This window comes from Lissotriton vulgaris, chromosome 4_1 (genome assembly GCF_964263255.1).
Source record: "Lissotriton vulgaris chromosome 4_1, aLisVul1.2, whole genome shotgun sequence".
NCBI lineage: Eukaryota > Metazoa > Chordata > Amphibia > Caudata > Salamandridae > Lissotriton > Lissotriton vulgaris.
The window spans coordinates 321,164,604-321,452,961 of record NC_141691.1 but is presented as its reverse complement, the minus strand read 5'-3'; the positions used below and the strand labels follow the sequence as shown (position 1 = coordinate 321,452,961).

The window sequence follows — 288,358 nt, the reverse complement described above, 5'->3', positions numbered from 1 at the left end:
TCTGAACCAATCAAACATTCACACCCAGTCAACAGATCTGGGTTTCAACCATCACCGTTCTTTAGTCCACTCTGCCACCCCAGTTCAGACATGGCCATATGCAAATCAGTCTGACCCTGTGCCTCATAGGAACAGTCCAACCCAAACAGCCAAGCCATGCCTTCCCTGGACCGAAAACAAGCTTCCTAGGACCGGTTTCTGGCATTACAGCCGTCTTCAGCCAGGCTTGCTTGAATCCAGTGGCAAAGTGAGCAAGGGACTCACCTCTGAGCATACCCTGCCAACTAATGGTTAACAAAGTAGTACAAAAGCGGGTGTTGATGGACGGAGCACCTGAACCAATCAAACACTCACACCCAGTCAACAGATCTGGTTTTAATCCATCACCGATCTTTAGCCCACTCTGCCACCCCAGTTCAGACATGGCCATATGAAAATCAGTCTGACCCTGTCACTCATGGGAACAGTCCAGCCCGAACTGCCAAGCCATGCCTTCCCTGGACCGGAAACAAGCTTTCTAGGACCAATTTCTGGCATTACAGCCGTCTTCAGCCAGGCTTGCTTGAATCCAGTGGCAAAGTGAGCAAGGGACTCATGTCTGAGCATACCCTGCCAACTTATGGGGAACAAAGAGGTATAAAAGGGGGTGGTGATGGACGGAGCATCTGAACCAATCAACACTCACACCCAGTCAACAGATCTGGGTTTAATCCATCACCGTTCTTCAGCCCACTCTGCCACCCAAGTTCAGACATGGCCATATGTAAATCAGCCTGACCCTGTGCCTCATGGGAACAGTTCAGCCCAAACTGCCAAGCCATGCCTTCCCTGGACCGGAAACAAGCTTCCTAGGACCGGTTTCTGGCATTACAGCCATCTTCAGCCAGGCTTGCTTGAATCCAGTGGCAAAGTGAGCAAGGGACTCACCTCTGAGCATACCCTGTCAACTAATGGCGAACAAAGCAGTACAAAAGCGGGTGTTGATGGACGGAGCATCTGAACCAATCAAACACTCACACCCAGTCAACAGATCTGGGTTTAATCCATCACCGATCTTTAGACCACTCTGCCACCCCAGTTCAGACATGGCCATATGAAAATCAGTCTGACCCTGTGACTCATGGGAACAGTCCAGCCCGAACTGCCAAGCCATGCCTTCCCTGGACCGGAAACAAGCTTCCTAGGACCGATTTCCGGCATTACAGCCGTCTTCAGCCAGGCTTGCTTGACTCCTTGAATCCAGTGGCAAAGTGAGCAAGGGACTCATGTCTGAGCATACCCTGCCAACTTATGGGGAACAAAGAGGTACAAAGGGGGTGGTGATGGACGGAGCATCTGAACCAATCAACACTCACACCCAGTCAACAGATCTGGGTTTAATCCATCACCGTTCTTTAGCCCACTCTGCCAACCCAGTTCAGACATGGCCATATGAAAATCAGTCTGACCCTGTGACTCATGGGAACAGTCCAGCCCGAACTGCCAAGCCATGCCTTCCCTGGACCGGAAACAAGCTTCCTAGGATCGGTTTCTGGCATTCCAGCTGCCTTCAGCCAGGTTTGCTTGAATCCAGTGGCAAAGTGAGCAAGGGACTCACGTCTGAGCATACCCTGCCAACTTATGGCGAACAAATCGGTACAAAGGGGGGTGGTGATGGACGGAGCATCTGAACCAACCAAACATTCACACCCAGTCAACAGATCTGGGTTTCAACCATCACCGTTCTTTAGTCCACTCTGCCACCCCAGTTCAGACATGGCCATATGCAAATCAGCCTGACCCTGTGCCTCATAGGAACAGTCCAACCCGAACAGCCAAGCCATGCCTTCCCTGGACCGAAAACAAGCTTCCTAGGACCGGTTTCTGGCATTACAGCCGTCTTCAGCCAGGCTTGCTTGAATCCAGTGGCAAAGTGAGCAAGGGACTCACCTCTGAGCATACCCTGCCAACTAATGGCTAACAAAGCAGTACAAAAGTGGGTGTTGATGGACGGAGCACCTGAACCAATCAAGCACTCACACCCAGTCAACAGATCTGGTTTTAATCCATCACCGATCTTTAGCCCACTCTGCCACCCCAGTTCAGACATGGCCATATGAAAATCAGTCTGACCCTGTGACTCATGGGAACAGTCCAGCCCGAACTGCCAAGCCATGCCTTCCCTGGACCGGAAACAAGCTTCCTAGGACCGATTTCTGGCATTACAGCCGTCTTCAGCCAGGCTTGCTTGAATCCAGTGGCAAAGTGAGCAAGGGACTCATGTCTGAGCATACCCTGCCAACTTATGGGGAACAAAGAGGTATAAAAGGGGGTGGTGATGGACGGAGCATCTGAACCAATCAACACTCACACCCAGTCAACAGATCTGGGTTTAATCCATCACCGTTCTTTAGCCAACTCTGTCACCCCAGTTCAGACATGGCCATATGCAAATCTTACTGACCCTGTGCCTCATGGGAACAGTCCAGCCCGAACTGCCAAGCCATGCCTTCCCTGGACCGGAAACAAGCTTCCTAGGACCGGTTTCTGGCATTACAGCTGTTTTCAGCCAGGCTTGCTTGAATCCAGTGGCAAAGTGAAAAAGGTACTCAGGTCTGAGCATACCCTGTCAACTTATGGCGAACAAAGCAGTACAAAAGGGGGTGTTGATGGACGGAGCACCTGAACCAATCAAACACTCACACGCAGTCAACAGATCTGGGTTTAATCCATCACCGTTCTTTAGCCCACTCTGCCACCCCAGTTCAGACATGGCCATATGCAAATCAGTCTGACCCTGTGCCTCATGGGAACAGTCCAGCCCGAACTGCCAAGCCATGCCTTCCCTGGACCAGAAACAAGCTTCCTAGGACCGATTTCTGGCATTACAGCCGGCTGCAGCCAGGCTTGCTTGAATCCAGTGGCAAAGTGAGCAAGGGACTCACGTCTGAGCATACCCTGCCAATTTATGGCGAACAAAGCGGTACAAAGGGGGGTGGTGGTGGATGGAGCATCTGAACCAATCAACACTCACACCCAGACAACAGATCTGGGTTTAATCCATCACCGTTCTTCAGCCCGCTCTGCCACCCAAGTTCAGACATGGCCATATGCAAATCAGTCTGACCCTGTGCCTCATAGGAACAGTCCAACCCGAACAGCCAAGCCATGCCTTCCCTGGACCGAAAACAAGCTTCCTAGGACCGGTTTCTGGCATTACAGCCATCTTCAGCCAGGCTTGCTTGAATCCAGTGGCAAAGTGAGCAAGGGACTCACCTCTGAGCATACACTGCCAACTAATGGCGAACAAAGCAGTACAAAAGCGGGTGTTGATGGACGGAGCATCTGAACCAATCAAACACTCACACCCAGTCAACAGATCTGGGTTTAATCCATCACCGATCTTTAGCCCACTCTGCCACCCCAGTTCAGACATGCCCATATGCAAATCAGTCTGACCCTGTGACTCATGGTAACAGTCCAGCCCGAACTGCCAAGTCATGCCTTCCCTGGACCGGAAACAAGCTTCCTAGGACCGATTTCTGGCATTACAGCTGTCTTCAGCCAAGCTTGCTTGACTCCTTGAATCCAGTGGCAAAGTGAGCAAGGGACTCATGTCTGAGCATACCCTACCAACCTATGGGGAACAAAGAGGTACAAAGGGGGAGGTGATGGACGGAGCATCTGAACCAATCAACACTCACACCCAGTCAACAGATCTGGGTTTGATCCATCACCGATCTTTAGCCCACTCTGCCAACCCAGTTCAGACATGGCCATATGCAAATCTTACTGACCCTGTGCCTCATGGGAACAGTCCAGCCTGAACTGCCAAACCATGCCTTCCCTGGACCGGAAACAAGCTTCCTAGGACCGATTTCTGGCATTACAGCCGTCTTCAGCCAGGCTTGCTTGAATCCAGTGGCAAAGTGAAAAAGGTACTCACGTCTGAGCATACCCTGTCAACTTATGGCGAACAAAGCAGTACAAAAGGGGGTGTTGATGGACGGAGCACCTGAACCAATCAAACACTCACACGCAGTCAACAGATCTGGGTTTAATCCATCACCGTTCTTTAGCCCACTCTGCCACCCCAGTTCAGACATGGCCATATGCAAATCAGTCTGACCCTGTGCCTCATGGGAACAGTCCAGCCCGAACTGCCAAGCCATGCCTTCCCTGGACCGGAAACAAGCTTCCTGGGACCGATTTCTGGCATTACAGCCGGCTGCAGCCAGGCTTGCTTGAATCCAGTGGCAAAGTGAGCAAGGGACTCACGTCTGAGCATACCCTGCCAATTTATGGCGAACAAAGCGGTACAAAAGGGGGTGGTGATGGAAGGAGCATCTGAACCAATCAACACTCACACCCAGTCAACAGATCTGGGTTTAATCCATCACCGTTCTTTAGCCCACTCTGCCACCCCAGTTCAGACATGGCCATATGAAAATCAGTCTGACCCTGTGAATCATGGGAACAGTCCAGCCCGAACTGCCAAGCCATGCCTTCCCTGGACCGGAAACAAGCTTCCTAGGATCGGTTTCTGGCATTCCAGCTGCCTTCAGCCAGGTTTGCTTGAATCCAGTGGCAAAGTGAGCAAGGGACTCACGTCTGAGCATACGCTGCCAACTTATGGCGAACAAAGCGGTACAAAGGGGGGTGGTGATGGACGGAGCATCTGAACCAACCAAACATTCACACCCAGTCAACAGATCTGGGTTTCAACCATCACCGTTCTTTAGTCCACTCTGCCACCCCAGTTCAGACATGGCCATATGCAAATCAGCCTGACCCTGTGCCTCATAGGAACAGTCCAACCCGAACAGCCAAGCCATGCCTTCCCTGGACCGAAAACAAGCTTCCTAGGACCGGTTTCTGGCATTACAGCCGTCTTCAGCCAGGCTTGCTTGAATCCAGTGGCAAAGTGAGCAAGGGACTCACCTCTGAGCATACCCTGCCAACTAATGGCTAACAAAGCAGTACAAAAGCGGGTGTTGATGGACGGAGCACCTGAACCAATCAAGCACTCACACCCAGTCAACAGATCTGGTTTTAATCCATCACCGATCTTTAGCCCACTCTGCCACCCCAGTTCAGACATGGCCATATGAAAATCAGTCTGACCCTGTGACTCATGGGAACAGTCCAGCCCGAACTGCCAAGCCATGCCTTCCCTGGACCGGAAACAAGCTTCCTAGGACCGATTTCTGGCATTACAGCCGTCTTCAGCCAGGCTTGCTTGAATCCAGTGGCAAAGTGAGCAAGGGACTCATGTCTGAGCATACCCTGCCAACTTATGGGGAACAAAGAGGTATAAAAGGGGGTGGTGATGAACGGAGCATCTGAACCAATCAACACTCACACCCAGTCAACAGATCTGGGTTTAATCCATCACCGTTCTTTAGCCAACTCTGTCACCCCAGTTCAGACATGGCCATATGCAAATCTTACTGACCCTGTGCCTCATGGGAACAGTCCAGCCCGAACTGCCAAGCCATGCCTTCCCTGGACCGGAAACAAGCTTCCTAGGACCGGTTTCTGGCATTACAGCTGTTTTCAGCCAGGCTTGCTTGAATCCAGTGGCAAAGTGAAAAAGGTACTCAGGTCTGAGCATACCCTGTCAACTTATGGCGAACAAAGCAGTACAAAAGGGGGTGTTGATGGACGGAGCACCTGAACCAATCAAACACTCACACGCAGTCAACAGATCTGGGTTTAATCCATCACCGTTCTTTAGCCCACTCTGCCACCCCAGTTCAGACATGGCCATATGCAAATCAGTCTGACCCAGTGCCTCATGGGAACAGTCCAGCCCGAACTGCCAAGCCATGCCTTCCCTGGACCAGCAACAAGCTTCCTAGGACCGATTTCTGGCATTACAGCCGGCTGCAGCCAGGCTTGCTTGAATCCAGTGGCAAAGTGAGCAAGGGACTCACGTCTGAGCATACCCTGCCAATTTATGGCGAACAAAGCGGTACAAAAGGGGGTGGTGGTGGATGGAGCATCTGAACCAATCAACACTCACACCCAGACAACAGATCTGGGTTTAATCCATCACCGTTCTTCAGCCCGCTCTGCCACCCAAGTTCAGACATGGCCATATGCAAATCAGTCTGACCCTGTGCCTCATAGGAACAGTCCAACCCGAACAGCCAAGCCATGCCTTCCCTGGACCGAAAACAAGCTTCCTAGGACCGGTTTCTGGCATTACAGCCATCTTCAGCCAGGCTTGCTTGAATCCAGTGGCAAAGTGAGCAAGGGACTCACCTCTGAGCATACACTGCCAACTAATGGCGAACAAAGCAGTACAAAAGCGGGTGTTGATGGACGGAGCATCTGAACCAATCAAACACTCACACCCAGTCAACAGATCTGGGTTTAATCCATCACCGATCTTTAGCCCACTCTGCCACCCCAGTTCAGACATGCCCATATGCAAATCAGTCTGACCCTGTGACTCATGGTAACAGTCCAGCCCGAACTGCCAAGTCATGCCTTCCCTGGACCGGAAACAAGCTTCCTAGGACCGATTTCTGGCATTACAGCTGTCTTCAGCCAAGCTTGCTTGACTCCTTGAATCCAGTGGCAAAGTGAGCAAGGGACTCATGTCTGAGCATACCCTACCAACCTATGGGGAACAAAGAGGTACAAAGGGGGAGGTGATGGACGGAGCATCTGAACCAATCAACACTCACACCCAGTCAACAGATCTGGGTTTGATCCATCACCGATCTTTAGCCCACTCTGCCAACCCAGTTCAGACACGGCCATATGCAAATCTTACTGACCCTGTGCCTCATGGGAACAGTCCAGCCTGAACTGCCAAACCATGCCTTCCCTGGACCGGAAACAAGCTTCCTAGGACCGATTTCTGGCATTACAGCCGTCTTCAGCCAGGCTTGCTTGAATCCAGTGGCAAAGTGAAAAAGGTACTCACGTCTGAGCATACCCTGTCAACTTATGGTGAACAAAGCAGTACAAAAGGGGGTGTTGATGGACGGAGCACCTGAACCAATCAAACACTCACACGCAGTCAACAGATCTGGGTTTAATCCATCACCGTTCTTTAGCCCACTCTGCCACCCCAGTTCAGACATGGCTATATGCAAATCAGTCTGACCCTGTGCCTCATGGGAACAGTCCAGCCCGAACTGCCAAGCCATGCCTTCCCTGGACCGGAAACAAGCTTCCTGGGACCGATTTCTGGCATTACAGCCGGCTGCAGCCAGGCTTGCTTGAATCCAGTGGCAAAGTGAGCAAGGGACTCACGTCTGAGCATACCCTGCCAATTTATGGCGAACAAAGCGGTACAAAAGGGGGTGGTGATGGAAGGAGCATCTGAACCAATCAACACTCACACCCAGTCAACAGATCTGGGTTTAATCCATCACCGTTCTTTAGCCCACTCTGCCACCCCAGTTCAGACATGGCCATATGAAAATCAGTCTGACCCTGTGAATCATGGGAACAGTCCAGCCCGAACTGCCAAGCCATGCCTTCCCTGGACCGGAAACAAGCTTCCTAGGATCGGTTTCTGGCATTCCAGCTGCCTTCAGCCAGGTTTGCTTGAATCCAGTGGCAAAGTGAGCAAGGGACTCACGTCTGAGCATACCCTGCCAACTTATGGCGAACAAAGCGGTACAAAGGGGGGTGGTGATGGACGGAGCATCTGAACCAACCAAACATTCACACCCAGTCAACAGATCTGGGTTTCAACCATCACCGTTCTTTAGTCCACTCTGCCACCCCAGTTCAGACATGGCCATATGCAAATCAGCCTGACCCTGTGCCTCATAGGAACAGTCCAACCCGAACAGCCAAGCCATGCCTTCCCTGGACCGAAAACAAGCTTCCTAGGACCGGTTTCTGGCATTACAGCCGTCTTCAGCCAGGCTTGCTTGAATCCAGTGGCAAAGTGAGCAAGGGACTCACCTCTGAGCATACCCTGCCAACTAATGGCTAACAAAGCAGTACAAAAGCGGGTGTTGATGGACGGAGCACCTGAACCAATCAAGCACTCACACCCAGTCAACAGATCTGGTTTTAATCCATCACCGATCTTTAGCCCACTCTGCCACCCCAGTTCAGACATGGCCATATGAAAATCAGTCTGACCCTGTGACTCATGGGAACAGTCCAGCCCGAACTGCCAAGCCATGCCTTCCCTGGACCGGAAACAAGCTTCCTAGGACCGATTTCTGGCATTACAGCCGTCTTCAGCCAGGCTTGCTTGAATCCAGTGGCAAAGTGAGCAAGGGACTCATGTCTGAGCATACCCTGCCAACTTATGGGGAACAAAGAGGTATAAAAGGGGGTGGTGATGAACGGAGCATCTGAACCAATCAACACTCACACCCAGTCAACAGATCTGGGTTTAATCCATCACCGTTCTTTAGCCAACTCTGTCACCCCAGTTCAGACATGGCCATATGCAAATCTTACTGACCCTGTGCCTCATGGGAACAGTCCAGCCCGAACTGCCAAGCCATGCCTTCCCTGGACCGGAAACAAGCTTCCTAGGACCGGTTTCTGGCATTACAGCTGTTTTCAGCCAGGCTTGCTTGAATCCAGTGGCAAAGTGAAAAAGGTACTCAGGTCTGAGCATACCCTGTCAACTTATGGCGAACAAAGCAGTACAAAAGGGGGTGTTGATGGACGGAGCACCTGAACCAATCAAACACTCACACGCAGTCAACAGATCTGGGTTTAATCCATCACCATTCTTTAGCCCACTCTGCCACCCCAGTTCAGACATGGCCATATGCAAATCAGTCTGACCCTGTGCCTCATGGGAACAGTCCAGCCCGAACTGCCAAGCCATGCCTTCCCTGGACCAGAAACAAGCTTCCTAGGACCGATTTCTGGCATTACAGCCGGCTGCAGCCAGGCTTGCTTGAATCCAGTGGCAAAGTGAGCAAGGGACTCACGTCTGAGCATACCCTGCCAATTTATGGCGAACAAAGCGGTACAAAAGGGGGTGGTGGTGGATGGAGCATCTGAACCAATCAACACTCACACCCAGACAACAGATCTGGGTTTAATCCATCACCGTTCTTCAGCCCGCTCTGCCACCCAAGTTCAGACATGGCCATATGCAAATCAGTCTGACCCTGTGCCTCATAGGAACAGTCCAACCCGAACAGCCAAGCCATGCCTTCCCTGGACCGAAAACAAGCTTCCTAGGACCGGTTTCTGGCATTACAGCCATCTTCAGCCAGGCTTGCTTGAATCCAGTGGCAAAGTGAGCAAGGGACTCACCTCTGAGCATACACTGCCAACTAATGGCGAACAAAGCAGTACAAAAGCGGGTGTTGATGGACGGAGCATCTGAACCAATCAAACACTCACACCCAGTCAACAGATCTGGGTTTAATCCATCACCGATCTTTAGCCCACTCTGCCACCCCAGTTCAGACATGCCCATATGCAAATCAGTCTGACCCTGTGACTCATGGTAACAGTCCAGCCCGAACTGCCAAGTCATGCCTTCCCTGGACCGGAAACAAGCTTCCTAGGACCGATTTCTGGCATTACAGCTGTCTTCAGCCAAGCTTGCTTGACTCCTTGAATCCAGTGGCAAAGTGAGCAAGGGACTCATGTCTGAGCATACCCTACCAACCTATGGGGAACAAAGAGGTACAAAGGGGGAGGTGATGGACGGAGCATCTGAACCAATCAACACTCACACCCAGTCAACAGATCTGGGTTTGATCCATCACCGATCTTTAGCCCACTCTGCCACCCCAGTTCAGACATGGCCATATGCAAATCTTACTGACCCTGTGCCTCATGGGAACAGTCCAGCCTGAACTGCCAAACCATGCCTTCCCTGGACCGGAAACAAGCTTCCTAGGACCGATTTCTGGCATTACAGCCGTCTTCAGCCAGGCTTGCTTGAATCCAGTGGCAAAGTGAAAAAGGTACTCACGTTTGAGCATACCCTGTCAACTTATGGCGAACAAAGCAGTACAAAAGGGGGTGTTGATGGACGGAGCACCTGAACCAATCAAACACTCACACGCAGTCAACAGATCTGGGTTTAATCCAACACCGTTCTTTAGCCCACTCTGCCACCCCAGTTCAGACATGGCCATATGCAAATCAGTCTGACCCTGTGCCTCATGGGAACAGTCCAGCCCGAACTGCCAAGTCATGCCTTCCCTGGACCGGAAACAAGCTTCCTAGGACGGATTTCTGGCATTACAGCCGGCTGCAGCCAGGCTTGCTTGAATCCAGTGGCAAAGTGAGCAAGGGACTCACGTCTGAGCATACCCTGCCAACTAATGGCGAACAAAGCAGTACAAAAGCGGGTGTTGATGGACGGAGCATCTGAACCAATCAACACTCACACCCAAACAACAGATCTGGGTTTAATCCATCACCGTTCTTCAGCCCGCTCTGCCACCCAAGTTCAGACATGGCCATATGCAAATCAGTCTGACCCTGTGCCTCATAGGAACAGTCCAACCCGAACAGCCAAGCCATGCCTTCCCTAGACCGAAAACAAGCTTCCTAGGACCGGTTTCTGGCATTACAGCCGTCTTCAGCCAAGCTTGCTTGAATCCAGTGGCAAAGTGAGCAAGGGACTCACCTCTGAGCATACACTGCCAACTAATGGCGAACAAAGCAGTACAAAAGCGGGTGTTGATGGACGGAGCATCTGAACCAATCAAACACTCACACCCAGTCAACAGATCTGGGTCTAATCCATCACCGATCTTTAGCCCAATCTGCCACCCCAGTTCAGACATGCCCATATGCAAATCAGTCTGATCCTGTGACTCATGGGAACAGTCCAGCCCGAACTGCCAAGTCATGCCTTCCCTGGACCGGAAACAAGCTTCCTAGGACCGATTTCTGGCATTACAGCTGTCTTCAGCCAAGCTTGCTTGACTCCTTGAATCCAGTGGCAAAGTGAGCAAGGGACTCATGTCTGAGCATACCCTGCCAACCTATGGCGAACAAAGAGGTACAAAGGGGGTGGTGATGGACGGAGCATCTGAACCAATCAACACTCACACCCAGTCAACAGAACTGGGTTTAATCCATCACCAATCTTTAGCCCACTCTGCCACCCCAGTTCAGACATGGCCATATGCAATTCTTACTGACCCTGTGCCTCATGGGACCAGTCCAGCCTGAACTGCCAAACCATGCCTTCCCTGGACCGGAAACAAGCTTCCTAGGACCGATTTCTGGCATTACAGCCGTCTACAGCCAGGCTTGCTTGAATCCAGTGGCAAAGTGAGGAAGGGACTCACGTCTGAGCATACCCTGCTAACTTATGGCGAACAAAGTGGTACAAAAGGGGGTGGTGGTAGATAGAGCATCTGAACCAATCAACACTCACACCCAGACAACAGATCTGGGTTTAATCCATCACCGTTCTTCAGACCACTCTGCCACCCAAGTTCAGACATGGCCATATGCAAATCAGTCTGACCCTGTGCCTCATGGGAACAGTTCAGCCCAAACTGCCAAGCCATGCCTTCCCTGGACCGGAAACAAGCTTCCTGGGACCGGTTTCTGGCATTACAGCCGTCTTCAGCCAGGCTTGCTTGATTCCAGTGGCAAAGTGAGCAAGGGACTCACCTCTGAGCATACCCTGCCAACTAATGGCGAACAAAGCAGTACAAAAGCGGGTGTTGATGGACGGAGCATCTGAACCAATCAAACACTCACACCCAGTCAACAGATCTGGGTTTAATCCATCACCGATCTTTAGCCCACTCTGCCACCCCAGTTCAGACATGGCCATATGCAAATCAGTCTGACCCTGTGCCTCATGGGAACAGTCCAGCCCGAACTGCCAAGCCATGCCTTCCCTGGACCGGAAACAAGCTTCCTAGGACTGATTCCCGACATTACAGCCGTCTTCAGCCAGGCTTGCTTGACTCCTTGAATCCAGTGGCAAAGTGAGCAAGGGTCTCATGTCTGAGCATACCTTGCCAACTTATGGGGAACAAAGAGGTACAAAGGGGGTGGTGATGGACGGAGCATCTGAACCAATCAACACTCACACCCAGTCAACAGATCTGGGTTTAATCCATCACCGTTCTTTAGCCCACTCTGCCACCCCAGTTCAGACATAGCCATATGAAAATCAGTCTGACCCTGTGACTCATGGGAACAGTCCAGCCCGAACTGCCAAGCCATGCCTTCCCTGGACCGGAAACAAGCTTCCTAGGACCGATTTCTGGCATTACAGCCGTCTTCAGCCAGGCTTGCTTGAATCCAGTGGCAAAGTGAGCAAGGGACTCGCGTCTGAGCATACCCTGCCAACTTATGGCGAACAAAGCGTTACAAAAGGGGGTTGTGATGGACGGAGCATCTGAACCAGTCAAACACTCACACCCAGTCAACAGATCTGGGTTTAATCCATCACCATTCTTTAGCCCACTCCGCCACCCCAGTTCAGACATGGCCATATGCAAATCAGTCTGACCCTGTGACTCATGGGAACAGTCCAGCCCGAACTGCCAAGCCATGCCTTCCCTGGACCGGAAACAAGCTTCTTAGGACCGGTTTCTGGCATTACAGCCGTCTTCAGCCAGGCTTGCTTGAATCCAGTGTCAAAGTGAAAAAGGGACTCAAGTCTGAGCATACCCTGTCAACTTAAGGCGAACAAAGCAGTACAAAAGGGGGTGTTGATGGACGGAGCAACTGAACCAATCAAACACTCACACCCAGTCAACAGATCTGGGTTTAATCCATCACCGTTCTTTAGCCCACTCTGCCACCCCAGTTCAGACATGGCAATATGCAAATCTTACTGACCCTGTGCCTCATGGGAACAGTCCAGCCTGAACTGCCAAACCATGCCTTCCCTGGACCGGAAACAAGCTTCCTAGGACCGATTTCTGGCATTACAGCCGTCTGCAGCCAGGCTTGCTTGAATCCAGTGGCAAAGTGAGGAAGGGACTCACGTCTGAGCATACCCTGCAAACTTATAACGAACAAAGCGGTACAAAAGGGGGTGGTGGTAGATGGAGCATCTGAACCAATCAATACTCACACCCAGACAACAGATCTGGGTTTAATCCATCACCGTTCTTCAGCCCACTCTGCCACCCAAGTTCAGACATGGCCATATGCAAATCAGTCTGACCCTGTGCCTCATGGGAACAGTCCAGCTCAAACTGCCAAGCCATGCCTTCCCTGGACCGGAAACAAGCTATCTAGGACCGGTTTCTGGCATTACAGCCGTCTTCAGCCAGGCTTGCTTGAATCCAGTGGCAAAGTGAGCAAGGGACTCACCTCTGAGCATACCCTGCCAACTAATGGCGAACAAAGCAGTACAAAAGTGGGTGTTGATGGACGGAGCATCTTAACCAATCAAACACTCACAGCCAGTCAACAGATCTGGGTTTAATCCATCACCGATCTTTAGCTCACTCTGCCACCCCAGTTCAGACATGGTCATATGCAAATCTTACTGACCCTGTGCCTCATGGGAACAGTCCAGCCTGAACTGCCAAACCATGCCTTCCCTGGACCGGAAACAAGCTTCCTAGGACCGATTTCTGGCATTACAGCCGTATGCAGCCAGGCTTGCTTGAATCCAGTGGCAAAGTGAGGAAGGGACTCACGTCTGACATACCCTGCAAACTTATGGCGAACAAAGCTGTACAAAAGGGGGTGGTGGTAGATGGAGCATCTGAACCAATCAACACTCACACCCAGACAACAGATCTGGGTTTAATCCATCACCGTTCTTCAGACCACTCTGCCACCCAAGTTCAGACATGGCCATATGCAAATCAGTCTGACCCTGTGCCTCATGGGAACAGTTCAGCCCAAACTGCCAAGCCATGCCTTCCCTGGACCGGAAACAAGCTTCCTAGGACCGGTTTCTGGCATTACAGCCGTCTTCAGCCAGGCTTGCTTGATTCCAGTGGCAAAGTGAGCAAGGGACTCACCTCTGAGCATACCCTGCCAACTACTGGCGAACAAAGCAGTACAAAAGCGGGTGTTGATGGACGGAGCATCTGAACCAATCAAACACTCACACCCAGTCAACAGATCTGGGTTTAATCCATCACCATTCTTTAGCCCACTCCGCCACCCCAGTTCAGACATGGCCATATGCAAATCAGTCTGACCCTGTGACTCATGGGAACAGTCCAGCCCGAACTGCCAAGCCATGCCTTCCCTGGACCGGAAACAAGCTTCTTAGGACCGGTTTCTGGCATTACAGCCGTCTTCAGCCAGGCTTGCTTGAATCCAGTGTCAAAGTGAAAAAGGGACTCAAGTCTGAGCATACCCTGTCAACTTAAGGCGAACAAAGCAGTACAAAAGGGGGTGTTGATGGACGGAGCAACTGAACCAATCAAACACTCACACCCAGTCAACAGATCTGGGTTTAATCCATCACCGTTCTTTAGCCCACTCTGCCACCCCAGTTCAGACATGGCAATATGCAAATCTTACTGACCCTGTGCCTCATGGGAACAGTCCAGCCTGAACTGCCAAACCATGCCTTCCCTGGACCGGAAACAAGCTTCCTAGGACCGATTTCTGGCATTACAGCCGTCTGCAGCCAGGCTTGCTTGAATCCAGTGGCAAAGTGAGGAAGGGACTCACGTCTGAGCATACCCTGCAAACTTATAACGAACAAAGCGGTACAAAAGGGGGTGGTGGTAGATGGAGCATCTGAACCAATCAATACTCACACCCAGACAACAGATCTGGGTTTAATCCATCACCGTTCTTCAGCCCACTCTGCCACCCAAGTTCAGACATGGCCATATGCAAATCAGTCTGACCCTGTGCCTCATGGGAACAGTCCAGCTCAAACTGCCAAGCCATGCCTTCCCTGGACCGGAAACAAGCTATCTAGGACCGGTTTCTGGCATTACAGCCGTCTTCAGCCAGGCTTGCTTGAATCCAGTGGCAAAGTGAGCAAGGGACTCACCTCTGAGCATACCCTGCCAACTAATGGCGAACAAAGCAGTACAAAAGTGGGTGTTGATGGACGGAGCATCTTAACCAATCAAACACTCACAGCCAGTCAACAGATCTGGGTTTAATCCATCACCGATCTTTAGCTCACTCTGCCACCCCAGTTCAGACATGGTCATATGCAAATCTTACTGACCCTGTGCCTCATGGGAACAGTCCAGCCTGAACTGCCAAACCATGCCTTCCCTGGACCGGAAACAAGCTTCCTAGGACCGATTTCTGGCATTACAGCCGTATGCAGCCAGGCTTGCTTGAATCCAGTGGCAAAGTGAGGAAGGGACTCACGTCTGACATACCCTGCAAACTTATGGCGAACAAAGCTGTACAAAAGGGGGTGGTGGTAGATGGAGCATCTGAACCAATCAACACTCACACCCAGACAACAGATCTGGGTTTAATCCATCACCGTTCTTCAGACCACTCTGCCACCCAAGTTCAGACATGGCCATATGCAAATCAGTCTGACCCTGTGCCTCATGGGAACAGTTCAGCCCAAACTGCCAAGCCATGCCTTCCCTGGACCGGAAACAAGCTTCCTAGGACCGGTTTCTGGCATTACAGCCGTCTTCAGCCAGGCTTGCTTGATTCCAGTGGCAAAGTGAGCAAGGGACTCACCTCTGAGCATACCCTGCCAACTACTGGCGAACAAAGCAGTACAAAAGCGGGTGTTGATGGACGGAGCATCTGAACCAATCAAACACTCACACCCAGTCAACAGATCTGGATTTAATCCATCACCGATCTTTAGCCCACTCTGCCACCCCAGTTCAGACATGGCCATATGCAAATCAGTCTGACCCTGTGCCTCATGGGAACAGTCCAGCCCGAACTGCCAAGCCATGCCTTCCCTGGACCGGAAACAAGCTTCCTAGGACTGATTTCCGACATTACAGCCGTCTTCAGCCAGGCTTGCTTGACTCCTTGAATCCAGTGGCAAAGTGAGCAAGGGTCTCATGTCTGAGCATACCTTGCCAACTTATGGGGAACAAAGAGGTACAAAGGGGGTGGTGATGGATGGAGCATCTGAACCAATCAACACTCACACCCAGTCAACAGATCTGGGTTTAATCCATCACCGTTCTTTAGCCCACTCTGCCACCCCAGTTCAAACATAGCCATATGAAAATCAGTCTGACCCTGTGACTCATGGGAACAGTCCAGCCCGAACTGCCAAGCCATGCCTTCCCTGGACCGGAAACAAGCTTCCTAGGACCGATTTCTGGCATTACAGCCGTCTTCAGCCAGGCTTGCTTGAATCCAGTGGCAAAGTGAGCAAGGGACTCGCGTCTGAGCATACCCTGCCAACTTATGGCGAACAAAGCGTTACAAAAGGGGGTTGTGATGGACGGAGCATCTGAACCAGTCAAACACTCACACCCAGTCAACAGATCTGGGTTTAATCCATCACCATTCTTTAGCCCACTCCGCCACCCCAGTTCAGACATGGCCATATGCAAATCAGTCTGACCCTGTGACTCATGGGAACAGTCCAGCCCGAACTGCCAAGCCATGCCTTCCCTGGACCGGAAACAAGCTTCTTAGGACCGGTTTCTGGCATTACAGCCGTCTTCAGCCAGGCTTGCTTGAATCCAGTGTCAAAGTGAAAAAGGGACTCAAGTCTGAGCATACCCTGTCAACTTAAGGCGAACAAAGCAGTACAAAAGGGGGTGTTGATGGACGGAGCAACTGAACCAATCAAACACTCACACCCAGTCAACAGATCTGGGTTTAATCCATCACCGTTCTTTAGCCCACTCTGCCACCCCAGTTCAGACATGGCAATATGCAAATCTTACTGACCCTGTGCCTCATGGAAACAGTCCAGCCTGAACTGCCAAACCATGCCTTCCCTGGACCGGAAACAAGCTTCCTAGGACCGATTTCTGGCATTACAGCCGTCTGCAGCCAGGCTTGCTTGAATCCAGTGGCAAAGTGAGGAAGGGACTCACGTCTGAGCATACCCTTCAAACTTATAACGAACAAAGCGGTACAAAAGGGGGTGGTGGTAGATGGAGCATCTGAACCAATCAATACTCACACCCAGACAACAGATCTGGGTTTAATCCATCACCGTTCTTCAGCCCACTCTGCCACCCAAGTTCAGACATGGCCATATGCAAATCAGTCTGACCCTGTGCCTCATGGGAACAGTCCAGCTCAAACTGCCAAGCCATGCCTTCCCTGGACCGGAAACAAGCTATCTAGGACCGGTTTCTGGCATTACAGCCGTCTTCAGCCAGGCTTGCTTGAATCCAGTGGCAAAGTGAGCAAGGGACTCACCTCTGAGCATACCCTGCCAACTAATGGCGAACAAAGCAGTACAAAAGTGGGTGTTGATGGACGGAGCATCTTAACCAATCAAACACTCACACCCAGTCAACAGATCTGGGTTTAATCCATCACCGATCTTTAGCTCACTCTGCCACCCCAGTTCAGACATGGTCATATGCAAATCTTACTGACCCTGTGCCTCATGGGAACAGTCCAGCCTGAACTGCCAAACCATGCCTTCCCTGGACCGGAAACAAGCTTCCTAGGACCGATTTCTGGCATTACAGCCGTCTGCAGCCAGGCTTGCTTGAATCCAGTGGCAAAGTGAGGAAGGGACTCACGTCTGACATACCCTGCAAACTTATGGCGAACAAAGCTGTACAAAAGGGGGTGGTGGTAGATGGAGCATCTGAACCAATCAACACTCACACCCAGACAACAGATCTTGGTTTAATCCATCACCGTTCTTCAGCCCACTCTGCCACCCAAGTTCAGACATGGCCATATGCAAATCAGTCTGACCCTGTGCCTCATGAGAACAGTTCAGACCAAACTGCCAAGCCATCCCTTCCCTGGACCGGAAACAAGCTTCCTAGGACCGGTTTCTGGTATTACAGCCATCTTCAGCCAGGCTTGCTTGAATCCAGTGGCAAAGTGAGCAAGGGTCTCACCTCTGAGCATACCCTGCCAACTAATGGCGAACAAAGCAGTACAAAAGCGGGTGTTGATGGACGGAGCATCTGAACCAATCAAACACTCACACCCAGTCAACAGATCTGGGTTTAATCCATCACCGATCTTTAGCCCACTCTGCCACCCCAGTTCAGACATGGCCATATGAAAATCAGTCTGACCTTGTGACTCATGGGAACAGTCCAGCCTGAACTGCGAAGCCATGCCTTCCCTGGACCGGAAACAAGCTTCCTAGGACCGATTTCTGGCATTACAGCCGTCTTCAGCCAGGCTTGCTTGACTCTTTGAATCCAGTGGCAAAGTGAGCAAGGGACTCATGTCTGAGCATACCCTGCCAACTTATGGGGAACAAAGATGTACAAAGGGGGTGGTGATGGACGGAGCATCTGAACCAATCAACACTCACACCCAGTCAACAGATCTGGGTTTAATCCATCACCGTTCTTTAGCCCACTCTGCCACCCCAGTTCAGACATGGCCATATGAAAATCAGTCTGACCCTGTGACTCATGGGAACAGTCCAGCCCGAACTGCCAAGCCATGCCTTCCCTGGACCTGAAACAAGCTTCCTAGGACCGATTTCTGGCATTACAGCCGTCTTCAGCCAGGCTTGCTTGACTCCTTGAATCCAGTGGCAAAGTGAGCAAGGGACTCATGTCTGAGCATACCCTGCCAACTTATGGGGAACAAAGAGGTACAAAGGGGGTGGTGATGGACGGAGCATCTGAACCAATCAACACTCACACCCAGTCAACAGATCTGGGTTTAATCCATCACCGTTCTTTAGCCCACTCTGCCAACCCAGTTCAGACATGGCCATATGAAAATCAGTCTGACCCTGTGACTCATGGGAACAGTCCAGCCCGAACTGCCAAGCCATGCCTTCCCTGGACCGGAAACAAGCTTCCTAGGATCGGTTTCTGGCATTCCAGCTGCCTTCAGCCAGGTTTGCTTGAATCCAGTGGCAAAGTTAGCAAGGGACTCACGTCTGAGCATACCCTGCCAACTTATGGCGAACAAAGCGGTACAAAGGGGGGTGGTGATGGACGGAGCATCTGAACCAACCAAACATTCACACCCAGTCAACAGATCTGGGTTTCAACCATCACCGTTCTTTAGTCCACTCTGCCACCCCAGTTCAGACATGGCCATATGCAAATCAGCCTGACCCTGTGCCTCATAGGAACAGTCCAACCCGAACAGCCAAGCCATGCCTTCCCTGGACCGAAAACAAGCTTCCTAGGACCGGTTTCTGGCATTACAGCCGTCTTCAGCCAGGCTTGCTTGAATCCAGTGGCAAAGTGAGCAAGGGACTCACCTCTGAGCATACCCTGCCAACTAATGGCTAACAAAGCAGTACAAAAGCGGGTGTTGATGGACGGAGCACCTGAACCAATCAAGCACTCACACCCAGTCAACAGATCTGGTTTTAATCCATCACCGATCTTTAGCCCACTCTGCCACCCCAGTTCAGACATGGCCATATAAAAATCAGTCTGACCCTGTGACTCATGGGAACAGTCCAGCCCGAACTGCCAAGCCATGCCTTCCCTGGACCGGAAACAAGCTTCCTAGGACCGATTTCTGGCATTACAGCCGTCTTCAGCCAGGCTTGCTTGAATCCAGTGGCAAAGTGAGCAAGGGACTCATGTCTGAGCATACCCTGCCAACTTATGGGGAACAAAGAGGTATAAAAGGGGGTGGTGATGGACGGAGCATCTGAACCAATCAACACTCACACCCAGTCAACAGATCTGGGTTTAATCCATCACCGTTCTTTAGCCAACTCTGTCACCCCAGTTCAGACATGGCCATATGCAAATCTTACTGACCCTGTGCCTCATGGGAACAGTCCAGCCCGAACTCCCAAGCCATGCCTTCCCTGGACCGGAAACAAGCTTCCTAGGACCGGTTTCTGGCATTACAGCTGTTTTCAGCCAGGCTTGCTTGAATCCAGTGGCAAAGTGAAAAAGGTACTCAGGTCTGAGCATACCCTGTCAACTTATGGCGAACAAAGCAGTACAAAAGGGGGTGTTGATGGACGGAGCACCTGAGCCAATCAAACACTCACACGCAGTCAACAGATCTGGGTTTAATCCATCACCGTTCTTTAGCCCACTCTGCCACCCCAGTTCAGACATGGCCATATGCAAATCAGTCTGACCCTGTGCCTCATGGGAACAGTCCAGCCCGAACTGCCAAGCCATGCCTTCCCTGGACCGGAAACAAGCTTCCTAGGACCGATTTCTGGCATTACAGCCGGCTGCAGCCAGGCTTGCTTGAATCCAGTGGCAAAGTGAGCAAGGGACTCTCGTCTGAGCATACCCTGCCAATTTATGGCGAACAAAGCGGTACAAAAGGGGGTAGTGGTGGATGGAGCATCTGAACCAATCAACACTCACACCCAGACAACAGATCTGGGTTTAATCCATCACCGTTCTTCAGCCCGCTCTGCCACCCAAGTTCAGACATGGCCATATGCAAATCAGTCTGACCCTGTGCCTCATAGGAAAAGTCCAACCCGAACAGCCAAGCCATGCCTTCCCTGGACCGAAAACAAGCTTCCTAGGACCGGTTTCTGGCATTACAGCCATCTTCAGCCAAGCTTGCTTGAATCCAGTGGCAAAGTGAGCAAGGGACTCACCTCTGAGCATACACTGCCAACTAATGGCGAACAAAGCAGTACAAAAGCGGGTGTTGATGGACGAAGCATCTGAACCAATCAAACACTCACACCCAGTCAACAGATCTGGGTTTAATCCATCACCGATCTTTAGCCCACTCTGCCACCCCAGTTCAGACATGCCCATATGCAAATCAGTCTGACCCTGTGACTCATGGTAACAGTCCAGCCCGAACTGCCAAGTCATGCCTTCCCTGGACCGGAAACAAGCTTCCTAGGACTGATTTCTGGCATTACAGCTGTCTTCAGCCAAGCTTGCTTGACTCCTTGAATCCAGTGGCAAAGTGAGCAAGGGACTCATGTCTGAGCATACCCTACCAACCTATGGGGAACAAAGAGGTACAAAGGGGGAGGTGATGGACGGAGCATCTGAACCAATCAACACTCACACCCAGTCAACAGATCTGGGTTTGATCCATCACCGATCTTTAGCCCACTCTGCCAACCCAGTTCAGACATGGCCATATGCAAATCTTACTGACCCTGTGCCTCATGGGAACAGTCCAGCCTGAACTGCCAAACCATGCCTTCCCTGGACCGGAAACAAGCTTCCTAGGACCGATTTCTGGCATTACAGCCGTCTTCAGCCAGGCTTGCTTGAATCCAGTGGCAAAGTGAAAAAGGTACTCACGTCTGAGCATACCCTGTCAACTTATGGCGAACAAAGCAGTACAAAAGGGGGTGTTGATAGACGGAGCACCTGAACCAATCAAACACTCACACGCAGTCAACAGATCTGGGTTTAATCCATCACCGTTCTTTAGCCCACTCTGCCACCCCAGTTCAGACATGGCCATATGCAAATCAGTCTGACCCTGTGCCTCATGGGAACAGTCCAGCCCGAACTGCCAAGCCATGCCTTCCCTGGACCGGAAACAAGCTTCCTGGGACCGATTTCTGGCATTACAGCCGGCTGCAGCCAGGCTTGCTTGAATCCAGTGGCAAAGTGAGCAAGGGACTCACGTCTGAGCATACCCTGCCAATTTATGGCGAACAAAGCGGTACAAAAGGGGGTGGTGATGGAAGGAGCATCTGAACCAATCAACACTCACACCCAGTCAACAGATCTGGGTTTAATCCATCACCGTTCTTTAGCCCACTCTGCCACCCCAGTTCAGACATGGCCATATGAAAATCAGTCTGACCCTGTGAATCATGGGAACAGTCCAGCCCGAACTGCCAAGCCATGCCTTCCCTGGACCGGAAACAAGCTTCCTAGGATCGGTTTCTGGCATTACAGCCGCCTTCAGCCAGGTTTGCTTGAATCCAGTGGCAAAGTGAGCAAGGGACTCACGTCTGAGCATACCCTGCCAACTTATGGCGAACAAAGCGGTACAAAGGGGGGTGGTGATGGACGGAGAATCTGAACCAATCAAACATTCACACCCAGTCAACAGATCTGGGTTTCAACCATCACCGTTCTTTAGTCCACTCTGCCACCCCAGTTCAGACATGGCCATATGCAAATCAGCCTGACCCTGTGCCTCATAGGAACAGTCCAACCCGAACAGCCAAGCCATGCCTTCCCTGGACCGAAAACAAGCTTCCTAGGACCGGTTTCTGGCATTACAGCCGTCTTCAGCCGGGCTTGCTTGAATCCAGTGGCAAAGTGAGCAAGGGACTCACCTCTGAGCATACCCTGCCAACTAATGGCTAACAAAGCAGTACAAAAGCGGGTGTTGATGGACGGAGCACCTGAACCCATCAAACACTCACACCCAGTCAACAGATCTGGTTTTAATCCATCACCGATCTTTAGCCCACTCTGCCACCCCAGTTCAGACATGGCCAAATGAAAATCAGTCTGACCCTGTGACTCATGGGAACAGTCCAGCCCGAACTGCCAAGCCATGCCTACCCTGGACCGGAAACAAGCTTCCTAGGACCGATTTCTGGCATTACAGCCGTCTTCAGCTAGGCTTGCTTGAATCCAGTGGCAAAGTGAGCAAGGGACTCATGTCTGAGCATACCCTGCCAACTTATGGGGAACAAAGAGGTATAAAAAGGGGTGGTGATGACGGAGCATCTGAACCAATCAACACTCACACCGAGTCAACAGATCTGGGTTTAATCCATCACCGTTCTTTAGCCAACTCTGCCACCCCAGTTCAGACATGGCCATATGCAAATCTTACTGACCCTGTGCCTCATGGGAACAGTCCAGCCCGAACTGCCAAGCCATGCCTTCCCTGGACCGGAAACAAGCTTCTTAGGACCGGTTTCTGGCATTACAGCTGTTTTCAGCCAGGCTTGCTTGAATCCAGTGGCAAAGTGAGAAAGGTACTCACGTCTGAGCATACCCTGTCAACTTATGGCGAACAAAGCAGTACAAATGTGGGTGTTGATGGACGGAGCACCTGAACCAATCAAACACTCACACGCAGTCAACAGATCTGGGTTTAATCCATCACCGTTCTTTAGCCCACTCTGCCACCCCAGTTCAGACATGGCCATATGCAAATCAGTCTGACCCTGTGCCTCATGGGAACAGTCCAGCCCGAACTGCCAAGCCATGCCTTCCCTGGACCGGAAACAAGCTTCCTAGGACCGATTTCTGGCATTACAGCCGGCTGCAGCCAGGCTTGCTTGAATCCAGTGGCAAAGTGAGCAAGGGACTCACGTCTGAGCATACCCTGCCAATTTATGGCGAACAAAGCGGTACAAAAGGGGGTGGTGGTGGATGGAGCATCTGAACCAATCAACACTCACACCCAGACAACAGATCTGGGTTTAATCCATCACCGTTCTTCAGCCCGCTCTTCCACCCAAGTTCAGACATGGCCATATGCAAATCAGTCTGACCCTGTGCCTCATAGGAACAGTCCAACCCGAACAGCCAAGCCATGCCTTCCCTGGACCGAAAACAAGCTTCCTAGGACCGGTTTCTGGCATTACAGCCGTCTTCAGCCAGGCTTGCTTGAATCCAGTGGCAAAGTGAGCAAGGGACTCACCTCTGAGCATACACTGCCAACTAATGGCGAACAAAGCAGTACAAAAGCGGGTGTTGATGGACGGAGCATCTGAACCAATCAAACACTCACACCCAGTCAACAGATCTGGGTTTAATCCATCACCGATCTTTAGCCCACTCTGCCACCCCAGTTCAGACATGCCCATATGCAAATCAGTCTGACCCTGTGACTCATGGGAACAGTCCAGCCCGAACTGCCAAGTCATGCCTTCCCTGGACCGGAAACAAGCTTCCTGGGACCGATTTCTGGCATTACAGCTGTCTTCAGCCAAGCTTGCTTGACTCCTTGAATCCAGTGGCAAAGTGAGCAAGGGACTCATGTCTGAGCATACCCTACCAACCTATGGGGAACAAAGAGGTACAAAGGGGGAGGTGATGGACGGAGCATCTGAACCAATCAACACTCACACCCAGTCAACAGATCTGGGTTTAATCCATCACCGATCTTTAGCCCACTCTGCCACCCCAGTTCAGACATGGCCATATGCAAATCTTACTGACCCTGTGCCTCATGGGAACAGTCCAGCCTGAACTGCCAAACCATGCCTTCCCTGGACCGGAAACAAGCTTCCTAGGACCCATTTCTGGCATTACAGCCGTCTTCAGCCAGGCTTGCTTGAATCCAGTGGCAAAGTGAAAAAGGTACTCACGTCTGAGCATACCCTGTCAACTTATGGCGAACAAAGCAGTACAAAAGGGGGTGTTGATGGACGGAGCACCTGAACCAATCAAACACTCACACGCAGTCAACAGATCTGGGTTTAATCCATCACCGTTCTTTAGCCCACTCTGCCACCCCAGTTCAGACATGGCCATATGCAAATCAGTCTGACCCTGTGCCTCATGGAAACAGTCCAGCCCGAACTGCCAAGCCATGCCTTCCCTGGACCGGAAACAAGCTTCCTAGGACCGATTTCTGGCATTACAGCCGGCTGCAGCCAGGTTTGCTTGAATCCAGTGGCAAAGTGAGCAAGGGACTCACGTCTGAGCATACCCTGCCAATTTATGGCGAACAAAGCGGTACAAAAGGGGGTGGTGGTGGATGGAGCATCTGAACCAATCAACACTCACACCCAGACAACAGATCTGGGTTTAATCCATCACCGTTCTTCAGCCCGCTTTGCCCCTCAAGTTCAGACATGGCCATATGCAAATCAGTCTGACCCTGTGCCTCATAGGAACAGTCCAACCCGAACAGCCAAGCCATGCCTTCCCTGGACCGAAAACAAGCTTCCTAGGACCGGTTTCTGGCATTACAGCTGTCTTCAGCCAGGCTTGCTTGAATCCAGTGGCAAAGTGAGCAAGGGACTCACCTCTGAGCATACACTGCCAACTAATGGCGAACAAAGCAGTACAAAAGCGGGTGTTGATGGACGGAGCATCTGAACCAATCAAACACTCACACCCAGTCAACAGATCTGGGTTTAATCCATCACCGATCTTTAGCCCACTCTGCCACCCCAGTTCAGACATGCCCATATGCAAATCAGTCTGACCCTGTGACTCATGGGAACAGTCCAGCCCGAACTGCCAAGTCATGCCTTCCCTGGACCGGAAACAAGCTTCCTGGGACCGATTTCTGGCATTACAGCTGTCTTCAGCCAAGCTTGCTTGACTCCTTGAATCCAGTGGCAAAGTGAGCAAGGGACTCATGTCTGAGCATACCCTACCAACCTATGGGGAACAAAGAGGTACAAAGGGGGAGGTGATGGACGGAGCATCTCAACCAATCAACACTCACACCCAGTCAACAGATCTGGGTTTAATCCATCACCGATCTTTAGCCCACTCTGCCACCCCAGTTCAGACATGGCCATATGCAAATCTTACTGACCCTGTGCCTCATGGGAACAGTCCAGCCTGAACTGCCAAACCATGCCTTTCCTGGACCGGAAACAAGCTTCCTAGGACCCATTTCTGGCATTACAGCCGTCTTCAGCCAGGCTTGCTTGAATCCAGTGGCAAAGTGAAAAAGGTACTCACGTCTGAGCATACCCTGTCAACTTATGGCGAACAAAGCAGTACAAAAGGGGGTGTTGATGGACGGAGCACCTGAACCAATCAAACACTCACACGCAGTCAACAGATCTGGGTTTAATCCATCACCGTTCTTTAGCCCACTCTGCCACCCCAGTTCAGACATGGCCATATGCAAATCAGTCTGACCCTGTGCCTCATGGAAACAGTCCAGCCCGAACTGCCAAGCCATGCCTTCCCTGGACCGGAAACAAGCTTCCTAGGACCGATTTCTGGCATTACAGCCGGCTGCAGCCAGGTTTGCTTGAATCCAGTGGCAAAGTGAGCAAGGGACTCACGTCTGAGCATACCCTGCCAATTTATGGCGAACAAAGCGGTACAAAAGGGTGTGGTGGTGGATGGAGCATCTGAACCAATCAACACTCACACCCAGACAACAGATCTGGGTTTAATCCATCACCGTTCTTCAGCCCGCTTTGCCCCTCAAGTTCAGACATGGCCATATGCAAATCAGTCTGACCCTGTGCCTCATAGGAACAGTCCAACCCGAACAGCCAAGCCATGCCTTCCCTGGACCGAAAACAAGCTTCCTAGGACCGGTTTCTGGCATTACAGCTGTCTTCAGCCAGGCTTGCTTGAATCCAGTGGCAAAGTGAGCAAGGGACTCACCTCTGAGCATACACTGCCAACTAATGGCGAACAAAGCAGTACAAAAGCGGGTGTTGATGGACGGAGCATCTGAACCAATCAAACACTCACACCCAGTCAACAGATCTGGGTTTAATCCGTCACCGATCTTTAGCCCACTCAGCCACCCCAGTTCAGACATGGCCATATGAAAATCAGTCTGACCCTGTGAATCATGGGAACAGTCCAGCCCGAACTGCCAAGCCATGCCTTCCCTGGACCGGAAACAAGCTTCCTAGGATCGGTTTCTGGCATTACAGCCGCCTTCAGCCAGGTTTGCTTGAATCCAGTGGCAAAGTGAGCAAGGGACTCACGTCTGAGCATACCCTGCCAACTTATGGCGAACAAAGCGGTACAAAGGGGGGTGGTGATGGACGGAGCATCTGAACCAATCAAACATTCACACCCAGTCAACAGATCTGGGTTTCAACCATCACCGTTCTTTAGTCCACTCTGCCACCCCAGTTCAGACATGGCCATATGCAAATCAGCCTGACCCTGTGCCTCATAGGAACAGTCCAACCCGAACAGCCAAGCCATGCCTTCCCTGGACCGAAAACAAGCTTCCTAGGACCGGTTTCTGGCATTACAGCCGTCTTCAGCCGGGCTTGCTTGAATCCAGTGGCAAAGTGAGCAAGGGACTCACCTCTGAGCATACCCTGCCAACTAATGGCTAACAAAGCAGTACAAAAGCGGGTGTTGATGGACGGAGCACCTGAACCCATCAAACACTCACACCCAGTCAACAGATCTGGTTTTAATCCATCACCGATCTTTAGCCCACTCTGCCACCCCAGTTCAGACATGGCCAAATGAAAATCAGTCTGACCCTGTGACTCATGGGAACAGTCCAGCCCGAACTGCCAAACCATGCCTTCCCTGGACCGGAAACAAGCTTCCTAGGACCGATTTCTGGCATTACAGCCGTCTTCAGCCAGGCTTGCTTGAATCCAGTGGCAAAGTGAGCAAGGGACTCATGTCTGAGCATACCCTGCCAACTTATGGGGAACAAAGAGGTATAAAAGGGGGTGGTGATGACGGAGCATCTGAACCAATCAACACTCACACCGAGTCAACAGATCTGGGTTTAATCCATCACCGTTCTTTAGCCAACTCTGCCACCCCAGTTCAGACATGGCCATATGCAAATCTTACTGACCCTGTGCCTCATGGGAACAGTCCAGCCCGAACTGCCAAGCCATGCCTTCCCTGGACCGGAAACAAGCTTCTTAGGACCGGTTTCTGGCATTATAGCTGTTTTCAGCCAGGCTTGCTTGAATCCAGTGGCAAAGTGAGAAAGGTACTCACGTCTGAGCATACCCTGTCAACTTATGGCGAACAAAGCAGTACAAATGTGGGTGTTGATGGACGGAGCACCTGAACCAATCAAACACTCACACGCAGTCAACAGATCTGGGTTTAATCCATCACCGTTCTTTAGCCCACTCTGCCACCCCAGTTCAGACATGGCCATATGCAAATCAGTCTGACCCTGTGCCTCATGGGAACAGTCCAGCCCGAACTGCCAAGCCATGCCTTCCCTGGACCGGAAACAAGCTTCCTAGGACCGATTTCTGGCATTACAGCCGGCTGCAGCCAGGCTTGCTTGAATCCAGTGGCAAAGTGAGCAAGGGACTCACGTCTGAGCATACCCTGCCAATTTATGGCGAACAAAGCGGTACAAAAGGGGGTGGTGGTGGATGGAGCATCTGAACCAATCAACACTCACACCCAGTCAACAGATCTGGGTTTAATCCATCACCGATCTTTAGCCCACTCTGCCACCCCAGTTCAGACATGGCCATATGCAAATCTTACTGACCCTGTGCCTCATGGGAACAGTCCAGCCTGAACTGCCAAACCATGCCTTCCCTGGACCGGAAACAAGCTTCCTAGGACCCATTTCTGGCATTACAGCCGTCTTCAGCCAGGCTTGCTTGAATCCAGTGGCAAAGTGAAAAAGGTACTCACGTCTGAGCATACCCTGTCAACTTATGGCGAACAAAGCAGTACAAAAGGGGGTGTTGATGGACGGAGCACCTGAACCAATCAAACACTCACACGCAGTCAACAGATCTGGGTTTAATCCATCACCGTTCTTTAGCCCACTCTGCCACCCCAGTTCAGACATGGCCATATGCAAATCAGTCTGACCCTGTGCCTCATGGAAACAGTCCAGCCCGAACTGCCAAGCCATGCCTTCCCTGGACCGGAAACAAGCTTCCTAGGACCGATTTCTGGCATTACAGCCGGCTGCAGCCAGGTTTGCTTGAATCCAGTGGCAAAGTGAGCAAGGGACTCACGTCTGAGCATACCCTGCCAATTTATGGCGAACAAAGCGGTACAAAAGGGGGTGGTGGTGGATGGAGCATCTGAACCAATCAACACTCACACCCAGACAACAGATCTGGGTTTAATCCATCACCGTTCTTCAGCCCGCTTTGCCCCTCAAGTTCAGACATGGCCATATGCAAATCAGTCTGACCCTGTGCCTCATAGGAACAGTCCAACCCGAACAGCCAAGCCATGCCTTCCCTGGACCGAAAACAAGCTTCCTAGGACCGGTTTCTGGCATTACAGCTGTCTTCAGCCAGGCTTGCTTGAATCCAGTGGCAAAGTGAGCAAGGGACTCACCTCTGAGCATACACTGCCAACTAATGGCGAACAAAGCAGTACAAAAGCGGGTGTTGATGGACGGAGCATCTGAACCAATCAAACACTCACACCCAGTCAACAGATCTGGGTTTAATCCGTCACCGATCTTTAGCCCACTCAGCCACCCCAGTTCAGACATGTCCATATGCAAATCAGTCTGACCCTGTGACTCATGGGAACAGTCCAGCCCGAACTGCCAAGTCATGCCTTCCCTGGACCGGAAACAAGCTTCCTAGGACCGATTTCTGGCATTACAGCTGTCTTCAGCCAAGCTTGCTTGACTCCTTGAATCCAGTGGCAAAGTGAGCAAGGGATTCATGTCTGAGCATACCCTGCCAACCTATGGGGAACAAAGAGGTACAAAGGGGGAGGTGATGGACGGAGCATCTGAACCAATCAACACTCACACCCAGTCAACAGATCTGGGTTTAATCCATCACCGATCTTTAGCCCACTCTGCCACCCCAGTTCAGACATGGCCATATGCAAATCTGACTGACCCTGTGCCTCATGGGAACAGTCCAGCCTGAACTGCCAAACCACGCCTTCCCTGGACCGGAAACAAGCTTCCTAGGACCGATTTCTGGCATTACAGCCATCTGCAGACACGCTTTCTATGAATTCAGTGGCAAACTGAAAAAAGTACTCACGTCTGAGCATACCCTGTCAACTTATGGCGAACAAAGCAGTACAAAAGGGGGTGTTGATGGACGGAGCACCTGAACCAATCAAACACTCACACGCAGTCAACAGATCTGGGTTTAATCCATCACCGTTCTTTAGCCCACTCTGCCACCCCAGTTCAGACATGGCCATATGCAAATCAGTCTGACCCTGTGCCTCATGGGAACAGTCCAGCCCGAACTGCCAAGCCATGCATTCCCTGGACCGGAAACAAGCTTCCTAGGACGGATTTCTGGCATTACAGCCGGCTGCAGCCAGGCTTGCTTGAATCCAGTGGCAAAGTGAGGAAGGGACTCATGTCTGAGCATACCCTGCCAACCTATGGCGAACAAAGAGGTACAAAGGGGGTGGTGATGGACGGAGCATCTGAACCAATCAACACTCACACCAAGTCAACAGAACTGGGTTTAATCCATCACCGATCTTTAGCCCACTCTGCCACCCCAGTTCAGACATGGCCATATGCAATTCTTATTGACCCTGTGCCTCATGGGACCAGTCCAGCCTGAACTGCCAAACCATGCCTTCCCTGGACCGGAAACAAGCTTCCTAGGACCGATTTCTGGCATTACAGCCGTCTACAGCCAGGCTTGCTTGAATCCAGTGGCAAAGTGAGGAAGGGACTCACGTCTGAGCATACCCTGCTAACTTATGGCGAACAAAGTGGTACAAAAGGGGGTGGTGGTAGATAGAGCATCTGAACCAATCAACACTCACACCCAGACAACTGATCTGGGTTTAATCCATCACCGTTCTTCAGACCACTCTGCCACCCAAGTTCAGACATGGCCATATGCAAATCAGTCTGACCCTGTGCCTCATGGGAACAGTTCAGCCCAAACTGCCAAGCCATGCCTTCCCTGGACTGGAAACAAGCTTCCTGGGACCGGTTTCTGGCATTACAGCCGTCTTCAGCCAGGCTTGCTTGATTCCAGTGGCAAAGTGAGCAAGGGACTCACCTCTGAGCATACCCTGCCTACTAATGGGGAAAAAAGCAGTACAAAAGCGGGTGTTGATGGACGGAGCATCTGAACCAATCAAACACTCACACCCAGTCAACAGATCTGGGTTTAATCCATCACCGATCTTTAGCCCACTCTGCCACCCCAGTTCAGACATGGCCATATGCAAATCAGTCTGACCCTGTGCCTCATGGGAACAGTCCAGCCAGAACTGCCAAGCCATGCCTTCCCTGGACCGGAAACAAGCTTCCTAGGACTGATTTCCGACATTACAGCCGTCTTCAGCCAGGCTTGCTTGACTCCTTGAATCCAGTGGCAAAGTGAGCAAGGGTCTCATGTCTGAGCATACCTTGCCAACTTATGGGGAACAAAGAGGTACAAAGGGGGTGGTGATGGATGGAGCATCTGAACCAATCAACACTCACACCCAGTCAACAGATCTGGGTTTAATCCATCACCGTTCTTTAGCCCACTCTGCCACCCCAGTTCAGACATAGCCATATGAAAATCAGTCTGACCCTGTGACTCATGGGAACAGTCCAGCCCGAACTGCCAAGTCATGCCTTCCCTGGACCGGAAACAAGCTTCCTGGGACCGATTTCTGGCATTACAGCTGTCTTCAGCCAAGCTTGCTTGACTCCTTGAATCCAGTGGCAAAGTGAGCAAGGGACTCATGTCTGAGCATACCCTACCAACCTATGGGGAACAAAGAGGTACAAAGGGGGAGGTGATGGACGGAGCATCTCAACCAATCAACACTCACACCCAGTCAACAGATCTGGGTTTAATCCATCACCGATCTTTAGCCCACTCTGCCACCCCAGTTCAGACATGGCCATATGCAAATCTTACTGACCCTGTGCCTCATGGGAACAGTCCAGCCTGAACTGCCAAACCATGCCTTTCCTGGACCGGAAACAAGCTTCCTAGGACCCATTTCTGGCATTACAGCCGTCTTCAGCCAGGCTTGCTTGAATCCAGTGGCAAAGTGAAAAAGGTACTCACGTCTGAGCATACCCTGTCAACTTATGGCGAACAAAGCAGTACAAAAGGGGGTGTTGATGGACGGAGCACCTGAACCAATCAAACACTCACACGCAGTCAACAGATCTGGGTTTAATCCATCACCGTTCTTTAGCCCACTCTGCCACCCCAGTTCAGACATGGCCATATGCAAATCAGTCTGACCCTGTGCCTCATGGAAACAGTCCAGCCCGAACTGCCAAGCCATGCCTTCCCTGGACCGGAAACAAGCTTCCTAGGACCGATTTCTGGCATTACAGCCGGCTGCAGCCAGGTTTGCTTGAATCCAGTGGCAAAGTGAGCAAGGGACTCACGTCTGAGCATACCCTGCCAATTTATGGCGAACAAAGCGGTACAAAAGGGTGTGGTGGTGGATGGAGCATCTGAGCCAATCAACACTCACACCCAGACAACAGATCTGGGTTTAATCCATCACCGTTCTTCAGCCCGCTTTGCCCCTCAAGTTCAGACATGGCCATATGCAAATCAGTCTGACCCTGTGCCTCATAGGAACAGTCCAACCCGAACAGCCAAGCCATGCCTTCCCTGGACCGAAAACAAGCTTCCTAGGACCGGTTTCTGGCATTACAGCTGTCTTCAGCCAGGCTTGCTTGAATCCAGTGGCAAAGTGAGCAAGGGACTCACCTCTGAGCATACACTGCCAACTAATGGCGAACAAAGCAGTACAAAAGCGGGTGTTGATGGACGGAGCATCTGAACCAATCAAACACTCACACCCAGTCAACAGATCTGGGTTTAATCCGTCACCGATCTTTAGCCCACTCAGCCACTCCAGTTCAGACATGGCCATATGAAAATCAGTCTGACCCTGTGAATCATGGGAACAGTCCAGCCCGAACTGCCAAGCCATGCCTTCCCTGGACCGGAAACAAGCTTCCTAGGATCGGTTTCTGGCATTACAGCCGCCTTCAGCCAGGTTTGCTTGAATCCAGTGGCAAAGTGAGCAAGGGACTCACGTCTGAGCATACCCTGCCAACTTATGGCGAACAAAGCGGTACAAAGGGGGGTGGTGATGGACGGAGCATCTGAACCAATCAAACATTCACACCCAGTCAACAGATCTGGGTTTCAACCATCACCGTTCTTTAGTCCACTCTGCCACCCCAGTTCAGACATGGCCATATGCAAATCAGCCTGACCCTGTGCCTCATAGGAACAGTCCAACCCGAACAGCCAAGCCATGCCTTCCCTGGACCGAAAACAAGCTTCCTAGGACCGGTTTCTGGCATTACAGCCGTCTTCAGCCGGGCTTGCTTGAATCCAGTGGCAAAGTGAGCAAGGGACTCACCTCTGAGCATACCCTGCCAACTAATGGCTAACAAAGCAGTACAAAAGCGGGTGTTGATGGACGGAGCACCTGAACCCATCAAACACTCACACCCAGTCAACAGATCTGGTTTTAATCCATCACCGATCTTTAGCCCACTCTGCCACCCCAGTTCAGACATGGCCAAATGAAAATCAGTCTGACCCTGTGACTCATGGGAACAGTCCAGCCCGAACTGCCAAACCATGCCTTCCCTGGACCGGAAACAAGCTTCCCAGGACCGATTTCTGGCATTACAGCCGTCTTCAGCCAGGCTTGCTTGAATCCAGTGGCAAAGTGAGCAAGGGACTCATGTCTGAGCATACCCTGCCAACTTATGGGGAACAAAGAGGTATAAAAGGGGGTGGTGATGACGGAGCATCTGAACCAATCAACACTCACACCGAGTCAACAGATCTGGGTTTAATCCATCACCGTTCTTTAGCCAACTCTGCCACCCCAGTTCAGACATGGCCATATGCAAATCTTACTGACCCTGTGCCTCATGGGAACAGTCCAGCCCGAACTGCCAAGCCATGCCTTCCCTGGACCGGAAACAAGCTTCTTAGGACCGGTTTCTGGCATTATAGCTGTTTTCAGCCAGGCTTGCTTGAATCCAGTGGCAAAGTGAGAAAGGTACTCACGTCTGAGCATACCCTGTCAACTTATGGCGAACAAAGCAGTACAAATGTGGGTGTTGATGGACAGAGCACCTGAACCAATCAAACACTCACACGCAGTCAACAGATCTGGGTTTAATCCATCACCGTTCTTTAGCCCACTCTGCCACCCCAGTTCAGACATGGCCATATGCAAATCAGTCTGACCCTGTGCCTCATGGGAACAGTCCAGCCCGAACTGCCAAGCCATGCCTTCCCTGGACCGGAAACAAGCTTCCTAGGACCGATTTCTGGCATTACAGCCGGCTGCAGCCAGGCTTGCTTGAATCCAGTGGCAAAGTGAGCAAGGGACTCACGTCTGAGCATACCCTGCCAATTTATGGCGAACAAAGCGGTACAAAAGGGGGTGGTGGTGGATGGAGCATCTGAACCAATCAACACTCACACCCAGTCAACAGATCTGGGTTTAATCCATTACCGATCTTTAGCCCACTCTGCCACCCCAGTTCAGACATGGCCATATGCAAATCTTACTGACCCTGTGCCTCATGGGAACAGTCCAGCCTGAACTGCCAAACCATGCCTTCCCTGGACCGGAAACAAGCTTCCTAGGACCCATTTCTGGAATTACAGCCGTCTTCAGCCAGGCTTGCTTGAATCCAGTGGCAAAGTGAAAAAGGTACTCACGTCTGAGCATACCCTGTCAACTTATGGCGAACAAAGCAGTACAAAAGGGGGTGTTGATGGACGGAGCACCTGAACCAATCAAACACTCACACGCAGTCAACAGATCTGGGTTTAATCCATCACCGTTCTTTAGCCCACTCTGCCACCCCAGTTCAGACATGGCCATATGCAAATCAGTCTGACCCTGTGCCTCATGGAAACAGTCCAGCCCGAACTGCCAAGCCATGCCTTCCCTGGACCGGAAACAAGCTTCCTAGGACCGATTTCTGGCATTACAGCCGGCTGCAGCCAGGTTTGCTTGAATCCAGTGGCAAAGTGAGCAAGGGACTCACGTCTGAGCATACCCTGCCAATTTATGGCGAACAAAGCGGTACAAAAGGGGGTGGTGGTGGATGGAGCATCTGAACCAATCAACACTCACACCCAGACAACAGATCTGGGTTTAATCCATCACCGTTCTTCAGCCCGCTTTGCCCCTCAAGTTCAGACATGGCCATATGCAAATCAGTCTGACCCTGTGCCTCATAGGAACAGTCCAACCCGAACAGCCAAGCCATGCCTTCCCTGGACCGAAAACAAGCTTCCTAGGACCGGTTTCTGGCATTACAGTTGTCTTCAGCCAGGCTTGCTTGAATCCAGTGGCAAAGTGAGCAAGGGACTCACCTCTGAGCATACACTGCCAACTAATGGCGAACAAAGCAGTACAAAAGCGGGTGTTGATGGACGGAGCATCTGAACCAATCAAACACTCACACCCAGTCAACAGATCTGGGTTTAATCCGTCACCGATCTTTAGCCCACTCAGCCACCCCAGTTCAGACATGTCCATATGCAAATCAGTCTGACCCTGTGACTCATGGGAACAGTCCAGCCCGAACTGCCAAGTCATGCCTTCCCTGGACCGGAAACAAGCTTCCTAGGACCGATTTCTGGCATTACAGCTGTCTTCAGCCAAGCTTGCTTGACTCCTTGAATCCAGTGGCAAAGTGAGCAAGGGATTCATGTCTGAGCATACCCTGCCAACCTATGGGGAACAAAGAGGTACAAAGGGGGAGGTGATGGACGGAGCATCTGAACCAATCAACACTCACACCCAGTCAACAGATCTGGGTTTAATCCATCACCGATCTTTAGCCCACTCTGCCACCCCAGTTCAGACATGGCCATATGCAAATCTGACTGACCCTGTGCCTCATGGGAACAGTCCAGCCTGAACTGCCAAACCACGCCTTCCCTGGACCGGAAACAAGCTTCCTAGGACCGATTTCTGGCATTACAGCCATCTGCAGACACGCTTTCTATGAATTCAGTGGCAAACTGAAAAAAGTACTCACGTCTGAGCATACCCTGTCAACTTATGGCGAACAAAGCAGTACAAAAGGGGGTGTTGATGGACGGAGCACCTGAACCAATCAAACACTCACACGCAGTCAACAGATCTGGGTTTAATCCATCACCGTTCTTTAGCCCACTCTGCCACCCCAGTTCAGACATGGCCATATGCAAATCAGTCTGACCCTGTGCCTCATGGGAACAGTCCAGCCCGAACTGCCAAGCCATGCATTCCCTGGACCGGAAACAAGCTTCCTAGGACGGATTTCTGGCATTACAGCCGGCTGCAGCCAGGCTTGCTTGAATCCAGTGGCAAAGTGAGGAAGGGACTCATGTCTGAGCATACCCTGCCAACCTATGGCGAACAAAGAGGTACAAAGGGGGTGGTGATGGACGGAGCATCTGAACCAATCAACACTCACACCAAGTCAACAGAACTGGGTTTAATCCATCACCGATCTTTAGCCCACTCTGCCACCCCAGTTCAGACATGGCCATATGCAATTCTTATTGACCCTGTGCCTCATGGGACCAGTCCAGCCTGAACTGCCAAACCATGCCTTCCCTGGACCGGAAACAAGCTTCCTAGGACCGATTTCTGGCATTACAGCCGTCTACAGCCAGGCTTGCTTGAATCCAGTGGCAAAGTGAGGAAGGGACTCACGTCTGAGCATACCCTGCTAACTTATGGCGAACAAAGTGGTACAAAAGGGGGTGGTGGTAGATAGAGCATCTGAACCAATCAACACTCACACCCAGACAACAGATCTGGGTTTAATCCATCACCGTTCTTCAGACCACTCTGCCACCCAAGTTCAGACATGGCCATATGCAAATCAGTCTGACCCTGTGCCTCATGGGAACAGTTCAGCCCAAACTGCCAAGCCATGCCTTCCCTGGACTGGAAACAAGCTTCCTGGGACCGGTTTCTGGCATTACAGCCGTCTTCAGCCAGGCTTGCTTGATTCCAGTGGCAAAGTGAGCAAGGGACTCACCTCTGAGCATACCCTGCCTACTAATGGGGAAAAAAGCAGTACAAAAGCGGGTGTTGATGGACGGAGCATCTGAACCAATCAAACACTCACACCCAGTCAACAGATCTGGGTTTAATCCATCACCGATCTTTAGCCCACTCTGCCACCCCAGTTCAGACATGGCCATATGCAAATCAGTCTGACCCTGTGCCTCATGGGAACAGTCCAGCCAGAACTGCCAAGCCATGCCTTCCCTGGACCGGAAACAAGCTTCCTAGGACTGATTTCCGACATTACAGCCGTCTTCAGCCAGGCTTGCTTGACTCCTTGAATCCAGTGGCAAAGTGAGCAAGGGTCTCATGTCTGAGCATACCTTGCCAACTTATGGGGAACAAAGAGGTACAAAGGGGGTGGTGATGGATGGAGCATCTGAACCAATCAACACTCACACCCAGTCAACAGATCTGGGTTTAATCCATCACCGTTCTTTAGCCCACTCTGCCACCCCAGTTCAGACATAGCCATATGAAAATCAGTCTGACCCTGTGACTCATGGGAACAGTCCAGCCCGAACTGCCAAGCCATGCCTTCCCTGGACCGGAAACAAGCTTCCTAGGACCGATTTCTGGCATTACAGCCGTCTTCAGCCAGGCTTGCTTGAATCCAGTGGCAAAGTGAGCAAGGGACTCGCGTCTGAGCATACCCTGCCAACTTATGGTGAACAAAGCGTTACAAAAGGGGGTTGTGATGGACGGAGCATCTGAACCAGTCAAACACTCACACCCAGTCAACAGATCTGGGTTTAATCCATCACCATTCTTTAGCCCACTCCGCCACCCCAGTTCAGACATGGCCATATGCAAATCAGTCTGACCCTGTGACTCATGGGAACAGTCCAGCCCGAACTGCCAAGCCATGCCTTCCCTGGACCGGAAACAAGCTTCTTAGGACCGGTTTCTGGCATTACAGCCGTCTTCAGCCAGGCTTGCTTGAATCCAGTGTCAAAGTGAAAAAGGGACTCAAGTCTGAGCATACCCTGTCAACTTAAGGCGAACAAAGCAGTACAAAAGGGGGTGTTGATGGACGGAGCAACTGAACCAATCAAACACTCACACCCAGTCAACAGATCTGGGTTTAATCCATCACCGTTCTTTAGCCCACTCTGCCACCCCAGTTCAGACATGGCAATATGCAAATCTTACTGACCCTGTGCCTCATGGGAACAGTCCAGCCTGAACTGCCAAACCATGCCTTCCCTGGACCGGAAACAAGCTTCCTAGGACCGATTTCTGGCATTACAGCCGTCTGCAGCCAGGCTTGCTTGAATCCAGTGGCAAAGTGAGGAAGGGACTCACGTCTGAGCATACCCTGCAAACTTATAACGAACAAAGCGGTACAAAAGGGGGTGGTGGTAGATGGAGCATCTGAACCAATCAATACTCACACCCAGACAACAGATCTGGGTTTAATCCATCACCGTTCTTCAGCCCACTCTGCCACCCAAGTTCAGACATGGCCATATGCAAATCAGTCTGACCCTGTGCCTCATGGGAACAGTCCAGCTCAAACTGCCAAGCCATGCCTTCCCTGGACCGGAAACAAGCTATCTAGGACCGGTTTCTGGCATTACAGCCGTCTTCAGCCAGGCTTGCTTGAATCCAGTGGCAAAGTGAGCAAGGGACTCACCTCTGAGCATACCCTGCCAACTAATGGCGAACAAAGCAGTACAAAAGTGGGTGTTGATGGACGGAGCATCTTAACCAATCAAACACTCACAGCCAGTCAACAGATCTGGGTTTAATCCATCACCGATCTTTAGCTCACTCTGCCACCCCAGTTCAGACATGGTCATATGCAAATCTTACTGACCCTGTGCCTCATGGGAACAGTCCAGCCTGAACTGCCAAACCATGCCTTCCCTGGACCGGAAACAAGCTTCCTAGGACCGATTTCTGGCATTACAGCCGTCTGCAGCCAGGCTTGCTTGAATCCAGTGGCAAAGTGAGGAAGGGACTCACGTCTGACATACCCTGCAAACTTATGGCGAACAAAGCTGTACAAAAGGGGGTGGTGGTAGATGGAGCATCTGAACCAATCAACACTCACACCCAGACAACAGATCTGGGTTTAATCCATCACCGTTCTTCAGACCACTCTGCCACCCAAGTTCAGACATGGCCATATGCAAATCAGTCTGACCCTGTGCCTCATGGGAACAGTTCAGCCCAAACTGCCAAGCCATGCCTTCCCTGGACCGGAAACAAGCTTCCTAGGACCGGTTTCTGGCATTACAGCCGTCTTCAGCCAGGCTTGCTTGATTCCAGTGGCAAAGTGAGCAAGGGACTCACCTCTGAGCATACCCTGCCAACTAATGGCGAACAAAGCAGTACAAAAGCGGGTGTTGATGGACGGAGCATCTGAACCAATCAAACACTCACACCCAGTCAACAGATCTGGGTTTAATCCATCACCGATCTTTAGCCTACTCTGCCACCCCAGTTCAGACATGGCCATATGCAAATCAGTCTGACCCTGTGCCTCATGGGAACAGTCCAGCCCGAACTGCCAAGCCATGCCTTCCCTGGACCGGAAACAAGCTTCCTAGGACTGATTTCCGACATTACAGCCGTCTTCAGCCAGGCTTGCTTGACTCCTTGAATCCAGTGGCAAAGTGAGCAAGGGTCTCATGTCTGAGCATACCTTGCCAACTTATGGGGAACAAAGAGGTACAAAGGGGGTGGTGATGGATGGAGCATCTGAACCAATCAACACTCACACCCAGTCAACAGATCTGGGTTTAATCCATCACCGTTCTTTAGCCCACTCTGCCACCCCAGTTCAGACATAGCCATATGAAAATCAGTCTGACCCTGTGACTCATGGGAACAGTCCAGCCCGAACTGCCAAGCCATGCCTTCCCTGGACCGGAAACAAGCTTCCTAGGACCGATTTCTGGCATTACAGCCGTCTTCAGCCAGGCTTGCTTGAATCCAGTGGCAAAGTGAGCAAGGGACTCGCGTCTGAGCATACCCTGCCAACTTATGGCGAACAAAGCGTTACAAAAGGGGGTTGTGATGGACGGAGCATCTGAACCAGTCAAACACTCACACCCAGTCAACAGATCTGTGTTTAATCCATCACCATTCTTTAGCCCACTCCGCTACCCCAGTTCAGACATGGCCATATGCAAATCAGTCTGACCCTGTGACTCATGGGAACAGTCCAGCCCGAACTGCCAAGCCATGCCTTCCCTGGACCGGAAAAAAGCTTCTTAGGACCGGTTTCTGGCATTACAGCCGTCTTCAGCCAGGCTTGCTTGAATCCAGTGTCAAAGTGAAAAAGGGACTCAAGTCTGAGCATACCCTGTCAACTTAAGGCGAACAAAGCAGTACAAAAGGGGGTGTTGATGGACGGAGCAACTGAACCAATCAAACACTCACACCCAGTCAACAGATCTGGGTTTAATCCATCACCATTCTTTAGCCCACTCTGCCACCCCAGTTCAGACATGGCAATATGCAAATCTTACTGACCCTGTGCCTCATGGAAACAGTCCAGCCTGAACTGCCAAACCATGCCTTCCCTGGACCGGAAACAAGCTTCCTAGGACCGATTTCTGGCATTACAGCCGTCTGCAGCCAGGCTTGCTTGAATCCAATGGCAAAGTGAGGAAGGGACTCACGTCTGAGCATACCCTTCAAACTTATAACGAACAAAGCGGTACAAAAGGGGGTGGTGGTAGATGGAGCATCTGAACCAATCAATACTCACACCCAGACAACAGATCTGGGTTTAATCCATCACCGTTCTTCAGCCCACTCTGCCACCCAAGTTCAGACATGGCCATATGCAAATCAGTCTGACCCTGTGCCTCATGGGAACAGTCCAGCTCAAACTGCCAAGCCATGCCTTCCCTGGACCGGAAACAAGCTATCTAGGACCCGTTTCTGGCATTACAGCCGTCTTCAGCCAGGCTTGCTTGAATCCAGTGGCAAAGTGAGCAAGGGACTCACCTCTGAGCATACCCTGCCAACTAATGGTGAACAAAGCAGTACAAAAGTGGGTGTTGATGGACGGAGCATCTTAACCAATCAAACACTCACACCCAGTCAACAGATCTGGGTTTAATCCATCACCGATCTTTAGCTCACTCTGCCACCCCAGTTCAGACATGGTCATATGCAAATCTTACTGACCCTGTGCCTCATGGGAACAGTCCAGCCTGAACTGCCAAACCATGCCTTCCCTGGACCGGAAACAAGCTTCCTAGGACCGATTTCTGGCATTACAGCCGTCTGCAGCCAGGCTTGCTTGAATCCAGTGGCAAAGTGAGGAAGGGACTCACGTCTGACATACCCTGCAAACTTATGGCGAACAAAGCTGTACAAAAGGGGGTGGTGGTAGATGGAGCATCTGAACCAATCAACACTCGCACCCAGACAACAGATCTTGGTTTAATCCATCACCGTTCTTCAGCCCACTCTGCCACCCAAGTTCAGACATGGCCATATGCAAATCAGTCTGACCCTGTGCCTCATGGGAACAGTTCAGACCAAACTGCCAAGCCATCCCTTCCCTGGACCGGAAACAAGCTTCCTAGGACCGGTTTCTGGTATTACAGCCATCTTCAGCCAGGCTTGCTTGAATCCAGTGGCAAAGTGAGCAAGGGTCTCACCTCTGAGCATACCCTGCCAACTAATGGCGAACAAAGCAGTACAAAAGCGGGTGTTGATGGACGGAGCATCTGAACCAATCAAACACTCACACCCAGTCAACAGATCTGGGTTTAATCCATCACCGATCTTTAGCCCACTCTGCCACCCCAGTTCAGACATGGCCATATGAAAATCAGTCTGACCTTGTGACTCATGGGAACAGTCCAGCCCGAACTGCGAAGCCATGCCTTCCCTGGACCGGAAACAAGCTTCCTAGGACCGATTTCTGGCATTACAGCCGTCTTCAGCCAGGCTTGGTTGACTCCTTGAATCCAGTGGCAAAGTGAGCAAGGGACTCATGTCTGAGCATACCCTGCCAACTTATGGGGAACAAACAAGTACAAAGGGGGTGGTGATGGACGGAGCATCTGAACCAATCAACACTCACACCCAGTCAACAGATCTGGGTTTAATCCATCACCGTTCTTTAGCCCACTCTGCCACCCCAGTTCAGACATGGCCATATGAAAATCAGTCTGACCCTGTGACTCATGGGAACAGTCCAGCCCGAACTGCCAAGCCATGCCTTCCCTGGACCGGAAACAAGCTTCCTAGGACCGATTTCTGGCATTACAGCCGTCTTCAGCCAGGCTTGCTTGAATCCAGTGGCAAAGTGAAAAAGGGACTCACGTCTGAGCATACCCTGTCAACTTATGGCGAACAAAGCAGTACAAAAGGGGGTGTTGATGGACGGAGCACCTGAACCAATCAAACACTCACACGCTGTCAACAGATCTGGGTTTAATCCATCACCGCTCTTTAGCCCACACTGCCACCCCAGTTCAGACATGGCCATATGCAAATCATACTGACCCTGTGCCTCATGGGAACAGTCCAGCCTGAACTGCCAAGCCATGCCTTCCCTGGACCGGAAACAAGCTTCCTAGGACCGATTTCTGGCATTACAGCCGACTGCAGCCAGGCTTGCTTGAATCCAGTGGCAAAGTGAGCAAGGGACTCACGTCTGAGCATACCCTGCTAACTTATGGCGAACAAAGAGGTACAAAAGGGGGTGGTGGTGGATGCAGCATCTGAACCAATCAACACTCACACCCAGACAACAGATCTGGGTTTAATTCATCACCGTTCTTCAGCCCGCTCTGCCACCCAAATTCAGACATGGCCATATGCAAATCTTACTGACCCTGTGCCTCATGGGAACAGTCCAGCCTGAACTGCCAAGCTATGCCTTCCCTGGACTTGAAACAAGCTTCCTAGACTGGTGTCTGGCATTACAGCCGTCTTCAGCCAGGTTTGCCTGAATCCAGTGGCAAAGTGAGCAAGGGACTCACGTCTGATCATACCCTGCCAACTTATGGCGAACAAAGCGGTACAAAAGGGGGTGGTGCGGTGAGCAAAAAACTTTGGATTTAGGCCCAGATCTCTGTACTGGGGTGAATGAATGACATTGTTCTTCATTCTGTCCATTAACTGTTGTTTTTGCATTTGTCACCCCGAGTGGGACGGGTATGCTCAGACGTGAGTCCCGTGCTCTCCACGCCACTGGAGTCAAGGGATCCTGGCTGAAGACGGCTAATAGCCAGAAACCGGTCCTAGTATGCTTGATTCCTGTCCAGGGAAGACATTGCTTGGCAGCTCGGTCTGGACTGTTCCCATGAGGCACAGGGTCAAGGCTGATTTGCATATGGCCATATCTGAACTGGGGTGGTGTGGTGAGCAAAAAAAACGATGGATTTAGGCCCAGATCTCTGTACTGGGGTGAATGTATGACATTGTTCTGCATTCTGTCCATCAACTGTTGTATTTTGCGTGTGAGAAGAAAAGAGCAGGCGAGTGCCATTTTTACAGAGATATGGCATTCTCCTTCCATCTCCCTAGTGCCTGTGCACAATCAAGTAGCTGTGTGCCATGCACACACCTTTGAACCTCAGTGCAGAAGTGACTGCGTGAGTCTAGCATAGGTTTTGTTCTTGAAGGGTATCCTTCCAGTACAAATTACTATGTTGAGACTAATTTTAAAACTTTCCCTACTTTGTACGTGTGCAGTACATTGCAGCACACATGCAAAGTCAGAAAAGAAAGGAAACATAAATAAATAAATGTCTCCTTAATAGGCATCTTTTAATAGATAAGGTTTTGCGTTAAAAACCAAGAGTGGTTGCATGGGTTTCATTGGAACGCCCATGCACCACCCACGGAATGCTCGGTTGGCACTAAGTAATGGAGCTCTTGGCGCTGCTTTGCATTACTTTCATTTTTTTTTTTCTCTTTTATTTCCACGGTTATATTAGTGACAGTACCGATAACATTCAAGTAATTGATACAATTATGACACTGGCAGTTAAACTCATTCACTTGATACAATTATCAATAAAACAAAATAAAACAAAGCACAAGACACATCTTTAAGGGACAGTGCAAATTCAGTAATCATCAAACATTTAACAATTAAAGTTAAAACTAAATATTACTAAGCACGTCATACCTCCAAGTAATCTGTAAGAGCACCCCAAATTAACAAACCTATTCGTTTTTTTCTGGCTCCCTTCAAAGCATATAAGCTCCATTCCAATTCATAAATATTGTAAAGCTTGGCCCTCCAAAATTCAAATGTTGGAGCCTCCGGCTGTAACCATTCCATTGCAATACATAAACGCTCTACGATCATAGCTAAAAATAAAACATATTTGTGCTCACTTAATATAGAATCGTTATGAACATCTTGTCCTACTCCCAATAGCATAAGTGCCGGAGAGATCTTAAGCGGACTATGCAGCACCGTTGAAATAAATGTCTCAATGCTAGTCAAGAAGTGCGACAGCTTATTACATTGAAAAAAAATATGCAACATATCAGCATCCGGATCAGTACAGCGGAAACATTTTCCATCATATTTGTTACCCCAGGTTACCATCCGCTTAGGAGTATAATATAGCCTAAAAACCGTCTTATATGTTTGAGCTTTTAAATTAGCAGCCAAACATATCTCCTTAGCCATACATAACGTGTCTTGAATATCCAGTTCAAGGTCTCCTAACTGATTTTGCCATGATGGGGGCGACTGCAATTATCTGTAATAGGAAGAGGGAACATCATTAAGATGAATGTTCTTGCCAAGATATTATATTTATTTCGGAGCATACCATTGGAATTCCCAACAAAATACATACAACAACTTCAGTCCATGTGCCTGAAATTTTTCTGGGCCCCAGGAAAAACTCGACGTGCTATGAAATGGTTGACGCTACCGGAAGAAAGGGGTGGGCGAGGTTTACCGGATTTTTTATTTTATTATTATGTCTGTTTTATGCAAACAATGAGGTTTATGCTGACAGGAGAGCCTATGGAGGACGAAGCGGATTCACCTTCGATATTCTTTCTGTTATTAGGAGAATATGCAAAAGGATATTTATTTAAGGAGCTGGAGGGTAATTATTACAAGCATACACGTTTTAAGGGAATAGATTCAGCTTTTAAAATATGGAGAAGTGTCAGGAAACGTATAAATCTGGGTAGGATTACATATTATACCCCTTTCAGTGCTGACAAAGTACTTCTGTTTTTTGGGACAACATGGCAAAGGGCTGGTCAAAAAAAGGGGTATGCAAAATTGGAGATTTATATGATATAAACGCAATATTTGTTACATATGGAAAACTTGTTGACAAATATAAACTGTCCCAATCATCATTTTTTAAATACCTCCAAATGCAAGATTTTTGTTTAAAAAAACAAATTAAGCCTTCTCCTAATAAATTAGTGGAGGGGATTCGCCTTAAGAAAAGGATAGGCTCGCTTTATTTGATTTTGATGGAGTTTAGAGATGACGATATGCAAAAATATAATATGTACTGGCTTTGCATTACTTTAAAGTGTATTTACAGCTATGCGCTGCAATGTAAATTAGGAAAAAAAGAGTTTGCGTTACTTTTGTGACTCAAAGATGGCAGAAAATCTTAGTAAATATACCCCATAATGTTACAATACATTAAATAAACCGGGGCACAAGAGTTGCTTAAGGGGCAGAGAAAGGGAGAGTAATGAGGATTGGTATGTGTATTAAGTGTGAAAACACATTATTATGTGGAATATCAGGAAGAAAAAAAATGTCCAGAGAGTGTGTGTGACAGACACTTCACAATACCCAACAGACAGAAAGCACCTGTACTCAACTATTTATCACAAAATACATTTATTATTAGGGGGTTGTAACGCCCTATCTCACTAGTTGAGTAAGACTAGAACTGTATGCAACGAGCGACACTCAAGTTGAGGTCAGGAGGCTTGGGCTGCGAGGTGCTCGCTGTGTTGGGTGCAGTGGCGTCGCTGGCCGCAGGGGGCGGTGTGCTGGCTGTGAGCCGGTGAAGTCTAGTCTCCGCTCTGCCTCCTCCTCTGCTCTGTCTCAAGACCAGTCCTCAGCTCTGAGCTCCAGTGCCGCGTTTCTCGGTTCGCCGTTCCCAGGATCCTGCGGAACAGGAAGCAGAGAGCGCAGCCATGGAGCTGAGCGGCGGAGCTGTCAGCACCGGCCGCAGCCTGACTCCCAGGCTTGCCCTGTTGTTGCTGGGCGCCTTCTGCCCGCAATGCAGCGCCCAGGACAGCGCCATGGAGGAGATAGTGACCGAGAAGCAGGCGGAAGCCACCCATCGACAGGACAGCACCAACCTGCTTATCTTCATCCTGCTGCTCACCCTCACCATCCTCACCATCTGGCTCTTCAAGCACCGCAGGTTCAGGTTCCTGCACGAGACCGGTCTGGCCATGATCTATGGTGAGCAATCCTAATGCCAGCACATGTTAATTATGATCGGCAGCCCATGTGTGCCAATCTAGGACTACGCAGTATTTACCCACCCCAAATGTTTTCCAGTGATGTGGTCTTTAAAGCTGCTACAGGAAGTTCTACTATATGAGTAGTGCCACACTTGGGGCAGAGTATTAGCTATGTTTATTAGGGAAGTGGAAACCAGTGAATGATGTATTGTTAGAATAATCCCTTTGATATATTCCATGTATATGGTATGCGCCCTAATATGTGTCACAGTATGGTCTATGGCTGGCTTCCCTGTTTTTACGAATGTTGTGGGGTTATTGACCTTAACCTAGGCTGTACAGCTTGTGATATATATTCATTGCCATCTATGTTTATGAGTTATGGTCAATAGTCCCTAATCGATGATAATATAGATTGAATGTTTGGTATCCCCCGCATATCTGCTCCTGTATGTTAAATAGGAAGTGATCCTCACAAACGTTCTTCTGTTTGGCATGTTTTGGTTCCCCTCAACTGTATGATCTATGACCAGTACCCTCAAATATGCTTTAGTTTATGATCTGTGGTAAGTTCTCACAAGTGTGTGCCTGTGTATGTCAGATCGCCAATGTTACACACAAGTTCCTCTGTATGATGCATGGTTAGGCCTTCCCACTGATTTGTCGGCAGTGTATTCAAATGTTTTTTAGTGTATGATTGATAGGTGGTCTGTAGCCACAAATGTGCAAGTACATGGTCAGTGGTCATTAGCTACAAATGTGTGCAGGCCATTGTTACCTTATTGCATATAAATAGGACCTTCTCCAAAATGTTTGAGTCTATGATCTATTGTAGTGGCCCTCCCCATTGTGTACCAGTATACTGTTAGGATCTCCCAATGTGTTGCTGTCTGACAGCCAGTTTGGATCATCCCCCTTGTGCGTACCAGTGTATGATATATATGTATATTGTCTGCATCTACCGCTTTATACCACTTTGCTGTTTGTGGTCAGATCCAATGACTGCTCGAGCGTATACTTGCTAGACAGTCATTGCGATGTACTACTTGTCTCTGAGGCAGTGTGTGATCTTTGGTCAGATTGTGTACCAGCATCGCAAAGCATCCTGGAGTATGATGTATGTTCTGATCTATCCTCCTTTCTGTCTGTGTCAGTGTTGCTTAAAGGAAAATTCCTCTCCGTGCCTAACATTATCTGTACTATACTATGTATCTGTCTTGATGCTATCTATGCTATTGTGCTATTTTCAGCCCTGCAATGATACTTTATTCCTATGTAATAGTTACTGTTTGCTAGAGTGCCATCTAAAAATTCCTTCCACACATATTCTGTGCCAGTTAACAATCTCTGGTCAGTGTCTTTGCAATCCTCCTATCTGTGTGCTATTGCTTCTTCTACATTTGGTGCTAGTTTTGCTGGTTTCCTGTGAGTTGATTCTGTTGCACCAAATTTCACTTGACCGTGTGGATGCTGTAGGGTGGTTTTACTTTAGTTCTATCGCAATTGTTTAACATGCTCTCCGATTCTTACTATAGACACTTGAAACATGGTGGTTGTGCTCCAAATAAGATGTAACTGCCTCCTCCTTGAAATCCTTTCTTGTGCTAATGGAAGCAAAGAAGTTGATCGAAAATGCCAGTTGCTACTTAGTAAAATTAATGACTGCCTTCAAAAATGGCCCTATTGTGCCATCCATTAGGTTGGCCTGTAAAGCATGGCTGCGGGCCAACCCTATGTAGCTTGACTGCAGCAGCCTTAAAACCTGCTGTCACACCAGTCAAAAATAATCCCTTTTGATAGGCTGGAAACTCTGCCTTAAAGTATGAAGTTACTCCTTTGTACACCATATTGCCCAAAGGTAGGGTGCCTGATATTTAAAAGTAGAACATGTTCAAAATTAATTTTGGCATGTTCCTCCAGGTACTAAGGGCAAAAAGCTATTTTCACTGGCAGAGCTTTAGCTGGTTTTTAGGAAATGTCAAAGTACAGATTGTAGTCTTTAATCTGTAATGTTTGACAGGAAATGGCTACAAAAGTCATTGAAAGACTACGTTTAATATTTATGAACAATCGAATTTAATGGTAAAGTTATATTTTTTTATAAATATTTAGGAAAGTAACTTTAAGAAAAATATTTTTTACTTGCCTGAATATCCATTAGGCTTATTAGCGTTAGCCTACTGACTGCTGATCTGCCAGTGCATGACTTTTAATTAGGTTTGTAAACTTTTCCTAGACCACGGACAATATCTTGGGTGTGGGAAGGTGTTTTTCTCCCCTTGCACGGTGGACAGTTGGGATGTACCCAGTAACTTCATTAACTTGAAAAGGAGCAAAGTGAGACCTGCCCTATCACATGTAAATGTAACATGAGACATGCGGAAAGGCAATTGTTTGTTCCCCAGGCCCACACCAGCCAAACCCCTGAGGGAGCGAAAATGCCCTCAAAGTTATTCGGAGTAGACACTGGGCAGGGAACTGCTGATTTCCATTGCCACTCCTCTGTGTGGGCACAAGGCTCTGCACAAGGGAGGAAGGGTTTCCCCATCATGGATTTTAGGAGTAAATTACACTGTAGTATGGTAAACAGAAATTGCTGAAAAAGTGGGTTAGGCAACCCTGCAAACATGTACCAAATTGGTTACGGAGTATTAAAAAGTGTCCCCTACCCTCTCGCTAACTAGTGCCAACCATAAACGTCGCACCATAATTAACCCTCCTCAAAATACTTTCTGAATCTGCGGAACATCAGAAAATCATTGAACAGTGCTTGCTGTGACTTGAGAGGAACTCTGAAGCACTGCCATCTGCTCCCTCCTGTAACCAGTACAAGGAAGTGGACTCCAAGGTTCATTTGGCTGACCTCCTGTGTGGTTACAGGGACACAGCAGGGATAACCAATTGCCCAGTCACTGCAGGACTCTATACAAGGCTTTTGCTGAACTAAGTCCTGCAGTCCTACCCGCTGCCCCCCCACCTTGAATCCGCCTCAGAGCTTTAGGTGAAGAGCTAACGTAAAAGGGGGTTTACCAGTGCAAGGTTTTGTGACTGAGAAAAACTCTGCCTTCCAGCTGCTATGGGGCTGAGACCACCCACCTGAGCCGATCCAGTGAAGGCACGGCTTAGCTTGGTTGAAGTCACAGGTTGTTCCTCATTGAACTTGCCTGCAGCAGCAAATTCAATTCAGCAGGCCATGTGTAAAAAGGGATTTTATTCTGTGGTCCCCTCTTCCGATACAGGCTGTCGACGTGCCCAGCAGAAGAAATGTGAACTCCATTTCAAAAGTCTCTGGTAGAAATCTTGACTGTGGCAAAGGCGCTGAAAATATCTAACTGATGGAACAGTGGCCCTGAACAAGAGAAATTTGACTTTTCCTACTGGGTGCTTTTCTGCCAAAATCAATGGCTTCGGTGGAACTTTGATCAATGCCTATCTGACTTCTAAGACCTTCCTAGATATAGCTTTCTGCCTTGCCCCACTGAGAAATTCTAACCTCCATTTTGCAGATTAAATGGAAAGGTGAAATCCTTGACCAGGTTGTCCTACTTGGTGTATCCAAACTTGTGATCCATTGGAGTCGGCCTCAAAGTGTGCACACGTCCTGGTCTTTTGCAAACATAGACCATCATTAGTGCTTACTGTTTTTGGTTTTATTGTCACTTAACATTTTAATAACTCCTATTTTTTTGCTCCTCTTATTAGATTCTTGTCATTTTGGTGTAATTTTGTTTATTAAAATGTACAATTTGTTGTTGTTGCTGAGAATCTTTAAAAAAAATCTTTTACTTATTGAGAATTATAGCACATTACAAAATGCGATGTAGCCACCAGAGGACATTGCATTAGAGCAGGAGAAAAGACATTGGGATGTATAAGGGTATCCGTAGGCAGCACATAGTAAGAAGCAATACATTCATCATGAATATATTCAACCAACTCTTAACAAGAAAGAACGAAAAAAACAGATGACAATGTAGAACAATTGTAGGTCCAAGATATCTGCATAACATATTGTAGAGTAGGTAGTGTCTTAAATAAATGCATGCATGGATGTCGTAGAGGGCACGTGAGTAAGCAAGGGTACGCTAGTGAGGCAAGGCATTGGGAGAGAGTCGGTCAAAAAGTTGCAGTGCCCTGAGCTTCGGCAGATTGAAGCAGGTGAACTTAAAGCGACCCTAATAGTGGATCAAGGAACGCCAAACATATTGGAATTTATTTTCTGTCCGGGCCAGTGTGTGGTATAGTTTTTACATTGCTAGTATATGCTAAAGACCGTTGTGCCATTAGGCAGTGGATGAAGCAGCTGTTTTTTTCCTTGTCAACGCTATAAGCTGGCACGCAGAATTGAGCATGTGGCCATTAAGTTTCCAGTCTGCATGGGGTCATTGCTTCCAAGTGTGAATGCCCAGGACCACAGTGAGGTAGGATGCAGGCAGAAGGTATCCTACAGTAGTTTTAATGTGCCCCAAGACACCTTTCCAGTAGGTGGCAATAGAATGCTGGACTACCAGATGTGATAAAAGTTCCCTGCTGCAAGGCTGCATCACCAGGGAGTAAGTAGGTGGTGGGGTAATTGGTGGTGAGGTGAGCCAGTGTATAGTACCATTGGATCATGAGTATTTAGACAGTCTTCCTTTGTGACAGACAATAATAGGTTTTGGGAATATCACACCAGGCGTTTTCCATATGTTTTAGTGAGATTCCCTCTGCAGTGGTATCCTGCCCTACAATTTTTTTTTATTCAGTTGAGATTTTTATTGTTCAGTGCTTTGACTTCGCACTGTTTTGGTGCTTCATACGTACTTTATACATTGTCGTAAGTTAAGCCTGTCTGCTCTTTGCCGTAGCAAACAGGGGGTTGAGCTCTGGTTAATCTGACAAGATAGAATTATTATTCCTAAAGACAATCACCCACCCCAAATAATAATCCACTTTCTTACAATGGTGTGGATTCATAGTATACATTACCAATAGTGTCTAAAAGGTCTTGCAATGTGATAGTCTACGTTTGCAGTATTGCACACACGGCTGCCTCATGGTCCAGCTTGAAGCATAACTAAAAGATATTCTAAAGTCTCACACCCCTGCTAAGACCCTGCCCACTCAAGTCTATGACTCTTCTGGTCCTTGTATGTTAAGTTAATTAAGCTATTTTTGTTACCAGTCATAAGTCCTCTTTCTGGTCTCTCTATGACCTAGATCCTAAAGCCATCTCTACCCTCTTTCTAACTAACCTTTCCAGTCTTAATTGTCCTCATCATTAGAGCTGACCTTCCTGTCCGGCAACGTGGCCAGACCGCCTGAAAAGCACTTAATTGAGCAAGTCCAACTAACATGGAATCTCCGAACTGCTGCCTCGGCCAAACACTTTACTAACTCATTGTACCTGTGGCGGAATTACTTACAAGCAAAAAGTCGCAAGCCATGCCCATCACAGCCCAGAAACACGAAAAGAAAGGCACCCACTCGAAAGAATGTCCCACAGTAGACACCCACTCCATTTTCCAACGTTAACATTTTTAGGAGGATTGCGGGACCACGATTCTCAAGGAATCTGAGGAATGCAAAAGAGGAAGTCTTACCTGCTAAACAGCCTTATGCCCCCACTCCTCTGGGAAAACACCCACTAAGCTCCCTGACTGATCTATTTTCTTAGGAGTTGACTTACAGTGGCTGGGTGGAACTCAGTCCCTCCCCAAATTTCTGTTTCACCCTCCGTCATGTCTTGTTTGGTTTAATTGGCACATGAATGAGCTTGTCATTGGTCTCTGAATGCAGAGGTGATAACCTGTTTGCTTTGGACGGCTCCATTGTATGGTTTTGCCCGTTTTCACGTGGTGTAAGTGATAAGGAAGGATATAACACAGCTGTGTGTGCTTACGTTTCAGTTCTGCTTATTCTTCTTAATTGAAATATCCTTCAGACCACCTTCTGAAGCACCCATAGAGTGTAGATACATCGACCTAATAATACATTTAAAGTGATTCACCTTGGAGCTTTGAAAAAGTGTATCAAGAACATGCATCGAATCATGCATGAAAATAGTATTGCATATATGTTGATCTATAGATCAGTTAGCATTGTTGGAATTTTATATTTTGCAAATGCATTGTGCAATGCAGGAATTTCATCCGGATTACCAAATTGCTTTATTCTTAAGGGTTAGCTTAAGGTCTTCTTAGCATTTCTGAGTGTATCACCCTCCAAACAATTGCAGGTATTCACACCGGTTTTGAAGTTAATTTCTCACCATCAAAACACACAAAATGTGCTACTATAGATAGAAAACGAATCACTCTCCTATTTATTGGGGCTGTAAAGGAAAGTAGTTCTCTACGTGTAAAAATAGTTAAACCTTAAAGGAAAATCAGTTACAGGTGATAACGTTTATAACCAGGGTCACTTATATGAGAAGTCACCTTCAGGTCATAACAGTATTTCAGTTTTTGCTGGGCATAATGTAGATACTCCTTGCACCACTTGCCATTCAGGCACTCTTCTACAGTGTCAACCATATTAACCCCTTCAGCGCGGCGCGAATTTTCGCGCTGTGCTGAGGGTTCTAAGGTTCTAACGGGCTCATGACGGAACGGTTCCGTCATCAGCACAGCTCACCCGTAGCTGATGACGGAACCGTTCTGTCATCAGCATGGAAGGGGTTAAAAAATATTTTTGCAAACACCATTACCACCTCTGCGTTTGCTGTTATGACCTGGACTCAGAAGTGGATTACACTTTTGTTATCTATCACGATGATTCAGTTGCTAATTTGCTCCATTTCAGTCGCTAAAAGTGAACCGATCCAGCAGTGTTACATATATGTTGTTATGGTTTGGAAAGCTACAGTGGATAGGGAGAGCCCCTGTGGCTGAATTCTAGATTTAGGACAATATTTCCAAAGTAAGGATTTTGCAACCCTCAGAATTTTTGCTTGTTAGTAAATTTTAATAACTCATCTTTTCTGCTCCCCCTTAATAGATTCTTGTCGTTTCCTTTATTAAAATGTTCTCCACAGTTTTGATTGGGTTGTGGATTTGTATTGTTCAGTGTTTTGATTTTACTACTGTTTTGGTGTTGCAGAAATTCTTTAAAAAATAATCTGTCTGTAGTTAGTAAATAAAGTCAAAATAGCCACACAGGTACAGTTAGAACTCGATTAACCTGAGGATTTTGATTATCTACAAGATTTCTCAGCCATCCTGAGTTTAATGGCGTGTTCAAGCCCAACAGGTGTTTTGAGTATGGTTGTAAAGTTGCCTTGTGTGTATATATGCAGATGTCAAATGCAGTTAAGAAATGAAAGATCTTCCTGGTCTGAAGCACCTATGATCCACACCAACTTTTTTTTGTTTCTATCAGATTAAAGACTTAAAATATCATTTGCTATCTTTTCATACACAAGAGAATCAATAACAGTGCCTAAGAGTTGTCCTCCACCCAATACCGTTTTATTAGATATATACTTTCTGGGTTAACTTTTCCGTACTCTGTGTTCCTCGCCACATTCGACCCCAGCGTCCCTGATCTATGTGTATATTTGACTGCAGTCACTATTAGTAGGACTTGGGGCGTCTGCAAATACTAGCACACATCTTTCTTCTGAATGTAATTCATGTTTGTTGGCAGCTCCAATGTCATCTCAGTAAAACCGTTTGTATCTCAGCCTCACTTTAAATTGTCCCTGGTCTCTGGCTGGTGAAATAGTGCCTCTGCCCAGGGGCGTAATGGAACCCTCAATACTTATGCGAACCTCCATTCAGCCCAAGCTATATCTATATGATAAGAGAGGTATAGGTGCCCCTCGTGCCACTCTGCAGGACCCCCCACCCCATTTTGAGTTCGCCAGTGACACTGCCGCCGTTTCCCCTTGCACTGCACACTCCTCAAAGTTAAATGGAAACCGTTTTTCCAGCCACTTGGCTGACCGTCCTAATTGATGACAACTGCAACTATTTGGCCAAACTGCTCATAGGTTGCATTAAATGAAAATGACATGTTTCTATGGAAGCTGTGAGATTCCTTTACCATGGGTGTGTTGGTCATGGTGGGGGCCCAGGACAGTAAGTGTCACGGGGGGTACATGACTCGTCAAGAATTCTCAGCATGGTTGTAGACGTTTGGGCTTTAACTTCTGCTGACTTTTCAGACACAACAATTATTTTACATCAATAAAAAGTACATCGCTCCTTTAATAAGGCCTTGAGGCCATGTAAGGCCTCTCTCCCCCAAGGTGGGTTTAACATTTATATACAATATAATACAGCATACACTACTTATTTGACGCCAGGAGGCAGGCATGTTTTGTGCAGTGTCCTTTATAACCGATGCCAGACTCGCTGGTCATTTTCAAGCCTAATCAGTTAAATTGTTTAGTGTGCACCACTACATATACTACTCCCCATTCAACTAACGGTTGTATTCTGCCCTGCTGGAACCCTTCTTTCGGCTCTGGTATTCGAATCTCCATGCTTCTGCTACCGGTGAATTCATCCTAGCGGTCCTGATGATCCGATCCTTTCTTACATGTTTGTTTCCAACACTAGCAGTGTCATTTTACATTCCAGTGGCCACTATTCCTGTGTGAGAGAACTGGAGTTAGTCCAGCTGGGTCTGACACAGTACCACGCAAAATCCTGTTTCCCCTAACCATGAACTGTTTCATTCGACTGCTCACAACGCCTTCTTGAGACGAGCCTCCTCGTATGTTGTGGCATGTTGTTGTCAGTCTGTGTTCAGAAGGCTCTGGTGGCAGAGCAGTGACGTTCTCATAGCCTTTCTCCACCTATAACATCACAGCTGCATTTCGTTGGCTTTCTGTATAAGTATGGCGGGAGAAGATCGAGACACATAATCCAGAAATCAGTGCCTTTTATAGCAGGAACACATCCTAACAGCCCTGCACATGAAGCTCACTCCTTTCCCTATGACCACGTGCAGCGGATAACTTTATAAAGCACACTGCGCCGGACCATAGGAGAGCACTTATATGTAACTCGAAACAATAGAGGGTACACATTCAGAACAATAAAAAGCAAAGGAGAACTGAATAGGTATGTGATGTAGGTGAGGCCTATCTCCTAATCATTACAAGTCTACAAATACCTGATCAATAGGTCTTTAGGGGGTTATAGGTAGAGAAAACAATGACGATGATGAAAATCAGATCACAGTGCAGAGGAGAGAAACTCAGCAGGTATTTAATTTAGGAAGGAGTCCTCTCATAATCACTTCGGGTGTGCGATTACTAGATGTGCAGGTTTTGAGCAAAGTCAAGATAGATGCTTGCAGAATAGATGTGCTTTCAGTGCTTTTCAAAAAGAGAGTAGTGTGGTATTTTAACTTTGTTCCTTTTCTTAATCCTGAACTACCTTCTTATATCTGTGCTAGCCATGAACCTTTCCCCAATTTAGCCTAACACTAAACCTCCCCTAACCCAAACCACAATCAAACTCTTTGCATTGTCTTAATTGCATAGAACATAGCCCTTTGACCTCATTGTGACCAATGTGACTGTACGATCTGGGCCAGGGGAAATCTCCTTTGGAGGCATTTGGGCTTGATGTGGGTTTAGAATCTAGTTGGAGTTTTGCATTGACGGGTACTTTTTTCTTAAAATGTAGGCCCTTGTGTTTCAATGCTTTTCTCCATAGATACAAATGGATAAACATTCATTCTTGCGAATTTTTATTTGCGAAATGTCATTTGCAGTTTACTTTACGTAGTACTCATTTACATTCCTCATGGGCTCCGCTTAACTGGACAGCAATCCAGGCTTGGGCTACATTATCTGCGAGGCTTTTATTTACTACAATCAACCATTCATGCCCCCTCACGGCCAAGCCGCACTTCAAAGGCTCAATTTACTTCTCCGGACAATGCAGGGCTCCCCGCTGTGTCCATTAACTTACCTAGTCAAGCGAGAAAAGCATTTTGCTTGGTGGTGTTTTATCTGAATCTGTAGGGTAGATTTTATTTTTTTTGGTTTGTATTGCATTAATCTTGCTGCTCTATGCTGGTGGAATTGCTGGTGTTGCACCCCTCAACGTCACAGCACCACTCAATGCCACACCACTCAGCGCAACAGCATCCCTCAACGCCACAGCATCACTCAACGCCACAGCATTACTCAACGCCACAGCATTACTCAACGCCACAGCATTACTCAACGCCACAGCATCACTCAACGCCACAGCATCACTCAACGCCACAGCATCTCTCAACGTCACAGCATCTCTCAACGCCACAGCATCTCTCAACGCCACAGCATCTCTCAACGCCAAAGCATCTCTCAACGCCAAAGCATCTCTCAACGCCACAGCATCTCTCAACGCAACAGCACCACTCCACGCCACAGCACCACTCCACGCCACAGCACCACTCCACGCCACAGCACCACTCCACGCCACAGCACCACTCCATGCCACAGCACCACTCCACAGCACCTCTCAACGCCACAGCACCTCTCAACGCCACAGCATCTCTAAGCACCACTCCATGCCACAGCACCACTCCACGCCACAGCACCACTCCACGCCACAGCACCACTCCACACCACAGCACCACTCCACACCACAGCACCACTCCACGCCACAGCACCACTCCATGCCACAGCACCACACCAGAGCATCACTCAGCACCACAGCATCACTCAGCACTACTGAATGCCACAGCACCCCTCAACGCCACAGCACCCCTCAACGCCACAGCACCCCTCAACGCCACAGCACCCCTCAACGCCACAGCACCCCTCAACGCCACAGCACCCCTCAACGCCACAGCATCCCTGGACGCCACAGCATCCCTGGACGCCACAGCATCCCTGGACGCCACAGCATCCCTGGACGCCACAGCATCCCTGGATGCCACAGCATCCCTGGACGCCACAGCATCCCTGGACGCCACAGCATCCCTGGACGCCACAGCATCCCTGGACGCCACAGCATCCCTGGACGCCACAGCATCCCTGGACGCCACAGCATCCCTCACTGCCACAGCATCCCTCACTGCCACAGCATCCCTCACTGCCACAGCATCCCTCACTGCCACAGCATCCCTCACTGCCACAGCATCCCTCACTGCCACAGCATCCCTCACTGCCACAGCATCACTCACTGCCACAGCATCACTCACTGCCACAGCATCACTCACTGCCACAGCATCACTCACTGCCACAGCATCACTCACTGCCACAGCATCACTCACTGCCACAGCATCACTCACTGCCACAGCATCACTCAGCACCACAGCACCACTGACGGCCACAGCATCACTCGGCACCACTGAAGGCCACAGCATCACTCGGCACCACTGAAGGCCACAGCATCGCTCAGCACCACTGAAGGCCACAGCATCACTCAGCACCACTGAAGGCCACAGCATCACTCAGCACCAGCATCACTCCGTACCACTGAAGGCCACAGCATCACTCATCCCCACTGAAGGCCACAGCATCACTCAGCCCCACTGAAGGCCACCGCATCACTCAGCACCACTGAAGGCCACCGCATCACTCAGCACCACTGAAGGCCACCGCATCACTCAGCACCACTGAAGGCCACAGCATCACTCAGCACCACTGAAGGCCACAGCATCACTCAGCACCACTGAAGGCCACAGCATCACTCTGTGCAACCATTCAACAACAACTGGTTCCAATATGTTCTCTCAATGTTTCAAGCTTTATTACAAATGTCAAAAAAAGATGTTAATATTTCACTGTTGTTCTTGGATTTCCATTACAATAAAATACAATGAACATAATCTTCCCAAAAGTTATTTACAAAAATTTAAGCTATTGCCATTATAAATTACAATAACTTTTATTTAAGTATTTATTAATAAAAAAAATAAAAGCCATTGTTATGTGTAACATTAATACATCTAAGTCATGTAAATACAACACATATTGCATTACAAATGCTATAGGTGTCACGTTTGCGAGTTAAAAATATTGGCATTGTAAATGACAAAGCTATTAATTATGCTATTTTCAAAACCAACACATAAATAAAATATTTGTCATTTACAATACCAATAGATCAAACTTTCCTAATGCGAGACCTATATGCATTTCAAATGCTTGTTTAATGTTTACTTCCCCAGTGTCGCCGCATTGTTTTCTCTCTTGACTACAATTAGCAATTCAGATTGTTGTGTTTTGCCATTTTTTGCAGCTAGTGTTTTATGGAAATCAGGCCACAGACAATTACCTAATATCAGTATTTGCAAATTAGACAGATGTGCAGTATCAAGATGCTGCATTTTGCTTGGTTCCTAGCCTGTCAATATCTACCTGCAGATTCATAGCTTTTACCCGAGACTAGCCATACTACTCCATCAATTTACACCTCACTACACTGCATTTCCTTACCAGCTGTCCGTGAAGAGCAAAGAGTTCTAATAAAGAAATGGAATGTTCACCTAACTCACCTAGCTCACAGAACTTACCTGCGCCTCGAGAGTGAGCCTGATCTGATGATGCAGAAGCAGCTTAGAATCATTCACTTGTGGGACTAAGGTCTCAGTATTAATTAGTGTGTTAATTTGTGGATTAAAATTTGGCTCAAGATTAAAAAATCTTCAAGAGCAGTAAGCACTACCAATCGTTCCAAACTCGCCTACTACATGCAAATCATATAATGAATGTAACACAGACACTACAAACACTTTGTATTTAGTTTCATCATGCTCGCCAGTTTTGGATTAAGGTTTGAAAAGCGATTAAGTATGTGTTTCAATTAAGTGTTCTTTTTTCGTATGTCACTCTGTTCGTAGGCAGTTTATCGGGTGACTATAATGATAACATGTTAAATGCGAAAGTAATCGACCTTATGTTAGCAGTTGTATTAGAAAAAAAATTAAAAAACTGGAAGAACGCAAAAATAATTTCTTTTAAGCTTGATGGTATGGAGTATGTTGGAACCATAGACTCGATAGAGCTTATATTACTCCTATCTCACTTGCTATGAAAAGGGAAGCTCTATAATCTCCTGTTACCATTCATCTAAATACTGCTATTATTTCATATGCTTTACACCAACCTTTTATTGAAGAGGTCCCTAAACCCCCTTGAAATTCGTTCTTTATTAATTCTAGTTTACTTACATTTTCTAATTCCTTACCACTCTTATCTATAATTTGTATGTATATTCTTTGTAACGTGTTTGTTGTTTTCCATATAATGCTCCACGTTTATTGTCACATATGCATCACCTCTCATTTACTTATTATTATTATTATTTCTAACATTTAATTAATTCTCCACTATTGAGCCCTTTTTCCTTTCCTTTAGCTTTCCATTTCTCTTTCCTTTACTCTGTTCTTTCCTTTTCTTTTTTTCTAATTTCCTTATTGATCATACATGGATGTTTGTATGTATTCATTTCGTTAATGTTTTGAATAATTCGTAGGTCTACTTGTATTATTCTAGAACTGATGTTCTACTTAAGCAATATGTTAAAGCATAATTCTGTTGTTCTTCCACATTGTTAATTTTTCTTATATTTATTTATCATATTGACTATGATAATTAAAGTCTTTCTAAAACTTAGAATCATTCGACCACCTACCGATCACCTGGACCTAGAGCAGCTTTCTCGCAAGCCCTCCAAACGCTACTAGAGTTGTGTCTTGATTTTTCCTCAATCACCATTCTGGGTGATTTTAATTATCACCTGGAACTAGACTCCAGTGCTGACACTGCCAGACTCCTGGACAGTCTCGCAGCTTACGGACTTACCCAACTAGTGTCCAAACCCACACACCTGGCCGGCCACACGTTGGATGGCATCTTTACCAACAACCCCGACATCTCAGTGACTAAGACACTGCCACTGCCCTGAACAGACCACATGGCGATTCACTTTCATATTAGGACAACAATTCTAGATATGCCCAACTCTGGAAGACCTTCCAGGCTGAAGTTCCGACGATGGAATAACATACAGGGAAGGGATTTAGAAAATGCGCTCAGTAACTCTCTGACCTCACATAACGGTGAAGCTGCACATCAGTTTGATAACTGGATACGTCAGTCAGGTCACGCCTGAAACTACCATCTCAGTTAAAAGATCCTCACCAAATGCCCCTTGGTGTGGACCTGACCTTAACCTGATAAAAATAGATTGCAGAAGGAGCAAACGACTCTGGAGGTCAGACTATAGTAAGGAGCATAAACAGGTCTATAACCGAAAGTTGGAACAATATAAGGAAGCTATTATCAAAGCTAAAAGGGACTACTTCACTACAAATATTGAGGCCGCTAGTAACTCTACCAGGGTGCTTTTCAAATCGATCCAAACATTAGTGGGACCCGGTCAGAACCATCAGTTCAGACCAGACCAAGCATTCTGTAACAAAATGGCTACTTATTTTTAAAGCAACTTTCACCAAATCTACAATGAGTTCCTTACCACTCAGGACATCACACGTACCGGTAAACACACACTTTACGACGGAAACAATGTGCCTGCTCAGCTAGCCCGCTTTCAGCCACTCTCCCAGGAAGAGGTCAAGAATCTTATCCAGACTAAAAAGTCGGGCTTGATGGTCAAAGCTGGCAGGTGACTGTCCTCTTCCCACCACCAAGGCCAAGAACCTAGGTATAATTTTCGACAATAAACTCAATTTCTCATCCTAGGTCAACCGTCTAACATCATCCTGCTTCTACTTACTCAAAAGACTCCGTAAGGCCTTTCCATTTATCCCTCAGAAGCTTCAAAAAACGGCTGTAGTAGGGATTTTTTTCTCAAAACTAGATTATTGTAATGCATTATTCATGGACATTGACAAGGCCCAGAAAACTTAACTCCAGTCATTACAAAACACGGCAGCCTGACTACTGATGAACATACCAAAAGCCCATTCCAACTCGGCTGCCATAAGGTCACTCCACTGGCTCCCGGTCTAGCAACGTGTCGACTTCAAGGCCCTTTGCATAGTACACAAGGCACTCTATGTAGGTGGTCCAGCCGAAGCCCAAGGGTTGTTTTCTTGGTACGCCCCTTCCAGAGCTCTTAGATCCTCTAGCTCCGGGTTTGTTAACCTTCCGAAAACACGTAGAGCAAATGGGTCGGACGGAGTTTATCAAATTGCGCGGCAAAGCTCTGGAACCAAATACCAATCAACCTGCGACTGTAATCAAACCACATGACATTCAGGACATCACTGAAGACCTGGCTGTTTCCGGATAAATAGCTACCCTGAGCTCACGGCAGAATCGTGCCCTGTTCACACACCCAGCGCCAAGACGCCTCGGCATTCGAGCGCTTTGGAAGCTACTATCCTATCCTATCCACTTTCCTGTGCAGAATGCTGCACAAGTAATATTACCACCTTGTAAGTAGAAGGCTATGTGAAAGGGATTTTTGTTGGAAGCTGTTATATCCACATTTTGAAAATTAATTTGTTATGTTTGTGCATTTTTTTTTGATTAGGACATTATGTCTGGCAAAAGCATTTAAAATGTCCAGTTTGGAAAACCTTTTTTTTTTTCAAAGGTTTGATAAATAAGAAATATTTTTTTAGCTCAAAGGGATGGGCTCTCTAACATTATCATTTCCTAATCACAAACCATGTGATGTAGACCAAACAACAGAATGATGGTGTAGTAATTGGCTAGACTCTGGCTGACTCATGCAGTAGCCTTTCTCTTCGCATTAACTAAGACTATGCGTGTCACATGAGATCCGATGTGTGAGTCATATCGCAATTCCACTGGTTTCTTTGAGTCTCGCGCTGACCGTGTTAACATCTGGCAAGTGTGTCCAGTAAATGGCTAACCATTCCTGGTTGGTTGGTGCGTTCTCACAAGTATGTCCTGAAATAACTACACATCTTTGATTAACAAACCTGCCATGAACCAGTTCTGCATATTTCCACCCGAGAGAGCACGTTGCAATTGCTACTTTGTCTGGCTCACTGAGTAAAAAAAATCATAACTAAAAAAAATATATATAGATGGGCCTTGCATCAGCCCCCTTCATCCATTGCTCTGTTAAGAGGTCACTGATATTTTAATTCTACATACCACAGCATACTGCATGGGTCTACCCTCTACAGCCATTGGCCCTCTATCCCCGTGAGTGGTGGCATGTTCCTGATCATACGCACCCGTCTTCCTATAGAGAAGTGAACTTAAGTGCCAGGGTTCGTCGGCCAGTATTTAACCAATGCTTTTCCCTTTCTGTTCTTTATCTTTTTTTGTAGGTCTGGCTTGAAAATGCAATTTTTGTTGTTGACTTATATGTTCAATAGAAGAAATAGCTTTTAGAAGCGCCCCTGACATATGGCATTTGGCTCATCTCATGTTGATCTCCCTTCCTACAGCATTTGAGTTGTACTTGCTTTCTATGGCTGAAAAGGGATGCTTGTATTGCATTTTATGCCATGTAAAGTTTGTGTTCAGTACAGTAAGCCTGAGTTGATTATATTAACAAGCTAAGTATGCCATAGGTCAGACGCCACTAGTCCGATTAGTTCATTATGAAAATGTACAACAAAGGCAGTAGGCCTAACTCATTTATTGTGAAGGCATATGTTAAAATCAATATGACTTTAGTGGTAGATTGTTTCACTGTATAATAACCTCTGACAAGACCTGGGGGTAGAATATTTGCACTGTGATAATGCTTGCTATGCCTTCTTAGCAGGGGTTGTACATTGTTTTACGAACAGTACATGTTTGTAACATTATGTATGCTATTTATCTGTGTGTGTATTAAAGTACTTTTTAGCTCTCTGCTAATCTCTTGTAATAAATGCGTATACAAACAGGTAGGTGCTTTTGGTAATGTCCGGTTCAGCCATTGGTCATCTTGCATGTCGGTCACATTCTATTTCTGCCCATGACAGCATATACCGGAAGCAGTAGATCAGTCCACTTCAGCAATTGACTCTATTTTCGGTGCGTGACTTCATTTTGCTGGATCACTTGTGACTATTTACCTGAAATTGATGGTTTTTCAGGGCCATGGCTGGTGTGCCTCTACTTAAATTTTTTAAGCTCTCTTTTTTTAGGTTTCCTTTTTTATTTCTTTTGTTGTCCTTTTTAGGTTTTGCCTGGCGAAAGCTGCGCTCTGCGCAGCTTTTTCATGCAGGCGAAAACCTAATGAGTATTGTAGTGTAGTTTTGAACGGCCCCCGTCATTTATTGGCTAGCTCCATAAATGGAGCCTAGCCATTGGACGATGGGCCTGTCCGTCAATGCCGGACCAGATTCGGGGGCGTTCCCGAGATTTTTTGGCTTTTGGCGACGTCACGAGACGTCAGCCAAAAGCCGGGAACGCCCCCGAATCTGGTCCGGCATTGCCGGGACCTGCCTTCTTGCTGATTGGTTGATTTTTGTTCCTGGCGTGACGTGTCGGGTATTGCCGGCACCTGCCTTCTTGCTGATTGGTTGAATTTTGTTCCTGGCGTGACGTGTCGTGTCTCCTACGTGGTGACGTGTCGGGTCTCCTTCTCCGTGGGTCTCCTTCTTCGTGGCTAAGGAGTTTCAGGTAAGCGATTTTTGTGTTTTGTAAAAAAAAAAAAAAAAAAAGTTTCTTTCGTTGCCGGTTGGCCGTTTTCTTTCCCTGCCGTGGTCTTTTTCCCGCCCCCTCCCACTGTCCGTGTTTGTTCCCACCCTCCTCCCGCTGATTAGGTTGGCCGTTTTCTTTCCCTGCCGTGGTCTTTTTCCCGCCCCCCTCCCACTCTCCGTGTTTGTTCCCGCCCTCCTCCCGCTGATTAGGTTGGCCGTTTTCTTTCCCTGCCGTGGTCTTTTTCCCGCCCCCTCCCACTCTCCGTGTTTGTTCCCGCACAATGTACACGGTAGACTGCAATAAGTACTCTAGGGGATAACCTCCTCTGAATAAATCCCAGCCGTTGATATCTTTCTAAAGCGCCAAGAGGCCAGGCGCTTGGCGATCGTGACGCTACACTAATGCCCAATAACCTAATGTCTCCGCGCTGCATCCCTTTACCCCCCTTCCGCAGCAGGACAGACACAGTCTGACGTTGGTCCCTGAAGCCCTGGCTCAGCACTTCCAGGGCAGGAACGACCCCTGCATTTCCTAGGACAAACAAAGGCAGGAAGCTCCTCCCCCTTTGGCACCTCTTCCTGCCCCGGTAAGTGTCCTGGGCTGCCCCTGGCCCCTGCTGCAGTCCCCGGCGCGGCCCCTGTCGCCTAAGCACCTCCTGGACGGTCGGGAGCCCCCCAGGAGCCACAGAATGAGCCCTCTCCCCAGGTGAGGCGGGCACAGGGTGCCCCACTGGCACCGGGGCACCCCAGGGGTGAGTGGGCGGTTCGGGTATGTCGGGCGGTGTTTCCTCTGCAGGTCGGAGCCTCCGAGGAGCAGGCTGGGCTTGAATGGAGGCAGTCACTAGCTGGGCGGTAGTCAGGGAAAGGGCAGACTATTGCTCTGGAAAGGCCAGTAGCGCTGGGTCAGAGTCAGTCACAAGGAAGGGCCACTGGCTCGCAAGTTGCACTGCGTCAGTGGCAGACAGGGGCCAGGCTGCCGACTTGGCGCTATGAAGAGAAACAGGCTCATAACGACCTACCCAACTTGACAGGGCGGCGGACCAGGTGCATCCGTGGTGTCCATGTGCACTTAGTCTTTAGATGCTCCAGCTTCACCATCTTGTGTGTTCAAGCTAGTCACGTGACAGGCATGTGTATACATTTCCACTTGCAAGTAATGCAAACTCTTCTTGCGTTACATGCCTGTGTCAAAATTTTTGTTTTGCTCATTTCCCACTGTTAGTTCGTTATTTATGTCATTTTTTTTCCTTCACTTAAGTCTTGTGTGTGTATATTATGAGGATACAAATGGACGTCACTTCAGTTCATTGATGGGAGGCTTTTTGTTGTATAGACTATAGTTCACTGGATAACAATCTTCCTTGCTCCCCTGCGTAAACCCCTTCCTCTCTATTACAATATTTGTATTTGAATAGCTGCTTGGCGCATTGAATTTTATATTTTAGTGTTTATATGTACTGAAATGTATCAATGTTTTTATGCAAACTTTTATGCGAGGAACTGGCCAAGTAAAGAGTTTTGAGATTAGTCACGTGTCAGAAGTGCCTTGGGTACGCCTATGGCTGGGGCAGAGGAAAAGCCATTCACATGTCAGGACTGAACCCCTTGTGGTCCATAGGAATGGGTGAAGGTCAATCAGGTAAGGCCAGATTATCTGGTAAGGCAGAGGCAAGGTCATTGAAAGTCAGGCCTGTGCTTCTGGCTGTCCATAGGGCTGGGGCAAGGTAAGTCACATGTCAGGAGTGAACCCCTAGTAGTCCATAGGAATGGATGACCGCCAGATTATCTGGTAAGGCAGAGGCAAGGTCAGTGGAAAGTCAGGCCTGTGCTTCTGGCTGTCCATAGGGCTGGGGCAAGGTCAGTCACATGTCAGGACTGAACCCCTAGTAGTCCATAGGAATGGATGACGGCCAGATTATCTGGTAAGGCGGAGGCAAGGTCAGTGAAAAGTCAGGCCTGTACTAGCTTAAGTGATTGGCAAGAGTTAAAAATACAATAGATGCTGCAAATATGGTGATCTTTGAGTTGCATTGAATATATTGTTGCACAAAAGTAAACAGTTATTTGTACATTCCAATAGTGGGTGATTCAAGTATTGAGATTTTTTTAACTTCAAGAAATTCAGTTGACTCCGGGTCAGGGCCACTTGGACTACGTGATAATTGTAGTGAATGTGCGCAGACCTGCGGATCCTACTGTAAAATAGTAGTTTGTAAAGCAAATTCTTTGACCCACTGCTTGATCTGATGTCTGTCTAAAACGAGGTTTTTTGTTTATTTATTTGTTACATCCATACTGCCAAAATCTTTCATTAAAATGTTTGTAATTAGTGGCAATAAGCCCTTTGTGTTTGAGGCACACATGTTCCTGTGGCTGCTCTGGTGCATTGTTTTAGAGGCTACTCGTGTTCCTCTGGCTGCTCTGCTGTCTTGTAAGACTGCTGCATTGTTTTTTGATGCCGCACATGCTGCTCTGCTGTCTTGTAAGTCTGGTGCATTGTTTTAGAGGCTACTCGTGTTCCTCTGGCTGCTCTGCTGTCTTGTAAGACTGCTGCATTGTTTTTTGATGCCACACATGCTGCTCTGACGTCTTATAAGCCTGGTGCATTGTTTTTTGAGGCTACACATGTTCCTCTGCCTTCTCTGTCCTCTCCCTGCCTGTTGTCGTGTCCCGGTGGCAGCAGGCAAGAGCGTGCACTGCGTCCCCGAAGTAACAGCCCCAAAGCAAGCAAGAAGTACGCCCCCCTCCACCAATCCCTGTTAGGTAGTGGAAACTGTCCAAACTGGGGTGCAGACAGCCCCTCTCACCTTTCGGCCTGGTACCCTACTGACCGTTCTCCACTTCAGCCCCGTCTAAATTACAATTCCTGCTTGTGACCCTTTTGCCTGCTTGTGCTTGTTTTCGTGACCCTGTTGCCTGCTTGTGCCTCCGTGTGCCCCTGTTGCCTGCTTGTGCCTCCGTGTGCCCCTGTTGCCTGCTTGTGCCTCCGTGTGCCCCTGTTGCCTGCTTGTGCCCCTGTTGCCTGCTTGTGCCTCCGTTTTCGTGCCCCTGTCGCCTGCTTGTGCCTCAGTTTTCGTGCCCCTGTTGCCTGCTTGTGCCTCAGTTTTTGTGCCCCTGTTGCCTGCTTGTGCCTCAGTTTTTCGTGCCCCTGTTGCCTGCTTGTGCCTCAGTTTTCGTGCCCCTGTTGCCTGCTTGTGCCTCAGTTTTCGTGCCCCTGTTGCCTGCTTGTGCCTCCGTGTGCCCCTGTTGCCTGCTTGTACCTCTGTGTGCCCCTGTTGCCTGCTTGTGCCTCTGTGTGCCCCTGTTGCCTGCTTGTGCCTCCGTTTTCGTGCCCCTGTCGCCTGCTTGTGCCTCAGTTTTCGTGCCCCTGTTGCCTGCTTGTGCCTCAGTTTTTGTGCCCCTGTTGCCTGCTTGTGCCTCAGTTTTCGTGCCCCTGTTGCCTGCTTGTGCCTCAGTTTTCGTGCCCCTGTTGCCTGCTTGTGCCTCAGTTTTCGTGCCCCTGTTGCCTGCTTGTGCCTCCGTGTGCCCCTGTTGCCTGCTTGTGCCTCCGTGTGCCCCTGTTGCCTGCTTGTGCCTCCGTGTGCCCCTGTTGCCTGCTTGTGCCTCCGTGTGCCCCTGTTGCCTGCTTGTGCCTCCGTGTGTCCCTGTTGCCTGCTTGTGCCTCCGTTTTCGTGCCCCTGTTGCCTGCTTGTGCTTCCGGGTACCCCTGTTGCCTGCTTGTGCCTCCGTGTGCCCCTGTTGCCTGCTTGTGCTGTGTGGGTGTGTGGGGGCTTTGTGTGGCTGTGTGTGTGTGGGGGACCCTTTGTGGCTGTGTGTGTGGGGGGCTCGGTGTGTGTGTGTGGGGGCTCTGTGTGTGTTTGTGTGTGTCATTTGCGAGAGATAAAGCTAGTGGCATTGTAAATGACAATGCCATTTATTTATGTTAAAAAAAACATAAATAAAAATAATGTCAAGAGCAATGCCAATAGCTCTAACTTTAACAAAGGCAAAACCATTGCATTGTAAATGCTTGTTCCATTCTTTTATTAGCGTGCTTGACAGCTTCCCAGGCAGTGCCGCTGAGCTGTTCGCTTGCCCCTCTTTTCATTTGCAGTGTGCTACATCCTGTGCGCCAACTGCCTCCAAACTAGACTGCCATCCTGGATTGGTATTGTCTATAGTATATAACTAACTATTGAACATTGCTTCTAAACGTGATGACCATTTTGAAACTTCAGACCATTGATACACTATACATAATACCATTATGTCATGGCTGTCGACTGCTGTTTTTTGCATTTGTTTTTTAATTGCACAAACATGCCCATCTCATTGTAGCACTTTTAACGCCTTTGCTGCTAGGCCACTTGTGCTAAGCTTTTTTTGGCTGTGTGGGAAGTTTGTGCTTAGACCTCCATAACTTTTTGTCCACAAAGTATCCGCACCAGATTTGCATCCTTTTATTCCAACATACTGAGGATTTTAAAGCTACCCAGATTTGTGGATTCCCCTGAATGGACTGAGAAATTAGTCAAAATATGGCTACCTTTTGCTTTTTTGGGTCAAAAATTGAAAAAAGTGCTGCAGAAGAAAGTGTCTGTTTTATTTTCTTCTGCAAATGGCATGAACAAAAGGTTTGCAGTGCTAAAATCACCATATTTCCAGCTTTGCAGACTTTATTCAGAAAAACAATTTTTTTAGCACAGTTTTGGCATTTTACTGGAAGATAGCCCAGTTTTCCTATTTCTGTGATTCCAACCTCCTTCCAGTTTGTGATGGAAAAGGGTGTGAAACCCTGGTGGGTCCCGGAAAGCGATACATTTAAAGAAATTAGACAAGGGGTCATATGTGTAGATCCTTCAGTGTTTGTCTATAACAGAACAAAAGTTGGAGTAAAAAAATATTGAAATTGAGGTAAAAAAAACAGCCCTTTGAATCTACTTTTTCATCAGTAACTTCTTCTTACTATGGCAGATTTTGAAAGCAATATACCATTGTCTGCTGACCCTTCTGTTTACGGGCATATATAAAGCTCGTAGGTTCTCCAAGAACCCAAGGTAACCAGAGCCAACAACTGATCTGCACCTTAAAATGGTTTTTTATTGGGTGCCGACTATACAGTAAATCAAATGGTAAATTATAAAAAAATAGAAAACGGTTCTGAAGGAAAACTAAAATGTACACCAGATACTGAGTTTAGGAGCGATAGTTGTTTGTTCATCTCTGAATTTATGGATACTCATACTGGCATGCGTTTTAGAGGGCATTTTGTAAAATGTCTTCTGTGTTACACACTTGCTTACATTTGAAAGGCACAAATGTAGAGCTACTGAACTGGTGATAACACATGTTCTACTGTTCTGTATTCCCCCGTCTCCAGATAAAAAGGATACTCCACTTGTGCCTGCATCATTAAACACCCCAAAATGTAACCAAGGAGACATCGTATTTTATTCAGCAGAATCCTTGTTTTTTTTTTACAAGGTTGGGCCCCAGGTCAGCCGGCACCTAGGGAAACCTATGAAACCAGCACATCTTTGAAAACTAGACACTTGTGGAAATCCAGGGTGGGGTGACTTGTGTGGCTCTCACCAGGTTTTTCCCCCGCAGAATCCCATGCAAAGCTTAAACTTTGCCTAAAAAACACATTTTCCTTGCATTTCTGTGTGGTAAGAGTCATGGAATCTGCAGAAAGGCACAAATTTCCTGCCACCCACTGTTCCCCAAAGACGCCTGGGAAAAACAATGTCTCACTTGTGTGGCTACGTAAAGTGCCAGCGTCGGGAAAGGTCGGAAAGCGCAACGTAGATACATCACATTTTTCTAGTGAAAAAAATGTGTTTTTTATAATGTAGGTAGCTGTGGATTTTGGGCGCCAGCTGAACTGGCACCTAGGGAAAGCTACCAAACTAGCACATTTTTAACCTAGACCCCGGGGGATTCCAGAGAGGTGTCTTCTGTGGATCCTTCAATGTTTTCTTTTCCAGAAACCCCCTCAAGCTGTGGGATCCCCGATTCGGCATACATTTCCTATCACACAGCATTTCCCCAGGTCCCTCGATAAAAATGCTTTCTCACTTGTGTAGGTGGGCCAAGTGCCCGTGACAGGGAAGGGCCCAAAACGTATTGTGGAGACATCATTTTTGGTCCCGGGCTCGGTGACAATCTAGGGAAACCTACCAAACCCAGACATTTCTGAATACTAGACACCCGGGGGAGTCCAGGGAGGTGTGACTTGTGTGGGTCCCCCAACGTTTTCTTACCCAGAATCCCCTGCAAACCTCAAATTTAACTAAAAAGTCACATTTTCCTCACATTTCTGTGTGGGAAAGTTTTGGGAGCACTGGGCCGGCACAAATTTCTAACTGCCCAGGGTTCCCCCAGGTCTCTCATTAAAAATGATACCTCATTTGAGTGGGCAATTTCATTACGTAACATCCCTGGCATCAGTTGGGTTTCGACGCTCCCCATAACACATAAAAACATTTTGCTTCTCAGGGGGTCGCCCCTGCAAATTCTGAATGGAATCCCTGTCATTTAGTGGGTTTCGCCCACCTACCCCGGGCAAGATCAGCCAAACCAGGCCCAAGGGGTGGCCAAAACACAGATAACCTATGCCCCCAGGGAAGCTACCCATGCCTCAGGGGTTGCCCCCCTAACAACAGATAAACCATCCTTGGTGGTGTAGGGTTTTAGATTACTGCTCCACAATCGCGGCCCCACTGACGATCGTGTAACAGGAATCCAGTCCAAACAGGCACAGGGGAAAGGGGAAACTCTTTCCTTTTCTCCCTGTATCTGTTTTCTACAGAAAACAAACCCTACAGGAGAAGGACTTCACTTAGGAATGTCCTCTACCCCGACATGCAGGAAGTAAATGGCCTCCAGCATCCCGCCCCCCCCCCCCCCCCCCCCCCCCCCACCACCGGCTGCTATGACCCCCCCCCCACCGGCTGCTATGAGGAAGTCGGTGCGCGTCATCGGCAGGGAAGGGGGCAGGGATGTCAGCGGATGTGCTTCTGCTGCCATCCCTGGTGCATATTTATTTAGAGTTTTTAACAGGAATCATAAATGATCATAAATAAAGTCATATGTATGGTCATCATGAAAAGTCAAGCTTCAGACCTTGAAGTAACAACAGTATAATTGCAGTGTTCAGTTCTGTAGGTTTATGTTTTACAATTCATGCATTTCCTCCAAAGCGCTAGAAGAAGCCCATTGTGAGATCTGATTGAAAGGCAACTTCAGTAAAAGTAGCATTGTAAAGCTGATACTTCTGGCTCACACTGCCATTCTAAGTACCTCACCTACTGGCTTTGTTAATTCATGTATGTATCAAAAACTGCCAGGAATGCAGCTGCTGCATGGCGACATGTTCACCGTGTGAGCAGCAGCTTTCAAGTGGCAGGGAAAAGGAGCAGCCAGTTGCCTTCGCTGTGAGCAGTGCACTGTGGCACAGAAGAATGGTACAATGCTAAATATAGGAGCATGGAACTTAATAAAATATCTACTGTCTGTCCACAGAATAGGTTTGCAGCGCAGCTACACATTATGTCAGCAATCTTGTTATATAAGAGTTATGATAGAGCCTCTCTGATTATGAAAGGGGTCATACTATAGTAGGCTTTGAATACTAGCAATTCCCTTATTTTGCCACTTTTCTGCAGATCTATATATTGGGGCTGGAGGTAGCGTTAAGCAGTAGTTTCAGGGTTGGAATGACCTATTGAATTGTGCAAATCTACTGACTTACACATTTTAGTGTTTTTCACCAGCCCCTCTTAAAACTTTACCCATATTGAGAAAGGTTGGAAATTTACTCTTGACAAGGGCAGAAGAAAAATGTTCATCCAGTGTTGGGGGAAAAAACTGGTTGAAGGGAAAGTGAATTTGAAATGCCCGAACAGATTTTCGTATGAGCAAATGTACACATGCATATTTGTTCGTGCTAAAATGGAGTTCACAAATATTTACTAGGATTATATTCCCTGGCCTACTTCTTAACATTTTTGTGAATTCATAAAAGCCGTAAAGCGGCACGAATGCAAGGACATGTACTATGGGTGCACTTTAGTGACTTTCTTTAAAAATTGAGCATATGTCTGGCGTTACCCAAGACCTTTTGTTTTTATAAGAACTCTATCTGCTGGCTTCACTGTGAGTGACAGAATTCTGCTCTTTATCAAGGAACATAGTGGCACAAAAATAGTTTTGTTTAGTGCCAGGAACTACTGTGGGAATGTGTGCTTTTTGAGACCAAAAAGATTTTTTGCCAGTGTTTGTTATGATGGTGAGGGCCCGGCAATTCCCACAACAGTAAAGTTATATAACAAGCATTTACAATGCAATGGTCTCGGCATTGTTAAAGTTAGAGCTATTGGCATTGCTCATGACAGGGACGGGTCAATAGATACTTCTATAGATACAGCAAGGCCCACATTTACTAAAGGTTTGTGCAAGAGCTCTTGTGACACAAGTAGCAGAGTAAATCAATTTTTGCATGAAAAACGCCAATGCAGTCAGGCACAGGCAATCGGTATTATGGTATATTGCCTGAAGTACCTATTTGTACTGGGGGTTTTCCCTGAATCACACATCTTCCATGTCTGATGTCTGTGCTGCTGTCTAAAAATAGGAATGTGTACTGGAGGACGTACAGCGAGTATACGCTAGGCATGGCTAGCTCACTTAGTGTGTGTGCAAAATGGAGTGAGGAATAGGAAGCGGCGTCACCGAGGCTGCTCACTTTCACTCTGTATAACCCGTCATTTTTAGTTGTTCCTTGTTTTAGGTCCTTTCTGATTGGCTCTCTGTAGCCATTCAAAATCAATATGAGTAGCCAACAAGTCCATGGACCACTCTATGGCAGGCAGTTGTATCTGTTTTTTTTTTCAGTGGGGTGGATGTAATCTTCCAGATTCTATTTTGCGTCGCCCGTATGCTCATAAAAATAGGTGGATTTCACCAGTGTTGTGTTTTTGAAAAACTATTTAGCCCGCCACCAATAGATTACGTTCAGTTAAGAGGACAGCTAGAAACCGAAACCGTGAAAAAATGAAATGTGTTTTCGTGTACATTTGTTATTCTTATTAGGAAGAAGTGCATTTTTTGGTTTGCTGACTGCTTAAAATGCAAGACTTGCCAAGATAATTTCACTCTCGCACAATCCAAGAAGTGATCCACCTTCCCACGAGGATTTCAAATGTGAAAAGCCATCAAACACAAAAAGACTCGGCCGGCCACTGTCGCGCCGTTTTCCTCTTGTTTTTTCGGAGCATGCGACCAGGGTGCAGCGTTTCCACAGAGTTTACATCTTTAAGGATGCTGTGTGATGCTAAATACAGCACCGCTCTCTAGTAACCTGAGAGTTAAATGTAGGCCGCAGCCAGCTGCTCTGAATGTTTTTCTTGCATCTGCTACTGTTATTCAGAAAGGAGCCTGGAAGGAAGACTTTGAGGTTTTAAAAGCACAGTTGTGAATATTTCCCATGGCACACTTGGTTCCCCGGTATCAGCTGCTTGGTGCCAGAAGGCTGCACTACTTTATTCAGGAACGTCTGTCAAAGTAAAATGGCGCATATCGGTCTGACTGGAATTTAATTTGAGAACTTCTGCACACGCTAGAAAACGAACGACTTTATCAAATCTCGATAGTTTGATCGCGTACCCCCATTTAATGAGGGGAACACTCGATGCGCGTCATCTAAAAATAGGTAGCACATGGCGGAATTTCAGCCAGAGGTTGTCATTCCAGGAAGTGCTCCCCTCGTTCCATGGCGGGAGCAGAGAGGGTCGCTTGTTAGTTATCTGATGCGGCTGATAATCTCGGTATTTATATTGGCAGTTGCTCTGAGACAAGGCTGCAGTGAGACAGTTTGATAGATTGTGTCTGGCGTCCTATTTTTGTCGATTAAACCTTTTAGCCAGCAAATTTATGGAAAATATCTACACTTGATCTAAAACTTAAGCTTGTCAGAAATACTTCATTTTTAAGTACAGACAGTGGAAATATACTGATAGTTATTGTGCTTATCAACTCCTGTCAGACATTTATTCCTGTTAACTAAAGCGAAAGGGTTGTTCAAAATTCTGTGAAGTAGTCTGTGCGTCTTTAAGCCTGCTTCCGCCTCTCCCGCACTCAGTCTCCTCTTTAGCAGCGCCGCGCGCTGGTATGCAGACTCCCCCTACATTCCAGCAGGCGCGCGTCGCGATCCGTGCTGCATTAGCACTGTGGAGACAAGACCTGGCCGAGCGCACAACGTTATCCTATGGAGAAACGCTGCGCGCGGCCAGGTCTTGTCTCACTTCGGTGTTCTCAGACTGCTGAGACGCTGACAATAGTTCTCTGGCGAGAACGCGCTTTCAGCGCGTTATAGCCGAGACCTAAAAACCTTGTCGAAGCAAGACACTCATTGACAAAACCACAAGGCTGACCACCAATGTCAGACATATTGGGTTTGCCAGTGCTTGTTTATTTTCACGTTTCCCAAAATCTTGTTGAATCTGGTTACACTAATTTCCCATTATGGCTATTTTTGGAAATACTAGCATCAATTGACACATTTTACTAAATTATACTTCAGATAAATGATACCTAAAATTTCACAATAGTTTAGCGAAACATTTGTTTGATTAGTTGCATTTTTTGTGAACATTTTATTTTTGAAAGCAAAGAATCTTCAATTCCGAGCTTACAACATTTCCTAGAGTGCTCACACTAGTAATAAAGGCCGTGAATTAATGAATCATAAATGCAAGTTTGAGCAGCATTAAGGTATGGATACATATATTGCCTTAACTGCAGTCGCCTTTCCCTCAGCCAAAGGGTTGTACTGCAGGGGGTTGGGCCTACTTGTCTCAAGGACAAAATAAACATGAAAACGTGTCCTTAACCCCAAACAATATGTCCTGGCTGTCGTTGAATAGGAAATCCACACCCCTGAAAATAAAAAAGAATTACTTTTGTATACAGTACATGCATTAGACACAGAATTGGGCACGTTATGTTAACCAGTATTTGTAAAGCGCTCAGTCACCTGAGGAAATACCAGCACTAGCAATCGCTGAGAAAAAAAGACATTGAGATAAGGAAGCCAACCTTAAGGGTGCAACTCCAATGCTTAAAAAGCACGTTTTTAAAGCATGCCTCATCGGAGCATATCTCGCCACTCAACTATTCATGCATCCGTGGAATTTTATGCAAGGCCTTGAAGACTACATAATGAGTTTTAAACAGAATGCCCTGTTTCACTGATTACCAGTGGAGATGTTTCAGAAGTGGTAAGGTGTGTGATATGCTAGGGGCGTTAAACACCAACATGTCCGTTCCATTCTTAAGCAGTTTTGTTTTTTTGCTAAGCAAATTTTATTGATTTTAAAAACTTGTAAACAATTCCGGCAACACACGGAAATCACCAGTATGAATTCATTCACACAAGCACTGTACCCCCCCAAATTATGATCCCCATAAAAGTACATAGACGATATTCGGAATCAGGTTAATCAAGACCCTCCACAGTCCCCAACCACTTCCCCCACACTTTACGGTATTTCTTGACACACCCTTTGACTTTGTAAAGGGCCTTTTCTTGGGTCGCACACCAGTCTACCCCTCTTATCCAGGCCGCCACAATGTCCTGCTTGCCATTTTAAAAAAATTGGGTTTACCCAAATGTGGTACCTGGACCTGGGTACTATGCGATACAAAAGACAGTGGTCCTTAAGCTAGTTTGGTAGAGATATAAAACAATTGACCTGTTCGGTATAATTCGTTAATGGATATCTGAGCTATGGAAAGAAAATTATTTGGGTAGCTGACTGATCTTAGTTCAATATTTATACATTAAGTGAGCAAAATGCAACAAACCAAAAAACCTCATTCACCACGCGGTTTTATTATATTGAGTTTTGCTAATGAGATATCAATTTGAATTGACCCATGCAATAGGTAAAAAGGGGGAAGGTTGCTCGAAGGGGGAAGGTGCGTACAAGAAGTGCTTGGTGTAGATCAGTGAAAAGGAGAAGTAGTGGGTAACATAGAAGGAAAACAAGAGCTTAATATGCTTTATGCTTTGATGGACCGGTTGAAAATTGCCGTCCTATTTGGCCTTGCCACATTTATATTACATACTAGCTTACCTGTTGCACGTTGCTGCGATCTCAGAAGAAAGGAAATTTAAGGAAACTTGTTATGATAACATTCAATTTACATTGTCGTTTTTATTGAAACTTATTCATTTTAATATGGAAAACATTTTAAAGTGTTGTTTTAATTCTGTTTATTTATTCGAGTGCTTGTGGATGCACCGTATTTTTTGTTTTTCCATCTGGTGCATACACAAATAAATTAGAAGGTTTTCCGACACCTGAGCTGGCCACATACAGTTGTCCATGTGAGAAGCACAGATTCTCCAAATCTAGTCCACACATTTGCAACGATTGTCCTTGTGCTTTGTTGATGGTCATTGCAAAAGCGAGTTGCACCGTAAACTGTAAATGTTCAGTATTGGAAAGATTATGAGGGCCCTGGGTGGCCGGGGGCCGATATTAACAAATTTTTCTTTTTTGCCAGAAACCTTCGCGGGAGTGTACTCAACAACTTTTAACATTTTTTTTATTTTTAAAAAAGTTATTGGCTTTTTTTTGCCAGAAACCTTCGCGGGAGTTTACTCAACAACTTCACAAAGTTTCATGGCGATCGGATGAATGGTGCAGTAATGCATAAAGGACAGACAGACATACTTTCGTTTTCATATATATATAGATGATCATTTGGTATAGTTTATACAGATACAGAAATCAATTCCTTTTAGCACAATAAGAGTGGTATAAAGATGATGTAAAGGGTGAGTCTAGGCCTTGGTTGGGGCGTCGACGTTTCGACCCGACTTAGGGCTCAGGGGTGGTTGTATGCCTCGGCCGTGCAGGTCTTCATCAGGACAGGGGCGGGGTAAGGAAGGGTAACCTTGTATGAGCAGGCTAAATCACCTTCCGCGTTTGCGTGATGGAAAGGCCTGACTGATGCGTGAGTATGGAGCAATCTAAGCCGGTGATTGCATGAGGGCACTCTTGGTGATAACATCACGCAGTAAGGAAAAACGTTATATTCAGGCTTGAGTGAATCAAGAAAACTTGATCTGCAACTTAAGCGGAAGATGTCTGCGTGTGCATTCAGTCTTCCAGTTCACACATGGTTTACACACAACGTTTTTCCTTACTTCGTGATTTTATCACCAAGAGACACCTAGTGCAATCCCCGGCTGTCTTTTGTATCGCAATGTCTCGCTTGGCCACCGTCATAGTGGTGTTAAAAAACAGCTTGTCATTCCTGGACCCACCCAGCCCATCAGTGATCCCCAGCAAGGAATGATGCGGGTCGTGAGGAACCTCCCAGCCCAATACCTCCGTTAGCTCCACTTCAATGAATCCCCAGAACTGCCCCAAGTGGGGGCACAACCAAACCATGTGGAGAAAGTCAGATGGGCATGGTTACACCTTGCACACAACGCGTCTGGGTGCAAACCCGCTTGATGCATGCGCAGGGGAGTGAGATACGCAGCACGTAAATAGTAGAGCTGAATCAGCTTGAGTTTGTTGGAGACGGTGACTCTTCTGGGGGGCCATAAGGGCATCACACCAGTCTACCTCCTCAAGGGAGCCCACCCAGTCCACCCATCTGTCCCTCAATTTGTCTAGGGACGTGGGAGTGTTGTTAATTAGGGTGCAGTAAATGCGGGAGCCCCCCTACCTAAGTCTCCCATCATCTTCTGCGCCTCAGTAGGGTTGTATTTGGGGAGCCTCGTGTCGCCCGTGATGTGTTTGGGGAGGGCATGTCTCAACTGCAAATATTTATAAAACTGGGATGAGTGTAGGGAGTAGCGAATTTGGAGCTCCTGGAAGGACAACATATGGCCCCTTGCCGATACGTTCCCTTGCTTGGAGATACCAATAGGATCCCAGGTTTTAAAACCCCGCAATCCACTAACCTCCAGAAACCAAGCCCCCTCCACAGGGGAGTGCATTGGGTCAACTTCCCCCGTCCACTCGGTGTGGCGGAACGAGGCCCGCCAGGCCAACAACACAGAGCGCGTCACATCGGGCAATCGGGTCGGAATGGGTTCCCCGTACAGCATCGCTTGGATGTCCATAAGCCCCAGCTCGCTCAGTTCAAGCCTATAGGCTGGATCTGACCAGCCCCCATTGAACCAGTCGTGGACAACTAGTAGGCGTACCGCCAAGAAGTACAGGTGCGTCATCCCCATGCCGCCATCGTAGGAGGGAATCTGGCACGCCCTCAGAGCCATGCGGGCCCGTCCTCCGTTCCAGAGAAATTTGGTGATTAGACTATCCAGTTCCCTGCACCAAGCCCTGGAGAAACGGAAGGGGGTATTCTGTAAGACGTAAAGGAACCAGGAGAGGATCATCATTTTAAACAGGGCCACCCTCCCCAGAGGGTTCGGAGGCAGAGTTTTCCATTTAAGGAGGTCCTCCTTAGCCTTCTTGACTAACGGGGCCACATTGAGGAACCAGCCCAGCTCGGGAAGAAGGGTGATCCCCAGATATTTAAAAGACTGCTTCCGGAGTGGTATGGCAGACTGCCAATCGAAGCACACGCTAGAGAGATGATGGGGGACCAACACAGACTTCCGGGGTTTAGCCGCAATCCTGAGGCCTGCTTGAAGGCACGCAGGATCCGGAGACACTGGGTCCCGGAGAAGGTGGGGTCGGACAGGAAGACAAGAACATCGTCCGCGTATAATGTAGTTTTTTCCGTGTCCGTATTGGGCCACTCCCATCCACGGAGGCAGTTTTCAGCTCGCACCAGGGACGCCAAGGGCTCCATCGCAAGGGCGAAAAGCAAAGGAGAAAGGTGGCATCCCTGCCTAGTGCCCCTGGCGATGGGAAAAGCCTCTGACAGTACCCTGTTAACCAAGACTCTAGCTCTTAGTTGGGCATACAGAAAGCGGAAGTGGGGCACGAACCCCATCTCGGTCAGTATGCCCTGCAGGTATGTCCAGTCCACCGAATCGAAAGCTTTAAAGTCTATGGACAGAAGTGCCAAGTATGGGGTAAGCAGGTGCTGATTTGCCAGAGCGAGCTGCAGCCTTCGGAGGCAGTGGCTGGTCCCCGGCTGAGGCATGAACCCGCATTGGTCCGGTGCACCAATGAGGCCAAGTAGGGTTTCAGCCGGTACTCTGCACACAGTCGGGAGGGAGGCTGGGACTTTAAGAGAACCACGATGGTGGCGATATCTGCCTCCGGTGGAAACAAACCTTTCTCCATGGTTTCTTTAAATAAATTAGCTAGGTAGGGCGCTAGGGGGCCTCGGTACGCTGCGTAATACTCCTGTGGAAGGCCATCCGGACCCGGGGTCTTACCCGGGGAGACCAGGGTGATCACCTTCTCAATTTCCTTCAAGGAGATGGGGCCCTCTAGATCCTGCTGGGCCTCTGGCTCCAACCTGGGGAGGCACCCACAACCCCGGTCAAGGAGGGCAGCAACGGTCAGCCCGGGGGTTGTGCAGTGTACAGCTTCCGATAATATGCAGCAAAGGCATTTGCCATTGCCACAGGAGCTCATTGCACTGCTCCAGCTGCGTCCACCACCTCTGGGATAATACGGTTCGACCTGGGGTATGTGGCCAACCAGTGCAAGATCGCTCCATTCTTGTCCCCTAGCTGTAAACTCTTGCTACTTAGGACCTCTAAAGGAGCTTGGCCACATCCAGGGATAATTGCTTAATGTCGTCCCGGATGAGGGCCCATTGTCGGGTCTGAGCTGCATACTCTGACGTGGATAGTAGCTGTTCCAAGCGAAGCGCCTGCGCTTCCTTGGAAAAGATCTCTTGCAGGTGTGATTGTCTCTGGATTTTAAGCTGCCGTTTTGCGAAACCCCTTACGGTCGCCTCCCACAGGGTACCTGGAGAGGCTACCGATCCCTTGGTGGTAGCAAAGTATTGCATAAGCTCTTTCCCTACCTCCTTCATAAAATCTTTATCTGGAGAAACCAGGCATTCATCCTCCATATTTGGTGGGCCGCAAAAGGGGGGCCCCAGAGCTAAGGAGTATCGGGGAGGATACGGACGTTAGCAAACAGTGAACAGTCTGGCGTGGGGACAAAGATCACATCTATGAGCGCTTGCGTGTGGTGAGCCGCGGAGGTGTGTGTAAATTGGATGCTGCGTGGGTGCCATGTGCGCCATGCATCGCAAAGCCCCAGAGACTCAGACCAGTTTCACACTCGCTAGCCGAGCTGCAGAAGGGGGTCCCTATGCATCGATGGCCGGGGCTAAGACTGCATTAAAGTCACCCGCAATGACCATGTTGCCTGCGGGCATGTTATGTAGCAAGGAAGCAGTGTGTGCAAGCGTGGGCGCAAGCATGGAGTGCAGGGCATTTATCGACATGAGTGAGGGGTGTACCAGCCAGCGTTCCACAAACTGTCACAGATGAGCCTTGGGGGGGGGGTCATGTACCACTTGGGAGAGGACAAAGGGCAGTGTACGCCTTAGAAGGATTGCAACCCCTTGCGAGCCCCTGGAAAAGCCAGAGTGCCATACCCTATCGTAGCCATAACTAGCCAAGAAGGGGCAGCAGTTACCCAAGAGGTGCGTTTCTTGAAGCATGAGGATATCTGCGGAGCTGCTGGGCGTACCGTAAATCGCAGTATATTTGTGTCGATCCAGCAGACCGTTGACATTCCACGACAACACATGGAGAGATCCCATTGGGGAAGTGTTCTCTTTCATGGTAGACGGTTCCTGGTCTAGGCGGGGCGCACGGCTTTGGGTGTACAGATGCGCTTGGGAGCCTATGGTGGCACGTGTGATCGCGTACTGCAGGGCCACACCCCTCCCTCCCACCGGCAAGTTGAATCATACCGTGATAGCTGAAACAAAAACCAGCAAAAAGCAGAACAACATACGGGGGAGAAATTTCCCAACCCCACTCCCCCCCCTCCCCCCCTTAGCCCCACCCCCATCCTACACTTCAAGAACAGAAGCATCTGTCGACCCCCCCCCCAGTAAACAATATCCAATGCACAGGGCGAACAACCAAACTAAAACACTTGGGAATGGGGAGGCGTGGAGGACCCCTTCTCGTGAGTTGATGCGTGTTTACAAAGGCCATCGGAAAGTTGGGAACAGATCAGCAACAGTGCGCCGTCTCCAGCCGCGGAGCAAGGCCCGGCGGGCAGAGACCGGTTCAAACCGGGTCCCTCAACAGCATCGGGCTACAGGAGAGGTCTGTGTCCGGAAGATCAATCGCGGAGGGCTGGGACGCATGCCCTCCGTCGTCCAGTCGGCCAGACGAACCAGAACGCCTCCGTTTCGACGCTCCCTCCTCAACCTGGGGTGGATGTTGTGTGTGACTCAGCGGGGAGTCTGAGCGGGCCCGCCTCCAGTCACGGCGCCTGCGGAAGCGATTACGCAGAGGCTGAGGAGCGGATGGAGCGGAGCGACCTATCCCGCCCCCAGCATCCCCACCGGCCATGACACGACCCTCAGCCCGCAGAGGGGGCTACTCTGCGGTGACCTCCGATGACCAGGGCCCCCGCGCACCCGCCTGCTGCCCGACCGACGGCCTTGTCCTCCACCCCAACCCAGATGCCTCAGCACCCCCACTCCTTACCTCCACTCCAAGGCACAGAAGCTCGCTGTAGGCCCCCCACTGACCACCGGTGGGGCCCGCAGCAGCAGCACAGGCCCCAATGTCAACAGGGGCAAGCAGGGAGCGAGCCGGCCTCATCACTTGGCCTCCGTAGGTTCGTCACTACCAGGGATGGCGCTCAGGTCCAGGGGTTGGAGATGGGGGAACGCCGCTCCCAATAGCCTGCCCAAGGGCCCTGATGGTATCACTCAGTGGATGGCCACCACCACAGCAGTTCCCACTGCAGGCAGGGCCCACGCTGCAGGAGAAGTCTGTCCAGGGCCAGGCAGGCACCAGCCCAGCAAGCCCACCTCCGGACTGCGGTGGGGTCCGTGGTGCCCGGGTTTTCCAGTCCAGGCCCCAGGGGGTCACTTAAGGCACTCCACAAGTCCAACGACCGCAGTGTGATGGGGACCCACAGCGCCGCCGCCCGCAGTCCGGGACAGCTGGGTCGAGCGCCGCCACACTCTCAAACCTCTCACAGAGGTTTGAGAGTGTAGGGGCGCACGGCCATGCACACCGATCCAGCCCACAGGGCAGCGGCAGAGACCTGCACCCCCAGCGGGGTACGTCACAAGTGCCAGCCCCCAGCGGCCGCCGGGCTACAAGCGCAACAGGGAGGGCCCCAGTGCCCCCAGGCACATCGTGTAGGCCCTCAAGATCATTGGTGACAGTCACGACGGCCCTTCGCACAGCCGAGCCCCAGAAGGCCAGGACCCAGGAGGAATCTTCACCCCCAGCGGGGCACACCGCAAACGTCAGTCCACAGTGGCCGCCAGGCCGGGCCTCGGAGCAGCAAGGAAAGTCAGCAGCCCGCAGGTACATTCTCGCCACACCGAAGACCAAACAGCAGGGGGCGATGGGAGGGCACCGCCACCAATGGTGCAAGCAGCAGGGCAAGGTCACATGAGCACCAGGGGGATTACCACCCCCACCCCGTGCAGGCCGCTTCCCCGTTAGGCCGTGGCGGCCGAACAGTCAGCCAAAATCCAGGGCCCACAGTGGCAAGCAGCATCAGCTCACCGCTCTGTAGAAGATGTCCTGCTACTCTGCCCAGGCAAGTCAGCAGGAAGGATCCAGTGGTGCCCTCAGGAGCATCACAAGTGGCCCGCGAGCACTGAGACCCCTCACAGAGCCTCAACGTCACTTACTCCCCAGCTCCGCCACAGGGGACCCGAGCGGCGCGAGACAGCCCCGTCAGGCCCACAGCGTCTCCATGCAGCTGCCCTAAGCCCCTGAGTCGGTACCAGCAATTCCCACAGAGGAAGCCATGGTGTGTCCTGGACAGGGGGGCCCATGAAGCAAGGAGCTCCCCGCGCAGGCCTGCGGGAACGGCCACAGACCGCGGACTGCCCGAATATCTCAATTCCGCGTGGCCACAGCCGTCATTTTGAGGAGCGCGGCCTGGCAGATCCGGTAGACCAGATCAGCCAGAACCGCTCCGGATTCAGCGATCCACGACTCGAAAGGAACTGCTTGGGCCCCCAGGCATCCAGGTACGGGGCAAAAGGTGTGAAATGTTCCCGATGGCGGCGGCTGATCGAGCCGATGATTGAGGGGTCGGGAGCACATCTAAGGTGCAACCGCCATCTTGACGCTCGTAGTCACGCCCCCTCTGAAGTAGTTTTAATGTTACAATGACTCAGTTTGAGAGGTCAAGATAGATACTCTTTGCATAGTCTAATGCACCGATGGTTGCTGCCATAATTTATTTAATCGCTTCAGCAGAAACAAACAGGTGGATTTTCTGAATGGTCATTAAGGTAAAGATACAATTTGAAACAACAACATTTATTTGCGATCTGAATGAGAGCTGTTGGTCTGCTACTATTCCTAGAGTCTTAGCTGCTGGCTTGGGTTTCACAAGGCCTGTATCGGTAGGACCAATACTCCGAGCTGCTATTGAAAACCACTATTTCCGTTTGTATGCATTCAATTTTAGAAAGTTAATACTCGTCATTTTACCAATAAAGCGAGTCATGTCATGAAATAGGTACAGAGATGTAGCTTGGTCCTCGAGGCACCGTAAGATCTGGGAGTTGTCGGCATATTTAAAAACCCGACACCCTCTATTAGGCAGTTCCATTATCAGTGGTTGAATGTAAATATTGAATAGGCGATGTGAAAGGACCGAGCCTTGTGGTACTCCAAAGTCAGATTTAACCTTTGCTGCTCTAGCTCTAAATTAGGTAAATTGTGCTGCCTGATTTCTATTATTCTATCATTGCATTGTATTATTACAAAAAGAGTGATATCCAAGTGTAATTTTCAATGTAGTCCTTTGTGAGCCCAGTTGGAGGGCAGAAGGCTGCACGCAAACAGCCCCCCAGATTACGCTGTGACTAAAATATTAATTTGGGCTGGTCTAGGATGTTCTAGTCAGTATCTCTTCCAAGAGGCTCAACACGCTGAGCTGAAAAAGCGAATGACTGAAAGGCTGACCCAAAGCCCACACATTTTAAATTATAGTTTTTTTTTAGAAAATAAAACGTCTTTGCCTACACCATGCCTATAGTGCTGGCATTCCTCTTTAGTAAATGCAAGAAGGAAAAAGGGCAAACTTGATTATAATTTCTGGTGCTGCATCAGTCATCAAACTGCTGTTCAAACATCCCCCATTGGGAATTTTGCTTTGAAAATGTGTCTGCTTCTGAGAAGGATTGTGTCGCTACTAAGGGCACTGTCAACACTGGTTTAAAGTGATCACCCAAACCTGTTCTTCAGGTATGTGACCAGGATCTGTAATTTTACTGTCAGCTTGATCACCTGCTAATGGAATATTTGCTCTGTTTAACCACTGAGGATTGCTGGAAATCTCCTCATTGGGCATGGGACCGATGCTTTGTGTACATTGTGATTATTGTAAGGAAGCAAATGTGGTTCTTCATTCTGAAAGACTGGAAAAAACAAATAGGTGTTTGTTGTACCCTGTACATATGGTACTTTTTTGTAGTTACTTTGATTCTTGTAGTATCTTTGGTGACTGTAGTTTCTTTGTAGACTGTCGGTTTCTGTACTATCCTTAAGTACGCTTGGGTCCAGGTCCGCTCGTCTCCAAAATAATGTACCCTGTACATAGAGACACTGGTAGCCATGTTGTATTATCCAAGTCCTCTTTATTGCTACCTTGTCAAGATAGCGTCAATCATAGTCTAGCCAGCTCTGGTCGGGTACTAGCCATGTACCAGCTCCACCGGGAGCAGCCTGTCTAGCTGCTCAGCCCATCTCTGTCACCACTCATCCACTCGGGCACGCAGGCATTCCATTCATCACAGTCACACCAACATTCCTTTACTAACTCTCACTCTGGCTGAGCAGCTAGGAGCACCTAGGCTGATTACATGTAAATGTAATACTGAGGATATAACGGTGTTCTTTTCAGAGAAACATGTTGAATGCTGCCTCTTATCAGAGGTTGTTATCATAATGAAGCATCTTGCCATGGTGTCACCAGTAAGTGATTTGTAATTCTTCGAGAACAATTCACAAGTTTTTGAGCTGCCTGAGTCTGGTTGCAAGTGTTTCCCACCTTCTGGCTTCAACTAAAGCAGCAGTAGTTCCAGTTTCTCTTTGTAAAATTGATCAAGGCCATTCAGAGTGTGCAACATGAAGGCCACCCATGTCTACTTCCAGAGACTGTCTTCTTTTTCTCTCTCTCTTTTCAGGCCTCCTTCTATGTATGGATGTATTGGTCATTTGCTCCACACACACAGCTCTGGGGGCATGAAGTTTACCAAGATTTTCACTCTACCAGGCTATAGTCTCCTTCCCAACTTTCCTTTAGGTCATTCACATAGAAAGCTCTGATGCTAAGCGTTTTCAGACTTTCTTTTTAGCTTTGGTGCCCAAAGACTTATTGCCCAATCCATGGTAGTGTGTGTAGCTGCACAGCATAGGAAAGGCTAATCTCACAATCTAGCAAATACCCAAGTACATACCAAGTACTGGCCCCACATCTTCTTGCAGCATATTGCAACATGCTAGTGTCTATACATTAGTCCGCTTAATAATTCAGTCCAGACTCAAGATACTATCTGATGGCAGCCTTTTTAGGTCTAGCCTGAGCCAGCGTGCATGCGCTGCTCTGCGAGGCTTCTTGTGTTTACTCCATGTGGGTCTGACTCTTTCTACACACAGGATTGGCTTTTGTATGTGCCTTTCAATAGTGAAAGCACGCAAATGGCTAAAGGCGGGCACATGTCCCACCTCCTTTTTTAATGTTTACTGCCACAGTGTTTTGCTCTCGGGAGCAAGCAGCGGTGCTCAGGGTGGCAGCTGCATTCTTTGTTGGTCAGGTTCCACACAGCGCGCCGTGCTTTTGCTTGTTTTATTTGTTCAGGCACTCTTTAATTTGCATGGAAGCTGCCTCTGGCTGGCCCCTGGCCACTCTCTTTTTTCCCCTAAGCATATCTGCGATATGCCAGCGTGTCCCAATGTTGTGTTGCCATTGCTCCCGCCCCCTCCCGTTGTTGGTGTTCAGTACCTCCTTGGTATGTGTATTTTCTGAGTGTTTGGGTTGTTTTAAAGGGGCTCCATTCGCAGCCCCAATACTGTTTGTTGTCTGTTTCAGGTGTGACAGGAACGGCTACATTCAGCCTGGGTTTATTTCTCAAGTAACTTAGCAAAAAATGATTTACCCACCAAACCCACCTCAATCATTGTTGGCAAGAAAATAAAAAGAAAGAATTAGCAGACAATAGCGATAAACCTTGCACCACTTCACAGAGTGTGAGGAGTTGCCAAATGCTCGTGGAGCTGCCCTTGAACAGCATTTCGGGGGGCACTCTTGGTTTGGGAAGGGCAGGGGGTGAAAAGTCCTGCTGCAGGCCGCCAGCTGTGTCATCCTCGCTCCGTTCAGGGATTCGCGCACCGCTTGCTGCTCAGCGTGTTTGACTGTGAAGACCGGTTGTGGCGGTAGATATTGTTTCCATGTAATTCTCTTGCTCCGCTGGCTTCTGTAGCCACCTGTACGCACTCACTTGCCAGCTTGGAGTTTTGGTTTTAGAAAACATCGGAAGCGGGTCAACCGATGAAGGCTGAAGGTAAAGAAGGTTTGGGGCTGGGGTGTTGTGGTCACCGAGTCTGGTGCTTGACGGACACGGTGCTGGACACTGTCCGTGAGGGGGAGGAAGGGGCTACACATCCTGCTTAAGAGAGACTGACTTTGTGCAGCCTGTTCTTGTAGTGTTAGACAGAAATTGCTGCGGAACTGCTTCTTAATAAAAGAGCGCTTTTTCCCCTCTAGTTACTCACACTGCACTGAATTGAAAGTCACTATTTTAGTTTCTCTGTGCCTCGTGTATTTTTCTGGATGGAGGTGAGTATGCATCTGAGTTTGCGAAGAACTTTCCTCCATGTTTATAAATGTAGTCTTCCTCTCTGAGAGCGATATTTCCACTTACGGTGAACACTTACATCTTTTTGCTTCCGCCGCACAAACTATACCTCAGTGCAGCGGAAGTCAATTAACCCCTTCGCCACGGGCCTAATTACCCCGCGGCGCTGGGGGGAGGGGTATGCGCGCAGCGCCACTGTGCTTGTGACGAGCTGAGCTCGTGACGCTGCGTGTGGCGCTGTGCTCATGACGAGCTGAGTTCGTCATGACCACTCCCGTTTTCGTGGAATGCTCAGCGCAGCAGGGGAATTATTCCCGTGTGTGAGCGCCGCGCGGGTCATGACGAGCTCAGCTCGTCATGAGCACAGCGCAACCGTGCCACATGACGAGCTGAGCTCGTCATGAGCATGGGAGGGGTTAACAAACGCACAAAATTCTGAGCCATGTTACTGCCATCTCGCCTGGGTGGAGCGTTTTCCTAAGTTTTATTCCTACAAGCAAATTCTCACAGACACCTGTGGTGCCGGAGATCTCGTGTTACGGTGTTCATAACTCCGAAGGCAGCAGCAGCACCTTTCCAGCCCCTCTCCCTCCCTCCTTGGATTCTCGGACTGTTAAAAGCAAAACGACAATCATTAACATTATCTGCGCCATCTTGTCTGATGGATGGAAGTTCCTAAGTACACATAAACTGCAGTCATTCCGACCGACCGCAGCAATTTTGTATTCCGTTGGTCACCTTTGTTTCACCCTGGCCTTACTAGCATCCCTCTGACCAACCTGGTATGTGAGCTGGGGGCTATAAACTATTAGTCACAAAGCAATGTACAAAGTTCCCCAGGTGGGGTGTTGGAAAGCCAGAGTGTGCCGAGTGGAGCGTGAAAAGAGAGGGAAAGGAAAGTCAAAGAAGGGGAATTTCCCTTGTTGGAAGTAAAACCCTCACACACCTAGCAAGCTAGATGTCATGCTTCATCATATGGGTTCTGCTCCTCGTCAGACTGGCGCTGCAATGTCTGACGGGCACCCGTAAAGGGGCTCTTTATCGGAGATCTTTTGTTCCAGCCATATGGTGCATGCGGGTGTGAGGGAGGGAAAAGGGGTGTAGTCGTGAGAAAGTAGTGAATTAAAAAAGGTGGGTCAGTCCACAATAAATGTTATTGGCGTGGCTGACGCCCTTGGTTAAAATGGTGGGAGGGGAGATATGTGCTTAGGGTAGTATAAAGCAAGATATCTACAACCCCCTGATCAGGTCAACATGTTTCTTGCCCGGATGGCAATTCGTCAGGACCTATGTGAGACGTACTACACAGTGAAAAATGGGTGTTCATACAACCTTATGCCCTGTGGTCGTACAAGGGCAGGCAAAGAAGTCCTGCTGAGTTGGGGTGACATAAAAGGATGTACATAACAAAAGAATAATTGTGGTTCTGTTTATGTTATGTTGCAAGGTCACAAGAACAAAACGCACGAAGACACACTCGTGGGTGAAAAGGAACAGTGACTGCAACGATATTGACAGGTGCCTTTTCAAAAGGAAAACGGTGGTTTGCGATGCACGGTTTAAAAATTGTTAAAAAGACGCTAAACAAGAGGAACGTGAGGAGAGGCGCATAATAACCGATCTTACCCTAAGGGATATCCTAAGGTGCCCCGCAGTCTGCTCCAGTGGGACCTGCACGTATAGGTCAGGAACCTGGGAGAAGAGAAAGAGTGCGTCGGTGTAGAGCATTGGATAATGCTCAACAGTGTAATGGTAGCAGCCCGTCGTGGGTCAAGACTCACAGAGTGGAAATTGCCGACGGGGTGGAAGTAAATCAGAAAGGCCATTTGCGCGCCTATGTAGCCACAGGGAAACAAGTGAACCTGAGGCAGTACGTAAGCCAAGGTGAGCACCCAAACACCGGATCGGCACAGGCTGCCCCCGCGCACCCAAGCGGGGATCGCTGGGGAGCAGGTACTAGCCATGGCCAAAACTGCATCCAGGGCACGACAGAAGCGCACGTGAGAAAGGTGCCACCAGAGGCAGCACTCGCGTCCAAGGGACAGCGTTGAGCAACTGGAAGTATGGGATCACCCCCTGTCCCATCGGCAAGACCGCACCCGGCATGTACTGAAGCCGGCTGGGTTCACGAGGCGGGAGAACGTAGCAGGAATTCCAAGCAAACTTACCTGGATAGCGTGCGGTCAGCGCCGCTAACACCTACCCCCACCGTCTGGTCAGGACAGAGCAGCTGGTAACGAAACTGACGTCCATGTGGAGTATAAGTAGCTCCTGTCGCGGCGAGTCTGCGTGGGGGCGGGGGCTTCAACGGAGGACTGCGCATGCGTCAGAGTGGAAGGCTTCAGAACGCTACAACGAAGCCGTCAGTGATGCCAGTAGCATAATAGAGGCGACCATCTATTTCCACGACAAACATCAACACCACCTGCTGCCACAAACTTGTTTTTCCTCTCATCTCTGTTTACAGGCAAACCCATGGACACTCCTACACAAACAGGTTCCAAATATCAAACAGACTCTTGCAAACATTGTTTATTGCACTGCACACAGCAAGACTTATATTTGCCAACAATGGGACCTGTTTTTATCAACCGAACGGACTCTTAGATCTGGCTGGTCTTACATGTTTTAGACCCTGAAGCAAAGTCCAGCTGCAAGATTAAATTGTCTGTTTTGACCTGGGTGGGAGGAGAATTAATGTTGGGCTTGTGTAACCATGTTGTTGAAAAAATTTTGGGCTTGTGTGACAATCTGCCCGGGGGGGAGACTCCAAGCTTGTAACCATGATAAATGAAACAAATACATTGTGTCAAACCTGTATAAAAGGAAGAGCCAAAGCAGTTTCCAGCAGAACACCTCCCTGAGACATCCCGGTGTCTGCAGTTTACGTGGTCTCCTCTTAAGAGTAATAAACCTTGTTCTTGCCTTCCAGGTCCAGCGCCTGCCTCACTATTTTGTTAGAGAATCCAAAGTGAATTAAAGGTGACCCTACGCCGGGCAGCTTTGGAGGTCTTAGGAGACTCGCTGCTTTTCTCAGGACAGCCCTTTGTGTCTCTGGCTTGCGTCACATGACCTCTCTCCTCACAGCCAGACAGTAGGCCCTCCCTCAGAAGAGTACAAACAACTTTGTTGCACTTGTGCAGTTTTCTCAGCTGAAGAGAAGGCTTCCCAATCTACATGATCTTAGGGGCTTCTCTCAACTGACCCCATCTCACTGCCGATCATATTCTCATCCGCTGAACAAAATCTAATCTGTTCACAACTCACTGCTGCTCACCCTATCCTCAATAGCTCACATCTGGTCACCTTTTGCTCTTCTGTACACAGCAGCATAAACACCTTATAATTTCCATATTTTTTGCAATTTCTTACTCCCATCGTCACTCCATTTGCATGAAACTTGGTTCCCCGGCTCCCCAATCAGTAGCTCTGGCCATTACACCACATCCACCCCCTTGCCCTGTATCACTGCCAATTGCACTGTTTGTCAGTCGGAATCAAGTTGTCACTTCTTTTTCGTGTGTTCTTCTTGCTTGCCATCCCAAGAACTCGGACTCTCTACACCCTAACTGGCAGCCCCTGGACGCACGCCTGTTATTAGCCTGGTACAATGAGGCCAAGTTCGGCATATTCCTGCACTAGTGAATCTTCTCGGTACCTTACTTTGGCTCCAAATGGTTTCAGTGGAACTGGACAGGCGAGCCCAAGCTAGAGTACATAAACTTCATGAAACAATGCTGTGCCCCAGGGGCCACGTACGCTGACTTTGCACCCAGCTTCACCGCAGAGTTATTCAACACGGACATGTGAGCCAAGCTCTTCTTGACGGTGGGGGTCAATTGACTGTGGGAAAGTAGTGAGGGCTGGGGGCCGGTGGAATACAATAACCCAAAGCACTCTAGTTACTCTTCTCACATCCCCAGCATCCAAATACGATTACGGTTTACATGCATGCAAATGTGAAAGGGATCATTTCGCGCAGCAATAAGAAGCAGGTGTAAATGGCAAGCATTTCATCATAACTCAGACTGCATAACACTATATATAGCAATTGTACAGCTAATCAGTACCTAGCAACATAATACATAGAATAATGTGCTGCATACCTAAACGCTCAGACTGTCCCAAAGGTGAGACCTGCTGGCTATGCCAATGCTTGTTTAATGCTGGCACCACAGGTACCCAACCGCATGCGGTGTGTTTCGGAGACTCTGAAATTATGCTCAGTTCATTCAAAAACTTTTTGTTTAATTTGCACTGTTTTATGTTAATAGATAACACTACCTCGGAGTCGAAGCATACCTTTTACTCTGTCAGCAATAATGCCTTCTGTCAGAAAGAAAATAATATAAATAAATACTGTTGTTCTAATTGTAAATGCACCTAATAAACCTACTCTCGGGTATTTCCTATGAGGAAATTGTAAAATGGCAAAAGTGTAAGGGATTTGTAATTGAAAAGGCTGAGGATACAAAGGATTGTCCGCTGTGAGAAAAAGAAAATTATGATTTACTGTCTGTGATGGTTTGGCCTCAGTCAGTAGGAGGACAACTACTTTGTGAGAAGGAATTATGCCTACAGGGTTGGTTTGTCAACAGTAGCTGTAATGATCAGCTCCTGTATAACTGCAGATTTACATACATAGTTGTAATCCATAAAGCACACCTCGTGAAATTAGAATTTACTAAGCAGTGACATGTCGCTTGATTAACGAAGTGCGTACCATGCACGCAAAACCAAGAATTACGAATTAAAACCAGATTCAGTGTTATTGGACACCAGGGTGCTCCATCTAATCAATAGCGGAATGCAATTGCAGTAAGTTAAGAGATGGGACAAGTCTAAGCTAGTCCACCTCTTTTTGTCTACCGCATAATGTATAGCTTGAGTACAACTAAAATTCCTGCTGAGTAGGAATTGAGAGTACAATAAATTTCCATGTCTACAAGCTATAATATACATGACCATTGTGTGTTCAGCTGAATACACAAACACTCTACATTTCCCAACTACAACTGGAAAGGGCAGTATCTCCTGCTCTCCCAACAGTTGCCGGTCAGTTACACAATCTGAAGCAGCCATAGGATGTCATGTGGCTCTTATTAACCTGCTGTCTTTCATCTCCTGAGTAAATGCAAGGCTTTCTTTATTGTCCATCTTAATTACAGTGTTTAGGGTGTACAGCTACAGAGATATTTTCTTGAGGCAGCATCATTGTGCATTTCAGTATCTTCTGAAAGTTTTCAGGAAAGGGCCTGTCCTGAAGGACCGGGGACACGGAGAAACACTTGCCTGATTTAGAATTGGGGATTCACATTGTAATCATATATAGTGGTACGCCTAGTGTCATGGAAATATTAAAATGTCCTTCATTTCCTCAATAGTAATTATACTAGGGAACGTAAAGTATGGATTTTTTTGATGAGTAGGGAACAAATGAAAAGTTTCTGCACCATTGTAAAATATTTTCTTCTATTTTGTAAAGTTGCATAAATATCCTGGTTTTCTTGTATAGCTGTTAACTGTGCTGCTAATTTGAAGTAAGTAAATATTAAGTACAGTGCGCCCGTATGCATGTAATTGGACTTCATATTGCTGTGGAATTTTTATTTTTATAAATAATACTTTTTAAGACCAAATAACTAAAGTATCATGCTCCTATTCCTCACAGTTTTTAGAGTGCTAGGCAAAGCCTCTTTTTTCACCAGTGTTTAGTTATCTTGTTGCTTCTTTTTCATTTTTGTGTTGTTAAACGGATGTTTTTGACCCAAAAACATTTGTGTTCATCAAACGCGTTTAAATGATACAAGTACAGAAGGTCCAAATTGAACACTGATAGATGTTTGTTCCGGGGTTTGAACAGGGAGGGGTTGGGAATAGGCAACAGGTAGCGGGTACTACCTACACCCTTTACCTACTATTGTGGCAACGGCACCAAGAATAGGTAAAATGTGACCTTGAACAAGGAACCTATGCTGTATTGTTGCTAACTGGAACTGTAGGTCAAAACTAATAAAGTTTTTTTTTAAAGCGTTTAAATGATGCAATCTGTTAATTACATGAACAAGATCTATTAATTTCTTAATATCTAAATTCACTTATGTTTTTCAGTAGTTGTTTGTTTAGCAAGTTAAACCCACAGACCTCTTATGATCTACTTGCCCTGAAAAATTAAAAGCAGATTGGACAGTGCAGGCAGCTTAAGTTCTTTTAAGTATAAATGTTAGAGAAACATTCAAATAGTAGCGTGTATCCAGATGCATTTAAAGCCCTCTTCGGGCTCAAACCCCTTTTGCTTTCAGTGTCCCCTCAAAAAAGCCTGCTATCGCCACGTAGTTTGTAGTGGGATAAGGAGTTTGTTTTGGTCCTCTTTGACCTGGCTGAGTTCTTTGATACTATAGCACATTAGACCTTTGGGAGTTTTGGTCATGGAGGCCTGATTCTGCCTAGTCACAGTCAGCTGGCTTTCGTGTAAACTGGGTACCAGCCTAGGCACCATCATAGAACGAACTTGTGGTGTCCCAAAGTGCGATCTCTTATTCACAGTGTTTTTTAATTAGAATTCAGCTTTTATATAAAAAAAAAATTGTGGGAAAATTATGAGTTAGCAAAACAGTGGTATGCTGACAACACACAAATGTGTATTCGTGGTCTCCACAAACTCTGACATAGTCCGTTGTTGTGCAGCAACTTAGGCTTAGATGCAGTCAAGCTGGTTACACCTCGGTGGTAAGCGGACAACAAATATTTCTGCTTCTTCTGGCAGTGTATCAAACCTGTGGTATTATTCCCTCTGCCATTATGAGTTACATAAAACCACTAGGGCTATTGGCCTTCAAGGATAAGTGAAACTGGTTCTTACAACTGATTGACTTCCATCTTTAAACCACAAGAAAGACTAACTATATGCTTTCTTAATAGATGGAGCCTGTATATGTTCCTTTATATAGAAAAACAATGCCAGATCAAACCCAAAGGACGACTGGTTGCTAGCTATACCATGTTATGCTGCTAGTAAAATTGGTACAAAACAGTTGTGGGCAATTAACAATAATTTAAGCTCTCATTTAAGCAATTGTATGGAACTCTAATTCCTGCATTTTGTGCATGAAATTTGAAATATTGAGTAGAATTCACCTGATATAAATTTTCTACCATTGTGGTGGAAATTCAGCTGGTGGATTCCATTATAGTTTACTCTAAAGTTTGGAAGAAAATGAATATACTCCAGTCTCTAAATGAGGCCAATAGTACCTTAAGCTTCAGCGGGTTTCCAAACTATGCAAGACATGTAAGTTTTACATTATCATGTGAAAAGTTCTCTTGAAAGGCATGCTTGAGGCATATCATCTCCTTGTTGGTTAACTAAATTGGTGTGTGATACTAGCCGTCCAGTTTGAGCTACAGCAAGATTTTTTTTTTTAAGCGCAAGACTTTATTGACATTTTGGTAAATTACAATATCATGCCTACAACCCTGGGGCCGGCTACATCCAACTCTGTTCAGCCAAGGCAAAGATTACACAGCTATTCAGCCGACAACCATCGGGCCGGCAGCAAATCTTCTAATATATATGACATTTTTATGTATTACTTTTATATCCAAAAAATAAGTGTCATCTTGCTTTTGTGTTTTTTAAGAACATAACTCAACTTTTGACTCAATAGTTAAACGAGCGACATCATCTGCTTTCGTCCGTCTTACCTTGCGGCAGTTACGGTTACCTTCGCAGTTGTCCCACACACCTCCCTCTCGGACCCGGCTCTGCGCAATTAAACTGGTCTACGATCCGGCTTTCCCCCTTCCTTTAACATCTACATCAGTCCACAACCCCATGCACTCAAGTGTCTTCCATCTCATCCCCCAAACTATCTATATCCTCCTCCTCTAAAAGTTCACCTAGATCGCCCCTGTAGGTGTTGCAAGGCAGCCACACTTTGTTCCATTTCCGGGGATTCGCTCTCAGCTGATATACTGCCCGCTCTCTCACCATAATCGCATCCATGTTTCTACACCATAGCGACAAGGTTGGTAACTCCGCCGCCCCCCACCTCTGTGCTATATCTCTTTTGGCTGTCATTGTGCCTATCGTGACCCATAGTCTACCTTGATGTGTTAAGTCATTCGGGCCCCATATATTCAGCAGGCACACACGTGGGTCAGGCGCCAAGGACACTCCTAGTGTTTGCGAAATGGGGCGCATCACCTGTTGCCAGTACCTTACCATAGTGGGGCATTCCCAGAGTGTGTGTATGAACTTACCCTCTATTCCACAGCCCCTGAGACAGAGCGGGTGTGTTGCTCTGTGCAGTTTGAACAATGTAGTTCTGGTGTAATATATTCTATGTAGAATTTTTAGCTGTACCAGGCGGAACCAAGCTGAGATACCCGCCTCACGTGGAGATGCTAGAGCTGCGTTCCAGTTCGAGTCATCCATGTCTCCTATCACTTCCACCCATTTTTCTCGCAACTTTACTAGTGGGTCTGGCAAGTTATTCAACAGTTTGCGATATGTAAGGGATGTAGCGCCCTCCTGCATAAAGTCAGTGAGTAGGCGATCTTCAAGCGGTGAGGCTTCCGGCACTGTAGTATCCGCCGGGATGGCCGCCATTAGGGCATGCCTAATTTGTACATATCTGTATGTTTCTGTAGGACCTAGGTTGTAGTGTAGCTGAAGGTGTGAGAACGGCACCACCCCTTCCCTTGTCCACATATCTCCTACCGTTGAAATTCCTATGTTGTCCCACTGGGTGAATCCTTTGGTGTGGCGTAGGTGTCCCAGATCCCTTGTGTCCCATAACTGTGTTAGCTTTGTTATGACCCCCTCCCCCCATTTCAGTCTCACCTGTGCCCTGTGCCACAATGTCACCGTGTGCCTAGTGGGTCCTATTAATTTAGCCGCTGTTCCTTTGTGGTATAATGGTGCCAGCAAACTGTGTGTGCCCCACTGGGCCCTGTCTGCAAGATAAGCCGGGTCGTCCTGTGGGGCGTGCAACCATTGATTAATAATCTTAAGCTGTGCTGCCCAGTAATACAATTGTATATTTGGCAGGGCGATTCCACCGTCGTACCAGCTTCTGTTAATTTTTACATGCGATATACGAGCTGGGCGATCTCCCCACAACAGGCCTGCCATCGTCCCGGTAACCTTCCGGAAATAACCTGGAGGTATTAAGGTCGGTGTGTTCTCGAGCACATAAAGGAAGCGCGGCAGCGCCATCATTTTAAATAATGCCGCTCTACCTAGCAGCGTCAGTGGAAGGGTTTTTCAGTGCTGTACATCGCTCCGCAGTCTGAGGAGCAGGGTTGCAGATTACACTCAAAGAATTCAGTAGCATCCTGGGTGACATAGATCCCTAGATACTTAAAGGAGGTATTCGCCACCGTCAAGGGGCACTCTTCAGGCAGAGTCAGTGGTGAGCTGTTTAGCCCGTATATTACCGACTTTGCCCAATTTATAGTGTACCCAGATGCACGCCTGTGTGTGTCACACACCTCCAACAGGTTTGGGACTCCTCTCACCGGGTCCGTCAGATAAATCAACATGTCATCGGCGTATAGGGAAACTCTATCCTCCCAGGCATCGGTCCAGCAGATCCCTTTCAGCAGCGGGGTTTTCCTAATTGTCACAGCCAATGGCTCCAGAACCAGCGCGAATAGCGGTGGAGAAAGCGGGCATCCCTGCCTGGTCCCCCTCGCCAGTGGTATTTCACGGGAGATATGCCCATTTGCCACCACTCGGGCCGTCTGGCTCGTGTAAAGCAACCTCACCCAGGAGATGAATTTGGTGCCGAATCTCATGTGGGCCAGCACCGCGAAGAGGTATTGCCACTCCACCATATCAAATGCCATTTTGGCATCGAGGGACAATATAACCACCGGCTCCTTCAACAACGGTGCACGCACCAGTGCTCCATGCACTCTACGTAAATTGAGCGCCGTGCTTCTGTGCGGCATAAAGCCCGACTGGTCAGGATGGATCAGGTGTTCCAGGTGGGGCATCAGCCTATTCGCCAATACTTTCGCTAGTATTTTAGCCTCAGCGTTAAGAAGCGATATTGGTCGATAGGATGTGCAGTCGCCAGGTGGTTTACCCACTTTCGGGTTTACCACAATAGTTGCCACTCGTTGATCGGGGGCAAGATGCCTATCTCCCCACTTTCCTCGTACATTGCCAACAAAGGCTCACACAAGGACTCTGACATTGTTTTGTACCATTGAATTGGTATCCCATCCCAAGTGTATCCCATCCCAAGGGCCTTGCCTGACCGTACCGCGTTTATAGCCAACTGAATCTCTTCAATCGTCAAGTCGGAATCCAGTTCTGACGCTGCATCCGTCGACAAAGTCAGCGTTTGCACATCGCGGAGAGCTGCTGTCGCCATGTCCTCAGTGACCTCTACCGTTGGGGCGTATACTCCTTGGAAATGATCTGCCAATGTGTCTACAATGTCTTCCGGACGCTACAGCAAGATTTTTATATAAATAAATTGGACACCTTTTATTAATTGAGTGATTTAAAAACAAAGAGTGTGAGCTGTTGGCATGGTGCCAGGTAAGGATGCGTTTTTGCGCCATCACTATGTAATCAGCATATTCCTAAATTCTCCTCAGTGATAGAAGAGACCAGGTCATTAGGAAGAGAGAACATATTCCTGATCTTACGTGGAATTTCACTGTTCTTTGCATGCTTTTCGTATTTGCAGTCCAGAAAATCGTTTCGTATTCAGCCTTAGGAAAACCACCTGCGTGAGTGTTGGCCAAAATGTGTCGGATCAAAAGTGTTAAATTTGAGGTAGTTTAAAGATATTGTTACTTTGTATATTCGACTAGATGATAATGTGGACTTCACTGATTTCAGCTAATAACTGACTTGCATTGACCTCCATGAATGGCCTTGTTTGTATTAGTGACAGATATTGATGTAGTGTGCGTTTATTATCCATCTATAATTGTGGTCTAAATAATTAATGGACCCCTTGAACGGTTTTCTGGTGGTATCTGGCAATTTTTGGGTGGAATAAATTCTGTAGAAAGACCACTCTTTTGTCGCATTGCGGCTCCACTTGAATGGATTCACTCAAACTGAGTTCCCGTTCATTCAATTCACTGGTGGCCAAGATATTCGTCCAATATCACACAGTTAGAAAAGTCAAATCTAGCATTCTTTTTTGGTAAATTAATGAGCATTTTGAATGCAAATGCTAGTGGCCAAGCATTTGTTTTGGGATAAGTCAAAGGCATCATTTAAAAACGTCTGAGTAAACGTAATAATGGCTTCTGTGTTGTAATGAACCCTTAACCCCTTTTGTGCGGGGGTAATTCCCCCTGCTGTGCTGGGGGGCGTGCACGGCACCCCGGTCCTCATGACTAGCTCAGTTCATCATGAGGTACGGCGCTCCGGTGCTCATGACGAGCTGAGCTCGTCACAGCTGCACCCGTTTCCGTGGAATGCTCAGCACAGCAGGGGAATTATCCCTGCATGCGAGCGTTCCTCGGCTCATGACGAGCTCAGCTCGTCATGAGCACCTGAGCACCGTGCCTCATGACAAGCTGAGCTCTTCATGAGCACAGAAGAGGTTAAAGGAACTCTGAAAAAAAATGGTTAATTTGGTTCGATGATTATAATAACTAGATGAACAAAAAACTCATGAAGGATGTTTGCTTGATAATTGAGTGGCAGTGGTATTCAAGCCTTTCAAGTCTATATATGTATTTCGAAAGCCCAGAAACCTGACAGGAGCTCAAGTACTTGCACATTTGCCAGCTCCCTGTGTTGAATGTGCGGTTTGCCTTGTTGGACCCTATGGAGGTGCGAAGCATGTGTGGAATATTCTCCTCATAAACAGAGACTGCTATACAAGCTTTATTTTATTATATTTAAGCCTGGGCAAAGCACTACGCTACGCTCGAGTAGTTTGCGCTACTTTGCACTACGCGAATTGCACATAGCACAGTGCAAACACGTGTAGCGATAATTTTTTGCTTGCTCGCGGTCCTCTACGTCAAGTTGGCGACCGCGAGGAAGCAAAATGACATCCCGGCGAGACTTTTTCCTCGTTCGCGATCAGCAACATCAAGTTGCCGATCGGGTGCGTGAAAAATAAACCTCCCGGCGAGCTTCTCAACGCGGGGAGGTCAGGTTTCTCATTGAAAGTGGTCGCGCATGCTCGCGACTGCTTGCAATGAGAAACTACTAGTCCGCGTTGGGAAAGCTGCCGCTCGAGCGGCAGAAAACGACCGCTTGCACTGTGCAAGATGCAGTTTGCACTGATTTCACAGTGCGGACAAGCATCCGGCACTGTGCAATCAGTGCGAACAGCATTTTGCACAGTGCACTACGCAGTACGCGTAGCTACACGTAGCTCGCGAAGTGTACTTCAGGTAGCTACACATAGCGCTACTTCGCAAACTATGCCTAGGGTTGCGGGCGTGGCGAAGCCGGAGACCGAGATGATCGCTCGGCTTTTATGGCTCTGTGACACGCATGGGCAGCGAACGATTTCCCTGGTTCCAGCGCTGTTTTTTCCTGGAAGCGGCACCAAATCACGTTGGAGGGAGTCGGGATGCGGATGGGCCCCCAGCTGCAGCGAATCGACTGTGATGGGTGGTGAATGGCGCAACTATTGGCGGCACGGGCAAGAACCAAAATGGCGGATTTGCCAGTGATACGATGCTTCCTTGACCGAATTCTAAATATGTTGACAATAACTCGATCAAACATGTATAAATGCAAGAAAGTTATGCTGACAGACTGCACAATTGGATGATCCTAACTAGCCTTGAGAAAGCCCTGGCTTTACTGCCGAACAGGGCGAAACACATGTCTGCTGTTTTTTCTGTCACGTTGCAATATCTAAATATGGAAAATGACAAAGGTTGTCTTTCGCTTTACTAAAAATAACATAAAATTGACAAAAGAGTGAAATGGATACAATGAAGTGAAAAATATAAAAAAAATTACCAACCACACTCTGACAAACTTGTACTGTGTTGTCCTCAAACTAATGATTCTAGAGATTAAACCATTGATGGGTGAGAATATATATATTTGAAACGGAGAAACATTTGCTCAAAATTCTTTTCTACATTATTCCTTCTGAGGCTGGACAGGTCCAGAGCCTCGAGCATAACCCCTCCAAAAATCTAGGGATTCATATCCAGACCTAGGATCTCTGGACCACGTTTTTCTTTCTACAAACTCTTAGCCTTAGTTTGTGTCTATGGTCCTAATGTTGATTCTCCAGATTTTTATTACTCCCTGCTTTCCAAGCTGGCTCAGCTCGGTCCGGTTCCCATTTTGCTAGTTGGCGATTTTAACATTGTCCAGGATTTCGTGTGTGACACCACATCCAATGCTCCTGACCCCAAACCTCATGCGAGAAAGGCACTAAGATTGCTTTGTGAACACTTCTCCCTCATTGACGTTGGTAGAAAGCTAAATCCCCTAGACACTGAATTCACGCACTACACCAGCTGTCACAATACGTGGATTAGGCTGGACTACTGGTTAGCTTCTCCTGATTTAGTCGGCTGGTGTCAAGCAATCACGACGCTACCGCGCACATACTCCGACCACTCCCCGTTATTGTTGACTTTGAAGAACCCCCGCCCTGAGGGTTTTGAGAGACAGTGGAGGTTCCCCAGTCGCGCCCTAGAGGATGAGGCGTTCCGGGAGGGTCTGCGGGAGGCAATTGAAGAGTACTTTACCCTTAACACTGGTTCAGTAGACACTGCTGCAATGCTGTGGGAGGGTTATAAAGCTTACATGAAGGGGGTGTGCATATCCAAAAATGCTGGGGCACTGCGAGAGCTTCGTGCCACATTGCCCAGATAGAGCAGGAATTGGGAACATTAGACACCACTCTGATGCAGAATCCTGGGCCTGACCGAGACGCGCGCAGGCTCCCCCTACTGGCTGACTTCCGAGATAATGCTGAGAGGGAGATACTCTACATGGGGAAGTACGACAATACTAGAGTATGTGGCGAGGGCGAGAGACCGGGCCGATTGCTGGCCTAAATGGTCAGACCCTCCTGTGGCAAGGCATGTATACCTAAATTGAAGTCCGCGCTGGGGCATCACCTTTCTGACCCATTAGATATCCAGGGGGAATTCCTTTCCTTTTCCAAGGTCTTATACACCACTAAGTTGGGCACTGACACCACGGATCAGGAGAGTTATTTGTCTGAGGTTGCGTTTTTGTTTCTTGATGACACGACTCTCTGGCTATCCCCATAACGGAGGACAGCATAGATGAGGCAATATCAGCATTGAAGAGTTCCTCCGCTCCGGGACTTGATGGCTTCTCTGTCGATTTTTTATAAGGCTTACAAGGACTTATTGATTCCCCAGCTCCTCGCCATGTACGCAGAGGCCCGTGAAAGACAGGTCTTATCACCCACCCTGCGACAAGCGGTCATCATCTTGCATCCCCAAGCCAGGTAAGCACCCGCTATTATGCGGCTCCTATCGTCCGCTGTCGCTACTTAACCTGGACTACAAAATCTTGGCAAAAGCTTTGGCTTGCCGACTATCCTTGTTGATGGAGTCCATTATCTCCCCGGCTCAGTCTGGATTCATACCTCACCGCTCGACAGCCTTCAATATGCGCACGTTGTTTAACACCTTACATAGAATCAACCGTGATACTCCTATTGTGGCCATCCTGCTAGATATGGATAAGGCTTTCGATTCCCTTGAGTGGCCTTTCATTCTATCCATCATGCAAAGTATGGGAATGCCATTTGGTTTCATTGCTACTACTGCTCTGCTTTATAGTCAGCCAGCGGTCCGGCTCCGTTTGAATGGCACGCTGTCCCCATATATATATTTTTTTTTTGATTTTCAAAAAACCTTTGTACCATACATCAGTGCAATAGACATTCCGGCGGATCAAAAGGTTGCATTACATATCAATATTGTACACCTTCCCGTAGCAAAAACATTTCGGTAGTAACTCCCCCCCTCCCCCTCCCCCCCCTTTATTGCCTTCAATGGCCACCTGTTCTCTGATAACACAATCAAGATGATACGCAAGATAGAGTAACAGACAATGTAGACAGTGATAGTTCTTCATATCAACTGCCATTAGACGATATACATTCCAATAACATGATCTATCTATTACCAGCTCTCTTCCCATAGAGCCTTCCCGGCCTGTTACTTGTGGGGCCCTAGCATCGCATTTCCAGCAGCATCCGCATCCATCCAACCACCTCTGTGCCCAGTTCGACCAGCTTAACCTGAGTGTCCGTTGGGGTCTTCGTTAGCCTCAACGCCATACTCTACTTCCACCACTATGTCTCCTTGTCTCTCATCGGTCGTGTCACCCTGTGTTGGTAAATAATTGGTCAGTGGGCCCCAAATGTCCTCCGGGCGGGACCTCATAGGTAACAATTCAGCATAATAACTCAGGTTTTCCTGCTATGTAGTCATGGTTTGAATCCAACTTTAAAATGTTTAAATCGCCACATCTAGTGCATCTGTCATTGCCTCTGAGGTGAAATTTGTGGAGCCCGGCGGGGGTGTGGTACAGTCTATGAACTTGAAATGTATCAGTCGTAGCCTGCTGTTCCCGGTGACAGCTTCTGTGTGTGTGCAGCTGCATTCCCATTGCTCATCGGACAGTGTGATCTCTAGATCCCTGTCCCAGTCTTGCCTGGCCTTGATCGTATGAGGTGGCTGTGCTGTCTGTGTATGTCTATAGAGAGGAGACACCGCATGTTTTGGAGGTTCCTATTGTAGAAACGCATGTAGGCGTTCTAATGTGGGCGGTTCCTCAGGAAAGGCAGATGTCGCTGCCTTCACATTTTGTCGAAGTCTGGAACGTGTCCATTACCAAAGGGTGTGTGCGGCCCAAAGAACTGATCCATGGTGCAGAATTGCCCTCCTATATAGAGGTCCCCCCAAGTGGAGTATTTTAGGTTCTCAAGCATCTTTCGGCAAATCCCTTCCTCCATGACGGCAAGGAATGGGTTACGGGTCAGGCTCATGGCGGGAGAGTACAACATCGGGGCTTCCAATTTATGGGCTATTTTCTGCCACGCTATCACCGTACAGTCTACTGTGGATGGATCTCGCCCGCGGTCACTCACCGATGTGAAGAGGTATGCTGTCCCCACCTTTCACGCTCTCACGCGGCTCCCGGGAAGGCTGCCCGCTGTCGCCACTACTGTTCCTTTTAGCCATGTACCCCTTTATTGGGCACTTCCAGGAAAAATATTTGCACAGGGGATTGCAATTTCATACGGGCCCCCTATTAGTCTCACTGTATGCAGATGATACTGTTCTGTATGTTCGTAATTCCCAGCTTAACTTAGACCCCTCATTCGGCAGATTTTGCGATTCGGTGTATGTTCAGGGTTGGGAATTAACTGGCGCAAATCTGTAATCTTCCCGGTAACTGCCAGCACAGTCAGGTGGGATCTGGAGTTCCCCCTGGTATGGAATACCGACCCGGTTAAGTATCTAGGCATTCATATACACCTAAATACAGAACAGATCATCCGCTGTAACTATGGGACGGCGGTTGCCAGACTGGAGTCGCAGGTCGAGAAATGACTCCAACTCCCTCTATCCATGGCAGGGCCGGTCTCACTAATTAAAATGATCGTATTGCCTACATTTTTATACTCATTCCAAAACATCCCAATCCCGCTCACTAAGAAATTCTTTTTAACCCTGCAATCCCATTTGATAAAACTGGTATGGGGTGGCGGTCAACCCAGAGTTAGATTGAGAGTGATGACTCTCCCTTGCGACAGGGGCGGCTTCGGTGTACCTGATCTTAGATTATATTATTTGGCTGCCCAGTGCAGTTTTGCACAAGCGTGGTACCACCCAGACGCCTGAATTCCCTATCTCCGTCCGGAATCGGACTTGGTCCTACCAGACACTCTGGCGACAATTTTACCAAAGGGCTTCTCTAGAGACTCCCCGGATATCCAACCTGCCTCGACCACCAGTTGGGCTTGGGACCAGTTGCGTCGCATTACGCATGTTCCACTGCTCTACTCTTCGGCTCTCCCACTCCCGAATCCTAAAGCGATTCCCATCACAGGCGAAAAATTAATACAGAAGACGTGCCTCAAATTCGGCATTGTGAGGCTGGGCTACTTTTTCCCCAACGGACACGCTTTCGATCTGGAAGACAAGGCCCTTTTCCCTGACGCTTTTTCATGGACAGATTCGTCCTTTACCGAATCTGCTCTGCCTTGCAGGCTACTTACCCGGACTCCCCCTTAGAACCTCCATCCTTCCTCCCCCTTACCAAGGTTGACAGTGAACGTGGGGTGCACATAGTATCCCAGCTCTATAAGACCTGTGCTGCTATTGTACCGGTCAGTGATGATAAGGTACGTAAAGCTTGGGAGGAGGTTCTGGGTGGCCCGATTTCGGATGAGCAATGGGCCGCCTGCTGTGCGGTCTCCAGTAGGGTGTCCCTCAATAGCAGACACAAATTGCTTCACTTCAAGTTCCTACGTCGAATGTACTTGACAGCCAGACTCCACAGAATAGACCCGTCTAAGGACCCATTGCTGCGCCAGGTGTAATTCTCCGGAGGCGGGCTTTGCCCACCTCGCTTGGACCTCTCCGAGCGTACATAGCTATTGGGTGGCCGTCCATGAGAAAATCAGTGAGATGGTTAAGGTTCCTATGGCCCCGTTATCCGAGTTTGCACAGTTGGGATACGTTACTCTATTTACACAGGCTACTCGTAGATTTGTTTCCATTAGTTTACTACTGGCCAAACGGGAGGTGGCGATCCACTGGGGTGTCAGAAAGTCTCCATCGGTAAAGGGATGGCTAAGGAGTATGGCGTCTTGCTCTACAAATAGTGACATTTATGCCTCAACACTAAGCCTCCCCCCGCCCCCCCACCCCCTCCAGATCCAAAGTCATATGGGGCCCCTTCACAGCGTATATACAAGCCCTGCAGCTTAACCCCTCCGCACAGACAGATCATGGTATTGTGCCAGCCGGAATGGGCTAGGTTCGCATATTGGGCCTGACACGCTCCGACTCGCAGCTAGCTCTTAGTTATGACACTGCTGCAATGACCTGTTTGATCTTGAGCTTGTTTTATTTTTTCAGTTGAAAATGTGATTTTATGGATTACATTGGATTATGTGTTGGGAGGTGGGAGCCTGATGTGCTCTCTCTGGGACAGCATCTGTATACCACTACATTGTCGATTGCCTCATGGGGAATGTATATTATTGCCTATGCTTCTTGTCACTCTGTCTTTTTTTCGTGATTGTGCATCAGACCCCAGTGCACTAATGCAACTGTAATGAAAGTGCTAAATAAAGTAATAATTTTTTTTTAAACTACGCCCAGGGTTCATTACATGCACTTTTAGTAATGAGATCAATATTACATGTACCCAATGCTTTGGCAATCTGAGATGCATTTTGTAAAAGAAGCCATGTCTTCCTTAATGAATCTAGTGTCAGATGAAGTGTGCCTGAAAAAATTGGGAGTTTTCCAAACATTTTTAATTTTGAAAGGGTATCATGCGAATTGTTACAAGTGAACAGAATTTATATATGTTTTCGTGTGTGTGTGTGTGTGTGTGTGTGTGTCTGTGTATGTATATATAATATAATATGGTTTTATAACACGGGCATTAATTACAGTAAAAACATTGTAATCTCTGTACTCAGGAATATTAATGCGTATCTACATTTTGGTCAGTTATTGATCTATTTCTTCAGATTAAAAATACTTGGTCTTTAAATTCAGTTTGGATATGTACCTTAAACCTCAGATCAGCACAGTAGTTACAGATGGACACATCGACAAAGGAACGTTATTCCCATACTGCCCGAGCATAAGGCCTGAGTGCTAGAAGCAGCAGTCCACTGGCTTGTAATAGACCAGCTTACTCCTAAACTGTAGTCTAGGATTAGAGGCGGTGCAAGTGCCATTGTCCGTTTGGCTTGTCGACTGCAAGGCTCCAAGGAGACACCTCTACTGGTTAGAATTGAAGAACAAAATACAGTGCACCTGACCCACTTACAAGTGTGAAGACAGGAATCGCATGAGAGACTTGCAATCACTGTGTAACTTCACACAAGTCAGTGCACCACTTCACTCACCGGAATCACTCATTGTGACTGGTTATAGGCGTGGTTTCCATCACTATTGTGTGGACCGTACTCCGGTAGCTTGAAGGTAGTCTGCCCCATTTCCACGGTGTCTTTCTATAAATTCAGAAACCTCCAGCATTCACCCCTCCATCATGCACATATGGGCTCACAGGACAGCATGCCAGCAAAGACCCGACTATCGGTGCTGCTTTCTTACCCAGTTTGGCTCTTGGCGGTTCTCTCAGATATCATGGATAGGGGCTAAACATCAATTAGTAGGCCACAGATCAGTGTGCCTTTATTAATCTTGTGTATTCTGCTTCCCAGAGAAGAAATCCAGTTTATAATGTGTACAGGTTACCAACAAGCCGCATTCTTTCGTTTACAATTTTCTCACCATGTGCTTGTTGAAATGTTATTTGTTAACAACAAAGGGCTGGGAAGAGGTCCACGTTATATTTTCTTTTTAATGCTGATAGCCGGATTTGTCTCGAGTTCCATTGACAGTTATACATTTGCCCAGTACACTCAGTTCCACGTGTTAATTGTTTTTGCTCCTCCCACTGCCTGTTGAGCAACCTGTTGTGAAAGAACGGGAAAACAACTTGGTGTTCTGTCTCCTGTAATTTACGTAAGAGCCCATTCGTAATATTTGTGTATCTTGGCTCATGTTTCAAGAATTTGTTTTAGCAAAGCATATACCTTACCTTACCAACCGGGACCAACATTGGTGAAAAACTCTGTTTGTGTGTGTATGGAGCACGACAGACGGCTTTTTATCACAAGTGTCTTGTTACTGGGCTTTCGAGAGTATGACCCAATCAGAGTCGGTAACAAAATGCAGCTGCTTACGAGAATCGATTAGTAAATCGGGCCCTTGGTGATCTGCAGGGAGATAGTATAATCTTTTTTGCCTGGGAGTGCTCCCATATGAATGAATTTCTCTGATCCTTATATAGAATTGCTTTAACTCCTTCGACGCTCATGACGAGCTCAGCTCGTCATGGTGTACACCTCCATACACTGATGACGAGCTGAGCTCGTCATGAACAATGGGAATTTTAAAGGATCAGCGCAGGAGGAAAATAACACTAGCATCGATGGTGTTAACCTTGTTCCTTTTCTTGCTGTTTCGATTGAGCTTTTGAGGTCTTAAAAATTTGTAAAATGTTCAGGTGAAGATATCGTGGTCAAACGACCTTTAGACTGCTAGGGCGCAGAGTATGTAGCCTTATGGCTAGAGAGGTCGACTTTGAAGCTGGGCGAACTGGGTTCGAGTCTCAGCAAGGATTCTGGGCAAATCACTTAATCTCCCCGTGCCTAACAAAAATGTGTCCTTCTGTAACGAAACTGGTGCTCATGTAAAGCTCTCTAATACCCGATGTCTCGGGTCTTGTTCGCGCTATATAAAACTCTTAAAATAAATAAAATACGGTATATTGAGGGGATCGAAATCTAATATGGTGTCTTTGGTGGTTGAGTAAATAACAGGATGTTATATCTATAAATGGAAGATTTACATTCAGTACTTCGATTTAATATGCAATATGAGATGACGGATGGAACCTTCAGAAGCTCGGTTCCGGCTCAAACTTAAGACCTATTTCCCAAAGAAAAAAATTGAGGTCCGACCTCTGCCCCCCCCCCCCCGCTCTGCCTCCTACATTGTTAGTCTGTTTTTTTTGGGTTCTGGTTGACTGCATCCTTAGCACAGGAACACACTGTTCTTAGTGTAACCAGGCGCTTTATAAATGTTTTTATTATTATTATTAAATTAATTAGGACTAGTTGCAGGCCAATCGCCACTGTGCAAAGCCGTCGCACGATCCTGTGTCCATTCCTCTGCCGGATGACCAACCGCTGCTTTGCATGGCTTTTGCCCTCTTCTGCTTTTTTATTTATTTTTTATTTTTTAGTTTTTGTGGACCATAACCCACCCTGCTCCTTTGTGACGCAGGAGGTCTCATGTAAGTAAAGGACCTCTTGCTGCGGGTCTGCAAACCTGTGTCTAACTTTTGCAGACCTCAGGGCTGCTTTGGGATCTGTGGATCGTGCTACAAAATCCACAAACCTGTCACGTTTGCACTAACTGGGGAATCCAGATCCAATAGGTGTGATGCCAATATCATAATAGGGAATGGGGGACACCCAGTGTTGTGTTTAATACCCCTCACACACCAACAGGCCCCTTGATGTCATGCTTCATCATCGGGGTCTTCGCACCCCGCTAGAGGGATGCGGCGTGCTACGACCAGCGGCTGCGCGGGAGCACTAGAGTGGTTGACTATGTGTGGTGTGTGTTATGTGCTTGTGCTGGGGTATATGGGAGAATGTGAGTGAAGGGTGTGGTGAGGATTAAAAAGACACCTGGCCAGTAGATTGTAAGAAAAATTTATTCGAAAACTCCGGCTGGTGCTATTAAAAAAAGTGCAAGGCGAGGTTAGTAGTCTTAATTATGGACTTTACCTCTGGTGTGCGTCAACATGTTTCGGAACTCAGTGTTCCTTCTTCAGGACGGGTGCACAACTTCCCAACCCTACTCACGTGTGTTTTTTAGTAAAAAAATGTTGTTTACTAAATTTTTAGAAAAAAGTGAAAATTATTTACAGTGAGAGACTAGGCTATAGTGTGCCTACAGCGGTTTGTCGGGATCATGCAGTTGCATGTCTCATTTAGACTGTCATGTTCTGCCTTACGAGCATGTCCAGAAAGCCAGGGTAGGTAGGTGGACCTGCTATACTCCAGCGGAGTATAGCAGGGAGGAAAGAGGCCTACTTTGGCGGACTTTATTATGAGTCCACCTACCTACCCTGGCTTTCTGGACATGCTCGTAAGGCAGAACATGACAGTCTAAATGAGACATGCAACTGCATGATCCCGACAAACCGCTGTAGGCACACTATAGCCTAGTCTCTCACTGTAAATAATTTTCACTTTTTTCTAAAAATTTAGTAAACAACATTTTTTTACTAAAAAACACACGTGAGTAGGGTTGGGAAGTTGTGCACCCGTCCTGAAGAAGGAACACTGAGTTCCGAAACATGTTGACGCACACCAGAGGTAAAGTCCATAATTAAGACTACTAACCTCGCCTTGCACTTTTTTTAATAGCACCAGCCGGAGTTTTCGAATAAATTTTTCTTACAATCTACTGGCCAGGTGTCTTTTTAATCCTCACCACACCCTTCACTCACATTCTCCCATATACCCCAGCACAAGCACATAACACACACCACACATAGTCAACCACTCTAGTGCTCCCGCGCAGCCGCTGGTCGTAACACGCCGCATCCCTCTAGCGGGGTGCGAAGACCCCGATGATGAAGCATGACACCAAGGGGCCTGTTGGTGTGTGAGGGGTATTAAACACAACACTGGGTGTCCCCCATTCCCTAAGGTGTACACCCTGAGTAGGATTCCTCTTGTTTAAATATCAGTGCCCGTGGAGTGAGAATCCTATCTCCATACTCTACCTCCCTCTGTTGATACTTGTTGTGATGCCAATATCCTCACTTCCCCGTACCCAATCATAGCCATGCAAAGAAACAATGCTGGTCACCAGTATAGAAAACAAAATGGGACAAGAGAAACTAACAGAGACATGGGATATCTTCACTCCACATTTTTGTACAGCTGGGATCAACGTCCTTTGCAAAAGGATTGATATTGAAAGCAAGAAATACATTGTTTAGTATGTCATGATTCATTTTCCAAGTCATTATGCCATATGTGATATGCCATTCGCCTTGTAACTGTCTCTGTATTTCCGACTTCGTTGGTGGTTGGAACTCTGAGACCTGCCAAAGCTGTAATTGAAATTAAGGCCATATCTGCAAACATTAGGAATACAGATTTCCTAATTGCGATTCTTTTCTAATCGCAATTAGGAAATCTGTATTCCAACTCATTGAGTTTCATTTAGGGATTCCTTGTAGGGTGCAAATCGACTTACCTCATGAATATTAATGAGTTAGGTTGCAGTTTGCAAGTCATTAGGAAGCAGAGCAATCACAGGGATGGTGGCAAACCACCATGTCTGTGATTGCTTATAGGTAAAGCATTTATTAGGTCTCGCCTGAGCCAATGCGCTTGCGCATTGCTCCGGCGAGATTATAGCAAGCGAAAAAGAAAAGTCTGCCAAAACGACTGCGGATCGCATACAGTTCATGTGATCTATGCGTGTGCACAGCCACATAACACACCACCATTTGTCTGTGCCTCTGCATCAGACTTCAAAGGCTGTCGCTCCCCCGCCCCCCCGCGTGCACATCGCGCACCTCCATTTGTCTGTGCCTCGGCATCAGACTTTAAAGGCTGCCGCTCCCCCACCCACCCTCCCCCACCACAGCAATGCCGAGAGCTTGTTTCTGGACTAAAGTGAAAGCCTACCGTGCTTGTTTACAGTAGCCTTGCTCCTCAAATGCTGTTGCTGTGTTGCCGTCTCTCTAGGGACACTCAGCTTAAAAACACTCGACTTGCTAGCTGCAATTCTACATCCGCTATGCTTTTCCTCTAGACACGTTGATCCCTCGCAGACTGTGCTGACTCTGCCCCCCCTGATTCTGAAACTGACCAACGCAGTCACCACGCAGTCTCTTCTCTCTGTCTTATGATGTCTGCCCTGCCACCAATTACTTTGGACCCTCACCCTCACACCTCCTCACCCTCACCCCCCTTCACCCCCCCTGACCCTCACACCCCCTCACCCTCACACAACCTCACTCACCCTCACACAACCTCACTCACCCTCACACAACCTCACTCACCCTCACAACCTCTCACCCTCACCACCCTCTTACCCTCACTCCCTCACACCCCCTCACCCTCACTCACTGCATCACTCAGGGACACGACCACATCCCTCTGTGGCACGACCACATCCCTCTGTGGCACGACCACATCACTCGGGAACACCACCACATCACTCGGGAACACCACCACATCACTCGGGAGCACCACCACATCACTCGGGAGCACCACCACATCACTCGGGAGCACCACCACATCACTCGGGGGCACCACCACATCACTCGGGGGCACCACCACATCACTCGGGGGCACCACCACATCACTCTGGGACACCACCACATCACTCTGGGACACCACCACATCACTCTGGGACACCACCACATCACTCTGGGACACCACCACATCACTCGGGGACACCACCACATCACTCTGGGACACCACCACATCACTCTGGGACACCACCACATCACTCTGGGACACCACCACATCACTCTGGGACACCACCACATCACTCGGGAACACCACCACATCACTCGGGAGCACCACCACATCACTCGGAGGCACCACCACATCACTCGGGGGCACCACCACATCACTCGGGGGCACCACCACATCACTCGGGGACACCACCACATCACTCTGGGACACCACCACATCACTCTGGGACATCCCTCAGGGACACCACCACATCACTTGGGGACAGCACCACATCACTCTGGGACACCACCACATCATTCTGGGACACCACCACATCACACTGGGACACCACCACATCACTCGGGGACGCCACCACATCACTCGGGGACACCACCACATCACTCGGGGACACCACCACATCACTCGGGACACCACCACATCACCAGGGGACACCACCACATCACCCGGGGACACCACCACATCCCTCGGGGACTCCACCACATCCCTCGGGGACTCCACCACATCACCCGGGGACTCCACCACATCACCCGGGGACACCACCACATCACTCAGGGACACTACCACATCACTCAGGGACACCACCACATTACTCAGGGACACCACCACATCACTCTGGGACACCACCCACATCACTCTGTGACACTACCACATCACTCTGTGACACCACCACATCACTCTGGGACACCGCCACATCACTCAGCCCAACCACATCATCACTCAGCACCACAACAGCACTGTCCTTGCTTGCTACCAGCAAGCATTGCCATAGCCAATAATACTCGCATTAGGAAAGTGTAAGCTATTGACTTTATGAATAACAATGCTATTAGTTTATATATTTTCAAAGCCAACACGTATTAAAATTTTTTTAATTTACAATACCAATAGCTCACACTTTCCTAATGCGAGACCTTTTGCATTAAAATGCAGCCCGTTTTCCGGGATGCGTTTAAAAAAAAAAAATGAAGAAATGAAACCTTGAAGTTTAATTCTTTAATAGTAGCCAGTGGTCTATGAGACCACTGCCTACTCATAAAAAAAATATTATTATTTACATTCTAGAGGGAAAAGGGTCCCTCTGGGTTGCCACCAGTTTTAAACTGGTGTTATAGTATTGCTGTTTTGCGAACAGATTTTGGTCGCAAACAGTTAAACATACTATACCGATTTGGTATTTGGAATGGGCACTCTAAACACACCCCTTCCAAATCGCAAATGCAAAATGCGATTTGTTAACAAGTTACCAAATTGCATTTTGTACATTTGAAAAAGCATGTTTCTGGTCGAAAAAGGTCTGATTCTGCAAATCGGGCCGTTTGCGACTGGAAATATGCTTTGTACATCTGGCCCCAAATCTCTGTAAAGGATCCAAGGAAACACCTAAACTACAACTTTAGTTTCTGTATTGCTAACTGCGTGATTCATAAATTAAGTCTGTGCTCAGAATAAATCTTAATGTAACAAATTCATCCGCTTAATACCACAAGCGAGTCAAAAGCAAATAGGAACAAGTCTGCACAAGTTGAGGTTCTTCTTGTTCCTCTCGGAAAGTAGTTGTCTCGTACAAAACTTGTGTGTGTGTGTGTGTAGGTATTTTGAACAGTGTGTAGCGTGGATGACTATAGGCCTTGCTTCAGCTTGGAAAGCTACATGTTGTGTCCCTGTAGTGTAATGTTGCTTACCCCTTGAAAAACATACACACCTTTTTAATGTAAGTATGCAGATCAAAGCTCAACTGCTTTGTATTTTTCTGATTGACAGTGTTATGGCATTGCAGCATCCCCGGTCCGTCTGTTACACTCCTAAAAATAGGACCAAAGAGTGGCTTCATTGTTTTCATTTCCATTGTCCCTTTAAAGAAAGGGTTGCATGGCAGTCTGACAACCTACTGATTAGGAGATGGGATCTGACCATCTCCTATTCTGTTGGGGTAAGGTAACATTCATCCTTAATGAAAACTCCATTGTGGCTAACTGTTTAACAAACTGCTGTGTGATTCTGTTGATTCCTCGTTATCACACTTAAATGAGGGTTTGTTTACTTATTTGTCTGGCTCCTGAAAAAATAACAGCTCAAGGCATTAATGATAAGTCGTCATGCATGTGAACCTGTTGTAAATTTCCACAATTTAAGATTATTTCTTGCTTACTCAACAATAGCTTTTGTTAATGTTAATGTTAAGCCGAACTTTATGAGCGCACGGCTACCCCAAAAGGGTGTCCCGGAGCTTTAGCAAAGAGGCCCAGAGAAACAAGAAACCAGAGGCATACACACTACAGTCGCCGCGGATTACTTGGTAAAGAGCAGAGTCTTCAACTCCTTCCTAAAAGCCAGGAGGTTGTTCGCTTTCCGAAGAGAAAGTGGGAGCTCGTTCCACAAGCAGGCTGTCACGTGTTGGAACGATCGACCTCTCATCCGGACACGTTTGACCACAGGCACCTCCATTTTGGCCAGGTCCGCTGACCGCAGCGAACTCCGTGGCACATAGAAAGCAATACGCTTCCTCAGATAGTTGGGACCAATCGCATGGAGGGCTTTGAACGCCAGAGTGAGGAGTTTAAATCTAATTCTCCCGGAGATTGGTAGCCAGTGAAGCCTAGCCAGAAGTGCAGAGGCGCTGGTTCTCCTGGGCAGGCCATAGATGGCTCTGGCCGCCGAATTCTGGACAATTTGCAGTCTGGATAACAGATACTTAGGTAGGCCTGCAAAAAGCGCATTTGCATAGTCCAGGCGGGATCCCACAAGCGCCTGGACTACATTCCTACGATACTGCAATGAAAGCAGAGGAAGGAATTTCCTAAGCATCTTGAGGATGCCGAAGCATTTCCCTGCTAATCCCAGGATGTGTGGACGGAAAGAAAGATCATCGTCAAACACCACTCCAAGATTTTTTACCTGAGAAGATGGTTTCTCTGGGGGGGAACATGTCCTGGGGCCACCATGTCTTCCAACCCGGATCAGGGGCACAGCCGAAAAAGAGCAGCTCAGACTTGTCTGAGTTGCATTTCAGGCTGTGCTGCTGAAACCACGCAAAGACTGCACTCAGACAGTCCTTGATTCTGCCGCCGTTGAAGACCTCTCCCTTCCTGCAAGTGAACAAGAGCTGGGTGTCATCAGCGTATGAGATGACCCGGGCCCCAAACGCCTCCGCTACCTCCGCTAGAGGGGCCATATATATGTTAAAGATGGTGGGGCTCAAGATAGAACCTTGAGGCACCCCCACCTCCAGCGAAGGCATTTCAGCCGAGAACGGCGGAGCCCAGATCACCTGTCGGCGGACGGCAAGAAAGGATTGAAACCAGTCCAGCACCGTCCCCCGCAGACCAATCTCCCTGAGTCTTGAAAGGAGACCTGCGTGTGGGACGGTGTCGAACGCCGCCGATAAGTCCAACATGACTAACATAGCCTTTCCCCCCTGATCGAGCGTCTCCCTGATGGCGTCGGTAACCTCTACCAGAGCTGTCTCCGTGCTATAGTTCGCACGAAAGCCAGACTGGGAGTCATGCAGCAGATTGTTGTTCTCAATAAAGGTGGTCAGAGTATGCTGAACATGTTTCTCCAACACCTTCGCCAGAGCAGGGAGGAGGGAGATCGGTCTGTAGTTAGCCCATTGCAGGGGGTCGAGCAGAGGCTTCTTAATCAACGGCAGAATGAGTGCGTGTTTCCATTGTCGTGGAACCACCCCTGAGCTCAATGATAGATTAAGCAGGGGGTTCAGCAAGCTGTTCACCGCTGAGGCCACCCTGCCCAAGCATTTCGCCGGACAGGCATCCAGAGGCGAGCCAGATTGCAGCCGGGATAACAGCTCGAGCGATGTCTCACAGGACAGCTGGGGAAAGACAGATAGTAAGGGCCCAGATTCCGCCTGTAAGGGAGCTAAAAGGGTCGACTTACCCCCTAAAACAGCGTCAGCCGTTCGGGAATCCACAGATGGAAAAGTGTCCTGAATCTTTAAGATTTTAGCCACAAAGAAGTCGGCAAGCTGTTTGATCCATTCTTCAGTATGTGAATGGACAGGGGTACCTACAACAGGATTGACAAACTCCTTCACAATCCTAAAGAGTTCCCGGCTCGTATTATCGGCTTTGTCAATTCTCTGCTCGAGATAGTTCTTTTTAGCTGCGGCGATCTGTTTATAGTATGACTTTATCGCGTCGCGGTATTTCGTTTTCTCTACAAGGTCATACTTGCGCCGCCAACGCCTTTCCAACTTTTTGCAGTCTTGTCGCATTATGCGTAGAGTGGAGGAAAACCAAGGAGCAGAATCAAGATGGGGGGCTGTTCTAGCAGACCTCGAAGGGGCCAGCTCCTCGAATCTTGCCTGCATCCAATTCTGGACCAAGATTAAGTCGGCTTCCAGAACCCCTGTCAATTGACACGGGTATTGGCAGAGAGCATCAGAAAGCATATCTGCTGTCACTAGGTGGAAGGCTCTAGATTGCCGGGACCCTTCCTTCAAAGCCCTTTGGCTAGGCTTAGATTCAAGCACTAAAGCAAAGTTTATCAGATAATGATCTGACCAAAGGACCGGGAGTGGGGGGGACACCTCAATGGGCATGGAGGAAAAGATCACATCTAATGTGTGGCCTTTCACGTGAGTGGGGCTGTGAATAAAAGGGGCTAGCCCTAACATCGCCGTGATGTCTCGGAGTTTGGCGGCTTCAGCATCGGTTAGACAGTCCATGTGCAGATTTAAATCACCTAATAGCAAGCAATGCGCAGAACGCATGCATGGTACTATTAAGGCCGACTGTAGATCCTCAAAAAAGGACCCAATGGGTCCAGGGGGTCTGTAGAGGAGAATTCCGGTACAGGTCTGGGACGCCGATAAGCGGAGCGTAAAACCTAAGGCTTCACATCCAGCAATGTTGTCCACCGCAAAGGAGGAGCAATCAAAGGCCTTGTCCACTATCAGAGCCACCCCACCGCCTCTTCCCTCAGTTCTATCCTTCCTTAAGATGGAATAGTTAGGCGGAACAGCACAGGCAATGTCGGGTTCCGAACCCACTCCTAACCAAGTCTCAGTTAAGAATAGGCAAGAGATCTTGGAGTGCGTGAGAAGATCCCAAATGTCCGAGGTATGGCGAGGAAGGGACCTAGTATTAAGCAACGCGCAGTGGCAATGCAGAGGAGGGGTAGATAGAACACGAGTAGATGGTAATGTAGGGTGCCAGTTACACACGGGGCAGCCCTTGCCTAATCGGCGACCGCCGGGGAAAAGAGACAGACAGTCAGAGCGAGAGGGGCGCAAAGCAAACAAGCTAGCAGCGCTATACGTAATCATCCTGGAACTGCTGAAGGTCAGCCACTAGGCAGTCAGACAGCAGGAACACAGAGCAAGAAGCAGGAGCCAAGAGCCAGAGTCCAGCCTCGTCCGCCTCCGAGACGCGGACGAGCGCAGACGGGCAGGACTCTGGCACGACTCAGGCGCAGGGAAGGCGCTCCGCTGCGCGTTACCGCTGCGCGTTACCGCTGCGCGCAACCAGCGAGCATTAAATAGCGTCGTCTCGGCGTCCCAGGTGACCTGGACGCTCAAAGATGGCGCTCGCGCTTCCTCCCAAGCCAAGATGGCGCTGAAACCCACAACCTCCCGGTAACCCGGACCCGCTAAACAGCGGTGGTGATTCCTGAATTACAGTGCAAGGTAGGGGCCAGGAGCACAATTAAGAACAGGGAAGAAGGCAAAAATGAAACTAACAAAAATCGGAAAACGGGAAATTAAAAAAAATAAGCTAGGCAGAAAAAGCGCGCGACCAGCGCGAACAGCAACAGGGCACCAGTGGAATTCTCGCCCTCAAGGGCACTAAGCACTAAGCTTTTGTTGAATTCTCCATCATAAGCTTTTAGGGATACACAGCTGCTCTATTTGTTTAGGTTTCTTAGCCCCGGCTGGAAGCTGGGGTCAATATTTGCCCCCTGGTGTGCAGCCTTTTCACAGGTGAACCAAAGCAGAGATTTCACAAAGGTCCAGACTTGTCCCCCTAAATTCTGACAACGCTATATTATTACTGTTCTTCAGTATGCCGATGATGCCATCGTTACTGGTAGAACCAAAGTAAGAGTGATTGAGATGCTCACTCTTAATATTAGAAAGGGACAATGAATAAAATAAGATGGCAGGTAACATAATCTACACCAAAATGATTGTATCCGGTCACAGTTAAAATACATCTTAGCTCCTGGTCTTCAGACAACCATGTTATTTTTTAATAATCAAAGGTTGTCTGATTTTATTAACATAACTTACGGCGCAGACCACTGTGCAATCGATGAGCGTTTCAAGCAATCATTATATCAGAGTTTCCCAAACCGTGGATCACAAGTCGATTTTTGATGGGTCGGGAAAGTTCGAGCAATAAATAAAGATATCTTTCAATTCTGTGTCACATTTCCCGAGGCTTCAGAGACAGAGGTCAAATATCTGGCGATGGCTTCTGAAAAATTGCTGCTTATTCTTTTAGCATGGGGATTGGTGTTTACTTTTCTCTCTCTGAATGCAAAGAGAGAACAGTTTTTTAAAGTGAGCTGTTTGACAATCTTGCTGGAGCACAGGGAGTGTGAAACGAAAGACTGTAGAATGTAATTTTTATGTAACACAACAAAATATAAATACCTATAAACTGTATGCATTCAGCGATTAGTAAAGCAAAAACAAAGCCCATTATTTTGCAATTCTTAAGTGTGCTGGAAATAGAGATTTTAATAGGATCAAATCAAGACACCTTTCTTCATGGCGTACAAATGATAAATATTCACTGAAACATGATTTGCAAAGGTTTTCATTTGTGTGCTGCATAGTTTTATCAGTAAAACTGAATGTCTTTGGAGATTCAGTAGCTGTTACAATGCAAAATGTGCTATCAGTAAAAGATAGGGCACTACCACACAGTGCTCTATTTACATTAAAAAAAATCGCCCTCCCTCCTGTTGATTGAAGGTAGGTGGGTTGCAAAGGTTTGTGGTTTTAGAAATTGGGTCATGGGTCTGAAAGGTTTGGGAATATAGGTAAACCAATGACACCAGACTCTACAGACTTAGCACATTTAAAACCAGTATCCTTTTGTGTTATACCATTTATAAGCATTCCCACAATATACCCTATATTGTATTGTGTTTCCCCCATCCCTTTATGCTGCTTCTTCATAATGGGAACAGTGGTCAATTTCCCTGCACCGATTTATCCACAAGCGGAGCCTACTCCATGATGAAATGTTTTGCCACAAGGAGGACAAGCCCTATTGAATGCCAGTACTCTGAGCGCTGTGTGGGTTATCCAGTTCCTCCATAATGTCCAGCAGCACTTACTTGCATTTAAAGACCAAAGACCAACCTAGATTGCTAACAGGCTATGTTGCCATTGGCCATTGTCTTGAATCTGTGGCCAACCACCGACCTTGAGCAGAAAGTCCTCAGTCATTTCTCAATACCTCAAAGAGATTGGCATAAATTCTCTTCCTATTTTCCACAGCTGTTCCGGGGTGAGATGTATTCTGTGCATGTATTTGAGTTGCCCACATCTCAACCTTGCAGAAATCACTACTAATCGAGGGGACACACTTGTCCGCATGCATTTGTCCTTCTTTTGAGGACCTAGATCTCGATACCAAAAAGAGAGAGCATGGTGAGATTACCACTGTGGATCTGTAATTCCAGGATATGCCCCTCTTACTTCATGGTGGTTAATTGTTTAATGAACTAATGTTTCATCTGATTGATTCAGCATTCTCCCTCTCAAATGAGTTTGTTTCCTCCTCCATTAGTCGAGGATGGGAAAATATGCCAGCTCAGGGCATTAATGGTAAGCAAGTCTTCATGCATTTGAACATTTTGCATATCTCCACAATTTAAGATGATTTGAAAGCTAGCTGACAGAGCTTCCACAGTTAATCGGACCTCCAGTTTGTTAGAGTTGGGGAGATTAAGCAATTCTGATTGATATTGCTCCGGGACCAAGCATTTTTGCAAATAGCCGTAGAATTAGAAATTGTGACTGGCACATTCCACTTTCAGATCCTTGGAGGATTATTTCATACATTTCCTCTTTAAATGGCCACAATTTGCAGAACTCGTGCCTTAAAACCGGTTAATCCTGCTGAGTGGCCAGGAACCCCCTGAGAACGGGGCCTTCAGTGCCAATTTGCTAATCCGGCCAATCTACTTTAACGTCCCTGCCCGTATTTCAGGGTTACACTGGCAGTAGACAGCAATGTTGAGGGAATTGGCGAGCCATTCATTATAACTAATAGAGCGGAGCCCACAAACCGAGTTAGCCCCAGTCTGTGAGCTGGGCCATCCTTGCACCCTAAAAAATAATCATTAATCATAATGAGCTGGGATACCCAATAGAATAATTGCATGTCGGGAAGGGTGATCTCTCCTTTGCGCAGACATGAACACATCTGTTGTATGGGGTCTTAGGTTTTAGGCCAACCTGATCATACGTCCGGTATGGGCACGGGCAGAGGCAAAGAACCGTGGCGGATACCATCAGATTAATTCTGCAGAGTACAACTGTCTTGGGAGTGTTATTTTGAATAGTGCTGATCTTGCGAGGATTGTTATGAGAAATGTTACACCTCTGTAAGTCTTTCTGCATCCCTCTAGTGAAGGACTGTATCTAGATTCGAACACAGCTGAGGATTTGTTGTGATATGGACAGTCAGATTCTTATAATAGTCAATTTGGACCTGTAGCTTAACTTTCCCCAATTGGTAGCGAGGATCCTACTTGAGCCAGGACTTTAGTGGACTTGCCCCAGTTGACTATGCCCTGGTGCATCCCCATACAAATCTTGAATTTCCATCAGCCTCTGACCAGCCCATCTAGTCTAGGGTACTGGAAGAAGAGAAGCTTGCTGTCCGCATTTAGTGAGACTTGTTCTCCAGTTTCTCCACCCATAAGAAAACCTCGCCTAATCTATTCTGCTAAGGGATCTTTTGCTTGTGCGAAACGTACTGGTAAAAGAGGGCATCCTTGCAATGTGCCAGTCTCAATGGTGAAGTGCTTGAAGAGGATACTCTTCACTTTCACCTGGGCCCAGGCATAATTATATAAGGCTTGCATGTAAGAAAGGAATCTAGGGCGGAAGTTCATCTTTTGGAGGGCCTGCATGAGAAATTACCAACTAATAGTATTGAAAGCTTTCTCAAAGTTCATTAAGATTAGTCTACATGGTCCAGAAAATGTGTGCACATGGACCAGTGCTAGTGGCAGTAGTCAAAGATAGCATAAAGTCGTTTTCCTCGTGATGTACTTTAATTAATCTGTTAGTTAGGGGTTTTCCAAACATTTTATTTTCTGATGCCTTTCTGGATTTTGATAGGACTGGTAGCTCTGCTCAAGTCTGTTTGGACAAAGCCAGTTTGTGCTGTTTTGGTAAATATATATAAGAGATGAAGTATAAGTGGGATGCAAACTACTTGTAGAATTCAAGAGGAAATTCATTTGTGGCACGGATTTGCATCATTTGCATCGCATTAAGTGTCTGTTATGAGAATTTGGGAAGATCTAGTTCTCTGGTCTTGACTCGTTTCGCGGTGGGAGAGTCCAGAGTATGGATTCAGCAGATTCACCCTCTGATGGGGCAGGCTGGATAGAGAGTCTTTTTGGAATCAGACAAACCTCTGCTATGATAATGGAGCAATTTACCTTGCTTAGTCGGACATTGATACGATCCCAAAAGATGCCTTGTAAATGACTAGCCAGTATAATAGCTTCCCTGCTAGGCAACCTTATTATTGCTAATAAAATATAGTACCTGAGGTTTTGGATCAATTAACCTAGGAGCTGAAAACCCCACCTTGAAAATCGAAAATTAGTTTTCTATTTTAAAATGTGAATTTAGGATATTACAGTCAATACTACGTAGCCCAAAGGTTGTTGACGCTAAGCTACTACCTGTGTTGACCTATGGTATAGAACCCTGGTAGACTGGAATCTTGGCCTGATTCGGACCATTTTTCTGTTTTCAGGTTTTTGTTTGGCCTGTATCAATCTATTCCAAAGCCACAAACTGACTTAGAATTTAATTTACTGTTGCAAGTTTTAAGTAGTAAAGGACATTTGTTTGAAAGTGTGCTTTATGCAGGCTGTTCCAATAAGCACTCGAAACATTTCTCGGGGTCTCATTTTACAACATATAGAAGCCGACCAACCAGTGATTGGATTATTTTAATCTTGCACTTACTATTTGAAGGCAAAGGACAAATGGGACCCTAATGCATACATTCTCATGATTCTCGCCAACAGTTTCTCTCATTTTAGTGTGATCTGAAGTGTCTTTCTCACACCTAACATTTTGGTAAGATAACATTATGTGTGTGTTTTTATATCAACCTAAAGAATGTTAAAATGTATCCAGCTGATCATCTTGCCTCTTAGCCTTTGACCTATATTGTAGTAACCAGTATTAGTAAATCCAAGAGGCTGGGGTTAATGTGCTAATGCATGCAGTGTTAAAATATTAGACCAAGAGACACAAGAGGGAGCCAGCAAGAGGGACAGAAAGGTTCATAGTTGTAATGTAGTCCCTCATGCAGTTCAGTGCAAGGATTCAAGTGGAGGAAAAGGGATACACCCAGTAGCTTTAGGTAAGAAATTAATAGCCCACTTGGCTGAATCAAACATCCATTAGTATTAGGTGAAGCATTACTCCACTGGGGTGAGCAAAGCAATATTGGCAACGTCTCAGGCCAGTAGTTAAAAAGAAAATGGTGGAAGAATGACAATGTTTTAAAGCAGAGGACCCCTAGGCCTCTTCGTGTATATTGTTGGCAGTTGATCCGTTGCCAGCTGTGCTGCCAAAACCCAGACCGAAGAAGCAGTTTGTGTCAACGGTCTGAGTCTATGTAACAATAAGGTTGAATCTTTAAGCCATATTTTGGGGTCTTGTTTGGCCTTGGATTTTAAAAAAAATATAGGCTCAACCCCAAGGCTTGAACAAATGCATACTTGTAAGGATGAGGCTTTGTACTGTTTGAGGGAGAAGTCACCAGTTAACAGGGAGATTTCTAAAATTTCTTAATGGTATAAAGCCTTGCTTTAGTTCATAATCATATGCCACAAGCGAGATGCTACATCATGGGTTTCGTCAGAAGCAATGTAACATTATTGTAGTACCATTGGCTTTTAAGTCTCTGTGTGCATAATATTGTTTTTAGATTTCGTTGTTGCTTTATTGTGTCCAGTGTTTTTTCTTGTTATGTGTGGGGTTTCAATTTCCATTTTAAATGTCTTTGTTCCTACATGTTCCGTCCATTTAACTGTTGGGTCATGTGCAAAGTGCGATTAATATCTCTTACTTTCCGTTTGAAGAGCTAGTCCTAAACTAATAGCAATTTTTAAAACTGTGTTAACTGTCCATGGTTTTTATTGTTATTTGGCATTATAAATATGTTTTTATTAAATATGCAAGTAAATGTTATTCTTATTGCCTCTTTGTGCTTTTCACCACAAGCTTATGCTCTCCAGCAGTGTGCTGGTTATACTGGGAAATGGGTGCACTAATGGTATACTCAAATCCACAATTGTGGGTAGCTACTGCCCCTTCATACTTGACTAGCGAAAGGCTAGTATTTTATGGTGGCGGATGCTACTTCAGAGACAAATTATAAGGTCAGATACCAGTCTGAACTTGTCATATTGAGCCAACTTTTCCTAACTGTGATTCTTAGCTACCTCCGATATGTGTGCTATGTGAGTAACATGTTACTTTTGTGTTGTATGACTAGGAGACCATAAGTTGTGTGATTGGTGTCCTACTTAGGTCACAGTGCGTGCTGCACTGTAGGGAGTTCCTCCTCGGTTTATTTTCATCATATTTGTGGATATGACAATCTAAATGTTGTTGTCCCATTAGCTTTGGATATGAGACCTCATTGACGTCTCATTGTCCATGCAATTTACATATTTTCCATGGCAGATCAAGACCTTCACTCAGCAGTAGTACCTGGGTTCTTCCACACCATGTTGTGCCGGCATACTTGTTGGCATCTCGCTGGAATCTGGACCTGTTCAATTTAGTGCTTGACCTCTTCCTTACACAAGTCTAAAATTAAATAAAGTCCAAAGTTGCTTTCTTCTGGATTTCAAAATACATAATTAGCTTGGACTTTGCTTGTCTTCAGATTCCTACTTTCAAATTGGTGGATCTTGGTGAAGGGAGAAAGTGACCCTTTGGGGTAGAAGAGGGAGGGAGAGCCTCGCACCACCTTAACTTGTAAATTCTATCTTTCGCCATTTATTCTGTTGTCTGCCTCAAGATAAGATGGTCCAGTCAGTCTCAGGTACAAGTTATGCTAATGTCATTTATGTATTAATGACGAATTTCCATGGTTTTTAAATGTTAGTACTTTTTCTGTGAATTTCTAAAGTTCTTTTAATATGTAAGTTAAAATCTTACTACCTTCTCCACGTGAAACTTAACTTTAACCTTTGTTTTTTTCAGTGAATTTGTATGTTTTCTAATGTAAGCTAATCTCTAATTATAATACGATTGTGGCCAGGTAATGGGGGATGAAGGGGGTGAAGCATTTGCGGGTTGCGCCCAGTCCAAAGTAGAGCGTGACAGGAGTTTGGTGGGTGACCTTTTCTTTCTCTTTCCCTTAAGATTTTTAGTTTTTCCTGCTGGACCAGGGGGGAGGAGCGGTTCTAGAGGGGGAGCTGCTCTGGGTTACGCAGGACAGTGATGGCCAAAGAACAAGTTTTTGGTTTTTCTTAACCTTTATTACCCTCGAGACTCACATAGGAGTCCCGCAGCAACATTTATTTATATGTTTTGAACCTTAATTTCGCTAAACCGATTGAAGAGAATTACATCACAAAAAGCACACGTTCTGAATAAAGGTGGAGCTTTCTGCCATATTTGGTGTAATTCTAGTCAGCTGTTTTTTCCTCTATTTTCAAATTTTCGTGTGGAAAAGGCATGGGGGCAAAACGTTTTTGGGACTCACTCTTTTTTTTTTTCTTGGGCCATGCTTGAGGATCACCCTGAAACTTTCCAGGAAGGAGCTGAGGTGGATGATCTTTTTTCGGAAAGTTTCACCAACCGGCGCCACAGTTATTTGCAAAGCAAAAAATGCTCTTCCTATGGAAACTCTGACTCATGTATGACTGCACAGTTGCAACTGCCACTATGTGTGTGTATATATATATATATATATATATATATATATATATATATATATATATATATATATATATATATATATATATATATATATATATATATATATATATATATATATATATATATATATATATATATATATATATATATTCACAGAAAAAAACATAGGTTTCACACCAGTTGTAGTTAGCTGGAAATTTTACTGACATAAAACCATTGAAATTCCCACGTTATAGTTAGTTGGACTCACTATAACTTGCGCGTGTAATGCACTGCTGATGACGTCACATATTACATCACTCATGACATGGTCAGTGACATCACTCATGACATCACTCATGACATCATCCAGGGAATGTGTGTCTTTCTGAAAAATAAATATGTTTTATATATGTATATGTAAAGGTCGATGGAAGAATAAATGTTTAAATAAGTGTTTTGATGAATGTTTTTAAAAAAAAATTGATTGGTTAACTGGCTTATTAAGTGTATCTTAGTGAATACATATAGCGAGTAATGTTTAAATATTTAAATATATGTATCAGTGTTTCACTTTGTGTATAATTGGCTGCATGGGTTGGTGAGTAGCTACATGTGTGTGTATATGGGTTATTAGATGTTTTTTTAGTATCAGTATGAGTCTCTGTATGGTTTAGTGGGGGTATTACTTAGCACATAGATGCATCAATGACTGACTCACTGTTTGTATGTGTTTTGAAGACAGCATATGTGCAGGACTGTATGGGTGGATGAGTGTGTATATGTGTGTGTTAGTGAGTGAATGACTGTCTCACTAGTGTCTTTATCAGTAACGACATATGTTTTAATCTAGTATATGTGAGTATTGATGTTTATAAGTGAGTATATGTGAGATTGTAAGAGTTCCTGTTTAAATAAGTATGTTTTTCTATAAGTGATTGTTTAAGAGAGTAAGTATGTGTAAGTTTTCTTAGAAGTAAGGTGGTAGTGTGTGTATAGTTGTATATGCAAATAAATGAATGTTCAATAGTTTATTTGCATGTGTGAGTATGTGTGTAACTTTTGGATGACTGTCGGTGTGTAACAAGATGTATAGGTGTATCACTACATATCATGAGTGAGTATATGTATGAGTGACTATATAGAACTGTTGGTGAATGAGTGGATGTATATATAGATGGTGGTATTACTGAATTGGTTGTTGTAACTGGTATGGATATCTCCATTTTTTTGCTAATGTTAATTTCTATTTTCGAATATGTGTTTTAAGGGTTACATTACACTGAAAGGAGGTCTGTCACTCTGTCACAAAGATGGTGTCATCAGTGATGTCATGAGTGATCCTACCGAGACACAAGATGGCGGCATCTCCGGACTGTTTTGAATGTTTACAGACACCCGAGAGCCAATCAGCTTTCCGTGTGCACCTCGCGTGGCGTGCCCGGAGCGCTCCCCGGTGCGCGTACCGGGGCGCTGCCATAGATATATATATTTTTTTGAACCTAAATTACTCAAAAACCACTGGTGCACATATCTTGAGACATAGCAAAGGCACATCAGGCTACCAGTCCCTACAATTTTGCCAAGTTTGGTGGTAATCCATTCAGCCGTTCGGGCTAAAAGTGAGTTTGACCGCCCTATGGAAATTAACATGGGGAAAACACGTTTTGGGACCCCCCTTTTATCTCGGCCCCCGCTTGACGGATCCCCCCGAAACTTTCAAGGAAGGACCGGAGCTCCGCGAGGCAAATTTGAGGAAGTTTTCAGGCAGATTCGTCAACCGGCGCCAAAGTTATTCCAAATAGAATTTTGAGATTTTGCATTGAAAAAAATCCTAACTATATCTACCTATTGGCGACCGCCAGTAGGTAATATATATATAGTCTTGGATTTATCCAATGAGAACTTTTAAAATGATTTGTATTTATTATTTTATGAATACTATGACACTTAGCTGTTTTTTTAGATGTTTTTTAAACATGTGTATATAAATCAAATGTGTCGTATTATGCCAATCTGCCTCAGTAGTCTAGAACTACAAAACGATCAGTGTAAGACCTACAGTCTGTTGTTAATGCCCATGATCATGTGACCTCAGAAACTGGGAGTGGTATTATTTACTTTAAGTAGTAGATGGTGTTTTTTCACTATTGACACGTGAACAAGGGCTTACGGGCTTGAAACGCGTTGTGTTGGGTCACTGTGTAAAATAAACATCTTTGCCCACTTGAAAACCTCGGAGGTCTGTGTCTCTTTCCTCGCCTGTCTGCTGTGGCGGAAATCTGGAAGTGGTTCGAGTTTCCAGGAGATAGATAGATATCTATCTATCTATCTATCTATCTATCTATCTATCTATCTATCTATCTATCTATCTATCTATCTATCTATCCTGCTGTGCAGGTTAAACGCGTCTCTCGTGTCTCCGGGTTGAGGGTGACCTGATCCATTAAAGAAGCGATATTCTTACAGCCTCGTGCCCGTGCCTACTTCGTTGGTTGGTTCTGAGGAAGCAGGATTAGTTGTTCATATATGTGTGTGTTTGTTTATTTCCACTTAATTTTCCTTTTAAGTGCATTTGTTTAAGTGTAGGGTATTTAACTCCCCTCCCCGTAACTTATATTCATTTTTATATTTAATTTTAAATCTATAATGTTCTTTTTTTAATAGAAACATGTTATTGACCTTTTACAGGTTAACATCAAACCCTTGCACAATAGGAAAAGTAATGCACATGGTATCATCAATATCTTGCATGTTTTGATCAAGTCCAGCATGGTAGCACCAACCCCTCCTGGAGCAAAACATAGCCACTCACTCATATATACAATCTCTCACTCACTCTTCTACACACCATGTACACACTCACTCACCCATACAGGCACTCCCATATCCACTTACCTTAGTATATATGTGTTTACTACTCAGTAACTATAAGCAAGCAATCCGAATCACTGTATGATGTCATCAGTGATGTCACCAGGGTTGTCAACAATGATGAAATTTGAGATGTTATCAGTGATGTCATTTCAAATGTCTTAAGTGATGTCATGAGGGATGTAATATGTGAGGTCATAAGCAGTGCATTGCGTGGTGTAAGTTCTAGTTAGCTCTGCTAACTAGAACTGCTGATTTTCTCTGGTTTGTTGGAGTGAAATGTGAGCCTAACTATAACGTCCCTGTAACGTTTGGTTTTTTTCAGTGAATTTCTAAGGTTTAAAAAATAAATTAGATTATTGTTGCTTCCTGGTGTATTTTCCGCGTAGCAGCAGTATATTGCTATGAAGCATGGTAATCCAGCATTTACTCCACCATAATAAATGCTCCATGAACAGACATCCTGCCATGCCTTGGCTCAGTTCTTTCTGATGCTCCATTTTCTTGGGAGGAATCACCAAACTTAGGATGCTTGTGTTGTATTCTAGGCTGCAGAACATGGGCTAGGGCTACAAAACAGAAACTCAACCAGGATTCTGCCAAAGCAGCTCCACTACACAGCTGCTCCACTACACAGCTGTTCCCACTTGCCAAAGGGATGGGATATTTTATTTTCCTCCAAGCCGGATGGCTAGTATTCAGCAGAATGGCTTCAAAGGCCCCGGCTTTCTCCAGATAGGGGAGATGCCATCCCCTGACAAGGCACATTTGTCACTAGGACAGGCGAGAAAATTAGCTAGTCAGCAGGCGTGTTCACTATCAGACTAGTTACACCCCTAAGGCGGGCTACCTGAGGTGAACAAGAAAAGTAGCATTCCCTATCTTAATTTTTTTATAAAATTAGATACACTGTGTCAGGGTTATGCCCACTCCCCACAGGAAGTGGTTTTTTGAAGGGGTGTAGGCACTCTAATGGTAAGTAGCCCATTGACTACTACCTTGCACTCCCCTTAAAGCCCCTAAATTGAGTATTTAGTTGGGACCCCTGACTGCAGCAACTCCGATACGACAGACACAAGTAGGAGAGGACTAAGAAAAGTGAAGAAGCGAGAACTGAGGACCAGCTGTGGTAATTTTGGTACCAAACCCTGCCTGCACCTGTCCTGACAATTGCGACAAACCGACTTGTTCTGCTGCTGTGCCTCTGTCCAGAACCTCAATGGACTGGTAGCACTTTGCAAATTGCTTGCAATCTACCTTCGGGTAGAGGAGCTACTCCCCTGCAGCTTCCAGTCACCAGACAGTAAAGTATGGTCCATCTTTCTCCCTCCGTCCGGTTCCACTGACGCAGCAGCAACCCAAAAAAGACGTAGGCGAGCTCCGTCTCCCCTCAAAGTGAGAAGACGCCAGAACCAACCAAAGCAGCACAGCGGCTGTACCTAATGTAATGGACCCCTTGTAGCAACCAAAGCATGTTTGAGTCTAGTCCGGACTCCAAGACCGAGCAGCTGTCGTGGATTCATCAGCACCACAGAGACCCACTTCGAGAGTGACCCAGCTGTCCTGTTTTTGTCCCCTCAACCGGTGATACCAACAACCGTGAGTGCCTGTGACGCCCTAGCCCAGTTGATCTAACCACTCTTCACCCGAGTGCTGCAGCCTGGGTTCCTGAGAACTGACTGTACTCCCTTGTTCCCAGGGCCCTCGCGAACCAAGCCTCCCATTGTGAGCTCCCAGACTTGTCCCCAAGTCCACCTCTGTAGGCTGTTTCTACGTGCTACCTTCCCCTCTTTGTTGTAGCGCGCAAAGCTACCAACCCAACCAACACCTCTGCACCCGGATGCTCCATTGCAGGTAAAGACTGGTGGTTCTGTGTACTTTGGCCCCATACTACCTTAAGTTCTGAAGGGGACCCTCGGAAACCACTTTCAAGAAACTATGCAATATATGCCTTTTTTCCACGTATGAAAGCATTAACATGTAAAGACACATTTAAGTGAACATTTTACCTGTAAAAATCAATATCTCAAAAAGTACTTACATGATGCCAAAATTCTTGGTGTTGAAATTTATTTAAAAATACCTCTTATTTTTCTAAATTGGTCTCAGATTTATTCGTGAGTGTGTGTCAAATGTATTGCCTCTGTGAGTACCACAAATGCTTAGCAGTAAACTGCTCACCCCCACTACCACAAAAAAAGCATGTGGGTTTGTTATTTGGGCCTCTATAAACCAATAGGGGTAATCTAGACTCTCTGCACAGTGTAACAAGTTGTGGTGCACTATATAGAGAGCCAGCTTCCTACATGTACTCTTGTCTTGTGCTGGTGTACAGCTACTTGGGCAAAGAAAGCTAGTGACATCCCTATCCTACCTATTCTGTTCTGCTACCTCCAATCCCATTGGCTGTCTCCCAAGACTCTGTAAGCCTTACCACCATCTTGTCAATGGTGTGTGCAAGATTGGGCTGGGATACTAAGAGAGAGAGAATGAAACCCTATGCACCTTCGGAGCTGTATGAGAATGGTGGACTTCCAAAATATATTACGTGTGGTCCATTTGGCTTTTGCCTCTACATGCCAATTAACCGTGTCCTTGGTGACCAGATTCCACTTCCTCATTGAAACCCACCACTTCACCTATCCTCTGCCAGACTCAGAAAATCACACCGATTACAGCCAATAGAACACTACCTATATTAGCATAATGCATTCAGTGAACTCCACATTAACTTTGTGATCATACTTTGTTAGCTAGACTCTCTTGAAGCACAAAACAATAGTAAAACCAATATGAGAGTTATTGCCATCATACACAGACTACCAGTGTCCCACTCTTCACTGTAATCCAACCAGTCCTCAGTGCATACATCTTCCCATGAGCATCAACAAACCATTTTATTTTTCCGGTTCAGTGGATTAGAAGCGCTATGCCGCACCTAATTTCTCATTGTCCTCTGGACCTTTGCCAAAATTGAGGTTTCTCCTAAAACACTCTGTTTTGTATCAAGACTCGTTCTCACCAGTGGCTTCAGACTTGTATCAGCCAACATTTACATATGAAGGGTTGCTATTTCAACTTCTGCCGCCTTCCCCCCGGTCCCCCTTCAACTGAGTAGGCTATTGCTGCGGTTTTCCAAAAACACATCCCTCAATTTTAAGATCCTCTTTGGCAAAATACTTGGTCCATTCCCCTATTAGACTTGGTTACCACAATGCACAAGTCAATAATTTGCTGTATACCCGCCACAAACCAAATTACATGCACCAGCTTGTTCCACCTGACAACTCAAAATCATTCACCTATACGGATATCTCGAGGAAATATTTGACAAAGCTAAAACTTACCTCAACCAAGCCACCTTCAAACAAGGCCCTTTATTTTTCAAAAAGCAGCCTTCTGTCAAGAACTTCCCTGAAAACTGAGAACTATTCCAACCAACTTAAAACGTTATCTGGCATGCCTATACTGAAACACCTATTCTTCCTCCAGCATCTTTATCCTAACCTTAACAAACACTGTTCAAATTCACAAGTCCTCTTTTCCAAGACTATATCAAACGACTTCCACAAAAAGCTTCCCAGCACTACTTCACACGATCGTACTACTTGACCTGTGCCACCATCTGCTTCAGGAGGCCTTTCCCGCAGCTAGATCAAACCTCTTGATACTCACTTTCTTCCAGGCCGCTTCCATATATCTGGCCAAGCACAGCATAATACAAGCTCTGGTTGTAATTTGATTTGACATCTTTAACCAGCCCACACCAACACTATATTACCATGCAATCTTCTAAAACTTGTTAGCCTTCTAGGCAGTCCTCTGTAACTCACTCATTCATAGGGCACGCGAACAAGTCTCAAATATATTTAATTTTATTTATTTTTGTAGTATTATAGTGTGTTAACCAGGCCCAAGAGGGCACATCATAATAATAAAGAGTATTATGGATCAAGAAACATTCAGCGGTCCTACATTCTAACACATGCAGTTAGAATTAAATCATTCACAATTATAGTTGCAGCTTTCCGAGGAAGGCATACGGAAAAGAGTGCTGTGACAGTGATGCAGTATCAGTTTAAATGTCCAAAGTTCAGCGCACTCCTCTTCCTTGGAACGGTTGGTTGCAAGAATCTCAGAACTTCTTGCTCCTTATCATTGATGGATAAGCACCGCTTCTCTTATCCATACATATTTGACATAGTTGAAGGGCGTTTCCTTAGATTTTGGGGGAAATTGAATATATGGAGCCAGTGTTCAACATGCGACCTACCGAAAGGTACTAAGGGTGTCAGAAAGAAAAAAAGCTTCCTGTGCAAGAAAAGGTGTGAGTGGGGAGGGAAGGAGTAACCTCATTCACAAGTGAAGTTAACTGCTGAGGTAAAATTCATTATTATTCCACAATGAGGGATACTGTCAATGACTCACTAGTGATTACGTCACTTGTGAATCCTCACCTTGCCTCACTCAAAAGTGAAATAAAGGTAATTGCTGTGTCTAGTGACACACTCATTTTGCATTTGAGTATATGTACGCTTGCTAGAAAGATTGTTTTCAAAGGTTCATGTCTAGATTATAGCAGCCTCTGTTGGTGAAGTCTAAACGAGTTGTAGTTTGACAGCTATGCAGTCTCAGGCGCGGCAGGCTTTATGTTTGTAATATGTGGTCCTTTCTGTTTTTCTTCAGGTCTCCTGGTCGGTGTGGTACTTCGGTATGGAATTCATGTTCCCAGTGATGTCAACAATGTGACCTTGAGCTGCCAGGTCCAGACCAGCCCGGCCACACTGTTAGTTAATGTTAGTGGGAAGTTTTATGAATATACCCTGAAAGGAGAAATCACTCCAGAGGAACTTAATTATGTCCAGGATAATGACATGCTGAGAAAGGTAAGTCATCCTGCATCCAGATAGTAAAATCCATTGTTTTTTTTTATAGAGTAGGCTTTGCATTAGTCCATTGCACGTGTCTCCCCATTAGCTGGCATGTTGTCGTCCCTGGCACGTTCTCTGTTGACCAGTTCTCCACTCGCTGGATCTTTATTCACATCCCTACTCTTTTCAAGGGTGCTCTATTCTTTCAAAAACTGTCAAAGCCTCACCTTTTTCAAATGTGGATTTGATCGCTGCTCCTGTGCTTCTAGTTGTTGCTTTTTCTTTCCCTCTTTGTCTCTCCATCCTATAGTGCACTCCTCTCTCTAACCACCTAAAGGGCTTTTCTTGACTACTCATGCTGTCTCTCCATCCTATAGTGCACTCCTCTCTCTAACCACCTAAATGGCTTTTCTTGACTACTCATGCTGTCTCTCCATCCTATAGTGCACTCCTCTCTCTAACCACCTAAATGGCTTTTCTTGACTACTCATGCTGTCTCTCCATCCTATAGTGCACTCCTCTCTCTAACCACCTCAATGGCTCTTCTTGACTACTCATGCTGACCGCCTCTAAATAAAACACAACTAATCAAAATATGGGTTTAACCATACGTGTAAAAATTGCCTGACTATAGGTTCCTTGCCCTTTTTGGATAGGTTGGTTTTAATGACACCCTCTTTCTCTGATGTATTTATTTCTGTGTATCTATTGCACGATTTTATAACGCGTGCAAAGAGTATGGCACCATACAAATTAGTAATTATGTCTACCTTTTGTCTACAGGTGATATTTGACCCTGAAGTGTTCTTCAATATCTTATTGCCACCTATCATATTTTATGCAGGATACAGCTTAAAACGAGTGAGTACATTGGTCTTTGCACCCTTGCTAATGCTGTTCTCTGTTGTACTTTCTTGTCTTCTGGTGTGCACCGATGTATTAACTTGCTAATATTGTGCCCAGTTGTTTGTATTTTGCTACGGTACCCAACTGTGTTTTGTTTGCTTTTGTAGTGTCCACTTGTTTATGGATCACTTACTTTATGCCCAGCTGTACTTTATCTAGAAATGTGTTGTCAACGTTGTGGTTGATCTGCTAATATTGCACTGAGTTGTACTTTGTCCCTCAATCTTGTGTCGTATGATTTGTTAATGTTGTAGGCAGTTGATTTGTAGTTGCTTTACTAACGTTTTCCCAGACCACTTGCACCATCTAATACCATTACATGGCACGTTCACCTTTCTGTTAGCAATGCCTCCTTTCAAGAATTCATGAACTGATGGAAGCTCCTCCTGTTTCAGGTCCACCAAGTTCTTGTACTTGATTACTGCTAGAATAAGAATTGAGAATGACCTCGAATACCTGATATGCCTCTCTTCGCCCATGTACCATCTTAAAACAGATGACCAGTTATTCTGTTGCAGTGTAGGGTAGTTGCGTTCATATCTTGCTTCATGCCCCTGATAAGGCGTTGAACACAAAAAAGTAGGCATAAATGCATGCACCTATTTTCAAACACTCCACTTCGCCTAATTCTTATGCGAAGCACTGTAAGCAGCAACATGTTTAAACATGGCATTGAATCTGAAGCAGTTTCCCTGACTTCTGCCATTTAGGATACAGTACATCCAAAGTCCTTTCAACCACAATCTTGGAAAGGGTGTCCAGGAGCCCGATGCATATTGGAGTGCCTCCTCGCCTCATCAGATGCATGAAGCACTATATACATTCTACAGTACAATGTAATACAATAATGATATGGTTATTCGCTTTGATTTGCAAATGTTGTCCCAGTCCCAGATGTAATTGGGCACCTGATATTGTGCCCACTTGAATTTAGATTATGAGGCTTATGTCAAGTTGTATGTTATTTGCGATACAAATCAATGTTCTATCTTTATTTCTCATTAATCTCCAATTTAAATCTAGTTGCAATTTACTGCAAACAAACAACAGTAGCTTAAATGCATTAATAGCCAGTTAAATATTCGGGTTAACATTATCTTTAGCCTGCATGTGCTGGTTGCTGACCATATTTAAAAGTGTTTGTGAATCTGTTGTATACAACCTTTTTTCTGTCTCTAATGCAATGTAGCTTTTTTTCAGGGGCATTTCTTCAGAAACCTTGGCTCCATCCTAGCCTATGCTTTTCTTGGGACACTTATCTCGTGTTTTGTGATAGGGTGAGTATTGTGTGTTTTGTAGATAGAACAAGGTACATTTGGTTTCTCAAATGTGGTTGAGGTTTGTGTTTTAATGTCCCTAATCGCAGAGAGAGTTTTGTGACAGTACAAAATGTTAACAATTAAACCATACACCCCCCATGCATTCATTATGGAGCCGTAGTTTGTGTCTTGGTCAAGGGCGTGATGCCACATTTCTGGTCAGATTGATTGAGCTAGAGTGGGTCAGGGCAGGAGAGCAGCGTTACTACTCCTACAAGAGAATAAATAACATAAGTTATTAGTTTTAAACGGGTGCAGTCATTATTTTATGCTCTATTGCCCCATTTGTAATGTGATGCAAGCCATCCACTCTAGGCAGCAAAATAGCTTTTTCTTTAGTGTTTTGCTTTGATATATTTCAGTCATGTTGAAAAGGCTGTGGAGCAGCCAGGAGAACCAGTCTCCTTACCCCTTTCCTCATGCAAAAATAGATTACAGCAAAGGGGGTTGTAGACTATGTTCCAGCGTCCTTATGGCATGCAGCAGCCGGGATGGACAGTGCACACGGCAGCTCTTAAAAATCCGTGACCAAGGGCTTGCTCCTCAACTTCTTTTTTTTGGTTTAAGAGTGAGTCAGGAAATTATTAGAGCAATTTCTGCATTGTTTATGGCATGTTGTTGGTATGACTGAAAGAAAGGGAAAATAATACATAAGGCGCCGCTAAAAAGATAAGTGGGGTTAAGAGCCTTTTTGAAAATTCGCTGGTTCACAGTCTATCGAAAGTGCAAAAGGCAGGTGGTCCCAGAGCTGTGGAGGGACAACCAGGAAGAGCCCTCTCCCCAAGGTGAAGGAAAGGGGCATGGCTATGAACTCTTCTGTGAATGCATTAGGGCTCATGCCGGCATGATGTGCAAAGTACCTTACAACTAATGTGCTGTCGCCAATGGAGCGATATGGTCAAATTTAAGCAAATTAAATACCAGTGTGACTACCATATCCTGAACCAACTGCAGACATTAGTTCATCATATGTGTTTCTGGCCAGAGGTTTGTATGGAAATAAAGCAAATCAAAAGAGCAATATTTATGCCATGTAGGAGTAAAATACTTGCAATCCTTACATATCTTCTTTCAACGCCTAATAGGTCAATCATGTATGGCTGTGTGATGCTGATGAGCGTGACTGGTACACTGGGAGGTGACTTTTACTTCACGGACTGCTTGTTCTTTGGTGCCGTCGTGTCTGCCACTGATCCAGGTAGGCTCCATATTTTTCTATTATACTTTGCTTAATAATGTTACTCCGATATAATCTTCAAACCTAAAGGTTATTTTTACGTTGAAGATGTGTATGCCTAGAAGCAATATTTTGCAGAGACATGTACATTTTTTAGCAAAACCAAGGTAGATTTTCACTAGAATGACATCCTGCAAATAGTCCGATGCAATATTCCACAGTGTAAGCAGGAGAAATAAGGATAATTCTATTGTGTTTTTAACCAAACACTTTTTGCCTCCAAGAAATCGCAGGGAATCATCTTCGTCATCAAATAAGTCCCAAGCAACAATAGCCACCTTTGTGTTGGTGTTCTCTCTAATGTCCTGATGCTTTCCCATTCTACGTTTTGTGGTTACCTTGCCCCTTAATGATGGTACCTAAAGCTGGGAATATAGAGCATTGTAAGCTGTGCCATGATGTCATGTGAGCATTGTACACAGCATGCCCATTTCCCTTTGTGCTCTTACCACTTACTTTTTTTCATACTTATTGGTGTAGAATTTGCTTTTCTACTGTGCTGTGATTTTCAAAAAACTTGGTCTGGGCGCGAAACCCATTTACATTTTTTAAGATCTTTTTTGCTGTTTTTTCACTCCTTCCTCTTCTTCAGTTTGTATAGCCTATGCTCCAATTCTTTAGTTTTAAGCTAAGTGTGTTGGTTCACCGACTGTTTGTAAAAAGTAATTTGCATAACACTGGTGTCTCTTGTGAATCTTGTTTCGGGAACAGTCTCAGTGCATCTGCAGGGCTTTCTAGAGTCTCTAGTGATACTGGTGGTAACAGTAGCTGAATCCTTCTAGGACCCCTTGGATCAGAGTGCAGATTTTTAATTAAAACTGTCCATCTTTAGCTTAGACCAGAAATAAAAATAAGAAAACTTCCCCCTCCTCACATTGCCAGCCACTGCCTCTCCTCCTTCGCATAAGGAAGCACCGGGCTCCCCGCCAATCACAACTCTGCAATGTAGCGTTGTGATTGGTCTGAATGCCGTGGTTTGGTGCTCAGATGGGGACAGGGGAGCCTGGGTCTGTTCCCCACCAGGCTGTGTAATGATGACTGGTGGGAAAGATGTAAAGTGTGCAGGACTGCTTGGCTGGGCCAAGACGGCCGGCCCCACAGTCATGCCCACTAAAAGTGTGCTCACCACTCTGGCAACCCCGTTTTCCTCGCACCTAGGAACAGGAAAAATAAAGTGACAACGTCCTGTTATTATCATTTTATTTTTCCTCTGCACTGCTCTAAAGTCAGTGGGGCGAGGCTCCTCCAACTTGGCAAAGGAGCCCCACTTGGCTTTGACTCCTTCTTTGGATGCTCTGAATGTGGAGCTCAAGTGGAGGCACTACTTTAAGATTTCCAGCCTCCATTCCAGGTGGTGCTCCTTCCAACTCCAAAGCACCTTTCGCTGACCCAGGCCCAGCCCCCTATCTTAACCTATACTGTGGTCTAGGTCCTTCATCCACTCCAGAATACTGAAGTTGGGATTGGAAGGATGGGGATGCTCTGATGAATCCAGCCCTTGGTCTCCTCCCCCAAGACTTCACACTTGAGGGACCAGGTCACCAACCAGAAGACCATTACAGTCCAGGAAGCCCTGCACCCAACCAAGCACTGCCATGTGGTCAGGGCCAAGTGTTTGGAAGTGGTATTGATTTAGGCCCTGGCACCCCTGACCAAGAAATGAGGGTATTTATGCTATAACTGCACAACAGATCCTCCATCAAAACCCTACACTGACAATTTAGCTGCATACTCTCAAACAGGTTGATGAGAATTGGAAGAAGGCTTTCTCGACCTGACAGCCTGAAATTCTTTGTAAAATAAGTAGTGTCTTGTACAAAACAGTGGGCACACCCTATTTGATGGCAAGGGTGGGGATTACAAAGGATAGGATAGGATAGGATATGAGTTTATATAGCGCTCGAATGCCGTGGCGTCTTTGAGCCGATGTAAGTGGAAATGGTGCGATCTACATTATCAGATTATATTGAGACAAACAGCCATGTCTTCAATTCCTTCCTAAAGAGTCGTCTATTAGATTGAAACCGAATGGATGTAGGCTGTTCGTTCCATAGCGTTGCAGCACAGTGCAAAAAGGTCCGCCCATCCCATCTTACTCTCCTGATTCTACCAATCTGTAGGAGGCCTAACTTGTTGGATCTTAGGAGATGGGCTGGGAGGTAAGGCCTAAACATTTGTTGAATGTCTTTAGCGCCTACCCCATAAGTAGCTTTATGGATCAAACACAGCGCCTTAAATTTCACCCGTTGCTGTAAGGTAAGCCAATGAAGTGCTCTTATTCCAGCAGAGGTTGATTGGTCTCTTGGTATATTCAGGAGAAGCCTGGCAGCCGCATTTTGTAAAGATTGCAACCTACTCATCAGTGTTTCGTTTATTCCTAACAGTAATTACAGTAATCTAACTTGAACAGTAGTAAAGCTACTACCACTGCCTTTTGCAAATCCTGTCCTATAAAAGGAAAGATCTTTCTAAGCGTTTGTATGAGAAAAAAGCAGGACGAGGAAAGGCTATTTACCTGGGAGGAAAATTTTAACTGACTGTCAAAAATGACCCTCAGGTTTCTAACCCTAGAAACTGAGCTGGGGCATATTCCAGCTCTCACTGGCCACCAGGAATCATTCCACATAGAGGGCCCTTGACCAAACTCCATGATCTCAGTCTTGTCAGTATTGATCTTTAAAAAGCTATGGTTCATCCATGTGATGATTTCATCCAAACATGTATGGAACCTGATAGACGTGACTTCAGGTTGTTTGTTTATTGAGATTATTAGTTGGGAATCATCTGCAATTAAAACCAACGCAAATCCGTGTTTCTTGGCTAGTTTCGCAAGGGGCATAACATAAATATTAAACATGGTAGGTGACAGTGCTGACCCCTGTGGAACCCCACAGGGCAGGTGAAAACTCTCTGACTGCATGCCCTCCCAGTACAAACTCTGTTCTCTGCCGTCCAAAAATGACAAAAGGAGAGACAGAGCTGACCCATCGATGCCAACCTCCCGCAGCCTCCGCACTAACACCGCGTGGTTCACGCTGTCGAAGGCTGCCTACACCAGAACTGCCTTGCCCCCTCTTTCCACCACACTTCGGATCTCCTCCGTTGCTACAATCAGAGCAGATTCCGTAGAATGGTGCGATCGGAAGCCATGCTGAGTGGAATCCAGCACATTATTAGTGTCCAAATACTCAGTTAGTGCCTTATTAACTGATTTTTCCAAAGTTTAGCAGCTTTGGGCGATAGTTCTTGGGCTCCATGGGATCTACTGCAGGTTTTTTCAAAATGGGCCTGATCAGTGTAATAGCTGGAAAGCATGTTAGCCTGGAGTTTGTAGTGCCTGCCTCTACCGATGGGCAGTCCAGTTTATCTAAATCCATACGTGTAGTCAACAAGTCATCATAAATTATTTGGACCTTACTCTGAAAGTAGGTGGCCAGTTTGTCACACATACTTTGGCCTGGTTGGAACACATTAGTTTGCTGAGATTTGGAGAGCAAAACAACGGTTTTAAAAAGTTCCTTGGAGGAATTACCAGCTGCCTCGATCTTGGAGGAAAAAATAGCTTTTTTGCAGCAATAATTGCCTCTTTATGCTGTTGAAGAGCAAGATTATAGATTATTTTCTTAGCTTTACTATATCTTGTCTCCACAAATGTTCTGCCCTCCTACAATTTATCTTATGTCCCTTCAACTCATGACTATACCAAGGTGATGAGGGCTTTGATCTCTTTACTGTCAGCCATTTTTCGGGCGCGACAGCTTGGTACAATAATCTCCCACACAGGAAGCTGTACTTATGGTGGTGGAATTTTAGCAGTGGCTCTGGCATACTCTTCTTTGGTATATCCTAGTGTAAGTAGGCCGATTTACTTTGTTCACAGTGCAATGAACTTAGGTTAGGGGAAATACCCCCGCTGTGGCCTCCTGGTCGCAGCTTCATGCCTGCCTCATACTGGCTTCTTATGCATGTCTCTGTGCTCTCACAGAGTAGTTGTGGTTGGGCAGGGGGTGAACGCAGTCTCTGTAGCAGCGGTCATAGGCCCAATCCAAATCCCCCTGCCAAAAAAGATGAACACCCACCCGCTTGTCACTTAAAAAGGGAATCAGATCTGAAAGGGCGGGGCTTCAGGAGTCTGATGGGAGATAGTCTTTTATACCGGAAACCCTTGCTCCAAGGTTGCCATGGCTTTGTGAACGGAGGCAAAAGTCACAGGGGCATACTTTTTAAAATAATACATCTGTTTATTTTTATTGCTGTAATATGTTTGAAACCAAACAAATAATACAACCAAGATAGAAAATCAAGGCAGCATGTAGTGTAACTATTTGACAAAATTGGTTACATTGTGACAACCGGTCCCAAACATTGATGTACAATGGTGAATTACCGTGAAAGAGTAACGCCTGAGTCTCTACATTGCAAACAATTGGCTGACTTAACGCGCACAACAACCTTTCCTGGCTTTAGTTCACAGGGTGGAAGCAGTTAAACTCTGTTAGCCTATAGTTAGAAGGGACGGACAACAATCGCGAGGCCATTTTAGCCAGTCATTGTCATCAAGTTCCCCTACCTATGTTGTCTGCCCAACTCTTGTGTAGTTTTTGTAGAAGGTCGGGAGCACTGAGCTGGAGAGACTTGAAGAGGTGGGAAATACCCTTCCAATCCAACTGAGCCTTTGTCAGCTTAGCTTCCAAGGGGTTGTTGTCTGGGACTGTAACTAAGGACTCCCTGTGGACCTCCAGAGAATGCTATTATTTGCAAGTACTTTAAGAACTGAGAGTTGTGAAGCCCTTAATCTGTCTTGAGTTTATCAAAGGACACTATGTGATCAGTGTCCTATAGGTCCCCCAGTGCAGAGGTGCTATTCCTGAAAGCCTTTCAGCTGAGTCACCCGCTTTAACCATGTCATATTCCAGAACAGAGTTTGAGCAGTAAGCCTCTCGAGCCATTTGGTATGGGACAAGGCAGTCAGCCTACACAGCAGTGAGTTCCTAGAGACCTGAAGGAGAGGGGCAGCAGGATGGCTCCCATAAAGCCGACAATGCACACCCCCATTGTTCATGGATTGACAACTCCAGATTCCTGGAGGAGTCGTGGCGCTCCCCACCCCAAATATTGAGCCCCCTAGCTGGACCATCTGCACCGCCCAGTAATAAAAGCGGAGGTCTGGTGCACCGGCTTCCTTCATAGACTGATACTGTGTTTTTGGCTTATACTACTCTGGATGCTTTACCAGCCCAAAAGAACCTCATATATGTGGATTGGAGCACTTCAAAGAAGGTAGGGGGATATATATGAGTGGCTTTGTAGCATATGGAGGAAGCAAGGGAGCACCAGCATTGTGTAAAGCGCCACTGGGCCAAGGAAATTGAGGGGGAATATGTGTCCAGGAGTCTAGGTCGCTGCACACCTCTTCAAAATAGGGGCTAGGTTCAGATCTCAGGCTTATTGCGGATCACGGGTGATAGTAAAACAGGTATCAGAACAAACCCTGAGTACTATGTAGTCTGAATTCCGGCATCAGGCGTGGGGAATTCAGCTGGTTAAATGATTTTGCTGAGATTTTCCCTCAGTTGACCTGTTGTGCCAATGCGTCCCAGTATATGTCAAGCATTTGGATCAGGCGGGGTGAAAGACCTCGCCGGGATTGTTTATATAGTAGCATATCGTCGGTATGCAGTGCTACACTCTCATCATGGTTGGTTGTCCAGTGAAAATCCTGCAGTTGCCTCTCTACTCTGATTCATGCTGTCAGAGGATCCATCAGCAGGCTAAAGAAAAGAGGTGAGAGGGAGCAGCCCTTTCTTGCTCCTCGTTGAAGGGGGAATGGGGCTGAATGCGTCCCATTTACATGCACACTTTCACACGGGTAATCATAGAGCAGGGGTCTCCAACCTTTTGTGTAGTCAGAGCTACTTCTGGCCAGTGAAAATCGTCGTGAGCTACTGAACCCGAATCAACTCGCGCATTTTTCTGAGAGACCGCACCACGCCCAGTTTCATTGACTTTAAGCCTAATTTCATCAGAGCCCATACTATGGTTTGAACAAAATACCCAAGACAGGCCTGACTTAAGAGTTCCCTAGAGCACAAAAAGGAATGACTTTGGATTTGTGACGCATTTGACACAATATCACCCCCCATCTTCATCGGGCACCTGCATGAGATTGGTTTAAAAGGACCCGCTCTCCACTGGATCTGCTCCTTCTTAACACACAGAACACAAGCTGTATGCCTGACATCTTACTCATCTGTGGAGTGCCTCAAGGCTCCTCGCTCACCCCCTACCCTCTTCAATGGAAACATGATCCCTCTGGCCAAAATAATTCAAGCACACATCAACATACTCTCCTGCACAGACCACACGCAACCCATACTCTTTTTCTCGGACAAGACCATTAACAAAAGAAACAAGCTTGTGGCCTGCATGACTGAAGTCGGTAACAGGAGGAAAGCCAACTGCCCGTAACTCAACACCAACAAGACAGAAGTAGTTGTTTTCGGCAAGAACACTTCACAATGAGATTCCAACTGGTGGCCAGCCGTACTTTGACCCACTCCCAGCACGCACGCAGGAACCTCGGAATAATTATCAACGCCAAACTGAACTGACCGCACCAGTAAACGCCGTCACTGCATCCTGCTTACAGACCCTGAAGATGCTTTGGAAGATCTTCAAATGGCTCCCAAGCAACACTTAAAACACTCTTGCGCCCAGGACCCCAGCTAGGACTGCAGGAACACCCTCTACACTGGCAGGGGAGAGGTGTGGTGCAGCGGCCAGGGCAGCTGACTTCGGAGCACATGGTTTGCGATTCGATACCCGGCTCCAGCTGCAGCTCAGCTCAGCACCATGTGACGCTGGGCAATAGCTCATTTAATTTCCACAACGGCCCCAGCGCCTTGAGATCTGTAAGGGGGAGTAGTTACAAATACAGATGTACTGGCATCACCAAGCAACTCACTAGAAGAAAACAAATCGCCCAGAACAAGGGTTGCAGCAGTTGCCGGATTGTGCCTGATGTGGGCTATCACAATGGTGCATCAACAGCAAGAATATAACAGTTAGTGAGAAGCCTGAAAAATGGTGGCTCACTGAAGTAAGCACTTCCTCCTGATCTGCATAAATACCTTAGTGCTTCACTCCCTTCTTGGGCACCAGGCACACTTACAAAAATTACTCATTCATCCTTTCAGGGTCAATATGAGCATTACTAGTACAATGAGCTATAATAGTACTAGTTACTTACAGTGTGGTGAGATGACAGATGGGACAGCAAGACGTACATCGAAAAAAGCTAAATGTTCCCATTTATATTATCCAAAAGGATAAAAATACATAAATGATGATGGATACAGAGCCAAGAAGCAAACAATAGAAGAGAAACGCATGCGCCGGGAAAAACACAATTAGAGGAAACATCACGTGAACGAGAATGCTTATATACCTGCAGCTCCGATTCTAGCTCTCAACAATAGCTCCTAGCCCAGGTACACACAGCCTTTTTTATTGTTTTATATAGCGCGAACTCGACCCGAAAGAATAACAGCACTTTACATGAGCACCAGTTTCATTACACAAGGACAGATTCATCTTTGGTAGGCCTGGGAGATAAGTGATTTGCCCAGAATGACAGGATGTTGAGCGTCTCTGCCGAGACTCGAACCTGGTTCTGCACAGGAAGGCAGAGAGAAGTGGTAATTTTATAGACCAGATATTTCCGTCTTAAACCCACTACAGTGATGTTTCTCTGCAGAGGGATAATTGTTGAAAGATATAAAATGTGTGTTACATCAATTCCTAAAATACAAGAAACTTCGAAGAACACACTTGGCAACCAAACTGCTTCTGTCTGAAAGTGCGTTGCCAGGCAGCACGTTTGGTGCTGTCACCCACCCACACCCGAGACACTCAGAGCAGCCTGTGCGGGAAGTGTCAGAAGTCTCCTCACAGAAGGCTGAATTCCACAGCACAAACCACTCCAATAAGTCCCAGAAGAGCGCTCCAGCGCCGCGTGCCCTCCTGCCTGCTGAGGTGTAAACCACCCGATCAGATTATAAAGTTTATTTGAGATCAGTGGGATATGATGAACTCTCTTTATCCACTGTTTGCCCGACAAGTAATAAACGACAGAGTTTTAGACTAGCTCCGTCGCTGGGAGGAGGGCGAGGGAACAGCAGCCCGGGAAGGAAAGAGGAGCGGAGGCAAGGAGGAGGCCAAAATAGCAGCCTGGGCTGGGGCAGAGGGAGGGGGCCCTGGCTACTCAGGAAGCGGAGATGATAACCAAAGAGGTCTTCCCTGTAAATAAAAATCGGAAGCTAAAATGGAATGTGGTCAAATGCGATGAGGGGAAGCTTCAAAATATCAAAGACCTAGTATCTAAAGAAATTATTAGTTTGGCAGCCTTAGAGTCTGTTCCAGTTAATCTAGCTGATCGTAGTTTGTCGGTCTCCTATAGTAATTTAATAGGTAAAGTGGGAGCCCACTTTTGTAAGAAGCAACCAGGAAAATCCCGCCCTAACGGTACCAAATTAAATAGTAACCCATGGTATACGAGTAATTGTAGGAATAAAAGGGAAGCAATTACTAAAGCAATACGTAGTAAGGACTCCATGGCCGTGCGGTTAGCCAGGAAAGATTACGCGTATAGTATAAAATCTGCCAAAAGAGAATGGGAGGAAGAGCATTGGCAACAGCTGAAAGAAGCAGTTTGTGGTAAAAATACTGTTGCCTTTTGGAAATTAATTAATGCACTAGATAGAAAGGGAGCAGGTCCTATTTTAAATCATATTACGGACCAGGAATGGTATTCTCATTTTTTTAAACTATATTGTGAGGAGATTGTGGATAGCGTGACATTATTATCAGCTAATATCCCCGAAAGCACGCCTCATGGTAATTTTAATTATAACACAGATCCATTCACTCAGAGAGAAGTACTAGATGCTATCTCTAAATTATTGCCCGGGAAGGCCCCAGGCCAAGATGGTCTTCCAGGGGACTTGTTAAAGTACGAATCGAATGTGTGGGCTAAATACATATCCAATCTGATGAATTTGATACATGCTGGTCATCCTGTTCCCGATTCCTGGAAAGGTGCCGAGGTAATAACCATTTATAAAAAGGGCGACAGGGACGACCCTTCCAATTACAGACCGATAAGTCTGATAGATACTATTCAGAAGGTGGTTGGAAGGGTAATCATAAACCGTACAGAAGTATGGCTTGTGGATAAGAGTATTTTGTCCCATTTCCAGGCCGGGTTTAGAAGCAATATAGGTGCAATAGACCAGGTATTTAGATTCTGTGCAGTCTGTTGGAAGTCAGTGTTAATTACTAAGGGAAGTCTATACCTGGCTTTCATAGACTTAAAGACAGCATTTGATGTGATTCCACGGAATAAGCTCTGGTCGGTCCTATCCGATATGGGTTTTCCTAGTTACCTCCTACAATTTATTATTAAACTCCATGAGGGGAATTATGCCAGGATTCGATGGGGATCCCAGGGTCAACTGACAGAGAAGATCCCGGTGAATAGGGGAGTGAGGCAAGGATGTGTGATGGCCCCAGCCTTGTTCTCCCTCTTTATTAATGGGGTTGTTGCCCATTTGAGGGAGGATCCGGCTGATGCCCCCGTCCTTGCTGGAGAGAAAACACCCACTCTCCTCTTTGCCGACGATACCTTGCTCATGTCAAAATCCCCCATGGGTTTGCAAAAACTTCTCGATCGTTTTTGCAATTTTTGTATAGATAGGGGGTTGTCAATAAACACTTCAAAAACAAAGCTGATGGTGTTATCTAATAAAAAGAAACTTAGGAAGGTAAACCTCAGGCTGAATGACACCCCGTTGGAGGTGGTAGAGGAATTTGATTACCTCGGGGTGAGACTTTGTAATAACTTGAGCTGGTCAGCCCATATCGCCAAAATGGTTTTAAATCTCAAAAGGGTTGCAGGAGTAATTCTTAAGAACCAGCGTCGATCTTTCAGTCGTCCCATAGCCCCCACCCTGGCAATTTATGAAGGGAAAGCTTTGGCAGCGGCAGTTTATGGTTCAGAACTTTGGGGGGCGGAAAATACAAAAGTTTTAGCGGTGGCCGAGAATAAGTTTATTAGAGATATGGTCTCGCTACCCTTATCGTCCCCTTTGAAACCTCTTTTTTTGGACATGGGTAAAAAATCGGTTGTGGATCTAGTGCAAATTCGCCCCTTGTTATTCTGGGTTCGTCTTAGAAGGACCCCAGAACTTTATAATTATGCTCAGGTTCTGGATGAGCTTATTAGTTTAAATGTAGCAAACAAAATTAAATGGCTCAACAATTTAAAGAGACTTGTAAAATCAATAGGTCTGGAGGAGAGTTGGATCTCGCAACTGCCACCCCCAAAAGCAATTGTCAAAAAACTTTATTGGGATTGGGTTGTTGCCAAAGAACACAGGAATCCAAACTGGGGTCATTTAACTAGTACCTTCCTTGATCACAAGCCCCTTAGGAAGTTAGAGCCCTTTTTGGATTTTATCCAGGTCCCTCGTGATAGAACATTGTTTCTGAAACTCCGATATGGTATTCTACCCCTTAACTCATTCAAGGCATGTTGGAAGGGTCATAGAGGAACAGAGGACAAATGCCCAGGTTGTTCCTGCCCAAAAGAATCCTTGGGCCACTTCCTATTTGCATGTGTAGCATATAAAAAACCTAGAGGAAGGTGGTTAAAACCTGTCTGTAGGAACCTAGGGGTGAAGGACCATAGATTAGCTATGCGTATTTTTTTTAACGGATGTTTCTTCAATGTATATGGTCTGTGGGGTGGCTAAATATGTGGCGAATGCTTGGCTCATTAGGTCAAAACTCGTACCTACTGTCTGAATTGTTTTATGATTTGTTTTATGTACAGTCTATTATGGATTTATTATGGATACTGTATATGTACTTTTATGAAATTTTGTTTCGAATAAAGTATTTCAATGATAAAAATAAACGACAGAGTTTTAGACTAGCTCCGTCGCTGGGAGGAGGGCGAGGGAACAGCAGCCCGGGAAGGAAAGAGGAGCGGAGGCAAGGAGGAGGCCAAAATAGCAGCCTGGGCTGGGGCAGAGGGAGGGGGCCCTGGCTACTGGGGAGAGAGCGGGGCAGGAGAGCAGCCCGAGCAGGGGTCAGCGGGAGGGGCACAGATGTGAAACACGAAAAACGGCACAATCAGGAGGAAGAGAGGCACGAAAAAAACGAGCCTACCTACAGTGGCTGCTTCTGGTAGAATTCACGTCAACTACTGCTCCGCGCTGGCAGGCACCCCTCGCACAATGGCAGACAGTGCGATGCCAGCGCGTTTTCAGTACGTAATGACGTCAGACTATCACGAGAGAAGTCGGAAGCTCCAGGAGAGGAGCGTCATCGCATCATCCTCTTCACCCGGCCCACCCCATCCACAGATCTCCTCCAGTCAGAGCAAGGGCTAGGCGAGCTACTCCCAGGGTCTCCGCGAGCTACCGGTAGCTCGCGATCGACCGGTTGGAGACCCCGGTCATAGAGGGACTTAACCAGAGTTAAGAATCTTTAGCCGAAGTTACTTTGGCGCAGAATGTGAAAGAGGAAGAGCCAATTAACTATGTGGATTGCTTTTTCTTAGCCCACCAGAAGCAGGGCTGCCGGACCCTGCAGTTGGTTTAGCCGTGAAAGTGCAACCTGGAGCCTACGCAGGCAGTGACTGGTTCCTCTGCCGGATATAAACCATTCTGGTCCTCGTGAACCAAGTGATGTGATAACTCTGGCAAGTATAGTAGCCATCATTATGGCCAGGAATCTGAATTCTACATTTTACAGGAGAATAGGTGCGTATGATGTCAGGTCGTGTGCCTGGCTTGAGTATTGTAGTGAAAGTAGCGATCCTTAGGTCCGGAGTAAGGACCCGGTGCAGCCTATTTTCATGAAGAAGTGCAGTATGTGTGGTGCCACAAGGGTAGAGAACCTTTTGTAGAGTTTGGCCATTTGGTCCTGATGTTTGACCAGGAGGGGTTTTTAAATGTTGCATAATTCCACTATATTTTATACAGAGTTTCTAAACTGAAGTTTAGCCACCATTTAGTGAATTAACATAGTTCTAACTAGATTGTACTGTTACTCTTTAGGTCGGATACTGCCTCCCACAAACATCTTAGGCTGGCTGTATTACGAAATAAGGGATATCCTTAAGCTCAGGGACTTTTTTTCTTTTAACCTTGACCAGGAGGGGACACTTTAACTGCTGCCTGAAGGTCAGAGGAGCAAACAAGTCTGTTTGAGTGCATGAGAGTGGGTAGGTCCTCAGCTATCTGGTGGGACTGTTCCGTTAGCAGTGGGGTTCTGCAGCTATAAAGGGTGCCTTAGTAATGTGCAAAGGTCTCTGTAATCCCTGCTGAGACACGGATCATCTGTCCCTCCGGTGTCTGAATCACCGGCATAACACATTGTCCCTCCTGGTGCTGGGACCGCCAGCAAATCGGTGTCCCTGCCTTTTTGCCGTACTCATATAATCGGAAAAGAGCTAGTGCATCATTAACTCTTGCGGTGTTGTGGAATTTGTCTCAGTGTCTCACGGAGCGTCACATGGAGCTCATCGAACTATTACATAGTCTTAAGAGGTGAGGCCAACCAAATGGAAAGTTCAAAATTAAGAATCTGTATTTCTAATACGATGATTTCCTTTTCCCTCTTATATTCCATGTCATGTACTGCCTCAAATGCTTTATCATGAACCACCATTTTGAAGGCCTTTCAGAGACTCACCGGGGACTCCTCCTAGTGTTGATTTAAGTCAAAATGGTTGCCCGGAAAATGGTCAGCTAGTGTTCCTCCCTAAGTCCCAAGCATTGAACTGCCTTATCCCAGGTGCCCTGGGCTCAGCCACCCCGAGCTGTTCATCCACTGGTGCATGGTCTGAAAGACCTCGCTGAAGACCATGGGTGCAAGAGACCATGGGCAGAGAGTCTATTGACATAAACAAATAGTCAAGCATAGAGTGACATTTGTGTGAAGCATAGCACTGAGTATTTGTCACCTCGCGTGGGTGCCATCTACACCACACACCCTCCTGTCCCAGAGAGATTGCTCATCTGCTGAGTGTCAAAGTTCTTATTGATGAGGTAGTGGATGTTGTGTCTAGGGATCTGTCCACTCCCGTATTGTCAGGGTGGTCGAAGAAGAAGGTATTACCCTTAAAAAACACTTTGAGCTTGGCTGGAAATATGAGCATGTATTTGAGGTTCATTGTTCAGAGCCTCTGCTTGACATGTTCAGATGAGTTCCTCTGGGCCTGCACCATTCTGATATAGTCCGGGAAAATGAGAACCTTAGAGGATCTGTGAGGTGTTTAGCCCAGAGACTTCAAGGTGTGTAGGATCAAGTCCTTGTCTCTGTAGTTGAGAAATCCGGCAATAATGGCGTGTGGAGGGCCTGGTGAGCTCGCTCAGTGAGGAAATAGATAGACCGTTAATTTCCAGGGAGGAAGCCACAAGGCTAATTCTCCAAGAACTTCTCTGGATTATTCTCTTCAGCTCCCTCTTCGAATATCACAAAGCGCTGGTTGTTGTGATCGGAGCGACCGTCTGCTTCCTCAATCTTCACTGCCATCTCACCCCAGCACCCTGCCGTTTTTTTTAATCCCCTGTTGCAACTAAATCACGGTGTCCTCTAGGGCAAAGATTTAACTGTCCCCCTCTGTCCCCTGGCCTGCCAGAGGAGCGAGACATCGGCACCCACCTCACCGATCTTGGGCTCTAGGGTGAGCCTGGACTCTTGATTGGCCTGGAGGAGGGCTTCATTGCTTATGATGGATCCAGTCTTGAGTGCTGCCAGTGATGCATCACCATCTATCTGGGGCTCTAAGGGCCTCCACCCTCGGAGGTGTCTTAACCCCTTTGCTGCGGCGGGAATTCTGCCGCAGCGCTAAGGGGCCGGTGGGGCCGAGCGGCACTCACATGCTCGTGACCGCGGTTGAGCTGTGCTCATGACGGAGCGTTTCCGTCATGGCCCCGCCCGCTCAATGGAACGTCCAGCGCAGGCGCGGAATTCGCGCCGCGCAGGCGCGCCGAGCGGGCCATGACGGAACCGCTCCGTCATGAGCACAGCTCAACTGAGGCTCATGACGGAGCGGCTCCGTCATGAGCATAGAAGGGGTTAATATACTTGTCCAGCATGCAGAGGCTCTTGTCCTTAGCCATCCCGCTCCCTCTGTCAATCCGGGCCCGCCTGACCCTCGTCTAGGAAACAGCACAAGCAGCCAGAGTACCGCCAGTATGTCACTCAGACATCAACCTCTCAGCTGGGATCCACCCTACCTGCCTCTAACAGGTATGGATAATGCAGCCGGGCTTCCCAGGCTGCTGCAGGGCAGATGCCGGCTCCTTTGGGCAGTAGGGGCCTCCTCACGTGTGCTCAGTCTTCAGTTGTTTGCCTAACTGTGACACTGTACTTCCAGGGGGATGCCCAGTTCCATCCCCTCTGTCCTCTCAGTTGGTGGTGAGGCCACAAAGGTAGTCCACAGAACCCTTTAGCTTCTCGGGGAGTGGTCTGCCCTCCTATTCTTCAGGAGGTGGCCCATCTACAACCGCAAATGCGGTACCAAGATGGTAGTGGAATGTCCAGTGCTGTGTTGTCCTGTGGGATCTCGGTCTCACTAGCTAGCCTCTGACTCCGGGGGAGAAAAAACTGTAAGGGAGGACACCGTGCAAACAATTCCAGGCGCAGGCCTCTCTGGTGGGAGGGTAAAGCATCGCCCCCCCAAAAAAAAGATTGTCACCACCATAGAGGGGTGAGGTCGCACCGGCCAGCCAGCTCCCACCGGAACATCCGTGGGGGGAGTTGCACATTTGGAAGCCACCTACCTTTAAGTCGCCGGAGCCATGCTTCAGCCAAGTCCTCCTAGTCCCACCGGGCCTTGTCGAACTGTGGAATTGTCAGCTAGCGCACAGCTGTGCTGGACTCAGTTGGGCCACTGCAGGGTTGGTCCGTCTGTGAATCTAGTTCAGTCCCTCAGAGGCGCTGATTAAGAGCAGGATTGTGGCAAGCCGGGAGCTCTAGTAAGATGTAACCACCATCTTGCACAGAGTCATACTTTAATAGAGCTGTGCACAATCTTGTCAACTGGGAAGGAACCACTCATCACTGTTTCAGTATTTTCAGCCTGTCGCTCTTTAGGTATCTATGTAATACCCACATGGATATGTGTGGGTCCTACAGCAGCAGCCCTGGTGATATGCAGCTCCACTGGCAACCTTGCAGAGCTCTCCCTTCCCAGGGAGTAAAGCATCGACCTTCTCAAGGCCAGTTGGAGGCAGCCAGTCACACACACTCGTCATGGCGCAAGATAATGACTTAAGCAGATTTTGCAGTTAATTATTTTGTTCCAAATTATGTTGGAAATAAAAAGGAACCGCTGTTACTGGTACTTCTTTCACTGCTGCCAAATTCAGTACAAGTGACTTGTTCATCCACTTTTCCTTCTTGTTTTCCGTACTGCGCCTCAGGTTGGATGGGACGCTTTCCAGCATCTTAATTTACCATTAGCCAAGACCTGTTCTGATGTACTAGTTTGCTCCCTTTACTCAAGATTCTGATATGCTCTCTTATCAGTCCACATCTAATGCTTTGTGCTTTCTGTCAAAGGCGCTGACTCACCCATCCTCCTCCTGAGTTTTATGTTCTTGTAGATATTTAGAATTACACTATACCATGACTGGGGTACCTCTGAATTACAGATGGTTCCACAGGTTAGGGTACAGTTTGGACATCGGTAAACTGATTGTTGCCTTCAAGTAGCTTAGAACAACTAGCCCTCAATACACATATTGATATTAGATATACTGGTGAGGGACATCTTGCTTAATGCTGGAGTAAATTAGGTATGGAAAGGAGGGATCTAGGTTCCGGTAGTTTAAGATACTTTCATATGTCTCCACACAACTGGTTCTGCTGATTTATCTCTTTTTATCATTTCTTCACAGATTTGTAATCTGTGCAGTTGAGATGTCAATTGAAAAAAAACGTGAACGGTCTATACCAAGTAACCCAAACATTTATACATTTGTTAAAAAGTCACAAAAATGAAAAAATAAATAGGATGAGGGGATCAAAATGTATAAAGAAAATGAAAAATGCAAATCTTCCGGTATAAAGCATTTGAAAAGGTAGTTTATTGTTACCCTGTGGCAAATGCCAAGTATAACAAAAAGTCAGTGTCTTGCATGCAGTTTACTGTGGCCTTGGCATTCACTCTGGCTACCTTTTTAGTGACCAGAGCCAAGTAAAAACTAGCTGTTGGTCCCGCTAAAGTTTTTATACCTATGTACGTTTTAAGAAGTAAAAAACCCTTCAGCTGGAAAATCTGTATCTGTGAAGAGCTGAATGAGTTTGGATGGGTCTGTGAAGCCTTATAGTTCATTCCAAAACGCTCTGAGCAGGAGGGAAAATAATTGCATCTTTTTTCTGTGGTTGATACCTTGTCCTGGAGCTCCAGAGATGAAGGAAAGTCTGCAGATGTTCAAAACTGTTATTTTTAAACTACAGCATCCCCTTTCCAATTGCAAGAGGCTTCCTACAACTCCAGTTTCAGGTCCGCAGGAAGATAACCAATTCAAATTCTCCTACTAGAATTCTCCAAAGCATAGCAGCAAAAACCTTCACTGTCCTCAGGACCTACTCCATCCACTCACAGCAAGGAATTTCCACGGGGTAAGCATGAGAAATACCCAATTTTAACTGGTCCACTGGAATTCGTACAAGCAGGCTGCAGCTTCCTTATATTTAGAACATTAAGCCACAGCTTGAAAAATTCCACATGGCCAAAGAGAATTGTCAGGGGGGTCATGTTTAGACTGTTATTCCCTTCTTTCCTACATCTGCGCTTATGGAAATAAAAATGGCTGTCTCTATTGAGCATATAATACTGAGTCCTTTTCAGGAAGCCACTACACTAGATGTCCTGAGCGAACAAATGAGAGAACATGGTTGATAGATTTTTTTAATAAAAAAACATAATTATATATGAAGTTCTTCCAATGTTTTTCATTCAATAAATGAGGTCAATTTCTCACGATGGCTCTTTGCTGTTTCTCAGTGTAAATAATAAGCTTACTCAGTGGCCTGTTCCAGCAGGACAAGGGTAGTAGCTTGTGTGAGATTATGGGTAGCAGAACTGAAAACTTTGGAGAAAGGGTCAGATTTAGACACGATGCCCAAAAACTCAGCGAATGTGTAGAGCTAATTATCAGCTGACACTCTAATTCAAAGTAGAACTGACTTTAACATTCTCTATGTATATTCTGGTATAAGATGTAAGAGTGTTCTTTTCCACTGAACCAACCTGGGACATGTTGCAATTTAAACATTTGAAGATTAACAGAGTGCTAAACCAACCCCACCCTACTCGGTCAGAGTGTTTGATTGGCATCCACCCACACCAAAAAGAGAACAAAGATTATAGAGCACTGGTGTGTTGAGAAATACAGCTTTTGAAGTAGTATTGCCTAAAACACCATAGGTTTCAGGTTTTAGAGGCACTCTTACGAATGAATGAATGAATTCACTCGAATGCTTCCCTGCATCATTGATTAGCAATATTAAGACACATGATACCCATTCGAAAGTGTGGGCTCTTTAAATGCACGTCATGCACTGACGACAAATATGTGTGCTACTGTAAACCGTGCATGTAGCCATGTGCTGAAGCTGGAAACACACAATACATCCTGTGCTAGGAGAAACACCAATTTTAATTATTATCCACGAAATAAACACCCATCACAGTTTCTTTAACAAACAACGCAACAACATCAATTTTTTTTACTTCACATGCTGACGTGCTCCTGTGCCACAAAGTTGAATCCTGGTGTGATAGAATACTGACTGATAACATTAGAGTATTCATAATACGCAGGGGCATTCTCTTAGTTTTGTGTTTCAGAACAGCTTCTTTAAGTCACTTTAGTGGCAGCAAATTAAAGCCTGTAGATGTTTTAGACTCCATGCCTAACATTCAAGTGCCTTCATGATATGGCTGTAATCTGTCTGTGGTAAAAGCCCTTTGTGTCTCTGTCTGTTCTCCGTGCTCTAGGGATTAGTGTCTCTTGAAAATTCCCAGACTTCAATTTGTGGCCATAATGATGAATGTTTATTAGTATTTTCTTGCATCCTAGTAATGTAATACCCATGACTTTTAATTGAGTGTCTGCCTCGTTTAAAGATTTCAAGAGTGCAGTCAAAACCAATATTTGTCTTGTAATCAATTTAGTTTGCACTTATAAAATATCAAAATTAAAGTTTATCAGGATGAGTGCAACATTTATAAATAACAGAAAAAAATGGTCATCCGTAACTGTGGTAGCTGAAATCAAGCACTGCCCTATGTAGCATCCACTTGAAAATTTAACAGCAAACATCAGCCAGTGAGTAATTTAGGCCTTACAGTCACATAGTTGTATTGTTTTACTACTGCATTAGAGGTTAAGCAATAGTCCTCCTTATTGGCTGATTAGCTATAAGGGTTAAATTGGCTTTGCTGTGTTGGTTTTAATATAGAAAATATTTTCCGTTACTACAGTTTCAAAAAATATGTATAGGCACATTAAAAAAAAGATACACAAAAAAAAGATACAGTTGAGAGATAAATTGAGACTTTTTGAGCAACAATCTAGGACACATTTGTAATTGGTCAAAATCATTTTTTTTATGATGGACCTTCAATTCTTACGTTAGGATAGGTACATTCTGTGTTATAAGCTGAGCAGGCCAACATATGTCATATGTTAATAACAATTGTTGAGGTACTTTCTTTCTTTGAGTTCTTATTTGATGGTTTAACTTGTTATTCAGAGGAGGGTATTGCACCAACAATTCCCACACCTGTCTCAAAAGACCTATGTTTGCACATGTCAAACCTTAATGGTGTTTTCTAATCTGTATTCTCAATTCTTCTATTTGTCAGTGACCGTTCTTGCGATATTCCATGAACTTCAAGTTGATGTAGAGCTGTACGCGCTTCTTTTTGGTGAAAGTGTCCTCAATGATGCCGTTGCCATAGTACTGTCTTCGTAAGTGTCGTACTTTTTCAAAGTTTTTATGTATATGTTAAATGTTTCAGCCAATGGAAAAGGATCATTTTCATTTAAAATTTATGTTGTGGAGTTATTTTAAGTCAAAGCACACCAACCACTTGTTTACCTAGAATCATAAACGTAGAAACATAACAGCTTGATTTGTAAGTATTTACAAGCTATTACTAACCAGCCATGTAAGCGTTAACTCATACTATTAAACAGGAACATTTGCCATTACCAAAGATTTTTCTGGAGAAGCATTGCCGCTTCGAAAATAAATTCCAGCATGGTTTGGTGTGTCACCAATACTAATTGTTGTTAGCCTCATAAGTGCTGCGTCCGTTCAGCGGCCGGCACCACTACCTCCGCAGTGCTGCCGTCGGCCATTGAACGTTCGAACTGCACCTGCGCAATGGAACGTCCAGCACTGGAGCTGGACGTTCCATAGCAGCTAAGGTGTTAGAGATGCCGCAGCCCTCTGTCAGACAAAACGTAATTTGTATATATACTTATCTTATGCCTCTCAGTTTGTCATTCGCAAAGATTGTAGTAAAACCCGCAAAAGTAGAAAAAGTAAAATACATATGCATGCATTATATTTTTTCCTACAATGTGCATAGCTTTTCATCTCTTATGGAATTCATAAAAATACCAAAGATTGTGCTTGGAAATCTGTACAAATTATTAATGTCAGTATTTATTTTCCCTTGCCTGTAGTTACTCATGAAAATTGTCTAGTTCTAAATTGTTTTCCACCTGGAAATCCTTTCCTTTAAGCCTACAGTATATCTTAGGATATAGCTTATGCTTTCCCATCCTGGAAAAATACTTTACTCCTCCCTCATATCGGTATAACTTTACATGTAACTTTTTCAATAGTGTAAGGCTATTTCTTCAGGACCTGAGGAACTCAGCGCTTAAGCAATCCATTTGACAAATGTTACCACTGTCCTTGGAACCTCAGAATCCACATATAACTATATGTTCACTGAATGCATATATCTTCTTTTTAGGCTTTCATTTTTGGGGTAGTGTGTTTGGAAAGTCAGCGCTAACTTACAGGGTGATGCGGGATAGAATGTTTTGGGTTAGCTGTTAAATGTATCACTCATAATACGTGTAATATACAGGAAGTATTATTTCTTCTAAAAGAGATAAGTATCTACATTAACTGAAAATAATTTAGTAACTTGTGAAAGTTTAATATCTAAGCTTCACAGAGGGTAGATATGATAACTGCTTGTTTTCCACTGTATTAAAGAAAGAACATTTGGCCCCAAGACAAAACTGAATATAAATTTCAGAGTGCCTACACTAACAAAGATCAAGATTCATTCAGACCTATGTTTAAACGTAACACATTTAACTTAATACATTTTCTTACCTTGCTGCTAAAGCTACCTACGTGACCACCCAGCTTAGTGCTTTGAAAAACATATGAGAGCTTTTTTCCATCACGGATGCAGAGGGGTAGTTACAGGTGAGTTCTTTGGGGTTTGATAGCCTCCAAATAAAGGGATTCATGTCTTGGTAGTTGGGTCCGGATGCTCTGGGCCAGGTCTGCTATGTCGGTCAGTTTTTCTGCCAAGAATGAACGACAAAACAGTGACATTTGATCTAAAACAGGAGATAGATGGGGACAGAGTTATCCTTCTGGTGGTTCAATTCCAAAATGTGAAACCAGATAACCTGGAATCAATTCCAGGTTCCCTGTTCGTCCAAATTAAGTGATCGAAGGCAAAAAATGTAATTCATAGAGCCTCCTTTTTCTTTATTATCTTAGCAGTTTTTAAATACGTGAGTTCAGGTTGTGCCTTGTAGAAGCACCTCTTATGTTTGATTTAATAGAGTACAATGTTGCTCTATCTATAATAAGAATCTAGTCCATGTTTTGGATTTACATGACAACTGACTTGTTTTTTATTTCACTAATGACTTTGTCTTTGGGCGGACAGCAAGCCAGTAATGTTTCTAAGTTGATGTTTAAAAACTATCACTTTAAAAAAAAGTCCATCTATGCCGTGATATAAACTGATGTACTAAGGTGAAATGCTTCCCTGTGTTAAAGAAATACATTTGTTTGCATTTTAAAGAGATTATATAATGTTTTTACAATATGTTTTTTGTACGATAAAGATGCCAAACATTTCCATGACTTCACTCGTGCATAGACTTTTAGAGCCATGCCAGACCCTCTGCTCACCCTATTAATTTGCTGGAGCACTCAGCAACTCGGGCTTAGTACTTGGGGCTGTCTGTCACGTGATAACATGATTTATAGAAGGCGAGGATAGAAACCTGGAGCCCTGCCTACATGCACCAATTTGACAACTCTCCCGTTTAGGCTTCTTGTGGCAGAGACGAAGTAGAGTACGTGCAGTGACATACATTTAAAATGGTTGTATGTCGTTACAACGAATTCCGTTGCAACGCATGCCTTTACCACGCATGTGTTACAACGGAATTCGTTTTCTACGTATAACCTTTACCACTAATATTCCTTTACCACGCATAGATTAACAACGTTTTTTGTTGTTAATTTATGCATGGTGAGGGAATATTCTTGTTAAAGGTTATACCTCTCCCCTTACACGCCCCAGCCTCCACTCCTTATAATTACCCCTGCCCTTAACTCTTACATTTTTTTTTACATTACATTTCCCCTTACCTTTTTATTAACTGTCTCCTCTCCATCTTCGTTGGTTACGTCGGTCAGAGGAAGCGGGAGTTTAATTCCGTTTCCTCTCTAACGACGCTGATTGCTTGATCTTTGGCACTGCAGGTTAGTTTGTTTTGTTTTTTTGGTGGTTTGAGACCCCCCAACTCCCCTTTTTAATCCCACGCTTTTTTAGTTTTTGGGGGGAGACCGCCCAAACCCCCCCTTTTTTTCATTTACCACACATACCTTTACTACATATTTCGTAGTAAAGGTATGCGTGGTAAAGCCTCTCGTTGTTACCACGCATGTGTTGTAATGCATGCGTGGTAAAGGTTTTCGTGGAAACGGCCGCGTTGTAGTGGCCGTTTCCCATTTAAAATAAGTGATTCATGTGAAGGAATTACGGGCTTTTGTGTAGTACGTAAACATAGTTCGGAGTTTGCAGGGAAAACTATTAGGTCCTTGTGGGACAGACAGGGGAGTAGCTTCAGAAGGTTGTTTTGGATGTGACATCCACCAATTTCATTCTTGGCTTCGTTGTTGGATCTCTAGGCACTGAGTTGGGTCTGGTATGTCTGTGTCAGTTTCATTTCGCTAACAACTTTCATTCTTGCTCATTTTTTGGGCTTTTAGTCACTGGTACACAAAAAAGTAGTAAATCTGCGCCTATAGATATACTCCTTGAATGGGTGTAACTACTACTTTTTTGGAATTCAGACATTGGAAGTAGTTGACTTGAAAAGCTGCGCCAGTCTAAGGTTTTCAGGCATACTACTGACAGTCAAACACTATAAACGGGGATGAATTCTTGCAAATAGTCGACTCCAACCAGTAGCAACCCCATCTTTTTTCGCTATCTGTGCCACCCTAGAGAGGTCCATATAATGCAATCAGTACTGCCTCTGTTCTTCATGGAAACAGTCCATCTCAGACCTTGGTCATCTCACCCCTACACCCTGCAGAGCTCTGCTTTTTTTAGTTGAGAAATCTGAGATTTACACCCCCTGACTCACTGACAAAGCTACACCCTTGCACCGCAGCTTCGCTTTTCCCAGACCACTGTGGCTCTAGCACTAACTCTTTTCTGATGATTTGCAACACTTCGCCTCTATCTCCATTGGTTTATAAGTGTGTGGTATTTGAGTAGCTCTTACCTAGCCAAAAGGCAGTGGAGAGCTGTAGAGGATCAAAGATAAAGATACAGTCAATGAGTTATTGGAGGGGAAGCTGGGCTCTGAAAGTGGAGGCAGACTGTTGCATTTTCGTGAGGTTGTGCTTTTAAAGTGTTCTCTTCAGCTTTTTTCTAAATGGAAGCTGGGCTAGAGGTGTCCTGATAATAAAGGAATGTCGTTCCTGGTACTGGACTCATTAATGGGGAAGACCTAATGCCATTTTGTTCGCTTTTGCACTTGTTTCCACTTTGTTTGTGTTCTGGCTGTGGTGTACCAAGTGCTAGCAGAAATGGTGAGCTTGTGAGCGAGATAGGAAGGGATGACGTTCCTGGTGGTTTTAAAGAAGATACAGCTAGTTTTGAAGATGGTGTGGCTGACAAGGAAAACCATGGGATTCCTATCAAGATGGAAGTGAAAAGGACTTACTTGTTCAGGCCTTTAATCAGGTATATAGCATGCTCTTAAAATTGGGATGTGGAGAGTCTTGGAGGCCATGGAACTGGGCATTGCCACCTCAAAGACGCAAGAGTAAGAGGGCTTACACAGTAGTTCTGAGGTCACTTTTTAGGGGGAATGATTTCACTTTCTTCTGAGAGAGATGGTAGCATGCTGTCATGATTTTCTTGGCCGCTTGTTACCTAAGGGTCAGAACGGTGGTGAGGTTGAATTTGAGTACCTTGGCATTACATGAAAGTTGGTGTTTGATTCCGACAAAAAATGCTCACAGACGGACACCCTCCTTGGCAACAGATAAGATTGAAGGCCTACCCTCATTGATCCTCCAATGCTTGTCTCAGTTTGAGAGCTGACGCGGAGTTCAGAATCGCTTGAGTCCGCAATTAACCATGCTTGAGTGCACCGATGTGGCCGCTGAGCAGGCCTGCTATGCATTGGCCCTTTTCTGCAAAATGGCTGCCTCACTCTTTCTCCACCATTGTTTGAGGCTTGTCTGGAGTTCTGACTCCTGCTCTTGATGAGCTTCTTTAACGCTTATGGTATGATAAAGCCTCCATACCGGTCTGTTGTGCAGTCTTCCTTCTTCTGAAAGTTGTAGTGGCTCCACCACACTGAGTAGGTGATTGCCACTGTCTGCCTGGACATTTTGGTTAAGGTTTACTGTAACTCTCACAAAATCATGCTCTCCCCCACTGCCTGTTACTGCCCCATTCCTACTCCTGACAAATATTCAGCTGGATTCTGTATACCCTAACTGTGGCCTTTGATGAGCACTTAGTAGGATTGATGTATATATAATTACATTTTTTGTGTTCACTTCACGTTATTTTGATGTAATGGTACAGTGTTGATCTGTGTGTGTATACATATTTGTTAATGTTTTGACTACATCATTTACATACATTTTCTAGAAATCTCTGAATCACAGGTTCTCTTCTCGATTTTACTTTTTGTTTGGAAGAAATAAACAGACAGAATGTATTTTCATTAAATGTAAGCTCTACTAAGAGAGAGGGACATAAATTGAATACAAGCTAGATGCTTCTTTGAAGCTATCATATGGCACTAGGAGCACCAATTTCTTTCTCTCCCACTCAATTCTCCAGGGGAATCCTGGAAGAATTTGTGTGGGAAAACATTGAAAAGGTAAAACATGCAGTTTTACCACTGGTAAAACCGAAACAATTCGTGCCTCTACTCTTAATCACCTTCGTGATAAACAAAATGTCTCCATGGACTTCAATGGCGTCACACTATCAGAAACCTAAGTAGGCTTCAATGCTGTCATGCTACCAGAAACCTAAGAAGACTTCAATGTTGTCACGCTATCGGAAACCTAAGAAGACTTCAGTGGTGTCATGCTATCGGAAACCTAAGGAGACTTAAATGTTGTCACTCTATCGGAAACCTAGGCAGACTTCAGTGGTGCCACGCTATCCGAAACCTAAGTAGACTTTAATGGTGTCACTCTATTGGAAACCTAAGTAGACTTCAATGGTGTCACGCTATCGGAAACCTAAGCAGACTTCAATGGTTTCACTCTATTGGAAACCTAAGCAGACTTCAATGGTGTCACGCTATCAGAAACCTAAGCAGACTTTAATGGTGTCACTCTCTCGGAAGCCTGAGCAGCCTTCAATGGTGGCACAATATCGGTAACCTAAGCAGACTTCAGTGGTGGCACAATATCGGAAACTAAGCAGACTTCAGTGGTGTCACGCTATCAGAAACTGTTTGTTCTCTATTCACTTTAATAAGATCTCTCTTTCATCAATCAGACTTAATTCCCATTTAAGAGTAAACAGGAAGGCAAGTTTGCACATATTATATTATCATTCTATCATGCAGTAGCCCAATCTAATTTACCGTCTGTAAAGTCATACGCTGATAGTATTCCCTTTGGCTTTATTACCATGATATTAACTTGATAGATCTCAGAACGAGGGGGTTGGCACCCAATAGAGGAGCGGTCACGGAGCGGCACAAGTGTCTATGTTGAAGCTGAAATAAAAGTCACTCCAGGTTTCCTGAGCATGAAGGTAATAAGCAAACAACAAAATATCAGCCTTACCAACAAGCAAAAGCAACAGGTATGATCAGAATTGCCTACACAAAGTATGATGCCATTTTAGCTAGACTACCATGCCTTGTAACATGGCAGCGTGTCTTGTTCAGTAGAGGTACTGAAAAATGTAAATCATATATTTAGCTTTTTAAGATATGATAGGGGGTTCTCATAGTGTAGGTTACCATAACAACCCTGCTAGCCTCTGCTCTACTGTTATGAATGCTACCACCAAACTTACAGAATTCAATCTACTGGATTATCCGATCTTCCTTAAAAGTCTATGCGGCAAGTGAACAAGCCAGCCACGTGGTCTCGGGTGAAGAATACGCTCGTGAAAATTTCTTCCTACCTACCTTCTGTAGAGATGATTGTGTTGTGAAAAAAAAATAAACAAGCACAATTTTCAGCAAGGTTTCACTTCCTATTCACAAGATCCTACCATGCACGACACAATCATCCACGTGGCCTCTAGATGGCAATGTTTTGCACTAATACCAAAATGTAAGTAGCAATAGAAAAAGAAGCATTGGCATAGCCAATAGGGTCTCGCCTTTGGGACCTTATAAGTGTTTAACCATGCAACAGTTAATGTTGTTGCACCAAGGATATTGTGCTGCATATCTAAATAGATAAGGTCCCAAAGACGAGACCTATTGGCTATGCCAATGCTTGTTTAACCTTGGATCTATCCAGTTTTCTTTGACCATACCAGTCAATTTAGTAAATAGAGTTATTGTCTTGCAGGTACATTGGGCGCTGAATGTTAATGGTCTACCGATCAGCACCAACAAATTCATCTTACCTTTCCTGTGCAGTGGGAGCGAGCAGAGACGATGAAGGATGGTCTGGTCTTGGCCCTCTGCTTACAGTGCAAATCCTTCCTCTTTTTGCTTAAATGTTCCTTTCATGTGACACAGGCATCAGCCATTTTTGTTTAGCATACTAAGGAAAAATGGAAGTAGTGATTTGTTGTAGACGCTAAGCATTGAGTATCCAATGCTGACATCTGAGCTGATTGAGTGTAAACAAGGGGGACCAGCAACATTGGAACGCGTAAATGTTGTAGTAGTGCAACTAACAGTGATACTAATTGTGATAGTGTTAGTAGTTGTAAGAAGGCACAATAAGGGAATTCGTAATGGCACTGGTAGTCTTAGTAGCAGTGAATTTAGTACAGTAAATCAGAGCTATAATAGCATTATGAGCAGAACTGGTGATAGAAGTGGTACTAATAGTATTAGTACTTCTAGAGGTAATATTGATAGTAGTAGCATTCCAGTTCTATTACAAAGAGTACTTCTAATCCTGATAGTAAAGTTTATAGTAGGGTGAGTGCACACTGCCCCCCATCCCAGCATTCGGTTTTGGTAGCATTTCCAGCACCCCCAAAAAGAATGTGTTGCTCTCTACTAAAGAAGGACAACAATCCTGAAACATGTGTCTAGAGATGCACAGCAGTGGCTGCACCAACAAGGGTGAAAAACTAAAGCCTGACACCGAATTAAGGGGCTGATTAGGATGGAGGATTTTCCGCATCCTCCGGGCCGGCGGAAGCCACCGCCGGCCTGGAGGATGCGGAAAATCCTCTGCGGACCCACCAAGACCCACCGCCACATTAGGATGGCTGGTGGGTCCTGGTTTCCGTCCGCAGCTTTTCCGCCGCGGTTGGCTTACAACCGCGGCGGAAAAGCACTAATATGGTGACTCTCAGACACCGTTAGCCAGATTAGGATGTGCTCGGAAACATGCTTTTCCGCGGCGGCTTTTCCGCCGTGGAAAGGCATGTGAAACTTCACTGCGGGGGCCCGTTGCGGGCCCCCTAGGTGAAGGGGAGGGGGTGGGGGGTGCACATGGGATAGGTACCCCCCTGCATTTGTATGCAGTAAGCGGCAGGCACCACGCGGTGCCTGCCACTTTCTACATACAAATGCAATGCGTGCATTTTTAACATTGCTGCGGGTGCAGCTTGAAGCTCCACCCGCCGCAATGTTAAAAATAGAGGATGTGACCGCCACCCTGGCGGTCACATCCTAATCTGCACAGAGGGAACGCCGCAGCCCATGCGGACGTTCCCTCCTACTCAGGGGACTTGAGTCCGTCCGCGATCCTAATGACCCCCTATGTGTTAGAATTCACTGCATTTACTATGATGCATCGGGACAAACCGAGTGCTGGGATGTGAGGCAGTGTGGGCCCACCCACCCTCCTGACTAAAGTTTATAGTGGTAGGACCTGAAATGGTACGATTTGTAATAATTTAAATAATTTAGTAGTTGAACCATTAGCAGGAATAGCAACAGCAGTGACAACTTTAGTAGCAAGGAACATGGCACAGAGTGTAAGTAATAATGTAGTTTGTTGGGGGATGGGACGTATATAGGCCAGTGAAGGGTAAAGTGGGGCTGGATTATCAGATGTAGTAAGAGCCTTTGTGGCAGGCTGATGAGGATTTTCGGATACATAAGCCTATTGGTGTAAAGTAAAAAATAACAACCATTCACTTAACATCTTTCTTGATACAAGTATGGAAGCAGGTCACAAAGCAGAGATGACCTAAACTAGAAAAATTATTTTAGAGAGGTTAGTAAAGAGTGCGTTATTTTTTAATCCAGCAGAATTTAACACATCCGCTGTGAGGAATAGCACGTGTTATATTCTCTTTAGGAATATTCACATATTGGCGCAGTTGTCTCTGGGCACGTAAAGGCAAGTTATTATCACATCATTAGGTATTAGTAATTCTGCCTTCCTTGGACCTACTGAGTCGCGGAGTAACAGACTCACTGGGAGAACAGGACGGATTCCGCATTGTTGTAGGTGCAAGTTAGCAGAGGCATTTTTTTACTTGCTGTCTAACCTGGAAACTCGCCCCAGTAACATAGAAAACACCCTTTCTCTGAAGAGATATGTGTGTGTGGGCTCAAACTTAAACCCCAGAAAGGCCCAGGAGGCACCTGAGCAATCATAAAGTAACAGTAGCACACTAGTTTACATGTGGAAAACACCCTACCTCCAGAACAGCCGTCAAAGCTGCCCCGTGGCAATGTCCTCATTAGAAAAGACAGGAGAGCGTTATGTAATTTCCTGCGGCCTGATGAACAGTCTGACATGCAGCTTTGTCGCAGCTAACACTTACTGAGACACTCGCTGCATCTCCCGGCATCTAAAACGAAGGCTGGCTGCTGAGAATCTGAAATTCACGTCTCTGGAATAAACATGCTGAAAGTCTGATAACAAGGTTTGTTAATTACTGCCCCCGCGCAGTGACGTGGCGAGCTGTTGGAGGTGTTGAAAGGAAGGCAGATGCGGATCACAGCATCTGAAGAGTACATTGTTTGCAAGCGCTGAGTATTATAGAAGCTCTGTGTGTGAGTGATCTTCCTCAGAAATCTAGGCATTCGTCAACATGTGTACAGCTTTGTGTCAGTGTGTTTTAGCATAAACAAAACGTGTGCTGCGAAAGATTGCAACAAACCATAACTTCTGCATGTGGATGCTGAATTTGGGAACTTGGGCGTTGGGTGGTACAGGTTTAAAAAACAAACATTAAAGGAGACCATGAGCGAGTCTCTCTAACCATATACAAACAACCAAACATACCAAGCAAATGTGCGCGCGAGTAAGATGTGAAAAGCACGCAGGCTGGTGAGTGGTGTGCTCGCACCATGACGAGAGTGGAAAGCCATATGGCGCCTCTGCTAGTCATTGTGTGCGTAACCGCTCGCTCTATGCCAGCCGTGTGGTAGGACTTTTAAAAACCCACATACTAAATGTCTCGCAGAGCTGCAGCGCTTGCGCTGGCTCAGCAAGATCTAACGAGTCAAATCAATGAACTTCGCTGTGTATGAAACAACCACAAAAGTATGCATGAAAACAAATAGGTTACAAATGATTAATATCAGCTAAAAAAATGTTAAATTACACTTTTTAAACAACACAGGTCAAAGTTAATTACATTATAAAATGTCAATTTTAAAAAGCAATTCAGGTTCATCAAATCATCATGGGCTCAGCGCTGTATTGGGACAATTATACTTTTACGTCTTAAGTGCATTTATAATAAAAAGCGCCACGTTGAGACAGACCCTGGCATCATTAAGTTCAGACAAATATTTTACTGCAGCAAGATGCGATCCATTGCTGTATGCAAGCAAAAGTGGTTTTAAGTAATAACTTCTAAAACCAGAATCAAAGTCACAAAACAGCATAAAGTGTACAGTCAGTGCTCTGTTTACTCCGTCCATCGCATGGTCAAGGGAACCCCTCCAAAGGACAGGCTTTCATTGTGGGAAAGGCAAGTAAATGATGCACAATTCCCAATCTTACCAGTGAAAATTCATTTTTTGAATTGCTGAAAACCTTTGGCACCGTTTGACTAATGTGCATGACATTTTGTACACCCTTTGCAAAACTGGCTATGGTTCAGCATGTCAAGTATGGGTGGGTGGTCAGCTAAGAGTTAAAATGGCATAGTTCAATATTAAAAAAATGGTAGCAACAGTGAAATGTCTAATTCGGTCACCTTTACAGGATATTGGCCTCTCTAGGTCTCCAGAAAATAAAAAATCAAATACGTTATATGTGGGCAGGGTGAGCATACCCTAACCCCTTGTCAGTGCACAACATACCTGATAACTGTAAATGTTTTGCTTACGATAGACCAATTTTTTCACGTGCCTATGGCAAAGGGATGTTGTGAGTACAGGGGGGCTGTCAGTTATGATGTGGCTTGCACACTACAACGCCAAAATCCAGTATTGTTTTCTGGTTGCTAAGCCATACTTAACATTTAAAGGGATTTCTTTTATGAAAACAGACTCACACACACGGTCATAGTACCTTTGAATCACAGACAGACAGACAGACAGACACTCACCCACTCACTCACTCACACATTCACTCACTCACTCACTCACTCACACACTCACACTCACTCTCACACTCACACTCTCTCTCCTTAATGAATGTTAAAAAGTCTAAGACGACTATTGATTTGTATATACATATTCTCCAGTATTACATCTTTCATAGATTCACATGCTTGTATCTTCCCCGTCGTCATGGTGGGAGTCTCACGGTAACAGAATGACCAAGCAGTATCATAGAGAAGAAAAACTGCATAGAAAATCCCCATAGGGACTGTAATATTTGGTAACCAGACCATTTCCTTGTTTGGTCCAAAAGTCAGCCAATCAGAATTGCTGCCCTGCCCTCACACTCCCCAGCAGAAGCTTCCTGCCTCAGATTTCCAACCGCCTTCGTGTGAGAAAGGAGTCTCCCTGAGCTCTGCTCAGTTTTCTGTTCCTGAGTGAACTTTTGACCTTTTGGAATCTTATTTTCCTGTCTTCTGGATTAAGGTATTGTGTGTACCTATTTTTTTCATTATGGCTGAAAGCTCTAAAAAGAGGCTGTTCAGGCCTTGCAGATCCTGTGGGAAGGCCAGGCTCTACTCTGAGGACCCACATAAGGACTGCCTTTACTGTCTTCATCCTAAACATGTGGCTAAGGATTGTAAATACTGTAGAACCTTTTCTGTCAAAACTAAAAGAGACAGAGAGGCTCGCTTGCTGTTATGGCTTCAGAAGAAGAAGGCCACATCAGGCTCAGATTCTGAGGAGGAATCTTCTCATTTGACACCCAAGAAAAGAAAGGCCTCTGTTTCTGAGGAGAAAGTGGAGCCTAAAAAGAGTAAATCAAAGGAGAAATCAACATCATCTCTTCCTATTACTCCTCTGAAAAAGCAGTCAAGTCTGAAAGGGCCTGGGTCTGCTCCATCGACCAGTTCCCTAGCTTCTGCTCCAAAATCTGTGGTGAAGACTTCAGCTCCGTCGACGACTTCACCGTCGACGATGACTTCGTCGACGACGACGGCTTCGTCGACGATAGGATCTAAAGCTGCGTCGACAGCGACAACGTCGACGACAACAACGTCGACGAGTAAGATTTCGCTGTCGACGAAGAGACCGTCGACGACGTCGACAACGACGACTCCGTCGACGACTGGTTCGACGTCGAGGATGTCGACGGGGGCCCCGTCGACGATGGTCCCGTCGACGAAGGCTCCGTCGACGATGGTCCCGTCGACGGCACCGTCGACGACACCGTCGACGAAAATCATGCTAACAACTGCGAAAGCATTCAAATCGCCACAGTCGAAGACCATGATCTCTATCCGGTCTTTTCAGTCGACCAGGGGTTCGGCGACTATCAGCAAATCTGCGGAGTTCACCTCTTGGACGCAGATTTCACCTTTGCCACCATCCTCATTGTTAGAGCAGGACTCAGATGGAGAGGAGTCCTCAGGTGCCGCCTACAGTCCTTCTCAGATTCAGATAAAAAGCCAAGACATGTACGAAGAGGAAGTATATTCCTTCAAGGACAGACCTCAATCTTCCAGATACGAGTCTTTTCAGGAATCTGGTGATTATAATGAGGAGGAGGACCAACAAGAGGACTCACGTGAGGAAGAGCGGCAAGAGACGGTTTCCATACCTGTCTCTTGTATCTGACCTTAGGTTAATGATAAACGACTACTACCGTCGTTTCCCAGAGGCGAACACCTCTCAACCATCTACGCAGGTGCCTTCTTCACAGCCACAAAAAAAAAACTCTGCCTCACAAGAACAAGTGGTGAGATCACCGCCAGTAGTTACTATAAGGGATGACCTAACGGAATCCGACGAGGATGAACAGCCTGAAGAAGGAGAACTTGTTCATGATGCTTCGGGGCAGGAATAGAATGAATACATTTTGCCATCGGCTCCGTCACCTATCCTACTACCGTCTACCTCCCCTCCTCAAGACATCGGATGTTTCCATGATATCATGGAAAAAGCGGCTAAGAGGTTCAATTTGGATGTGGAAGTTCAAGAGACGGATTGTTTCTTGTATGATTTCAAAGACGATGCCAAAAGATCGGTTCGTTCAATCCTATTATCCCTCACATCTGGGAAGAGGGCCTAAAGATTTTGAAAACACCGGCTTCCATAGCGGTTTCTGTTCCTCAGATTGAAAAAAAGTACAGAGCGCCAGAGTCTGCAGCAGCCTGTCTCTTAGGGCACCCCAGACCGGAATCCGTTGTGACGCAGGCGGCGCAGAGGAATTCTAAAAACCCGGTGGCTACTTCCTTGGTGCCACCAGACAAAGAAGGAAGGAGAATGGACGGTGCCGGTAAGAGGTTTGCGGTCATGGCAGCCTCTACTATTAAAGCGGCAAATGCAATGGCCCTTATTAGCCGTTTCAACAGGCAAATGTGGTCCGATCTTGCACCCATACTATCTGCGCTACCGGAAGATAGAAAGGAGGAAGCGGCGGCCATCCTTAAAGATGGAGCTAAGTCTGCTGCCGAATCTATAGACATCGCCATGGATGTCTCGTCTATGGCCTTCAGACAGATGGCTGGGGCGGTTTCGCTTCGCAGGCAAGGCTGGCTTAAAGCGACATCGTTTCGCCCGGAAGTGCAGGCGAAGATTGTCGATATGTCTTTTGATGGCGAAAATTTATTTGGGAAGCATATAGACGAGGCGTTGCAAGGCATAAAATCTGACACGGATACAGCTAGAGCGCTGGGATCCCTTCAACAGGGAAGGTTTCAGTCCTTTCGAAAAAGGGGTGCAAGAGGTCAATTCAATCAAAGACCCTCTTTTCTGACCAATCGATATCAGCCGTATAACCAACAGGGATATCGACAATACAATGCCAACAACCAGTACAGGTCCTCCAACTCCTCTTATCAGCAGCAGCCTAGAGGCAAAACAAACACCAGAGGGAAGAATCAACAGTCTAACAGACGTCAATGATTTCAGGCCGGCGCTCCCCACACAACAGATCCCGGAAAACGACCACTATCTGTCTCAATACTTCAACAACTGGATGTCCATAACATCGGACAAATGGTTTCTAGATGTCATAAGCAGGGGTCATACTCTGGAATTTGTAGAAATACCACCAGATCATCCCCCAGTGCTCAGGCTCAACCAACATCGTCAGGAAATGCAGAAGGAAGTACACTCGCTTCTGCAAAATGGAGCCATAGAAGAAGTGCCGCAACATCTCAGAGGGAAAGGCTTCTATTCGCATTTCTTCCTCATCAAAAAGAAACAAACCCTGAAATGGAGACAGGTATTGGATTTGAGGGATCTGAATCAATACATAAAGAAGATACCCTTCAGAATGCTATCGTTGCAACAGATCCTACAAATGATAAAGGAAAAAGACTACATGGCGTCTTTGGATCTCATGGATGCGTACTTCCATATTCCCATTCATCGGAAGCACAGGAAATATTTACGATTTGTCGTGGAGAGTCGCCACTTTCAATTCAAAGTCCTGCCATTCGGACTCAAATCGGCCCGAGGGTGTTCACCAAATGCATGGCCCCGGTGGCGGCCCACTTAAGATTGCAAGGGCATTACATTTACCCATATCTGGACGACTGGTTGGTGACAGGTCCATCTTTCAGAGAGGCAACAAGATCTCTTCAGTGCTGCATCCGGCTGTTTCAGCGCTTGGGACTACGGACCAACTTGGAGAAATCCTCGCTGACTCCGGCCCAGGGCATCCAATTCTTAGGGGCATCGATATGCACCAGAGCAGGGAAGGCCTATCCTTCCGAAGACCGAATGAGAAAGATCATGGGTCTAACGGCGTCACTTCAAACAAAAAGGTCCACTTCTGTGAGAGTGTACAAGTCCATGTTGGGGATGATATCATCCTGCATCCCACTGGTGCCAAATTGTCGCCTTCGAATGAGGCCTTTGCAGGAACAACTGGACGAGCAGTGGGTTCAGTCCAAAGGAACCTTCGAGGATCGGATTGCCATCACGAACCGTATGAAGGTGGCCATTTCATGGTGGAAGGTTCAAAAGAACTTGGACCAGGGCTTGAACTTAGTTCCTCGAGATCACGACTTCGTGATGACAACGGACGCTTCGCTGAAAGGATGGGGTGCGCATCTTCAGGAGCTGGAGATTCAGGGCCTTTGGTCAGACTGGGAAGCACAGCTTCACATAAACATGTTGGAGCTCAAAGCGGTGTTTCTGGGGCTTCAAGCATTCCTTCCCAGGATACGCCAATCGTCGGTACTTATCCAAACGGACAGCACCACGACTATGTTTTACTTGCTAAAACAGGTTGGAACAAGATCCAAACAGCTGTCGACATTGGCGCAAAGAATCTGGAAATGGCTGATAACCAACGGCATTTCAATTCAAGTTCAACATATACAGGGAGTCCTCAACATACTGGCAAATGCCCTGAGTCGCACTTCCAATGTGACGCACGAGTGGGAACTGCACGACACTCAGCTTCACAACCTGTTTCAAAGGTGGGGCACTCCCACATTAGACTTGTTTGCAACAAGAAACAACTCAAAGTGCGTTCAGTTTGCGTCCAGGTACCATCAGCAAGGATCCAAGGGAAATGCATTCCACATGGACTGGACAGGGAGGTTTGCCTACGCGTTCCCTCCATTTCCATTGATACCGCGAGTTCTTCGCAAGATGAGATTGGAACCGTGCCATGTCATACTGATAGCACCAGCCTGGCCGAGGCAGGCGTGGTTTTCAGATCTACTTCAGATGTCGAAGGGCAGCAAGATCCAGCTTCCGACATTCCAGAACTTCATCTCCATGAAAGACTGTCAGATTCTGCATCCGGATCTGCAATCCCAAAAATTGTCAGCATGGAACCTCATGAGTGGGAATTTCAAAACGTAGACATTCCGCAGGAATGCAGGCATATTCTCTCGCAAGCCAGAGCTATGTCAACAAACAAAACATATGCAGCGAAATGGACCCGTTTCTGCCACTGGTGCGACAGTCAAAACTTACATCCGTTTGAAGTACACCCCGAAGGTATCCTACCTTACCTGCTGTCACTATCTAAGGCAGGTCTGTCGCATGCCTCGGTCAAAGTGCACTTGGCAGCAATATCACGCTTCAGGAGGAAGCCAAACGAGCCATCCCTCTGGTCTTCCAGGATAATAAAGGAATTTATCAAAAGACTTTTTAGAGTTTATCCACCCACCCGGCGTCCACCAGTGCCGTGGCACCTCAATACAGTCCTATCTCAACTTATGAGGCCACCTTTCGAGCCTATACACAAAGCAGACTTACAGTTCCTATCTTGGAAGACAGCCTTACTGCTTGCACTAACATCAGCAAGGAGGGTTAGCGAAATTCAGGCCTTTTCAGTGGAAGAGCCCTTCTTACAATTTCGCAAGGACAGGGTTATATTAAGGACAAATCCATCTTTTATTCCTAAAGTTCCTATGTCTTTTCACCTCAATGAGCCTATCATTCTGCCTACCTTTTTCAGCAATCCCTCATCGGAAGCAGAAAGGGCATTGCACTCTCTGGACATCTCTAGAATCTTGAAGTTCTACATTGAACGGACAAGGACATTCCGCAAATCCAAACAATTATTTCTTGCTTTCGAGGGTCAAAGGAAAGGCCTTCCTCTGTCCAGACTGAGTATTTCCAGATGGATTTCATCAGCTATCCTGAAATGTCATGAGAATGCGGGAAAGCCGCTCTGTTCTAAAGTGAATGCACATTCCACAAGGAAGATGGCGACTTCAATGGCCTTGTTCGCAGGAGTGTCGCTGCCCGACATCTGCAGAGCAGCGACGTGGAAGAGCGTGCATTCATTTACAAGGCACTACTGTCTAGACACTGCGTGGAAAGAGGACACTGCAGTGGGACAAGCTGTTCTGAAGCGCCTATTTCAGTAAGGTATGTTTTACTTGGCTGATGATTTTTCTAAGCAATACTTTGATTTATGTTTGTACATATATATATATATATATATATATATATATATATATATATCTGCACATATAGTACTATATTGATCTGTATTGTTCTACCATTGCTTTAATGCAGAGCTTCCTTCTGGGTTCTGTCCTGGAAACGCTACAAATTTGTGAGCACTGCTTACTACTCTGATACAAGCATGTGAATCTATGAAAGATGTAATACTGGAGAAGGAATTAGTTACTTACCTGTACACTATAGTTCTCCAGTATTATCTTTCATAGATTCACATGCGCCCGCCCGCCTCCCCGTTTCTCAGACAGATCCTGTTTCTCGGTATTATCCATGTCTCTCACTCGGGGACGGAAATCTGAGGCAGGAAGCTTCTGCTGGGGAGTGTGAGGGCAGGGCAGCAATGCTGATTGGCTGACTTTTGGACCAAACAAGGAAATGGTCTGGTTACCAAATATTACAGTCCCTATGGGGATTTTCTATGCAGTTTTTCTTCTCTATGATACTGCTTGGTCATTCTGTTACCGTGAGACTCCCACCATGACGACGGGGAAGATACAAGCATGTGAATCTATGAAAGATAATACTGGAGAACTATAGTGTACAGGTAAGTAACTAATTCCTTACCTAGGTTCACCATAGGAATACAGGGTAGCTCTATGTTCCTATAGAATGCTAATTTTGATTGAGTCCACAATACAATTTATAGGGACAGTGATTTAGCTTTAGCAAATAATGCTGATAATATGTGAATGACCCTGAGCGTACACACTTACTCTTAAGTGTTTCATGCTCAGATCCATCGACAAATTCTATATGTATGTTGGAGAGATAATAAAGGTTTAGAAACTGTATTTGTAAATTAAATGCCACACTACAAAATACAGATGTTTAATGGATTGAGTAATTGATAAAGTTAAAATTGAGTAATTGATTAAGTTATAATTAAGAAATGGAAGATTTTATTTTGTACAGTGATTCAAACCGAACACTAGAAGTGGCTTTCCAATAGCATACAAATTCACTAGTCCATGATGGTTGTTACATGTAAACTGCGTTGTACATAGTAATCTCAGTCTCTGCAAATTTCCATATAGATCATACAGATGATATAAGTAAGAAAAGACCTCAATTAGTTAGAGCCATGGACCTGACAAAAAGCACATTCGCTGTAAGACAAGATTCTCACTGGCAAGTGGCTGTGGTTAATTCTTCAGCATACACAAACATCTCAAACATTGAGTCCCTCTTACATCTTTTCTAACTGTATTGTATTTACCACTCATGCGGTATGGTAAAAAAATAAAAAGTTAACTTTTTTTTATCAGGGTTGCCCAGTGCAGATCAAGTGGGCCAGATCTGTTCGAAAATTTCAGGATATCTGATATTTTTACAAACAGTGACATATAATAAAGCTCATGTACATAGTAAGCGTAAACCTGGAATTAAGGCCTGCCAGGCTGGACATATGTTGAATATCACCAGTTTAAATCAAAGTTATGCATATGTTAATGAACAATATTTTTTTGGGTTTGATAGTTTTGTGTCTGTGTCCAGGGCCTTAGTTTGACTTGAAACGCTTCGAGATTGGATGGTGCATTCAAAGTTGAATGGGTTGAAACTTGTGTAGATTTGGGAATATAAATCATTTAATAAGACGTTCCTTTTTTGTAATGCTATTTTTTGATTGATTGATTGGGCGTTCAGTGCTTTTAGCTAATCCTAATAGACATTATACCTTTTTTATCTTAAGATCAATCGTTGCGTACCAGCCAGCAGGAGAAAATAGTCAGACACTGGACGTGTCTGCAATGTTTAAATCTATTGGGATATTCCTGGGCATATTCAGCGGATCCTTTGCGATGGGAGCAACTACAGGCGTAGTCACAGCTTTAATATCCTTTTATTACATTTCACAAAATGCTCACATCTTTTACTACTAAATTTGTTTGTTGCTTCATGTATTAATTGTTGAGAATAAACAGTTATTGCAAAGTATTTGGGAGGTAGTAAATTACATTTCACAAAATGCTCACATCTTTTACTACTAAATTTGTTTGTTGCTTCATGTATTAATTGTTGAGAATAAACAGTTATTGCAAAGTATTTGGGAGGTAGTAAATTGTGTCAGATTAATGGTAAGCTATGGACCTTAACAATCAATCACGTCACAAAGTTTACAAAACTACATGAGTTTCCATTACTCGAGACAGGTCTGTTCTTCTTGATGTCCTGGAGCACCTTTCTGCTGGCTGAGGCTTGCGGTTTTACAGGTAGGTGTTCGTATGTATTGCATTTAAAATTAAGTTTAGAGGTAATTTAAAGGCATAAAACAGTTTCTGTATTGTTTTCACCTACATACTTACAATCAGTAGCACAGTATTTTTAAAGCTAGTACTTCTGCTGTACACACCTGATATTTGTATGAGCCCACTGTGAATAGACATTGCAAATTGCCAATACAGAAATATCGTTACTATTGAAGCTAAAAACCTTTATGTTCATGGTTGTCTCTCCCTAGGGAAATTATACCCTTTGTTAGGAGTTCTATGTCTGTATTAAGTTTACCCCACACAAGACCATATCCAAAGATTAACCTATGTCTAAACCTCATGCTGTTCTCTGTACCCACTGGGCACTGCTTTTGGCACTGGCTGGCTGGCCCAGCCTATTTACATAAAGGCCAACTACCTGCCACAATTCAAATGTATAGTTTGCCTGAGTCTCCCAAAAGATTATTTAGAACTCAGAATGTCATTTTGCTGTCAGCTTGCGGTCAATTTTGGATGCAGACTGAGATTTAGTCTCTGCCTTCTTGCAGTGCTCAACTAGCACTTCAGTATTCGGCTGTGAGAAGGTGACGACCCATTGCAGGAAATAAACAATTTGGAAGGTTTAGCAAGATAATGATTTATTTATTTCCATTGCTTGATATAGTTACGAGCTTCCACATCTGAGAAATGTAATGTGAGATGTCTGTGAGTTTTAGACAAGTGCCAATAGGTAGGGAACTATAAGGAGCCCCTCCTAATGCATATTTGGCATGGACAGAATGGGTGTTAATTGCAAGCTCCGAGAATGGGTCCATAATCAGCTTATCTGGTTCACATCATTGTCTGGTGTGGATTAGTTTAGCACTTTCTCGTCATCTTGATGGAAAGGAAATTATAGTTTATGGTTTTCAATTGAAAGTCATTGATACAGAAGAGGCAACAGTCTAAGCAGTACAGAAAACACGTGCGTGCTGCTAAATTTGGGACCATTTTTTCAGATTACAGTTTAAAATTTGACATGACTTTGTTTTCATGTTATTTAGAGGCTCATTCAAAAAGCTCTTATCCGTAAATATACATTAGGAAATTCATGAGAAGGCACAACTAAGTCAGAGAATGGCCTTTTTGCTAATACCAACTCCGTGAATTAGGTCCTCTGTAAGCCTCTAGTCCCACTTGTTTTGATAAGAGGCTCTCTTTTTTCGCTGGGATCTTTTACTACCAACCACGTGGTCGGTAGAAGCAGTGCCTCATAAAAAGATGTCTTTAAGGTCACCAGGTATGACCAGGTTTGTACAGGAACCAGCACCAGGTGGATCCTTCTCTTAAGGACTCAAAAATTGGCATGGGGCTAGTTTAAACAGCCTGGGGATCTAGTGCAGTTAATCTGTCAAATCTTTTGGGACGCGGGTAGGGCACCATTTTTGAGTAGTCCATATGCTCCTGAAGGTGCATACTATGGGATGCCTTTTAAAGTTTGTTTTACTTCCTTCCATTGTCTTCCTTTTTAGAGCCTTGCAAGCCAAATATGTTTTTGATATTTTATTAATCCTTCTCTGATAGTTATGCTAAAAGGGACATGTAAAGGAACATAACTAAGACACTTATATTGTCCTGAATTCCTGGCTGTTACTTCAATAGCATTTAGACTCACTCAAATAAATGAATAAATATGTAAAAAAGCAAAATTAGAAGCCTTATTTATGATCAAGTTAAATAATAAGCAGGGTGTAAGGTGTGATGTGACATTAAGAGATACGGGACATTTACATTTATTGAGGGAAAAAACCTTTTTTCGATTTGTTACAGTTGATGTATTGCTAATGAATTTTGAATTTCATTTGTAGGCGTCGTAGCGGTCCTGTTTTGTGGTATAACACAAGCTCATTATACATATAACAATCTATCGCCAGATTCTCAGCGCAGGACCAAGCAGGTAAACATAAATGTTTTTTAATGCATTTTTAAACAGTAGTTTACTTTGAAACAATAAAATATTGCATACATTTGTTTAAGCATTAGTTTGAGTTATGTGAAAATTGTCTTCAGAAAAAGAAGTTTGACAGTATTTCAGGACTTAGCACTAAGCAACAAAATAAATTGACAAAGCATCTTGTCATTATATCATTGTGTGGGCGTATTTAGTATGTCAAGATTGTGCAACCTTTGCTATGATGAAAGCTACTTCTGATTAATGAAAATTGGCCTGGGCTACTAAAAGTTATGTTCACAATAGTGAGCACATCAGACAAGATCTGGCACTCTCTCACGGTAGGGGGCATTCTCCGTTGCACCCGAGCTTCCCCGTTTGCATCTCTTCCGTAAGTGACTCTACAACGTATACATTTCCTTTTCTGTAATCCGTATCTCTGCCTTGTGGGACTCTTCAACTTACTGACTCCCTCCCTGACCCTTGCCTTTCGTGGATCCTGTCTTTTTCTGGATTGCTAATCTACCCTGGTATTGAATGTGTTATCTTTCTGTAATTAATGCAATTTTATTTTGCCGTATGATCCCCCTGTTGACCTGAAATTCCGACCCGCCTTCTAGCACCCTGTCCCTTGTTGCCCTTTGACTAAGCACTCCTTCTCCCCTTGTTGGGGAAAGATCCAGTATTCTTACTCTGGAGTCTCAGTGTCCCCTCTGAGAGAGTCCACAGCGTCAAGGGAACCATGCACAGCTGAGGCATGGTATGCGCCCCTTACCAAAGCACTCCCTCTCCCCTTGTTGGGCAAGGATCCAGTAGGTAGGCCTTGGAGTCTCAGAGACCCTTCTGAGAGAGTCAACTGCGTAAAGGGAGCCTCACGCAGCGGAGATGTGGGAACGATACCACTTCCCCTGGGATCACAGCTTACCGGACCTTGGACGAGGTTTTTAACTGTTTACTGGTTTGTGCCCCCTTCACCTTTTCCCCCCTCCTTTCATGCTCTGTCTCACCCTCCCCTACTGCTTTCCCTCTTTCATTCTTTGTCTACTTCCTCTGCCCCTATACCCTCCCCTTAATTCTCTCCTCTTGCCTTCTATGCCGCCTAGCCCCCTGCCGCTTGTGCGCTTTAACTAAGCACTCCTTCTCCACTTGATGGGGAAAGATCCAATTACTTATATTCTGGAGTCTCAGTGTCCCGTCTGAGAGAGACCACAGCGCCAAGGGAGCCACTCACAGTTGAGGTATGGTATGGTGCCACTTGCCAAATCACTCCCTCTCCCCTTTTTGGGGGAAGGATCCAGTAGGTAGGACTTGGAGTCTCAGAGACCCCTCTGAGAGAGTCCATTGCATAAAGGGAGCCTCTCGCAACAGAGTTGGGGGACTGATACCACTTCCCCTGGGATCACAGCTTACTGGACTTTGGACGCAGCTATTACTCGTCTACCGGTTTGTGCCCCCGTCGCCCTACCCCTCTTAGTTCATGCTGTGTCTCTCACCCTCCTCCTCCTCTTTCCCTCCTTTCATGCGCTGTCTACTTCCCATGCTCCTACCCCCTCTCCAATTAATCTCTCCCCTTGCCTGCTTTTTCCCTTACACATTTTGTCCTTATTGCTTGTCTCGACCTAACATGTAACTATGTAGCTATGCTCTAATAAATGTGTAACCTTTGTAACAATGTAACCTGTAACTATGGTCTTATACTCATGTAAAGCAGTCTGATACTTCCGGGTCTAGCCAGCGCTATATAAAACCCTTCAAATAAATAAATAAAATTAAAAGCTAGGCAGCATATGCAGAGTTGGCAGGAGGAGGAACACTAATCAATGGCACTGAAAGATATCCGGCTCGGTAAAAGGCAGAGTATCCAAAAACAGCTTGAAAATATGGTACAGACAAGTCAAAAGGGATCACTCTGCAAAACTGAGGACAATAATGCAGATCTTCACAAGGTCAGTCTACATCACCAGGGGTGAAAAGTTGTCAGCAAGTGGGAGATGAGAAGGGTGCTCTAGCTGTAGAGGCACACAGTTAGGCACCCCTGCTCGCACTCACTATGTAGCAAGCTGCCAAGTAGGCAAAAGAGCAAGAGTGAGGCAAATCTGTTCCCAGGTTCTAGCAGAGTCGGGCCATCTTGCGATGGCCTATAGATCCAGCAGTTGGAGGCATAGGGAGGGGAGCAGGAGGCTACAATGCAGCGCAGTAGTGCAGTGAGCTGTGGTCTGTTCACCGCCGCCACATGCACAAATAAGGCAGGTCCTCGCCTCTATAAAGGGCTGCCGCACAGTGGGCGACGGGTACCAGTCTTAGCCAAAGGCCCTGATATGACTACGGTGGACCACTGCATCAGTCAGGCCTGGCAGGAAGCTCCAGCAGCATGGCCGGCCTAGAGCAGCACAGGCGATGCCCGTGCACCGGGATCCCTTCGCGCAGCAGGCTGGGTGTGTGCAAGCAGTGCCTCAGTCAGCAATGACGAAGGCAGGACCCAACGTCAGTGTTGCCAGATTTTGAGACCCATCCCCATTCCAAGCCCAAAGCCGCTCAAGAGGTAGCCCAAATTAAGCCCAACGCAACCATTTTCAGCCCAAAAACCAGGCCAAAGTAGCAAGTCTCGAATTATGCAGAAATAGTAATCAGAAACAATTTTAAGTTCAAATATACATTCTATTAAATATACAGATAGTGGGAGGAAGTTAACTGGGCACCTGTCTTAATGCTACTCATTTTTAAGACCAGTCCTCACTTTGACTTTGTAAAGTGAAACAGGCACTGCTCATATCACAATAGTAGAAAACAAAGAGATTAAGAACGTCAGCAATAGTGTCATGTACAAATACTGCTTCCTCTAAACTGTATTTTAAGACAGTCTTTATGCATGATGTATTGATTCAAAATGCATATTACACTTGTAAAAAACACAATATCTCATTTAACATCCAGAATGGTCTTTTCCCTTGCACATATGCATGCCCCTGGTAAGTAAACTATGGAGGATAATGTATTTGTTGGAGGGATCCATGTTTTTAGTCCCAGTTTTTCATTTATAGATAAAGGCCAAGTTAAGGGGCCATCAGGCCTCCTTCTGATCGAGTGGCCTGGAACCTCACACTTAAATGCAACTGAAGGAAACAGAGGTACACTGCTTATCTCTTCACAGGTACTTAAGAGAGGCATGCTTGACTTTTTTCAGTCCCTTTATGTAAGAGCATGGAATGTAAGAATGTCAGATGTTTTGTTCTGTCCAAGTATTTACACAGAATTTAAATATAATATTTACACCGGATTTAAATAAAACAATTTTATTTCTTTTATAGCACTATTCAAAGTAATACAGGGTGTCGGAGTGCTTTACATACCATAAACTTTGACAGTATATCATGCAAGTGTGTAAATCATTGTACAAGATGTGTTGCATGACTCAGGGTTAAAAGATGTAGCAGTCACATACCCTACATAGCTCACTGTGCAATATTAAAAGGCTTACTAATTATGAACAAGTAACAAAAGGATCTGTGTTAAAAGCAGTAGCTCACTAACCTAGCTACATTAAAAAAAATCTGTCATCTGAATATTACATTAGGTGCTTTGCAGGAGACACATTCACCTTCTAAACTACTTTGATTCAGATCTGGGACTACACGAAACCGAGATCTCTCCAACAAATACTTTAACCTCCAGAGTTCTCACTAATTATTATTCCTTGATATTTACTGGGCACCTCTGTAGAAGCCTTAACATCATAACATGTTTGCAACCAATGAAGCATAACAGACAGATGGCCATGTGCATTATGAGAGAACAAATGTTGCTTTAAACTTGCTCTGAAAAAGTGGCGTTGTCTGGCCTTGCCCCATCACACACACTAAGGGACTCACTAATTTAAGCACAATCTGGTCGCAACAGTACACTGTAGTCTGGAAGCAATCTATTCCGACAAATTCTCTGGTGCACTGTGTAGGAAGGTACATCCTGACTATGGTTGCCCCCAATTTTTTTGCCCTGTGTTTTAGCTGGTTTTGGACATAGTCGACCTGGGACCCTGCCAATCAGGACCCCAGGCCTACTGCTCTCTCTTTAAAATGGATTCCATGTACCCTAGGTACATTTCCAATTGGTACTGGGCCACCCTATCAGACCCCGTAACGCAGGGCATAGGTGTACCCAGGGCCGCCAGGGGCTGCAGCATGGATTATGCCACCCCTGGCTGGCCTCCTAAATTTGACACAACTGGCTGCGTGACAGCTGGGGCGAAGTCGTGTACACACACTTTGCTTTAGGTATAGTAGTCCTATATCTAACCATACAATGGACACTCGAGTTCCTATCAGTCACTCCTATGGCAGGCCTTAACAATCCTGAAGGCAGAGTGCGTGGGCTCGTGTGAGCTAGGTTCAGGCCCGAGCCGAGCCCGGTTGCAGCTTGCGGAATCAAGACCCAATGGCTGTTCCATGATAACGCGTACCACATCGGTAACTTCGGTGTCGCGTTATCAAGACATGTCGAGTAAGGTGTCATACGAATCGGGATGCTGCCCTCTCACCAACTCTGGCGACGAGGTTAGCATTCCGCCCTTCTAGAGGGACACGACATGTACGTAACTGTGAACCCCGGTTAAAGTTAACTAAGGCCTCAGCTCCACAAAATGGATGCTGCCACCACAGACACGAGTCTGACCTCCTGCTGCTGGGAGTCCTTCCAGCGAGGAGAGCTTGGACAAAGGGTTTCCTGTCGAGGGCGGTGTTCGCACCGTCCCAGACAGGGTTTGTGTATTCTGGGTAGGTAGGGCTTTAGCGAGAAGGTGACTGCGGAGTGGCACCCCGGTGCTCACTACGCATCTGCCGGTTAGAACCAGTTCCAGGGGCGACAGCCCTGGCCTGGGGAAAGTCCGGCAGGGGAGAGGGGTGTAACTACCCCCCTTCCTGGTCCCACCCTTAGGGCAGGACCTAGTCATGTACCCACCCCTTTCTTTAGAATAAAGGCCGGAGCGGGGACCCTTCCAAATTAGATCATCTTTGAATCAAGAACTACTTTCTACGAAAGGACACTCAAGACTCTTCTCAAGATTTCTCCCTTGTGACTAAGGAGTAGTCACCCTGCATCAGCGGGCACCATCTAAGAACTCTGCGGTTTGCTGTAAGTCCTTCCTCAAGGAATCCGACGGCCCAGCTCGACGAGAACCGGCTTCCCTGGCACCTCTGACCTCTACCCACGTCATCAGCTCAGCTGTGATCTGTGGGTGCGACGAGACCTCGAGGGACCGGCCATCATCAAAACCTGCACGCTTTCTTAACCAGCACGACCATCGAGGTAACTCTCTGGTGAGTGCTCTGGGGTCCGAGAAGCCCCGACCCTGAGCCGCTCCAGCATCAAAGTGCAGTCTCCCAGCATCTCCACGATCTGCGTGGGGCCCTTCTGCTCGCTGCTCAGCACGTTGTCTGGTCACTAGCCGCTGGCTTGTGCCCTTCTGTGACGACATCCGGAAATCAACACTGCTGGTCTGGTTGCTCCAGACCGGCCCTTGCTTCCATCTTTTCGAGAAGCACCCCGGACCCTCCTGGTCCACTCAAGACGCCATCTTAGGCCCACCGCGTGGCCCTGAGATTTGCCAAGGCTTGTTGCCCCATCCTGGGCCCAGCGACGCCGACAGCATCATCCTTCGTGGGACAGCTCGCACCTCCACCGTGGTCGCCGACAACGCCTCCTGGTCCGTGAGACTGCCGAGCCTAGCGTCGCCCACTCACCTGGTCGAGGTGACGGCCAACCGGTGCCCTCCTGGTACCCTCTGACTACTGGCTAGTAGTACGAACTTGGTCCCCTCTGCTTTCAGGTATCATCAATCTCCGATCCAGGCTTGGATCTCTACGAACTATTCATCACTGGTCGCCGGCCAGCAACTCCTTTTTCTTCCGGCTCCTGGCTCGTCAGCGAAGACCCCGACGCCTGTAAGACTTGTGCAGCCGCAGCCCTCGTGGCTAGAGAACTCGGCATTTCGGTGCCTGCATAGCCTCTTTACTCTAGGGTCCCGAGTCCCTCGCTTCCGACTTGCCTTATCGGGTCCGCCCGAGACCTTAACCTTTCCGTGTCCTCGGACACTTGTTTTAATTGTGCACTTGAAGTATTTGCTAAAGAGATTTGGTTTGTGCTTAGTACCCTGTCCTCATAAAGAGTACATGGCTGTTGTGATTCTTAATAAATATACTGTTTATTTTCATAACACTTGTGTGGTGTCCTTTCACTGGGTGTTCAAGGGGTACATGTGTGGTAAACAGCTGGCTTAACGCGCCCTCTCGAGTCTTTAGCCTTAGACTGCTCGTATCCACGCTACTAGGATAGCTGGTCTATAGGTTGACTTACAACCAAACACCATAAGGGTCGTTGGAACGATACATAGCGGTCGCTAGAATAGCGAACGTTGCATATCGGGCCAACTTCTCACATTGGTGAGCAGCGGTTGGGATTTGAGCTTGCTGTTGTTTTGCCACACGTATCCTAAGAATATCTTGTTGAAAGATCACACAAGTACTGTTAGTACATATAACTAAAGCTTAGAATACTCTGAGTTCTACTGAACCAGCTGTTGTAGCTCCTCAAGGCTTAGCACACCTTGGCTGCAACTCTTAGCAAGGGAACAGTAGGTAAACACGTAGTGTAGGTAGGTGCATCACTTACACCACACTAGAAACAGTATGTCGGACAAAGGAGGAAACTCTGAGTCTCCCCTTGTGTCAGTTGACCCTCCACAGGTCATCCCTTCAAGATATACTGCGCTTAACTTCCATGAGTTACGACAAGTATGTACCTCTAGGAAGATTAAGCAAGGGGCTAACCCCACCACCTCCTTTCTGATTGGTCTCCTAGAGACTTATGATGCCAGAAAGGCTGAGAAGCTTCTTAGCCATTCTAATCCAGAAGGAGACATGCCTCCCCTCGAGGGAACCAGAGACGATCCTGACCTCATCCACCTCGCAACTGAGAACGAAGATGCGGAGGACGATGAGGATGAGGATCCCTCTGGGGATGAGGCAGATAAGGGACAGGTAGAAGTCGTCAGACGAAGCAGGTCCAACTTAAGCAAACATGATAGTGGTACTGGGGGACCCCCAGCGCTACTGTCAGGTCCGCTTAACATTGGGAATGGACGAGCCCGATCTCTGTCGAGAGACTCTGGCAGATCCCTTCAAACCAATGGCTCTCGCAACTCTTCGCAAAGAGGGATGACGTCCCCTCAGCGGAGAGTGTACGAAGCTAAAGAAAGGGCAGCTAATCTGAGGATCGAAAGGGAAGAACTTGCCCTGGCCAAAGAAAGGCTTGCCTTTGCGAGAGAGCAACAGTTAAGTGGGGTAGTCCCCACTGGTGGCAGCAATGTACCTAGCAATAGGGAAAAGAGTTTCGATACGAAACACCTTGGTAAGATAGTGCCCCCCTTTAAACAAGGGGACGACATCCACAAATGGATTACTGCTTTGGAGAGGGCCTGCACGGTGCAAGGTGTTCCCCAGAGTCAGTGGGCAGCTATCTTGTGGCTCTCCTTTGAAGGTAAAGGAAGAGACAAGCTCCTCACCACAAGGGTGGAGGATGCGAACGATTACCAAGTCTTGAAAAATACACTCGTTGAAGGGTTCGGCCTAACCACTGAGCAGTACAGGGTGCTGTTCAGGGATACCCAGAAAACGCAGTCTCAAGATTGGTCTGACTTTGTCGATTGTGCCACTAAGGCTTTTGAAGGCTGGCTACTGGGTAGTAAGGTTACTGATTTTAAAGGATTGTATAATCTAATTATGAGGGAGCAAATCTTAAATAATTGTCAGAACCAGTTATTACATCAGCACCTGGTAGACTCTGATCTGACCTCTCCACAGGAATTGGGTAAGAGGGCAGACAAATGGGTCAGAACCAGGGTTAGGCCTAAAAACCAGGGTGGTGACCAGAAAAAGGAATCAACCAAGCCTCAAGAGAAGGGTGGGGATAAATCCACAGAGAAGACTTCCCAAGGGCCCCAAAACTCCAACAAGGGTGGTGGGTCCCAGAACACTCCTTCAGAACAGAAGAAGCCTTATTGCCATACCTGTAAACAGGTGGGCCATTACAAAAGTGATGCCAAGTGCCCTAAAAATAGCAATAAGGAAAACATACCCCCAAGTAACACTCCCAGACCTCCTGTTACCACTAGTGGTAATCCCCCAGGTGGTGGGAGTGCCCCCAAGAATGTGGTGGGCATTACTTTGGGCAATCAGGAGGACTATGGCCTAGCCAGGTTCCCTGACCACACTCTTGTCTGTGAGACTGGCATGGGGTTTGCCAACTTCACTACTGGACCCCACCTTTTGGGGAAGTATAGGCAAGAGGTCTCAGTGAATGGTCAGAAAGTTGAGGCATTCAGAGACACAGGGGCCAGCATCACCATGGTGATTGACCATCTGGTCCCCTCTGCTCAACTGACCCCTGGTTTTACTTATCAGGTGACAGACATTCATGGAGTGAAGAGAAGGCATCCCATGGCAGTAGTCAAGCTCAGTTGGGGTAATGTCACAGGGCCCATGAGAGTGGCAGTGACAGATAACCTACCTGTAGATTGCTTACTGGGGAATGACCTGGAACTCTCAGCATGGGCTGAGGTGGAGCAAGAAACTCACTCCAGAATGATAGGCCTATCCAGACAGGTTAGTGGGGCAGTAATAGCTACAGCCCCAGTCCAAGCACCATTCCTCCCTGAAAAGGTTGGAAGGGCAGTGGTAGCCACTGCCCAGGCTCAGACAGACTTTCCAGAACAGGATAGGAGGGCTGTGACAGTCACAGCCCAAACACAAAGTGAGTGCCCTCCTGAAAAGGTTGGCAAGGTTGAAATGGTCTCAGCCTCTACTCAAACAGATAGTGAGGTTGTGAAGCCTGAAACAATGGATCACTCCACTCAAACAGAGAGCATTGAGGAGGAAGAAGAGTCTTCCCCCTCCCAGACACTAGGTGAGAGCCAGCCTCCTCAGGGAACTGACTCTACCCCTGTTGAAGGAACTGCCCCAGAGGTAGTCAGGCCTAGCCTGGCAGAGCCCCTGATGGCAGTGGACCCTTCCCAGGTGGGACCCAGTCTGGAGCAGGTAACCTGCACCTCTCTACCCTGCCTCAGTCAGCCCAGGGCTGAAGAGATCAGGGAGGCCAGTGGTGGACCCAAAAGGGCCCCCTGTCCAAAAGAACCCCTTAATCAGCAGATTAGGATCACTGAAGCTGGTAAACCTAGCCAAGTGAAAATAGAACAGACTCCTGAGGGATCCCCCTTAAAAGTAGTTAGGGAACTCCCACAGCTGGACACTGTCGGGCACAGCCAAACATGGGGCCTAAAAACCCCAGACCTGACCTGTCCCTCCAGTAAGCCAAACAGAGGGACTCAGCCTCCAGCTTTAGGTAGCCAGAGGCTGACCCTGAGAGCTCAGTGCATCTCAGCTAAAGAAAGGAAGGCACACATGATGAATGGTGATTGGAGGAAGTTGAGCCCAAAGGTAGAGGAGCCTCACTTCAGTACTCCATCCCAGCATCAGCCTTCTTCTTTCCCAAGACACACCAGAGACAGAGATTCCCTATGGTGGAGACCCTCAGATACCCTTAGGGTGAGGGGTTGCCTAGTGGACCATGACACAGGGGGAAACCAAGCCAGAGCTGGTCCTTCCTTATATGGCCACTTAGGTAATAGAGGCTTACCTGGACAAGGATAGCCTTATCTCCTTTCGTTTGGGGGGGGGGGGGGTTGTGTAGGAAGGTACATCCTGACTATGGTTGCCCCCAATTTTTTTGCCCTGTGTTTTAGCTGGTTTTGGACATAGTCGACCTGGGACCCTGCCAATCAGGACCCCAGGCCTACTGCTCTCTTTAAAATGGATTCCATGTACCCTAGGTACATTTCCAATTGGTACTGGGCCACCCTATCAGACCCCGTAACGCAGGGCATAGGTGTACCCAGGGCCGCCAGGGGCTGCAGCATGGATTATGCCACCCCTGGCTGGCCTCCTAAATTTGACACAACTGGCTGCGTGACAGCTGGGGCGAAGTTGTGTACACACACTTTGCTTTAGGTATAGTAGTCCTATATCTAACCATACAATGGACACTCGAGTTCCTATCAGTCACTCCTATGGCAGGCCTTAACAATCCTGAAGGCAGAGTGCGTGGGCTCGTGTGAGCTAGGTTCAGGCCCGAGCCGAGCCCGGTTGCAGCTTGCGGAATCAAGACCCAATGGCTGTTCCATGATAACGCGTACCACATCGGTAACTTCGGTGTCGCGTTATCAAGACATGTCGAGTAAGGTGTCATACGAATTGGGATGCTGCCCTCTCACCAACTCTGGCGACGAGGTTAGCATTCCGCCCTTCTAGAGGGACACGACATGTACGTAACTGTGAACCCCGGTTAAAGTTAACTAAGGCCTCAGCTCCACAAAATGGATGCTGCCACCACAGACACGAGTCTGACCTCCTGCTGCTGGGAGTCCTTCCAGCGAGGAGAGCTTGGACAAAGGGTTTCCTGTCGAGGGCGGTGTTCGCACCGTCCCAGACAGGGTTTGTGTATTCTGGGTAGGTAGGGCTTTTGCGTGAAGGTGACTGCGGAGTGGCACCCCGGTGCTCACTACGCATCTGCCGGTTAGAACCAGTTCCAGGGGCGACAGCCCTGGCCTGGGGAAAGTCCGGCAGGGGAGAGGGGTGTAACTACCCCCCTTCCTGGTCCCACCCTTAGGGCAGGACCTAGTCATGTACCCACCCCTTTCTTTAGAATAAATGCCGGAGCGGGGACCCTTCCAAATTAGATCATCTTTGAATCAAGAACTACTTTCTACGAAAGGACACTCAAGACTCTTCTCAAGATTTCTCCCTTGTGACTAAGGAGTAGTCACCCTGCATCAGCGGGCACCATCTAAGAACTCTGCGGTTTGCTGTAAGTCCTTCCTCAAGGAATCCGACGGCCCAGCTCGACGAGAACCGGCTTCCCTGGCACCTCTGACCTCTACCCACGTCATCAGCTCAGCTGTGATCTGTGGGTGCGACGAGACCTCGAGGGACCGGCCATCATCAAAACCTGCACGCTTTCTTAACCAGCACGACCATCGAGGTAACTCTCTGGTGAGTGCTCTGGGGTCCGAGAAGCCCCGACCCTGAGCCGCTCCAGCATCAAAGTGCAGTCTCCCAGCATCTCCACGATCTGCGTGGGGCCCTTCTGCTCGCTGCTCAGCACGTTGTCTGGTCACTAGCCGCTGGCTTGTGCCCTTCTGTGACGACATCCGGAAATCAACACTGCTGGTCTGGTTGCTCCAGACCGGCCCTTGCTTCCATCTTTTCGAGAAGCACCCCGGACCCTCCTGGTCCACTCAAGACGCCATCTTAGGCCCACCGCGTGGCCCTGAGATTTGCCAAGGCTTGTTGCCCCATCCTGGGCCCAGCGACGCCGACAGCATCATCCTTCGTGGGACAGCTCGCACCTCCACCGTGGTCGCCGACAACGCCTCCTGGTCCGTGAGACTGCCGAGCCTAGCGTCGCCCACTCACCTGGTCGAGGTGACGGCCAACCGGTGCCTTCCTGGTACCCTCTGACTACTGGCTAGTTACCTAGCCACGAACTTGGTCCCCTCTGCTTTCAGGTATCATCAATCTCCGATCCAGGCTTGGATCTCTACGAACTATTCATCACTGGTCGCCGGCCAGCAACTCCTTTTTCTTCCGGCTCCTGGCTCGTCAGCGAAGACCCCGACGCCTGTAAGACTTGTGCAGCCGCAGCCCTCGTGGCTAGGTAACTCGGCATTTCGGTGCCTGCATAGCCTCTTTACTCTAGGGTCCCGAGTCCCTCGCTTCCGACTTGCCTTATCGGGTCCGCCCGAGACCTTAACCTTTCCGTGTCCTCGGACACTTGTTTTAATTGTGCACTTGAAGTATTTGCTAAAGAGATTTGGTTTGTGCTTAGTACCCTGTCCTCATAAAGAGTACAGGGCTGTTGTGATTCTTAATAAATATACTGTTTATTTTCATAACACTTGTGTGGTGTCCTTTCACTGGGTGTTCAAGGGGTACATGTGTGGTAAACAGCTGGCTTAACGCGCCCTCTCGAGTCTTTAGCCTTAGACTGCTCGTATCCACGCTACTAGGATAGCTGGTCTATAGGTTGACTTACAACCAAACACCATAAGGGTCGTTGGAACGATACATAGCGGTCGCTAGAATAGCGAACGTTGCATATCGGGCCAACTTCTCACACACTGGGCCTGATGGAGTGGGGAACACACATCTTTTAGCTGCCCTTATCGCTACGACTAGGGCAGTGAGTTTGTGCTTGGTCGCCCCTTCCTGATTGCCAGTCAGAGTCCCCATCTCCTGGGCCCCCTCCCCCTGAGATTGCATAGGCACCTAATATAGACTCTGCTGTTTGCACTGAGCTTTACATCCTATGATCCTACCTCGTCTTCGACGTCCTCCACACAAGACACTTCACACTTGTGGACTCACTTCACTGCAGGGCCCTGGTCAGACTGCTCGGTCGAGTCTCAACCGTCCTGGAGTGCCACTTCTCAGGCAGGTAGCAGCAGGAAGGATGGAGCCGGGATGCGCCCGTTAGCCACCTCCGAACACAGGCCATGCACCGGCAGCCAAGCCAGTGGTGCACGCCATTTCCAGGCCCAACTCTGTGTGGGTGAGGTCAGGTGTCCGAGCATGTCTAGTCTCCACACACAGTAATTGAGACTCTGGCCAGACTCGGGGACCTCAGCGGGACAGGACTATGAGGAGTAAAGCAGGACAGGGCAGCCAGGAGGAGGACTGTGTGTGTCGCAGGCTCACAGCAATCAAATAACCAGAGTGGGCAGCGACTACACAGTACAACGTGTCCTCCAATGAGTCCGGTCCACTGTCCGCACTGCCGTGGTCTGGCGCGCGAGAGATGTAGGGATCCACCCGCTCCACCCGCTTGACTCCTTTTAATAAAGACCTCGGGGATGGGGAAAACAGTATTCTCAGGGCCGTCATTAGTAGCGCTTTCGCAAGCTACCAGATTGACGGCACTGTTACCCAAAGAGACTGTGCCCAACACTCCTGTGAACCACAATGCTAGGGTGACGTTTGGCAACAGCAGCAGGTGCGCTTGCACTTGCACACACATGCACTGCTGCCTTCAGCAGATCGTGAACATCTCAAAAGTATCACATGTCGCACCCATGCTCTGACCTCCAATGATGTCTCAGCCATGCAGCGCGCTTCGCGTTCATTGGCTGCTGAGATTCGTCCCACTGCCCACCACTGGTTGACTCGACTTGGCTCAGTTGCTGCTTGGTTCCCATCCATGTTCCCTACCCCGGCGAGTAACAAAGATACAGCGCTGCCCCAGCTAAAAATTTGCGCACAACTGGTGAAAATAAGCCCAAAAAGTAGCCACCCGCCAGGTGGTTTTTTTTCCCGCACAAATGGGAAAAATGTTGCCCAAGTGTGGGGAAATAGCCCAATCTGGCAACACTGCCCAATGTGGGCCTTTGGAGCAAATGGGATTTTCCCCCCGGCACCTCCCCCCGATGCACTCCCTGTCCGCATCAGACACGCCGCAGCCCTGCCCTCAGGCTCCACGTCAGGGCCTCGGAAGGCTCCGTTAGCCTGTGGCGTGCAGTCTGTTGAGGGCAGGCAGGACAGAGGCCATAGCCAGCAGCGGCCCACGAATTCCGACCTCCGCAGAGGCAGGCAAGGTCCGGCAGGAGTGATGTGCCCATGATTAAGGGGTGGGCTGTTCAAGTTTGCTGTTTTTAGTGCTTTTTTATCTCACTGTCGTACCACTAAGGTTCATCAGTTTCCTCCCCATGATTCATTAAACTTTGAGCATATTGCGTAGGTTTGAAAGTAAAACCGTATGACTCTAAATGGCGTGCTACAAATCTGTATGCGCTTGGCTGATCTTGCTGAGAAGCACAGGAAATGGCACTGATATGACTGAAGAGAAAGAGGTTGACCCTAGCTCAGTTCAAAAGGCCACTTTGAGCCCTTTGAAGCCTGAAATAAAGATGGAGCAGATTTCAGATATGTCACTCTTGGACTGTGAGATAAAATGAATCTAGGATCACCCGAATTAGCACGAAGCGCTGTCTGAGATCTATGAAAACATGTTTTTCTGAAGAATGTGGGAACTATCCTGTACAGAATTGTTGTGCTTAAATAGACAATCTTGAAAGAGATGGTAATCTCTTCAGGAAACGGTCTAACCACAGATTCATCGACTTGCTGATATGTTAAGCATGCCTATCCTATGAAATTTGTGGAAGGCCAGTCAAGGGGATATTACACTACTCATTTCTATTCTTAACTAAGGCATCAACTACCAGTGGATTTTTTTTCCAAATCTTTTTAGGTCTCGCCTAGACGAAAGCAAAAGCGAAGCTTTTGCTGTCTATGCGAGACAACTTATGTTGCCGCTTTTCTGGGAATATTGTGGACATCAGACTGTGACGAGCCTGTCCTCCTGGAGATTGCAGCTCGTGAGCGCGCACGTTGCGTCACCCTGCCTGATATTCGCATTCACACAAAGGCTCCCGCACGCATGCGCACATACACACACTGCATACACACACACGCACCCCCTTTAACAGACACACGCGCACACCCCACCCCCACTCACCCCTCCTCCTCCGCAACACACTCACCTGTTCGGGCGGACCGGGACTCGATCAGGAGCCCGAGGGCTCCTCGGACAGTGGCTTCTCTCTCGTCTCGCGCCGCGATGGGGGCGGGACTCCCGGTTGGGGCCGCGCTGCGATTGGCCGGCTGCCCAACCGCTTCCGGGTCGCCGCAGGCAGCGCGGCGGCCCGGCGGGAACTTGATGAAACTCCCTGGGCTGCAGTGGTGAATAGAAATTCAGCTGCGTGGCAGTGTCTATGGTGGTTTTGCGACTCCGCAAAGAATAGACTGCTGTAGAGCGATCTGGAGGACCTGGGCGTCAGAGAGCCCACAGACTCTCCTTTTGGTACCAGGAAGGAACCGAGACTCTGCAACAGTGCAAATGCCGAAGTCTGGTCGGGCTGTAATTGCAGGTACGGGGCTACAACTGCTTTAGCAGTGATCACTCGGTGCAGGACTGCAGCTACGAAAGTTGTGGCTGCTTGCAGGCTGATCACAACTGCCTAAGTTGCGACCGGCCTCTGTAGTAATACAACTGCTGAAGATGTGACGGGCACGTGTAGGGGTGCATCAGCGGAATTTCTGGTTAGGCACGAGGGGTTGCACCAGCCAAGTATCTCCAGGTCCTGTTGACGGCTTAGTCGTGAGCCTATTGTCAGACCAGCGCTTTGGGACAATACTGTTAACTAGCTGGGACAGCGTTGAATCAAGAAGCGCCACAAATGAGCAGCACCGGCTCACTCAGCTGCAAAGTCCTGTTCTTCAGTGGGGCACACAAACCCACAGCGCCTTTCGCCGCTTTCTGCGTGGTATATTACGTTCAAATGTTACCCTTACATTGGGAACGCAAAGCTCGTAAAATTTCCAAGTCCAAGCGTAAGTAGCATAATTAGTCCAGTTTCCTACACTTGCATTCTGGACCTGAAGTTCGGAGTTTATCATGTGATTAATGACTACATATCAAGGAATGCAGAGAGAAACCTGGACTGACTGAGCTTCTCAAGCACGAACATAGGAAACATGGGAATAGGCGGGCACTCTCACTAGAATGAGCTTTCTATCTTTACTGTTCTATGCTGGGAATAGGAGGGCACTCTCACTAGAATGAGCTTTCTATCTTTACCGTTCTATGCTGGGACAGGCAATGCCCTCTTCAGACCTCTCAAGTTGACCCATGTTCACCTGCTCCAGTTTATTTTTTTGTTGTCTGGGGATTGTAGTCATGCATTTGTTCAAATAGAGATTTTATACTGCAAGCATTAGAAATATAATGGCAAGGGAAGAATGGAAGATTACATAATAGGTTATGATGGGTTACGGTAGTAGCAAACTTGGTATAACAAGCATTTGCAACGCAATAGGTCTCGCATTTGCGAGAGTTTGAGCTGTGTTAGCATTGTAAATGACAGTGCCTTTTATTTAGGTTTTAAAAAACAAAACTTAAATAAAAGGCATTGTCATTTACAATGCTAATAGCTCAAACTTGTATAAATGCGAGACCTATTGCATTGCAAATGCTTGTTTATAAACTGTTGCCTCGTACGGCTTATACAGGTGATTGATACATATTGTACTCAATACAGAGCAGATTATCAGTTAAACTACCAGTAATTTATGAGCAAATAGTAGTAAAAAGTTTATTCGATTTTTCGAGAAAATCACAAAAGTATACACTATCAAACAAAAACTGTGCAAATGAAGAAATATAAAAAGGTCTAAAACACAGCCATTACTATTTGCAATGGGAAGGTTACAAAACGTCTCTAATAATAAAAAGCTCAAAAGCATCATAAAAGTAACGTCTGTGCCGACTTTAAATACAGTATAAAAGTTTAATGCCCAGGCAGGATCCCAGATAAAAAGCGAGTCATGAAAAAACAAATAGTGAGAGACTTTAACAAATGTAGAAAGAAGACTGGTCTCACTTGGCTGAAATTCAGCGGCAAAAGAAGCGGGCGGATATATGTATTTATTTATAAAGTTTTATATAGCGCAAACTAGACCCGATGAGGGTATCAGAGCGCCTTACAAATTTTACATCAAAAGAAATAAAGTGAGAGCTAGGCACATAGATATGAGTAGCTAACAGGAGAGCTTAAATGTTGTCTGTAATCGTTGTAGGTCCATAGGTATTCAGGAGTGCGTTAGTTATTCTCTCTTAGAGTTCATCGTGGATCCTTGTAGGTGAGCTGCGTCTGGTTGGTACCAAACTTGCACCAGAACTGGGATCAGGGGAGAGATTTATTCATTAGAAGTAGTTTGACTTCTTTTTTGAAGGAGGTGGTAGAGGGGTTTATTCTGACTGCCGTCGGCAGGGCATTCCAGATCTTAGGTGCTAGGCAGGAGAAGGTGCAGGAGTGTTTTTTCTTTTTCAGAAATGTTTGCGGTTTCAATAGCAAGTTCTCGTAGTACTGCTACTGCTTGATAATTCCAGTTTATTGGCTAGATACTTTGGTGTGTTGAAGTGCAGGGCAATTTTTAGCTGTGATCTTGCCTCATAAGGGAGCCAGTTCAGTTCCTTTAGATCAGGCGTGATATGGCTGTTCTTTTTGGAGCCAGTGACGAGTCTTGCAGCTGTGTTGAGTGAGGCTCTTAAAGGAGCTAGTCTGGATCTCGATAAGCTACATAGGGTTGTGTTCCCATAGTCTATTCTGGGTATGAATAGAGCTTGTACGGCTGTTGACCGAGACTATTAAAACTCTGGCAAACCGTGGCCATGTGAAAGGTAACAGGAATGGAAACCTCATTGCAAGAACATGCCTGTAAGTCCAAAACTTTAGCCTAAGTCCCTTTAGGCAGCAACAGTTAATAAAACAGACTTTATCTAAAATAGGTAAACAACCTGCGATGGAAATTGAACATCTCCAATGTCAAATAGGGCTCCAGCCCAGGGACAGTCTTAACCCTGATAAAATGATGCATAGAGTAAGCCTGTTAAGGTTCAGGTCCTCCTTTAACCAAATGGACACCCAAAGAGGCAAGGGTCGCAACCCAGTAAGGTCAGAAATATACTCAAGCCCAGCTTCCTAATGAACCATCTCAGAACGTGCACTCTGGGAAGACCATTGAGAAAGGTGTTTTCAATTACCTATAATTGGGAAGATGACACAAAATACCAAATGTTGCACCCATAACAAGTCACCGTAATACACTTAACCCTGAATACTTTAATCATGGTCTCCACATGTGTGTGACCTATGTGCCTAGACAACACAACCCCACTAATTGCTGATTTAAACCTAATGGTGTTTTTCTTGAGCAAGGGTTGCCAATTAAGCTTGGAATCCTGTAGGATCTCTGGCTACAAATAATTATCAACACTAAAGATGGGTTGACCCTTTATTGAAAAGCTTTTAGAGCAAATGTTTCTAGGGACCACTACCATTACATGGGACTTAGTGTTATTATTGGTTAGGTCAAACCCATCCATAAAGATTACAAAAAGGTCTAGAAGACGCTGTAGACCTTTGGCCGTGCGCGATATTGGAATGGTGGCGTCTGTGTATAAAAGAACATGCAGACGACTGCCTGCGCTCGGTACAGCCACCCCATGGTCCAATAGAGCCAGTTCCAGACCATTAATATATAGGGTGAAATGAAAAGGGGCCAGGATACACACCTGGTGCACCCCTCTCTTCAATTTGAAGGGCTTGATGCATTCACCATTCACCCCGTATCCTACAGGAGAAGTTAGGTCCTCATGAAGACTGTGCAAGAAGGCGATGATAACTAGTTCAACCCCCATGAACCCAAGTACGTCCCAGAGCTTAGTTCTATTAACTCTGTCAAAGGTTGAGCTTGGGTCCATGAAGGCCAAATGAACTGCCTCCCCTCCTTCTCCCTGGTGTACTTCGCAATTAACATGCACAGTTTAGGGTCTGATCAACAGTGCCCCGCCCGAACCCATATTGTACTTAGGTGGCAAGACCCTCGCTAACACTTTAACCTCACTGGTCACCAGGGAAATGGTTGGTAACAGGCGGGATCAGCCCTATTTCCCTTCTTGAAGATGGTGACAATGACCGATTGTTTCCAGATAGTGGGGAGCGGCCGACTAATGGACGCATTAAAGTGTTGGATCAATATAGGGGCCCGGAGATCAACCTCAGATTTAAACCGGTCCCCTGAAATCGCATCTGAGGCCAGGGCCCTGCCATCAGGGAGGAACATGGTAACTTTCTTAACTTCCTCCCACTGAAAACCAGGACTTCCCCAGACTCAATGTCTTAAATGTACTTAACATGATCTAACCATGGGGGGTGATGGTCAGGGCCTGCCTGCTCTCTTGGTCTGGGGAGAAAAGGGGATGGTTTACTACCTTCCAAACTCTGCAATGTCTGTAGAGCACAAGCCCCAATAACTTATGTAATCGCTTCCTCTTTAGTGTCTGCTTCCTCTCCAAGCGCTCCCTACGATAGCGGGCCCTGGCCCGCCTCACATCCTCTAAATTGCGAGGGAACCTGTGCAAAGAGCCCATGAGTGCACTATGGACCTGACAGAGTAAGCTTGTCAAACCACCTACAGGATGCTACCACAGGTGTGACATTAGGGAGAGTGTGATCAGTCTTAATGCTCTTGGCAATATTTGAGAAAGCCTTCAGGATGATGGAGGCCGAGGTCCCTTCATCCAAACAAGTACAAAAATCTGAGTGTTCGAGGCATGTGAGCTGCTGAAATTATATCTGTGCATAGATCGCCGCCTAGTGTTGGGTCTGGATGATTGCACTTTGTTGTCTTGGAAGAGTCTTCGAAGTATCACGAGATAGGGGACTCCTCCCCTGGACTACAGTGCGCATGGGCATCTTCTCCATCCTCAGATTGTTTTTTTCCGCCATTGGGTTCGGATGCTAACTCCTATACTCCAACTTCGGAATCGAAAACAAAACTTTTCTAAAGGCCAAAAGGCCCTAGGCTTCGACGGTATTGTTCTCGTTTGGTACCTCTCTACTCAATCCAGCCTTCCATCTCGAATCGGTCGTCGACGCGGGCCGTTAAGCCTTTTCGACGCCACGTGAGCCGACCGTCAATGGAAAGAAGCCCGTTTAAAAGGTGCCCACAATCCCTCTCCAAGTTCCCACATACTGACAAACACTCAGTATGCAACAAATGCCTTTTCCCAGACCATAGGGAAGAAACCTGCCCAGCATGCGCCCAGTTTCGATCGAAGAAAACTATACGAAACCGACGGGCCGCTAGGCAAGAAATGCAGCGACAGGCACCGGAACCGGACAACATCTTCGATGATGACCAGGAACTACCGGAATCTACAGACTCGGACCTAGAAATCGTCACCGTCGAGGACTACTCGGACTCCGATGATGAGATCCCACCGGGGCAAATCGTGAATACCCTGCTCCCGACACCAGTTAATCCGTTACCAAAGGCTCCGGTCGAGGCATCGCCAAAAGGTCTTTGCCAAGATCATAAAAAAGTTTCGCCAGCCCCGCCATCCGGCTCGGCTCCGAAACCGAAACCTTCAGAGACCCCAGGGCCCAGTACCATCGTCCCGAAGAAGGTTCCAGAGCCAAAATAGGTCGTCGACCCGAAAAGCGTCGAACCGAAAAAGGCCTTACAGCCAAAGAGCGTCTAGCCAAAGAAGACTGTCGACCACAAAAAGGCCGCTCAGCCAAAAACTGTCGACCACAAAAAAGTAGTCGAACCGAACAAAGGCACGCAGCCGAAGGGCGCCGAACCAAAGAAGGTCGCCGACCAGAACAAGCCTACTGTTCTGAAATCCGTCGACCGGGCAAAGGGTTCTGAACCGAAGCCGTAGCACGGCTGGAAAAACCTGTCTACCCTAAGATAACTGCTCCAAAGGCACCAGTCGATCCAAAAAAGAACATCGACTCGGAAAAGGACGCTCATCTAAAAAAGCCTACGGAGCACAAAAAACGTGTTGAACCGAAAGTTCCGTTCGACCCAAAGACACTCGTCGACCAGAAAAAAGGGCCAGAGCCGAAGAAAACCAATAAAACACCAAAAGTCGTTGAAAAACCAGGTGTTACCGACCCAAAGAAGTCTAACACTCAACCCAGGACTGTAGAGGAAGAACTCTTCCACCCAGATCCATCAGACGACCAGGCAAAAATATATATTAATCCAGAGACTGGTAAAGTTACCATCCTGCACAGAAAGAAGATGCCTTTGGACTTTGGCTCTCATTCCCCTATTCCATTAAAGAAAAAGGACTTTGGGACTTCTCCCTCTAGACCCTTCATCCCTTTTCAGCCTCTCATGCCTACTACACCTTTTGCTCCTTACTCTCCTTCTCACCACGGGGACAATGAGGGTAATATGGGGGATGAGCCACAGCCTCAATTTGATTTCCCACAAGATCCTCAACCACAAGAGGAACCTTGGGAGGAGTCAACAGACCCTCACAACACCTGTCCCATCCCTGATGTACCCTCTTATCCTACTAAGCCGTCACCTACTGATGACACTATAGTGTTCAATCAACTCATAGACAGGGTAGCACAATTCTACAATGTAGACATGCCTAATGACCCTGTTGAGGAAGACTTTTTATTTGACACCTTGCCTACTTCAGAAAAAAGTGTCCTATGTTAAAGGGAGTTCTAAAACATGCACCTGATATATTTAAGGATACAGCCAGGGCACGGGTAATCAATCCCAGAATAGAAAAGGAGTATAGGGCAGCTTCTACAGACCCTACTTACATCAAAGGGCAGTTATTACTAGACTCACTGGTAGTGGCTAATGCACGTAAAAGGGCCAACTCCCAAACAACAGGGGAAGCACCTCCCCCTGATAAAGAGTCAAAAATGCTGGAGGCATCAGGCAAGAGGGTAGCAGCACAAGCCTCCAACTCATGGAGAATTGCTAATACACAAGCCCTACTGGCTCGTTACGACAGGGCGCACTATGATCAACTCGAAAGCCTAATTCAACACCTACCTGAACCTTTTAAAGCAGAAGCTGATGACCTCATACAGGAGGGAAAATTCATAACAAACGCCTCCATCAAATGTGCGCTTGATGCAGCAGACACCGCAGCTAGGTCAATTAACACTAGCGTCTTACTACGCAGACATGCATGGCTGCGTATTTCCGGCTTTAAGAATGAGGTGCAGTCCACCATTCTTAACCAACCTGTCAATCAGGACTTTCTATTTGGCCCTGCTGTCGACACCATTTTGGATAAAATTAAAAAAGATACAGAAACCGCAAAATCAATGGGGGCATTACAATTTCAGCAACATAGAGGCTCCTTTCGATGCTCCTCATACAGAGAAACTACACGAGGAAATACCTCTCAAACATCTGCCTCATACAAAAGTAAAACACAAGGTTCCTTCAACAAAAACACAAACAGAGGAGGTTACCGGGGCAACAATAATTGGGGAAGAGGACGTGGAGGCAATAACACCAGAGCCTACACTGCCACAAAACAGTGACTTCATTACGCTACCTCCAGACCACCTAACACCGGTCGGAGGCAGACTCCAACAGTTCCTACCTGTCTGGCACGCAATTACCACGGACAGGTGGGTGAGAGAAATTATCCAGTTTGGTTATTGCCTAGAACTGACTTCTACACCACCAAACATACCACCCAGACATCGTCCTATGTCCACGGAACACATCACCCTGCTACAACAAGAGGTGAATTGCATGTTGGAAAAGGGGGCCATAGAGCAAGTCCCTTTCCACTAGCAAAGGACAGGAGTATACTCCCTATACTTCCTTATTCCCAAGAAGGACGGTTCCCTCAGACCAATATTGGACCTCAGACCCTTAAATCAATATATACTATCGGAGCACTTCCATATGATCACACTACAACTAGTGCTCCCGTTGCTACAACAAGGAGATTTCCTAGCAACACTGGACCTCAAAGATGCGTATTTTCACATACCCATCCATCCAGCTCACACAAAATACCTCAGGTTCACAATAGAAGGTCAACACTACCAATTCAAGGTTTTGCCCTTCGTGGTTACCACGGCTCCAAGAGTGTTTACAAAATGCTTAGCGACAGTGGCAGCACATCTCAGAAGACAGCACATCCATGTGTACCCTTATCTGGACGATTGGCTAATACAAGCAAAATCGTACCAAGAGTTTGCAGCACACACGTCTCAAACACTTCAGTTGCTACACAGCCTAGGGTTTTCAATTAACTACACAAAATCGCATCTGCAGCTATCCCACTATAAACACCTCAGTGGCAAAGGCATATCAAAATTCAGCAAGAATAGCCAGCATGCAGATACTCATTCTCAAATTCCTGCCACAACACTCTCTGCCAGCTCAAGTCTTTTTGCAGCTCATAGGCATGATGGCCTCCTGCATAATCATTGTCCCTCATGCCAGACTTCAAATGCGCCCATTACAGGAATGCCTAGCACGGCAATGGAACCAGGCTCAGGGACAACTAAAAGACCTAGTGTTGGTAGACAGTCGCGCTCACAACTCTCTGCAGTGGTGGAACCTACAAAACCTTTCAAAAGGGCGACTGTTCCAAGAGCACTAACAATTCAAGAACCTTTCATGCAGGTACATGCCAACAGGGTGGTTCTTAGAACCAACCCTAAGTTCATGCCTAAGGTTGTATCCAATTTCCATATCAATCAATCAATAGAAATGCCAGTTTTCTTTCAAAATCCACAGTCCGTAGCTGAGAGAGCCCTACACACATTAGATGTAAAAAGAGCTCTACTTTATTATGTGGACAGAACAAAATCATTTAGGAAAACAAAACAACTATTTGTTGCTTTTGCACCACAACACAAAGGAAATGTTATTTCAAAGTCAGGAATAGCCAGATGGATAGTTAAATGCATTCAAATATGTTATCAAAAGGCAAAACGCACTTTAACCGTCCCCCCAAGAGCACACTCTACAAGGAAAATGGGGGCATCCATGGCTTTATTAGGAAATATTCATCTTGAAGACCTCTGTAAGGCAGCCACATGGACCACCATACATACTTTAACAAAACACTACTGTGTAGACGTGCAAGCAAAACAGCAAGCTGCTGTAGGCCAGGCTGTCCTCAAAACTCTTTTTCAAACTGCTGCAGCTGGCACAGGTAGCCACCGCTAGAGGAGATACTGCTATACAGTCTATGCACAGATATGAATTCAGCAGCCCACATGCCTCAAACGGAATACGCTACTTACCAGTATGCATCTGTTCTTGGCATGTAGGGCTGCTGACATTCATATCGCCCGCCCTCCTCCCCGGTGCCTGTCGCAGCTGCAGCATTGTCTCTGGCATGACCATCTCTTACTTTACTATCTCCATCTCTGCCACAATGGCGAAAAACAATCTGAGGATGGAGAACATGCCCATGCACACTGTAGTCCAGGGGAGGAGTCACCTATCTCGTGATACTTCGAAGACTCTTCCAAGACAACAAAGTGCAATCATCCGGACTCAACACTAGGCGGCGATCTATGCACAGATATGAATGTCAGCAGCCCTACATGCAAGAACAGATGCATACTGGTAAGTAGCATATTCCGACCAGAGGATGAGAGGGAGCGTAAAAAATCATCTTGAACCACCTTTGTCCATTTCAGTCTTCTCCCCTGTGCTATGGGTGTAACCGGTTCCTGAAATAAGCCATTGGGGCCACCCAAAGTCTGTGACCACTTCAAAGTAGCCAAGATAGGGTTGTGGTCGCTCTGAGAATGTCAGACTACATTGAAGTCGAGTAAAGAGGCAAAAAGTAGATAGAAGCGCGCACAGCCACGGATTCTATCACCACGAAGGTTCTATAAAATAAAACGTGTACAATAAAGAGAGAAACTCACTGAAAAAAGCTCACATAAAATGGCGGGCCTTTCAACCTTCGTTCGTTATTAAGTTTTTCAACAGCACAAACATGCCACCAGGGGTAGCTTCAGGCATTTCATCTAAGGGCCGTAATGCGTGCTGCTATATCTGTAAATGACGAGACCCAACGTTAATCTAACACCAAATAACCATTCGCAGTCTAGTGGAGCACGGGTAAAATAAATCTAACCAGGGAATTAGTTTCAAAGTGAGGTGGAAAACAGGCTCATCTGAGCTCCTCATCTTCGGGGCGTCAATGCACTCCTGATAGTTCTGCGCCTAGTTGCCAGGGAAGCAACTACAGGTGAGATCGGAAGGGGCATGGGGGAAGGGAAGGAGGTACACAAGTGCTTTAAATGTGGCTTTGTATCCAAAAACAAGCCTTATGGAGTTTTCTAATTACAACTATTTGTTTATAAATGTGTGATAAAAAATTGCAGTTTGAAATACACTTGTTTCTAGGCTAAACATCCAACAGATCATACCTGGGCTGAAAACGCATTTGGGTTGTCAAATATTTTCTGAATGTGCGTAAGGGGCGGGAGCGTGGTCTATGAAGTAAGTTCAATTATTGCAGGAAAATGTGTTTCTTAAAAGCACTAGTACTCATTTAAAATTATTTATAGGCAGTAGATATGCTACTTTTGGTGTCCAGATCACTTTCTGCCACTTTTGTCCTGGTACACAAAACCTTTCGTGATATGACCTAAAAAAATATATATTTTCTTACATCCGTATTGCACGTACAGGTAAAACAAGGTGAAAACAAACATCTTTGATACAAGTAGGCCAAACCTTTTGTGCAGTGAAATGAATAGAACATTGCGGTGGAAGGCAACATTTGAAAAAATGTGAGTAGATTTAGTGATTTGAGGAGGATGGAAACATCCTAAGATATCCAAGGAACTCGGAGTGAGAACAGCGTCTATAAAATGGGGGCATAGGTCAATTCTACAAGAGTGGGAGCCTGTTGACAGCCACAAAATGGACATCATTGTGCCAGTAGCAGATGAATGGGTTGATTTTAATTAGTGTATTGAAACTAACTATAACCGAAGGTGAACCGTGCTCTTTACATGCAAAAAAAAGAAGAGACTGAAACAGGTTGTTGGAACTAGTGTAGTAACAGATCCACTGAAGAGAGCACAGGAGTCTTTGAGATGTAATGTGAATAAGAATAATTTAAACTTCACTTCTTCATGAAGGAGAGGGTGGTAGAAGGTAAACGAACACCTGTAGCAAGGTAGTTTGAGTCTTCTAGGGCTGCTGAGGAAAATATGTTGTTTTACATTTTTAAGTTATTCTGCCTTTGGGGTGTTGAGGCGGATGGAGCTTTTGCTTTTTGTTCTTCTTGCGCCTCCTGTAAGAGACTGTTTTCATAAGGATAGGAAGACTGCATGAAATGCTAAATAGGCAGTGCAGCAGCTTTTAAATGTGATATGACAATGAAGAGGTAACCAGTAGAGAATAGTTAGGTAAGGGAAAAAATTATAGTGTCTGCCCCTCAAGAATCTTTTTCACTGCAGAATGGCTTTTAATTGTGCAAGCAGTATGCCAGGAAAGTTGCAGAAAAATGCATTTACACTGTGAGCATGAGATATCCGCACTGTATTGCTAATACGAATTCTCGAGCAGGCATCAAAGGTTTGATTTTGTTTTCCGTAGGTGCCAGGAGCCAGTGTAACAGTATTTGACTTTTGTTGATGTAGTGAAAAGTTTGAATCTAAAATGAAGCATCTGGATTTGACTAGCATAGTCGGCAGTGGTCGAAAATCCAACGGGTTGCAGACAAAGGCAGTACTGTAAGTTGACGGGAAGAAAGAAACAAAGCAAAGCAGTAAAGTGAGGGCTTCGGATGGCAAATGGTGATCACTTTTGCAGCCGCTTTGATGTTCTCAGTGGCCGCACGGCTCACTGAGAACATCAAAGCGGCCGTGAAAGTGATCAGCAGGCGAACAAATGGTGCACGCGCCCGGTGCACAAGCACTGTACCCGATCCGGACTTTGGGAGCACTTTTGAAAGCCTTTACTTTATATCTCCCCAAAGCATCGCTAACGCGATGGCTTAGGCGAGACCTAAAAAGCAATCTACGCATGAGTGTAGATTAAAATCTCCCATCAGTAAGAGCGCTGTGAAACTTGGAGAGCTGGCAACAAAGTTACTGAGAAACTGTCCTAGTTTGCTTGCAATAGCATACTCCGGCCGGAATGAAATAGAGTGGTAGATATGAAAACGCAAACCCTATGCTGGTTTGAAAAAGTCAGGAGCATTCCCAAGATAAAATGTGAAGATAAAACAACCCTCTTCATTTTTCACCTTAATCTCAATTTTGTGAAGGTAACTAGGCCTCCCATCTCTCTGCCATGAGGGGAGGGGAGGGCGGGTGACACAAACAATTGGCAACCATCTTAAAACAAGCATTTGCAATGCAATAGGTCTCGCATTAGGAAAGTGTGAGCAATTGGTAATGTAAATGACAATTTTTTTAAATATGTGTTGGCTTTGAAAATATATAAATTAATAGCATTGCTAATCACAAAGCCAATAGCTTACACTTTCCTAATGCAAGTCCTATTGGCTATGGCAATGCTTGTTGGTAGCAAGCAAGGACAGTGCTGTTGTGGTGCTGAGTGATGATGTGGTTGGACCGAGTGATGTGGTGGTGTATTAGTCATGTGGTGGTGTATTAGAGTGATGGGTGGTGTCCCAGAGTGATTTGGTGGTGTCCCCGAGTGATGTGGTGGTGTCCCCCCCCCAGACCCCACCCCCGAGTGATGTGGTGGTGTCCCCGAGTGATGTGGTGGTGTCCCCGAGTGATGTGCTGGTGTCCCCGAGTGATGTGCTGGTGTCCCCGAGTGATATGGTGGTGTCCCCGAGTGATATGGTGGTGTCCCCGAGTGATGTGGTGGTGTCCCCGAGTGATGTGGTGGTGTCCCCGAGTGATGTGGTGGTGTCCCTGAGTGATGTGGTGGTGCCCCTGAGTGGTGTCCCTGAGTGGTGTCCCTGAGTGGTGTCCCTGAGTGGTGTCCCTGAGTGGTGTCCCTGAGTGGTGTCCCTGAGTGGTGCCCCCGAGTGATGTGGTGGTGCCCCCGAGTGATGTGGTGGTGCCCCCGAGTGATGTGGTGGTGTCCCCGAGTGATGTGGTGGTGTCCCCGAGTGATGTGGTGGTGCCCCTGAGTGGTGTCCCTGAGTGGTGTCCCTGAGTGGTGTCCCTGAGTGGTGTCCCTGAGTGGTGCCCCCGAGTGATGTGGTGGTGCCCCCGAGTGATGTGGTGGTGCCCCCGAGTGATGTGGTGGTGCCCCCGAGTGATGTGGTGGTGCCCCCGAGTGATGTGGTGGTGCCCCCGAGTGATGTGGTGGTGTCCCCGAGTGATGTGGTGGTGTCCCCGAGTGATGTGGTGGTGTCCCCGAGTGATGTGGTGGTGTCCCCGAGTGATGTGGTGGTGTGAGGGTGTGTGGGGGTGTGAGGGGGTGAGGGTTAGTGAGGGTGTAAGGAGTGTGAGGGGGTGAGGTTGTGAGGGTGGGTGAGGGTGGGGGAAGATGAGGGTGACGGGGTGAGGGTGATGGGGTGACAGTGAGGGTTTGTGAGGGTGAGGGGTGTGAGGATGAGGGGGTGTGAGGGTGAGGAGGTGTGAGGGTGAGAGTCCGAAGTAAATGGTGGCAGGGCAGACATCATAAGACAGAGAGAAGAGACTGCGTAGTGACTACGTTGGTCATTTTCAGAATCAGGAGGGGCAGTCTGCGAGGGATCAATGTGTCTAGAGGCAAAACACAGCGGATGTAGCATTGCAGCTAGCAAGTCGAGTGTTTTCAAGCTGAGTGTCCCTAGAGAGATGGCAACACAGCAACAAGCATTTGAGGAGCAAGGCTACTTTAAACAAGCACGGTAGGCTTTCACTTCCCTCCAGAAACAAGCTTTCAGCATTGCTGTGGCGGGAGGGGGGCGGCAGCCTTTGAACTCTGATGCCGAGGCACAGACAAATGGTGGTGCACGATGTGCACGCGGGGGGCAGGGGAGCGGCAGCCTTTGAAGTCTGATGCCGAGGCAAATGGTTATGTGGCTGTGCACGCGCATAGATCACATGCACTGTATGCGATCTGCAGCCGTTTTGGTAGACTTTTCTTTTCCGCTTACTATAATCTCGCCGGAGCAATGCGCATGCGCATTGGCTCAGGCGAGACCTAAAAAGTGAACCCTCGCTGTATCATGTCTCTTGTAAACATAATGTCCATAGACACAGAAGAGCAGTACACTCCTCATCCACTAGTCTGTCTCTGATCCCCTCAATATTCCAGCTCAAGAATTTATGGGTACCGAAAGGACATTGAGGGGCACGGTTCGAGCAATTGTCCGCCCCCTTCCCCAGTTGGCCTTGGCCATCCAAGTATGAGACTAAAAGTAGCCTCTTTTGTTGACTGCTAATGTTTGGTAAGAGTGATCAGTGTAATCCAGATCTCTCAAATAAATGTCTATCTTTAATCTCTGAACTTCCACTAAAAAGTGGGACTTGTTTCGTAGGAATATCACCTCTAAATGTGTTTGTGTTTTTAAAACTTTTTTTTATAAACAAAGCAAATTCCTTCTATGTTGAACATTTTCAAATGTAGCTAAACATGAGAGAAGGGCCTCCTACTAGTTTAAGCACCTATCTGATGTGTTTTAGTTGTGTGCTTTTTGTTCGCATGTCTTGGTTTCAACAACCCGAACTGTTAAGATCAAATCGGTCTTCAAAGTGCCCCAGTATCAATTTCAGTGCTTCTCTGCATCACTTTCAACAAAAAAAGACACCTCTCCCTGTACATAAAAAGAAGAGCGGTGAATGCCTTCTTCTGACTAGGGCAACTTAGAACCATAAAACCGTAAACCAAAGGTTTGCTTCATTCCTAGCTGTGAAAGCTCTCTTTATTTTCAGAACTGCAGTAACGCAAGTTGATAAATGAAGAGCGAATTGCAATTTTATCCTAGCTGATCATCTTGCCAAACCCATTGCTCCTTTGAAGGCTGTTCGCTATGAAGTGACTAGACATGGAGAAATTCAACTACATTCATCCCGAACTGAAATCCCTGCTTTTGCTTCTGGCTGAGATTCGCTGCACGCTCAAAACCACCTGCATTACTTACAAAACTTTGAAATAGAACACACTTACTTATCTACTCCATGAGCTACTATCAAAAATCTGTTCGAAACAAGACTCTTTGAATCCCCTGCCTCGAAAAAATAAATTGGTTTGGAACATCTTAGCTCGGGAGATCAGAATGGTGCTACCCTTTAAAATTGCCTAAATGCTGTCTTCCCCTGAAACATCTGTAACTATACAATTTCATATCTGCCTACTCTTCCTCCAGTTCCCACTTAGCCTCCATAATCTTAAAATTTGATCATCCAATTCTCTTAAGTCACTCGTCCCGGTCTTGTCCCTTTACCCTCCTCATCCTCCATATCACTATTTTCTTTTTGTCATCAGTGACACTGATGGATGTATTTATTGTTAACTGTGTATATACCGTTTGTTATATGTAGGATGTTATTGGACAGAATCTGCTCTATATAAAATCTTGTATGTATGCGTCATTTCTATAGTGCTAACCTTGCCAAAAAGCTTCTGAGCGCTAGACAAGGTCAATGACACTGTCAAGAGGCATTGAGAGGAGAAGCTGGGTGCGGAGTTGAACAGTTCATTCGTTGTGATGATGTGTTCTTTAAATTAGTGTGTCTTCAGCTCTACCGTAAAACATAAATAAATCAAAATCTTCACCCGATATACGGGTGTGGTGGGGCAGGTCTTTCAAGTGTGAAATCCATTGCACACTGCCCCCACAAGAAGCCCATTGTGATAAGTAAGTCATTTTTCTTATTTTTTTTCTTTCACTTCCATTTCATGTTCTGTCTAGGAAGGCGTCAAACGGCTGTAGCTGGTTGTTGTCTACTTATTGTGACCTATTGTTTCCAGTACATTACATACACTTACAGTGGGCTTTGGGCAGCCCCTTGCTCGTGGTCTTGTGGATTTCTTTTCTGTCTCACTTCTCTGTTCCTGTGTCGGTGTCTTTCCTGCCTATTCTTCTGTTTGTCCCGCCCAGTCTCCGTGTTTTGGTTGGTTGATGTATCCTTCCACTGCTGTCAGCCCTGGAATTGCAGTTCATGTAGCGGACTCTTTTCTCTCTCCCAACCCTCCTCATTCCTACCCTCCTCTTCTTATCCCCCCTCTTTCCGAATACTTGTGCGCACTGTAGCTATTAATGCCAAGGGGATGTTTTTGCAAGCATCGTTAAACTGTTAGCTGCGATATAATGCTAAATTAGCCCCCCCCCCCCCGTAGAATATAATGAGAGGCCCCTAAGTATCCCATATCTCACAGATATCCATTGGCTTTTGGCTCAGTGGGGAGAGGGAACCCTGGCACCGTACGGTCCTGTAGTAGGCCCTGTCTGTAAGCCTTCTATATGTGAAAGTCATCTTGATGATCTCACAAAAAATACTATAAAAAGGGGGGCAAGGGAAATATTTATCGACCTAGTGTCCCATTTCCCTATTCTATAACGTAAACTACAAAAGAGAGAGACTAGGTCTGAAGTGTGTGTTAATACAGAGGCTGATGACTAACAACTATACAAAATGAATCATATCAGGCTGAGAAATTCCCATCCGACCACCCTTATTGGCGGAGTATCGTCATGTGGGAGTTGGTACATGATCCTGATGCCGCCCCAACCATCCAGAAGACGGTGCGGAAATGGATCTGTGAGTAAACTCTAGCCAAGATAGTATTCAAAGAGTGGAAAGATGATTAAGTAATTTTTCTTATTTTTTTTCTTTCACTTCCATTTCATTTTCTGTCTAGGAAGGCGTCAAACGGCTGCTCTGTCCGTCGGTACCTCTTGCAGTCATCCACTTCCTCTCGGATGACTGCAAGAGGTACCGACGGACAGAGCGGGGCCTCCATTTCCCGAGTAGGTCGCCGGGCGAGGTGAGGTCTTTCCCCACATAAAGCTGGGAAAAGAAAAGAAAAAATTAGCTCTCCAGGATACATTGAGGCTCCAAGGTCCAAGGAGAATACTACTTTGTAAAGTATTTTTTTTTAATTCTTTTCTTCTTTCACTACACTTTAGATCTGCAGTAGCTAATACATCTATTGGTCCTGACGAAAGCCGGAAAGTTACTCCAAACTGGCTGGAACATGTTGACCGACCTGCACAGCGCCACTCTATAGTTATAATTTTTCTATGTGGACGTGGTTTTAATTTTGACACTTAGACAATTTTCATTAAACACATTTTTTGTTTAAGTAGTCAATTTTAGTTTCACTTTCACCTGAGCACTGCACTTAATCATCTTTCCACTCTTTGAATACTATCTTGGCTAGAGTTTACTCACAGATCCATATCTGCACCGTCTTCTGGATGGTTGGGGCGGCATCAGGATCATGTACCAACTCCCACATGACGATACTCCGCCAATAAGGGTGGTCGGATGGGAATTTCTCAGCCTGATATGATTCATTTTGTATAGTTGTTAGTCATCAGCCTCTGTATTAACACACACTTTAGACCTAGTCTCTCTCTTTTGTAGTTTACATCTTGATGATCTCCCCACCGACTTTCAGCAGCCAATTTTCCACCAATGCCGAACGTGTTTAGTAAATCGCCAACATGATCAATTGTTTCCACCTAATGCGGTCTTTCCCTGTCTCCTAGCAGTTCCTGAAAAAAGGTAAGTGCAGAACGTGAATGTATTAATGAAGAACTGACTTCTGCATCAATATTTTCCTTTGTGCTGTACCCTTGGAACAGGAATGTACAGCACTTTGCAAAAGAATAGAAGTAGCGCCTTCTAAAAGATATGTCTCTACTGAGTAACGGAAAACCTCTGTGGCACTTTTTGTTGTGCTCCTGGGGCAAATGTCGCCACTTGGTTGACACTTGGACGTTGTTACGGTGTTGTCTATCCAGATTTGATCAAATGTGCTACAGCCATTTTATAATAGCACAGTACATCTTGCTTCAATTTGGTTCTTCCTTTGCAACTGGTTGAGGCCCCAGAGGAACACATTTGAGTCCAGCAGTAGCAATGGTCAATTTGTAAAAAAAGTAAACAAAAAATGCCTGGGCCCTTGGCAGGAGTCCACTTCAGTTTACACCACCCATTGCCCCTGTTAGTGCTGCCAATGACAGTACCAACTCAACTACTAACAACCACACTCGTACAAGTGTGACAAATCAGATTATTCCAGGCTACCCAGCACTAGAACAATCGCTTGGGTGGCAATTATGTTTAATTTTCAATATATATTTAATTATTAAACAGTTGCTGTTGTGCTAATATCTAAATTAAACAAACATTGTCGCCATGTGGCTGACTTTCATACGTGCTTGTGCTGAGCAATGGCTCAAATTAAGCACTGAGAGGTTATTCGCTCACCCCTCTCTATTGCACAGCTGGACTTGGAAACTAAAAGCTGCCCAGGCAAACATGCTCAAACCACCCGCTCCTTTCTTCTCTTTGCGGTCTCTCTCTCTTTCCATCCATTATCTCTCTGTCTCACCTCCTTTCTTCTTCCTCTCTGATTGCTTTCTCTCTACCTTTACACTCCCTCGCTTTCTTTCTTGAAGCCTTCCCATGCCTGCTGCAATTAATCTTCTGGGAAGAGTGACAGAGGAACCAGGGGTGGCCCTGGACTTTCAGAATCGGCCTCCAGTCCACCAAGGAAATGGCCGGTGGAGTAAAAGGCCTGCCCTGGTGCCGTGTACCGACACTATTAGTTATGGCCTGGGTGTTTGCACCCCTTATTCCCAACTTGCTTGTTTTCCAAATAGATTGTCTTCTGAGCCATCCAAACCTGAATCTGGTCTGTAATTAAATTCTTCTACTCATGTAGGAGGGTTTAACTCTGGCTCTCTAGTCAGCGTGTGTTAGACCTGGCATCCTTGGCATGGTTTTCCTGTCTTTTTGCCTCTGCCTCCTGTACTATTGCTGTGCGCTGGATTTAGTTTTTTCTGTCTAGATGCTTGGGCACTTTGCCACTACTAATCAGTGCCAAAGTGCAAGTGCTTCCTCTGTAAATTGTGAATATGGATTGTTGTTTCCATGATTGGCTTGTTTGACCCAATACTAAGTCCCGAGTACAGTGCACTGATAGTGGCTCTGCAGCACCGATTGTGCCACCCACACAAGCAGCCTATCAAAGGGGTCTCAGACTTGCCATTGCAGTGTCTGCGCGCAGTCTCTACTTCCATGTCGACCTGGCAAGTTCACGCATTTGCCTAGCCCTAAACTTTCCTTTTATTATATGAGTCACCCCTAAGGTAGGCCCAAGGTACCTCTGTGTGCAGGGCGCAGTGTATGTGAAAGGTAGGACATGAGCTGATGTGTGGGAAATGTTCTGATAGTGAATAAAGTGTATTTCGTTTTTCACTATTGAAAGGCTATCTGTTCCATAAGATTGAATGGGAGTTTATTTATAACATCTTATAAATATAACTTTCCATTGGGACAAGGTAGGAAGGAGTTTAGTATGCCTGAATTCAGAATATAAAAATGCACCTTTTAGTAAAGATGATGTTTACATTGTGTGTTTGAAAATACCACTTTTAGAAAGTGGGTATTTTCTTGCTTAGCCATTCTGTGTCTCTCTGCTGGTTTGTGGATTGACTGTCTGGCTTTGGAGTGACAGGAGCTTGGGGTTTGCATTCTCTTCAGACAGCCACTGGGAGGGCTGGGGGGATAAGGTGTGTCCTGCCTTTCCTGGATGAGTCAGGGCTGGGCTGAATAGACCTGGGCTGCATTTAGAGTAGGGGGAGGAGATTTCCTCGTACCTGAATAGCCCTGGTCTGCCTTACACAATAATGTCTCCACCTCCTGCCGGGAAGCTGGACCAGAGCGGACAGAACTGGTCTTGACTGAGCACAGAGCCTCGTTACCACCGGAGAACAAAGGAAAATGCTGTATAAATATTGGGGCCCTGCATTGCGGGCGCGCAAGTTATAGTTAGCTGAACTAACTATAACAGGGGAATTTTAATGGTTTTGTACGAGCGAAATGTCCAACTAACTATAACGCCCCTGAAACCTATGTTTTTTTCAGTGAGTTTCTAAGGTTTTCGTAAATGCTAATTCCTAACTATAACGTGCCTGAAACCTATGGTTTTTTCAGGGAATATACAGGATCCATCTACCTGGTTTAGACCAGCATCTAAGTTCACTCTGATGACACCAAAGGATAATGTGGACGCTTGCAATGAACTGGATTATTGGAATGGCTCAATTTGGGTTTAATCAATCTAGAGGAGTATTTGTTTTTACAAATTGACAAACCTGTTACCCCAGTGCTCTGTCCGATTCCAAAAGTGCACAAGGATCACTTAAATCCTCCTGGCCCTCTCATAATGTCTGCTATTGGTAGTGTACTAGAGAGAACATTAAAATATGTAAACTAATTTTTACGTCCCTATGTGCAAAACCTGGCATCGTATATACAGGATACCAGGGATTTTCTAAAAAAAATATATGATCTTCCCAGGTAACCTGATTTTCTATTGGTAACAATTGATTTGACCACACTATATACGAGCATTCGTCATTCGGACGGTTTGAATGCGGTCAAATATTATCTGGGTGACCGTCCTGTGAAATTGTGGGCACATACACAATTGATCCTGTCAATGACTTTAACATGTCTCAAAAACAACTTTTTTCTCTTAAATTAAGAACTGTTCCATCAGATATGTGGAACAGCGATGGGCACCTGCTTCGCCCCAAGCTATGCAAATTTGCATATGGGCTGGTGGGAGGAGCAGGTGATCCAGAAGCAGTTCCAAGAGGAATGGCATGATAATGTGATGCACTGGAGTTGTTTCATCGATGACTTGTTCATCGTATGGAAAGGGTCAGAAAAGACATTGAATGATTTCCTGAAAAAGATACAAGTTAACAATCTAAATCTACATTTTACCAGTACTATTAGCAGTGAGAGTGTTAACTTTCTGGATCTGACGGTTTATATTGACAATGGGAAGTTGGAACCCAGACTGTTCCGTAAACCAACAGCGAGCAATACGTTGCTTCATGCAACTAGTTTCCACCCAAAAAATCTAGTAAGAAGCATTCCTTAGGGTGAATGTTTGCGCACCGTAAGGAATTGTAGTAGTAAGGTTGAAACTGAGCATGAGTTGAAGTTAGAAACGCGATTTCTAGCTATAGGTTATACCCCTGAGATCATAAAATCAGCTGTACATAAAGCCAGGCAGAGAACAAGAGAAGATGTCCTGTTCAATAAGATTTCAAACGCAAGAAAGGCCAAGTCACAGAATAATCAGTGCAGACTAGTGACTCCTTACAGCAATCAGCAGGAGAAAGTAAGGAACATAATATTTAAACATTGCCTTTTGATCAAGAATAATCCGGTACTGGGAAGTGAAGTTCAGAGAAGACCGCAAATAACTTTCAGATGCGCAAGATCTCTTAGACAATCCATAGTAAGGAATACTTTACCAGCAAACAAATGAAAAATAAAGGCACAAATGTGGCTCAAACGAGATGACTGTTTTATCAAGTGCACTAAATGCAAGGCCTGCGCCCATGGCAAAAACACATCTGTATACAGCTCCAACCTGTCCAAAAGAGAAAAAAATGCGTTTGGCGCAAATATTTTTTTAAAGTGTTAGGAGAGAGCTTGTCCAAAGCTATTTGAGAAAATAGTTATCGGAGGCTGTGATTAGAGCCTACTGAGTAAAAACACATGTAGCAGGGGGTGTCGCCATGGGTTGTTACAAAATGAGACAAGGCAGGAGTAAGGAGGGAATACTAAGCCTACTGACCAATAAGCAGCCACAGTTTACCGTGGACAATGACAAGTCAATAAAAAATATGGGCGGAGCTTCAAGTCCCTACCTGAATACAGCATGCCTTGCAGAGCGGCGCATGAGCCACCCAGGCTCGATCTAAACAACCAGAAGCATCAGTCCAGAAGAAACAGGGGTGACATACAATAAAAGGCGTTTTCCTACAGGCAGCCACTGCAGCGCATCAGCATTGCCACTGTTCAATTAGAAACCTGTTCATGAATTGTAAAAAAAAAACCTAAACATTCAAAGTACACACAGGGCCCATTGTTAGCAGACTATTACAGGAAAAGCTTAAAACACTGAGCGTAGCCATTGCTCCTTGTGTTGTAGCCTATGTGTAAAAGGAACCCCTGACATTCTAAATAGAACCAGGGCCAAGTGCTCATTCTACATTGCATAAGGAGTTACAAAAATGTCTGAGCATAACCACTTTGTGCTGTGCGCACTGCTATATTCATAAAAGCTAAACGTTCTAACTGCAATCAGGGCCCCGGGCCCCCTGTTAGCGCTGGCTTGCAATCAGCTTCAGCATCTGATTCCTATAGCCAGAATGTGCTTTTGAAGCCAAACATGTTTTATGAGGAGCCCTGTTTTGTAACTGCAGAATTAAATACTTTTCTCATACTATTAGCACAGCTAAAGAATGAAAGCCTGTACTTTATTCACTGCTTTAAATAAACATTTACATGATTGAAAATGATGCAATGGTGTCCTGCTCATTGCACCAAAGTAAGCATGCAATACAAAAAATACCTGATGAGTAACTTGCCCTATATGGTTCTATACTGACATTGGGAGGAGGGGGGGTCTGGTGACGTTTGAGGTGCCACTGAGACCGATTATGGTGATACACAGGACCATATCACATTGATGCCTGTTTTGTGACACAGACAGATCGATCGATCACAGGGAATAAGACAGCGGAGAGAAAATCACATACAGACAGAAATGCAGCAAGAGAGGCTCACAGGGAGGAAGCGAGAGATGAAGAGAGTAAGAGGCCCCAAGATAGAGAAAGATGAAGGGAATACATACTTACAAAACAAACAGGGAAAGCTCTGAAGCAAAGAATCTGAATCTGACAAAAAGAGATATGTGACCCGCTGAAACAGAAATCTTGTCCTGCAAAATGTACCAGTAGCGAAGAGGCATCTAGTGACCAAACCCAGCAGCAGCGATCACAAGCCTGAGGCTGTAAAGGGAGACACGGGCAGACTCTGGAACGGACACAAGACAGCAAACTAATATTACGGGACTTTCTCCCAGGCAATCACCAACCTCACTAGGCCGAAGGATGAACAGCAAGCCTGCAGTCTACACTGAGAGGCGGAAGAGAAATCCAGGAAATACCTGTGCCATCCTCAGAGTGACATCATACAGCATTCAATACCTGGGAACCTGCAATGCTTTGGCAAAACGTGCAAATCAATATGTCAGCAACAAGTCAGGCCAGTGAAGCTCTACTGAATACACTGAGAGAGGGAGAGAGGGAGGATGAGCAGAAAAAGACTGAGCGCTGAGCAAGGGGACAGGCACAGAAATGAGATCGGAATGAAACGGACCGGGCTCTGGGCAGGGAGGGGTCAAGGGGTGGGGGGTGGGGGGGGGGGGGTGTTGCTCCTGGGTTTTTCACTGCTCAGTGTCCAGCAGCCGGCCTGATTCCTCCTCCGCGGCGATGCCTCGCTCCTACCTCGGACGCAGCTTCCACCTGACCTGCTGCAGCTTCACAGCATCACCACGCTGCCTGCCGAAGATCACACAATCACGCAAAACCTGCTTTACCAGAAAAAACTAACCGTGCGGCCTGGTTTTACCCACAATGCCCATGACGTGTCTGGTCGGCATACTTTCAATTCTTTCTCGAGCGGAGGAGGGGCCTGCCTGCACAAACAACTTATGGAATATTTCCGCCTTTAATAGACTTCTGCGCAGTCACGAACATTTGTTTAACAAGCCCAGATCCACAGGGCACTTCCCCACAGGCGAGAGGCTGTTCTCGGGGCCCCGCAGAGGGCTGTGAAAGGCCGCGTAAAGGTGCTTCTCGGCCACCTATAGGCTGCAGGCTGGTCCCGGTGCGGCTGCACTACATGCTGTCCTGTGCAGAGTGCTGAGCAGAGCTGCACTGTCAGAGGAGGGAGGGAGGGAGGAGGCGATCTCGGGACAGGGAGAGACTGAAGGGGGAGGGAGGGCGGCCGATCCAGACTGGTGGAGGGGGAGGAGAGACACCGACCCCGGGACAGGGAGGGGAGGAGGGCTGCCGATCCCGGGACACAGAGCAAGACTGGGGAGGACGAGTTGCTGCCGATCGGGGGGAGGGGGGGCCGGGGGGGGCAGGACAGCAAGCGAGGAGCGCGTGAGCAACAGCACGTGAATGGCATGACGAAAAAAGGGGCGGGACTTAAAAAAAGAGACAAACGCCCACGGATCGCATCAAGGTGGGGAAAATAGTAAATGACACACCTCTCTTCCAATGGTTAGTCTCCATTTACGAACCTAGCCAATGGAAGAGAGAGGCGGGATAAAGTCCCACACTGTTGAAGTCATAAAATCTCGGGCTCCGCCCACACTGCTTATGTAGTGTGACGCTAGGCCCGAGACCTAAAAAGATCAAAGGGCAATTTTCCTGCAAAACAGATTTTGCTGTCTACGTGCTTCAGCGCCCTTGCGGCTTGAGGTACGTAGGCAGCACAATCCTGCCCATCCATAAAAGAGTACTTCAGCACTTAAGGGCAATAAAAAATGGTGACAAAACGTACCCTATGGCACGCCATTTCGATCAACATCACGCCATAAATGTACAGGGACTAACATACTTTGTCATTGCAGCCATCCCACTGAATACACGAGGGGGTAATCGTGAAAAGAAATTGAGGCAATTAGAATCTTGTTTTATTGTTGAGCTCAATACCAAATTTCCTGATGGCCTCAATATGGAAGAAGATTTTCACACACACCTATAAGTGATGATCTACATTTTATCAGCAACCTCCGAGTTATTTCTCATGTTTTTAACAGTTCAGGTTTTGGGTATAATTCACAAATACTTTTGTATAACAGACGAAAGATACACCGTATGTATTTTTCCAAGCCCACTTGGGCAGAATTGCTTGGAGTCAAAGCATGGTAGGCCAGAAAGAGTAATGATGGTCTCAAGGGAACACTGCCATTTGCATACATTTTGATATCGATATGGTGCCCACTTGGGCTAAATTGTGATGTATTTTAAGATCCGTTTCGGTCTTAAATTTGGAATCATGATGCTGGAAGTTTATGAATAATGAAATCATAAACTGAAACGTGTGTTTAATAATCGCTGTAAATATTATTTGGGCAAGTTTATGAATAATTAAATCATTACAGAAACGTGTGTTTATTAATCGCCGTAAATATTATGTGGGCAAATTATAATTTGCTATTTTAGCAATTATATATTTATGTATAATGTGGTCAATATCAGGTTCCATTTTTGTAAAACTGATGCCTTTCGCAACTGCTAAAGTAGACCACAGGCAGTTACGATGTAAACAATGAGTCTGTTTTCGAGTTTCATTCACGTGTGATCATGTGGCACAAAACGGTGGTGGTTAAAAACAATGTAAACTTTATTGCATTTGTTGCAGGTGAAACACTTTCAGCAGTGACCGGCGAATAAATTACTACGCAGAAGGAGACATTGCGTTGTTATCCTTTTCTTGAGGAGTTGTTTGAGATATATACAGTTTTTCTCAGGCTTACCTCTCCATGAACAAACTCCAATATAAAGTTACTTTTAAGGCCATAGTAATTTCAATAATATACAAGATTTACAGTGGTAATCTCTTTGCTGTCATTAATGTACTGAAAGACAAAAGAGCCCTTCATTAATTACCCTTCATTCCCAGTATTTCAGCGATTTCTATGTTCATAATTCTCCTTTCGTCGTTTTTCAGATGTGTTTAGATACAGCACTGAGATCATGACCATTTTAAGATATAGGCTATTGGAATACGTCCAATGTCACTTGTTTTTTTATACATTTTGTACAATATCCTGTACACACATGAATAGTTGAATCAACTGTTGCATTTAATTGCTGCTAGCATAGCACTTTTTTACGCCTTCATTTGACTTGATTAGTGAAGAGACTGTAGCGTTTATCAGGGAAACTGGAGACTACAGCATTACAAACCATGTAGATCTGGATACCATGAAGATACTGGGGCTAAGAGTGGGTGTGCACAGGGTACAACGAATGTTCCTTCAAAATATGTCTCTCTTCTTCAACATTGTCGGTGTTCAATGCCTCTTTAAGCTACTGTAATACAAGGTGTGCTGACTGTTTTTTCTTTTTCCCCCTTTTAGTTATTTGAACTGTTGAATTTCTTGGCAGAAAACTTCATCTTTTCCTACATGGGGCTGGCGCTGTTTACTTACCAGAAGCATGTTTTTAACCCGACTTTCATCGTTGGAGCTTTTGTATCCTTTAAATGTTTCAAAGACATACCGTGCAGACACACTCTTAGTGCCAGATTTCAACATGTTTGTGTATCACTTAAAAAGAGTGCATATCCAAGGCTTTCTTTGAGTCTATTCGTACTGTAAGTGAACGTCTCTGTCGCGGTTGTGCAAAGGGTGCCTTGCTGTTTGATCGGGGTAGCCATAAACAGCACTCGCTCCTTAAAGGTGTTCTGATGGAGTTTGCAGCACATGGCAATAAAAACAGGTGGCTATTCCAGCAGCTTTATTTGGGCAGAAAGCCAATGTGTTATATTTTTTGTTGCAGCAGTAGTGAAATGTGGCGTACATGAAGGGATCAAAACACCTCTGAAACAGGGGTCTACAATATCTGATACTGAAAAATAAATCGAGGCCATGTCAGCCAGTTATTACTTTATTAGGTCTGGCTGACAGGAGCTTTACTGGCCAGACACGGAGGTTGGCAGCAACATGGTGGCATTTTGTAGACGGCTCATGTGCCTGCCCTAAAACGGCTAACGCTCTGACTAGACCGGTACTGATTCTTAGTTCAGTTTTTTTCTTTTTTTTCTTTTTCCTGGATTATGAGTTTGGGCCACATGTCCACTTCAAGATGTAGAGAAGTTTAGTTTTTGTGTTGTCTTTTACTGTCCAAGCTTTTCACACAACTATGGTAGCAGCTGCAGGTAAATCTGTTCGGGAAAAAAGGATTTACTCATCAGTTGAAAGAGGTACTCTGCCCTGAGGCAGGTGCTAATTCATCATTAAGTGAAAATCTGTATTTTCCATCAAAAATGCCATACCATGGACACAAAGGGTTTTTCAAGGTGTGTAGAGAGAGACTTGAGATGACTTTCAAAGAACCGGAAACAGTGGTAACAATAATCGATGTAAAAAAAGCAGTGTTAGGCATTGGCGATACCAGCTTGACAAGCCTTGCAGCCACACACTGAGGCAGAATGGGCACAAGCTCAGTGGTCATGTTGGATTGTCTAAAGTCTGTAAACTTATTTGACATTATGTATGTTTTCTTTCCTCACTTCTACTTTTCTTCCTGAAATACAGTAAATGCAGCAGGCCCACAGTCTCACCATCTCTCCCAAACTTGTCCTCATTCAGACTCTTCCCTCCCTAACACAAATCAAGCCTCTTACACACTCATTGCATCTTCCAGTGGACAGACATTATAGGTCTTCTCTCTATCACTGGTGTTCAGTACCACTTTAATAAACACAATGTACAAAAATCCTCACCTTACTCCCAGTACAAACACTCATTATCAGTGGGCCTTTTTCATCCCTCTATTTTGCCATCCCAGGACCCCCTCTAAAAGCATGTTTTTGGTTGACAAACAGCTGCCATATCTACCCCTCATCTCTGACTTGTCGTCAGACTACGTATGGGGACTGTCACAACCCTTCTTGCTGTGATTACCTGCAAATACAAAGTACAGAGCACATTTAGATCAGAAGGAACGCTGTTATAAATGTGGGCAGTGTTTGCCTTGTCATTTTTGGCTACTTAACACATAATCAAGATTAGTACCTCCAAGTGTCCTTGGGTATGTGACTTTCTCCAGCAGGAGTTTCTTTATGGTAAAACTCTTCTCCAGTCCCCACCGAATTGTTTAGGGAGGAGGTAGCTTTCATCCCTTGTATAATCTGGCCCATAGTCTTTTCCTAACTTTACCTTTACAGCAACCTTAGCTCTCCCGCTCGTCTCGCGTATTCCTGACGGCCATCGTTAATAAGGCTGTCAGTAGGAAGCCATTCTCATTACTTCTTCGCCACTAGTTGACTTTGCAGATCACAGTTCATCACCATGTCCCACACACCTCAGTCTATCACAGTTAATGATTACTACAGTACTGCATCCACATCAAAGCTTGTCTTTAGAGCATTATCACACAAAATCGCAATTGAATATGTATGGCTTGCTGACGATGACATGTTATATATTTATTTTTAGGCTAGAAACCCTGCAGCTCGTTTAGAAGTTTAATTTAAATTGTATAGTTTAGGGATTTAACAGAAGGAGAGTTGAATTCCAAATAAAATATTAGCAAGCCTTCATTTTTAAAGAAGTGTGGATCTGAAAAAGTGTTGTGAGTGATGTTAAGCTTCTTGGAAGCTATTACTGTTCATTTTAAAATGGGTCTCCCCAAAATCTTGCCCCATTTACAGCTAGATAGCTAATTAGTGTGCATTTGATACTCAAGCAGATTTGGTTTTGACAGTTTTATGAGCGCTGCCCTTTTGTAGATGAGACTAGTTGGTCTTGATTTCAAACACTTGTTTTAACTCTGGCTAGAGTCCGCTGTGCCTCACTGTCCAAATTCTTAATTTGTTCTATTACACCTAAGCTTTCATCCGTCCTTGCACACCCATTCATAAATCCAAAGTAGGACCCAACCACCCATACATTATTCCTCCCAGCTCCTGTCTAAAGATCAGTGCTTTAGTGTATATAAATAACAGTTACCCAGTATATACACACCGTAAATAGCTATTTTGGATAGATTTATTTAATTGAAGGGTGTTTGTAACTATTTTCAGGATTGTTTTGCGGATTTCCTAGTTTGGGCACCGAATCTAGAAAAGAAAAGCTTGTGTGCTGCTTGTATTCTGGTTGCTTTTTTCTGCCATCATGGTTTTTGATCTCAAGTGTTAGAAACTCGAAAGGTTACCATCAAACCCACGTAGGATGTTTGGGATTTTCAGACTTTAAAGACGTGTTCCTATGGTATTTGTCTGTATTTATTGCATTATCCTTCACCTTCAGTTCTAGCATATTTTGGATCCATCTTGAGATGAAGTTTGCCAGATCGTCTCCTTCATTCGTCTGGTAAGGCCTGTCACTTTTAACTTGTTGCGTCTCGGGGCTTTGTCCAACTTTGCACACCTGTTCTCTGAGGCCTTGTTGACCTGTAACAGGGTGTCCACTTTTACTTCAAATTGGATAGGGGTGAAGTCATTAGCAAATTCTACTTTGGAAAGTTGTTCTCTCTTTGCTCAAAACGGATTGAGTCCTGGATAATAATTTCAGATGGCTGTTTGAGATCTTTCACATATTTGGCGAATTTTCTCGTTTCAAGAATTGTTGAGTAAAATCTGTTTTATTCCCAGTAAATGACTGCCCACCATTCCAGATCAAAACTGAAGGATTCCCATATTTGGTACATATATCACTAGAGATGAAACAAGATTTTACATTATAAATTAGAGGTACTTCTCCACTCCTTTTATTAAGAGTCTAGGTAGCGTGATCTCTACTGTGAAGATCAGTACTTTCTGCTGTAGTTGAGATCTTTAGGTGCCATTTCAGGTCACACATAGTTTTAAAAATTTTTTTAAAGGAATGTAGGCAATTCCTCATAATTTGCTATGCATGAAAAGTTCCTGTTGGATCTCACTACATACTTTGTTGCTGGCTGTTTGAGGAAGGGATCTCTCTCTAATCTGCCTATTTACTACCTGACAGCACAGCTGATAGTGGTTAATGGATGGACCTTTAAGGTATAGGATAACTCTTCATTGTGAATGGATAGATATAGGATGGGTGATATGGAGTTTACTGCATTGTATTTATTGGAAGATGGAATGCCCTTTCTTTTCCAATGGCTGTGGTTATGAAGGCATGGAGAACATGACCTTTGATCAGGTTCTAAAAAAAAAAAAAAGCTGCCATAGACTGATGGTCTGATGATCAAGAATTCTTTGTATACAGAGCAGTCATTGGTTTGAAGGTGAAACTTACCGGAGAAACCCTACTGTGGGTTGGAAAATCCAGGAGAGAAATCAGAAACCTTTCGGAGTTTCAGGAGGGGGGTTTTCTTTGGCATTTCCAGACTGAGAAATAGATATGGGAAGGATACAATTTTGTTTTTGTCTGCAATGAGTATGGATCTTGACATGTCTATGACACCATTTTTCAAGTATCTCTAATTTTGCTACACTGGGGAACAGTCTTTCAAATTGAGCATATTTGGAGAATCGCCTACAAGTTGCACACCTAATATCTAAAGCAGTTCCAATGAAGTATAAAATGCTGGCAAGTAATGCTGTACATTCTTTGGCAAAATTGAAAGCCAAGGGGGAATTGGATTTAGAGGATCTTGATGATTAAGACTCCCAGTATAGTCGCCTCTGCCGTATCTCAAGGAGGTGGTTAGTAGGGCAGGTTTAAGGTTTATCCAATTAGACATTTTGCATAGAATATACTACTCCATAGCTGTGTTTGATTGAGTGAAAATTAACAATTGTAAAACATAAATTGTGTGGCTTACGGTGTCTTTGAGTGCTCTCAACAGTAGAACCTAGACCTGTAGAATCAGTGAAGTGACATCTGTCAGGACTGGCTGTAGAGATGGTTTTATGAATCTGGAATGTTTATTATCAGAAGCTGATTTCCTATGGCCAAAACGAGCTTGGCTTTTTATATCAAGATTCACTGACTTATCATATTTTTACTGCTTTTTAAAAAAAAAAGTCTTATCTCAGAAGTCAAATATTTGCATAGATGCCGACTTTTCCTACGTAGGAGAGAGTCCCTGATGTTCCTGCCTTTAAAAAAATTCCTCAGTTCTGTCGGTGTCATTTGGAAAACGTAAGGCTCCATTATTGTGCTTCATACTCTGTCTTGGTTGTTCCCAAATTATAGTTTGTTTCTTTATTTAGGGTAACTCACAGACCCATGTTGCTTGGATTCAACTTCAACAGAACAGATAAAATGAATTGAGACTCCTACTCCCATAATGTAATGATATATTAAATGAAAGGTTTGACCTTGCGTCTAGGTTTCCCAGTGACATGAAAATATTTAGCAAGGGAGATCTTTAGCATGGATGAGGAGTTAGTCACTATGAATGCCTTCAAAACAAACCACATAATGCTCGCTAATGCTGCAAAGTGTTTTTTGGTTTTTTTTTATGCTTAATCCCTGACATATTCAATTGTGACTTTGTGTGATAATGCTCTTAATGCGCTGATGTAGAACTGTAGTGATCATCTGGTAATTTATCTTGAGCAACACCAAGCCCTGGCCTTATCCTTTCATTGACATGCTTCCACCCCTGTGTACTCTTGTTGCTTTTGACCCAATAACTGAGGAGGATTTGAAAATCATGGCTTGGAAAACAAAAAGCGCCTATCCAGCAAAAGGATCCTTGCACTGCTGCATACCCTAGGGAGTTCCATGCAACTCACACTTTTCTAGCTTCTGTGATTAATGCTTCATTTTTACACTCTCCAGGATTTAGGAGCATGTTATGTCCCTACTGAAGAAATCTCCACCTGACCCAAAGATCATGCCCAGCTATATCCCAATCTCTAACCTGCCCAACTAAGCATAATAAGAAAAATGGCAGGTACAAGTTAGATCTAATAGCACCTGGAAGTATCCTGCTCAACACTTGGATTTCCCCCTAGTTTAGTTCTGCACTACACAAAAAAACCTGGGCCTCATAAATGTCTTTTCCTGTCTCTTCCAAAATCAGTGCAGTTATAAAAGGCATTAAGTTGGTCCTCTCCTTCCTGCGATGAATACTTTCATTATTTTGTAGTGGGTATTGGGTGGAACTTATAAGAACTGTTGTGATGGCTCGCCTGGACTAATGCAGTATTGTTTGCATCAGACTCCTTAAAAAGCTCAGGCTTCAGAAGATCTGGGGAACCCCACATTATGTTTAAATTTACATGCCCATTAAACCAAAAACACTTTATATATATTTCTCTGGATCCCAGTTCAAGGTCCTCTGCACTGTTCACAAGTCCTGCTGGAGTAAAAGACTGGCTCACAATAGGACCCTATGTTCAGCAGTGGCATGCCTCACTACTCTATGAACCTTCAAATGGCTGACACACGGAGGAAGGTCCTTGAGAGTCCATCTAAGAATCCAGGCTGAACCAAATTCCAGCTCTTTTATGGAACGTCATGGGGCATTTCTCTCGAAAATATTACTCTCCTCTTCTAAAACAAATAATGATAAAGCCTCATCTTTACAAAAACGAGAACAATCTCTTCCATGCCACATGAGTACTTTTAAAATGTTATGAAGTCTGTGTTATGAGTTATGTGTCTTTATACCTGGAGGCAAATTATTGCTAGGCTCTGCCACTAGAACCCTTTTATAGCCGTCTCCTCGCCGAGGGACCCAGGAGCGTTCTGCAGCACTGTTCAGCAAGGCTCACCTCCCTCACATAAAATGTTGTGCGAGGGAGGCATTGGCATGGTCAGTGACCTACGTCTTGCACTGCATTGAGCCATTGCAAAAAAATATATATTTACTACTTTATGAAAGTTTTAATTGTGATGATCTTTTTTGAAGTCTTAATAAATACATTCACTTGTCCTTCATGATGTACTGCCTGTAGCGCATCCCCGTGGTCCTGCATTGAAATTGTAGTCTAGCATTTGTTGTTTTTATCAAAGGGGGAGTAAAACATTACAGATTGGTCTTAGCCTACTTGTGGTTCCAAGGAGGAAACTGGTTGCTTGGTTTTGTGCCTATGTATTCTTCTGGCGTTTGTGAAAGAAAGGAACTGCAGTCAATTTCCTTAATAAAGCTGTGAATGTAGCTTGCTGTGTTCTTGGGAAGAGCGGCAAATATCTACCCACTGTCCTTTCTGGTCAATTTGGGTAGAAGAAACAAGATCAGATCCAGTTTACAGCACATGATGATGTTTGCAGGTATGTGGCATCTTCTACAGCGATGTAGACATGGACATTCCTAAGTTAATAACTAACTATATTTTCACCTGACTTTACATTCATTCAAGTTTGTATTTCAGATCAAAGTCGTAGTTACATAATAGACTAAATATCTCCCTTTGGTCACAGCATCAAGGTGTGTTCGCATGCCCACAGCGCTTAGAAGTTGTTTGTAAACCATCACACTTTACTGCCACACGGCCACAATCACATTTTATGCTTTAAATTCATATGTACTACTAATAGTTAATATGCTGTTGAGCTGATGAAAGATGTAGATTCATAAATATTGAAACTACTGCCTTTTAACTGTTGCTGCAAAATCACATGTGGTTACTTTAATGAGGGTTTTTTCAGACCTCATTTGGTGCATGTCGATATTGTAAAGTCTTAAATCTTTCCCATTGTAAACTTGTGAGTATCACTGTCGCAAAGTGGCATGACGGAAAGCTGATTTTAAGGAAGTTAATACAGAGCATTGTGTGCAAGTAATACTCATGTATGTCTATGTCATAGGCCACTTTCTCCATCACTGCACACCTTTGTTGCATTTATTTCACCAAACGGTGTAGTTTGAAACTTGCTTTTCTTGTTATGTATACTTTGATCTGTTTGGATCTATTTCTGCAGTTTCCTTCCGAATGGTTAAATTGTCCTGTAATACTAGGTTTGAGCCATGGGCGCCATTTCATGTAGGTCTTTCATTTAGGGTAATCCAGTGCCTGCTCTGTGTGCTGCCACCGGTAGAGGGTTCCTCTACAAATGCCTGACTTGCATGTAGAGCAAGGCTGCAACAATCCCTTAAGAGACATTGAGACTTATCAGTAAAAAGAGTCAGGAGGATAGCACAGCCAAACGATACAAGTGGAATTAGTATCCCTAGGGAAATTTAAAAACCTGAGCCACTAGACCGTCACCCTTCTCCAGCACTTCTCCTGTTGTTGCAAACCGACCATGGGTGTAAACATCCTAATCTGCCATTTCACAGAAATGTTGAGCCTTTCCTTTCTGTGTATGGATCACCGGATCAAGCCTCAGAGCACTCCAGAGATTAGCACTAACGAGTTGAGCACAGCTCGTCCTATGGGTAGTTTCTCACACTGCTAGACTGCAACAAAAAACGATGTGTTGGAATGCATGCTCGACTTACTCTCAATAGCTGCCAATCGCTGTATGTAGGTTCCATTCCATTGTTTTTGTCCTCTGCAGACCGGGACCAGCCATATGCAAATAAGTCTTGACCCTGTTCCAATAGGAATAGTGCAGTCTAAACTGACGGCCCCTATCCCCTCCTGTTGGCAATAGGAGTAACCCTAGGCCCGTTTTGGCCTATTGGACCTAATCAGTGTGGCACAGCTTCAGTCTTCTGACACAGTGTACATGGGACTCATGACTTACCCATCGGACTTGGGCATCTACTACAGCAAACAACAAAGTGAAAGAAGGAATTCATCTCGGACACTGATGATTATTTAGACCGTTTTCCGATCCAGGCTGTGCAGGTAGGGCAATCTTCTGACTCTTCCACTGCCCCATGGTTCTGCCAGCACCTACAATGTGTAGGTGGCAGTTAAGAGTATAAGTGCCTATCAGTGAGGGAGTGGAAATTCCTGTGGAAGTAGAGGTGATGGGCAGAGGTCTCCCCTGCAGGGTTTTTGTACACAATTGACTCTCCTCCCAAAGAAATAGAAGATATATAAATAGAAGATGTATAAAAAGAAGTGGAATCACGGAGAGGCACTGGCCTCCACCACACCAGCTTCTCTGGGCCTCCGGCAACCTCAGTCCTCTCGGGAGAGTCTCCCGACACTGGAGGTAAACTACACCAAGGAGTAAGGGACCCAGCCACCATATTTGTGAGCCCACTTTTCGAAGGAGCAAGAGTTATCACTGGTTTCCCAAGTGCAGCTGCAGTGCTCTCAGGGGCTGGGTCTCATGGTCAGGTTCCTCAGGACTCAGTCTTTTCTTGCTGGTTCTGCTCTTAAGGAGTTGTAGATTCCATTGCCAGAAGATTGGATTCATGTGCCCCTTTAAACTAGGAGCAGCTGGGTCAGCAGTTATGTTGTTCTTGATACTTAGCACATACTCTTTCCAAGGAGGAGGTTGAGGCTAGGGAAACCCCCGCACACCAGCCTCAAGCCTGGTGCAGCTCCAGCCTACGGCTTAGCAGATTGGGCACTGCCCTCGGGACGAGCCCAAAGCATCATTCCTGATTCACAGACCGTTCCCAAACTCAGGCTTGGCTGCTTCTGCTAAGTTAATGATTAGAAGATTCACCCAATGATTCACTAACCATCTACCCGACCACCTTGTAAGAAGATGATTCATTCAGTTAACCAGATACTGATGTAGAGACTAGTGACTGCACGACTGGCACTGAAGTAGGTGCTGCCATATGGTCACGGCCAAGGCTTTGGAAACACTCTCTAATGGAACTGCATAGAATGAGAGAATCTATGCCTTGGTGGATACATTGGATGCTGTTTTATACATCAGCTGGCTGAGGCAGACTTGCAGGTGGAAACTTAACAAGACCTACCTCATGGTGACTGTAGAGACTTGTGGAGACATTGCACAAGGAAAACCAAGATGTTGACACATCTCTGACATACCTAAAGCACTTGTTCCCTTTCTTTTTGTAAGGCATCCAGGTGCCTCCTGTTCAGGCTGATACATAGACCTTTTGAGCCAGTGATTTCCTGTGGCGTAAAGTATGTTTTGCGAAGGACTCTTTATTTGGTTGCTATATTACAGGTCAGGTGGCTAAGTGGGCTGCAAGCCCTTAGTACCTCAGAGCCTTTAGGAGTGCTCATAGGAACAAGGTAACTCTCTGGCTTCAACCTTCCTTTAAACCAAAAGTACCAATGGAATTTGTTCTAAACTAAGAGAGTGTTCTCCTGGATTGTTTTTCACATCAACATGCGTCCCCTGCAAAGGAGGCTGTGCAGCCTGGCGAACAAGACTGCCTTTAGCTTTTATCTGGCTCAAACAAGGAATATGTGTTAATCAGGCCAGATGGTGTGACTTTTGAGGGAAGGATGCTGGCCAAGCAGGTGCGGCAGCCACCAAACCAAATGTGTAAAGTTATGTGTCACCTATTGCAACATTATATGAAACTCGACTTTCATCTAGTGCCAGGGAAAGTTCCACCAGAGCCTGACTGTTATGTCACTGGTTATCCAGGATTACAATCTCTTCTTTCCTAAATTAGAGTAGTCTGTCACTCCCCCTCCCCCTCTTTTTGCTCACTGCCCAAAAAATACGGCCTGTGGGAATTATTAGTGCTCCATCTTGCAAGCTGTGTTATTGAGTGTACATACATCCTCTACCCAATCAGTTATCCTCAGCTGGGGCCAGAGTCTATGAGATTGCTGACCACATGCAGCTGACTTTTGGGTGGTCTCAGTCAATGAGTCTGCAAACAGGGGACCATACCCTATCTTTGCTACACTATCTCTTGCTAACTCGTTGGTGTATATTGGTCAACTTTCTAAAATAACACCCAATGAAAATTGAGCACCAAATAGCGAGTGTTAACACATGCTTGTGGGCTTGGCATGTACCTCTCAGAGATATAAGCCTGGTAGCTAAATGGGTCATTCCTTATGCCTTATACTGCTAATAGGTGTTTGAAACTTTTTCCTGGAGTGAAGCAAAGTTTGGCCTCCTAGTTGTGTTCGGTGCCTAATACTGCTCTTTCCATTCTCATTTGCTGTGGAGTCACCCACATGATGAGATTAGGAAAGACCCCTGATGTAAGAGTAGGACAACGTTACCTTTAGAGTACACCAATATACTTAGTCCTTAGCAGTTCCCATTCCAGTTTTTAAACCACTCAGCCATATGTACAGCATATGACTAAGGGGGAGGAGTATCGCACCACTGCTTTTCAGCAGTGCAAAAAAGGAAACATAAAATGATAATACAATGTTAATCTCATTTTATTTTTCCGTGCTGAGGCAGTTTTGCAGGGCGGGTGGGGCTGGGCTGCTTACAGAGCATGGGACGGAGTGGTTGGAGATCTTTCTAAGTGCACATGACGGCCAAACCATCATGCGCACTTAGCATGTTCTCCACATGGCTGTATTGCACAGCCTGGGTGGGAACATGTTCAGTCTCCGCACTCAGACCAATCACGAAGCTGCTGTCTTGCTGGTGACGGCAGCGTCATGATTGGCTTAGGGGAGCCTGTGTGCTTCCTGCTTCCGTTCTGGGACTCGTCAGGAAGAGAAGCGAAGGAAAGATGCGGCTGTGAAGAAGGTTTTTTTGTTTTCTTCACCTACCCCCGCCCCCGATTTGTGCCAGCCGCTGCTGTAGGCATGGCAGCCTGTGCTTATGAAGCGCCCATGTGTAAAGTTTTGTATGTGTAGCTATAGATGCTGTTTTCAGTCCAGCCCTCAAGAGGTGAATGAAAGTAACGGATTTACAATAAGTCTGACTAATTCAAATTTGTATGAATAGATGCATGAAATGCTATGTATAAAGTCACTCTCTTTATGAATGCACCCAATCGGAAGATCATCTTCAAATGTGTCCAACTTCTAAAACGCTTTGGTTTGAGTATGTTTACATGTACCAACATCTTTTATTTTTTTTAATAGTGTATTTATTGAGTTTCCGCAGACCAGTAACAAAAACTGGCATAGCTTGCACTGATCACAGCATTTATGGGGTCATAGATTATTTAAGTGCAAAACAGAATACACATGCATGCAAGCCAATATTGAAGTTTGACACACATTTGATGGTGAAATTGTGTTGCCTCCACGTGGTGTTTTCCAGAGGAGTTTACGAAAACACAACAAGCTCTTAACACAGAAATTCTGTATTGACTTTATGTTGAAGTAAAAGTGCCCTGTCTGCAGGTATATGTGCTATGACCTCTCCTCCTATACATTATTTTGAAAGGAAAGAGGAATGGATATTTATACTTTCAGATTTCTGTCTGATCCTGGTAGTGTCTGTGTGAAACAACAACCCCTTACTTGACGTTGGCAGATAATTTTCCGAGGGATGATGTAATCATTGTAGAAGCCTCATCATGAAGAGCTTGGACACTATGAAAGAGTTTTATGTATGTTTCCTCTCACCCATCTCATTCTCCTAGGTCTACGAGGAGCCATGGCGTTTGCCTTGTCCATTCGAGACACAGCCACTTACGCACGACGGATGATGTTCAGCACAACACTCCTAATTGTGTTTTTCACCGTTTGGATTTTCGGTGGTGGAACTACAGCAATGTTGTCGTGTCTGCATATCAGGTGGGTTGTGAGCACTGCGTATTCATTTTCATGTTACAAAGAAATGGAGACAGGTTTGGGACCCATTCATTGGTCCTACGTACATGGTGGGTCATCTAGTGAAGAACAATACCACCTTTCATTAATTGTAATTTAGTCCTCATACCCCTAGTTGCTGATATTTGGTTTGTGGTGCAGCACTCCAGAAAGCTGTTGCCAAGATTTTGCTCCAAATAATTAAAAAGTTACATTTGTTGTAGACAACTTTTCAATTTGGACATTTATGGTGAGGAAACGCTCAATAAAAAAACATTGGCAAAGCCAGTATGCTGTATCTTTTTGACTTGTTTTGCCAATGATTTATGCCGATGCTGTACAACATCTGCAAAAAGAAATGCTTTTTGCTGATGGTGGCATCATCAGGAAAAAAACCTGAAAGTGTGTGATGACGTTCACGCCCACGTGTGTATATGATTCAAGATGCTATGTCATCTAAGTGGGATGACTTATGAATGTGTCACCACACATGCACCCTGCCCGCATTACGCAGATGCCATTTTATTTCTTTTGTATTTACCATTTTAGAATGGATACCACTGTAAATGTTGATGTGGTGCGCAAAATGTCTTTTGACAACAGACACTTAAAAGCTGGCAAGACTTAAAAACTCTTGTGTTCAGACACATCTTAATCCAAGGTGGCCACATGATGTAGGCAGTGTGAATATCTGACATCATTTTCTGGCAACATAATTTTAAAACTTTGTTAAAGTATAGAACTTAAACACATTCTAGCTCTTTCTTTCATGGAATTCTTGCCTCCCGTTGAAGCACCCACCACGTACTGGTGAACATCACACTCGTCTCTGAAAGTCGGCTATTGGAGACCTTCAGACACAGTAAACATTGTTCTCCCGGCTAGCAGGTAACCCTCACGTAATAGGAAAGCTATTAGCTCTACTGAATTGCTCGCTGGTCTCAGGAATTTGTCTAGGACCATGGAACACAGCTATAGTCGAGCCCCTTCCTAAGAAGCCTTCACTATTTGAAGATCATCCTTTCTCTCCAGGGTTGGCTGAACTCCAATCCAACCCTGGTGTTCAGCCAAGTGCAGAAGCATGTGCAAGAGCACGGGCTGAATAACTGTGCTTAGGCAGATTTCTATCAGGAAGGAGCACCAAACTGGTGCTATTTTCTGTGTTGGATGATTTTAGGTGGCTGATAGATGAGGGTGTTGTCAGCTCTGCATTCCCTGTAATTTTCACCTTTAGACTTGTTGAGTTGGGATGACTGAGGCCGTCCTAATTTTATTACAATTATTCATGTCAGAGAGTAGCATGTTACTTTATCCGCCTTTTAACTCACTACCAAAGAATACCACCTGTGGGGATTCTCAGTATTTGCCTTGCCACCTTTGATATTTAGTCAACACATCCCCTACCCATTTGGTTATCCTTGTCTGCGGCCAGATTTTGTGTATGCTGACGTCATCCAGCTGATCTTTGGATGGTCGCTGTCAAAAAGTCTGCAAACGGGGAACATTACCCTATCTTTATATAACTATCTCTCACTAACTCGATGGTGGATATTGGTCAGCTTTCTAAAATTAAACTCTTTGAAAACCGCACCCTTAATAACCAGTGAAACCACTTGAATTGGAATCCCTCAGCGTGGCCCGAGGTCATGGGCCTTCTGCCATCCCCAGCCATGGCTGCCCAAAGCTTAGGAGTACAGGTAGATGCCACCTTGTTCTTGACGACAAGTGTCAAAAGTATGCAGCAACTTCTTCCTCCAGATTAAAACCTTAAAGCGCATTCTTTCGTAGACTTGCAGTTTATTATATAAATTCTTAATGCCCTAGTTCAGTCTAAGTAGGATTATGGAATTGTGGTATACTATATTGTAGTTTATTGGAATTGTATTTCTTTTGAGCTTACTACCCCTAACGAGGCCATAAAATGATTTATGCTGGGCAGCATGCTATTCCGGAACCCTAGGTTAGTATTCTTCGCTTTTGGGATTGGTATTGTCTGCCCAAGCAAACCATTCCAGACATTCACTCCAGTTTCTTTGTGACATACTAACTTCATAGGAGTTGGTTGTTGTAGGGGTGGGGAGCCCATGCATATGTTTGGATTAATAAATGAGCTAAAGGAGATTATATATTGTTCGGCTGCAGGGGTATGACTTTCAGTGGAAAGAGGAGAGGTTGTGATCTTGTGAACTACAATAATAGAGATTAGAGAAAACAAGCATGTGACAGCTTAGGTTGCATTCAGAGAGGAGGCATGCCGAGATGGAAGGATGCAGTGCAGTTTTGGAGACGTAAAACTAGAAGGACACATTATTACTTAACTGTGAAGATTAGGCTGTGTTTAGGATTTTTAATAGGCACTACAATCAGGTAAACAGTCTGTCCACTGCTAGGCTCCTACTACACCAGTTGATAAATTCAAGGTTTAGAAGCGAGAAGTAATGGCTGGACGCATATGTCAAGAAATCTCAAATGCTTTGGGCTGCACTCACTGAAAGCAGTAACGTTATGATAGCAATCTGAGAAAATACATGGCCAAATAATGTGCACATTAAAAAGTAGATTCTGCAAATGCTGAAGAGGATGATGTTCATCCTCAAGTTTTGCTCACATTATTAATGACAAAGCTGTGTGGGATCCATATGGGTGCCTCTGGTTTGTATTGGCACCAGATACAAGACAGCTTCCCAAATAGTGAAATTATATTACCTCCATTCCAGTGGCTGGAGATTCTGACACTGGTGTGAGGAGGAATTTTACAAGACTCCCTTTACAAATTCAGTGAAGACTTTGTTAGCAAAGGGCTGCTGATTAGACATCCTGAAGCACCACCCTTTGGTAGATGTCAAGGGTGAGGGGTCGGACAGCATATTCTTTTGTGCAAGTTGTAGGGGGGCCCTTCGGGTGAGGCCAGGCCTTCTGTCCTTCTTTATCACACTTTCAGTGCAGAAACTGCACACCTTTTTTGTGCCTCTGTTGTGGGTGCTCCAGGTTGGAGGCTACCCTTCTGTGAGGGGCATCACTACTCAAAGGCAGTGTCGGGAAAGGACATTTTAATAGGTCCAACAGGTTATTAGGCATGAGATAATGGATGCGATTAGTGTGTGCGTCAAGTAGAAATTCTATTTTATACCATAGGAAGATTGTTTAATGTACACAGGGATAGAGGAAGACAAAGAATTAATTTCAAAGACATTCCTCTCCCAACAAATGAGAACGCATCTGGGTAGTGCATTGTATTGATATGTATATTTTGTACACTTTTGGATTCAAAACACCAGGTACAGGCTCTGAAACACAGCACTCGAGTTGTTGATTTTAGAAATATAAAGCTCCGTGCAGTGAAATGAAAGCCTGTCTCTAAGCAAGCCTTCCAAATCCATTAAGCTAACCCTGTTCATTGACAGGGCAACACCTAAACACGACCAATCAGTAGGAGTTTCAGAGGAATTGTCACTGATCCCACTAGGAGTCTGGGATAACCACAGCACGCAGGTTGGCCCTTCATAAAGTACAATCAAAGCCAATCTGCATGTGTGAGCAAACCCGTAGAACATCAGAGCCTTATAAGTGACCACAAACACAGCTCTAAAAGTCCATTGACAGAGCACTTCGAGTGTTGGAGCCCATGGTACTAGCACTCTGCATGCATCCACTGGTGCAATCCACCCAGCTATTTTGGCGAAACCCTGACAATGAAAACTATACTGAATGTGCATGCTTTACCCATAGCCCCTTTCACCATCTCCTTGGGCTCTCATTAAGACATCTATTTGAATTCAGAAATCCTGGATAGTTTGTTCCCTTGGTCAATGTAATGAAATGCCTGTTTTTGCTGGATGACCCGCAAAGTTTTGGACTGATGCTGCTGGTTTTTCAACTCCGATTGCATTGAGGCCTGCTAACCAGACCTCATTGCCTGTGCTCTGACCCTTAGAAGTATAGATCTCTAGTATATGGTTTCAGTGGTGCCCAGGGCCTTTTAGTGTAAAATATCCCCCATGGGCTGCAGTTTGTAATGTACTACTATAAATGTGACAAAGTAAAACAACATGCTACTGCAGACTGGTAGAGCAGTTTTAAAACTGCTAACTCAACTTTGCTATTTCAACTAAAGTCAAGACCTCCCATTTTAATATATATACGTCATCCCTAAGGTAGGCCTGTCGAGCCCTAAGACAGAGTGATTTATATTAAAAAGCATGGCATGTGTTTTTATATGCCCTAAGCGGAGAAAAATCCCAAATTGCAGTTTTTTACTGAGGAAAGTCTAGTAGCTCCCTTAGCAAGTAAAGGGTTACATGTGGACACCCCAGCTGTAATAACTCCTGAATAAGACTAATTAAGTTGGGACTTCAAGGTATCAAAAGAATCGTTACATTAAACCTGATTTAATGCCCAAGTCAAATTTAATGTGACATTTGAGTAAACAGTAACCACAAACGTTTTCCAGTCTCCATTTGCAAATGCTGGCCACAAGACAGTCTTCTGCCCACCTGGGGATAGGTGGGAACAACTCCCAGGAAAGGGCACAATGTAGGCCTACTGTTGATAGAGGTGTTACATCTCGCTGGTAGGAAGCCCAAACAGGGTGTGAGCCTAAAAGACAAGCTTCGGAGGGTAAGCCACCTTTGAAGGGCAAATGGTGGTCACATGCGAGAGAGTCTGCTCTTTTGTTCTTGTAGACAGATTGGCGTTGGCATTGAGAGCGGGAAACAATACACTCACAAGGTCCTTGGATATTTCCGAGGTTTTAGAGAGCAGCATTACTTCCCTATTTACTAAAAATCTTCTTACCTATTGGCTCAAAAATCGATAGTTGAGGGGTCACTTGAATCACAGCCGTTTCTGGCATGCTTCATCATTGGTGACATCCCCCAACCCCCACACTGGAGTAAGATCCTTCCTTGCTGCCAAGACCTGGAACTCACTCCCCACTCACCTCCGCCTTACTCAAAACCACATCTCCTTCAGAAAAGAACTTAAAACCTGGCTATTCGACAAATAATGAACCCCTTCCCCAAGCGCCTTGAGACCCTCTGGGTGAGTAGTGCGCTTTATAAATGCCCGAACTTGAACTATGGTACTCCAGCTGGGAATTCTTTGATATTATTTCCAGCACAATAAACCAAGGTCCAGATTTCCAATTAAAAACACCTAAGGATATATCCCAAGAATATTTATTCATTTAGTGCAAGTTAAAAGCCCACACTATACGGTTAGTAAGTGAAATGAATGTTTCACCTAACCAAAACTGGTTGCCTAAATGGTTCAACTGTTTGAATGCCAAAAAATGGTCAACTGTCTTCTTCAGGGCCACAGAACTCCCTACCTAGCCTGTGAATGTAATGCATGCAGAAAAATGAAGCATAAGGCTCTCACACCCGTTTGTTATTACTCAGAAATCAGCCCTATAGGAAGGAACAAAAATCAATATTTAAAATCATTAAGTATTGAAACCAAACCCGAAATGTTTGCAAACTAACGCTAAAACAAGCATTTGCAATGCAATAGGTCTAATGTTTGGGCGAGTTTAAGCTATTGGCATTGTAAATGAGTGCCTTTTATTTAAGTTTTAAAAATGAAAACAAAAATTAAAGGCATTGTTATTTGCAATGTGAATAGCTCAACTTGCATCAATAAGACGCCTATTGCATTGCAAATACTTGTTGTGAATAGGGGGAGGGGGGAGCCTGTGGAACTGTCGCTACTTTCTTGCCCAGCGCTTTCCTCAGGAAGTGTGCCGGAGTGCAGCCCTACATAATTACTGAAGCATGAGTTAGATAAAACATCCTGGGCTCACCGGGTTGTTAGAAATCGGCCTGCTCAGAAATAAGTGCGGTACCCGAGATCTGAATGGCAGCCTCCCGCCGTGACATTTCTCGATCAGTGGCCGGGAGCATCAGCAGCTTGCCTGCTATCTCAGAGCGCAGGAGAGGGGCTCGCATCATTTGGCTCCGCAGAAGGGTGCCGGGATGTGAATGAGAAAGTGGAAATAAGTCCAATTGCGTCATGAATGAATGAACGGAAAAAAAACTTTACATTGAAAACTGCAGGGGTCTCTGCTGCCACAAGGTTCACAAGGGGCGTAAGAAGCACAAAAAGATGCCTGTTGCTGTGATACACGACACACTCAGTCTGTACATGTTTGTCCAACCAGTTTTTGCATGCTTTATCATCGGGGAACAGATGGGCTCAAATGAATCACCGAGGCATCCCATTCTGAACAGTACAGCATGCTATAGCACCAAGAGAACCAGCATGTCGGCCTGGTGCCTTATGTCACGCGTGATACCTTTCCCCGTCCAGGCCTGTACAAGGCAGGACGCTGCATGGCAGGACTTACTACTGTGTGTGAAAACATACCAACACGTAAAGGAAGCTTGGCTACAAACAGGACTGCAGAGGGTGTCATACAAGACCAGAGACTTGTGCATGCACTTGGTGTGCTAGCAGCAGTTCTAAACCAATGTACATGGAGGGTTCGACATTGCACGCGCCTTCTTGCTCAACATTCACAAAGCATAAGCCTCGGAGTTGTGCGCACACGCGCTAAAAGAAAATAAACAAAAAGCATGCGAATGGTGCTCGCGCAGCGTCAAAAGTGAAAGCGGCTACAGCGGCACGTCTGGCGAGTGGTGTGCATTGTGCGCGCACCATGATGAGAGAGGAAAGCCAGATGGCGCCTCTGCTCGTAATTGTGCGCGTAACCGCACGCTCTATGCCACACAAAAAACGGTGGTCTGCTTTTTAAAGCCCACTCACTAAATGTCTCGCCAGAGCAGCGCATGTGCTGGCTCACGCGAGACCTAAAAAGTGATCAATTAACAATAGTATATTCCCCTATACCAGTAGAAAACACTCTGCGCATACGCGCCCCACTCCTGGGCATGAAAATCTCTCTATAAAAAAAGTCAGTGATCCATGTGTATCAACAGTAACTGTATGATAAAAGCAATGTGAATTTACATGCAAATGAAAGTGCTGTTGGCTGATATAGTCCATGACCACTTACCCTATTGTAGCTTGCATCTGAGCTTCATGCCACATGATTAGCGACCATTCAGTAAAGAATATCTGACAATATGAATTACAGCTAGCTGAATGATAATAGAACCCCTGGTCCACAGATGGTATGAACAAAAAAAATCACATACCAGGATTCAAAACAGAAATGTGAAATCCTGGTTTGCTCCAGATTTGTACTCCAATGGTGAAAATAATACCTAGACTCAAAATTGAGAATTGACTGACGACGTACATGTTAAAAGTGCATCTGATTGAAAGATTCTGTGTCACATAATTGTCACAGTTGAAGGAATGAACTATTCTTACAGCATAGTCCACATGGGAACCAACATAAAAACTCACATACAACACATATACTCAAGTAGGGATATCAAAACTATGGTGCACTTAATAGCGCCCTGGGACAACGACATAACTAACATATTAGTATACATGACAAACATACATTGTTGATAATTCTGTAAAGAAATTAAGGAGGAGTAACCAAACTGGGATACGCAGGCCCGCAACACTTAAAGGGCCTCATTACAATGGCAGGCAGACCATCACCGACAGGCCATCGGTGGCTGTCCGCCTGGCATCCAGGCCATTGGCCTGACCACTGGATTGCAATACTGGCAGTCAGAGCGCAAAGGTCTCAGAGAAGGCTGCTGCCTCTGGCAGGATCCAAGATCCTGTAGGGGCGTCTGTGGGATTCCTAGCCCTACAATGTAGGCGCTGCCTGTGCAGGCACCGACATAGGCATTATCATGAGCCTTTCCGACTGCCTTTTCATAGCAGTCCCACCGTCATGAAAAGGCAGATGGAAATGGACTTTGGGGTCTCCAAGCAGGGCCGCCATACCCTGTGGGCCACTGTTAAAAGGCCTGGGGGGCACATGAAGAGCCCCCCGCACATCCACGCTGTGTGCCAGGCACCACATAATGCCTGGCACACTGTGTGTGGATGTGCACAAGTGCCTTTTGTACTGCAGCTTGTGCTGCAGCCCTTTTCCTGGGCTGCAGCACAAGCTGCAGTAGAAAAAAACAATTTATGACTGCCTTCACAGCGGTCCTATCGTAATAGGGCAGGTGGGACCGCCGACTCATTGTCGGTCACCTGCCCGATACAATGGCGGTCCAACGAATGCCATCTTAATCAGGCCCAAAATGTAAATTTGTAAAGAACTACTTCATCAAGAGATAGACGCACTGGTTATTACCTACCTACAGAACCCACTCCTCTAGTCAGGGAAAGGGAGATACAGATCCAAGATAACCCCTGCTCAGCCCCTTGATAGCTTGGTCAGAGCAGTCAAGCTTATTCCCAGAGGCAATGTGTAAAGCTTTTGCGCAACAAATTCACACCATTCACACAGCCTCCCCAGGTAAAAGCTGATTTGAAATGAAGCGAGTCCGGAGCCATCCAGGGCCTCCCGGACAACTGCGGTTGCCCACACGAGGCTGCTCAGCCGGAGGAGCCTCGTGGTAACTTCTAGTACCTTCACGGGGAACCCACTTTCTTCAGATCTTTGTCGGCCATCAAAGGGAAACCACTAGTGATGCCTTCCCTCGGCACAGGGAATGAAGGCGAGTCGAAAAGACGCATGAGATTCCAACTTTTCTCTGCGCCCACAGGAAATCAGAGCAAGAGGCACCTCCTGACTTCGGAGGCGCCTGCTTAAGCCCAGAGTAGCAGTTTCTGGCAACGTAGCACAAGGCAACCAACAGCTCTCTTCAGAGCCTGACCCAGCGCTCGACAAGCACTGGAGAGAAAGGTTGTCAATGGCTGGGCTCAGTGTCCCACGACCAGTTTGGTGCTGCACTGGTACCCTCCAGACCCCATAGGAGCAGGGATGGCAGCCACCAGTACTTTGAGAACACTGGGGAGCACAAGGCGGCAGCAGACCAGCACACTGGGTTTTGTAGCAAAGTAGCAGAGTCTCTAGCAGGCAAGGCGGTCAGCACAACAGAGCAAAAACAGTCCAAGTAGTGATATTTTCTGACAGCACAGCAGTCCTTTGGTGCAGCATGTAGAGCCTGCAGCGTCTGGTTATAATTCCCATTCAGTGTCTAAAAACATCGGGTCAGAGACCCTGTACTTGTACTCAAAATGTCTTTGAAGTGGAGGTAACTTTAAAAAAAAGTGCACAGCATCCCCTTTCAAACCCAGCCCTGGTTCCAGACATCAGTGGGGAGTAAACAAGCCCTTTGTGTGAGGGCAGGATACAGCCTGTACAAATTTAAGTACTCCCCGCCTCCCTCTCTCAGCCCAGAAAGACCATTAAGGGCCAGATGTAGGAGCCCTAATACCGGTCGGTAAAGGCCGAATTCGGCCGTTACCGACCGGTATTAGGGTTTCCAGATGTAGGGGGCCTATATTTTACCGATTCTGTAAATGTACCGAATCGGTAAATTTACAGAATCGGTAAAATACCGAATCGGTATATTTACCGATTCGGAAAATCCACATGTAGGTGGCACTTCTTAGAGTGCCACAGGCCCTTAAGAATCGTTTTTTTACCACCCAATCCTATTGGGTGGTAAAATACCGAATTCAGGTCCGGAATTGGGGTGCTAGAGGGTGTCAAAGTGACACCCCCTGCATCCTTGCAGGATTCGGTATTTACCGATTCTGTAAATACCGAATCTGTATTTCCCATTGATTCCTATGGGCTTCAAGGCCCATAGGAATCAATGGGAAATACAGATTCGGTATTTACAGAATTGGTAAATACCGACTCTTACAGAATCGGTAATTTTTTACCTACATCTGCCGCCTTCCAATTTACCGACTCTTAAATACCGAATCGGTATGAGGCGGTATTTAAGAGTCGGTAAATCGGAATTACCTACATCTGGCCCTAAGTAGGCACATGAAACACTGTTGCACCCCAACCCTCTCGGTGTGAAGCCTGTTTAAAAAGTATGCACAAAGTGTAGATGTCTCTCTAACCTAGACATGGTTTGGAGTCAGGCTGCAAAGCACCAAGCGTCATAAGCACTGAAAAATGCTCACTTTCTAAAAGTGACATTTCTACAATAGTATTGAAAAATCCACCTACACCAATAAGCAGAATTTATCACCACTATTCCAAACATGACAACTCTACTCCTTTCAAATCAGAAATGACCACTTAGACTTTTAAGGGAATTCATAATCTTAGCCCATGATAGGAGTAAGGCTCACAGCAGTGAGAAACCAAATAGGCTGTTTGTCACTACCAGGACATGACACATAATAAAGGCACATGTCCTACTTTTTACCTACACATGAACCCTACCCATAGGGCTACCTTAGGGGTAACCTATATGTAGGAAAAGGGGAGTTTTAGGCTTGGCAAGAAACTTTAAATATCTAGTCAACATGGCAGTAAACTGTGCATGCAGGCCCTTCAGTGGCAGGCCTGAGACAGGTTTGAAAGGCTACCTCTGTGCATGGCGCAATCTGTGCTGCAAGGCCACTTAATTTACGGGCCCTGGGTATATGGGATACCACTGTACAAGGGACTTGCATGTAAATGAAATATTCCAAACGGGTGTAAACTAATCATACCATGTTTAAAGGAGATGGCACATGCACTTTAGCACACATTAGCAGTGAGAAAGTGTCCTAAAGCCAACAAAAACAGGCCAGAAAAAATACAGGCGGAAGGCAAAATGTTTGGAGATAACTCTGCAAAAAGGGCCTGGTCCAAGAGTTATTTTCCATTGTTAGGATGTTTGTTAGATTATCTGGTGTTGCCCTTAAGTTGACGGAATATTCATTTTTCCCTTTAATTGAATGGTATCTGACTATGATACTGGCTATCATCTCTGCATTAGAAAAAACAGTTATTCCAATATTTTGAACTGTACATATCAACTGAGAGTTATAGGTTTACTGAATATAATCTGTCATTACTCCTTTCCAAATATAAAATGGTCATGACTCACTGGTCTACACTCACTTACTCTGTCTTTACTTGGTTGGGTGTTACGTAATGCACCGTTCTGGGTGTAATAGGACCTATTCTCTAAATTAGACTTCACACTTTGCTCTTCATTGTAAGATGGGGATGCTTGACATCCTCCTTACAGTGCAAATGGTGGTGTTTGATGGGTTTGGCGTTACCTGATGTATGTAGATATCACTGAGAATCTCCGTCAGTAAGAATAATAATAAATGATTGTGGCTTTGCTCCCCCGGGTGAGCCATCCTTGATGATTGATCGCCACTTAGTAGGCGATATGTGAAGTTGTTATGTGAAGGCAAAAAATATAGAGCGCTCACAGAACCTACCAGGACAGCAGCTAGGATAAACTTGTTAAAGGTTATTAGAGCAAGTAGTTATGTGCACCCGCTTGTAATCGGAGGGTACTTACATTCACATACTATGGACATGCACCAAGATTGAGGTATTCTAGACACAAAGGTGTGGTCACCAAAAATCCTGTTATCTCTATCCCAGGCTGATGTTCTCGGGTATATGGAGAGGTATTCTCATCAAAGTACACTAAACTACTGTGGGATTTGGTTTAATTGCTCTGATAAAGGACTTTACTTGATTGTGGGATAGTCGGGAGGTACCCCTAGCCAACAGCAGGTGTTCTGATATGAACTTGTATATGGCTGCCGAGAGTGGTAGTTTACATGTGTAGAGGGTGCCCCAACAAATTTAAAATGGCCTTGAACTCTCGATGGCAATGTTATGAATTGACCTGAAATAGACAGGATGTGTGCCAATTGAATGATCAGCACACACATCTACTCATATAAATAAAAATTACAAATCGGGCAAGTCGTGGGATGTACGAACTCCATTCACCTGCTTTCATAAAAATATTTATTTATTCTCATCTTCTTAAAATACACCTTTCCAAATGTAATCAAGGCGTTTTGTCTCTTTACATGAGTCTTCTTCAGGGCTACAAAATACAGAGAATAAATACACAATTAAAATCAATTACAAAAACCATTTATAACATGAAACATTCTTTAGACAAATTGTCAATCTATACAATGACTGTTACATGTTTCCCTTCTCATTATTTTACATTTCTAATCCACGTCCTTAAACAATTTCACTCTCTGTGCACGTCCAATTTGTTTATCAATTCATTAAGCTCAATAAAAGCATATCACAATATGTGAGGCTAATTTGAAAATTCCTCTCTCATTTGTCATGTTCATGCTTTTTTACAGACCAAATGTCTTATTTTCGAGGGGATTCTCTACTGATCATGTGCTGTTCCAAATTCATCCATATACACAATAATGCATTCTAGGAGAGACGTGTATAATTCTTGATTAAGGTTTATCTTATAACCTTATTGTTTTTGGATATATTAAAAAAAATGTATTCCACAGAGCATATTCCTTCTACGTCCTTTAAAAAAATGTTTTATAAAAAGAAAAGTGTGATATAAGAAGGAGAGAATATTTGATTGGATATGTTTTCCTATGTACCTTATTCTTTCGTTGACTCCCATGAATAGTGTGAATCTTATTTGTTCGCCTCCAAAGAAAACCAACGTCCAAATGACAGGTTTGGTCCCCAATCACAACTTGTGCATATATTTGATTTGCACCATCTGACCCCTATGGCTCAATTCCTAGTGTCAAAAGACAAAAATATATATTTGGAACATTTAAATCATCTGTTCTCCTTCTGAACAAAATACCATCATTTTGAGTCTTTTAAAATCAGTTAAAGAATAGCGCATCTCTTATGGTTGTGTCATATTCCCTCAGGTCTAGACAAAAAGTTGGTTTACCAATATGTCCATTCAAAGAACATGTTGGCATCAAGATTTGTTAAAGTTATATAGACAGAGAGAAGCAAATACATTTCTGACCTGGTCTCCTTGCAATGTACTTTCCAATTACAGAAATGTATTCGTGGCATGTTCATGTTATGAAATCAGTGATGACCTTCCCAATGTGGTTCTCCGTAAAAAAAAACACCAATAGTGCCCCATGTATTTCCTACATGGAAATGTGAAAAAATCATTTTCAACACATTCTCATCTCCAAAGAGACAAACCTACCACCTCCACCAGTTTAAAATAGCACACTTTGTGTCATACACTAAAAAAACACAACCCTCTGTGCTCTTTTTTTCTCTCTCAACCAAATTGCTGTGTAGTACCACAATGGGGAAAAATACATATCTTCTTTAACTGTAGATGACATCCATCAATTCACCGCGCAATCTATTGAGACTGAACTCTCGTCCCAAAATGTAATCAATTCACTCGAAGTGCAATTTTGTTTTGCCTCAGTCTCATTATATGTACATCACTCAGGAAGCATTACAATGGCTGCATCAGTTAGTTGTGGCCACAAGCCTTGGTCAGGGAAATCTTTTTTAATTACATGCATTTTATAAGGGAATGGCTGATATTGTCTTTTTTAGGTTTATTTTCCCTGAGTTTTTTTGGAAAAGATTAACTGTGTATTCTATGATGGAATGGATAACTTACTGCTCGTCAAGGTTCTTTTTCTCTATAAAAATTAAAAATTAATAACAATTGCTTGGAAAAGTGTCATTGTATTCGGATTACTTTGAAATGACTGTGGGAACCCAAAAAATGCATCAAACAGCAATATCCATACCAAAATTACACTGTCAGCAAGAACAGTGGTAGTACATTGATGTCCGTTTAGAATCATGTTGTCAATATTGGAATTAAATTCAGAGTCCATGATCTCAAAATCACCCTGTCACTGATCACTTTAAGTTCCCACTTCCACTGATGATATTGATAATATTGAATTTAAAAAGTGGGTAACAACTTGCAAAACACGTGCTTTTAACATTTCATTTGCACTGCCAATTATAACATTAAATTTACAAAGTCAATAGCTTTAAAAACCTGCAGCAATAATAACATTACTTTTGTACTGTTCATATCACATGATTTTGCAGACGGTTCTAGAAATGGTTTCTGTTTCGCTAATTCAGAACACCTATTGTCTGGGGGCCCCTAGTATTGTGGCCTGCCCATCGTGTCTCTTAAGTGAAGCCAAAGAGCTGAACTGGTACTCCTCCATAACAGACAATCTTATGAAGAATAGGGGTGCAAAACGTACGTAATTACACAAAATTATTTGTTATCTTTCAAAATGCATTTTTAACTCAAAACATTACGCGGTCGGTTCTGTTTGTGTTAAAATGTAACATTCAGATGTCAATTGAGTTGATTTGCGGTCTCTCACCTTCAAAACACTGTCGCTTGCATTTGGATAGTAGTTTTGTGCTCAAATATTACCCAGCCGATCCGCTCGGGTAAAAAAGTATCTGAAATGTTTGTTGACTACACGTGTTAAAGGAACTGTCCCTCACGCCCGAAACACTGAAAATAACCGAACGGAACAGCTCGCATTACAATCTCCCCCAGTGGGAGTCTTATGTGACATAGCGCGATCTCATTCATTTTGCGTACATTTCGTTGTGCAAAATGTCGGCGTAAAACACATTTCGCCCAGGCCTAATGATGAGCGGACCAGGGAAGTGACTTGCATTTTGCATTACAGAAACCCATAACACCCTTCGGAAAAGCTTGTTATAATGACCTCTTTCCCTTGGTGAAACCACTGTGAGAATGCCATGTATGTTTATTGAATTACTTGGTGCTAGCCAGGAGCAGGAAGCGGACACTCTCTGGAGCGAGATGAGAGAATTGAGAAGCAAAAAGACGACTTTTTTTTCCTTCTCTGGCACCTGGGATGCTGCTGCAAATCGGATCCCTTCGAGACCCCTCGAGAGTTATAAAATGCTATGTAAATGCTACACTGCAATATATAGTGCCAGAACTTAGCGCTCAAAACATGTGTTTACAGTTCTATACGCTCCACACACAGTATTCTCGTGCTCATAATACCGCGAGAACCTGTGCCAGAAGAGCTGCATGCTTATTGCCCGAGGGCGAAGGCAGCATTGGTGTTATGATCATGGCATTGATCAGCCAGGGATAGTCCAGCACCGCCTTGATAATTGTACCACATTGCTCCTGGAAGCATCTCTCTGGAATGAGCGGTTTAGTGAAGCTGTGTATCGCAACATCGTTGTTCTGAAGCCTGATTTGTGCCTTAGCGGCTATTTTTGGTAATCTGTTCTCAGTGATTGTTTTGTATCGAAGCTCCGATACTCTTCGATGGGCTGTCTTCTGTTAACTTCCACCTTCGGCTGTCAATAGTGAGTGACTTCCTTCTCTCGCATGGATCTCATGCAAAATGATTACATTTGAGCAATTTATAAGAGATTCCTAAAACGACCACAAGGTGGCAGCAATTCCCCGGTCATAAGACCGTGTCGATGACCCACGATTAGTGAAGCTAACTATCCAAGAAATATTCTTAGCATGTATTTCATATTTCTTGCCAACATTATGCATTTTTAGTGTTTTTCAGAGATTGCCTTGACACCTTGTAAGGACGTCTCTGCGCAGGTAAGTTGAGGAAAGTAAGTGCTTTATTGGAAAACAAGGAGGTAGGTGCAGCCATAAGCTGTACTCACTTCAACTTGCCATTCCTACATTCTACATTCTGTAACCTGGTGCATCCCAACACCGAGAAAGTTGGTAGCCAGGATATCACATCTCCCTTCTTTACAACTAACAATGATAGCAGTCATTATAAAAGTCAATAACACATGAAACTCATTGTGAGGCTAACTAAACAAGGAGAAAATATATGCAACATCTTTGACATTCCAATATAAATAAAACTGATATTTTAGAAAAGGTAAAGAATAAACAGCAACTCGCATTACAGAAAATCTAAATCTAATTATTGCAAGAATATTCTAACTTCCATACCACCCCCTTCCTGCAACAATTATTTAAATGACCACCTTTTCATACCACCACCTCCAAGCGTTACAGAACACCTTCCGCGTGTTTACCTGAATGAATTCCCACCACTAGACCTGGAATCACTCAAATCCCTTGTACTTCAGGTAAAATCAGGCTCTCCCCTCGACCCTGCGCCCCCTCAGATGATGAACATGGCCAACCATGTCATCCTCCCCACCCTCATGGACCTACTCAATAGTTCCATGCAAAGAGGAGTGGTCCCTCCCTCCTGGAAACAAGCAATGGTGAGAGCATTGCTTAAGAAACCCAATCTCAATCCCACGGACCCTACCGTCCAATCTCCTTGCTGCCATGGGCAAGGAAAATTCTGGAGAAGTACATTAATCTCCACCTCACTAACTTCCTTGAGGAGAATCTTCTACTGGACTCCACCCAAACAGGATTCCGTCCCAAACACGGCACAGAAACGGCTCTTCTAGCCGTCACGGAAGAATCCAGGAGGATCTTGGATCGAGGGGGGTCAGTGGCAGTGGTCCTCCTCGATCTAAGCGCCGCGTTCGACACGGTGTGCCATAGAACCCTTTTGTCTCGACTATCCGACCTGGGAGTCTCAGGAAACGCTCTCGACTGGCTGAGTTCCTTCCTCAGCCGAAGAACCTTTCAGGTCTTCGACGGCGACTCCTGCTCCACTAGCAGACCTCTAAACTGCGGGGTACCCCAAGGCTCCTCCTTGAGCCCCACGCTGTTTAATGTGTACATGAGGCCGCTGGCTGAGGTCGTACGACAATACGGTATCAAGATCATCTCGTATGCGGACGACACCCAGCTGGTGGTCTCCTTGGCACAGAAGAACAGCGGGCTCCCCCAATCCAACCTGGCAGCCTGCATGGAGGATGTTAGAAGATGGATGACAACATCCTCTTTAAAACTCAACGGCGACAAGACCGAGATGATAATCCTCGGCCCCCCTACTCTCATCTCCTTCAGCAAGCTATGGCCCTCAAGCTTAGGCCCACCTCCAACCCCGAAGGAGGACATCAAAAGCCTGGGAGTATGGCTGGACAAAACCCTTACCTTTAATACCCAGGCAACTAAAACAGCCGCAACCTGCTTCGGGATTATCCGAATGCTGAGAAAGATCCTGCCGATTTTGCCCTTGGAAGCTAAGCAGGTTGTTATTCAGGGCCTCATCCAGTCCAGGCTCGACTTCAACAACGCCCTCTACTTGGGAGCCCCTGAATACGTGCTGGAGAAACTTCAGCGCACGCAGAACTGTGCAGCTCGCACGCTGCTCCAGATCCCTCGCAGAGAGTCAGCTAAGGCAGGGATCAGGTCACTCCACTGGCTCCCTGTCAGGGACAGAATAAAGTTCAAAACCCTGTGCATATCGCACCAAGCCTTCCATAGAGCTAGCCCTGAGATTAACCACTCACTTCTCTCCCCTTACTGTCCTGGTAAATCTCTTCGATCCATGAACGCATTCCTTGCTGCAGTTCCCAGAGTCAAAAGGTCCAGAGCAGGAGGCAGGTCCTTCACGCTCAACGCTGCTAAACTATGGAACTCTCTTCCCTTCTCACTAAGGTCCAACCCTACTCTAACGTCCTTCCGTAAAGAACTGAAAACATTCCTCTTCAGAAATTAGCTCCCCACCTGGTCCTCTCCCCCTGTCCCTCAGAGTTCTATTACCTCTACTTAGCGCTTGGACGCCCTCGGGCAGCAGTCGCGTTCTATAAAACCCCTTCACTTCACTTCACTTCGAACCTCTTCGGTAAAGCAATTTGTCTTCCATTAGGCGTGGCCGTCACCCCCCCCCCCCCCCCCATCCTGACTTGAAGGAAGTGGCGTAGATACACCATTTGTGACACCTTCAGGTGGAGGAGGAGCCACCCTACCTCCTGTATCAGTAACTTCCACCCCATGCAATCTGTATAAGTATCTGTGTCACTTCCACTAACACTTTTCCAGTCTAGAATTTTGCTTCTTGACAACCTTCCAAAATTCCACACTTTCCCATCACTCAACTTTGCTGATTTTCAATACACTTCCCTCTCTTGCATAGGATCAGAAACCTTACACTCTTTCTTCCTGGTTTTAAAACCCAGTTTGACTCCAACGCAATCACCAGGATTAACCCCTTCCACGCTGATGACGAGCTGGGCTCGTCATGGCGTAGCCTCCTCGCACGCTGATGACGAGCCCAGCTCGTCACGTAACATGCATTTTTAAAAATCTCAGCGCAGGAGCGGAATTCCGCCTGCGAGCATGCAGTTAAATATCCTTAGTGCCATGTTTTTTTGTTGTAATAAATCTTATAGACTTCCTGCATCATCTTCAAGTTTGATCTCACCACCGCAGGCAACCATTTAATACAAATGTTCCTGTAATTCCATGCCACATTGTGCTTAGTGAAAGGCTCTCTCGCTCTCAAAATCCTGAATGAGCTACAACCAGTTCCTGTGGGTGTTATCCTAAACACCCAGATTGTTCCGTAGAGTTCCTTCATCCAGTCCTGACCAGAATTTATAGAAGCTTATATACTTCTCAACACCAATCTTTTAAAGCGTTCCACGACGCCATCACCTGCTGGATGATAAACTGGAGTTTTCTTCCCAACAATTCCATTCTTTTTAAGAAAGCTACCAGATTCATCAGACCTAAACTTAGGACCATTGTCACTCAGAATGAACCTAGGAATACCTTCCCTCAGAAATAAGATTTCCAGGAAATGAATTATCGTTCTGCTTACAGCTGTGTCAACTATTTCCACTTCAGGTCACTTAGAAAAATTATCAATAACCTCTATTACATACTTGTACTCCCTTCTGACATTCAAAACGGGGCCTAACAAATCATTACTCAAATCATCCCATGGACGCTCAGGAATCTGTCTATCCTCTAACTATGGTCTAAATAAAAACTGCGCCTTATCGGAATTAGCACACACAGGACACATTCTAACTACCTCCTCAATCTCTTTGTGCATTCCCGGCCACCAGTGTAACAACTTCACCCTTTGCTTTAATTTCACAATGCCTAGATGTTCTCTATAGTTAATATCCAAAATCATTGCTCTTACGCGTACAAAAACCACTACTCTGTCACCTCTTAGAACATACTTAGCATCATCAACAGACATCTCTTCTTTGATTTCCTAAAATCTACTATACTTCTCCTGTAGTTCCTTCTTACTCGACTACCCCTTAACACTAAAATTCATCACCTCATTCAAGGTAATATCTTTGCCACATTCTTCTTCCCATTCCTCCTTAGAAATTGTGTTGTTTTTTTTTGTTTTGTTTTTTTTCTGAACCTTTATTTATGTTGCATGTAGTTACAGGTATGGGCCTACAACCATCCAGGCCGGCCGCTAAACAAAAGTGAAGCAAGCAAGCATTATGCGTGGTTAAAGCAGTGTATCCCCAGGGGAAAGATAACAGTGCGCAGCTTGTATTCATACACAACAGCTGAAAATCAGGATTCGAGAGGTTCATTTTTCAAATAAGAAAGAAGAAGGTGTCGCACAATCGTACACAATCCCACAACAATGTGCAAATCAGGATATCGGAAAACAGCAATGATACGAAGGAGTCATCGCGGGGGCAGGATACACAAAGCAGGAGAAAGGTGGGCACAGCCCCATCGGGTAACAAACCTAACTCCCGCCCCTCAACACCAAACATATCGCAAAGAGCATGCGCGACGACGACACTAAAAAGGGAAAGAAGACTAAAGGGCCATAGAAACAAAGAACAAAACAAACACCCATCCCACTACCCCCACCCTGCACACCCGCAGAAGGTCATGGCCTACCCCCCCAGCCGCGTGCCTGTCGCCCTAATAGAAACCCGAAATATAGAAAGAAAAGAAGAAAGGCAAAGAAAATAAGCGGAGGAGGGCCCTCATCGTGTCGCCCAGCCCCGCCCTTCACCCCTACACCACAGAAATCTCAGAATGGAAGCCATACTATACAGGAGAATAACCAACCACAAGTATAAACACGATACAATATCAATTGAACATACCCACTGCACCGTCTAACAATGGTAGCAACAGTAATAATGACCCACATCATCCCTGACCCTGTCTAGCAGTTACACAGCCAGAAGTCCTCTCGCTGATCAAGTTAGAGCACAATCCTAAAAGTCCGTACAGTACAAGTGGGTCCGGCTGGGACGCAACCATGAAAGAGTTGGATAATCCAAGCCCATCAAAGTGCAGACAGCCAAGAACAGATGATATCAACACCGGTCCCGGAAGATTCCCAAAGCTCACAGGCGACAACGCTATCCAGGAGAAGAAAGTCACACAATCCAGCCATCGCTGCGACACGACCATTCCATTCCAAAAAAAGGAGCAGCACTCCATCTCCAGCCGCCAGCAAGGCAAATGTCCCAAGGTGACATCCAAATAAGCAATCGAGTCGGCCCGCACAGGAGCACGGACCTCAGGCGGTCCCCAGTGCCTACGTGAAGCCGAAATTACCTCCAGTGGGTCAGCAGCAAGGACACCGGCAGTTCAGTGGAATCGGGGCGTGGCCGCCAAGGACGGCGAAGCCGCGATCGCGTCCATTCTTCCGCCCAAGTCTCGGGCATGGCAAAGCATAGTTTCGTGCAGAACAGCTAAAGCAGCTATCACGTCTCGGGAAATGAACTCCTTTGTATGATGCGAGCATCTCAGCCCCACCTGTAGATCAGCCATCCGATCTGGACTCTGGTCATAGAGAAGTGCATCCGCCGCCATCTTAATCCAGCCAGCCCCGTCCCTCTTCACCACACTCAGGGACTAGGCCTCACCACGAGGACACCACGGAACGCGTCTCCAGGGCAACAAACTGTGGGCCAGGCCCCAGAAAGGAGAGCCACCAAAAGGCTAAAGTCCCGGCCGGGAGCCGCCCGCCTATATCGGGGGCAGACCTTGGTTATGCCTGGGCAACAAAATTTGGGGAGGTGGGGGGGGGGGGCAAGAGTCAAGCGCCCCCTCTGGTCCAATATCTCCCCACTGCTCCTCAAGAGTCGCCATCAAGCGGACCGGGTCTGCACCGCCAGAAGCGGTCTTTCACGTCAACAGCACCCAGCGGCAGGCTCTTCGTCGCCATCAACGGCCGTCGACGCTACAGGCATGGCCGGAGACCCCGCCGAGTCAACGCCCCGGTCTCGTAGCCGCTTAGGCCGCGGAGCAGACGGGGACGATTCAAGGGATCCGCTGTACACCGGAGCTCCGGGAACACGCGGTAGGTGTTCGTAGTTCTTCTCCAATCAAAGTATGTTCTCTCAGCTCAGGATAAGCGCCAGGATATTCGTGTGGGGCGAAAGGGCTCACAGAGCCGAGCGACTATGCGGCCATTTCGAGCGCCTGCTTGGCTCCTCGAAATTGTATTGTCATTGTCCATTGTGTTAGCCACTCTATATCTTCCCACTCAGTATCAATTTCACCACCCCAAGGTAATGGTAATCTACTCAAATTATCCAACACTTGATTTCTTTTTCCTGGTAAGTTTACTAATACATACATGAAATCCAGTAATCTTAGGGTCATTTTCGCTATCCTAGGGGTAGCCTTCGCTATGCCTTCTGAGGTCAACATTTTCAACTAGGGCTTGTGATCTGTGCGTAATATAAAGTTTGCGCCCCCCCATGCATATTGTCTACATTTTTCCATGGACCAGACAGTGGCCAGCATTTCCTTTTCAGTAACAGAAATGTTATCTTCAGCCGGAGATAAATATCTAGAAGCAAAAGCTACTGTGGACTCATCCCCAGAGTCATTCCTTTGAGGTAACACAGCCCCTTCCCACAGGCGTCTGTAGTAATGCTGTGAGCCCTAGAATCGAAACCTTATAAGGGTAGGGCAGTACACAAATCACATTTGATCCTGTCAAATTCTTTTTGTAAATCACCATTCCAAACAAACTCTTGCCTTACTTTTAACATTTACCTCAGTGCATTCATCTTCATTGTGAAATTCTCAACAATTTTAGAATGAAATTACGCCAACTCCAAGATAGATCTCAACTCCTATTTTGCTTAAGGGACGGGAGTATTACTTACTGCCATAATTAGCCCCTTCTTAGATGCCATACCATCTCCTCCAACTTCATGTCCCAAATATGTGACTGATTTCACGGCGAATTTGCATTTCTTTAACTCTGCAGTTAATCTGTTTTCCATCAACTTACTAAGAACTACATTCAACCTTTCATCATGTTCTGATTTATCTCGGCCCCTGACCAGGATAGCATCTTGAAAGTATGTTACCCCTACATGCCTTTGAAAATTATGTGTATCAACCGTTGCAGTACAGCAGCAGCCGAAGTACGACCCAAAAGGCATGCAAATAAATCTACAGCAACCGAAGGGGGTGACAAACGCTCGCAAATCTCTACTGGATGAATGCAACTGAGCCTGGTGATAGGCAGAGGTTCAGTCAGTGGTGAGAAACTACTTCACCCCTTGGACTGTGCCATCAATTCATCAATCCTAGGAAGGAGAAATTTATCAACCACTATTTTTGTTTAAATCTCTCTAGTCAATCCACAAACTAAGACGTCCATCAGATTTTCATGCGACAACCATCACAGCCATCTCTCAATCCTAGGGGAATATTCCTGGCCTTGTGACACACATGCACTGCCCCTCTTTATGTACTATTTTATGGACAAATCTTATTTTTCCACCGTCCCTGGGAAAACACTCACATTTTTCTTTGATCTCCCTCACTATGGATTGGTCATGATCACCTTGAAACATGGCCTGGTCTATCCTGTTGGGATTAAGAATAATACCTAAAACCCCTTGATCAATCCACCCTAACACAGATTGACCTTTCTCAGCCAGATATAGTTTCCCTTTGGCAACCCTATCCTTAAACCAGAATTACTCCTCTACTAATCCAACCATGGGAATGTCCTACCCAGTAAACTTAACTGGGTGAATATCCATTGGCCTCAAACATTTGTTCAACACATTGGCAAATTTGTCCTCCTACACTGATCGTTGAATAATGGTGTATTGAGACCCTGAATCAAGAACAGTCTGTAGCTGCACACCCCCTATAGTTATGTCAACAGGTTTTTATTTTTAGAAATAGATCATTCTCCTTAAACAACATCACTTCCACACTCCTCTTCATCTCGTCACAGAACCCCTTCATCACTCAACAAATCTGTGTCCCCATCTTCTTCATCCTCCTTGGCCCCATTGCATTTCACATGTTTCTTTTCTGCTGTGTTTAACTTCCTCCTGCATACCATGGCAAAATGCCTGATAATACCACAAAAGACACATTTCGACTTCATTGAAGTACAACGTTTATCTCTAACCATGTGTCCTTTAAACTGGGTGGCTATCCTCCGAATCAGATTTCCCTTTGTTTGCACTTTTCCATATCATATCTTTGTAATTACGTTTCTCCCGCTTCTTACTATCATCTTTGGAAATAGACACCTTATTTACTACTTCACCATCATTTTGTATTGCTGCTGTAGCACACCTCCTAGAAATGTCAGCTTTCTTGAATATAGCTATAATTTCATTAAGAGGAGTCTCCCCACCCACCGAAAAGTTCTCTTGAATACCAGTATTGTTAGAATGCATAACCAGTTGAACTATTATAAGATAGTCATTTAGTAACACAAATTTACTTGTAATTGCTAATTTCTTTAGTCCTGCAAATTCATTTTCTGCACACTCCTTTTTAGCCTGCTTCCTTTGGAATAAGGAGTACCTATAAATGGCTACACAAACAGTGGGATGATAATGAACATCTAAATTCTCCAACGCTTGTAAAAACGCGTTTACATTTTCATCTAGTCTTACTTTTATTTCTATCTGGTTATATACACGTGAATCCTCCAGCCCCAAACTCAGTAAAATAATCTTTTTTTTTTCCTAGATGGCGTAAATTCATCTTCATTCTCTTCTAAAGTTGATACATAATTTAAAAAATAATCCTTTCATTCTGGCCACTTCAAAACAGGCTCACCAGGACGGGGTGAAAACTGAACTGGTGGCGTGAGTCCATAATTTTGCGAGCTCATATTGATTGTATAAATATGGTTTACTGAAAATCTTGGTAGGTAACAACAAAACCTATTATTCTGGCTAATGCCAACTTCCTCTATCAATTGCCAATGTGCTTAGGAAGTATAATGATAATTAATGATCTGCACTGCACATAACTAAATAAGAAAGGTACTATACAGATACCTAACGTACCATAAAATGTGTCAATTAAATAGGTTAGTGTCAATGGAATTACGTTCCCCAAATAACTGCAGTAAAATTTATGGTGTGCACATTACCGGATGCACAACAAACCAACTCTTTCAATTGAAAATTGTTACTGTCGTCTAGTGTGCATATCACCGAAATGTGCGTTGACTCCCTGAAAATCACCCACAAGCTCCCTAAATGCGGGTGTGCGCATCACTAACATGCATGCTGACACCCTCCCAGTCCCCACATACGTGAGAATGGTTCCTGTAACTCTTGGAGTGTTTTCCCAAAATGGTGTCACATATCGTCTAACGCGTAGTAATGTACTCGAAGTTGCTCAAGAAACTTTCTCGAGTTCAGTGGGGTCACTATGGGGGTGCACTTTAATATCTGTTCTGCTAGCTCTGGTTGTTCTAAATGTGTGTTGTATGTTTTTTCGGTGGTGTGTGCTGTGTCCCCTGAATTAGTATTTTATGTATTTCCTTGGTGTGTTCTGACTTTATTCTTGCACTTAAGTTCCAGATGTGCGTGGGAGTTGTGCTGTGTTACTCATATTGTTCTTTGTCGTCGGTTGAGTGCTGCGTGATGCCGGTGCCTGTGTTTCGCAGGTACGTGGTGTTGTGTATATTCGTACCAGGAGGTACCGGAGGCAGGGTAAACAGGAGCGCGTTGTATCGTCCATTAGTAACGCGAAAGGCCTTTCTTTCTTTTATTTATTCACTGACGAGAGAACAAGGAACTGGAAAATGACCGCCCGGTGACTCGCTTTCCCTCTCAAATTCCGCACCGGGTGACACCAACCCTAGTGACGCCACTGCTCGAGGTTACCGGACAACGCCAGAGGCTCGTGATATAACAAAGAACACGGGTTGCTGGATAACAGCCAACTTCTTGCGAACACCTCTCAAGCCTCCTTCGCCTGCCACTCTTGTGCTGGACCCCAACTCGGTCCTAAAATCCCCCCATCCTTCCACAATTCCTCTATCCAGCTCACATAGACGTAGTTTCCTCTTTTCCTCTACTTGCTCTCCATCCATAATCCGTTCCTGCTGTTCCTTGAAGCATCGCCATATTCTCGAGGGTGAACACGCCATATTTGCTCCTCACAGCTCTTCTACTTTCCTAATTCGTCTTTTGTAAATGTAGTTGCTTTATTTTTTATTAATAAATGTCTGTGCCCTGATGTAACCTGTGTTTTTGATACTTAGGCCGTTAGAGAGGAGCCTCACAATGTGTTAATCTATTAATTCAGAAAGAAATGCACTTTCTGAATGAATTTACAGTAACCTGTTCTAGTTTGTACGAAATATTTGATGATAGAGTGAAAATCCAATTTGCTGTTCTATATGCTCTTAAAACTAATCAACCCCCCGCTACCCCAAATTGTACTTTCCTCCATGAAACAATCTTGTGATGCAGTTACTGTGCTAAGTCTGACCATGCAACATTTTAGGCATACTCGTAAGAATGTTTCATCTGTGAATTCTTTTAAATCTGTTTGCCATTATTTGAATAAGTATCAAACCTTTTGTTGTGCCCTTGGATAACTTTCCACACACTTTTTCGATAAGGTACTTCTTCTGTTTTTTGTCCAACTCTTTGTTTGGCTACCCCCTCCAGCTGGGGTACTGAGGGACCACAAATCAGATTTGGGATATTAACATCCCATTCCAGTAATCTCTTCACCGCCTTCCCCTTTAACCTATGTCTGTTCAGGCCCATAAACCTTTAACAGAATATCACATAATGGATAACCCAGTAGGATCACCCAGTACAGTAACCAACTAAGAAATTAAACGAAATAGAGATTAGTTGAGCACTCTACTACCCGTAGGTGTCTAGGCGCTGAAGATTCGAAAGAAGTGGAGAAAGAAACCTAGCAGAAGCCCTAAAAAAGGGGAAAGAACAGTATAGAGGAAACATAGAGAAGAACATACTAAGGGGGCTATAAACATAAGAAATACCAAAAAGGGAACTTCAGAGCTGCCAGCGTATTGAAAACCCAAAACTGAATGCCTATCTCTTGCACTTCTTTTTCCGTAACATAATAACTGCACCTCGGTGGTCCTCACACTCAACATGCAAATACTTCCCACACAGCATCAAAACAAAGACATCATTCCAACCGAACACCCTACCTGGTGTAGCGGGCTACTTGTGTAGGCAAGCAGTTAATTTCCCCACATAGGGGTAAAGAGCTATGTAAATGTTGAATTACAATAAGCACAGTTTTAAGCAGCCGTAGATGAAGAACTGTGCATCCCTCTCCACCTGCCCCAAGCTGAACCCTGATCGTCTTATGTATGCAGAGTAATTGGTGAGCTCTGTTAGTGGGAACATAAAGGGAAAGTCGAAGATAGTTGTGCATAGGGTCGACCTGGGCACCAAAATAAGTGTCCCCATTAGCAAAATAGTTAATGGGGGCCACTTATCTAGCTAATTAGCCAGATAGCTGAAAAAAATGGCCCCTGCTTGCAAATCGGGCCAATTTTGAGCCTGCAAAGAGACTGTATAGTCTTAGCCCTTACAGGACAGATTAGTGTAGGGTGTGGCTATCAGGGAAGCAACATGGTTGGGATCCACAGCAGATCTTACTCTGAAGGCAGACAGCCTCTGTCTGGACAAAAAACATCTATTTACTATGTGTTCAAATTCACAAAAGGCTGCCTAAGCAGGACGGATACTGCAGAGGTACATAGAAAATGCACTGAATTTGAACTTGGGGTACTGCTGTGTGATATTATTGCGCATGCACACGTGCTGCAACCATTCGCAAGAGGTGTTTGCATCTACACCCACTCTAGCATTTAATGGTCCCTTCTACGAGTAAGATCGGTTGCAGGGGAAGGCATGATGCACACATGGATGTAGTATCTTCTCGTTGGTTTTGTGGCTTTTGAACTGACCCCTACTCTGCATGTTGGTGTATCCAACTACATTTCTTTTTTTATCAGGGGCAGAAATTCAATTGTTTGTATTTCAAAGGATGGGCTTTTTAATACCTGTATTTTAAAATGTTCTTTACCTCTACCTGGAGGACCTGCCCTTGTCGGCAGACACCTGTTCCTCCACCAAAGTAGCTAATGGGACCGATCCTTTGTCATATATCCTCCTGCTGCCTTCCTACGTGCTTGTTAAGTTGAGGAATCCTGGACATGTGCATTGGTTTGAGCCTCTGCCTCATCGGTCGTGTAAACTGCGTACTGCATATGCGCAGTAGACCTCCGTAAATGAAGTACATTTTAGCGCTAATCGGGGTTTTTAATCCTCTTTCAAGCCTCTTCTGAATGCAGAAAAAGAGTGCTAGTGTTCCAAACATTCATTGCACTTCCTCAGAAGGAACATATCAGAGTTATTCTTTTGAGGCTTTTCTAGATAAATGTCTAGCTGCCAGAAATAGTAAGTTTGTTATCTAGGTAGCCAGATGTTTTTAAGGGCTATGTATACCATCTGGCTTATAGACCAGCTTTTCATAAGACAGCCATTTATGAGAGATCATCACTAGAGTAATGCGTTCCCATGTTTGGTTTGTGAGATTGGTCTTGTTTCACCTCCTTGAGCTCTACCAACTCCGTTCAGTAGTGAATTCCCATAGTCGTTTCCACAGCTTGTTTGAGGTCCTCTTTTGGAGTGAAAGGTTTTTTAGCTTTAAGGAGCCTTACTCGTGGTTGGCGGCTTGATTTCCATATTTTTATGTGAGTTTCTCGATGTTGCTTGTAAATTCTGAAGTGAAACTAAAGATTTGGTTTCTGATGGGATGCCTAATCTCTGCACAATCTCCTGCCATTTGAAAATAAGGTTCCTTGTTGGAACAGAGCTAATAACAGTTTTCGGTTTTCCAAAGTCGCATGTAACTTACGCAGTGTTTGAACTACTTGAATGATTGGTTATCGCCTACATATTGGTAGCTGGTAATGCCCAATGAGTTATTGCTGCCATTTATTTCTCAGGGTGTGTGAAAAGTATGGAAACTAAGGTGGAGGCCGTGGACCATCAAAAGGTGTGTGCAATAGTGGGGATATTGGGGTCGGTCTTTTTTCATTTTGATCATCTAGGTATGATAAGTTGGGCAGGATTCATGCCAGTTTTTATCTTGTCCTTGTATCTCATGAATAGTGTTTTAAGAATTATCCTCTGAATGACAGCGTTGAATGTCACACCTATGTATCGTTTTTTCTGGACTTACATTTGTTGAGGATTTTGGCAATGTAGGATTGGATGATTAGTTTTAATTTAGGTTGGGAGCTGCACTGTGTTTTTTAGGATTGGTCTTACTATTCCTTCTTGAGATTTTTACTTTGTCTCCAGCTAATGAGAAATTGACTATGGCATGCCACTGCTGTAGAAGGGAGAGGTGACGGATTTTGTTACAGGGTTACAATTGATCTATATTGCAATTTGCCTGGGTTGGATAGTCTATTATCTTCTGTAAGGTGTCCAGGCTTATTTTAGACAAGCTGGTTCAGTTATATTTGTGGAGTTTCCTAATAAATGTAATATGTTTGTGAGGACCGTGGAGGAAGTGGCTGCACCCTGTTTCCTGATCGTCCAGGATTTTTATCTTTGATACAGATTATATATGGTTTATCATGCGTACATCTTCATGTATTTACTAAACAAAAAACAATAACTATTCAAGCAATGTTCAGAGTTTCCTGAAGTGGTTCATATTTAGGTGCTGTTTGAAATTTGTTTTAACTAGTTTCATGTTTTGTTTTCACAGGGTTGGTGTTGATTCTGACCATGACCAAGCGGTAATTATTCCTTTTTAAACTATTTATTTCTGTTTGTCCAAAAAGCAACAAAGTAGCAGTAAATAGTGCTCAAAATTACACACACTGTACACAGCCCTAGTTGTTATGATTGAGGGAGGTCAGTCAGGTTCCAGAGGCTGTAGCTCTTCATTTTCTACCCTCCTCCTTATTGTAAATATCTAATAGTTGAAAATAACTGAGATGGGTGCATTACTGGTGGCACTTAGTGTTAAAGTAAAGGGCGCCTAATAAGAATATAGATACAATAATTCATGTTTACTACCCACACTGGACAACCATCCAGAGCGACTCCTACGCAGACTCGGACTGACCAACTTGGTGATTTGTTTCCGGGAAGGACATTTATCTCCCTCCACACTTAAAGAAAACGGTGTAACACCCCACTTGCCCCACTCTTGTACTGTAGAAAATGAAAAAAGACTAAAATACAATACAGATGTTTCTCCAGCCTCCTGACCAAACAAATTAAGAGGGAGGACAAAAGGCTAATGGTGTCTTAGATATAGATACTGAAGACAAAAGTGCATGTGGCAGAGACCACTCAGACACGAGGCGACACTAGGTGTGCATATATATAACACGGGCGGACAATATAATTTTATGTAAATTCTTTTTATGAAAACAGGTGGACAGTACATTTTTATGTAAAATTGTTTTATTAGGTTTTACATACAATAGGGACTTCCAGTAATCATTTCCATTTTCCATCATTCCCAATGTGACAATGCCCATACAATTACCTGTAACTATAACTCTTCCCCACCAGACATCCCCCCCGCACAAAGATGGTTCCTTGCTCTGTTGTAAGTCATCTATGGACAGACAATGCGGGTAAGTGATGCTTGAGGACATCTGGTCAGCCACTGCTCAGCAGTACCTAAATGTTGGGAGGTAGTAGGTACCCCGCTCCAGGACATGATACATGTGAATCTACCATTACTCTTCTAATGGCCTGTTGGGTTACGCGGCCTTAGTTCTCTATGGGGAAGATTTACCTCTATGGCACTGCTGTTCGCAAAGAGTCAGGGAGAACCTTTCTGCCCTTCAGAAGACTGGCTGCTTGGCCTTGCATGCTGCAATTACACTGTAGATATTCATTCAGCCATGGTACATCCCGTGGCCATGCCACCTGCTTTCTGGGATGCATCTAGTCCGTTCTTGCTGACAAATAATGACTCATCTCACACGTGAATTTCATACATTTATTAATGTCCTTATTCTGTACTTATGTCAATAATGTCTTGTCTGAATGAATGAGACTTTGAGACTTACAACATTATTGTACTACACAAACTACTGCATGCATCAAACAGAAAAACTACTGCTCAGTTATTCAGGCGACGAAACCATTAACCTTTTACTGTTTTGGAACCAAAACTGCTGCAATATAGGATTATGGTTTATACATGCAAATAGCATAACTTTGTTTGTGTGAACCTTCTTTACGGGGTTGACTGAATACCCACAACAGATATGATGTATTAAATTATAAATAAAGTGCTCTGACCCTGCTCGCAGGCAGGTCGCTCCCCACGCCACCACACGGCCGCCAGCTGCCTCGTACCTGCTTCCTGCCGCCCACCTGTTTCCCTGCCGTTTCCCGCTCCTTCCCGCCGCTGCGTCCCCGCCCCCCTGCTCCCCATTGGCGACCGGCTCCCGCCTCCGAGCTGCTCCTCCCTCCCTCTCCCCCTCCTATGGAGGCCTCGCAACAGCCGCGCCGCTGGCGCGCCGAAGGTGCGCCAAAGGCAAGACCATCGGTGCCTGGACCGCGCCCAGCTCCATCACCCCTGGACCCCGCGAACGCCACAACACCAGACTCCGCTACGACGCCAGCACCCTCTACACACTACACGCCGGCTGAAACCACACCTGCTTCCAAGCCGCCCGACACGGACTCACGGACCTTTCTCCTGCCACACCTGCAGCTTCACCTGCGACAGGGCCACCAAACCTCCAAGGACTGGACCCAACCACCTCCGCTGCATACTCCTCAATACCCGCTCCCCACGCAAACACACCGTCAAGCTCTGGGATCTGCTCAACACCTCCGCACCAGACGTGGCCTACGTGACCGAGACCTGGTCGAACGACTCCTCGTCGCCCGACATCGCCATAGCCATCCCGGACGGCTACAAGATCACCCGCAGAGATCGCGCCAATGGAATTGGAGTAGGAATAGCCATCGTCCACAAGTCCACCCTCAAGGTCGCCACCCACGCAGACAACACCCTCAACACCGCCGAACACCTACACTTCCAGATCCACACCGACCCAACACCACCCTCAGAGGAACACTCATCTACAGGCCTCCCGGACCCCGAGCTCAATTCAGCGACCTCATCGCCGACCTCGCCAGCACCCACGCACTCGCCTCCACGGACTACATCCTCCTCGGGGACCTGAATTTCCACCTCGAGAACAACAACTCCGTCAACTCCGCCACCCTGATCGACAACCTCACCAACCTCGGTCTCAGACAACTCGTCACCGCACCCACCCACGCCTCTGGCCTTGCGTTGGGCCCAGTCTTCTCCACAGGCACCCACGTCACCTTCGACCACACCACCGAACTCCACTTGACCGGCCACCGCTGCATCCATTTCACCTTCAATAAACCAACCATGCACCACCACACCCAACAGCTACCTCGCCGCTGCTGGAGCAAAGTCACAGAAAACCAGCTGATCACCACCCTCGCCCAAAACCCACCCACCGACCCCACCAACCCAGACACCACAGCCCGCAACCTGAGACAGTGGGTCGACGACTGCGCCAACACCCTCGCCCACTCAAGAAACCCTCCAATAACCACGCCAGCAAGAGAGCCACTTGGTTCACAGACGAGCTACAGACCTCCAAACGCGCATGCCGGAAACTGGAGAAGATATGGCTCCACAAACGCGCTCCAGACAACCACGCAGCCCACAAGGACGCCACCCGCAGACATCACCCCCTCATCAGATTAGCCAAGAGATCCTCCTTCAAAGACCGTCTGGATAACAACGCACACGACAGCAAAGAGCTTTTCAGCATCGTAAAGAAACTCTCCAACCCCAACGACATTCCGCCCTCACAAGAACTGTGCAACTCACTGGCCATCTTCTTCCACTGCAAGATCGCTGACATCCATGACCGCCTGGACTATGCCAGACCCCACCTCCCCTGTGGACACCACCAGCACCAACCGCCTGACCTATTGGTCCAATGTCAACGACGACGAGACACACAAAGTCATGAACTTCATCCACTCAGGTTCTCCGTCAGACCCGTGCCCACACCACTTATTCAACAAAGCAGACGCTGCCATCACACCCCAACTATGGAAGGTCATCAACATCTCCTTCAAAACAGCGACATTCCCGGAAAGCTGGAAACACGCCGAAATCAACGCCCTCCTCAAGAAGCCCAAGGCGGACCCCAAGGACCTCAAGAACTTCCGGCCCATTTCCCTGCTCCCGTTCCCGGCGAAGGTCATCGAGAAAATCGTCAACATGCAACACCTGGAAGACAACAACATCTTGGACCCGTGCCAGTCCGGGTTCAGACGAAACCACAGCACAAAGACAGCCCTCATCGCCGCCACAGACGACATCAGGCGCCAACTAGACAACGGTGAAACATCAGCCCTCATCCTCCTGGACTTGTCAGCCGGCCTCGACACGGTCTGTCATCGCACTCTAAAGACACGCCTCTTAGAAGCCGGAATCCAAGAGAAGGCCCTTGACTGGACCACGTCCTTCCTCTCCAGCAGAACCCAGAGCGTCCGCCTCCCGCCCTTCCGATCCGAGGCCACCGACATCATCTGCGGCGTTCCCCAGGGCTCATCCCTCAGCCCGACGCTGTTCAACGTCACTGTTCAACGTCTACATGTCCCCCCTCGCACAAGTGGCCCGCCAACACAACCTCAATATCATCTCCTATGCTGACGACACCCAGCTCATTCTCTCCCTCACCAAGGACCCTCACACCGCCAAAACCAACCTCCACGAGGGAATGAAGGCCGTCGCCGACTGGATGAGGAACAGCCGTCTGAAGCTGAACTCGGACAAGACGGAGGTACTCATCCTCGGACCCACCCCCTCAGCCTGGGACAACTCCTGGTGGCCGACCTCACTGGGAACAGCACCGACACCCACCGACCATGTACGCAACCTAGGATTCATCCTCGACTCCTCCCTCTCCATGTCTAAACAGGTCAACTCCGTCTCCTCCTCCTGCTACATCACCCTCCGCATGCTCCGCAGGATCTACAAGTGGATCATGACCGAAACCAGAACGGTGACACAGGCCCTCGTCAGCAGCAGACTGGACTACGGCAACGCACTCTACACTGGAATCCCAGCCAAACACCTACGACGACTACAACGCATCCAAAATGCCTCCGCCCAACTGATCGTCAACGTCCCCCGCCGCAGCCACATCACCCCCCACCTGAGAGATCTACACTGACTCCCTGTCGACAAGAGGATCACCTTCAAGCTCCTCACCTACGCACACAAAGCACTCCTCAACGCCGGACCAGTCTACCTGAACAGCAGACTCCGCTTCTACACCCCCACCGCCAGCTCCGGTCAGCCAGCCTCGCCCTCGCCGCTGTTCCCCACATCCAACGAACAACCTCTGGTGGCAGATCCTTCTCCTACCTCGCAGCCAAGACCTGGAACACCCTCCCTACCCACCTACAGCAGACCCAAGACCTACTCGCCTTCAGAAGACTCTTCAAGCCCTGGCTCTTCGAGCAGTAGCGGCCCCCCTCCCCTCAGCGCCTTGAGACCCTCGCGGGTAAGTTGCGCGCTTTACAACTACTCTGATTGATTGATTGATAAAGTAAACCAAAATGCCCCCTGGTCCTTCTGATGTAGAGCACCAAATTCATACTCAATTAAATTTCCAGCATGGCATGTTCTCCTCTGAAGGAGCTGATCCTGTGAGGTGACGGCCAGTGCAAGCTATGCTGGGGGTGCCAGCTGCTGACTCCTTATTGAACGGGGCATATTTTCAGCTTTTTGTACATTTAGCCTATCAGGGTGTTCTTCCTTCATGTGCTTCTAGACAGCAGTATGTTGAAGATGCATGCTAAAATGTTGCCTTATGTATTATTAAAGATAAAGGAGAAAGATGTCTAAAAATCGACCATAACACCCAGTCCTCTCTTCCAAGACCGACTTCCCATTAAAATCACTCTTTTGTGCCCCCCCCACCCACCCCCATTACAAAGCAGTCAACTACAGTGTCTCCCAGATAAGCTCTTACTTCCTTGAGGCATTCTGGACCTATTTAATGAAGTGATTTTGCAGTGTACATCCCCACTTTAAAAAGGTACTGAACATTCTGTCAGAGCTTTGGGGCAACACAAAATCTAGAACATGCTTCTCACGTTCAACCATATCCCATTCCTCACGTTCTTTCATACAGATCTTTAGACTGTCCTTCGTAATAAGACTGATCACACACACTTGACCCAAGGTATCTCTGGTCGGCAGCGTCCTATGGGTACCTGTGTAACTGCCTTTCTTACATGCATGATGCAGTTTTGTTTCAATGGGGTGTAATCAGTGCTGTGTCGCTGGCTCCCTCTGGCTTATACCAGATCGGCACTCATCTTACTTAAAAGCATTTTAGATCTCTTCATTTGCGTGCAATGGCGGTGGACAACTGATTTATTGTGCAGTCGAAGGCGCTCACAAAATATCCTGCCCTCTAGGTGCAGTGCAAGTTGGACTGAAAATCCCCAGTGGTTTGTGAATCATTTTTTCACTAGACCTCATCTTTTGTAAATAGGAAAGAGACGTTTTGAATCATCTTAGAACTCTCTCCCCCACACCTCTGTACCCCCACACACACTTTGACCAATCTGCTTGAAACAATAAACCATCAAGCCTTCGTGCATGGATACCTCTTTCATGCAGAGAAATCAAAGGGAGCCTAAATTACTATCAAACAAAAAAAAGCCCTTTGTCTAGTGCTGATACAGATGCTATCGCGAGCTGGGCAATGGACTCGAGGACCTTGAGAACACTCTTGCCTTAGACTCTGGTTGCTTAATGGGTAGAGTAAGGCTCACGTGCCCTGGTGAAACTCTTTGAACCTGTGATGTTGAATGTTATGTTTAGGATCTTCACACACTTAAATGATTGTGGCTTATCTTTTGTATCCATCAACAGGGCGTACCTGAATCTGAACAAAGATGTACAAGAACAGAAAGTGCATGGCTGTTTAGACGATGGTACAACTTCGATTCATAGTATCCTTTCAACAAAAAGTTCACAAACTGAATGTGAAAGTGATTGTGCACTGCAGTGGTATGTGTGAGCAGGCCTGCTTTTTACATGTTTCCTGCACTTTCAAGTTGATTGACTGTGCATACCAGCTATTTGTATTTCAAACGTAAATTAAAAATGCAGCAAAGCTCTGTGATGGTCCAAAACTGACCGATGACAAGTCTTCGGATTTAGTCTGAAAGTTCCAACGCCTCGTTAAGCTTTCGCAAAGCCAATTGGTCTCGCCTTTAATATACACAGCAGACCTATTGGCTTTGCTAATGTTTGTTTGCTTTGGCAAACTTTGTTGCCAAAAAACATTTATTGATGGTGATCCTTGCGTGCTTGTAGATGCACGAGTGGTCATCTTGGATTTGTTTTTGTCAAACTATAACAAAAAATTATTGCAAGCTGGATTCCCATGCACCTCCCTGTTCATGCAGGACAGCCATCTTTCACAATTTTCTGTTCAAATGTATTTTTAATTTACGGTTGCAAGACAGCCAACAGCCAGTTTTGAACTGTCAAATAAGAAAAAAGAATAAGCGACATACCGTGCAAACGGACAGAAGCAAGTAGCCCGTTAATTTAAATAAATAAACCTAACGTAAACCATGCAGTGGGGGAGGGGGTAAGGGGCACCAGATAAAAGTGAAGAAAGCAGTGCACCTCCATGGAGTACTACAATCTGGAAAAATTGTAGTCCCCTCGCTTCCGCAGAGGGAGCATACATGTCTTCCAGCCAGAAACAATATCAAGAAGAAATGCTCCAGCGATGGAACATACACAGGAATAGAGAAGAAAACCATTGAATAAGGAGCAGGGAACTGATAAAGGCAAGAAAGCATCCATTAAGGAGCATGGGTCTTACCCAAAGCTCACTACATTTTTAATAGTAGACCATAGATATTCAATGTTTTAAGACCAAATAGCTACCGGAGATTTCATTTTTCAATTTGATACAGTCAACCACGAGGTCGTTCTGGCGAGGCTGGAAGGAGTTGGGGTGGGGGGCATGGGATTGAAGTGGTTTGAATCATATCTGGACAATAGATGAGTCAGTAGAGCTTCCCCCTACCAATCAGAGTTTACTAACATCCAGCATGGCGTCCCTCAGGGGTCCGCTATCAGTCCAATATTGTTTAATGTTTATATGAGCCCTTTGGTTGCTGTTATTAAGTCGCATAACGTAAATCTGGTAAATTATGCAGACTATACACAACTTATCCTGTCACTGGAGGGAAATCAATCCATATCCCTGGAAAAAGTCCATGCTAAGTATGCAAAATACTGCACAATGGTTAAAAAATAATTCTTTGCAGTTTAATGGTGACAAGACGAAGATCTTATATTGTGCAGTCGGAAAAGTTCCCCTTTTACTCCCAACTGGGTTTTGGCCGATTCCTTCGGTCACACCACTGATACCCTCCGAGATGGTGCGTAACCTGAGAGTTAATTTTAATGACAAGTTGAGTCTGGAAACTCAAGTAAACAAAACAGTCAGGAGTAGCTTCTCCCTCATTAGAGTGCTTCAGAAGATTCTTCCGATGTTACCAACACAGGCCAGAGCGCCGATAGTAAGGAGTGTCATCTTGAACCGGCTGGATCATTGCAATGCTTTGCTGCTGGAATCCTCAATGTATCTGATTGGGAGACTCCAGAGAATCCAGACAATGGTGGCCAAGTGAGCCCCAATGAGACCTCGATGCTCATCAGCCTTGCAGGCTCTTACGGAGCTCCATTGGCTTCCGTTGTTACAGACGATACAATTTGAGTCGCTCTGTATTGTTTTTAAAGCTCTGCATGGCCTCGGGCCTTAACCGTTTCAGAATAAATGCAAATGGGATGTCCCCATCCGTAGTCTTCGCTCGTCGGCAGCTAAATTGGTGAGAGTGCCTAGATTTAGAAAAACAAAATTGTGAGGAATAGCCTTTAGCATTTTAGCGGCGCAGCTCTTGAATAAACTTTCAACGGACCTCAGACAGATGGAAGACCTACTGTAGTTTAGGAAGAAAATAAAGACCTGGCTCTATCCCAGAGCATAGTTTTAGTCCTTTTCTCCTTTGGAAAATTGCCTCTTTTAGCATCTATGCTCAGCAGGGCACACGTATCTCAGTGCAGGATACCTGTAGGATCACAGTGTCCTGATAACATTAACAGTTCTACTCAAGATGGCATCTTTTGCCAGACATATAAAAAATGTGACAGGATGTCCTCACACACCACCAGGTGTCATGCTTCATCATAAGACAACCCACGCTCTCCAAAAGCCCTTTTTGATGGAGAGTGGGCCTTCAGGGGGCACTTCTATCTGAAACCGGACCTGTGATCTAAGTAAGCTAGAAACCAATGTGTCATCCTAGACAGACCTTTATATTTACTAGTGATGACACTTGGTATTAAAACCAATCGTGGAGACAAGGTGAAATGTATGCCCCATCACCACTAAACCGTCCCGTATTTCTTCAATACCAGCTGTGCGTAGGAGAGGCCCGAAAAGTGGTGTGTGTCACATGGTTGATTGGATAGGTAAATTGCTTTCGTGCTTAAAGAACCATTACTTCTGTTATACAACTTTTCTTAACCAAATTGGACATGGAGCTGAGTTTCAGCCATCTTCAGCAGCTGCAACAGTTTCTTTCTATTCTACATACTTAGCATTTTCCAGATTCATTTTCGTAATTCAAGTCCACACTGAAATTCCCGTTTACTTTTTCAATTTTGGCTGGCCCATCATGGTCTTCTTTTAGTTGTAGAGCCATTTAGCACTCTGATAATGGCCAGTCTGGGAAAGCAATATTGAGCTTTCATGTGAAGAGATTATTTTGTAATTTCAGAACTATATGCGGTTATGTACTTATATACCATACAGTTTTGAAAACATGGGTATTTCCTTAATGCATGTACCATAGCTACCTGAAACCATTATTGACTCACAGCGGACCTCCGCTTACAAGTACACTCCCGAGTTGCTGTGGACCTTTGGCAAAATGCTTAACAAGCCCTCAGGCCTATGAGGTAAGTTAAATCGGTAATGTTTACTTCCCTGTTGTGTTTTCATACTTACCTGTGTAAAATGATTCTTTTTCAGTTATTTTTACCTTATTCTTCCCCTAATATGCAACACCGTTTTCAGTATGTCTTCAGCTGTCTCTCTTATTGAAAATTAAAATGAGGATCTTGAAAACTGTGTGGTGTAAATCTGTCTTTCAAAAGGAAAAAAGGAAATTGGGCACGTTCATAGTGGTGCAAAAACAAAAAATGACTTGTGGATGTTTCAGTCCTTGTAAGGAAGGTGGAATGGAGTGGCACTGACCGTGAAATAGAAATCAAAATCTACACCCTGCCCGAATTTCTCCAAATTAAAGGAATGTTCCTTCCTGTACCATCATTTTTTTCCCTGGAGTTTTATATAGCGCAAACTTTAGCCGAAGGAAATCGGTATTCGAGCGCTTTACATGAGCACCAGTTGCATTACACACGGACACATTAATTTTTTTTGTTAGGCACGGGCAGAGTGAGTGATTTGCCCACAATTGCTGGATGTTGAGCGTCGTTGCCGAGAAAGGAACATCTTTTCTCTGCACATGTATCTATTTCTTTCATAATAAGTGCCCTGAATCATGTATCGTCTTGCCATAATAATTAACTCGCACTTCCTGGTTACTATTAATGAAGCCCCTGGCTTCCCAATATTGTAGTCCTTTCTCTGTGTGGCTGGAGATCAGTTGTCTCTGCACAGTAAAAGCAGCAACTTTCTTGATTAAGTGTTCTTGGACTTTTGGCACTTGCCTTTTGAAAGCCATGGGGTTGATGCTCCTCACATCACCCTACATCTTCTTATAGGCCCCCCTCTTTTTCTGCGGTGAATGGTTGTAAGTCGGATGGACTCTTTTGGTCCCATTTCTGAGAAGCAGATTTCACACACGTATTGTCATGTGTAGAAGTAAAGAATTGGCTACTTTGCTATAGGATTATGTTTGAAATATGTGTGTCCACCTCCGGATTTTCCAGAAAATTGTTAGAAAGAAACTGAAGGTGGGTTGGTCATCTGTCAAGGGGATTTCCTGCCTCGTCTCCAAACACTGCTTCTTTTTCTTCCTCACCAGCACAGGAAAAGACTCTCACAGTGAAAAAGTTGCATACTTGGAGAAACCACTAGTAGGAGCGACACTACGATCCCTTCACTGCCGAACTATGGGAACGGTTGCGAGGTCCTTAAAAAGCCTGTAACCAGCTGCTTTCCAGCTGGACCCATGAGGCCCAACAACGGGATCTCCCCAATGTGCTTACCTGTCCTAACTCAGTCTGCCCCAAGGAGCCCTGGCAGTGGGACCTTTTGCTGCATACTTCATAAAGTAAACTCTTAGGCCTCAACCATTGATGTCATGTCCCCTCGTCATTGCTGCTAGATATTCAGCGAAACACGGAACACAATCTCACAGTGGTCATAATATGATTTCCAAATGATTTTTTATAGCAAATGGAGACTAGAGACTGGAAAAAAGGAAAATTGCAGATTGTTTCCTACCCACAAGCAGTCTTTGAACCTCTCAGGTACAGAAAAAGGCACACTTTTTATACTCCGCTTTGGTGCTGTGCGCTGCAGGTCTGCTCCTGTGTATGTTTCTTCTGGATCCACAGTTGAAGCCTCCAGAATGATGTGTGCAACCAGTGGCCCAGATTCTCTGCTGTTCTATATCTTTGACTTATGATGACTCCGATTCACACCCTGGATTCATCATCAGCAGCAGTAGGGTCCATGCAAGCTTATGTCCAGACATTGTTCAGTGAGCTGCATGCCGGTTCCATCTTATGCAAAGCTAAGCAGTTGGGCAGTCGTCCAAGGTCAATCAAATTAGCGTATATTTGCGAATTCAAATAGTCAGCCAATCAGTCTGGTTCTGGGAAGATTATCTTCCCACAATGTATTGTACTGGTCACTGCCTACAAGAAGGTGACCATGTAAACCTTCTAGGCTTTGTTCTGACTTGAATCTTTGCATGTTCCCTCCAGATAGCTTTGTTATAATTAAACAGCACATGAAGAGGTGGCAAGGTATGGGTCTGTCTCCCGTTGCCAGACAAGACTGGTCTCTACCCATTTCCTGACTGGGATTGCGGCTAACAGCTTTTAACTCTTATGGACAATGTAGTCCTTATTGGTGTTTTAGAGCATGCTAGAGCTTCTCTGACTTGTTCCCCAGCACTACTCTCGGAGGAAATTGGTCTAGGAGAATAGCCCCTTCGGGACTGTGCCAGCTGGTTTTAAACCATGTGTGGCCTGTCACTGGCAGATGTCGGTGACCGACCACCACTTGGTGTCTTTGTGGTGCTTGGAGTAGGACGACAACTCCAACGCCTGCAAGGACTACCCTCCATGCACCCCAAGGTGCTGATGGAAGTCTCCCTCTAGTTCCTTGCCGTTTGACTCTGTGAGGTCTCGTTTGCGGAGCCTGTCCAGATGGTTGTCGTCGCACTCACAATCATCGGTTAAGTCCCATAAACACAAGAAGGCCACGAAGTTGAAGCGATCTTCGACTTCTCGTCCATCAAAGTCTTTTGACGAGACACGGAGGTGTCTGCACCCAGGCCCCAGGAGTCAGCGGAACCTGAATCCAGGTTTACTCCACGCTTCCTCGATTTTGCCGGAGCGGCCCCCACCCAGCTAAAAGAGTCTTATGAGGCCAAGCTCCTCACATTTGTGCGGCCTGGCCACGCTGGAGCGATTTGGGCCCCATGATCCCGGGAGAGGCCCCTACTGGATCCCTACCCGCTGGTTCGCCCCTAGCACCAGTTGGCTCCCATCGATCCTTTGCTGTACCTGGAGCGGAGCTGTTCGACCAAGACCTTGGTGCTGCTGATACCCCTAAGTGGCTCTGCCCCATTGTTATTCCCCACACGGAGCTGCGCTGACTGACTCCGGCACCAATCCGCTCCATAATTTTCGGAGCAGAGCCAGTGCCTTCTTTACTTGATAAGTATACAAAATAGTGATGGATGGAATGCTTGAATCCATCTCAGCCACTAGTAATCACTCTGGGGCACATCCCAATCCATTTTTATTTTGCACACCGTGCCACCTCACTTAGGACCCAACTATATGTAAATCATTTTGACCATGCTCCAATAGGAACAGAACAGCCCAAACTGCCAAGCCAGATCCTCTCTAGACCAGAAAGCAAATGACACAGGACCTGTTTCATCCTAGTTATGGGCTCATCAGCCAGGAACAGCTTGGGTCCATTGACAGCGTGCACAGGACTCACGTCTCTGCATACCCATCCCACTTAGGGCGACACAGTAAGTATACAGAACAGTGATGGATGGAAAGTTTGAATTAATCGCAGCCACATCCCAATCCATAGATCTTTTGCAAACGATGCCACTTCATTTTGGAACCAACCTATCCTGGGTTGCTTGTGTTCTGGTTCAGGGAGGTACCGGCTGAGTTATCTTTTGAAGATCTTGTTATACTGTTCATTAATTTTGTCCAGAGAGTAGTACAAAAGTACACTGTGACTTGCGTTGACTGGTGCATGAAGCTGTTACTACAATAATGCCAGACGGCACAGCTAAGCTTTCAGACCTCCAAGTTCATTTGAAGGGAGTCGAGCCCGCTCATTGAGTCGCTCCCAAGGTTTACCCCATTTGAAGAACTGTATCTAAAACACTTGTGTGCACTTTTGGTTTGTTTTGCTGATCTGTTTAACAATGCGAAAATCTCTCAAATATAAATAAAATCAGACACTTTTTAAAGAAGTCTTTTTTGTGATATTATCTCAAATTGTGCATAGACACCGCCTTTAGAAGCCCTTCCCAGCTACTGAAGAGTCAAGTATACAATATACAGTTGAAATGTAGGACTGCACTTGTAGAGCTGCAGTGCTTGTATGTTGTGTGATATGTGTTAGATTATAGTCCTACAGAGGGTGTTAGCTTGTAGTACTTGGGCTTGGAGAAAGGGCAGTGTGTGTGTGTGTGTGTGTGTGTCCAGTCTTAGCAATTAAAAAGGAATAGCAAGCTACTGTGTGCAAAAGTGTTCTGATCCTCTCCTTTAGTAAGTGGGTAATCTCAGTCTAGGTCCTGAAGTGCCGAATCCAGGCCCGAATTTCAGGATATCCATTTAAGATCAATTTACATCCCATGCATAGGAAATGATATAAATTGCATAGTAAGAGGCAATTGGGAAAGCCTGGCATGCATCCAGTCTCTTGCGCCTACGTTGGAAACCCTTCTCATAAATGTATTAGTCTGGAAGAAGAAGGCGCTAACACTAGGAGGGTAAGGGGCTCTAGCATGATAAAATAAACTGGTGTTTTGATATTGATTTTTTCATCTTACAGAATCAGGAACAGTTGAAGGATGATGATTCTGACCTCATCTTGAATGATGGAGACATCAGTTTAACATATGGAGACACCACGGTGAGCACAGATCCCACCCACGGTGGCATCACCAGAAGAGGAGTGGGAAACTCCTCAGAAGATGCGCTTGATAGGGAGCTCACCTTCGGGGATCATGAACTTGTCATACGGGGCACACGCCTCGTTCTCCCCATGGATGATTCTGAACCGCCATTACATCTACACGATGGGGCGCGCCGTGGCCCGGTGTAAGGACTCTCTTGAGCCACTTCAAATATTAGCATTTGTGTATTATAGACATGAAGAAATATTGTGCAGCCTGAAATGTAATGCATGTCTCAGAATGTTTAAGCCATGTAAATATTATTTATATGGCAGTGAAAAAATTATCAATATGCATTCATTGTGAGGCAGCTTTCGGTGAACAATATATGACCTTATTTTTAAAGTGACTGCACTATGTAGAGTGGAGCTGTTTTACAATACAAATTGCTGTCAATTAGTGCTACCATGGGCTGTATGATGCCCTTGCATCCACATGTCAAATATTGGCTGATTTGTGTTAAATATTAATTTTCTTTTTATAGGAGTTAGCCTACTGTGCCAAATGCATATTTGTCTTGGTCCTGCTGTGAAAAACTACATGGTACAGAAGTTGCCTGGGTTATTGGTCACAACCCCATATTATCCTAATTACATCCTGGGAGATGCTGGAGAATGTATGGTTCGACCTCTAGTCTGCCATCTTTCTAATGTTTCTGTGACAGTGTCGTATCCTACTTTACGATTGTATGCATATTTTTTGATGTCAAGTCTTTTGTCCTTTAAATCTGTTGTAACTTGAATAATTTAATAACTGAACTTTTTTTCGGGTAAAAAAAGGTTGGGAATTGAACGGCAATCCAGTTTTTTGTACTTGATTTAAGATGTCATTTGAGCAACTGTAAATGTTTGATATTTCAGTCTTTGTCCTTATACATTGCCCAACAAAACTACAAATCTGGCATTGTATCCTGTCATAGTGCTCTGCTCCATGGCAAAATATAACAAGCATTGGCAATGCCAACTCTTTTGGCTTGCATGTAATGCTTACTTTACATCAGACATGTGGTGGCCCTCTTAGTCCATGTTTTCCAAACTGTAGCCACTTTACATACGATCTAATGGGGTCAGATACACAATGTACACATCCGTGATAAGATGTAGTTTGGTAGCATGGATCTTATTATCATGCCGACAGACATCTAAAGTTGTCTGTAGTAATATGCTATAAAAAAAACAGCATAGCGTGGTTTGTAAATTCTGTGCATCTAACTCTATATTATCTATTGCAGTTCTTCTTAATATGACATTTGGATACGCAGCAGGCCTCACATGAAGCCAAGTATCCAGTGAGGGAACAGTGGGAGAAGTCTGAGACACTTTAACTTGTAAATAGATTTTTTTATTGATGTTTTATAAGGAACTTATATTCCCTCCTCACTCATTTTGTTTAACATTTGTTCCTCCTAACCCAGTATGCGATAGTAGGGAGCTAGTTTGTTGCAACCCTACGTCTGACCAGTGTATTATGTGTTAGAAATAGTTTTACATCCTAAATTATGTGCAGTATCCTAGTCCTCCTTTACCCATGACTGCCCACTTTCTGTGAATATGGAGTTTTGAAGTGTAGAGCTTCATATTCAGGAATGTTTCTCTGAATCATTTTGGGTCACACATTCAATCTGTTGCTGCATCATTATTGCCCCCACATAATAAATGTGCAATACACAACACAAAGTATGTATGTATGTATAACTTTATTCGATATACAATATCATAAAAGTCTAAAAATATTAAAAAAACATTTTAAAAGGGTGGGGGGGGGGGGAGTTCCACCCAAGAAAAATTCATAGGACAATATATACAAGGGTATAATATGTAGGATAGTCCATCCATAATATATGATACATGCATTTATGGTACAAATTAATCATATATTGTTTAAACAGGTAAAAAATGATTTGTCATAGGAAGACAGAATACACATCATTACTGGGTGGCGATCTGCAGTTCCGCAGTCTGTGCTTGGATCATCCCAAGAAGTTTCATCCTCCTCAGCCAGGCACAACCCAGGTATTTGGCCAACCCACAAATTAGACTGGGGATCAAAGTCTTCGATGCTAAAATACGCTGCGCCGCCCCACGGTCTCTGCAACCCTGATTGGAACAGACGGGTTTCAACCATTTCCTCCTCGCCTGGCCATACGCTGGGCAGGCGAAGAGGAAATGGGTGACCGATTCCGTAGGGGAGGTACAGCCCGGACACCCCAGGTCACTCGCACTCACAACACAAAGTGAATTTATTCAGTAAAAAGTGGGGAAAATCATTAATTTGCGGACCGTATAAATATATGGGTTTGGCCTAAACCACAGATATTTCTGCATATCTGGCAACAGGCTTTTCCAGATTCTGGGATTGTTATGCTCCTTTTTTTCTTATGAAACACAAGGTTTGCCTTCATAGTAGCCTCTTGGCACTCCCCAACACTTACTCAACCCCTGCTGCAAATTCTTGAAATAAAACAAAATGTACCTGATAAGGGGCAAATCCCTCCCTGAGATGCCACAATACACTCTGTGTAAGATTTACCTACCGTGAGGACCCAGGCGTACTGCACCTAGGGGCAAAATGAGTCCTGCCTTGCGCACGACTTAAACCATGCAGTTCTCTAGTGTTGCCAATAAGTGAGTCAGAACTTTACTAAGAGCCATCATAGCTTGGAGAGAATTTGCCAGAGAATGTTGTTGTTTTCTAAATTAACACAATGTGTGGTTCTGTTTTCTGCACTTGTTCCCACATAATTAGTTGAAGAGTCCGCCTGCCCAGTTTTGCTGATGTTTCAGCAGATCTGTGCATATATGCAGTGCTCTTAATTTAGCACAGGTATGTTAACTGAATCTCCTCTGCAGCTGTGTACCCATGTTGGCTTGTAATAAAAGCTACTTTAACCGTACCCTTGCACCACAATGAACAATATAGGTTGTGTACTTACTTTGAAAGTTCTTAAAGCAGTATTTATGTTTGTGGTCAATACTAAAACAACATTGTAGGTTTGCGTAGTTGTGATCATTGCACTTTATTTGAGAACTCTGTCGCATGCAGCATATTTATTGTCTCGTACTCCAATCTTATGTTTGGTACCTTTTATGTAAACTGTCCAAAGTTGTTCTTTTTTTTTAACTATATATATCCATATCAGAATGAAGAAAGAGCACAGAACAATTTCCTCTGTCAATGTTATGTTGAATTGATCATTGTATGATAGTATTACAAATGGCTGCGAAGTCCGTGAAGATTTAAATTATGATTCTCTCTCTTCTTGGACTCTGTCTTCAAATTTGGAAAAGGCTCCACAAACACTACATTTGCATATCAGATCATAAGAGTCTATAACCTTTGCAAAATCGTATTCTGCTTCTTGTTTGTGCTCTTTTGTAGTTCTTTACAGGTAAAAGTCGGTGTCTGCTATTTTGTTTGCCAAACAATTTGGTGAAATCCTGCTAATACCTTGTTATAGTGTTAAAAACAGAAGTATGAAGACAAAGGTATCTTGCAGTAAAGTTCTGTCCTTTTATGTTAAGTTAAACAAAAATTTTTTGTTTATAAATATTTTTTCCACGCAACAGCCATACTTCCTATCTCAGGTTTATTTTTTCTTATTTTAAATTCATATGACATGTCAAGAAAGAGTGTGCTTCAAATATTAAACAAATGACCTCGCAATTGGTATTAAAGAATAAGAAAAATAGATCCTACAATTTTTTATTTTCTCTTACCACATGCAATAGAAATTTGCGCCAAACTGTCCACTCTGATTGCCACTCCAGTAGATATCTGGGTATCCTGCATGCTTGTCGTTCTGTGGCACACATCTGTCTTCTGAATGTATCTTTTGTTAATCTAAGTCTGTAGTCCCTCATGCAGATGTCAGTTTGTTTAAGTTTTTGAAAAAGAAGTCCTTTCCTTTAAAATCACATGACATTTACCGCTCACTTGTCTGGCAGGAGTACATTTTTTAAAATCTGTTTTCACTGAGCCTGAAGTTACTGCATTGGGAATGATTGAGAATAAATACTAACGCTTTTAATGTTATGATGTGAAAACAGGCTTTGTCATTAAAAGACGGTACGTGGATGAGCACAGCTTTAAACCCTTACACAACAACAAATGTTTGCAAGCTAGTACAACCATCATTGTTTGGTAAGAAGTAGCATGACAAATTTGGAATGATTCTGGTCACTCAGACTTTTGTTTAATGATGAAGTCTGAGATATGGATACCTATTTTGTTTCTTATATGGGTGAAGTTGAATGTCTGAATACATTTTGAGACAAAACATTTTGTGTTCATCTGTCCATTTGACCTATTTTTTTTTACTGTTAATTGATTTCTCTTTGGTAGTTTGGTTTAAGAAGGGAACACGGCATCCTCTGTACATGTCACTGAAGAAAGCACAAAGTGGCTGTCCTAATTGTTTTTTTCTAATCTCCGTCCATGCCATTTGTTCCCATTTGTTCCTGAATTGAGAAATACACATGAAATAAATATTGTTTGAAATTGCTGTCTCACTTAGCTGGTGCCTTCGTAAGTCTTTCCTGTGTGTTTGATTTACAATTGTATTGTTCAGCTTGTTTATATTTCACTTCTATGTGTAAAGCTAAGTTTTTTCCAATTGTATAAAAGCTTCACAGAAACAATTTAAAGAACTAATGAACTAGCATGTAATCTTTAATTGCAGCGATCCCACGGCGCCAGTCCTAGCCCCTTAAAGCCTTAAGCAGTCAGAGTGACAGGTTCCTTTGTGTGTTTGTTCTCTTGTCAATATTACCAAAAGATCCCTGGAAGTTTAACAGGGGCTAACCAAGTCCATAGTTATGGATAGAGCTGGTATGTTGAAAGCTTGCCATTTCCAAATAGAAGTCCTGTACAATTTTGAACTATTGTAGCCAAATATACATAAATCTTGTTCAAGAAACAAAGGTCCACGTTGATCCTCATTGAAAATGTAAACCTTGTGCCTAAAGAGAATGGCTATTTACTGTATGTGGCCTTTTCATGTTCTCTTTATAGCCAACCACTGTACAAAAATAAGATATAGTAATCCAAACCCACTATAATGTTTAGTAGTTCTTCTGAATTCAAAAGGAGAAACGGCCGTCCTGTACAGAATAGATCTGCATGCCATCATGATCTCGGCACCTTCCATTCCGTCCATTTGCTATAGTTGTGCTGTTAATGTTGGCTAATGTCTGCTGTCATGTACAAAAACTATATGGGCCTTATATTAGTCTCCCTTCTACCTCTTACAAAAAGCTAATCCAGAAAATTCACAGCTGCTTCTTGGAGTCTACTTATCAATTCTACCTTTTCAAGTTTTTTCACATAGGCATTTCATGAGTCACCTAATTGCATTCATTTCATCTCACAATCACAAAGTGTAGTGTAGTTTGTCAAACAGTTTCTTATATTTATCAAATGTTCTACTCAACTAAAATTGGAAGTATTTCCACCATGCTAGAGTAGAAACTTCATTTTTTTCGTGTAAACATGACTGATACCTCATACATACTAATGTTGAGAACTCACACAGGCACAGAATTTTTTATTGGTATGTGGTGACTTTCCTTTGAAATTGTTTTTCTCATGGAAAGTTTTTACCTCTTCTTTAGTGATCCTCTTTAAGGCAACCTTCTTTGTCCATCATAATTTAGCTGATTTCCTTGCCAAGCTATTGGTTTGCTACTTACCTTTATCAGTTTGCACAGGTTTCTAGAGTTATGGTCTGGTGCAGGAGATATTGAAATGCATTATGAAATATCCAAGAAGAAAAATAATTCAAGGCAAACATATTTTACCATAAGAGAATCTTCGTTAATTTCATGTTTTAACTGCTGTGGTTATGTGATTAATTTAAGCTATTCCTAAATTAATAATATTAAAGTGCTTTAATTGTTAATTGATGTAACCCGGGAAAGCAAATAGCATAAATCCTCTTACTATCACCAGTACAAAACACATTGAATACATTTGGGTAACCTATTGTTCCATTTTTGGGGAAGACCCAATTCTTCTCAGTATGTTGTCACAATTCCCTTTAGTGTGTATGGTCATTGTGTATGTTAAATAGTTGTTATGCTAAAATTGTGATAAACGAGAAGCCCATTGAGGTATATACAGGAAACTCAAAATAACTGAAGGGTGACTTGCATGAATCTGAGAATTCTTGATTCATCCCACATTGAATCGAGTTTAAGTTTGCATAAATAATCGAGAAATGAAGTCTTCCTCTATTTGAAGGCAACAAATAAATTGCAGCAGTGAACTATCCACAGAAGCTTCTATTGTATGTATGACATGTAATATTCATCACACTTACCAACTGAATGTTGTAGCAGTTCTTATAGTCATTTGTTATGTAATAGTAAGATTTTATATATCCTGCTATGCAGGAATTTCACGAAGATTGCATTGTTTATAACATGTCTGTCTCTCTTAATTTCATGTTTAACATGTGTTATTATTTTTCAACATGCTGATTTCTAGGGCTTTTGGTTAACTAAAATCTTTACACTGAATATTTTTTTACATTTTGGATGATGTATACATTAAATAATTTAACTAAAAGTGTGTATTTTCTCGTGTACAGCTGAGTAACTGAATAAAACATTAGTGAATTAAAATATTACCATAGAATACTAGTATTTCAGTGGCTTGTGTTAATGCTTACCTTTTATTCCCTCAAATGCTATATACAGCAGATGTCTACAGCTTATTTAGTATTAAAGACGGTAATTTCCGCAAAAAGCAAGTCTGCGAGTTTCCCAGTTTAAAATGGAAATGGGCACATTTATTGGAAGAGTGACCCAATGACAGGAAATCAGCTGTCTCAGAATGCAATCAATAACTGATGGGTGCCTACCCTCTTCCTCAATTCTTCAAATATAGAACTAACCAGTGTAACGTAGCAAAGGAAGTGAGACACTGAGCTAGCTCTTAGTGTACTAATGACTGTATTGATCTTAGAACCAGTAAAGTCGGGTGAAGTCCAGTAACTAACATTGTTGACTTCCTCCAGGTACAGTAATGACTGGTGCATTGCCTCAGCGGAATAGTCTGAAAGCACTGTTGTCCTTCCTCTGAGAGCCAGTGAGATCTGCCTTTGACCTCTTCTTAAAGGCTTTTACCTGGTTACAGAACTATCATTCAAGGATAAGGCAGTGAAATAGTCCTCGGCTTGTGCATTGACAGCATTAATAGAATACTGAAATCTTGGTATTTATCCATACCCATGGCATATATTACCCACTCCAGCAATCCAGGGCTCAACAACTTCCTCAGAACTTTAATAAGAGTATCCTGCTATCAATAGGTGGAACGTTCAAATAGCATTCTAGGATTGTAGGAATTCTGCAAAGAACTACTGCTCATTACATGTGTTATATATTGTAGGTCCCTGACTGTAACCTTGTTGCATACATTTGGCAGGGGGTAAATAATTATCAGTGTGTGGTGTATGAGTTATTAACTCCCATAGACAGGGACCTCTAATCGTTGAACTACTTTAGGTTGGCCCTTGCCAGATTCAGTTGTAAACACTTTGAGTTTATTCTTTTCTATTTCCTTCAATGTATGCATTTAAATTCTTCTATTTCCTTTATAGAACATTTAAATAGTTGGATATAAGCAGACATGCTTGAATTATGTGCACCAGCTTTTGGGATGTTTTGTTCTAACTAAAATATATCAGATCAATGTAATAATCAGGATAAAACATTTACATTGAGGATTATTGACCTCTTGCTAAGTTTTTTTGTTGCAACAAAATTATCCACTTCACTTCCAGCTGTCGCTGGTCTTCAGAAAAATAAAATATAACATTAGTGTTACACACAGGCAACAAGTCCATGAGCAACACATCGTGGGAGATATTTCCAACACATTTATCATAACAAGCTGAAAGTAGCCCCAGCATTTACCCTAGATCTTTGCTTGCTTCATTAGGGCAACCACTGGCTTCATACACTGGTTGTTCCTGTTGGGCACACCAGTCCACCCCAGAACGCCACTGAGACATCTTGAGTGGGCTGGGAGATTCCAATTTACTTGCTACATCTCTTTTTGGCATAATGGTGGCTACCCCAGCAGCATTCAATCAGCCCCCGCGCCTCCCATTAGCTCAAAGATGCCCAGGAGGGGCAACTTCATCAGGAGTTCAACCTCCCACCCTAGCATCTAAGATGGTTCTTTAGCCACTGGACATCTGAAGAATGTTGAGCTTGAAAGGAGGTGTGCCTTGTGGTGGCGGCTGGGGGTGAGGTAGGCACTCTACAGGTTAGTTGTCTGGACCAGCTGCAGTCTATAGGAAATTGTGATAGTTCGGGGGCCATCATAGCATCACATCAATCTTCATCTTCCAGCTGCCACACCCACTCCTCCCATTGAATCCGGCGGTGTGTCTATATGTCGGGTGCATTAATGACCAGTGCTCGATAAGTTTGGGAGATACCTTCCTTCGATAATGCACCTATCTGGATGTTTGCTTCTAAGGGAATAAATTCAGGGAGTGTCAATCACGGGGGGATGTATGTCCTCAACGTGTGCCGCAGCTCATGAAATTCTGTATGTGATGGGGCATATGTAGTTTGAAGTTCTTGGAAAAAAACTCATCCGGGTGTCAGACCAAACATCCCCCAGCAGGGAAATGCTTATGTTTTCCCAATGAAGAAATCCTTCTTGCTAAGTTAACCATAGCATCAATATCTACTAGCTGTTTTCATTATGGACTTGATTACGATGGTGGTCGGACACCGGCAGCGGGAATGGAACCACCTGACATGTAGTAGGCTGTTCCACCCTCCAAATTATGATGCGACCGCAAAAATTCCTTTGTCGATTATGGCTTGTGCTGCGGGCCGGAAACGGACTGCAGCACAAGCCGCAATTGAAAAAAGGCATTTTGCAAAACATCCATGCACTGTGTGCCAGGCACCATGTGGTTTCGGGGGGTGGAGGCACCACATGTGTCCCACCGGCCCCATAGTGGAGGCACATGGGACAGGGGCATGCTAGGGGCCCCCAAAGTACCTTTCCGTCTGCCTTTACATGGCGGTCATGGTTGTCTACTTCCAGGTTTTCAAAGGCTATGCACGCTGCTTTGATCAACTTGCCTTTTGATGGCACTGCTCTATTTGGCGTGCAGCCGATTCAGCTTTATGTTGGTTCAGGGATGGTCATGTTAGTACGGAGTCTTAACTCGGTTATTGTACTACGGTTTTCGTGGACAGTTGTTTTTCCTTGTTTTGACTCTTTCTCGCCTTCCTTGGGCAGAGTTCCAGAGTTCTCTCTCCCCTCCAGGGGTACACCCGGTGTGGTGTTCCTGCTTTTTTCAGGTACCTTTTGTCTCGTTTATGCTGTCAGTGACAGATTTAGTGTCCAGCTGTGTTGATCTTCTATTGTTTTGCTTACAGCATGGATTTTTCCCCTTCGGCAGCTGTTCTGTTTATGTTGTGCTGTTGCACTATAGCCTTATTCCCCGTTTCTGGGTAACTTATTTGTTTGCCTCTGAGGCATTTTATTGGGTTACTCTTACACTTTGTATCCCTTATAGGGACTTTGCCTTCCACTTTCTCTGTCCAAATGGGCTCTGCGGGTCTAGTTTGCGCTATATAAAACTGCTATAATGTCATTAACCCTTAATTTCCTAAAGGAAAACGTAAGTCTTCGACAACATGCGCAGGCTTAGATGTGAGCTATTATAGAGCTAAGTCGGGCGCTACACACATTAAAAGTGTGCAAGGTGCCATGGCAGCTGATAAGCAAGTGCCCTGTTTGAACATTATGACTTTCACCCAAAAATGTATGGCTTAATAAGAATCTCTTTTAAGAATTGAAGAAATAGAAAGTACCCCCGTTTTCTGAGGCCGAGAGCCACATATATCACATGACCCCTCCATGTAGTAATCTCCAACCTCCTTTCACTTCCATGACTGTCAGAAATACAGACCTTTGGGATGATTTGAGAGTTTCCATTTGACTTTTTTTGTTACCCTAAGGCAATCGTGCATGCAGTTGGATGTATTAATCCTGTAGGTAATTTACTCCTCTGCAATTGCATTATATGTACGGATCATGTATGCCTTTGGTGCCAGTTTTAAATTGTAAGTTATTGGCATTACCTGTTGCATTCATCTCTTCCTATCCTACTCGTCATCCATAACCTGCTTAACTGTTACGGTTCATATTCCGTGTGATTACTATTTACATTTTATGTATTGGGCTAGGATTTTAAAATAAACATCTTAAAATACATATCCTACTTCTTAGTGCTGTTTTAATTGGATCAATCATTTGCAAAAGAGAGCTTAGAGTTTATTGGTTGTCCCGGATGGTATACTTCCTGTGTAACATTTCTGAGTGAATTTTATGTGTGTTACAGTCCAAGTAGTTTTCTGATTCATGTTTGTACGTTGGCCAAGTCCTTGTTTCATGGTGTCAGAAAACCAAACCCTGCAACTCTAGGTGGGGGCAACCCAAGAGAACATATTCCAAGTCTTCAGTTGGGCCTCCTACCCCTACTAATCTGCTCTTGTACTTGGCCATCCCATCAGTAAAAGCAACACCCACTGATAAAGTCAGCTTCCTTCCTTGTCATTGCTTTTGTGCATGATAGCCACACAAAAAAGTTGATTGTCATTGATTAGCATTTACATAACAACATCCTTAGGTTCTGTAGTGGAAGCAGTAGTACTAATTAGTACTATTTACTAAGTGCATTTATTTCCAACCTCGTTGATAGATCTGAAATAAGACAGCAACATATTTCATATCTGAAGCTTTCCATTAAATTAACATCTTAATTTGTTAATTTGTTGTAGTTCTGCTCAGTTTGTTAAGGGTCTATATAATATTTTGGTAAAAGCAACAACGCAAACGAGACATTCATTGCTATTGTGATTATTCAGTGACTAAACATTGTAACTTCTCACGAGTGAGCAGAACAATATAAATTAGCCATCTAGTACAGACATTTTGGTGGAAAAGTGAAGCATTGATTCATCTGGTTTACCTTTAAAGGGCACTTTTGGAGCCAATCAGATCGATGAGTATAGTTACAGGTAAGCCAATAAATACCATCGACAGCAACTTTTCAAGTCAATAGTGTGGCTGTTATCAGGTCAATGTTTTTTTAAACTACTTTTATATCCCCAAATCTTTAGAAAGCTGCTCAAACTTTGGTGGTTCACAGTGCCCAAAACCTCAGAGAGCGTGTTTGTTATCTTTCTGCTGAATGCTCAGACAAAACCTGCTTCCCCTACAATGCCTGCCCGCCATTCTTTAAATATTTGATTATCTACCTTGTAAAATTGAGCTGGGTGGGATGTACTAATTTGAAAAGAATTAAACTTGGTACAGCAAATTGAAAGGTTGTCTGTTAATGTGTACAGTCCCAGATAAGCAGTGAGTTGTCAGCCTACATCTTCCTCTCACTGGTTCCCAGATACAAAAGATTGGGTGTAGATCAAAAGTGTAAAATTGATATAATTTTATGCTGGTTGTTTTCTATAATTAAGATATGGAAGAAAATATAGTTTTAAATGTTTATGGCTCAGGAAATAAAGGTGACGATTTTGTATGGATGCAAACTTCCTCATCTCTGAAGAAGGGTTCTGTAAGCTTATATTTATCTGTAACATCAATATATTACTTGGGTGGCCTCCTTGAATTCCTTTCTCTGTCATACTACAGCAGGAGGGGGCAAGCCACACATCATGATGGGTAAAGGCAAGTATACCCAAATGGTGCAGTGAGTTCACATTCAACAATTCAGAAAAGGGGGTGGTGATGAACAGAGTGTCTGAATTAAGCAGACCACTCTTACCCAGTCCAAAGATCAGGGCTTGATCCATCACCGTTATTTATCTCACTGCCCCATCCCAGCTCAGAACCTGGCTGTATGCAAATCAGTCTGTCCCTGGCCCAGTGCATCATGGGAACAGGGCAGACTAAACTACCAAGCCAATTCTTCACCAGAAAGGAGACAAGCTACCGGGGACCGGTTTCTGGCATTTCAGCCGTCTTCGGCCCAGCTTGCTTGAATCCTGATGGAGCAGTGAGAATGGGACTCATGTCTGAGTATACCCTGCCACACCTATAGTGGCCAAAACCGATTCAGAAAAGGGGGTGGTGATGAACAGAGTGTCTGAATTAAGCAGACCACTCTTACCCAGTCCAAAGATCAGGGCTTGATCCATCACCGTTATTTATCTCACTGCCCCATCCCAGCTCAGAACCTGGCTATATGCAAATCAGTCTGTCCCTGGCCCAGTGCATCATGGGAACAGGGCAGACTAAACTACCAAGCCAATTCTTCACCAGAAAGGAGACAAGCTACCGGGGACCGGTTTCTGGCATTTCAGCCGTCTTCGGCCCAGCTTGCTTGAATCCTGATGGAGCAGTGAGAAAGGGACTCATGGCTGAGTATACCCTGCCACACCTATAGTGGCCAAAAACGATTCAGAAAAGGGGGTGGTGATGAACAGAGTGTCTGAATTAAGCAGACCACTCTTACCCAGTCCAAAGATCAGGGCTTGATCCATCACCGTTATTTATCTCACTGCCCCATCCCAGCTCAGAACCTGGCTATATGCAAATCAGTCTGTCCCTGGCCCAGTGCATCATGGGAACAGGGCAGACTAAACTACCAAGCCAATTCTTCACCAGAAAGGAGACAAGCTACCAGGGACCGGTTTCTGGCATTTCAGCCGTCTTCGGCCCAGCTTGTTTGAATCCTGATGGAGCAGTGAGAAAGGGACTCATGTCTGAGTATACCCTGCCACACCTATAGTGGCCAAAAACGATTCAGAAAAGGGGGTGGTGATGAACAGAGTGTCTGAATTAAGCAGACCACTCTTACCCAGTCCAAAGATCAGGGCTTGATCCATCACCGTTATTTATCTCACTGCCCCATCCCAGCTCAGAACCTGGCTATATGCAAATCAGTCTGTCCCTGGCCCAGTGCATCATGGGAACAGGGCAGACTAAACTACCAAGCCAATTCTTCACCAGAAAGGAGACAAGCTACCGGGGACCGGTTTCTGGCATTTCAGCCGTCTTCGGCCCAGCTTGCTTGAATCCTGATGGAGCAGTGAGAAAGGGACTCATGTCTGAGTATACCCTGCCACACCTATAGTGGCCAAAAACGATTCAGAAAAGGGGGTGGTGATGAACAGAGTGTCTGAATTAAGCAGACCACTCTTACCCAGTCCAAAGATCAGGGCTTGATCCATCACCGTTATTTATCTCACTGCCCCATCCCAGCTCAGAACCTGGCTATATGCAAATCAGTCTGTCCCTGGCCCAGTGCATCATGGGAACAGGGCAGACTAAACTACCAAGCCAATTCTTCACCAGAAAGGAGACAAGCTACCGGGGACCGGTTTCTGGCATTTCAGCCGTCTTCGGCCCAGCTTGCTTGAATCCTGATGGAGCAGTGAGAAAGGGACTCATGTCTGAGTATACCCTGCCACACCTATAGTGGCCAAAAACGATTCAGAAAAGGGGGTGGTGATGAACAGAGTGTCTGAATTAAGCAGACCACTCTTACCCAGTCCAAAGATCAGGGCTTGATCCATCACCGTTATTTATCTCACTGCCCCATCCCAGCTCAGAACCTGGCTATATGCAAATCAGTCTGTCCCTGGCCCAGTGCATCATGGGAACAGGGCAGACTAAACTACCAAGCCAATTCTTCACCAGAAAGGAGACAAGCTACCGGGGACCGGTTTCTGGCATTTCAGCCGTCTTCGGCCCAGCTTGCTTGAATCCTGATGGAGCAGTGAGAAAGGGACTCATGTCTGAGTATACCCTGCCACACCTATAGTGGCCAAAAACGATTCAGAAAAGGGGGTGGTGATGAACAGAGTGTCTGAATTAAGCAGACCACTCTTACCCAGTCCAAAGATCAGGGCTTGATCCATCACCGTTATTTATCTCACTGCCCCATCCCAGCTCAGAACCTGGCTATATGCAAATCAGTCTGTCCCTAGCCCAGTGCATCATGGGAACAGGGCAGACTAAACTACCAAGCCAATTCTTCACCAGAAAGGAGACAAGCTACCGGGGACCGGTTTCTGGCATTTCAGCCGTCTTCGGCCCAGCTTGCTTGAATCCTGATGGAGCAGTGAGAAAGGGACTCATGTCTGAGTATACCCTGCCACACCTATAGTGGCCAAAAACGATTCAGAAAAGGGGGTGGTGATGAACAGAGTGTCTGAATTAAGCAGACCACTCTTACCCAGTCCAAAGATCAGGGCTTGATCCATCACCGTTATTTATCTCACTGCCCCATCCCAGCTCAGAACCTGGCTATATGCAAATCAGTCTGTCCTTGGCCCAGTGCATCATGGGAACAGGGCAGACTAAACTACCAAGCCAATTCTTCACCAGAAAGGAGACAAGCTACCGGGGACCGGTTTCTGGCATTTCAGCCGTCTTCGGCCCAGCTTGCTTGAATCCTGATGGAGCAGTGAGAAAGGGACTCATGTCTGAGTATACCCTGCCACACCTATAGTGGCCAAAAACGATTCAGAAAAGGGGGTGGTGATGAACAGAGTGTCTGAATTAAGCAGACCACTCCTACCCAGTCCAAAGATCAGGGCTTGATCCATCACCGTTATTTATCTCACTGCCCCATCCCAGCTCAGAACCTGGCTATATGCAAATCAGTCTGTCCCTGGCCCAGTGCATCATGGGAACAGGGCAGACTAAACTACCAAGCCAATTCTTCACCAGAAAGGAGACAAGCTACCGGGGACCGGTTTCTGGCATTTCAGCCGTCTTCGGCCCAGCTTGCTTGAATCCTGATGGAGCAGTGAGAAAGGGACTCATGTCTGAGTATACCCTGCCACACCTATAGTGGCCAAAAACGATTCAGAAAAGGGGGTGGTGATGAACAGAGTGTCTGAATTAAGCAGACCACTCTTACCCAGTCCAAAGATCAGGGCTTGATCCATCACCGTTATTTATCTCACTGCCCCATCCCAGCTCAGAACCTGGCTATATGCAAATCAGTCTGTCCCTGGCCCAGTGCATCATGGGAACAGGGCAGACTAAACTACCAAGCCAATTCTTCACCAGAAAGGAGACAAGCTACCGGGGACCGGTTTCTGGCATTTCAGCCGTCTTCGGCCCAGCTTGCTTGAATCCTGATGGAGCAGTGAGAAAGGGACTCATGTCTGAGTATACCCTGCCACACCTATAGTGGCCAAAAACGATTCAGAAAAGGGGGTGGTGATGAACAGAGTGTCTGAATTAAGCAGACCACTCTTACCCAGTCCAAAGATCAGGGCTTGATCCATCACCGTTATTTATCTCACTGCCCCATCCCAGCTCAGAACCTGGCTATATGCAAATCAGTCTGTCCCTGGCCCAGTGCATCATGGGAACAGGGCAGACTAAACTACCAAGCCAATTCTTCACCAGAAAGGAGACAAGCTACCGGGGACCGGTTTCTGGCATTTCAGCCGTCTTCGGCCCAGCTTGCTTGAATCCTGATGGAGCAGTGAGAAAGGGACTCATGTCTGAGTATACCCTGCCACACCTATAGTGGCCAAAAACGATTCAGAAAAGGGGGTGGTGATGAACAGAGTGTCTGAATTAAGCAGACCACTCTTACCCAGTCCAAAGATCAGGGCTTGATCCATCACCGTTATTTATCTCACTGCCCCATCCCAGCTCAGAACCTGGCTATATGCAAATCAGTCTGTCCTTGGCCCAGTGCATCATGGGAACAGGGCAGACTAAACTACCAAGCCAATTCTTCACCAGAAAGGAGACAAGCTACCGGGGACCGGTTTCTGGCATTTCAGCCGTCTTCGGCCCAGCTTGCTTGAATCCTGATGGAGCAGTGAGAAAGGGACTCATGTCTGAGTATACCCTGCCACACCTATAGTGGCCAAAAACGATTCAGAAAAGGGGGTGGTGATGAACAGAGTGTCTGAATTAAGCAGACCACTCTTACCCAGTCCAAAGATCAGGGCTTGATCCATCACCGTTATTTATCTCACTGCCCCATCCCAGCTCAGAACCTGGCTATATGCAAATCAGTCTGTCCTTGGCCCAGTGCATCATGGGAACAGGGCAGACTAAACTACCAAGCCAATTCTTCACCAGAAAGGAGACAAGCTACCGGGGACCGGTTTCTGGCATTTCAGCCGTCTTCGGCCCAGCTTGCTTGAATCCTGATGGAGCAGTGAGAAAGGGACTCATGTCTGAGTATACCCTGCCACACCTATAGTGGCCAAAAACGATTCAGAAAAGGGGGTGGTGATGAACAGAGTGTCTGAATTAAGCAGACCACTCTTACCCAGTCCAAAGATCAGGGCTTGATCCATCACCGTTATTTATCTCACTGCCCCATCCCAGCTCAGAACCTGGCTATATGCAAATCAGTCTGTCCCTGGCCCAGTGCATCATGGGAACAGGGCAGACTAAACTACCAAGCCAATTCTTCACCAGAAAGGAGACAAGCTACCGGGGACCGGTTTCTGGCATTTCAGCCGTCTTCGGCCCAGCTTGCTTGAATCCTGATGGAGCAGTGAGAAAGGGACTCATGTCTGAGTATACCCTGCCACACCTATAGTGGCCAAAAACGATTCAGAAAAGGGGGTGGTGATGAACAGAGTGTCTGAATTAAGCAGACCACTCTTACCCAGTCCAAAGATCAGGGCTTGATCCATCACCGTTATTTATCTCACTGCCCCATCCCAGCTCAGAACCTGGCTATATGCAAATCAGTCTGTCCCTGGCCCAGTGCATCATGGGAACAGGGCAGACTAAACTACCAAGCCAATTCTTCACCAGAAAGGAGACAAGCTACCGGGGACCGGTTTCTGGCATTTCAGCCGTCTTCGGCCCAGCTTGCTTGAATCCTGATGGAGCAGTGAGAATGGGACTCATGTCTGAGTATACCCTGCCACACCTATAGTGGCCAAAAACGATTCAGAAAAGGGGGTGGTGATGAACAGAGTGTCTGAATTAAGCAGACCACTCTTACCCAGTCCAAAGATCAGGGCTTGATCCATCACCGTTATTTATCTCACTGCCCCATCCCAGCTCAGAACCTGGCTATATGCAAATCAGTCTGTCCCTGGCCCAGTGCATCATGGGAACAGGGCAGACTAAACTACCAAGCCAATTCTTCACCAGAAAGGAGACAAGCTACCGGGGACCGGTTTCTGGCATTTCAGCCGTCTTCGGCCCAGCTTGCTTGAATCCTGATGGAGCAGTGAGAAAGGGACTCATGTCTGAGTATACCCTGCCACACCTATAGTGGCCAAAAACGATTCAGAAAAGGGGGTGGTGATGAACAGAGTGTCTGAATTAAGCAGACCACTCTTACCCAGTCCAAAGATCAGGGCTTGATCCATCACCGTTATTTATCTCACTGCCCCATCCCAGCTCAGAACCTGGCTATATGCAAATCAGTCTGTCCCTGGCCCAGTGCATCATGGGAACAGGGCAGACTAAACTACCAAGCCAATTCTTCACCAGAAAGGAGACAAGCTACCGGGGACCGGTTTCTGGCATTTCAGCCGTCTTCGGCCCAGCTTGCTTGAATCCTGATGGAGCAGTGAGAAAGGGACTCATGTCTGAGTATACCCTGCCACACCTATAGTGGCCAAAAACGATTCAGAAAAGGGGGTGGTGATGAACAGAGTGTCTGAATTAAGCAGACCACTCTTACCCAGTCCAAAGATCAGGGCTTGATCCATCACCGTTATTTATCTCACTGCCCCATCCCAGCTCAGAAC

General features: G+C 45.8%; 1 protein-coding gene across 1 annotated transcript; it reads left to right on the top strand.

The window, feature by feature from the left end:
- Positions 1-45,566: 45,566 nt before the first annotated feature.
- On the top strand, positions 45,567-277,241 carry SLC9A6 (solute carrier family 9 member A6). Its single transcript, XM_086918671.1, has 16 exons — positions 45,567-45,930; positions 131,355-131,554; positions 132,323-132,400; positions 133,646-133,722; positions 134,850-134,962; positions 153,954-154,059; positions 172,940-173,081; positions 173,354-173,459; positions 175,307-175,395; positions 215,991-216,104; positions 222,680-222,791; positions 227,920-228,073; positions 256,828-256,858; positions 263,044-263,123; positions 266,052-266,157; positions 270,485-277,241. The coding sequence occupies exons 1-16, from the start codon at positions 45,657-45,659 to the stop codon at positions 270,755-270,757; spliced, it is 2,055 nt and encodes a 684-aa protein (XP_086774797.1). The 5' UTR covers positions 45,567-45,656; the 3' UTR covers positions 270,758-277,241.
- The last annotated feature ends 11,117 nt before the right edge of the window (positions 277,242-288,358 follow it).

Excerpts from the sequence above, each read along its gene's own strand:
- SLC9A6 (XM_086918671.1), top strand. The coding sequence starts at position 45,657 with ATGGAGCTGAGCGGCGGAGCTGTCAGCACCGGCCGCAGCCTGACTCCC. Across the intron at positions 131,555-132,322 it reads ATAATGACATGCTGAGAAAG|GTGATATTTGACCCTGAAGT; the intron begins GTAAGTCATCCT and ends TTTTGTCTACAG. Across the intron at positions 216,105-222,679 it reads CTTTCATCGTTGGAGCTTTT|CTTGCTGTGTTCTTGGGAAG; the intron begins GTATCCTTTAAA and ends CTGTGAATGTAG.